This window comes from Myxocyprinus asiaticus, chromosome 17 (assembly GCF_019703515.2).
Source record: "Myxocyprinus asiaticus isolate MX2 ecotype Aquarium Trade chromosome 17, UBuf_Myxa_2, whole genome shotgun sequence".
In the NCBI taxonomy this organism is placed as follows: domain Eukaryota; kingdom Metazoa; phylum Chordata; class Actinopteri; order Cypriniformes; family Catostomidae; genus Myxocyprinus; species Myxocyprinus asiaticus.
The window spans coordinates 26,853,868-27,142,225 of record NC_059360.1 but is presented as its reverse complement, the minus strand read 5'-3'; the positions used below and the strand labels follow the sequence as shown (position 1 = coordinate 27,142,225).

Below are 288,358 nucleotides of genomic sequence, written 5' to 3'. Positions count from 1 at the left end.
TGAAACCCTAAACCATCATGTTAATTTGATTGGCTGGTAAAACTTGGCGCTCCACCCTATGCATGTGTCATCGCGGGCATAAAAGCAGCAGCCCAGTGCCACACCATCAGAATTTTCCACTTTTAAGGTTGTGTAGACATCTCTCATCTCTCGTGCTCTGAACCCTAAACCAATGCTTTGCTGTTCTAATTCGCATCTGTTCAGAGTTAAACACCTTCTTCACCCGGTGTGCCCCAGCAAAGAAAAGCATATCCTTAAAACACTTCCGTGTTATAGTATTGTTTGCATTGTGTAAAGTTGTGTGTTTTCTTTCAGAGAAAGAAACTGAGAGAGCTTTTTGCTTAGTGACGTCTTTTTAAAGACAGCGCTTTTGCACATATTTCCACAAGCAAACTTTTTTTTTCAGTCTGTTGGTCACAAGCGCTGTTCTCTTACAGTGCTCGTTGAGACTGATTGCCTTCACTCTTTTAACACAACAAGGTCAATGAAAATAGCTGGCTTCCAACTATTGATAAAGTTGTTTTTCATTTAAAAGAATAACCAACTAAATATCTAATCATTTAAAGACCCTATGAAATCGCTTGATGAGCCCAGGATTTTGCAGTCTGATCCAGCGTAACAGGGTGATGTTCGTCTGCTGACGCGACGGCCACACACGAGTCCCTGCATCTTTTTACCAGCTGCATGCATGTGTGGTGCGGTCTTCCAGGGGTCTCAGGCTGGGAATTGAGCATAGTCAGTAATGGCTACATGCTTCAGTCTGTAAGGCAGCTGATGAGACCTCTCCAATGTTGACTCAGCCCGCAGGTCCCTCATAATTTTTGCCAGCATGGTCACCTTCATCTCCTATTGATGTGTCACTATTTAGCCATACTAGCTACTGAAGGAGAGCCGAGTTTTATCTGAAAGGTGTGACACTCGCAAAGATGGCTAGACCCAAAGTTGTCACAACAGATGACAACTTGGGGAGCCCAGTTCAATGGACGTCTGGTGTTTCGCACCTTGAAAGGTACACAAACTGACTGGCACATAAATTGGTGCAGATATAAATCAACAAGGAGAAGTACAGTTATGCCCAATGCTGGACCTGGAGAGCCGAAAATCTCCTCTGGAGGTAGACATGCCTACTATCGACAGGGTTGGGGAGTAACGGAATACATGTAATGGGATATTTAAAATACAAAATATAAGTAAATGTATTCCACTACAGTTACAATTTAAATAATTGGTAATTAGAATACAGTTACATTCAAAAAGTATTTTGAGTACTGAAGAGATTACTTTTAATTTTTTGTCATTTGTTTAATTTTGTAGCGAATTTATATCAAATAACTAATTTAGATCTTTGCACGCATTCTCCACCATTATTTGTAGCAAATTTGTATGTATATATGTACACGGGATGGGTTAAAGTGCCCATGCACCTCCACCATTATATGTAGGGAAACAGTATGTGTGAGCTAGGAATTAATTTAAACTGTTCTTATTCTACAAATTTATAATGGAATTAGTCGCATTCGACAACCATTATAAATTAGATAAATGACACATAACTAGATTATTTGTCTGAATAAAATTATCCACCATTAAAATTGTAATACAACATCTTGTTGTATCCGCTCACAATTTCTACTGTAAGGAATTAGCTTTAATAAAGGAATTATGGTTCATTTACTTATTGGAGTAATATTATTCTCATGGCTTACTGAAAATGATATTACACATATTTAGGTACAGCTTTGAAGCAAAATTTTTTAAAAACAGGGATGAGATTATTTATCAAAATATACTACAGTCAAATTATCTTTAAATACAGACAAACTGTATTGCTATTCTAAACATAAAACTAATCTAACACATACAACATGAAACAGGTTGGTGAGTAGTGACAAAATGTGAAATAAATGATCAATACATATAGTCTGTTGACAATGCCTTAAGAACCATCTATCCTTCGAGTCTACATCGATTTGCAATCGGATTACCCAAAGTATTTAACTAATACACCAGCACTTTGAGCAAAAGTCTGGAGATGTACTTGCGTGTCCTTGCATTTCCTTGTGTTGCTTGGTTCTTTGGCGTTTGAAGAAAGTTCGTTTCGTCGATGTCTTGGACTCTTGTTATGATCGCTGATAGTTTGTTGTCTGGATGAAGCGAGGCCTTCTGCAAGGAGGACTCGCGACTCCCTTTGGGTGTCTGAACCGTAGAGCAGAGAGTGAGAGGCTTCCTCATGACTCCCGGTCCCGAGTTTTCCTGAACTCTACATGGCACGGAGGATCTGGAGCTGAAGAGCTGCAGTGAAAAGCAAGAGACGAGTAGAGAAGAAACAGCGAAGAAGTAAGAGAGTGTGTTCTTCCTGTTTAGGAACTTTTGAACTGAAATTGGCCACACCCCAAAGGCATCCCGAGCCAATCAGAAGTGGCTTTTCAGAGTCACATGGTCGACTGGTCTGTCCTCTTCACAGTTGATTTACGATCCTTTGTATGGTAGATTCCCGCTCAAAATAGTGAATGTTTAATCATGAACTTTTATATCTTGAAAACGTTGCAAGAGACATGACATTCGTTGTCATCAACATTCTCTATGTAAACAAACAAGCATTTGCATACTAACTGTGACATACTTTCATGGGTATTACACATGTAAGTAACAAAACATGAAAATCCCTGATTACCAATCATACTGGTTAATTCATTGGTTTTACAACATGGATAAAACATTACACGTTATGAGAAACCTGATTGTCAGGGTATATTATCAGGCTAGTTATCATTCTTAGTAGAATGAGATGAATAATACAAGATTAACGATTATACTTATTGATTTGTTAGTTAGAAGTGATTACAAATCACTACACATATTTTAAAAGGTACATCAGGCTATAATCATTAATTTGTCAGTTATGAAAGTAATCACAGGTCAAAGTAATTTTCAGAATTATCTAGCAAGGCTAGGTATGGTGTACATTGTAGGTTTAAATGCATTCTGTACATTTAAGAGGGTTAACTCAGTGTAGGTACAACGTTCATGGATTCCTTCACGAGTCTCCGTTTCCTGATATGGCCGCGGATTTATGCATTTAAGGTCTCAAGGTCTTACTTGGCCATTTGGTCTTACAGAGGGTTTAAATTTGTGGAACAAAGAAGGGTTGTCCATATGGGTTAGCTCTGTCATTACAAACCCTAGTTTGAGATTAAGCAGGAATGGTGGAGACGGTCTCTTTAAGAAATTTAGGTGCCATGGATTCGTTTTTATGACTCTCTAATGGCTTGGTGGAGGGATCTTTCTGATCTGTGGAATGTGGTTTTGTGTTCATTTGATGGCTTCATTCATGGATAATCCTACAATTTAATATTTAGTCCTTTCAGATGGAAAACATTTATACATATAAATGATGCAATCCAAAGTGCATTTGAACAGTGATTAAACACTTTCTTATGATGTGTTACATTCATATGAGCAGACAGAGAAGAAAGTTTTAAATAAATTTGGAGCAGAAGAAATAGAAATAAGCCTTGTGTAAATTGTCAGCTGTACGCTAAGCTAAAATGCTATTTCTAGCCATTTTACTTGCACGTTACCAGGCACGATCATCATATTTTTTAATCAAGAAAATTCACATTGGATCATCATTTCTTTTTTTCTAGTAAGACCTTTGATATTAGGGCAAAAACTTATTCTTGATCATTTTTGTATTGTTTTCCTGTAAAAATATCTAAAAACCCTTAAAACAAGATCAGTTAAAGGGGGCCTGGGTAGCTCAGTGAGTACTCATGCTGACTACCACCCCTGGAGTTGCAAGTTCAAATCCAGGGTGTGCTGACTGACTCCAGCCAGGTCTCCTAAGTAAATAAATTAGCCCAGTTGCTAGGGAGGGTAAAGTCACATGGGGTAACCTCCTTGTGGTCGCAATGAGTGGTTCTCACTCTCAATGGGGCATGTGGTAAGTTGTGTGTGGATCGCAGAGATTAGCATGAGCCTGCACAATAATAATAACATTGTTATTAGGGCAAAAATCTTATTCTTGATCATAATTTTTGTATTGTTTTCCTGTAAAAATATATAAAAATCCTTAAAACAAGATCAATTTGAGAATGTATTTTTAACATGTGTATTTTATCTTACTGTACTGGCAGAGTTTTTATAGTCAAAACAAGTGAAAAAATCTACCAGTGGTGAAGAAGTAATCCAAAGTATTTAGAATACGTTACTGACCTTGAGTAATCTAACGGAATATGTTACAAATTACATTTTACAGCATGAATTCTGTAATCTGTAGTGGAATACATTTCAAAAGTAACCCTCCCAACCCTGACTATCGATACGTGCAATGCATGTCCCCCTGCCACCTGAACAGTGGAGCAGATTTACTCTCACATCAGTGTGCCAGCACAGGGGAATGGAAACTCCACCCTCAGTCAGTTCAGAGGATTGGGGGGTGTTTGGGGAAGCCAAGGTGGACCTGTTTGCCTCCCCGGAGACCACGCATTGTTGCCTCCGTTACTCCATGACAACAAGTTTCCCCTGTCCACATACTTCAAGTATTGGGCAAGTTACGGGAAGACAAGGAAACAATGATACTAGTGGCGCCGAAATGGCCTAACAGCCATTGGTTCCCGGAGGTAGAAGAGCAATTAAATGGAACATAATCCAATGATCACTGACCAGTTGGTTAATGTTGTTAAATAACCCTGGGTGTTAAATAACAAACTGTGTAAATTCTCAAACTGTGTAAATTTCCAAAAAGTTGGATGAGAGCATGCAAACAATATTTCACTACCCTGTTGGCTAGTGTCGTATGGTTTATTGTTCCTTCACTTTCCTTCATATTTTCAATAGGAAGGGGTGGTTATAGCAATGCCTTTTACTACCCTGTTGGCATTGCCCTACCAGTAGCATGGCCAATGTTGGTCCTAGCCTTTTGGGGGCCCTAAGCAAAAATTTGTGTGGGGGCTCCCATCAGGATGTTCGTAACACTGCTTATAATGTCTTTAACAGTGTGGGGGGCCCCTGGTGGATCAGAGGCCCTAAGCAACTTGCTTAGTTTCTCTATAGGGAGGACCTTCACTAAGCATGGCATTATGGTATATGGCTCCCACAGCTTCAGCTATTGATGCAGAATCTCGATCCCTCCTTTCAGGAAACCAAGGTAACATCAGTAACCGAGATGTTTCATTGTATAAAAATATACCTAAAATGTCAGTGAATGGTGACTGCACTCCTTTTGTGTTCCACAGAAGAAAGAAAGTCATTTGGGTTTGAAACAAAATGAGGGTGAGTAAATAATGACAAAATTTTCATTTTTGGATGAACTATCCCTTAAGTAAATAGAGACTAGCCTGTAGGTTGATTCCCAACAAATGTGTAAACAATGTGGCTCTGTAGCGTTATCAAAACATTGCTTTGTTCATATGAGCATCCTAACCAGCCTGATAAGCAACACTGGCTCAATCAATGGCATGAGGTTGGGGGAAGTGTTATCTGTTTATCTGACCAATGGAAAATGGAGGGAGTGTTTGACAAATCTGGTTGAAAACAAAGTTTTGCAATTCTGAATGGTGCCATTAAATTAAAAACTTCACCTTGAACTGTCTAGGAGTCTAACCTTTTGGAATTGTCATTAATTTTCACATTAAATACTGAATATCTGCTGTTGTTTCTTCACATCTCGTTCAAAATCCAGCTGCCACATTTGAAGTGGCAGTTTCTATCAGGCACACACGCGCACTCCTTTCTGTCATTTTTGATTCCCTCTAAACCTCAGCCTTGTCCAACGGTGTATGTGCAAGATACGAAAAAATGACTAATGATTCTTACACCGGCTGTTGTCTGCTGGATGCTGCAGGAGTTATTGGTGCATGAGGCGGTGAGGTGAGGCAGAGAAAGGCTCTATCCTTGAGGATGCATGTTCTCTGACATTGGCAGCTTCTTGCTGTTGGCGCAGCTTTAGGGCACTTTTATGTTTGCCATAAAATATGACTTTGTCAGAGCCCCATTTGTTTTGCAGTCGTTTTCCCCCGTGAGGGAGTTGAGGCTAAACTACTGTGATATAGTGACTCCTGCACCCCCAGATCTCTGCTTTATGGGGCCATTAAGAAATTCCAACCCACCACAATTTCTTAAAGTGCTCGATAACTTAGCATGCTGACTGTGTCACTCCAGTAAAATTTAAGCTTTTAAAATTTTGGGGGAAGACATTTTGCCAATACATAATGAAAATAAAGGCCAGCTTGCAGGTACACCCTCTCCCACAGAGAATAAGAGATAGGCATGTGGTGGCACTTGTCACCTGACAATAATGTGGTTTTCATACTCAAACTGTCTTTTTTGAGGAGACAGCTAGTTGCGAGCAATGCATTTACAGCCCTGCTTACATTGCATGCTCACTCACATCCGTATCTTAAAAGCACCTCACCTCTTCTGTCCCACAACGTTCCCCTGCCCCTCATGGTGAACGTGTGTGTGTGTGTGTGTGTGTGTGTGTGTGTGTGTTGTGTGTGTGTGTGTGTGTGTGTGTGTGTGTGTGTGTGTGTGTGTTTGTGCAGCTGGTGATGCCGTCATGCTTCATTGTCGCTAGTCATTTTATTTCCTGAACAAGTGCGGGCCCTAGCACAGGTTGCGTTCTTACTCATGCCAATCGCACCACAGTTGGCATTGCAACAGAACATAGACCACCTCCTGCAGTTAGTCTCTGGTTCTGTACCACCGCTCCCTTCCTGGCCTTAAAAACAGCTTTCATATTACCAATTTATCATTTGAACCATACTCTGATTCAGTCTAAGCTACAGCAGTGAAAGGCCCCTAAATGAAAAGGCATAGATAATTGATTTAGATGGTTGGCTGCATCCCATAACTCTAGTTATTTGTTATTTTATTTCCATTTTCTTTTCTAAAACAGATGGATGGGAAAACAAAATAGGCAAAACAAACAAAATGATCCCAAATATCAGAGCAATTTTTAATATTACAACACTGAATAAATAAATTCATGCTTAAAGGGATTCATCCTTAAAGGGATAGTTCACCCAGCAAAAAATTCTGTCATCATCTACACATCCTCATGTTGTTCCAAATCAATATGACTTTTTTCTTCTGTGGAACACAAAAGAAGATGTTAGGCAGATTGCCAACCTCAGTTACCACTCATTATATTTTGTATAGAAAAAAATTAATGCAATTGAAGTCAGTGGTGACTGATGTCTCCTTTTTTGTTTCACGGAAGAAAGAAAGTCATGTGTCTTTGGAACAAGTGTGAGCAAATTTCACTTTCTGGTGAACCACTGTATTCCTTTAACACTGCCCTAAGCCATTCCAGGTTGAATAATGGACGTGATTCAATCTGACAGTGACATCACAAAGAACAAAGATTAGTCTTACTAACATGATTGCATTGTTTTTCAAGAAGCACAGAGTCACTGATTTTGGTCAATGAAATCATTCATTTGATTGGTTTGGAGTTGTTTATAGCAGTTGTTTTACAGTGGAGGGTTTTCTGGGTTTTGCAGGGACCGTAGCATGTTCTGAGAGGATGATTTGGCACCTCAGAGCAGCTTCTTTGTTCTACTGGATTTGTGTGGCAACACCAGCAATAGCAATCACTGGAAGGAAAAAAAATGCTCCCAACCCACTGGCAGCCGCCCAGTCTAGGAAGGTATTGTCTTCCGTAATTGTTCCGGAAAAAGAGAGAGCCAAAACAATGAAGCTAACAAGCTGTCTGTGGAATCCTTAATTTAAGAACCGAGTGATATAAACAGATTTCAATTTTGGCTCTATCCCTCCCTTTCTCCCTCCTCCATATTCCCTCTCTCTCATTCTTGGTTTTCCTTGCTCTCTCTCTGCTGCACTATAATGTATGCTGAGAGAAGGTCATGGTGTTGTGATTCGAGTATGAGATGGGTGCAGTGGGAAACTCACTCTCACACACACACACACAGAGTCACATAACGTCAAGCTAATACAATGGCCAGCATCCCAGCGATGACAACACAAAATCAGCCAGTAACTTTATTATATGAAACGGCTGTGTTATTTTACAATTCCCAGGGAACATTTACCATTATATCTGATACCTTATTAGTCTACCCACCTATTCTATTATGTATTCTAACAACCACAGTAACACTCATCACATCACTACAGCTTCAATTAACCAGATTTGTTTTCATTAAATACATGATTTATAGGTGAGACAGGGGCTAGTTCTCTGTAACTACAGTGTAAGGTTAGGAGACAAAAGTCCAGTTACACAAATGTTTATTCTCCCTAGCAGTAGTTTTGTATGCTTGTGTCAAAGGCCTATAGTTCAAAACTGTCTAGCTGACCCAAAAATAAAAATTCTCTTATCATTTTCTCAGCCTCATGCCATCCCAGATGTGTATGACTGTCTTTCATCAACAGGACACAAATAAGGATTTTTGAACATAAAATGCAATTGAATGGGTGCCACATTTTTGAAGCTCCAAAAAGCACATAAATCCATCATAAAAGTAATCCATACGACTCCAGTGGATTTATAAATGTCTTCTGAAGCGAAACACTAGGTGTGTGTAAGGAATAGATCAATATTTTAAACTTTTAAAAAAGTCACGCATCCTCTCCCGTGACACAAGTGTGTGCGAGAACTGCCATGTGAAATACAAAAAATATGGAAGTGCAGTGTTGTTTATAACAGAGGAGCATAGATATTCATACATACATGCCTCATTCGGCTGGTTTGGATACGTCAACTGCAGCACCTCCTTGGATTGGTCAACAAGGAGAGCTGTTTGAATCAGTCTGAATGCAAGTGAATGGAGGCGATGCCTCAGACCGAGCTCCTTGCTCAGACCACTGAATAAACTGCTTTTGTGTGAAAACTGTACCATGGTCCATAGGAACAGCTGCTAATAAGGGATCTACAAATGAATATCTATGCAGAGGAGGCTTTCGTGCCAACATCATGCGAGAGGCATTTTGAATTCCACCCTCATCAATGAGCATGCTGGACGTGAACATTTATAGTAAAAAAAGTTTTGAATATTGATCTATTTCTTACATCTAGCATTTTGCTTCAGAAGACATACATAAATCCACTGGAGTCCTGTGGTTTACTTTTATGATGGCTATATGTGCTCTTTGGAGCTTCAAAAATTTGGAACCCATTAACTTGTCATACACATCTGGGATGGCATGTGGGTGAGTAAATGATGAGAGAATTTATATTTTTTGGGTGAACTATTTCTTTAAATTAGAATATGTTTTGGGAATTCTATGTTCCAAACTAAAATTCCAATGTCATTGTATTTTTCTATAGTAATTACAATAAAATCACACTGGCTTACATTCAAGCAAGTGTAAACTATATAATGAAGTTATATTTTAGCCAAAAAGTTAGACAATGGTATTTTTCATAAATGCCAGGTTGAGGAAAGTTTTTATATTTTTATTGGGGCAAACTGTTACATATTTTGTTGTCACAAGTGTTTTATATGCAATTATATACAATTTATTAATTCCAGTTTCTGTTAGCTTAAACAATGGTGTGATATTTTTGTACAGCAACATTTACATTTTTCATGTTTCATGAATTATTAGTTTTTATTATTATTATTATATTAATTATATAACATATATATATATATATATATATATATATATATATATATATATATATATATATATATATATATATATATATTGCTGTTTAAATGTAGTTGAAAAGCCTATAATAGGCTGTTTAATGGCAGGCTCCAAAGTGACAACTTACCCCATATTCTGTTCAAAAAACTAGTGAGCTGTCTACTGCCTACATAGGCAGCTGCCTTCTATAGCTGCATCTTAGCTGAAATGGAGCCTCATAAGAAACCATTTTGGAATGCTCTACAAAGGCAGCATCTCTGCGCGTCTTTTAATGGGGTCATAACAAAGTTTTTTTTAAATAATTGTATTATCTTCCCTGAGGTCCACTTATAATGTTAGTGAAGTTTTGTTTCACCAAAACAGTCAATTTAGTAATATATATTAATTTTCCACCCTGTCTCTGGCCCTCTGTCTGAAACACTTGGTTTTGGCTTCAGCATCTCCTTTAAACTTCAATGTTAATGCCCACTGTTATGATTGGCTAACATCATGCAGCCCCTCAAATACAGCCATATTTTAAACTCAATCAGAAGGGAATAAACAAGCTCCTCAACATTATAGAACTACATTTTAGGGTTTACACTTAACGTACACCACACAACACATTGCATCCGAATATATTAAACTTTTCAGTCAAGCACAGGAGCACCTTAAACTATCAAAGTGTCATGACATTTGAAATATTCATGAATAAAACTGTTTATTCACAGTTTTGCGGTCAGGTCCATAACAGTTCCTTTGCAAAGCTTGAATCATGTTGTGACTGGTTGACAAGCAATCCATGCTGATATGAGCCAAAATCACATGCAATCAATGCTTAAACATTCTAAATTCACAAATGTAATACAATCCATGGTGATGTTGGGTATTTCAACCGGCTTCAACAGACCAAAGCAGAGACACTGGTCTTCAAACCTGTGACAACTCACATCTTCCATGTTTGTTTACACACAAAACTGCATGTGTTTCTCCCAGTCAGTGACAGCAGCAGAATGAGATGCGTTTTTAAAAGTAACGTTTGTACTGCTTTTAAAACGCAGCGCACGTCCCTGGAAACACATAAAATGAACAAAGATGTCCCTCTAGCACATGTTTACAAAATACTAACAATTAAAATTAGCACAGATGCAAAAACGGTACAGGATGACTTCAAAACAGCAAGACAACGCAACTGAATGAAACAAAATCGGGGTCTCCTTTTTAGAGTTATAACTTCACACTCCACAGCATAACATAACATAACACTTTTAAAAGTGTGAGATACATTACAACGGTCAAAGCAGTTTGTCTAGTGCATGTTTATGTAGAAAAATGTAAATCCAGATAGGCTCATGAAGATGTCCTGTGTAAGTCCACATTGGTATAGATACATCTCCAATGACAGGCCCATCTTTCTCCTTGATCTTCACCTGTCTGACTGAGCATCAGTGGGTGCAGTGATGAGAAATAGGCATTATGGTCTTGCTGAAGCAGCAGTCATATACAGATGTATGTAGTCCTTGTGACGTCACAAGTTCCACAAATTCCAAACAAGCTGTTCATTTATATCGATACTTGAATGGCACTAAATGTATATTTACAATCAAAATTTATCTTGCTTTGACCACCATGTTAGATTTATTTTTCTACAGAGCTCATCACAGTGCATACCCGGGGAAGAATACATACAATGCTATCTTAGAATTTGGCCAATACGAGATATCTTAAAAGGCAGCATAATTAAGGTACCTAACTTTTAGAGCAGTCCTTGCATCGGGAGCGTGCCTTTGATGCCTTACAATGCTCAATAGGTTTTGGAACAGAACCATACTGTAGTGTGACAACATGCCCGCTATTGGGGCTAACGTGTGGTCAATGAACTCTATCTTTCTTCCAGGGCAACAACAGTTGAAATGTTCAATAACTTTATCGTAGCGAAGACATTAAGATATGTGCAGATACTGACTTTCATAAATAAATCTGTCCTGAAAAATATTCACTGGAGTAAAAAGTGTGAGAAATTGCCCCAGTCTTCCCATAAAAATTCTGATTTTATTAATAGATTACATCATCAGCATTAGGTATGTACAGTAAGCATGTCTTCAGTTCAAAAACAACAAACCCCATTTCTAGCCAAAGTCCAGACCTGCAATGTCCTGCAACCTTAATATACTGTAGCCTCTAAATAGACATGTAAACACTGACCATAAGGAGCCATGTTACATCACTGTTCTGTGTGCTGTAGGTCATTTCACATTTCCACAGTATCATCTCTTCCTGGCTGAGTCCAGCTGGAATACACAAATGATTACAGCAGAGAACTGTAAGGTTTGCAGATGGATCAGAAATGAATATGTATCTCTACATTTGCACACACATTTTAAATCTCCCATTAGAGAAAGTGTGTGAGAGCACGCATAAATAAGCTCTGTTGGCCTTTTAAGTAGATAGAAATATGAACAATCAATCAGACCAAAACTAATAGGAGTGAGGATTATATAAGGATGTGACTCTTTGTTTAACCTCTAACCTGTGAGATAATTTTGCCATTCAGGGTTCACACTCGATGGTTCAAAGGTTGTGACCTTTCCCAGATTATCCAAAGACATTGATAATTATGTCAAAGGTCACTTAGTCACAAGGGTACTGTGCTGTGGAGTATTTTGTGAAAGATTTGGGGTAAAAGTAAAATCACCATCAGACAAAAGTCTGGCTCTGCAAGACCAGAGCAACCTGAACTAGCCTAAAAATGTATTCTGTTCTCAACTGGTTTTTCATAAGGTGTCATTACTTTTATGCAAATCTACCTCTAGCACACTGACTGTAGAGACATGGACAACCTGGTGTTAAAATACGACGTGAGATTAATCCTCTTAATGAGATTAATTCTCTGTAATTCTATTGTTTACAACTCACAGGGGTTCAAGCCAATTGGCTCTGAGTTACCAGCCCCGATTCCAAAACATTATTCTTCAAGCGCATCTGTTGTTTAGAGACAATGTGTTCAGTTGTTATGTTTAAAGGATGAACTTCAGGAAGCAATAGTTAAAACAGATGTATACAGATGCTGTTGTGTGCTTCTGCGAAAACACATGCTGAACTTCTATCCATGTTGCAAAAAAAAAAAAATGTTTGGCTACATCTGAATTAGTCAGAGGCCTCAGATGGCACGCCTACAGTCCATGCTCTACCGTAGTCATAGGTCTGGCTAACGTGAGACTACATTTGAATAGCCGTCATTGGAGAATGATGCATTTTGTTCTCATAATGGTGTATTTGACACCTTGTGATAGATGTGTTTGCTGTTGTATAACGTATGAAAGTTAATGAATTTTGTTTTTTAACTTTTCCATTTCCAGCGGTAAAGATTCTTTAATCTGTTAAGTCTCCCACGACTGACCAAAACTGTCATGAATGAAACAGATGGGAAAGCTGTTCTTTTACCCATGCCATGCCATCATTTATTTAAAAAAAAAAGAAGAATGTTTTTCATTTATTTGCTACTATTGTTTTCCTGTTACAATCAGTCATTTACTGGAAGGACTTTCACGTAATGACCACATAAACACATAATAGGACAGTGTGTGTAAAGGCTGTCGAAACAAGCAGGTCTTAATTAATAAATGTATCCATCACACTTTCTACAGGCTGAAACTATTCACTTACTCAAGAGGCCACACACACACACACAACCCTGAGCCCTTGCATGTAATTAGCTATCCTTCTTTTCCTAATTACTGCCATTCATTCCTTATCAATATAAGAGTCACTGGTAAGCAACTACTTACAACACATACACTCACTCTGAGTTACACTCACAGAGTGCAGGTGCAGGAGAGATACAAATTAACACACTGTTTCAGCTCATCAAAGCCCAAATCTGACAGCAAATTAAGTTATTTTAACATGCCAGAAGTAAGGAGAATCTCATGCTTATTATGATTCATTTAAATATATCTACTCTCCTGTCTTTATTATTTTGATTAGAGAACATCTAGAAAATTATTTGCTTTAATGTGTGCATTCTAATTAGGTCATCTGTAGTTATATCCATTAAAATAATTCACATCGCATCATATGTCTCTATAATAATTTATTAGTGAATGCCAATTCAAGATTTAAAAGGATAGTTCACACAAAAATTAAAATGTTGTTCCAACATGACCTCATGTTAGACTCGTAATAATTTGTAAAAAATGAACCAGGTAGAAAAATCATAAGAAATCCCACAAGTTGGCTTGTACATAAAAATACAACTTTTATACCCATATAGAATAATCAACCAACCAACGAACACAATTTCCAATCAATAAATTCCAAAAAACTCTAACCCTTACCCAAACCCCAACCCTAAACTTAACCAGGATTTTAATTATCAATCTGTCAAGAAGAAGCCATGCCATTTCTGTGTTTTTCCATACACATACAGTAAATTAAGTGAATAGCAACTGGGGCTGTCATGCTCCAAAAAAGGAACCATAAAGGTAATCCATATTTTTCGTGCACTATATTCCAAGTCCTCTGATGCCATACAAAAACTTTCGAATCTAGTTTATTAAAATATGCTGCGCCATGCTTAAACTGCCCCAGTCATTGGAGAAGAAATTGTGCTCAAACTTCATTTGTTCTCGTGTGTATGGCCAACGCAATAAATTTAAATGTGGGAGATTTTAAAGCTATCATATGGCTTTAAACAGAGGATTTAAAATGTAGCGGATGGCATGCATGATACATGATACTCAACAGTCCCAGTTGTCATTCACTTGAAAAATAATACCAAAATAGCGTTTGTGTTTAACGTTTGTGGCGAGTATCCCATGCGCATATCAGCGTCGCCCTGGAATTGGAGCGTATCTTCCAATCATCCCTGGAATGCGGGCACTGATCAGCCCCAACTGCGAACAATCAGCTGGAGAGGATTTAAAAGCCAGCAGAAGAGGAAGACAGTGAGCCATGACTCCAGAGAATGCCACTAACCCTCTTCTCTAGCTCGTTAAATCCCAGGGTCCAGCAACGAGTGAAGGCTGATCAGAGCACAGAATTCGGGAAAGCTGCACTGCACACAGGATTTACGAGCACAGACACCGTGGCATGCCCACCTCGCCCCTGCACCAAAGACCACGCACTATTAAGTCGCATCACCTCACTATTGTTTGCTGTGTCAATAAAACACCCCTTGTGGGACATTGCACTAGAGAATTGTATGTGCCTCATTCATCCTGCCACACCTTGTGTGACAACATGTCCACATGCATGGACGTTGTATTTTGGCTTCACTACAGTATACGCAATGCATCATTTAATTTCATTTTAACCGACTGATCTCAGTTCTGGAGACTCTGTGCTGTCAGTAAAGGGTTAAACTTCTGACTTCCAAGTCATGTGACCCAACAACATGGCACCGATCACAGCGGAGTTTGTGTTCGGTTGAACGGCAACAAAATTACATCTGGTAAGAAACCTAATTACGTTTTTACATTGAAACCTGTTTTAGTCAAAAGATTAAAGTCTCTAGTTTCATCCGAGATTTTTTTATTTTTTATTTGAGCGATTTGTTGCGAAACGGCACGCTGTTAAACACAATGATCAAGTATGTGGACTGTATGCTTCATTTCATGTAAACTATATATCCTACATTCACTGTGCTTTATCACATTGAGAATCAATGGATGCATCCAGCTTTCAGAGGCTGTATACGGAGTAAGGATGAAAATAAAGTGCATTTCGAACTGTTCTGAAACCAGTGCAGACAGAGAGCACACTGGAGGTTAAGTCATTCATTAAATAGGGAGCAAGGGAGCTTCCTATAGCTCTCTATGCAGCATTCATTAAGTGCATTCAATCCAAGTTTCCTATTTAAAGTTCAGTTTCAGGCTGCAGATGATTTTTGAACTAATCAACATGTTTGGCAGACATGGAACAATGGTAATCAGTACATAGATTCAGAATTTATAATGTATGATTTTATTTTAACATGGTTGGCAGTGATTGGATGATGCTGGCCAATACTTTGAATCAGAATATTTATGCTCATTTTTGATGTAATGTCTGTAACGTCTTTTATTATTATTTTGCTTGTTTATTAGGTGCTACTAGTTATAAATCTAAAAGGGAAATGGAAAATGCACACAGCAGTCACGTTCAGGGCTCTTGAGGTTCATGGAAGAAAGAAAAACATACAGGTTTGGAACAACAAATTGGTTCCATTTCCTACAGTTTATTAACTGCTCTGTCATTCGAATTGAATAAATAAATATGGAATGATTAATCAAATTATTTCACTGATAGTCTTTAATGAAAGCTACCCAATATTCTATGCCTGTATTGTATTGATTTGAAAGTCTAATTGTTGATTGATGTCTTAATGGGAATAAAATATGTATACATTTTCTCTTACGATTTTGCCATCTGATTAACCCCAGTAACCATTCACATTCATTGTCTGGAATATATATATATATATATATATATATATATATATATATATATATATATATATATATAATGACCGTGAATGGTGACTGAGGCTAACATTCTGCTACATGATGCTGAGTGAAAGAGGACATAACTTTTATTTTGGGTGAACGATCCCTTTAAGTTAAATCTTTGCCTGTATTCCATCACTTTATTTTTGTCTTGATCATTTTATTTACAATTGTCATTACACTTTCTCTCACTCATAATTTGTTCTCTGTTTATGCATTTTTCTAGATTTGTTACTTTTCTCTTCTCCACTTCAAGCCAAGAAATTCCCTTGTCTCCCATAGCAACGAGCTAATGAGGGCCTGCCATGGCTGCGGTATCACCACCCACTGCCTGTCACTACTATCGCCATGGCGATCGCTTGCCCCATCCTCCACAGCCACCAATCAGAGGGAGTGTAGCCATGATCGATTGGGCCGTGCCTCAGGCTGACGTTTCCCACTGCTCTCCGAGACAAATGACAGGGACAGACAGCGCAGTCCAATAAAACAACAACACTTTTAGTGGTCAATCTAGAATATCTGTGTCACAAGATTTATGTGAGGTAAGATTAGTTCAATCAAGATAAAGTGGATTATTTGTCATTGTAAGCTCCAACCAGCCATGTGTTAAGTCAATTGCTGGAACGATTCATGTATTTTCACCTTTTATTTAGGTCAATGTTTTCTCTCATTTTTAAAATCTAATTCTACAGCATGTTTGGCTGTAATTGATATATTACACAGCAGCTGGCCCTGTATCACACTCTTGTTTTGACTATTGTGATTAAACACTCCTTGTTTTTGTGAACTTGGTCGCTGTGAGGTGCATACATGAAGCTTGAACTCGATTACACACACACTGGACTCATTATGGCTGGGCCACATACTCTCATGTGTGACATGTCAGCCTGAATGAAGCTCTGAGGTAATAGTTTGAGTGATCTTTCTCAAATGTTAGTGCATACCGCATTATAGTGGCCCCAAAAAGTATTTGGATGATTAAAATGTTTAAATGTCATCGCATTTGTAGCAAAATATCAAACCAAGGGGCATTAGAATGACAGAACAAGCACACTTTTCAAGCTATGGTGTGTTAAGTTTTAAATTATAGATTATACAATTCTTAATTATACAAAATTAAGACAAAAACTTTTTGGAAACTTTCAGGTTAATGTTAGGGGAACATGACCATACTAAGAGGAATAGTTCACCGAAAAATGAAAATTATGTCATAATGTACTCACCCTAATGTCGCTCCAAACCCATATGACTTTTTTCTGTGGAACACAAAATGAGAAATTTCTTTACTACAAAAAATCACGTTCTTACTATTTTTGTCTTGCGGTAAAAACATCCTAACATCCTTAAAATAAGAAAAAAATACTTGAGAAGCAGAATGACACAAAATATAAACTCTCATTTCCAGAGAAATTTGACAAAATTTTGTGAGGTTTATGTTAAAACAAAGAATTATTTTATACACACACACACACACACACACACACACACACACACACACACACAGAGAGAGAGTATATATATGTATATATAGTATATATGATTTTATATTATATAGTATATATAAAATTTGTAAACGTTATGCTTACACACACACACACACAGTATATATATATATATATATATATATATATATTAAAGATAATTTTGTAAAAATCCAAAATAACTTTACAGATCTTTATTGTAAAGGGTTTAAACAATGTTTTCCATGCTTGTTCAATGAACCATAACAATTAATGAACATGCACCTGTGGAACAGTCGTTAAGACACTACCAGCTTACAGACGGTAGGCAATTAAGATCACAGTTATAAAAACTTAGGATATTAAAGAGACCTTTCTACTGACTCTGAAAAACACCAAAAGAAAGATGCCCAGGGTCCCTGCTCATCTGCGTGAACGTGCCTTAGGCATGCTGCATGGAGGCATGAGGACTGCAGATGTGGCCAGGGCAATAAATTGCAATGTCCATACTGTGAGACGCCTAAGACAGTGCCACAGGGAGACAGGAAGGACAGTTGATTGTCCTCGCAGTGGCAGACCACGTGTAGCAACACCTGCACAGGATCGGTACATCCGAATATCACACCTGCGGGACAGGTACAGGATGGCAACAGCAACTGCCTGAGTTACACCAGGAATGCACAATCCCTCCATCAGTGCCCAGACTGTCCACAATAGGCTGAAAGAGGCTTTACTGAGGGCTTGTGGGCCTGTTGTAAGGCAGGTCCTTACCAGACATCACCAGCAACATCGTCGACTATGGGCACAAACCCACCTTCGCTGGACCAGACAGGACTGACAAAATGTGGTCTTCACTGACGAGTCACGGTTTTGTCTCACCAGGGGCGATGGTCAGACTCACGTTTATCATCGACCCCCCTCTGCACTGGTGGACTGCAGAGAACTCCCGTCCAAAGCTCCCGTCCAAGGCCTGTAGGTTTACGTCATCCCTGACGGCCAAGGCCTACAGTGCCGCTGGACAAGCCGCCTCCACCCTGCACGCCATGACTCTCCTGCAAGTCCACCAAGCCAAGGGGCTAAAGGAACTGCACGAGGGTAGTTCCACCCCGGGGTTGATGCAGGAGCTGCGCTCGGCTACCGACCTCGCCCTCCGGGCGACGAAGGTCTCTCTGGCGGGCGATGTCCACCTTGGTGGTCCAGGAGCGCCACCTTTGGCTCAACCTTGTCAAGATGGGAGAGGCCAACAAGGCATGGTTCCTTGGCACCCCCATTTCCCAGGTTGGCCTGTTCGGCGACACTGTCGAGGACTTTGCCCAGCAGTTTTCGGCGGTGAAGCAGCAGACGGAAGCTATCCGGCACATCCTGCCCCGGGGCGGCTCAAGATCCCGCACCCAGTCTGCTCATCATCAAGGGTGTCCTCCTGAGGTGACTGCACCGGCTCTGCCACAGCCTGCCCCCGTGGCCCGGCCCTGGCATGGAGCCCACCACAGGAAGCAGACGCCACCCATCTCACGGCCGGCCGCCAAGAACCCAAGAAAGGCTTCGAAGCGCCCCTGAGACGGGCGACCCAGGGATAAGGAAACCTGCTGCTCTGGAGCTGGTAAGCAGACCACTCCATCCCCCGGTGGAGGGCCGGGAGGAGAATCTTTTTTTACCTTTTCATTTAATTTTTCTGCATGGGCTGAAATTCTTCTGACCAAGTGGCTGCGGTATCCAAGAGTTCAGCAAAAGAGTGGTTTCCATGTTCCCTGGGTCACATACCCAGTGCACACAGCCGTCATCACGATCACCGTCCACCATTCCATTTCGGCAGGTTTGGCGCTCCAGCGGCGGTCTCCCCTCCCCTGCGTGCCCAGCTGTGACACAAATCCACCCGTGATGTGACAGTCTCCATGGGTCATGAGGACAGGCCTCTTCCTCCCCCGACCCAGGCTGTTCCGAGGGTGGTCACAAGGAGCCAGGTAAGTGCTTCGATGTCCCTGAACTCAGCATGGCCAGAGGCACAACGTGGCACCTCAGGCTCCACCCCACTGCGAGGCCCCACCTGCCGGTATGTCTGACGAGATTGTCCCCTTGGTCCCCCTCGCCTGGAGCTTGGACGCATGGCTTGCGCTTTCCAACCCGTCGCGATGGCTGGTCCGGACCGTCCAACTCAGCTACATGATTCAGTTCACCAGGCGTCCACCCAGGTTCAGCGGCGTCCACTTCACCTCGGTGAAGGGTGAGAACGACGCTACCTTGTGCGCGGAAATTGCTACCCTCCTATGGAAGGATGCGATAGAGCCTGTCCCTCCGGCCGAGATGAAGACGGGGTTTTACAGCCCCTACTTCATTGTACCGAAGAAAGGTGGTGGGTTGTGGCCAATCTTGGACCGGCGAGTACTGAACTGGGCTTTTCACAGACTCCCGTTCAAGATGCTGATGCAAAAATGCATTCTAGCGAGCATCCGGTTCGCGGCGGTAGACCTGAAGGACGTGTACTTCCACGTCTCGATTCTACCTCGACACAGACCCTTCCTGCAGTGATAGACATGATCACTCAGGCTAGGGCCCCCTCTACGAGGTACCTGTATGCCTTGAAGTGGCATCTGTTTGCTAAGTGGTGTTCTTCCCGACGCGAAGACCCCCAGAGATGCGCAGTCGGTTTGGTGCTTTCCTTCCTGCAGGAGAGGTTGGAAGGGCGGCTGTCCCCCTCCACTGCTATAGCGGCACACCACGACTCAGTGGACAGTAAGTCCTTAGGGATGCACGACCTGATCATCATTTTCCTGAGAGGCGCCAGGAGGTTGAATCCCTTCAGACCGCGCCTCATTCCCTCATGGGACCTCTCTGTAGTTCTTCAGGGTCTACGGGGAGCCCCCTTTGAGCCCCTGCAGTCAGCTGAGCTTAAGGCACTCTCTTTAAAGGCTGCCCTCCTGACTGCACTCACTTCCATCAAAAGGGTAGGAGACCTGCAAGTGTTCTCTGCCATGAAACGTGCCTGGAGTTCAGTCCGGGCTACTCTCACATGATCCTGAGACCTCGACCGGGCTATGTGCCCATGGTTCTCACGACCCCTATTAGGGATCATGTGGTGAACCTGCAAGTGCTGCCCCAGGAGGAGGCAGACCTGGCCCTGATGTTGCTGTGTCCGGTGCGCACTTTACGCATCTATTTGGATCGCATGCAGAGATTTAGAGTCTCTGAGCAGCTCTTTGTCTGCTTTGGTGGACAGCGGAAAGGAAGCGCTGTCTCCAAGCAGAAGATCACCCACTAGGTCATTGATGCCATAGCAATGGCATATCACGCTCAGGACGTGCTGCCCCCAGCAGAGCTACGAGCCCATTCTACCAGGAGTGTGGTGGCCTCCTGGGCCTTGACCAGTGGCGCCTCTCTAACAGACATTTGCAGAGCAGCACTCTGGGCAACACCCAACACCTTTGCGAGGTTCTACAATCTCCGGGTGGAACCGGTTTCGTCCCGTGTAGTGGCAGACGCAAGCAGGTAAGTCCGGGATAGCTGGTCAGGTGTATCGCTTGTGCATAGCGCCTTTCACCTCTCCTGAGCTGAAGATGTGTGCTGTTGACTCCCAGTAGTGTTCACAAACTGTGTTCCCTGGATGACTTCCTCCGAGCCCTGTGGCAGACAAGTTTGCGGAGAAATTTGCTGCCGGCTCAGTACGTGCTAACTAAGCCCTGTACTGAGGTAGGTGCTCCGCATGTGTTGGTTCCCCATAGGTAACCCCATGTGACATATATCTTCCGCTAATTCATTTCCCTGTTGGTAAACTGCGTCTTCCTTGGGCAGAGGTCCCTCTGCCCCAGTCACCATGTTTGTAGAAACTCCTCCCCCGTAGGGTAGGACCTACCATGGGACTTCTCCACATGACATACTTCTGACAAAGCTCGGCAAGACCATGTGACGTATTTCCACTCAAAATACCTCCTTTTATACCCGTATGTTCGGGGGAGTGGTACGCAAATACCACTCGCCAATTTTCATTGGCCTTTTTTCAAAGACCAGAGGTATTTCGGGCTCCCGAGAGTGACCCCTAGTGTCACTACATCGACACAATGTCTCGTTCCCTCCATCAGGGAACAGAGGTTACGCAAGTATCCAGGACGTTGTTTAATCTTTATATGTTCATACAAATTTTACACATATTAAGTTTGCTAAAAATAAAAGCAGTTGAAAGTGAGAGGACATTTCTTTTTTTGCTGAGTTTATATACTGTGTGTGTGTGTGTGTGTGTGTGTGTGTGTGTGTGTGTGTGTGTGTGTGTGTGTAAGCATAACGTTTACAAATTTTTCAAAAATATCTTATGTCATTTTGCTTTTCAAATACATGTATTTTGTCTCAAGAATGTTAAGATGTTTTTTTTCTGTAGAGCAAGACAAAAATTCTCAGTAAGAAAAGGATTGTTTTGCACTTTTCACAGGGAAATGAAAGTGAATAGTGTTTAGTTTGGCTAGGAGACACAATGAGAACCATTGATGTTATTGACTATTGACCATATTTGATTTCAGCACTTTTTTAATGATTAGATTTGTTTTTATTTGAAAGTGAAAGAGGACAATATATGGCTACAGAAGACTTGGAATATAGTGCATGAGTTGTATCGTTCAATTTTACTGCAGTTTTATAACTTCAGAGCCACTGGCTCATAAAATGAAACACTTAGGAGCCAAATGGCTGTTTTTAGTTGTCAAATTTCAGAATTACTAAATTTAGATGGTTATTCAGAAAAAAGATGGAAAGCCAAAGAAAAGAAGCTGATTACCAAGTTAATCAGCCCATTAGTTTCTAAAATCAGTACATATAAAATGTGTTGAAAATTCTTCTTGGTCTTTCCATGGACTCCAAACTGAATGAAATCCCCTGATGCAGCTCATTGTGCAAATAAATAAATAAAAATAACCAGAAAAAAAAAAAATAGATTTGGTGTATAATGTGGAACTTTTAATTACGAGCAAGACTGAAATACACCGGGGACTCTTACTTTGACATGTCTGCGCTCCCTGCTGCTCTTCAAAACAGATAAGGGAAACAAAATATGCACTCTTACAATCATTTAAAATCTATTACAATATAAACACTACAAACTGAACATTTTCATCATATCGCAAAATGAGCAGTAATTCATCAACAGATCATAGGCGATAGCATGTCATAAATGCGGTATTGCGGTAATCTGCTATTGTTAAAGAGTTAGTTCACCCAAAAATGAAAATTATCTCATCATTTAATCGCCCTCATGCCATCCCAGATATGTATGACTTGTTTCTTCTTCTGCAGACAAAGATTTTTTGAAGAATATCACAGCTTTGTAGGTCCATACATTGAAAGGGAGTGATGACCAAAACTTTGAAGCTCCAAAAAGTACATAAAGGCACAATCAAATTAATTTATAAGACTCCAGTGGTTAAATCTATATCTTCTGAAGTGATACAGTGAAAAACAGATCATTATTTAAATCCTTTTTTTTTTTTTTTTTGCTGTAAATCTTCACTTTTACTTTCACTTTCATATTGTGGAAAAAATGTGAATGTGAAAATGATTTATAGTAAAAAAAAAAATTAAAAAAAAAAAAAAAAAAAAAAGGACTTAAATATTGATCTGTTTCGCACCCACACCTATCATATCGCTAAGTGTTCTGATTAATAACGCAACAGAAAAAACTATTAATCTACAATATGTGCCCACTTATAGCTTTATTTGAGTGTTTAAACATCTATACCACGACACCGGTCTAAAGATGTAATTTATTAACTCACAAGATGATATCTGACAAAATTGCACATGAGTTTTCCCGACTGTTGCCATAATATTGTTGCAATAAATTATTTTTAGTCACAGTCGCAATCTGGAGCCCTGTTGGAGGGATTCACTTAGAATTAATTGCACTTGCTGGTAGTGTCATTTATGTGCATATGCATTGTGAGCAAAAATGCTTGAGCTGTTTACTGAATCACCCCTGTGTCACTCTGTTACTAGGTATCAGTTTGTATTTTAGTGTGTCACAACACCTCATAACACAATCAAGCCAGCAGCATCTGAAAGATGGTTGGTGAATACATATATAATAAGATGTCTATGACTTTCTGCTGTGTTAATAACAGAAGCCATGCTCAAGACACTATGTATCACCCTGACTTATGTTTTCACAGATTGTAGCATTTGATATAGTTCTCTTATTATAACATTATCTGGTCAAGGCAAAATGCCATTATCATCCAAGGAAATCCATATTTTCCGCTTTTAAAAAGCCCTAACAGCCATTGATGTGCCACACTCTCTTCTGTTATTCATAATAGATGTATTTGCTGCGGTTGTGTATTTTTCTATGTCAATACATTACCACCGAAGAAGGTTTTCTGGTTCAGTTTATCTCGGTACGCCCTGATTCTCTGCCTCTCTTACAGTTTCTATTCAGTGCACTCTAATTATGTGTCCTATATACTGAGATTTATAGTATTTAACACTGGCACCATAACATACAGAGGTGAAGGGAAAATTGTAAGCTCTCCTTCTGTGGAGTTCTGTACTGTCAAAGTGCTTTTGTTCCATTGAAAAGAGGGTTTTTTGGTGGAATGTGCACATCTGTCAAAGAGCTGCTTTTGAGAATGATGGATTTTGACAGGAGAGGAACTCATGGGACATTCAGCATGAGAAGCTTGTTTCTCAGTGTGTAAGGGGTGCAGTGTGTTTTAGGCACTTTCTCTGTCTGTGTCTTTGTGTGTGTGTGGGCAGGTTTGGGTGGTTTACAAGGACATTTTTTTTAGGTTACAAACTGGTAATTACAAGGGTATTATGCTATAAATGTGGTTTATGAGGACATTTCTAGTGTCCCCATAATTTAAATCGCTTAAAAAAACATACTAAACAATGTTTTATTGAAAATGTAAAAATGCAGAAAGTTTTTTGTGAGGTTTTGGTTTAGGGGTAGGGTTAGGGTTAGGGGATAGAATCTATAGTTCGTACAGTATAAAAATCATTATGTCTATAGAGAGTCCTCATAATGATAGCTGTACCAACATGTGTGTTTGTGTGTTTCCATTCATGCCAGTTTAATATAGTAAGTCCCTTTTAAAGCAAGTAAGTCCACTTGGTGTCCATCTTGGCAATACCTCCAATATTTTCAGTCTAGGTAATAGGTACCTGCACAGTTTTTGTTTTACATTTTCTGTGCTAATTTTGAGGGAACTTAAATGAATTTAAACATGGTAAAATGTGTTAAATGGAGGTGAGAGAGTAGCACATTCTTATTGAGAGCTGAAGCATTATCAAATTAGCCAAAATATTTACTATAAAGCAGAGAATGGGGCAAACTGTCGCACATTATATTCCAGTGAATATTTATCAGAGTAGGTTTATTTTTGAAAGTCAATGTCTGCAAAGCCACATTAAAGTCTTGGCTGCAAAACAAAAGCTGTTGAATATCTTTTACCATTATAGCCCAGAAAAAAAGATACAGTTCACTGGACACACATTGATCTTTTGTGAGAATGTCGTCACACAATATGGGGTAAGTTGTCACACTAAATGAGTTAAGTTGTCCCGCTGGAAACTGCCTTTAAACCATTGGCGTAGGTTTAATGTGAACATTGGGATGACAAACAAATTATTTAAAGAAATCTATGCTTCTCTTTAAACCCACGCCTGCATTAAACAGCCTATTATAGACTTTTTGGCAAAATTAAAAAAGTAATGTGGCACAAAATAACTCAAATAAAATGGAAGGGTAACATACAAAGAATCAAAACACTGATAAATTGTATGAATTTATGACACAAAATGTGACAACATCCCCTAACCTGAATTTCATGGAAAAATACTTTCATTATACAGTTGACTCTTGCCCGATTGTATGCCAAAGTGGTTTGATTACAGTATGTTCGGTTGTTCACCCAAGAGCTATAAGAAAAATATTATGACAGTAAAAATTTACTTTGGAAGGGACAATTAAAAGAAAAAATTTTTGGACCCACTTTATATTAGGTGTCTTTAACTACTGTGTACTTAAGCATTAATGTAATGTACTCATTATGTACAAATGTGTTGTTGCATTGTACTTACATTTAAAGTACTTGCATTTAATTACATTGATAGTTACACTGTTAACCTTACCCCCTAAACCTAGCCCTACCCCAGTCCTTACCTTCAACCTTAACCCTAACCCTAATCTAAACTCTAACCCTACCCGTACCTCAAACTCAGTAGCAGCAAATGTGCATCTTGTGAGAATTTTGCAGAACATGTAGTTACACAATAAGTACATTGTATTGTATGTATTTTAATGTTAGTAAATAGTAGTTAAAGACACATAATATAAAGTGTGAACTAGGTGTTCAAAACCAAAATACAAAAACAAAAACATAGAAAACACATTTGTGCAATCCGCATAGTTCTGCAGGCACATATTCTGTGTGGGCCTGGTTATCGGCATGCGATTACAGGTCTTTTTAACTTTAACAGGGAAAACTGTTGGCTAAGTTTACATTTCAATAAAATAGTTCAAATCAGCAATATAATTTGATAAAAAATAGTATCATAATTTTGGCTTCTTTAGTTGAAATCTGACTCAAAAACTGTATATTTCACGCTGGTCCAGTTAATGCGCTAGCATGGTAAGGCAGAGGCAGGGCCTTTACCTATAAGGTGAAATGAAAGGAGACAAAGATCACATACATTTATATCCATTTAGCTGACTTAGCACAGTGATGCTTAATATTACTTTTACTGTAAAGATTAAATTCGTATAATAACTAAGAAATGCACTGGTGGGAAGAAAAAGGAGCAAAGACAATAGACTGTCAGTCAAACATGGATATATGCCCTCTCTTCTCTCTTTGTATCTCTTATGCTCTCACTTTCTTTTGTCGACAGGTGGTAGCACCTAAGACCTTTGAAATCTGCCACTCGACACAAAGTCATCCATCACCAAGACAACAGCGCCTGTCATTACCTGGGAAGCGAGGGACTGCTAGGGCAGATGGGAAGAGAGGCAACTCAACTGGCCTTCCAGCATCAGGTGGTGTGGGAATGAGAGCGCGCGAGAGAGAGACTGAAAGGTACAGTCTTGGCTCCGAGAAGTTTAAAAAAGGGAAAAATAACTTTCTTTTTGACATACAGACAGTTATGACAGCTCTGACTCTCTTTGCACATGGCCTCTTGCCCACAGGGTGGATGTCCAAAATAAGGTTCAGAGTCAAACATACTGCCTGTAAACCCTGCTGAAAAGACCAGCTTTGAAAAATTTGAGTGATATTTAAAATTAAAAAACATCATTATTTTATTTATTTATTTATTTTTATTTTAAGCTTTTCCTAATTGTCTTTCAAAAACTGTACTACTGAAGTGTAGTTTTTCAGTTTGCCTCTTCTGACTTTTATGTTTCATTTCATGTTTACACACAACAAAGTGCTAATTAGCAAACAACAATCACATCAGTCCTGTTGTCACCAGCTTAAATGGCACTAGATTATGAGGGATCAACAAACAACAGCTCTGTTATTATGATATTTTTTATAGATAAAACAATTATTCCATGCTCCCAAAATCTACTCTAAATGTCACTTTTAACAGTGCTATCCCCAGGGAGTGCTTCCTGAGTATTATGGGTGAATTCCTAGTAAGGCCTACTGTAATGGCACTTTTCCACTGCACATTACGGTTCGATTCGACTCGACTCTGCTCGCTTTACTTTTCTTAGCTTGCTTTTCCACTGCAGTTTAGTGCCGTCTCAATGTGGGTGGGATTATAGGCTGATCGTCATAGTTGCGCCACCTCTACTGCCGTGAAATCATCTTAAATGCGACACAAACATTACTGACCATAAACAATAACACGACCGCTAGCTGATAGCTACTAGCTCATTGTGCTGCATAAAGCAGTTGTTGCATGGTGATTTTACACAAGTGTAACAGTTAAATTAGCCTGGTTGTTTTAGAAGCAAGCTTTCCAGTAGCTGGACAACTAAATAAAGTGAAGCTTTCAAGCAGAATATAGAGTTAACGTAACAAAACATACCATCCTCCATCGTAGACTCCAACAACGCTGAGTCCAGGGCACTCTCCCTCCCATTGCTCGCCGGTCTATTGCCATAGGTAGCGTCCATTTGGTCGAACCACTTCCACTTTCTTCTGTTTGAACCACTCCGGCTGTTGTGGTCCTTGATGGTTCTGTAGTCACGTTTAAGTTTTTTTTTTTACTTTTCCCAACACTGTTGGTAGGTCCGGTGGTAGCCGTGTGCGGCCAACAGCTGGGACACTTCCTGAAAGACTCGTTTCGTGTCGTTTCGTTCATCGTTAACGAGAGGAACGTCTGCACCTCGTTTATTGACCGCGGCGTGGTTTTGCACACAGCCATTTCTTTTTACAATTCGAAAGTCACGTGAACTTCAGTGAAATGATATTGCTGTTGCTAACTTTAAAACTAGCGGGTTGATGTCCCGTGTCACAAATCCAGAGACGCTGGTAGTGACGATTCTCTCTGACAAATCAGTGATCTGCAGGGTTTTGATGTCACATTTAGTATCAACTCGGCTCGCTTGGAACCTCGACCAAGGTGGTACTAAAAAAAGTATCAGGTACCAGGTACTATCCACAGTGGAAAACCCCCAAAAAGCAAGCAGAGTCGAGTCGAGTCGAGTTTGATTTTGCTGTACCGTGCAGTGGAAAAGCCCCTTAAGTCTCTGTCCTTCCAAATCCTGCAGTGAGCAAACCAAAGGCAGCAGTGGCAAAGAAAAACTCCCTAAGATGTTTAGTAGATGAGGAGGAAACCTTGGGAGGAACCATGCCTTGGACTGGCACATATATTTAAACAAAATTATAAAAGCAAACATACTGTACTGTATGTACATACATGCACAAATGTTGCTTTGAATAAATATATATGAATAGATATAGTATTAATGAAAATATTCACTAATCCATGCACTATGCAAAAGCAGCATAGCAGAAAATCTCAAGCTGCAAAAGAAAAGTAAAAATAAATATTCCTTTGCTCACCAACCAAAAAAATACAAATTCAAGACAACTCAAGCGTAAAAGCTACAATCTGACCAGCCAGCAACACACAATGGAGACTAGGTGAAAGGAAATAAGGATGTGGCTTAATTAGGGTAATTTAGGTGAGTGTATAGAGACAATGTGTGTTGTTTGCTCTCTGGATGGCCTCTTTTGATCGAACAGAAGCTATTGACGCAGAAAGGGACAGAGCAACACTTGATTTAGGCCCCCTTTGAAGAAGAGATGGAGAGAGAGAGAGAGAGAGAGAGAGAGAGAGAGAGAGAGCAAAAACAGGCTGGAACAGTTTATTCTCATTCAGCAAAAACATGCATACTAGGAAAATGAAGAGCAACATTCTCTCATTTGCTCAAACTTTCTTCTCTGATTGTCAATTCTGAGTAATGCTCAGAGACACTGAGAGGAAACAGACATTATGCACTGATGCAGCAGTGAAGTGTGCCAGAAACCAATGAGGGAACCCTATTAAGATTTAATACCCAATTTAACTGTGACACTTTGAGCAGAAATGTCTGTGTGTGATCATTGAAGAACACAGTAGTATTATGGAAACACCCAGTCCTCAAATTGATTTCAGTCTGGGGGGGTTTATTGAGGGTTTTTTGTAGTGCCCGACCGATATATCAGTCGGCTGATATTATATTAGCCTTTCACCGATATATCGGTATCGGCATATATTTTATCGATATGCGCCGATATGAAAACCTTTTTCAGAAAATATAATGCAGAAAACAATGCTTTAGAATTGGTGTCATTACGTAGTTTGTCCAGCAGAGTGTGCGCCGACTCCATTGTTTACAGAGTTGACTCTGAGCTGATGGTAGCTCTGCAGACAGGGCGGAGTTGAGCTGTGTGTCGGTAAGTTGCTAACTAGTTTGTTAAATACATACTGGAAAGTTAATAAACAATGACCCCATCATTTTCCCTTTTCAATATTACTAATATAATGTTAACCCTGTCCCTGACAACCATGTCACTCATGTCTGTTTGCTGTTAGCCAGCTATAGTTTCTCATTGCAGTCAGTAATGTAGCAGATTGAAAGGTAAACATCAAAGCATCTTTTTGCAGCTCATCAGACAATGGTGCGGTAGTGGGTTGTGTCCGCTGAGTGTTGATTTCATGCTACGCTGTTACGTAGTTGGCGAGACACAATGCTGGAAAGTAAAATAAACAACGTCCGTCTTTTACTCTCCGTGACAACGAGCTTATAGCTAACTAGCTAATCACATAGCTACATTCATTGTTGTCAGCTGAGTGGAAGCTAATGTGTAAACAGGTATTCATCAAACTGTTTTGTTCAGGATTCACAGTTTGGTACCCCCTTCAACCGAACAATTCCAGTCATTGCATTTACAAAATGTAATATTTAAAAGTCTGGTTTTCCACCGTTGAAAGTTTCCCCTGAACTTGTATAGCAGAATACAATGTAACAACGCTGCCGCTGTTTATCTTGACTTGGCAGTATTAATATAGTCAGCATTTGACTGATACTAAACAGTAATTCTAATGTTTATTTAGCTATTTATTTTATTTTTAATTACTCTTTATTTTAATGGTCAGCATTTGACTGATACTAAACAGTACTGATGTTTATTTAGCTATTTATTTTATTTTAATTTATTCTTTATTTTAATGCTCAGCAATTGACTGATACTAAACAGTACTGATGTTTATTTAGTTATTTATTTTATTTTTATTTATTTATTTTAATGGTCAGCCATTGACTTATACTAAACATACAGTACTGATGTTTATTTAGCTATTTATTGTATTTTTATTTACTCTTTATTTTAATGCTCACCATTTGACTGATACTAAACAGTACTGATGTTTATTTAGCTATTTATTTTATTTTAATTTATTCTTTATTTTAATGCTCAGCAATTGACTGATACTAAACAGTACTGATGTTTATTTAGCTATTTATTTTATTTTTATTTATTTATTTTAATGGTCAGCAATTGACTTATACTAAACATACAGTACTGATGTTTATTTAGCTATTTATTGTATTTTTATTTATTTATTTTAATGGTCAGCCATTGACTGATACTAAACATACAGTACTGATGTTTATTTAGCTATTTATTGTATTTTTATTTACTCTTTATTTTAATGCTCAGCATTTGACTGATACTAAACAGTACTGATGTTTATTTAGCTATTTATTTTATTTTAATTTATTCTTTATTTTAATGCTCAGCAATTGACTGATACTAAACAGTACTGATGTTTATTTAGCTATTTATTTTATTTTTATTTATTTATTTTAATGGTCAGCAATTGACTTATACTAAACATACAGTACTGATGTTTATTTAGCTATTTATTGTATTTTTATTTATTCTTTATTTTAATGGTCAGCCATTGACTGATACTAAACATACAGTACTGATGTTTATTAAGCTATTTATTGTATTTTTATTTATTCTTTATTTTCTCAGTGTCCATTTCTAGAATTTGTTGACAATGTATAATAATAATGTCAAATATTCTTTGATAAAAATATTTGTTTAAGAAAGCAGCCTTCTGAGTACCTTTGCATAGTCATATCAGTGCAAAATCTATGAAAAATCCACATAGAAAAGGTCTGTTTTCATTCAAGCTCAAAAATTAACTATATCGGCCACCATATCTGTAATCTGTGAATTTTCCCTCTCTAAAATCTGTATCGGTCTCAAAAATCCCATATCGGTCGGGCTCTAGTTTTTTGCAGAAAAGTGCAGATTGATCTTACTGTGAATTTGGCAAAAGCTTTTCAGCGAAAACTGGTCTGTGCTTACTACATTTTTAAGCACTGCCCCCAGTGACCAAAGCAGGAAGTGTTGTTGACTGTATGGGCACGTGTGAGCTAAATTTTCTGGGTGAAATGTCCACAGAGGTAAGCCAAAAGCGAGTAATAAAATGAGAAAGCCCCTCAAATAACAATAATTCAATATTTAATGATTAAATTATTATACATATATATTTTTAAATAATTTATATATTATAAAAAATTATAATACAGATAATTAAAATGCATTGCATTATTTTGGCACACAAGTAAAGCATTAAAAAAAGACAATCCAAGTGGCTTTACAATGCAATATATTGTTTATTTCCATATTACTGACCATAAGCCTATCATTGGCTTACAGTTCACAGCAATCCATTCTGCAATTGAATTTGTCAGTCAGTTCTAGATTTATTATAAGGGCTTTTCTAAGGATGCATCAGTGTACACAGATGGATGCTTTAGGAGCGTCTTGGTTTCCTTGCGTCATAAACATGCAGTTTTAGGTCACTGTGTCTAGTTAAACAAAGTTTGAAATGTAGAAAAACATGTCTTAAGGTCCTGCTTTCAGTCTGCTCTCTGTAAGTGTGGTTTGTTCTCTGTAAAGCTGCACGTTGCCTGTAACAGGTGGTACTCCAAGCTTGAATTGCTCAGAGGGAAGGACTATTCCTTATTACGGTCCATGGACATGATTAATTGGGTTAATTTTTTAACATGTTATTTTTAATATAATTAATCGCATTGAATTAACGTGTCAACAGGAATGTACACTCACTGAACACTTCATTAGGAACACGTGTTCACCTACTTGTTTGTGAGATTATCTAATCAGTCAATAGTGTTGCAGCAGTGCAATGCAAAAAATCATGCAGTACAGGTCAAAAGCTTCAAGTTAATGTTCACATCAACCATCAGAATGGGAAAAAAATGTGATCTCAGTGATATCAACCGTGGCATGATTGTTGGTGCCAGACGGGCTGGTTTGAGTATTTCTGTAACTGCTGATCTCCAGGGATTTTCACGCACAACAGTCTCTAGAGTTTACTCAGAATGGTGTAAAAAAAAATCATACAACATCTAGTGAGCGGCAGTTCTGTGGATGGAAACACCTTGTTAATAAGAGAGGTCAATGGAGAATTGCCAGGCTGATTTGTGCTGACAGAAAGGGTACGGTAACTTAGATAACCACTCTGTACAATTGTATTGAGCAGAACAGCATCTCAGAATGCACAAGTCAAACCTCGAGGCAGATGGGCGACAACAGCAGAAGACCACGTCGGGCACATTATTAGGACCATAGTGTTCCTAATAAAGTGCTCAGTGAGTGTATATTTTATTCACCATATGCCCTAACCCAAACCCCAACCCTAAACCTAACCATCAGTGGAGTAAAAATTCCTGTTTCCCGTCTGTCACTCACTCAACGTTGTGTCGATGTAGTGACACTAGGGGTTCGATCTTGAGAGCCCCAATCACCTTTGCTTAAAATAGAAAAGCCAATGAAAATTGGCGAGTGGAATTTGCATGCCACTCTCTGCCCCAGACATATGGGTATAAAAGGAGATGGCATGCATCACTCATTCAGATTTTTTCTTCAAAGCCGAATGCTTGTGTGTTCGTCCTCTCAACTCTTGCTAAGCTGCTGGATTTTTTACGCCGCAGGGTCACTGACCCAGGGCTGATGCAGGAACTGCACACTGTGACTGACCTCGCCTTATGTGCGATGAAGTTCAAGGCGCGTGCCCTGGGCTGGACAATGTCCACTCTTGTGGTCCAAGAGCGGCACCTGTGGCTCAACCTTGTGGAGATGCGTGATGCAGAGAAAGTCCGCTTTCTTGATGCAGCCATCTCTCAAGGGGGGCTTTTTGGCGACACCGTCAAGGATTTTGCCCATCAGTTCTCGACGGTGAAGAAGCAGACCGAGGTGATTAAACACATCCTGCCGCGGCGCGACCCGACCGCCTTCAGGCCACCGCGGTCCCGCACCCCGTCTGCTTCTCAATTCCCCTGCGGTGTCTATCCCTGTCTCCTTGCCTCTTTGCCAAGGTTGCAAAGGCTGCTCTGGCTCCACTGAGGGAGAAGGGAATACGCATTCTCAATTATCTCGACGACTGGCTAATCCTGCGCACAGAGACCTCCCCTGTGCAGAGCATCTCTTTTCTCAGTATGGAGTTGGACTCGGTCACTCTCAGGGCACGTCTTACGACCGAACGTGCTCAGTCAGTGCTGACCTGCCTGAAGACCTTGTGCCTTGTGCACCAGTGAAACAATTTCAGAGGCTCCTGGGGCATATGGCATCCTCGGCAGCGGTTCTCCCCTTCGGATTGATGCATATCAGACCACTTCATTACTGGCTACAGACTAGAGTCCCGAGGTGGGCATGGCGCTACGGCAATCGCCGTGTGACCATCATGCCACAGTGCCATCAGACTTTCAGCCCTTGGTCGGACTTTGCGTTTCTACAGGCAGGTGTTCCCCTAGAGCAGGTCTCAAGGCACATCGTGGTCACGACGGATGCCTCAATCCTAGCAGGTCTTCCGCCAGTGGTGGCAGACACGATCACTCAGGCCAGGACCCCCTCTACGAGGCGGCTGTATGCCTTGAAGTGGCGTCTTTTCGCTAACTGGTGTTCTTCCCGTGAAGAAGACCCACAGAGATGTGCCGTCAGGTCTGTGCTGTCTTTCCTTCAGGAAGGGCTGGAGAGACGGCTGTCTCCCTTTATCCTGAAAGTGTACGTGGCTGCCATAGCAGCTCACCACGATACACTGGACGGGAGACCCTCACAACAGCGCCACCTGATCAACAGGTTCCTCAAAGGTGCAAGGAGGTTGAATCCTCCTAGACCGCACCTGATCCTCTCTTGGGATCTCTCTGTGGTCCTACCTGCCCTACAGAGAGCCCCCTTTGAGCCCCTGGAGCAGGCCGAGCTCAGCACTCTGTCCCTGAAGACGGCCCTCCTGGTGTCGCTCACTTCCTTCAAGAGGGTGGGGGACCTGCAGGCACTCTCTGTTACCAGCGAATGCCTGGAGTTTGGGCCGGCACACTCTCACGTGATCTTGAGACCCTGGCCCGGTTACGTGCCCAAGGTTCCCACCACTCCTTACTTCTTTGGGACCAGGTGGTGAACCTGCAAGCGCTCCCTTCAGAGGAGGAAGACCCGGCCTTGTCGTTGCTGTGTCCAGTTCACGCCCTGCGCATCTACCTGGACCACACACAGAGCTTTAGACGCTTGGAGCAGCTCTTTGTCTGTTTTGGAGGACAGCAGAAGGTGAAAGCGACTCTCTATCGGCTCCTCAGCATAAATCTGAATGAGTGTTGCACGCCATCTCCTTTTATACCCATATGTCCGGGGCGGAGAGTGGCATGTAAATTCCACTCACCAATTTTCATTGGCCTTTTATATTTTAAGCAAAGGTGATTGGGGCTCTCAAGATCGAACCCCTAGTGTCACTGCATCAACACAACGTCTCATTCCCTCCATCAGGGAACAGAGGTTACATCAGTAACCAAGACGGTTTCCACACAAACCATTACCTGTGTTTCTCAAGTTGCCCGCTTAATTTGTTTTTAACTTGAGAAGTTGAGGTTATGGCAAAAATGGCAACATCCACTTATCAAAGTAGCAAAATTTTTGAAAATTCATTCATTATGTACACTTAATTGTGATATTATGATAAAAGAAAATATGATTTCCATCTTTAAAAATTGTGAGTTTGATATTTATCATATATAGAAAGTATATTAAATATATGATTGTGGAATTCACTAAGAAGGAAATGGCACCCAATAAAAATGCTGGTTAATTGCACATACTGTCTGTGTTGTTTTATTGCCTGATTCACTAAAGGAATTATGCAGTTTCCTGATTCACTAAAGAAATTTTGCAATTTAATTGCTGAAGAACGCAATTTGCACACATTATTCCGATCTTGGTGGTCGATTATGAGCGCTATATAGTGGAGGATGCTGCACATCACCATTATCTGACACACTTTGCCGGGACTGTACAATCACTCCATCAATGTGATCCAGACAACTGAATCACCACTTTAACATACTGAAAGTGCACTTGACTACAACGCACATCTGGATATTTGCCAGGTTATAATGGTCTCCTCCATCATTTGATTGTTATATGGTGAATTAATGCTGATAGGATCGATAGAAAATGTACACAAACATTGCTTTCAAATAAAATTCATTTTACCACCTACTTTCATCTGCCGGTATTAGCACATTGTAAATGGCACCGGGCAATATTTGTGAATGAAAGACAATCTGTAATAAGCCTAATTTACAAAAAGTTGTGTTTACATGGAATGACAATGATTTAACGTAAATGCTCAAGACACAGCACAATTTCAGTGCTGATTGCACTTGCTTAAACTAGATTACAAGTGGTTAGTGAATAAGACACAGGTTTTTGCACTGAAATACCAAATGCAAAAGTGACCCAACTGTTTAGTGGATTTGCTCCAATATGTTCTGCATAAAAGGAATGACTTTATGTAATATCTGTGACATGACAATTTAACAAAATGTATCACAAACTTAAATTTTATGAGATAAATATTAGCATAAAGAGAGGCTCATTAATCTGATTCTGAATTTGAACAAAATATCACATGAGAAAGAGTGCTGTTGTACTGATTATCAGCACTGCAACACCACGAGTGGAAATCTGTTCATTTGACTTGTTCTGCTACAGGATAAAAAGCTGGTATTAACAGTACTTTGATGGCAAGATCTCTGATGCCACAGTGTTTAATTCAACTGGTTTATCACTCAATATGTGAAACAGTAATGTAGCAAATGATATGGCCATAATTTTGCTAAAGTGTCATATTTTATTTATTAGTTTAATAAAAGCATAACAAATTTGTTTTCTTTCCCTTCTGGGATGGATTCAGTTACCACCTCACTAGCAGTCAGCTATTTTGACATCCTTAATTCTGTCTTTTCTTGTCTTGTTTTCTTGTTCTTCTCTTTGTCTGTAAAAGAGAATGCCATAAAGAGAATTAATCTGCAATATGTCTATCTCATAAAAGTGTCCTGCAGCATGCTTGGCCAACAGCTGCAACTATTTTGATAGACTGAGTAAATTCTGAATTAAAGGCTTTGTGGAATCAATGTAAGACAGACAACATCACAGGGGTAATAGAAAAGCATTGTTTTTGTTTCAAGGTTAATATCATGCATAATTAAAATTCAAATTATCTGGCTGGAGGGTTAATCTGAGCTATCTCATGAATATCAAACCATACAGACAGCAGACAGTGTTTATGCAGTTATTCTCCAAGATGGAACAGTGGCCACGGTAGGTTTGATCTCCGTTAAACGGCAAGGTGTTTTTAGCCTATCTATAGCTCTGAAAGGACAGGTATGAAAATAAGTGTAGGTCTAAAAGTGGAGAGAGAGAGGTGGAATGTGTTATGTTGTGTGTTACATCATATTGTAATTATTAGTGACTATAGTGAGATGACCTTTTCGTTTAGTCTTTTAAGTTTTACGAACTAATCAAGTACGTGAGGACCTAAACTCTGCTGGTTTTCATTATGTCTGCTTTTTTGGTTAGCTGTTTCGCTGCCTTTGTCTCAGCCAAGTGTATGTGTTTGTGTCCTGCAAGACTACCAACCACTCCTACTACAAGTTGCACATACTGCCAATCATGCCCACTACCACCGCAAAGAACGACTAAAAGAAAGTACGGCCTCTACCTAATGCACACTTAGAATGACCATACCAAATGTTGTGAATAAAATCCAACAATTTGTAATATTTTGATGCCGTAACTCTTCCTATTTCCTCCGTTTTTACCTCTTTTGTCCTTTTTCTTGGAGTTAAGACATTTTAATTATGAAACTCTTCAGTACATTTACAGTTTTGTTAGAATGTATAAATGAAGCCTGTTAAACAACAATTATTTAAAATTGTACAAATCCTGAATTTCTTCTTCAGCTAAGGATTTGGGGGTTTAGGTTTAAGGTGAGGGTTGGGTGCAGTACCTCCAAATATAATTTAATAAGCTACTATTTATTGTGTGATTCACTCATAGGTGTCATTTTCATACTTGCTGAGATCTGATGACAATACATTTCTGTCATAAAAACATATCTCATTAATCTTAAAAGAAGACACTTTCAAGGGGTCATGAAGTGCTATTTTTTTTTATTTTTTTTTTTTATATAATTTTATTAATCTTAATACATTTAATAATCTTCTCTGAGGTCCACTGATAATGTTCTAAAAACAAATGTGCACCACGTCCTAATTTAGTAATTGTAACAGTATGTGGACGGGCAAGGAGGAGGCGGGAACCGGCTGAACAGTCAACACGCCCTTCTCCTCGTCACACTCCTCCCCTGCCCGATTCAGGATGGGGTGCCACCGGTCTGACTAACTCCCCCCATCTCTGGAGGGGAGACGCTGCCCTTCTGGCCATTCTGTCAGCCGGTGGTCCACCCCGCCTCCTGTAAACCTGGGGGAGAGATGAGGGGAGGCGTGGGGAGAGGGAAAGGGCGAGCGGAGACAAACAGAGAGAGAGAGGAGAGAGAAGAACTTGCTTGCCGGCTCCCGTACACGCTGTCGCAGTAACAAGGAATCCGCAACAGTGCATTCCTCCTCCCTCCAGGGTTTCGGCACCACTGCAACAGTATAAGGATGGGCAAGGAGGAGGTGGGAACCGGCTGAACAGTCAACATAAAGGTTTAATGATATAAATGAACTTAAAACAACATAAACATAAACAAACAGACACAACGCGGCTGCGTGCATCTCTCTCTCTCGAACTGGCGTCTCCGGCTGCCCCTTATCTCGCTCTCCCGCTGATCAGTTGATTCAGCGCCGGCCGTGCTCCATTACAGCCTGGCCACGCCTTCCTCCTCGTCACAGTGATATTTGATCATTTTCCACCTGTTTTTGACCCTCTGTCTGAAATGCTCGGTTTTGGCCTAACAACTTCAATGTAAATGCCCTCTGTTATGATTGGCTAATATCATGCAGCCCCTCAAATTCAGCAAATTCAATCGGAAGAGAATGAACAAGCCCCTCAACATTATAAAACAAAACTGCAGGGTTTACACATAACGCACATCCAACACATTGCATCCGAATATATTAAACTGTGCATCTCCAGCACAGCTGTTAACCTTATTGTTCTTTTCCACCTTATTGTTCTGTCTTGCCCTGGAACCATTAGCAGCCACGATAAGAAAGGAGGATGATTTTCCAGGGGTGGTGGCAGAAGGTGTGGCACAAAAGCTTTTGTTTTATGCAGATGATATTTTATTATTTGACTCCAACCGTACTAGATCTATGCCTTGCCTCCACAGAATTATTAATTCCTTTTCTACGTTTTCAGGATACAGAGTGAATTGGTCTAAATCCGAAGCTTTGTCTCTGACAGCGTACTGCCCAATAACAGCTTTTCAGCCAGGTGCCTTCAGTGGCCCAAACAGGGCATTAAGAATTTGGGTATTTTATTCCCAGCAAATTTGTGTGATTTAGTTAAGAGTTAATTTTGACCCTTTAATAAAAAGGTTTTCGAGTGATGTGAGCAGGTGGGCTTCATTACATTTATCTATGACTGGTAAGGTTAATGTTATTAAAATGAATTGTATTCCAAAATTCAACTACCCACTACAATTTCTCCCTATAGATGTCCCCCTTATTTCAAGCAATTTGATGGCATAGCAAAGTCTTTCATTTAGAATGGTAAACATCCCAGATTACACTTCAATAAGTTACATAGGCTGATTGACACAGGTGGGTTATCCCTAGCCAAGGTTTTGTTTTATTATTATGCATTCGGTCTCAGACATTTGGCTTATTGGTCGCTTCCACCTGAGAGAGCCCCTCCCTGGTTTTTGTATTGAACAGGAAGTTCTTGCCCCTATTTCGCCATTGCAAAGCTTTTCTATCAAACTAACCAGAGAAGTTAAGTTGCACCCCGTTATCTCACATTTGCACGTGATATGGACAAAAGAGTGTTTAATTCAGACATTTATTTAAATGTTGCTTCGAGCATATGGCTGAACCCCAAATTATGTATTAATAAGTCCCCTTTCTGCTAGACAGAGTGGATTGTGCAGGAGGTTAATATGCTCGGTGACCTATATGAGAGTGGAATATTGAGATCCTTTGAAAATATGGTTCAACATTTTGGGATTCCCAGGTCTCAATTCTTCAGCAACTTACAGCTGTGTCATCTGCTTTGTACTATTTTTGGAAGTAGTATACAACCCTCCACCCCCCCAGAGCGGCAGATACTCTGGGAGTGGTGATTACTGCTTTTGGAAAAGGTCATGAGGCATTAGTTTATTAATCCCTGCTAATTCAGAGTCTGGGGGACAGAGCTTCAACTTCTCTCAAGAGATTATGAGAGAAAGATTTAAACTTAGTATTGGAGGAGGGAGTGTGGGCTAGGATTCTAAAAAAATGTCAAGTCTACATCTAGAGAGTAGATTGTATAGGCTTGGTCTTAAAGGCACACCCACCTGCTGGCAATACCAATCAGAAGATGGCGACACAACCCATGTTTTTTGGTGGTGTGTTAAGATCCAAGAATTTTGGTTGAGGGTTCAGAGTTTTATGTGTGACGTATTGGGCGCTCAAATTTCATTTTGCCCCAGACTCTGTATTTTAGATGACGGGGCGGTCATTAATATAGGGGATAAATGCATAAAAGACTGGGTCCTAGCCAGTGTTATGATCGGCAGACAGGTCATTCTTAGGGGATGGAAGTCAGCTGGAGCATCCTCATTTCAAGAGTGGTGCACAGAGATGGGCAGGGTAGCGGCATTTGAGGAGCTGTCATATAGAAGGCTAGGCAACTTAGATTCATTTAATAAAAAATGGGGCTGCTATTTGGCCTTTTTGGAGGACTCTTGGGGAGGGGCAGTGGAGAGAGAAGTGCAATTTTAAATGTGTGTGATTAGTATTTTTTTATATTGTGGCAGCGGGGGGCGTGGTCAAGCGTTTGTCCGGAGAGAGAGAAAGCAGTAAGGGTACATACACCTGAGCCAGAAAACCACGCCAGCGACAAGACGGGGAGAGAGAGTCTAGAGTCGCTACCTGGGTGCTTGATATTGTGAAGCTGAGAAGCTGTAAAGCTGATGTGTTAATGTGAAGCTGAAAGCAGATATTTTGTTGAGAGCTGAAGACACTTATATTAAAGGTTGACTCACGTAGACTCTGAACCGGCTCCCGTGTCCTTCCTGCTTGAACCTCTTTACATACATATATATGTAGCTATCGCCCAGTGAACAACCCTCCATTGGAGATCTGCTGTGCATTTCTCAATTGGAGGCTTATACAGGGACCTCCAACATTTCTTGGGGGAAAGGTCTGGCCCAAACACATTCAGCCATTTTGATTCCTTGATTCATTTTGATATGAAATGTCATATATAATGCTTTCTTTGAGGCTTCCTCAAAATCTTTTAATTCTGCAGTTCTGAAGTTAAGAATTGAATCCTTTTCTGGTTGCTCCTTTATGGCTGCAAAAACCTGCAACTTTGGAAATTCAGGATTGATTCCTTCCGATCGAGGTAGTTCAGTGACCTCCAAAACTTGTCTAAAATCATAAGGTACAGCCAAGTAGATATCTTCAATTACTTTCTTCGTAAACCTAATAGATTTAATTCCTGTCAAGAGATTCATCTCTTCAGGACTCTTCCAATTTTTACCATCTCTTAATTCTATTATTTTAGTGCAGCCAGCTTTCGCCATTAGTGTCCTTAAACTTTTGAGGTTTAACATCAGAAAATTACTAAAAAGTGGTTCAAGTCTTATCCAGTCTCCTGGATTTGCAATGACTCTCTTCATTTTGAAAGCAAAAGTCCATGCTTTAAAACTGACAGATAAAAGAAAGACATGCCACTCAAATCCAGTTAAGTCAGTCTGAGTCTAAAAACAACTGCATATCATATTTAAAAATGTCAAATTTCACAACAAAGCACAGGCTATATCAATCCAATTGGGTCCTTTTGTGTATAACATTCTTTGTGCTGCCTGGAGTATGAAAGTCTTTATTTGGCTTTGAATATCCATTAGTCCTTGGCCACCTTCATGAACTGGCTGAGAAATTACAACTGCCTTCAGCCAGTGGTATCCAGACCAAAAAAAATCTATCAGTTTCCTTTGTATCTCACGAGCAATAGCATCTGGCGGATTTAGCACAGTTATTTTATGCCATAGTGTGGAAGCAACAAGATTGTTTGCCACCAAAACCCTCCCCCGTACAACAGTTGTGGTAGCACCCAGTTCCATCTAGACAACTTAGCACACACTTTCTCCACCATGCCTTCCCAATTCTTTGCTTGATACCCATTTGTTACTTAATAATCTCCAAGAACTTTAAGGCCTTCTTTACCCCATTCCACTCCACCTGGAATTACAGGTGGGCTCTTTTCTTGCCAGTTCCCTATTATAAAACCTTTGTTTTTCCAAGTTCACTTTTACCAATGAGGCTCGCTCATAGATTTTTAAACTTTCTCTTAATGCTACTACATTTTCACTGCTGATAAAACAAGTAGCCTAATGTCATCAACATAAGCAGATACATTAATTAATTTACTTTCAATTCCTTTGACTAGGAAACCTTTAAGTTTTTTCCTCAGTTGACAAAGCAAAGGTTCAATTGCTAGTGAATAAAGTTGTCCTAATATAGGACATCCTTATCTGATGCCTCTACACATTAAAACTAGCTGACTAAGCCCACCCTCCACTTTTAACATGGCAGATGCCTCAGAATATAAAAGTTTTATCCATGACACAAAATACTTACCAATACCAAAAGCTTTGAGAGTACTAAACAAACAGAAATGATCAACACTGTCAAAAGCCTTTTCTTGATCAATTGAAAAAATACCTAAATCCTGATTAACTATATTTGCTAGAACAATTACATCTCTCAAAAGAAAAAGATTACCCATTATAGTTCTATTAGGTACACAGTAGGTTTGGCTGTTATGGTCTAATTTTCAAAGTATTTCTATAACCTATTTGAAAGACACTTTGCAAGAATTTTGTAGTCTATACACAATAAAGCAACTGGTCTCCAATTTTTTAAGAGCCCAAGATCGCCTTTCTTGGGTAGTAAAGATAACACAGCTCTTTTGCAACATGTGGGTAGTGTTTTCCTTTTGAAAGAGGTATTAAAAACTTCTAACATGTCGGTCTTCAATAAGTGCCAAAAATATTTATAAAATTCGGAAGAAGTCCATCAATACCAGGAGCACATCCAACTGCTTTTGACAATTCTTGTATTTGAATTTCAGACTCTAATTCCATTTGTTGTTTATTGCTTAAAGTAGGGAAGTCCATAAGCAAATTATTAAGGCTTGTAGCATCACACTTTTTAGCTCCAAACAGATCATTATAAAAGTCCATTGCACCGCATCTCTTTTGAGTCAGATGTCAAAGTTCCATTAGAGCATTTTAGATCTGTTTTTTCTTTATTACTTTTCTTTCACAATAAAAAAGGAGGAGCTAGGAGCATCCATGTCTCACAGGGAAGAGAAACGAGCTATGATTAGAGCTAATTTTGCATGCTCATGCAGGAGAGAAGCCAAAGTCTTTCTTTTTTCTCCAACTTTCCCACTTCTGCTAAATTGTTGTTAATTACTTTCATTTCAATCCGATAAATGTTTCTCTCTAGTTCTTTGATAGTCTTTTTGAACAAACCTTTACTTTGAACTGTGTAATTTTGACAAAAAATAAAATAAAATCTTATTTGTGCTATTTACTTCATAACACATCAAAATGATCACAGAACAATTTATCATGCAATTATTTAGCATTGAAATGCCAGCACACATTTTGGTGTGGGGATTTTTTCACATTTATTTCAAACACACACAAGTGATGGTCAGAAATACTATTTGGAGATATAAGGATTTCAAAACTCTATTTCCCATGTTCTTACAGATATAAAACCTATCCAGCCTAGCTGTACTGCCTTACTGTTGGATGCTGTTCTCTCCATACATCAGTTAAATCAAAATCTCTGATTATATTCCTCAATGCATTAACTGAAGGAGGGCAGGGTTCCTCACCATTTCTATCCAGGGTAAAGACTATAGTACAATTCAAGTCTCAGCCTAGTATTAAAAATGCATTTTTATCTATTTGTTTTAAACAATCATAATTTTTTTTTTTTTTATTCTGTCTACTCCATTATTTGGAGCATAGACATTGACAAAAACAAAAGATAAACCCATTAAGTCAATTTCAACAGCTAGGATTTGCCCCTTTTCTATTTCACAAGAAATTAATGTCATACTGACATTTTTTGAAAACAGAATTGCAACACCCCCACTCACATTTGTCCCATGACTAAAAAATATGTTTCCCTCCCACCACATCTTCCAGTCTGCTTGATTTGTCATGTTACTATGTGTTTCCTGTAAAAAGGTAATATTGATATTCTTAGTTTGAACATACTCAGATAAAACTGCCCTTTTATTCCTATCCCTACCTCCATTAACGTTTAAAGTTCCTAAAAATAGGCTGTCCATGAAAAGGATAAGAGTGAAGAACAGGAATTAAAAAAAGACCGTTCAAGATGAGGTATAGAAAACACCCTTTGTGACATTAACATAGTTTAGTTAGTCATTTGGTTAATCTTGTTCCTTTCAGTAACGTTGTTAAAAAAAAATTCAGTCTAAACCTTTTTCTTCTGCTGAGCTCATCAAAGCTTACCGATTTCTGTATCTTTACTGAGATCAAAAAAAATTTGACATCAGGAAAAACTCCTTCACTTCTACTGTTCTCCGAAAGTCTCATCCAGAAAATCTAATTTCTTTTACAGGTACAACTGTTCATCTTCGCATTGAGAGGGGATATCTGATATCTGATTCAGATAAATTGTCATCTTGACCTGCCTCATCCTCAATTTCATCACTTGTTCTTGCCATCACCATCTGTTGCTGGGTTTCCATCCAAAATGTTTCACTTTTTTAAGCGCATTTCTAAAAATTTGACTTAAGAAAATACTAATTGTTGTGTTTTTCCATCCACTACGTAACACACTTTATCATGAGGGAGCCGCCTCGTCATGATGGAGCAGCTGAATGACCTCTCCCTGTTTTGAGGACAGTTTTATTTGCAAGATTGGAGCAAGTATCTCATTTTATTAAATGTATCCACGAGACACCGCAGAATAAGTATAATATCTGATATAATGTGGGCTGAAATACTGTAGCTGCGATGCCCACACACCACCAGTCTCCACATACCTGGGAGTGCCCACTCTCTAAACTGTTCTGGCGGATTGTGAGGACACACTTTATCGACCAACTGTGGGTTAAACACTTCTTTGAACTATGTTCAAAGAATTGTGTGCCAAGGTCAGACCTTTTGGTGGGCTGGTCACATCAAGCTATCGCTCACTCATAACACATGCACGAATGGTCAAAACATGTAATCGTTTTGCGAATAAACCGTTTCCATCACCTTAATGCACATTTTAACTAATGTGAAACTCTAGAAAATCCACCTCCTCCTAGTGCATTCAATTTTAAACTAATTTAGAAAATATATTCACATAAGTTGAAGTCAGAAGTGTACATACACTTAAACTAAACTTAAAACTAATTTTGTAACCACTCCACATATTTCATATTAGTTTTGGCAAGTCGTTTAGGACATGTACTTTGTGCATGACACAAGTAATATTTCCAACAATTGTTCACAGACAGATTGTTTCCCTTTTTTTTCCGATTAACACTTTTTATTGATTCCAACAAATGAAACAGAAAAGCAAAACATATACAACAGCAATCAAAATTATTAACCCCCCTGACCAGCAATTCATTCTGGTGATGTGAATTAAAACACATCAACTAAAACCTCAGTAAACAGTCAAAGTAATTTTAATACACATTTGAGTGATTTTGAGAACAAAGAGTTCAGTTTACCCAAATTTTAAAATAAAAAATAACTAATTCTCTCCACAAATGTCATGTAAAAAATATTCAACCCCCAAAGTCAATCATTTGTGGAGCATTCTTTATCTTTAATAACAGCAAATAAATGTTTCAGGTAAGTGTTCTCAGGCTTCAGACACCTCTCTATTAAAATTTTTACACATTTCTCATGAGCAAAAGCTTCCAGCTCATTGACATTCTTTGGTTTCTGTGCTGCCACTGCTTCCTTGAAATCCCAACAAAGGTTTGCAATGGGATTTTAATGATGGACTGAAAGGGCCATTTAAGGACATTCCACAACCTATCCCTGAACCAGATTTTGGACAACTTGGATGTATCCTTGGTGTTATTGTCTTACTGGAAAGTCCACCGAGCTTCAGTTTACACACTGAAGGCATCACATTTTTCATGCCAAAATGGCCTGATACCTGAAAGAATCCATGGTGTCAGTCACATAGGCAGGATAGCCGTTTCCTGCAGCCGCAAAACACCCCATAACAGGACTGACCCACCTCCATGCTTGACTGTGGGGATGGTGTCGTTCTTGTCATCACCTTGTCATCTTACTCCAGACGTACTGCTGACCCATGGATCTAAAACTCATTTTCAGTTTAGTGTCATATGTCTATAAAACCTTCTCCAAAAATAGTACAGAGCAGGTGGCGCTGTTGTAAATACCTAAAGAACTGAGACCTGGGAATCCCAAAATACTGAACCATATTTTCAAAGGATCTTAACACCACTCTCATATAGCTCACCGAGCATATTAATCTCCCTCACAATCCACTCTGTCCAGCAAAAAGAAACTTATTAATACATAATTTTGGGTTCAGCCATATGCTTGAAGCAACATTTAAATAAATGTCTGAATTAAACATTCTGGACACTTTTGTCCATACCTCATGCAAATGCGACATAACGGGGTGTAACTTAACTTCTCCGGTTAGTTTGATAGAAAGGCTTTGCAATGGTGAAATAGGGGCAAGAACTTCCTGTTCAATATAAAACCAGGGAGGGGCTCTCTCAGGTGGAAGCGACCAATGAGCCAAATGTCTGAGACCGAATGCATAATAATAAAACAAAATCTTGGGTAGGCCTAGCCCACCTTTGTCAGTCAGCCTATGTAACTTACTGAAGTGTTATCTGGGACGTTTACCATTCCAAATGAAGGACTTCACTATGCTATCAAATGAGATAAGAGAGGGGGACATCTATAGGGAGAGATTGTAGCAGGTAGTTGAATTTTGGAATACAATTCATTTTAATAACATTAACCTTCCTAGTCATAGATAAATGTAATGAAGCTCACCTGCCCACATCGATCGAAAACATTTTATTAAAGGGTCAAAATTAACTCTAACTAAATCACACAAATTTGCTGGGAATTATATACCCAAATATTTAATGCCCTGTTTGGGCCACTGGAAGGCACCTGGCTGAAAAGTTGTTACTGGGCAGTACACTGTCAGAGCCAAAGTTTCGGATTTAGACCAATTCACTCTGTATCCTGAGAACTTAGAAAAATAATTAATAATTCTGTGGAGGCTAGGCATATATCTAGTAGGGTCGAAGACAAATAATAAAATATCATCTGCGTAAAGCAAAAGCTTATGCGCCACACCTCCCGCCACCACCCCTGGAAAATCATCCTCCTTTCTTATCGCAGTTGCTAATGGTTCCAGGGCAAGACAGAACAATAAGCGGGAAAGAGGGCAACCTTGCCGGGTGCCCCTATCCAGAGTAAAATAATCTGAAATTAATACATTCGTTTGAACCGCCGCTACCGGGTGTCTATAAAGTAACTTAATCCACCCAATAAAAGTATTCCCGAACCCATACGTTTCCAAAACCTTAAAAAGATAATCCCGTTCTACCATATCAAATGCATTTTCGGCATCAAGCAAGATGGCAGTGACCGGAGTCTGATCGTTCGCCACTGCCCACATGACATTAATGAAATGACTAATGTTATCAGAAGAGTTATGGCCCCGAATAAACACCACCTGATCTATATGTATAAGAGATGTCATAACTTTACTTAATCGGTAAAGTTCAGCGGCAAAGCTGTCTGGCCCCGGAGACTTGCCTGTAGGCAAGGCCTTAATTACCTTGCCAATCTCCTAAAAGTTTATCTCAGAATCAAGATTTTTTTTTTTTGCTCATTGACATTCTTTAGTTTCTGTGCTGCCACTGCTTCCTTGAAATCCCAACAAAGGTTTGCAATGGGATTTTAATGATGGACTGAAAGGGCCTTTTAAGGACATTCCACGACCTATCCCTGAACCAGATTTTGGACAACTTGAATGTATCCTTGGTGTTATTGTCTTAATGGAAAGTCCACCGAGCTTCAATTTACACACTGAAGGCATCACATTTTTCATGCCAAAATGGCCTGATACCTGAAAGAATCCATGGTGTCAGTCACATAGGCAGGATAGCCGTTTCCTGCAGCCGCAAAACACCCCATAACAGGACTGACCCACCTCCATGCTTTACTGTGAGGATGGTGTCGTTCTTGTCATCACCTTGTCATCTTACTCCAGACATACCGTATATGTATAAGAGATGTCATAACTTTACTTAATCGGTTAGCCAGAATTTTTGACAATATTTTAACGTCTAGCTGGATCAGGGAAATTGGATGGTAACTCTTACACTCGCTTAGATCTTTGTCCTTTTTAAGAATTAGACTGATCCGGGATTGTGTCATGGTTGGCGGAAGCTTTCCATTCATTAATGATTCCGTATAAACTTCTAGCAAAAGTGTAGCCAGTTCTGTAGCATAAGATCTAAAAAATTCAGCGGCAAAGCTGTCTGGCCCCGGAGCCTTGCCTGTAGGCAAGGCCTTAATTACCTCGCCAATCTCCTCCAAGTTTATCTCAGAATCAAGATTATTTTATTTTGCTCAGTCAACAGTTTAGGAAGTTCTAATGGTTCCACAAAGTTTTTGATATCCTCTTCAATAGACAAAGATGTGGAACTATAAAGATTAAGATAGAATTCTTTAAAAGCATTATTAATATCAGTGGCCGAGGTAAATATTTCACCACCAGCAGATTTCACTGATGGAGTGGTAGAAAAAGACTCTCTCAGTTTTATATACCTAGCCAGATGTTTCCCTGCCTTATCCCCTGACTCAAAGTATGACTGTCTTGCCCTGAATAGCCAAAACTCCACCTTCTGTGACAAAATAGTATTATATCTGTATTTTAATCAGGTCAATTAACCAAGGCCATTAGACGACATTCTGTGTTTCTGCTCTGCCTTGGCACTTTTAATATTCCCTTCCAATTCCACAAGTTCTTGTGCTTTGGAGTTTTGGTGAATGCAGCATACTGTATAATCTGGCCCCTAAGAACTGCCTTAAGTGCCTCCCAAGCCATGCCCACAGAAGATACTGAGGACCAGTTGGTCTCCATATAGACACTGATTTCAGCCTTTAAAATTTGTTGGAATTTAGGATTTTGCAAAAGGGATACATTAAAGCGGCAACTATATGATTTCTTTTTCTCCATATGTGGCAACACCTCTAAACACACCAGGGCATGATCTGAAACTAAAATGTTTCCAATTGAGCAATCAACAACAGATGAAATGAGGGACTTGAGGGATATATATATATATATATATATATAAATCTATTCTAGAGTAAATCTTATGGACTGATGAAAAAAATTTATAGTCCCTCCCAGATGGGTTCAAAAGTCTCCAAATATCTGTAAGACCAAGATTTTTACACATCCTGTGAAGCGTCAATGTTGCTCTAGGGGGCTTGCACACTTTTGCTTCACTATGATCAAGGACTGAGTCCATCAAAAGATTAAAGTCTCCTCCCAATATTATATCATGAGGGGTGCCAGCGGTTTGCAACATCCCTTCAAGATCTATAAAAAGCCCTGATCATCAACGTTAGGTGCATAAATATTAGCCAAAATAAGACTTTGTCCCTGAATTTCAGCTAAAACAATAATGACTCTTCTTAATTTATCTTTACTCTGTTTGAGACATTTGAATTGTAGATGTTTACTTATCAATGTAATGACTCCCCTGCTCTTACTCGAGCCAGCACTATAAAAAAATTAACATTTGACATTTTGACATATAAGAAAAATTAGATTGTGTGTCAAAAACAAGATTATAAAGACCACATTCTAACATTAGTGCAAAAATCAAAACCCGAACATCCCCCAGAACCAAACAAACAGAAAAAAGAAAATTGTGCACATTAACCCCGCACACAACAGCGCAAACGTAAACAGTCCATGCACACCTACGAGAACCCCCGTGACAACTTTGCCATTAGATTGCTCAAGTCCAGTGTTTCTATACAAATTTTATGAGACAGAATTACACAGCAAAAGATAATCTATAAAACAAACTCCAGCCAATAGGCAGAATAAGCACAAAGAGCATGTAGATTCATCCATAAAACTGTCCTGAAGGTGTGACACTCTATAAAATAAACTCCAGCAAAAAGAGCACGCAGAATCTTCAACAGTCAACCAAATGTTCAGTGAGCTGGTCCACTCGGCTGCAACGTGAGTACAACAAGATGACTTACTCCACTGACTTTGCAAAAAATACTCCACAAAACAAACTCCAGCCAACAGGAGGGATAAGCACAAAGAGCGTGTAGATTCATCCATAAAACTGTCCTGAAGGTGTGTTACTCTACAAAATAAACTCCAGCCGCTAGGCAGAACCAGAACAAATAGAACACGCAGACTCCTCAAATAGTCAAACAAATGTTCAGTGAGCCGGTCCACTCGGCTGCAACATGAGTGCAAACACATGACTTAATCCCTCCAATGTCTTTGCAAGAAATACTCCACAAAACAAACCCAAGCCAACAGGAGGAATAAGCACAAAGAGCATGTAGATTCATCCACAAAACTGTCCCGAAGGTGTGCCACTCTACAAAATAAACTCCAGCTGCTAGGTGGAACCAGCACAAAAAAAGCGTGCAGAATCCTTAAACAGTCAAGTGAATGTTCAGTGAGCCGGTCCACTCGGCTGCAGCATGAGTACAACATGATGACTTACTCACTCCATTGACTTTATGAAGGACATCACTGTGGGCATGTGAATGTTTTACGGCCATCCTTGGCATCTGTTCTCAATTTGGCCAGGAATATCAGTGCAAAAGCGAACTTCCATTGATGTAAAAGTTTCTTGCATTCCTTGAATCAATCATGTTTCTCTCTTGTCGAATTCAGAAAGTCTGGGAACAAGAAAATGCTGAGGTTCTTCCAAGAAAGCCTTCCTTTACTCCTCGCCTCATGTAACACAAGATCTTCATTGGATGATCTCAGAAATTTAGCCAGAATTGATCGGGCCTATCTCCCTCCGTGGATCGCTGAGCAGGATCCCTGTGAGCTTGCTCGATTTCCATCTTATGGCCTGCTATGTCGATCAGATTCGGAAAGAGCCCATCCAGGAATTTCACCATATCCTGTCCCTCAGCTCCCTCAGGGATTCCAATGATACGGACGTTATTCCGCCAGCTACAGTTCTCCATGTCCTCCAACTTCTCCAAGACATGCTCCAAATCCACTTTGGTCGCTAGCGGATTAGCAGATGTAAGGCTGGCACCAGAATGTCTACAACCAAAAGGCGCCATTTCCGGTAAAAGTCAAAGAACTCTGCGAGAATCAATGTCATAGAACTCTCTCACAAAAGCTGAAATCTACACCTGAATATCACCACAGTGTGATAAATTGCAAATCACCTTGCTGCCCCCCCTTCTCTCTCCCCCTTCTCCCCTTCATCATCTCTGGACCAACACAAAAGACACAAGATTTATATGTAAAAATATAACAAATACCATGAAAACAAAGAATGCAACTGTATGTGTTTGATATCATTTAAGAGGTCTCTGTGCATCTGGTATAGTGGTCTCTTTCCCATGTTGATAAAACTAATGGTAACAAAGTTATAAGGTCTTTGCCAAATACTGCATAACTCTGGAGGTGTCTCCCCCTCCTTGACCTACAATTGAAATGATCTCCTGTATGTTAACAAGGTTAAACCCCAGGAAGTCAAGAACCCATTCACCCCCAAATCCTCATTGTTCAAAGGATAATACCATTTGGTACACAATGTTTATTCTGTCTAGATATTTAAAGAAAGTTGGCATGAAGCTCTGGGAATCTGTATGCAGATCTCCCATGCTGTACCGCTGCATGTAGTTTTGTCAGGTATGTTTCTTTGACTTTGTCTTATATTTTTAGTAATGCTTGCTTATTCTGATCATGTGAAATTGGCTTTGATTTGAATTTCTGCAACAATGTTTTATATCCTACCTGACAAATAAATTGTTATTATTTGATTTATTCTGAATTCCTCTGAAATCATTACTGGAGCTTTAATATAGGAGGAAGCCATTTGAAGACCCTCAGTTTGAATTTAAACCACTCAGGACAACCAGGTAGGACAACCACCTAGGACAGCCGGGTAGGATTTGAATTTCAATAGACCAGGGTAGACCATACTGGAGCTTTAATATAGGAGAAACCACTCAGGACAACCGGGTAGGAGAAAGCCATTTAAAGAATCTGTCACTGCTCACCGCCCGTCTTAGCAAATTGTATGTACGTGACTAAGCGGCAATATCGTCTGGTTATGAGACAAGCCAAACCAGACGATATTAGTTAACCTTACAACCGCTGACTAAGAACGGAACTGGCTATCCATTTTCGGGAGGTTTACGTAATTTAATAATGGCCGGCGTAAGTCTCCAAAGATCGAAAGGACAATGAATAGAAGGGGATTTAGAGTAATCAATAACCTAAAAATGTTAAATTAAAAGAATGATCAGAAATTAATTAGAGCTTAAATATAAATTAGAGGTCAATTTAAAATTGGAGTCAGATTAATATAAAATTGGAGTCAGATAAAATGAATAACGGAATTAAATGTGTGAATTAACAATAATTGATTTACTTAAGCGCTCAGAAAAGACAGAACAACGCAGAGACCTTCAAGGGCAATTTATTGAAGTTCCACTCCGGAATGGACAGAAAATTATCCAGATTCCCTTTTTTACACAGATAATTCCCTCTCCGATGACTCCAGGTAATCGATCTGTTTCTCGACATCCCCCACTCTTGTAACCACATCAGTGAACTTCGCCTCAATGGCAGTGATCGATCGACATATTACAGCAAGATCCTCTAAGTCAGCAACGAACTTCATCAGCATTGCCAACATGTTCAGCATCTCTCGCCGCATTTCCTGCACTTCCCCGACTAAGTCGACTCCCAGGCTTGCAGCCTGCTTGGGGGCATCAGCTTGAGCATGTAAGTGAATTTTAATGTCTCCAGAGCCAATTGAATTCTTTGACATATTGTCCTCCTAGAACAGTGCAGTGTTGTAGTATTCGAGATCGGTCTTGGTCTCAAGACCACTTTTTGAAGGTCTCTTCTCGGTCTCGGAATCGACCACATTTTTACTCGGCCTTGTCTCAGTCTCAGACAAAGAGGACTCGGGATTTTATTTCAAGACCGGTCAAGACCACATCTGCGGGGATATCACTAAATTGCCTGTGCATTGTCTGATTTATTTGTTAACATCATTACTGCGATTGGATGTAAAACTTCCTGCTTGAAATGCAAGCTTCTAATTTCTAATTTGACATTTTTGTTACTGTTAACAGCTGTCACTCCTCCCCGCCCCCCTTCACACACTCCAAGAAAGTGAATGTGGGAGACAAGAGAAAAAACTGTGGCTGTCTGAGAGATGTCAGCCAAATCTTTTGTTATACAATTTGGCTACCTAAACCAGTGTTTCCCAACCACTGTGCCCACTAGTGTGCCGTGAAAGATTGTCAAGTGTGCCATGGAAAATTATCAAATTCCTCTAAATAAAGAAATACATTTTTTTCTGGTATTTTAGTGAAGGCATAGAGATGGTAGAAGAGTTTTAAAGTTGCCAATTCAGTATATTTTCCATTACAAAGTATTTTATACAACCAGTTTAAATATTTTGTCTATCATAACATTATTGTTCTAACAAACTCTAGTCCGCTGTCAAACTCAACTCCTCACATGCCCACAAAATGATGCTTCATCATCACACTTGTAGTAAAAACATTCAGTCAGTGAACCGAATGAATGAATAGAATACAACAGGTGTATTGTTTTACTCAAAGACTAAAAGCTGTTTATTTGTGCAAAGGATAGAGTTACAGATGTTATGAACAGATGTGGCTTACTTGTCGTGTTTCTCTCATGAAACATAAAAAGGATATGAGAAACTGTTACATACGATTACTAAAAGCAAATCCTCCTGTTTTAAACAAGTCCAAAAACGTCTTGGTTACTGATGTAACCTCTGTTCCCTGATGGAGGGAACGAGATGTTGTGTCAATGTAGTGACACTACGGGTTCGATCTTGAGAGCCCCAATCACCTTTGCTTAAAATAGAAAAGGCCAATGAAAATTGGCAAGTGGAATTTGCATGCCACTCTCCGCCCCGGACATATGGATATAAAAGGAGTCGTGGTGCATCACTCATTCAGATTTATGCTGAGGAGCCGATAGAGAGTCCCGGCCATGTCAGCGGCCGGTTTAGCGCTGCGGCAGGAGGGACACAACGTCTCGTTCCCTCCATCAGGTAACAGAGGTTACATCAGTAACCAAGACGTTCCCTGTCTGTCACTCACTCAATGTTGTGTCGATGTAGTGACACTAGGGGTTCCTATAGGAAATGCCACAGGCGCTGAACCGTGTCACGAGGTATGGAAGAGTGGATATGGGCAAGCTGCTGCGTGCCTCACAGTGAGCGCCCAACCATGTCGTGACCTTCCAGCGAGTTAGGTAAGGCATCTCCCTGGTCCCTTTAAGGGGGGTGGAGGCACTTACCCAAGGAGGCTACAGGCGGTGTCTTAACTGATTGCTGTTAAGCAATGTCCCGCCGAGCACTTTTCAAGAATAGCGCTGGGAAGTGCTCTTCCCTCTCCAGGAAGGAGAGCACTATAGAGACCACATCCTGCCGAAAGGAGTTAGCATGTGGAGAATACCTCACATGGACTTACCAATGGGGAAGTTCACATATGGAATGATACCACAGGGGGACCCTATCTATAGAGAGGGTACGCAGCACAGTGGCTGAGGGGAACACAGGGTTCACCTAAGGGGAACCGAACAGTGGAAACTCATCATACAGGATTACAAAGGGGGAGTACCACGAGTACTGGGCCTGGTGGCGTCACTCCTCCGCCAAGTTCATCACCTGAACAGTGCTAAAGAATTAAAGAGGCATCCGGAGTTTGCCGGAACGGGGAACTGTTGTGGACAAAAAGTGCACATTATCACCTTTGAAAAAGGGGAAAGGCGCAGTGCAAGTGGTACACCCAACCGGCGCTCGATCTACCTGCTGTTACGGCGTAACACCCGGGTCGAAACCGGGTCTATGCGTAGGTTAAAAAACCTCGCAAAGGTATTGGGTGTAGCCCAACCCGCAGCTCTGCATATGTCTGCAAGAGAGGCCCCCCTTGCCAGTGCCCAAGTGGACACAACACAGTTGTTGGCACGGCAAGTCCTGAGACTGGTATGCAAGGAAAATGGCATCCACAATCCAATGGGCTAATCTCTGCTTGGAGACAGCTTTCCCCTTCTGCTGTCCTACAAAACAGACAAAGAGCTGCTCCGAGCATCTAATGCTCTGCATGCAGTCCAGATAGATGCACAGAGCACAAACTGGACACAGCAACAACAAGACTGGGTCTTCCTCCTCTGAAGGGAGTGCTTGCAGGTTCACCACCAGGTCCCGAAAAGGAGTGGTGGGAACTTTGGGCATGTAACCGGGCCGGGGTCTCAAGATCACGTGAAAGTGTGCGGCCCGAACTCCAGGCATTCGCTGGTAACAGAGCGCGCCTGCAGATCCCCCACCCTCTTGATGGAAGTGAGCGCCACCAGGAGGGCCGGAGGGCCGTTTACCACCAGAAAGGTAAGCTATCTAACATTAGCAATCTGCCTCTTGCTGCATTCCATTCAACTCAGAAAGTTATTATATTGTTTAAGACAGAGAAAAGTGAAGACTTATGTATTTAATAATTGATTGATATATTCTGTATTTAATGATGGTTTCTAGGGGAAGAGTCATCCAGAAAACCTGATGCGATGCTTGCACAAAATTTGTATTGTTTTAGATGGATGGTAAAACTTGGAAAAGGAGTGTTGAATAAAGATGTTATGTTGATTTCAGCTCCATAGTGTTTGTTTGTATTTGTTTGCTCATAGAAAACAAAGGAAAATTCACACACATAAAATTCACCTCTGCAATACCTTTTGATTATTTTATCAAGACATTTCTCAAGGTACACTGACACACACACACACAGACACACACACACACACACATACATATATATATATATATATATATATATATATATATATATATATATATATGAGAATAAAAGAGGTGAATGTAGAGGAATCTTCATTAGTTTTCTGTGGATGTTTTTATGGGAATATAGATCTTTCAGATCAATTTGTCAGGAGTGCCTATGTGTCAGTGGCAGATTTAGGCATGGGCGACATGGGCAGGGGGCGGCACCACCCCCCGGTCAACAACTTGGCCTCCCCATTCAACAACTCATTTCTCATTTACAATCACCACCACCTCCCCCCAGTCAACAATTTTGTGGGCGTGTCGAAGCAGGTTTCACCCAGGGCGCCATACAAGCTATAACCGCTACTGCTATGGGTTGCTTGTTCCACATTTTATCGTATGTGTGTGTGATTGTAGGACTCGCACTGGTCTGGTCTTGGTCTTGACTCGGTCTCTCTCTGCCTTAGTCTTGGTCTCAACTTGGTCTCATCTCCTCAAAGTCTTGGTCTTGTCTCGGTCTCAATACACTCTGGTCTTGGTCTTGACTTGGTCTCAGTTTAGGTGGTCTTGAATATAAAACTGACAGAGCGTATCGAATCTCACCGTTTATGTTGGTTTATGTAATGACAACGTGTCTGTCATTAAAAGTATTAAAACTAGCAAAGTGCTCAGATCTCACCGTTCACAGGTCCAATCCTCTCATGGTGTCACGTGACTCCCAATTGTTTTACTTTTAATTGACTATATCATAATTCCAGTGTGTCAAAAGTTTACATACACTAAGTTAACTGTGCCTTTAAGCAGCTTGGAAAATTCCAAAAAATTATGTCAAGCCTAATTTAGCTTCTGATAGGCTAATTGGAGTCAATTGGAGATGTGCCTGTGGATGTATTTTAAGGCCTACCTCAAACTCAGTTCCTCTTTGCTTGACATCAAGGGAAAATCAAAAGAAATCAGCCAAGACCTCAGAAAAAATGTGGACCTCCACAAGTCTAGTTAATCCTTGGGAGCAATTTCCAAACACCTGAAGGTACCACGTTCACCTGTACAAACAATAGTACAGAAGTATAAACACCATGGGACCACGCAGCCATCATACCGCTCAGGAAGGAGATGCATTCTGTCTCCTAGAGATGAACGTAGTTTTGTGCGAAAAGTGCAAATCAATCCCAGAACAACAGCAAAGGACCTTGTGAAGATGCTGGAGGAAACAGGTAGACAAGTATCTATATCCACATTAAAACAAGTCCTATATTGACATAACCTGGAAGGCTGCTCAGAAAGGAAGAAGCCACTGCTCCAAAATGTCCACTGGTCTGATGAAACAAATATTTTACTGTTTGGCCATAATGACCATCGTTATGTTTGAAGGAAAAAGGGTGAGGGTTGCATGCCAAAAACACCATCCCAAGCGTGAAGCATGGGGGTGGTAGTATCATGTTCTGGGGGTGCTTTGCTGCAGGAGGTACTGGTGCACTTCACAAAATAGATGGCATCATGAAGTTGGAAAACTATGTAGATATATCGAAGCAACATCTCAAGATTATCAGCCAGGAAGTTAATGCTCGTTCACAAATGGGTCTTCCAAATGGACAATGACCCCAAGCGTACCTCCAAAGTTGTGGCAAAATGGCTTAAGGACAACAAAATCAAGGTATTGGAGTGGCCTTCACAAAGCCCTGACCTCAATCCGATAGAAAATTTGTGGACAGAACTGAAAAAGCGTGTGCGAGTAAGGAGGCCTACAAACCTGACACAGTTACACCAGTTCTGTCTGGAGGAATGGGCCAAAATTCCAGCAACTTATTGTGAGAAGCTTGTGGAAGGCTACCCAAGACGTTTGACCCAAGTTAAACAATTTAAAGGCAATGCTACCAAATACTAAGAAAGTGTATGTAAACTTCTGACCCACTGGGAATGTGATGAAAGAAATAAAAGCTGAAATAAATAATTCTCTCTACTATTATTCTGACATTTCACATTCTTAAAATAAGGTAGTGATCCTAACTGACCTAAGACAGGGAATGTTTCTACAATTAAATGTTAGGAATTGAGAAAAACTGAGTTTAAATGTATTTGGCTAAGGTGTATGTAAACTTCTGACTTCAACTGTATCAAGCATTTCCATTCAGGATTTCTTATGCACAATTTCAAAATGCACATATAAATAGCTGAATGGAAACCCAGCTTGTGAGAGGGAAATCTGATCTACATTCTCTGTACAGTCACTGACAGTTTCCATTTCACAAGCAGTTTCAGAGGTCTCAATACACTCAACACACACCTCCTCTACTTCACTACTTCTATTCAACACAACTCCACTTGTTGAAGGCCCACTGTTTTGCACACTGTCAACACACACCTCCTGTAATTCACTACTTCTATTCACCACTACTTCACTACTGCTATTCACCACAACTCCACTTGTTGAAGGCCCACTGTTTTGCACACTGTCAACACGCACCTCCTGTAATTCACTACTTCTAATCACCACTACTTAACTACTGCTATTCACCACAACTCCACTTGTTGAAGGCCCACTGTTTTGCACACTGTCGACACACACCTCCTCTTCTTCACTACTTCTATTCCCCACTACTTCACTACTACTTTTCACCACAACTCCACTTGTTGAAGGCCCACTGTTTTGCATACTGTCAACACACACCTCCTCTACTACACTACTATTCACCACTGCTTCACTACTGCTACTCACCACAACTCCACTTGTTGAAGGCCCACTGTTCTGCACACTGTCACCACTTTCAATTTCATTTTCACTCACACTTAACTGAGATTTCCTTGTTTCTATCCTTTCACTATCTGTGTTATCTCCCTTTACTGCCAAAATAGTTTCAGCTCCAGATATTTGTTTACTTTAATTTCACTCCGTGTTTTGAGTTTTTATGCCCAATATCTCCACACTCAAAACATTTCACATGTCTGCCTGTATTCATGTAAATTATGTAGGAGTTTCCTTCATGCTGAACTCGAAAAGAGATATCTAGAGACTGCGCATCTAAAAAACACAAACACTTGTCATCTAAAAGACAGGACATGCGTTAAAGCCTAATTTTTGCACCCTAAGGGTATAATTCTTATTGCGCTGGCAAGTTTTCCGAACCTCAAAAGTTCACGTTCAATATCACCATTTGGTATAAATGCCGGAACATTTGAAATTGTAACTCTCGATGAGAGTGAAACAAGTGGTGAAATAACACAAAAAACGCCACTTACCAACACGCCTCTTTCAACCAGCCAACCAACAAAACACTTCTCCTTCATAAATATCATGACAGCCTTGTTCATCCGTGAGGCTAAGACGATATTATTAAATCCAATCTGTTAACCGATATGATGAGCACTTCCTTTACAGAGGAACTGGCATCAGTCACAAACCTGACTCCACGGTGGACAGAAAGAGAGGTGTCACACCCGCTTGGAAAAGTGTCCCTCTCTGAACTCCGCCAAGAGGTCGAAACAATAAATGGCAAACAAAAAACTTTGAAATATGTAAAAAATGAGAAAGACAAAAACTACACAAAAATAACTTCAAAATCTTAAAAAAAAGAAGAAAAAAAAGAAAAGAAAAACAGGGAAAACACATTTGCTCCTCTCACCTGTGAAACACTCACACACCTCAAATTCCCAACACGCAAAGCAAGAGAGAGAGAGAGAGAGAGAGAGAGAGAGCAGTGTATTTAGGATAGAGAGTGCCAGTGAAGTGGCAGAGTGAATCTGTAATTAAGTGAGCAGTTTCTTCAGCAGGGATAATGCTAATTCCTCTCTCACCATTTGCTGCTGATTAGTCATCTAAAGCAGCTTGTGAAAAGAGTGAGTGGTAAAAATCTCTTTGCATATTTGTGTATATCTACTTTATATTGAAAGTGTGGGAGGAAATGGATGTATATGTGCAAAGATATGTGCACATGTTCTTGTGACTTCTAAAGTTCAGCTTTAACATATACCTAGAAAACACTGCAGACAAAGTTTTTCTAAAATGTTTAGCAAAGGAGAGAGCGAACGGGGAAAGCAAGAAAGAAATATCTAAAGTTCCCTATCTGTCACTCACTCGAGGTTGTGTCGATGTAGTGACACTAGGGGTCACTCTTGGGAGCCCGAGACACCTCTGGTCTTTGATAAAAGGCCAATGAAAATTGGCGAGTGGTATTTGCATGCCACTCCCCCGGACATACAGGTATAAAAGGAGCTGGTATGCAACCACTCATTCAGATTTTCTTTTCAGAGCTGAACGGTCATGCTCACTGAGCTGAATACTACTGTTCATTCACCTCTGCTGGATCTGACGGCGCATTTCAGCGGCTTCTCCCCCTCCTGCACTGGTGCACTGCGGAGAATACCCCTGGGCACTTCGGCAGAAATAAAAGAGTATATTTCTCTGAAAGAGTATATTTCTCTAAAAGAGCGGCACACACGGAACGTCTTTTTATAGATGCTTTTCCCGATTGTGTGTCATTCCTGGTTGCGCTCATTATCTCTCGCCTTCTGACAGTCACGATCACTGTCTTTCGTGTCTGGGCACTGCTCACACAGTGAGAATATATCCATGGCAACGTTGCGGTCGCTGCTCGCCTTCGTAAGAAAGCGAGCCACCCCAGAGGCTCCCGCCTCGGTCCTTTTACCCACAGGTATGAGGCCAGCGCGGCTAGCACTGGGGGGCGATTTGGGGACCCCAATGGGACCGCCTCTGCCGGGTATCCCCCCGCAGACCTCCCATTCCCAGGCCTGTAGGTTTACGTCGTCTCTGACGGCCAAGGCCTACGGTGCCGCTGGACAAGACTCCTCCGCCCTGCACACCATGGCTCTCCTGCAAGTCCGCTAAGGCGCTAAAGGAACTGCACGAGGGTAGTTCCGCCCCGGGATTGATGCAGGAACTACGCTCGGCGACCGACCTCGCTCTCCGAGCGACGGAGGTCATGGCGCGGTCTCTCGGGTGGACGATAGCCACACTAGTGGTCCAGGAGCACCATCTTTGGCTCAACCTGGTCGAGATGGGTGAGGCCGACAAGACATGATTCCTTGCTATTTGGCCTATTCGGCGACACCATCGAGGACTTTGCCCAGCAGTTCTCGATGGTAGAGCAGTAGATGGATGCTAGCCGGCATATCCTGCCCCGGCACATCTCAAGATCCCGCACCCCGTCTACTCATCGCCAAGGGCATCCCCCTGCGGTGACTGCACCGGCTCCGCCGCAGCACACCCCTTCGGCCCGGCCCCGGCGTGGAGCCCACCGCAGGAAGCAGACGCCACCCTTCTCGCGGCCGCCCAGAACCCGTGAAAGGCTTCAAAGCACCCTTGAGACGGGCGACCCAGGGACAATGAAACCCGCTGCTCTGGAGCTGGTAAGCAGATCTCCATCTTTTTGTTACCTTTTGCATTTAATTGTGCTGCATGCCCAAGTGGCTGCAGTACTCATAAGCTCAGCAAGAGTGGTTTCCTTGTTCCCTGGGTCACGTATCCGGTGTGCACGGCCGTCATCACGACCACTGTCCACCACTCTATTTGGCAGGTTTGGCGCCCAGTGGTGGTCTCCCGCCCCTGAGCGCCCAGCTGTGGCACAAATCTGCCACCGATGTGACAGACTCCACAGGTCACGAGGACAGGCCTCTTCCTCCCCCGTCCCAGGCTGTTCCGGGGGTGGTCACAAGGAGCCAGGTAAGTGCTTCGATGTCCTTAGACTCAGCACGGCCACGGCGTGGTGTGGCACCTCGAGCTCTGCCCCGCCGCGAGGCCCCACCTCCCGGTACATCCGATGACGTTGTCCCTTTGGTCCCCCTTGCGCAGAACTTGGACACATGGCTTGCGCTTTCCAATCCGTCACGAGGGCTGGTCCGGACTGTCCGACTCGGCTGCGCGATTCACTTCGCCGGGCGTCCACCCAGGTTCAGCGGTGTCCACTTCACCTTGGTGAAAGACGAAAATGCTGCTACTTTGCGCGGAGATCACTATCCTCCTACAGAAGGGCGCGATAGAACCTGTCCCTCCAGCCGAGATGAAGAAGGGGTTTTTCAGCCCCTACTTCATCGTACTGGAAAAAGGCGGTGGGTTGAGGCCAATCTTGGACCTGTGAGTTCTGAACTAGGCTTTACTCAGACTCCCGTTCAAGATGCTGCCGCAAAAAAGCAAGATTGGTTCGCGGCAGTAGACCTGAAGGATGCGTACTTCCACGTCTCGATCCTTCCTCGACACAGACCCTTCCTGCGGTTTGCGTCCGAAAGTCAGGCGTATCAGTACAAAGTCCTCCCTTTCGGCCTGTTCCTGTCTCCTCGCGTCTTTACGAAGGTCGCAAAGGCTGCCCTTGCCCCGTTAAGGGAGGTGGGCATTCGTGTTCTCAACTATCTCGATGACTGGCTAATCCTAGCTCATTCTCGAAACATGTTATGCGCACACAGGGACCCGGTACTCTCACACCCCAGCCGACTAAGGCTTCGGGTCAACTAGGAAAAGAACAAGCTCCTCCCAGTTCAGAGCATCTCTTTTCTCGGTTTGGAGTTGGACTCAGTGTCCTTGACGGCGCGCCTTACAAACGAGCATGCCCAGTCAGTGCTGGCCTGTTTGAAGGTGTTCAAACAGAAAACAGCGGTTCCACTGAAATTTTTCAGAGGCTCCTGGGGCATATGGCATCCTCGGCAGTGGCCACCCCGCTCGGGTTGATGCATATGAGGCTGCTTCAGCACTGGCTCCAGACTTGAGTCCCGAGATGGGCATGGCGCCACGGGACACATCGCATGGTCATCACACCGGTCTGTCACCATCTTTTCAGCCCTGGGACCGACCTCTCGTTTCTACGGGCAGGTGTTCCTCTAGAACTGGTCCCCAGGCACGTTGTGGTCACGACAGACACCTCCAAAATGGGCTGAGGTGCTGTTTGCAATGGGCACGCAGCCGCCGGCCTCTGGACGGGTCCGCGACTGCATTGGCACATCAACTGCCTCGAGTTGTTGGCAATTCTGCTCGACCGGCGGAGGTTTCGGCCATTGATCCAGGGCAAGCACGTGTTAGTTCAGACAGACAACACGACAATGGTAGCTTATGTCAACTGCCAAGGTGGTTTGCGCTCTCGTTGTATGTAACAACTCGCCCGCCGTCTCCTCCTCTGGAGTCAGCAGCACTACAAGTAGCTGCAAGCCACTCACATCCCGGGCAACCTCAACACTACAGCGGACGTGCTGTCACGACAGGTTACCCTCAGGGGAGAGTGGAGACTCCAGCTGATTTGGAGTCGATTCGACAGGCACAGGTGCACCTGTTCGCCTTCCAAGAATCCTCCCCACTGCCCGCTCTGGTACGCCCTGACAAAGGCCCCCCTCGGCATAGACGTGCTGGCACACAGCTGGCTCCCTGGCACGTGCAAATATGCGTTTCCCGCAGTAATCCTGCTTGCACAGACCCTGTGCAAGGTCAGGGAGGACGAGGAGCAGGTCGTCCTGGTAGCACCCTATTGGCCCACCCAGAAGTGGTGCTCGGACCTCACGCTCCTCACGACAGCTGCCCCCTGGCGAATTCCCCTGAGGAAGGACCTTCTTTCTCAGGGACGGGGCACCATCTGGCACCCGCGCCCAGACCTCTGGAATCTCTATGTCTGACCCCTGGACGGGACGCGGAAGACCTAAGCGGTCTACCATCTGCGGTGGTAAACACAATCACTCAGGCTAGGGCCCCCTCTACGAGGCGCCTGTATGCCTTTAAGTGCCGTCTATTCGCTAAGTGGTGTTCTTCCCGTCGGGAAGACCCCCAGAGATCCGCAGTCAGATCAGTGCTTTCCTTCCTGCAGGAGAGGTTGGAAGGGAGGCTGTCCCCTTCCACCTTGAAGGTGTACATTGCCGCCATAGCAGCACACCACGACGCAGTCGACGGTAAGTCCCTAGGGAAGCATGACCTGATCATCAGGATCCTAAGAGGCGCCAGGAGGCTGAATCCCTCCAGACCACACCTCGTTCCCTCATCAGACCTCTGTAGTTCTTCAGGGTCTACAGAGAGCTCCCTTTGAGCCTTTGCAGTCAGCCGAGCTTAAGGCACTCTCCTTGAAGACTGCCCTCCTGACTGCACTCACTTTCATCAAGAGGGTAGGTGACCTGCAAGCATTCTCTGTCAGCGAAACATGCCTGGAGTTCGGTCCAGGTTACTCTCAAATGATCCTGAGACCCTGACCGGGCTATGTGCCCAAGGTTCCCACCACCCCTTTAGGGACCAGGTGGTGAACCTGCAAGCACTGCCCCAGGAGGAGGCAGACCCAGCCCTGTCGTTGCTGTGTCCGGTGCGCGCTTTACGCATCTATTTGGATCGCACGCAGAGCTTTAGAATCTCTGAGCAGCTCTTTGTCTGCTTTGGTGCACAGCGGACAGGAAGCGCTGTCTCCAAGCAGAGGATCGCCCACTGGCTCACTGATGCCATAACTATGGCATATGTTGCCTAGGACATGCCACCACCGTTAGGGCTACCAGCCCATTCTACCAGGGGTGTAGCGGCTCCCTGGGCCCTGGCCAGGGGTGCCTCTCTAACAGACATTTGCAGAGCAGCAGGCTGGGCAACACCCAACACCTTTGCAAGGTTCTACAACCTCCGGGTGGAACCAGTTTTGTCCCAGGTAGTGGCACGCAACACAAGCAGATAAGCCCGGGATAGCCGGCCGGGTGTATCGCTTGCACATAGCGCCTTCCACCTCCTTTTGAGCTGAAGACGTGCGCTGTTAATTCCCAGTAGTGTTCACAAAGGTTGTTCCCTGGTTGACTTCCTCCGAGCCCTGTGGCAGTCGAGTTTTCGGAGAGACTCGCTGCCGGCCCAGTACACGCGCTAACTAAGAGCCCGGTTCTGGGGTAGGTGCTCCGCATGTGGCGGTTCCCTGTAAGGCTAACCCCATGCGATCTATATCTTCCGCTAGTTCGTTTCCCTACTGGCAAACTGCGTCTTCCTTGGGCAGAGCCCCTCAGTCTCCATGTTGTAGTAACTCCTCCCCCATTGGGTAGGATCTACCTTGAAGGCTCTCCACATGGTTGGAAAGACCATGTGATGTATTCTTCCACTTAAATATCCCCCCCTCTCTTGGGGCGAGGTGTGGTCTCCGCGGTGTCCTCCCCTTGGGAGGGACACCCCCCGACTAGACCTGGCGGCCCAGTCGGATAATCCCCCTTCTTTTTTAGGGAGTGGAAAAAGAGAAGGGGAAAGAGGCCATGACTGGGTTAAGCCTGTCTCTATCTCTGGGTAGTCGACTTGTCCCCAAAAAGGTGTATCGCTTGCACATTGCACCATTAAGTCCAAGTAGTGTTCACAAACTTTGTTCCCTGGTTGACTTCCTCCGAGCCCTGTGGCAGTCGAGTTTTCGGAGAGACTTGCTGCTGGCCCAGTACACGTGCTAAGAGCCCTGTTCTGGGGTAGGTTCTCTGTATGTGGAGGTTCCCTGTAAGGCTAACCCCATGCGATTATATATCTTCCACTAGTTCGTTTCCCTGCTGGCAAACTGCGTCTTCCTTGGGCAGAGCCCCTCTGCCCCAGTCTCCATGTTTGTAGTTACTCCTCCCCCATTGGGCAGGATCTACCTTGAAGGCTCTCCACATGGTTGGAAAGACCGTGTGACATATTCTTCCACTTAAATATCCCCTCCTCTTTGGGCGAGGTGTGGTCTCCGCGGTGTCTTCCCCTTGGGAGGGACACCCCCCGACTAGACCTGGCGGCCCAGTCGGATAATCCCCCTTCTTTTTTAGGGAGTGGAAAAAAAGAAGGGAAAAGAGGCCACGACTGGGTTAAGCCTGTCTCTATCTTTGGGTAGTCGACTTGTCCCCAAAAAGCGCCGTTCGGCCGTAACTATGTTGGGGGAGGTTACGTGTCGACCTGGTGTGCTGGCTATGAGGCACACAGCAGTCTGCCCACCACACACCGCCAGTTCACGTAACACAGTTCAGCCAGTTGTGGCGTTTCGTATAGGGACCCCTAGTGTCACTACATCGACACAACGTCGAGTGGGTGACAGATAGGGAACATCATGGTTACTGGTGTAACCTCCGTTCCCTGATGGAGGGAACGAGACGTTGTGTCCCTCCTGCCACAACGCTGAACTACCCGCTGAAATGGCCGGACCTTATATCGGCTCCTCAGCCTAAAACCTGAATGAGTGGTTGCATACCAGCTCCTTTTATACCCGTATGTCCGGGGGAGTGGCATGTAAATACCACTCGCCAATTTTCATTGGCCTTTTATCAAAGACCAGAGGTGTCTCAGGTTCCCAAGAGTGACCCTTAGTGTCACTACATCGACACAATGTCTCATTCCCTCCACCAGGGAACGGAGATTACACTAGTAACCATGACGTTTCCTGAAACACCTGAATTTAACTAGAATTCAGGATATGGCTGATTGGCATAGGTCCATGCTGGTAAATGCCGTAACTACAACATTTCTACTCCATTTCACGTGTTAAAGGAATAATTCACCCAAAAATGATCACTCACATCATTTACTCACCCTCATCCCATTCCCAACCTGTATGGCTTTCTTTCATCTGCTGAGCACAAAGAAAGATATTTTAAAGAATGTATGAGGTGTTTTTTTTTTCTCCATACAATGCAAGTCAATGGGGATTAAGACTTTCAAGCTCCAAGAAATACATAAAGGTAGCATAAAAGTAATCCACACAATTCGAGTGGTATATTTCATGTCTTCTAAAGTGATATAATAGCTTTGGGTGGGAAACAGAACATTTGAATAAATTATGAGAGAATTATAATTTTTGGGTGAACGATTCATTTAATATAATCCTTGAGTGAGATGATCGTAAACTGATTTGGCTTGATGTCTCTGATGAAGGACTTGAGCACAAGACTCTTCACAAGAAGAAAATTCTACCCGTGACTACTTAATTATTGAATATATTATAGAAAAAGAATAGAAATAAAATGTGGCGTTGGGATAGTTGAAGGATCCGCTGTTTATATATTGTGGTTGACAGGATTAGATGAACGTGTTCCTCGCAAACATTCATTTAGAACTCCATTTAATAAAGTTGAACTATGTAACATACTGTGTTATGAGGTAGTGCTGTAATCATTTGGCTTCACTTGATACGGCTGAGAGACATCACATTTCTAGGAATAATGCTTTCTACACACTGTTGTCATATCCAAGTTACCCACAGGTAGATTTAGGCTAGTTTGACATTAATTTTTGCATTAAGAACACATTTTAACCTAGGATTGAACTAAATATTTTTAGTAGTCCCAGATATAAATCTATAGTCACATATTCTCTCAATGGCTTTGATTTTCAAGATGACAATGTTAACATGATATACTATTACTGTCAGCCTGATCTCATGAAAATTACTTGACTGCTGCAACTTTTTAAAAAAAAATAATACTACATGGTTCCTTAAGTGTATTGCGGCAGTTCCGAGGTGAAATGTCCACTGTGTGGCGCTAAAAGCAAGTTTAAAGTTCTCCCAAACAGATGAGCCCTGAGTTCCAAATGGGATAAATCTGCATCTGATTTTGGCCACCATGTTGAAGGGTCATTCTAAACTGAAGGGCCCATAAATAACTGCTTCGAAGGGCCCTTCGAAACAGGCGTTTCCATAGGGTTCAACAGATGGACACTTCAATGCCAAGCGGTCAGGAACCAGAGCATACGTCACAAATATGGAGGTTTGGTAAGTGTAATTTAGTGTAAATTAAACCAGCTGCAACTGAAATCTATTTCTATAAACAAAAACATGTCACATCCCTTCATCTTCATAATCTATAAAAGCTTTGAATTATTATAATGAATTTTTAAAAATGATTTTAAAGCCCTGGCTTTTGTTTGAAACTGGTTAATGTTTGTGTTATTTTAATGTGAATTCACTGTATCTGTATCCATTATTCTAAAGGAGTTTAAATAAAATAATAAAATAAAGTGGCATTTTCTTTATTTAATAAATGCACTGTACATTTGTTTATTGGTTTCTTTTTTATTAAAATAAATAAAACACATTTTTAAACATGAAGCTTAAATTTTTCATAAAGTCTGAAATTTATTTTCAGTGTCTATTCTGAAAGCAGTTAGTGATGCAAAATCATGTGTAAATATTTCTGATTAGGTGCAAGCGAAGTTCATTAGCGTCAGCCTTTGTGCAAGGCAGCAGCTCCTTTGGCTTGGATAGATGATGTTAAAGTGCGTTCTGAGTTACTGATTTTTCTGAACCCTACACCCTTCAACCCTCCGAAGCTCTCACTCTGGAGGGTAAACCCTCTGATGGGATAAGGGCATAGAGATGAGCCCTTCAGAATGGAACGCACCCGAGGTTTTAAAGATTTAAGCTTTACTGAATTTTAAATAATCTAAACGTACTTCCCCTCCCTAAACCTTATACCTAAACCTAACCAACTTAGTCATAAAAAGCCAATGTGACATGAAAATGCAATTGCTGAAGCAACCACGTAATTTTACGGGGCTTCTATGACACTTTCAACTCACGTGTCGACTTGCGTGCTCTTTAGGACTTGTTCTCCATGCATCGCAAGTGAAACAGTTGAGCTACTGCACAATTTGATCATGATTTAACAAGCTTGTAAATGTAGCTGGTCATGTAATGAAAAAGTTAAAATGTATCACCTTACTAGTAATAGTATTATAAAAGTGCTATGGTTGCCTTCATGTACAATCGGAATTATCGTAAATATGAGTTTACCACTCTGAAGCTGCACATGAACGACCACTCAAGTCGTAATTACGACTGGTAAACTCTGAGATAATTTTCATACCTGAGTTTCCGAGATGGGAGGATTCGTAAACTTTCAACATGGTGGAGGAGACTATGATTTCTGTTGTGAATGACAGGTTTTATAATTTTTTCTGAATACAGATAATTGTTAGCGCTTGCCTTATCGGTCATATTCATTTTTGCAACCATTTGATTCATGTTGTACATGTTTACATTGTGAAAATAGCTTGTATTTTACCAAAATTACATTATTGTTAGCAAGCTAGCTGAGTAATATGTGTTATGGTGTCAAAATAAAAGTTCCTTAAGAAATATTTATGAATAAACCTGGCATCTTCCATGTTTCCTGTTCTTTCTGACAATAAAGCACTTGAACTCAACGTACCCATAAATACCACTTTAGAAGTGGGAAGTAGTATAATTCTGATAGCACATGAAGGCAGCATAAGATGTCATAAGATAGCATTATGTGAGGAACTGGGCATAACATTTGTGTTTATGAACGGATAATCTGCCTCTTTACCAGAGATTTGTTTGAAAGAGAATAAAAGTAATTGTTGTTGTCACGCCACTAGTGTTCTGCCGCTATATGTACAACAAAAAATTATTTTTCAGAACTGTATGTATAGTAACGTGATTCTATAAGAACAAGTTGTCTTTGATAGATTTCTCTGTTGGCCTGGCTACCTATTTACATGGTGGTAGAGGTCTACCATCTGGCCCAGTATGGAGACAGAGCTGGGCGTAACCCCGTAGACCCATGTATAAACACTCATGGAAACTGAGAGGTTTACACCCACACCCACCTGCAGTTTAGGAACAGTGCTAGACCATCTGCTAACCTATCTAACAAATCTACAAAGATCTGGCTCTCTCCATTTTATTTATATTTCATACTAGTTAAATCAATATATCCAAAATGCTGCAGATTTAACACGTAAATAAGAAGTATATTTGGGTAGTTGACATGAAATACACGTGGGAAGTTAACAAGTCCTGTGCTGTGATATGTTAAACTCTTTCTAAAACCATTTACAGCATCTTTCTAATTCTTTTCTAATTATGATGCATGCAGTTTTATGACCTCATTAATTGAGAGAATACATGAAATATTTGTACTTTTAAAAATTCATTTGTCACACCGCAGGACCTTTTAAAATTAACTAGTGAAGACAAAAAGTGATTAAAATGGTGAAAAAGCTCACGGGTATGTTATGCATCATAGATAGTATAGAAATGCACAATGAAGGTTTCCATCAGGATCACGTATGTTGTCATACAGCTGAGCATTTGATTTTTTTGTTCCCAAAAACATCTGTCCCAACCTCCAACAAGCAGTGTGCTTCCACTCTGTACTTACATCAGCTCTCAATCCATTCAGCTCCACTGTCTATGGTTTAAGTCCCGCAGCTCAGGCCTGCACTTCAGTGGATTCTTATAATTGAGTTTTTAAGTAATTATAGAGGGGCTAATGCATCTTAAATGGCCTCTAAATTAAGAATAACAATTATTCACGCTTACTTTACACAGGCTAGCAGTAAGAAAAATTCCAAAGAATACGCGTAAGGGTTCTATCTGTTGAAAGCCAGCCTTTGTGTTTGTGTGTTGCCATCTATTCTGATTTAGCATATTTCTTATTGATTAGGTTAGATATAGTGTACGGTTTCCCTATCAGCAAAGAAAACAGCAGATGTGAGGAAAATATGGTATATGAGGAAGAGCAGCCTTTCCTTATTTCCTTTTCTTTCTTTTTTTTTTTGTTCTTTTTCTTTTCTTTATAAATGATAGGAACATTACTTAATCTAACGAATTAATCTAAATTAATCTCTCTATATAATTTTACAAACAATGGCTTCAGAAATGCATCTTATAATTCTCTTATAAGGAGCCCATGAAATTGCTTGACAGGTGACATTTTCTTTCCTGCGTTGACATACATTAGGAACACCTGTACCCCTACATATTCATGCGATTATCTGATCAGCCAATCGTGTGGCAGCAGTGCAATGCATAAAAACATTCAAATACGGGTCAGGATCTTCAGATAATGTTCACATCAACCATCACAATGGGGAAAAAATGTCAGTGATTTTGACCGTGACATGATTGTTGGTGCCAGACAGGCTGATTTGAATATTTCTGTAACTGCTGATCTCCTGGGATTTTCACAAACAACATTCTAGTTTACTCAGAATGGTGCCCAAAACAAAAAACATCCAGTGAGTGGCAGTTCTGCGGATGGAAACACTTTGTTGATAAGAGGTGTCAACAGAGAATGGCCACACTGCTTCGAGCTGACAGAAAGGTTACGGTAACTCAGTTAACTACTCTGTACAATTGTAGTGAGCAGAATAGCATCTCAGAATGCACAACACATCGAACATTAAGGCAGATGGGCTACAACAGCAGAAGACCATGCTGCTCACTTTATTAGGACCATAGTTTTCCTACTTACGTGCTAAGTGAGTGTATTTAACATTGAAACAGGAAGTTTGGATATAATTTGCTACTTGTTAGTCGGTTTCAGGGGGTATTAGGTGAAGGCATATTCTTATTTTAGAGAGCATTTGATTGGACAAAAATCTGTAGTGCAAGAAGAGAAAGACTGTTAATTTAAATGTGTGTATCTACTGAAGTTTAATTTTATCATCTTTTAAAAGGACACTAAGATATTCAAAACTCCTCAAATCATTAACAAAACCTGTTTTTAATTTGTTTGCAAATACTTCCTTTACAAAGAATCTGTCTCTTTTTAAAAAACTTTTGCTCCAAAGGAACTGCTCCCTCAGAAGTCTGATGTCCTGTGGTGCGCTGCACTCAGCTGAATGTAGTTCTAAAAGCGTTAAGCTTTTATAATGTGAGAGATAGAAACTGGATCAGACAGAATATATTTTCCATTAGAAGGATAGAATCAGAATGCAGAATCAGATATTGACAACCTCTACATGTTTACTGTCTTATTCAAGATGTCAGCCAACATCATCAATACATACTTGTTCTGTGCTTTGGTTTTTCTGATTTTCTTCTTTTTGTGGCTGCAGCTGATTTTTTTTTTTTTTTTTTTTTTTTTTTAATCTTCAAGATTGCCTTTTCTTTGTTTTCCTAAACAATGCACATGTCAAAATGTGTGTGTTCATTTGTTTCCTTGTTAAGGTGATTCTGTGTGTCGCTATGGGATCTCTGAGCCCTCAGCTCTCTACAAAGCTTTTCAATTAGCCTTTAATTGCCTAATTACCTCTGGGCATCAATGAGCAATAGAGAGAAGAAAAAAAAAGGAAAAGAGGAAAGATGAGTGATGTAATATAAAATTATAATGGTGTCCTCCCTTGGAAATTCTCAGTGTGTAAGTTCTTATGGAGGTTAAGGCAGAATAAGCTACCTAGAGTATTGCATCATCTCTTTTCTTCTTTGTTACCCCTTTCTTTGTATCTCTCTCCACCTTCTGATATCCCCATCTCTCCAGCTATGCAACTCTTTTTTTCCCCCACTTTTCTGCTCCATGTCTCTCCTGATCTCTCTCTCTCTCTCTCTCTCTCTCTCTCTCTCTCTCTCTCTCTCTCTCTCTCTGGAGGTCTCTGAGAGAGGCAGTGAAGCGCTGCAAACTCCTGTCTGTCACAATCACACATGTTTCCCATTAATGTGACAAACACTGTTGACATCCAATTTCCCCCATGTGCGCCAGCTTCCCACAAAATGGATGATGAGACTGCAAAACCTCGTTCATGATAAACAAGCAGCGTTCCTCTGCCTCAGGGGAAACATTCACACAACCAGCGCCATCAAACACATGAATGGCATCTCATCTCATACTAAGTGAATGACCAGTGCAGGTGGAAGGGGGAAATTAACGAAGACATGCATTGGCCAGTTTTATTTGCGGGGAGCAAGTGTTAGGCACGGCTAAAATAAACAGTGCACAAGTGAGGTTCTGACAGGGCAAATGACTGCGCCATCATGACCTCTTTTTATCGCTGTGAAAAACAATAGTCTTCTGACTCTCTGAATAAATCTCACCTGTGTCAGAAGAATTGGCAGTGAAACTCTTGTGGCATTCCAGATACCACTCTCAATCTGTGCAGTAAACACAGCCTCTCTTGTCTGTGTCATTATGACGTCATGACACGCACAGCCTCGCTTTGAGGCACAGTGATACAATGTGGCCCGACAGCCAGGCGTGTCTTATTTGCTGCCAACTGCTGCTATCTAGTGTTGGATAATCTTGCAGCAGCTTTAAATTCAGGATGGTTTCGATTATCAGTGACAGAAAGCAGCTACTCAGCAGCACAGTGGCCATGATTATTCATTAGACTGCCAGCTACTAAAAGACAAATATAGGCCTTATGAGCTAACTGCTGAGTTGTGCAGAAAGTGTATGCTTAGAACAGGATTAGTTTGTTATCTCTCCCTGTGGAAAATCAAACACTTACTTTAAACAACAAAACTTAGCCTTTTCATTATGCTCTTTCTCTCTGTCTTTCTCTTCCACACCCCAGTCTTGCAGATTTCCCCATTAGTAACAGATCAATAGTTTTCTTCTGTTTACTCTAATATACTACATCCCAATCTAAGTGAAACCCTAGTAAATCTGAGTGAAATTACATTTAATAATTGGTTTCCGAGGGACAGAAGAAACAAAACTAAATTGATTTCTGTAATAAGTCTTTTGGTTAAATTGTTCGGAGGGATTTTACAAAGCAAATTCATTTGTCTTGCTTGCTTTCTGTATTTTTCATTTTCTTGCTTTTCTCTTTCATATTCTCATTAATCCACAATTCTCACCAGGAGAAAAATACAAAGGGCTGCATTTCTTTAAAACGTATTTTTGGTTTTAGGCTATACTCAGTTTTGTCTGGTTTGACCTTACATCGATGAGCACTAGGACCTGGAGGTACCAGTTGAGTGTATAATTTAGTGGCATAAAACCATAATACTCTTACTATTTATATTTACAGTACCAATTAATTAGTAATAGTAATATGTATAATCCCATTATACTAGTTACTTGCCTGCTATATTTAGATGTCTTAAATGGCTGATTTACATTTTAAAAAATGCAGCACATTTAAATTAGTTTTCAATTTTGAAATGAATGATCAATTAGACATGATGATCTGATGGTCAAGAAATAATGTAGTTAAAGGGATTGAAATTGTATTTTGAAAGATTGATTGCACACTGTGAATATTCACTCTAATTTAGTAATGGGTTTTGTTGAAGTTCATTCACGGTTACCAACAAAAAAATTTAAAATTCTTATTAGGAAATGATTTGGCTGGTGGAATGTTGCTTATCCTGCCAATGCAATAGATGTAGTGTCTGAATTTCCCTGTTGTTTCCTGCTTGATTACATGAGCTCTATCACAAAAGTTTGGTAGCATGGAGGATAACCTGTATATTTTAATGCTTTGATTAACAGTACTCTTTCTCATGTGAGAGCTTGATGTGTCTGTACCAGTGAGTTGCTGTCCAGTACTGATTGTGAAATGTGTGTATCTGATTTACCACTGTACATTGGCAAAGTGCTGATTGCTAACGAAACAAGATTTCTTCTTTGCCTGTAGATCTTCTGCTGTAACCAGTGAATCAGTTTTTATTCTCACTGAGAGAGAGAGAAAACGGAAGACTGCATAACTGGACACTCACAATGTCAGATGATTGGCGATGCAATGGGAGTTTACAACTTAACGTTTCGCTGAGCCTCCTAGGACTTGGATGGGGGCGCCCTCTAGTGAGGGGAACAGGGATTTTAAGGGACAGATGTTAGATTATTTTTGTTTCAGTATCGAGTTTGAAATGGAAGTTACCAAGTTTAGCTGCTCTAAAAAGTTTGCATTTTTGCTTCGTAGCTACCACAATTCATGAGCTACCAAAAAAAAAAAAAAAATGATTGTTGTGCTGATGAGGATTTTGGAGTTAACTCAATGCAATATAACACATAATGTTACTTTGACTTACAACTGCTAGTTCAGCAGTTTACACATCTGTTTAGAATAACAAACATTACAATGTCTTGAAAACCAGCCTTTGTAAGTTGAGATTTGTTGGGAGCATTTGACTACCATGCGTATGCACAGTGATGTTGAAACCAATGCAGAGATTTTTATTTTTTGAGTAACAGTTACTAGGAAATTTGAAATACTTAGAATCTACACACAAATACATGTTAGACCAGTAATACATGTTAGACTCATTTATATTCAGGTTATATTCTGAAATAATCTTTTATGTAATGATGTGTTTGTTTAATATGACCATTATTGAGGTTAATGTGTTAAGGGTCTATGTCTTGAGAAATGACATGTATGTGTTATATGTATTATCTTCTTTTGAGTCAACACTCCTTTAAAACTGTGCATGATAAAAAAAAAAAAAAAAAAAAAAACAGATGAAAGTTTCTTGAGTTGCTAACAAGAGTTTGCTGAACAAGTTATCTGTGCACTGTAAAAAATGATTTAGCCTTATTGTTATCTTAACTTACAGTAATATGTGTAGTGTTAGAATAACTGTACTTGATGATCTTGTTGAGATAACTCAATTATTTAAGTTTTTGGCTGAACTTGTTAAAAGTTATCAAACTTAGAAAAACTATTCATCTGAACTCAAAAATATAAGTCAAGAGATCTATGCACCTCATGCTCATGTATTTGAATTCTCAGCATGCACTGTAGCATGAATATATTATGCAGACTGCAGTGTTACTGTCTTATTTTTTCATTTTAGTGTGTGCTGCTTTTATTTATGCTATTGGTTGTTGTGTTTGTTGTCACTTTGAGTTATTAGTCATATAGTAATAATTCAGAGCTCATCTTTTTACTTGATTATGTGCTTGTTGAGTGTCACCATCATTGTGATTTGTGTGAAAAGTGTTGAGATCCATGTGTGCTCAAATAGCAGTTTAAGGCACCTCAGATAATGAGATAGATATTAAATTAATTGAGTTAATAATACTATAAAAGTATTCAATTTGATTTAACTTAGGTTAATGTTGATTTAAATAAGAAAGTCAAGTTTATTTAATAAGACACTATGTTCATTTAACAAGTTATATTAATTTAAACCAGCACAACCACTTTTTTCTTTTTTACAGTGTAATTGTTGTGACAAGAATTTATTGGCTGGAGACATTTAGTGTTTAATGAAACAAAACAAAGCCAAGTTGGCTAAAGTACTATGGATAATTAAATTTGTTGAGAGAACTAAAAAAATCGCAAAACATCATGTTGCCTTAAATATTTAACTTTTCTCCTTTTTTGCACTGTAATGCTAAACATTTTTGTTGTGTGTGTTACTTCCTTGAGAAATTGAGAAAATTCAAAAATCTCTTGAAGCCTTTTTTTCATGGCGTTCTATTATTGTAGGCTAGCAACTATTTCAGATAAGCTTACCCCACCCCCCAAACAGAATGTAAAAACAAAATTAGGCTGCCACTATACTTATTAGACAGACCCTTTGTCTCTAAGTAGATAGTTCTTAGCCAGAATAAGCTGAAAAATGACCAGATGCCGATACTATAGTCAAAAGTCTCTGAATGCAAAACTAACCATTTAAAGTGGGATCATTATTTAAATCATGTTTTTAAAGTTACCACTTGCGGGCGCTGATCTGATGTTGACGTGAACGACAAATTACACAGACCTGAATCCAGCACCCATGACTAATGAAATCTAAGCTGAAGAACACATACTAATCTACATTATAGCACACATTTCTTCTGATCTTTTGCGAATAAACAGAAAAAGCTAAACATGATTACCTACAGCTGAATAAATATTTTATTATTATTATTATAATTATTATTATTATTATGACTTATCAGTACTGATATAGCCTTACATGACATAAAAAGAATTGTTAGATGTACAAAGTTCAATGATTTCCCTTCTTTTTAATAATAAATAGAAAAACAGTGGCTGAACTGCAATAGTATCTGCAGTTCTCTAAAATGTGAAACAAAGAATCTTTCATCAGATCTGTGTTTCACACACTCTGTTCTTCTTTTTTTTAAATCAAACACTCAAAAAAAGTACAGTACACAGCACATTCTAGACAAACTTCATGTTTGATAGAGAACTTAAAAAAAAAAAAAAAAGAAAGTAAAATGTGAACACTGAGCATTGATTAAATGTCTCCAATGCCACCAAATGCCACCCAAAAACATATGGCTCATATAAACACATTAAAGAACACCAAGATATCACTGGAAATAAGTAACATTTTTAAAACATTATTAAATTTGACATATTTACATGAAAGTGTTAAATACATTCAAAATACAAACATCAGCTTAAAAGAGTATATTTCATTCTGTTCAATAAATAACATCAGAACACAATAAAAAGGCAACAGAAAATGACATCAACAATTTTAAGACGTAGAATTTGTATAAGTTAATTAAGAATAAAGAGTATATTTCATTCTGTTCAATAAATATAATCAGAACACAATAAAAAGGCAACAGAAAAAATGACAACAACAATTTTTAGATGTAGAATTTGTACAAGTTAACAAATTAATATTTACTCAACTTCTATTGAGAACCAATATTGAGTCACACAATCATTTCATTGTATAATAAATTTAATTTACTGTAATAATTGCATTTAATTATTGTATTAAATTTGTTGTCCAAAATCTCCCCGGGTCTGCATGCGCAGTTCCAGGCAATGGGTGCATTTCAAGTTCCCCTTTTATGACAAATTATTGCAGAAGAAAATGAAGACTTCCAGTGTGACAAAAAAAGTTTTAAAAAAAACCTTCAAAAGGAAATTCAAAAGAACACTCCTTACAGAGCTACTCTGCAAGTAAGGCAGCTCCCTTTTCACTTGTTTATCTTCCTCATTCTAAACCAATGTATCTCAAGGCATGATCCCATGTTTTCATTCTTCTTGAAACAGTCTCATCACCAAGAATAGTTTAGTAGATTTGTTTGACCCATTTAGATACTGGGGTCAATTCCACCTCTATTCAGTGCAAGTGTAGGTATTTAAGAGATCCATGCTGTTATCAGTAACTCCGATTATTGTCTTTTGACTATATCACTTAGCATATACAAAATTGTATATATATGTGTGAAATAGTCTGTTGGTTGGTTGTTGCCCTGCCTCTGCCTGCTAGAGGCAGCAATTGCAAGATAGATCATTTCAGCAGACAATTTTTTTATTAAGAATCCGAACAGAATCTACTGAGAAAATTTTGTGAAATCAAACCTGCTAAAATCCTAAATAAGATTATAATTGATTAAATATTCAGACACCAAGGGAGCGGATTTCAAATATTCCTGACCTATTTTTTCTGCTCTTTGGCACCATTCATAATTCGCTCTAATGTCTGCTCTTCAGAGACATAGCCGTGCTTACTATATTGCATGAGCAGCTTTTGTTATTCTTGACATTTTTAAAGTGACCCTGGATGTATTTGTGGAAATTTGTTGTGGCGAAGCAATACACCAGTGGGTCCAGGATGCAGTTGAAGCCCATAAACATCAGGGTGATCTGGTGAGCATCATTTAGGAGTTGGTGAGTCTCCTTGCTCCAGGATTTCTTCAGGCCTAGCACCGAAAGTACCCAGGGACCCTGCAACACATGGTGGGGCAGGAAACAGATCACAAATACACCTACAATGGCACACAGCATCCTCAAGGCTCTGCGCTTGGTACCGCTAGGCCGCTTACCCGTGCTGACTTGAGGCTGACTGATTGGTTGGGCCATAAGAGCTTGCGCAATCAAGATATTGCAGATAATGACCATTAAGAAAACAACAAAAAACAGGACAATAATAATGAAGTGGGTTGTGGCCACTGAATATTTAGTAGCATAACTCTTTACGTGATAACCCTCGAAACAGCGTACAATTCCCTTCTCTGTGTCCTCCTGGACTCCAGGTTCAGTGAGGTATTTAATTGCTGCTGCAAGAGTGACAACCCAGACAACTGCCGAGATGATTGCTCCACGTTTCCAGCAGTCAGAGGAAGCGGCCACCAGTGGTCTAGTAACAGCCCAATAACGGTTAACACTGATGACAGTGAGGAAGAGGATAGAGCAGTATGTGTTGATGAAGAAAAATGAGCCTGTGATACGGCAGACAGCATCTGAATACATCCAGTTACCTTTATGCACGTAGTAGCCGATCCAGAATGGCAGAGCAGACACAAAGAGCAGGTCTGCAACCGTCAGGTTGGTCATGTAGATACAGATCTCATTCATGGCTTTGGTATCACGCATATGGTGCAGTACATAAAGAGCATAGCAGTTGGCTGCCAACCCAAAGACAAAGACCAGACCATAGAAAACAGGGAAGAGAGTGTAACGAAACTCAGAGTCAGTGAATGTTGAAGATTCGTTGAATTTCGTTGTTTGATTCTCAAGGCTGAAGCCTCCAGTGTTCCACAATCCTGCAGGATTCTCCATCTTGTGCATCTGAAAATGAGACAGACTCTTATAGACATCATATGCATCACATACGAAACTGGGATTAAGTCATTAACTGGCTCAAATTAAAATTTATGGAGTTTAATAAAAAGCTGTACTGAAAATCTCTGTCTGATGCAAGGTCGTAACCACATATACCGGATGGGGAGAAAGCCATTTTAGTTGACCCTGTCTATTGTATTTATGGCCTTAGTTCAATAGATGAAGTTACTCTTTACAAACAAACGCAAGGTAGTGGCACTTCCGGGTTCTTTTGGCATTGCAGAAAAGAACTGCTGTCTATGAGCGCTTCCCTCAAATTGAGCTTAAACTGGGTGTTAACACCCCGTTTCCAAAAGATTATTGGAGACTTGGGCTTCTTTAAATTTCTGTCAGGACTGGTGGATCAGGACAATCTCAGGATTTGACATAATCTATGATATTTCATGGATCACAATCATTATCGCATCTGCTCTATAAAGACCCATTCATCCCACAGCTGCTGTTGAGAGATATGAACTTTTCACGAAGGAATCACACAAACTCCAATCACAAACAGCTGTTTGTACTTTCTAAAGTGCAACAGCTGTTACAGATATGAGGCCAAATATGATCTAGCGATGATCTTATATGAACAAGACAGCCATGTATGATCTAACGGTAAGTAGTGTTGTCAAAAGTACCGGTACTTCGGTACCAAGTCGATACTAAAATAAAAAAGATGTAACAATACCAGTGTTTCTGCAGTACTGGTAGTACCGAGCACCAACTCAATCCGGTACCACCGTGCAGTATGACTGACACACAACTGCTTTAAAATGCTCATTTTGAGCATGTCCTCTGTTACTCCTTACACTGAAATGGCCAATTAATCAAATTAAATGTCCTAGTGTGATTTATTAAACCGCTAAAGGCTGCAATCTTAGTGTGGAAGACATGCGTACTTTGAATGAAAGTATAAGTCCGACCGCTCAAACATTGGAAACTCCACAGACATTGAGAATCATTCACGTTGTATCAGATGACAGAGCAGAGCACTAAACTACTGTGAACCATGCAGCACATGTAAACTATATATTTATATAATTAAATCACAGCATTTGCGCTGCAATCTCAACTTTATTTATATTGCATTTAAAACAACAAAAGTGAAAAAAAAAATGACCAAAGTGCTTCACAGTAATACAATTTAAAACATAACATTTCAAAATTACCACATACATAAACACCAGTAATCTAAAATACAAACACTTCAAAACTATGTCCTACATTTAATTTGTCAGACTCAAATGCCAGTGTAAAGAGATGAGATTTCAGACATGGTCCCTGTGTCGCAAACTGTCTATCCGGAAAGTAAAGATTCAGGCAAAAAATACATGTCATAATAAAAGCACATTTCAAAATATAAGCTAGGGCCCAGAAATTCAAGAAATTGTGACAGAAATATATTTCAACTGTATAGTAAAATTTTATATTCAACTGTAATGATTAGTGCCCGACTGATTTATTGGTCAAAATTAGCCTTTCACAGATATATCATTATTGGCATATATGTTTTTCGATATGCGCAGATATGAAAACTTTTTTTTCAGAACATATAATGCACAAAACAATGCTTGGGGTGCGCTACGACTCCATTGTTTACAGAGCTGAGCTGATGGTGGTTCTAAAGACAGTGCGGAGTTAAGTGGTGTCTTCACAGTAAGTTGCTAACTAGTTTGTGAAATACATACTGGAAAATTAATTAACAATGTCCCCATCATTTTCCCTTTTCAATATAACTAATATAACGTTAACCCTGTTCCTGACAACCATGTCACTCATGTTTATCACAACAGTGCGGTGGTGCATTGTGTCTGTTGAGTTTTGATTTCACGCTACATTGTTACTTAGTTGGTGAGATGCAATGCTGGAAAGTAAATAAACAATGTCCATCTTTTACTCTCCATGACAACGAGCTTATAGCTAACTAGCAAACCACATAGCTACTTTCATACCTTGTCAGCTGAGTGGAAGCTAATGTGTAAACATGTTTTCACAAAACTGTTTTATTCAGGATTCGCAGTTTGGTACCCCCTTTAACCGAACAGATCCAGTCATTATATTTATAAAATGTAATATTTAAAAGTCTGGATTTCCACCGTTGAAAGTTTCCCCTGAACTTGTATAGTAGAATACGGTGTAACACTGCTGCCGCTGATCTCTTGACTCGGCAGCAGCGAACCATGAGTTATTGTTTGTGACTGTTTTCTTAGCAGCGAAATATTGCTGATGATGTTTTGATAAGCAAGAAAACTGTACTTTAGTACAATTTAGAGGTACTTGTACTTTACTTGAGTATTACCATAGCATTTTCTATTACTTTATACTTCCACTCCACTACATTTTAGAGGGAAATATTGTACTTTTTCCAATGTTGACAATGTATAATAATAATAATGTCAAATGTTCTTTGATAAAAATATTTGATTAAGAAAGCAGCCATCTGAGTACCAATCAGTGCACAATCCACATAAAAAAGGTCTGTTTTCACTCCAGCTCAAAAATTTACTATATTGGCCACCATATTGTTAATCTGTGAATTGTTCCCCTCTAAAATCGGTATCAGTCTCAAAAATCCCATATCGGTTGGGCTCTATGCGATACCGATCAGTAGCTGATTGATCAAAGCATCCCTACTGCCATTATGTCCATTTGGAGCTTCAAAATTCTGGTCACCATTTACTTGCATTGTATGGACCTACAGAGCTGATATATTCTTCTTTCTGTGTTCAGCAGAAAAAACGTCATGGTTACTTGTGTAACCTCCATTCCCTGATGGAGGGAACGAGACGTTGTGTCGATGTAGTGACACTAGGGGTCACTCTTGGGAGCCCGAGACACCTCTGGTCTTTGATAAAAGGCCAATGAAAATTGGCGAGTGGTATTTGCATGCCACTCCCCCAGACATACGGGTACAAAAGGAGCTGGTATGCAACCACTCATTCAGGTTTTATGCTGAGGAGCCGATATAAGGTCCGGCCATTTCAGCGGGTAGTTCAGCGTTGTGGCAGGAGGGACACAACGTCTTGTTCCCTCCATCAGGGAACGGAGGTTACACAAGTAACCATGATGTTCCCTATCTGTCACTCACTCAACGTTGTGTCGATGTAGTGACACTAGGGGTCCCTATACGAAACGCCACTGTGGCAGCGGGGGCGTGGTCAAGCATCTCTCCGGAGAGAGAGAAAGCGGTAAGGGCGCTTACACCTGAGCTAAATTATGTCTAACACCTGTCTCTAATTTCAGTGAGCACGGGAGAGCGGCTTAAAAGAGCCACATCGCCAGCAGTCAGGGGACAGACTGGCGCAAGAAAGGCCACGACGCTGCATTCTATTTGTACTATTAGTGTATTGAACTTGAAGTGTTTGAGTAAATGTTTGCCTGTGAAACTGATGAGTGTGGAACTGTAACCGTCAGGGTGCATGATTAAAACTCCTACCTGAACCAGGAAATCTTGCTTCTCGCCTCCTCCTTTCCACTAAGAAGTGTTACAGCCACAATTGGCTGAACTGTGTTACGTGAACTGGCAGTGTGTGGTGGGCAGACTACTGTGTGCCTCATAGCCAGCACACCAGGTCGACACGTAACCTCCCCCAACATAGTTATGAGTGTCGAACGGCCCTTTGGGGACAAGTCGACTACCCAAAAGACAGAGACAGGCTTAACCCAGTCGTGGCCTCTTTTCCCCTTCTCTTTTTATATTCCCTAAAAAAGAAGGGGGATTATCCGACTGGGCCGCCAAGTCTAGTCGGAGGGTGTCCCTCCCAAGGGGAAGACACTGCAGAGACCACACCTCGCCCAAAGAGAGGGGGGGATATTTAAGTGGCAAAATACGTCACATGGTCTTTCCGACCATGTGGAGAGTCTTCAAGGTAGATCCTACCCAACAGGGGAGGAGTTACTTCAAACAAGGAGACTGGGGCAGAAAGGCTCTGCCCCAGGAAGATGCAGTTTGCCAACAGGGAAACGAACTAGCGGGAGATATATATTGCATGGGGTTAGCCTTACAGGAAACCACCACATGCAGAGCACCTACCCCAGAACAGGACTCTTAGTTAGCATGTGTACTGGGCCGGCAGCGAGTCTCTTCGAAAACTCCAATGCCACAGGGCTCGGAGGAAGTCAACCAGGGAACAAAGTTTGTGAAAACTACTGGAAATTAATGGCGCACATCTTCAGCTCAAAAGGAGGTGGAAGGCGCTATGTGCAAGCGATACACCCGGCCAGCTATCCCGGGCTTATCCGCTTGTGTTGCATGCCACTACCTGGGACGAAACCGGTTCCACCCGGAGGTTGTAGAACCTTGCAAAGGTGTTGGGTGTTGCCCAGCCTGCTGCTCTGCAAATGTCTGTTAGAGAGGCACCTCTGGCCAGGGCCCAGGAACCCGCTACACCCCAGGTAGAATGGGCTCATAGCCCTACCAGGGGTGGCATGTCCTGGGCGAGATATGCCATAGTTATGTCATCAATGAGCCAGTGCTTGGAGACAGCGCTTCCTTTCCGCTGTGCACCAAAGCAGACAAAGAGCTGCTCAGAGATTCTAAAGCTCTGCATGCGATCCAAATAGATGTGTAAAGCGCGCACCGGACACAGCAACGACAGGGCTGGGTCTGCCTCTTCCTGGGGCAGTGCTTGCAGGTTCACCACCTGGTCCCTAAAAGGGGTGGTGGGAACCTTGGTCACGTAGCCCGGTCGGGGTCAAAGGATCACGTGAGGGTAACCCGGACCGAACTCCAGGCACGCTGTTTCGCTGCAGGTCACCTACCCTCTTGATGGAAGTGAGCACAGTCAGGAGGGCTGAAAGGCTCAAAGGGGGCTCTCTGTAGACCCTGAAGAACTACAGAGAGGTCCCATGAGGGAACGAGGCGTGGTCTGGAGGGATTCAGCCTCCTGGCGCCTCTTAGGAACCTGATGATCAGGTCGTGCTTCCCTAAGAACTTACCGTCGACTGCGTCATGGTGTGCTGCTATGGCAGCAATGTACACCTTCAAGGTGGAAGGGGACAGCCTCCCTTCCAACCTCTCCTGCAGGAAGGAAAGCACTGATCCGACTGCGCATCTCTGGGGGTCTTCGCATCAGGAAAAGACGCTGAAAAGATGGTGACAGACCGGCGTGATGGCCACGCGATGTGTCCCGTGGCGCCATGCCCATCTCGGGACTCGAGTCTGGAGCCAGTGCTGAAGCGGCCTCATATGCATCAACCCGAGCGGGGTGGCCACCACCGAGGACGCCATATGCCCCAGGAGCCTCGGAAAAAGTTTCAGTGGAACCGCTGTTTTCTGTTTGAACGCCTTCAAACAGGCCAGCACCGACTGGGCACGCTCGTTCGTAAGGCGCGCTGTCAAGGAGACTGTGTCCAACTCCAAACCGAGAAAAGAGATGCTCTGAACCGGAAGGAGCTTGCTCTTTTCCCAGTTGACCCAAAGCCCTAGTCGGCTGAGGTGTGAGAGCACCAGGTCCCTGTGTGCACACAACATGTCTCGAGAGTGAGCTAGGATTAGCCAGTCGTCGAGATAGTTGAGAATGTGAATGCCCACCTCCCTTAACGGGGCAAGGGCAGCCTCTGCGATCTTCGTAAAGACTTGAGGGGACAGGCCGAAAGGGAGGACTTTGTACTGATACGCATGACACTCAAATGCAAACCGCAGGAAGGGTCTGTGTCGAGGAAAGATCGAGACGTGGAAGTACGCATCCTTCAGGTCTACCGCCGCGAACCAATCTTGATGCCGGACACTCGCCAGAATGCGTTTTTGCGTCAGCATCTTGAACGGGAGTCTGTGTAAAGCCCGGTTCAGTACTCGCAAGTCCAAAATTGGCCGCAACCCACCGCCTTTTTTCGGTACGATGAAGTAGGGGCTGTGAAACCCTTTCTTCATCTCAGCTGGAGGGACAGGTTCTATCACGCCCTTCCGTAGGAGGGTAGCGATCTCCACGCGCAAGGTGGCAGCGTTTTCGCTCGACCAAGATGAAGTGAACCTGGGCGGAACCTGGGTGGGCGCCTGGCGAACTGAATCACATAGCCGAATCACATAGGATGTGCCGGATTGCCTCCATCTGCTGCTTCACCGCCGAGAACTGCTGGGCTAAGTCCTCGCCTGGGAAATGGGGGCAGCAAGGAACCGTGTCTTGTCGGCCTTGCCCATCTCGACCAGACTGAGCCAAAGGTGGCGCTCCTGGACCACTAGTGTGGCCATCGTCCGCCCGAGAGACCACACCGTGACCTACGTCGCCCGGAGAGCGAGGTCGGTCGCCGAGTGCAGTTCCTGCATCAAATCTGGGGAGGAACTACCCTCGTGCAGTTCTTTCAATGCCTTGGCTTGGTGGACCTGCAGGAGAGCCATGGCGTGCAGGGCAGAGGCGGCTTGTCCTGCAACGCTGTAGGCTTTAGCCGTCAGGGATGACGTGAGCCTACAGGGCTTGGACGGGAGCTTAGGGCAGGCATAGGTGCACTGCGAGCGCCTTATCCACCGGGGGAATCGCCGTATAGCCCCTGGCCGCCCCGCCATCGAGGGTAGTGAGAGCGGGGGAACTGCGGAATCGGAGCTGGACAGTAAAAGGTGCCTCCCACGACTTCGTCAGCTCCTCATGCACTTCCGGGAAGAATGGCACTGGAGCGGGGCGTGGCTGCTTTGAGCGGCGCTACGAGCCCAGGAACCAATCATCAAGCCGCGAGGGTTCAGGGGAGAGTGGAGGGTTCCACTCTAACCCGACGCTCGCGGCCGCCCGGGAAAGCATGTCCATCATTTCGGCATCAGCCTGTGACTGGGCAATCGTCCCCGAAGGGGGAAGCCCAGCTGAGGCTTCTGCGTCAGACTGGACAAGCCCGCTCTCTGATGCCGCACTCGAGAGCTCATCATCTTCGCGGGCTCCGAACAAGAAGCCAGACTCGCCGTGAGACGAGCCGGCAAACTCATCCGGAAGCCCGAATGGGGCAGACGAGCGTGCTGGGGAATGGGAGGTCCGCGGGGGGATACCCGGCGGAGACGTTCCCATTGGGGTCCCCAAATCGCCCCCAGAGCTAGCTGCGCTGGCCTCATACCCGTAGGTAGAAGGACCGAGGCGGGGAGCCTCTTATGAAAGCAAGCCGCGACCGCAACATTGCCATGGTCATGTTCTCGCAGTGAGAACATGAACCATCCACAAACGCTGCCTCCGTGTGGGTCGTGCCCAGACATGAAAGACAGCGATCATGACCATCCGAAATTGAGAGATAATGACCGCAACCAGGAATAAAACACAAACGGAAAGGCATCTTTAAAAAGACGCGTCTTTAAAAAGACATTCCGTGTGTGCCGCTCTTTTAGAGAAATATATACACTTTTAGAGGAGGAAAAGCTCTTTCAGAAAATATACTCTTGTTTTTCTGCCAAAGCGCCCAGGGGCATTCTCTGCAGTGCACCAGTGCAGAGGAGGGAGAAGCCGCTGAAATGCGCCGTCAGATCCAGCAGAGGTGAATGAACAGTAGTATTCAGCTCAATGAGCATGACCGTTCGGCTCCGAAGAGAAAATCTGAACGAGTGGTTGCATACCAGCTCCTTATATACCCGTATGTCCGGGGGAGTGGCATGCAAATACCACTCGCCAATTTTCATTGGCCTTTTATCATAGACCAGAGGTGTCTCGGGCTCTCAAGAGTGACCCCTAGTGTCACTACATCGACACAACGTCGAGTGAGTGACAGATAGAGAAAGTCTTACACATCTGGGATAGCATTAGGTAAATTATTTAATTTTTGGGTGAACTATCCCTTTAAGTATGTCAGGAAAATAGATAAGAATTACTGTAGTGGTGAAGATAAGCAGTAACATACTGTCTATCAAAAGTGGGATAAGTGAATTGCTAACAAACAATCGCTCTGTACTGTTGTGTGTCATGCAGTTATTTTTTTCATAGTCCAGTGATCCTAAAAATATAAAGACATCAGCATGACGAATAATGGTCAGTTTGACACTAATTTATTGATATTGTCTGTTCTGTTGAAACTGTTATTCATAAATGATGAGAGCAGCAGTGCCTGTTTTACTGAACAGCACACCCATTGTGAAATAAGAAATGTGCCTTTTGTCAAGAGTAGTCTTTGATTCTCATAACATATGTAATACGGAACCCCTTAGAGGACAGGGTGGGAATTTGCTTTCTGAAATAGTTTTACGTGACCTCGAAATAAGTTTTGCATTCCATCAAAGTACGTTTTGAGTGCTCTCGCAATAATCTGCGTTCCCTCGCCATAAATTTACAATAGTTTTACTACAGTAACCATATTTTAACCATGATATTCGTAGTGAAACTATAGTGATAATACAGGAAAACCAAAACTATAGTAATATAAAAATAATAATTTTGTGGTTATTATGGTTTTACTATACAAATAACATAGTTTAACTATGGTTCTAATATAGTAATATTGTAGACTGTAGCAGAGCCATTGAAAAAGAGAGTTGCGACACTCTTTGATCTCGCCGACATGCGTTCACGTGCTTCATGTAGCTCTCAATAGTTCCAAACAAATCCGCGCTGTCAACCAGTTTGAATGGTTTTCGGCGGGACAGATAGCAGCACCAACTAGATTTACAGCAATTTTCGGTATATTAACACATAATGTTCATTGGTTACTGGTGTGTTGTATCATTTATATGTCTGCTACTTTATTATTATTATTTACATTTATTTATATTACTGTATAACACTAGGCAGCAGTATTGTGAAGCAGAGCTAGAAATGGCTATGCTAGCTACCGTACTGTAGCCTACTGAGGACTATTGTTTTACTTTACATTTAACGTTAGACTGTTTAAGTAAATGGGACTTGTTAAACACGTTCTTTTATTAATTAGCCCACATTACAATTTATTATGTTGATGATACTTATATTTATCGTACTTGATGCAATGACAAAGTTAAATCTAATCTAAATATCAATCACACCAGCAACTGCTCAATTTAAGCCAAGAAAGGAGTTTGGTCAATAGTACAGAATATACAAGGCAACCAATTGCATTCAATAAAACATTTTATTATACAATATGTCTAGTGAGAGGGTAAAGGTTGTTCCCCCACCCATGGTCTTCCACTCCTGTTATTTGTAGTGCTAGATCCAGTGATCTAGATCAGTGGTCTTCAACCCTGCTCCTCGAGTCCCCCTTGCCCAGCATGTTTTATATGTTTCCCTCTTCCAACACACCTGATTCAAATGAATGGGTCGTTATCAGGCTTCTGCAGAGCTTGATGACAACCAAGTTACGATCTGTTATCTTACAATATACTTTAAAGCTGGCTACATAAAATACCACTATTGCCTAAATTGATAAAAGGTCCACTAATGCTTGGAATATGAAAACAATTCAGTCATTTCTTCAACTTGCCAGCAAGCGTGCTTCGGAAACACTGAAAATGAATGCAGTTGCACACTGGAACTATACAATGTTTGGAACTATTGGTCAGCCCATGACACGCGCTACTTCCGCATTCTTCGATTACAATGGAAGTTTATGGGAGTGTCGCAACTCTCTTTTTCTATGGCTCTGGACTGTAGTAACCATAGTTTTTGGCAGAAATAATTTTTCTATAGTAATATTGTAGTAGCATGATTGTTGTAGGCTTACCATGTTTTGTTTTGTTTTGTTTTTTGGTGGAAACCATGGTTTTACTATAGTAATACTGTAGTAACTATGAAAAGTAAGTTAAGTAACCATGGTTTTTTTTTTTTTTTTTGGTGGAAACCAGGGTTTTAATACAGTATACTGTATCTATATAGTAACCATGGTTAAATTATGATTTTTATTAGCATAGTTTTCATTTTCTTGCATTATTACTATGGTTTTACTATGAGTACCAAAGTTAAAATATGGTTACTATTAGGAATGCACCGATATATCGGCCGCAATTCTGTTTAAAGCATGAAAATGCTGATATGAAAAACCGATGGTTCATTCTTAATTAATTATCAACACACTTTGTAAAACTCTGTGAATTCAAATGCACAATCCAGAAATAATAATAGCCACAGATTGTAGAAGGGTTGGCACTCCTTAGAACATGTAATATTTAATTTATAATCATTCTTGTTCTAATGAGGAAAAACCATCATTACGTGACAGTTGTGAAAGCGGCACATATATGATGAGGTGAAATTATCCAAAAAGCTTTCAAACCAGCAAACTTTGACTTCTGAGGCATTGGTATGGTATCCATTAAGGCTGGATGATTAATTGAGTGTGCAATTACTACAGCTTGAAGGGCGGCATTTAAAAATAGACTGCTATCAGAGCTTCAGTCAGCATTGTGTAAGCAGGCGGCACCCTCTAGCGGTTTGGACTGTAATATTCATTATCCATTATCTATTATACTACAATAAAACTTAAAAGGCCGTTTTTCTTCTTTGGTTTAAACGTTTTATTTTTCCATGATGTGCTTGACATTTTCGTGGAATTGCCCAACATATGCATGGTATGAATTTGTTATGTTCTATTATATACAGTACAGACAGAACATGTAAAATGTGTAAAGTTCTATTGTTTTGAACTGCAAAAACAGAAATGCAAAAATGTTTTAGAAATACAAAATAACTTTTTTCACATCAATCATCATGCTAAGATATTTAGTTATTTTTTAAATATGTTTATCTTTTATCTTTCATTGTGGCTCTCTTTAAAGTTTTGGCCTGTCACATGTTCAACAGATCCAATCCATGTTCAGTGGAAATCATTTATTGTTAGAACATTTAAAAGGTTTTGTACTTCTTTGTACATTTTTAAAACATCATTCCTGAGCAAAACTGTGATCTGATGACAAAATATGGTAAGTGCCATAATATCGGTATCAGTATCGGCCAATAGTTTTATGTTAAAATCGGTATTGGCCAAAAATGCTCATATCGTTGTATCCGTAATTACTATAGTAAAACCATGGTAAATTTATTGCAAGGGAACGCAAAACTATTGCGAGGGCACACAAAACTTTTTGCGAGGAAATGCAAACTATTGCGAGGGCATACAAAAATTATTGCAAGGGAACACAAAATATCACGAGGGCATACAAAATGTATTGCGAGGGAACGCAAACTATTGCTAGGGCACACAAAACTTATTGCAAGGGCACGCAAAACTATTTCCGGAAACAAAAATTCCACCCTGTCCTCTACTAAGGGGCTCTATAGTTCTACAAGTTCCAGATGCATTATTGTATTATTTTTTTCTCATCATTGCATATTTATCTGCAATCTTTTTCTTGCTGCTGAATCAAGAAAATTAATGGATGAAGCTTAATTTTCTGAAAAACACAAAGTCCACACAGGGCCGTAGAAGGGTTTGAAAATGAGTGAGGTCCAGGGTGGGGTGCCAGGAATTGTACCAAAATTACAATTATTTTTATACGCAATGACGTTATGAAACATTAGCTACTAAAATGAATAAAATAGCATATCCTTCATCATGGCCAGTGTTTGCATATTTGACAAATTTCATAATGTATTCTAGATGGTGTAGGCCTACTAATGTAGTGTGCCACTGTTTTTAAACATTTCAGATAATGTCATGATGATCATCAGGGACAGAATTTTCTTTTAGAAGATATATGTTTTATTTTCTTCTTCAGCAACTCGTGCTATTTTCCATGTTTTCTAAAATCATACAATAGCTGTGTTTGAAGAACGAACTGAAAATGCAAACCAGTTTCCTTTGTGACACAACTTTCTTCCTCCAGGGGGAAGAAAACTGAATCCTCCACTGATCTGCACTTAAATCTCAGGAAATTTTATATCTAATTGGAGAAATTTTTAAACTGGATATAGTAGTTTTTAATAAAAACTGATAATTGCAATGATTCGTACCTTGGATGGAAACCCTCCGCAGCAGTATCTATACAATCAGGGATGTTGACCCCCCCAAGTACAATATATGATATTGTAACATATTCAGATATGAACTGACCTAAGGCAATACAAAAACTGCATTCGGGTGTTGTTCGGTTCTATACAGCTTTAAATTTAATCTTTGAATATGAAAATTTACTGATCTCATAGCTGGTTACGGCCATCATCACTGTATCAAAATGTATTTTTCGTTGCAGTAGTTTAAGGGATAGTTCACACAAAATTGAAAATTCTCAAAACGAAAAGTCATCCACACCACATACAATAGGCAATAAGAAAAACAACGTGTAATTGTAAGAAGTGCACAAAAATAGTACAATACTACACTATAATACTATTATATTGTTTATTTGTTATTTGTACTCAGTTGTCACTGTAATTAACACCTCGGAGTCATTACTATGGCATATGAAATATACAGCGGGCTTTTCCAGCATTGCATGTATCCATAATCAATATGCCTCGTGATAACGTAGGGAATTTTTGTCAAGTTTCGCAAGCCTCAAACCCCAAAAAGACACAACCAGTAGCCAAATAATAACTAAAGCATCATGCGCATTTAATCGCAAGTCGAATTTTAAAAACTTCATGCTCTTGAGTTTTGTATAAGTGCATATACTTTTGGTTCTTTCTTAAATGATCATAAAATTGAGCAGATTAAACTAATTTTAGCGGGAAATAGGCTACACATCAAGTACACCCCGTCTACACTGTGACAAAACTAGAACGCTCCACTCTCTACAGTACACTGACAGTTTCATGGAATGGGAGTGTTTTAGCTTTGTCGCGTCTTTCTTGCAGCCTGGAAAAGATGTGGATATGTTCTTAAAACAACACTAAATTTGTTTCTTAACTCACCTCGTAATTTCAATTCAATGTGATTCTTCCAGATCGTGTTCCGCTCTCTCTGCACTCTCTCGCTTTAAGGAGCTACTCTGAATATTTCACTCGCAGACAGTCACGCCCCTCTTTATCCATAACCGCTCCCTATCAAGATATCTGGCGCACTCTTTTCCCGAGAAGAGTTTGTGCATTCAAAAAGTGAAATTGTATCCCATATCTGCCGTCTCTTTATGAGATAGGATACAAAGGTTTACACAGGTGTAAGAAAAGACACCAATAGTGTGTCAGTGCAACCGCAGCAATAAAAACTATTACTAAAGCTAATTAACAACTCGTTTTTGGGCGTTATTCACTTGTCTGGAGAATTAGACAGAGCCTACTGTAGGTGAAGAAAAAAAAAACAGCTTAAACCAGTTTACGGTGGTTTGCTGGTCTATGCTTGTTTAGCTGGTCTTTAGCCTATAAGTCTGGCCAAGTTGTTGTTTAGCTGATTAATGGTCAGCTGACTGGTTACCCAGACAGACCAGCTGACAAGTGCCCAACATCACTGTAAAACTATCTTGACCAGACTGGGAGACCTAATATCCCCCAACTTCTTAAACTGTTCTTATACTATATGTTATACTGTAGCATAGACTATATAGCATTTACTAGTATGGACAATTTAAGGGAAAATTCAAAGGAAAATGTATTATTTCTATATCCCAGAACATAAAAAGACTGAGCATTATTTTAAAAAGAGACTGATTGAAAATGAAAACAGGAAGCAGAGAGAGGGTGACTCATTTTTTTTTTTTTTTTTTTCATCATAAGGAAACACCTTATGATGGTGACAGGAAATTTGTTGTTAGATGGTGCAATGATAGCTAAAAAAAAATATGGGTAACACTTTACAAGGTTCCATTTGTTAACTAGTTAACAACATTAGTTAACATGAACTAACAATGAACAGAACTTTTACAGCATTTAAGATTGGTTAATGTTCATTTCAGCGTGTAGTAATACATTTTTTAAATCAAAAGTTGCATTAGTTAATGCACTATGAACTAATAACAATGAACAATTGTATTTTTATTAACTAGCATTAACAAAGATTAATAAATGCTGTAAAAATATATATTGTTCATTGTTTGTCCATGATACCTAATGAATTAACTAATGTTAACAAATGGAACCTTATTGTAAAGTGTTACCAAAATATGTTTAATACAAGGTGTATCCACTCAAAGCAAGGTGATGAATTTATATACAAACTATAATTGGCTATTCAATTGATTTTTAGTGAAATTTAAACTATAAAACATCTAAGAGGCAAAACACACACACACACACGCACACACAAAACAACTCATGAAACAGCAAAAAATTAAAAAGTAACATACAAAAATAGCAAACCATTGTCTCTGAAAATAAATGATTAAATTAATTTAAGGCACATGTGAATACCTACCTCAACCTGACATTAATAAAAAATAACCTTGTCCTGGGGGGGACTGGAAAGAGAAATCGGCCCAGGAATATACATAGAAACTGGTCGCTGTCCTTTTCTGCATATCGCTGCCCCCTTTGGCATATCGCGGCGCCGTTTTGTGGCCCGTTCTGCATAAAGGTGGCCCATATCAGCTTATATATATATATTATTATTAATATTATTATTATTATTATTATTATTATTTAAAGGCGTATATAGGCAACTAACACATATTTACAAAAGTCAAGTTCATGACTAAAAGAAGCAATATAAAAAATTAATGTAATAACTTTACATATCTTTAAATATAGTGATATGTTCTTTTCTATTGAGCGGCACATGTCCCCCAGTCTAACCCTCAAAACTGCACTTAGAAATTAAACAACTAAATGTTTTTTTTTCATATTTTTTTAAAACACTTCACCCTAATGTACCTTGTCAAATCCTACCTAAATTTAGCTGACATGAGTTTTTCTGCCATTTCATTTTTTTTTTTAAGGAATTTATTTATACAGAAAAGATGTTGTCCCCTTTTTTTGTCACATAAGGCCTTCTTCCCTCCCTAGAGCACATGGTGAGTAAATGTTCTTTAACATTTTTAAATAAATTTGTTGTAAAGTCAGAAAACCTGGATGTGTTTTTAAAAAGTGTCATTACCGAACTTCTTGTTACACTTATAAAAAAAAAAAATGTAATGTTTGAAAAAATTATATGTGTTTTCGTGACTTTATTCTGTTCAAAGCACTGATGTCCAGCATTCTACTTTGCTCACATTTTAAGATAAAGGCAAGTTAATGTAGAATTGTCAAACCCGAAACAGTCAATACCGAAACACTTTTTGTCAGTACCGAACAAGCAATGCTGTTTTGGTATTGACATATTTGTTTTGGTAGTGATATTCAGTTGTTCATTTTATGTATAATAATTCATAACATTTTATATTTTTACATTTTTACTGATTGATACAGACAGAGAAACACAAGAGACATGCAAATTGTCACATATTCCCTTTTTTTGTGTTGACTTTTATGTTGAAATTCTTGTTTAGTTCCTGTTTCCTGTTAGTTTGTAGTCCTTTTGTAGTTTCATTTTATGATTGGTTTTCCCCTGATTGTTTTCCCCAGGTGTTCCTAGTTTCCTTGTTTGCCCATGTGTATTTAAGCCCTTGTTTCCCCTGGTTTCTTTGTCAGTTTTTACATGTGTTGTCATGTTCTGTGCCTGGTTTCCCGTGTTTTTGTTTCATTTTATTCTGAGTTACTTTGTTCATCTTTTGTTCTCATTAAAGCTGCATTTAGATCCTCATTCCTTGTCTGCCTCGTCACAGAAAGACTGACCAAAAAATGGATCTAGCGGCCGTCAGAATTCTGCTCCTTCAGCAAGGGGACTGTCCAGTTGAGGATCACGTCTGTGAGTTTTTAGAGCTGGCAAATGTAGTGCACTATCCAGACCGCTCTCTGGTGGTTTTCTTCTGGGCCGGTCTGAATAGTGCACTGAGGGAACTGATGCCTCCGGCTGATCCTCACTGGACACTCGGCAAATATGTGGAGAAGGCTCTGGAACTTTGCGGTTCCCTTTATACAGTGGATTATGGCAGGAACCCTGGGCCAAAACCTGCGTTTTCAGATCCCTGTCTCGATGCCTTCCATGGCCCCTGTCTCGAAGCCTTCCACGGCCCCTGTCTCCAAGTTATATGATCTGCCACTGATGTCGGTGCATAGGTCCATGAAGACCCTACCTCAAAAATTGTCAGCGCCCACGCCTGCCATGGCCAATGATTTGCCAGCCTCGGCCGTCCCAGAGCCAGCGTTGCCAGCCTCGGCCGTCCCAGAGCCAGCGTTGCCAGCCTTGGCCGTCCCAGAGCCAGCGTTGCCAGCCTCGGCCATCCAGAGGAGGAGGAAGAGAAGAAAAGTTTCTGTTCCCAAGTCTCTTCCTGTGTACACGACCATAGAGGTCATTCTCGAGTCTCTGCCCATGCCCACGACCACGGAGGTCGTTTCCGAGTCTCCGCCCATGCCCACGACCACGGAGGTCGTTTCCGAGTCTCCGCCCATGCCCACGACCACGGAGGTCGTTTCCGAGTCTCCGCCCATGCCCACGACCACGGAGGTCGTTTCCGAGTCTCCGCCCATACCCACGACCACGGAGGTCGTTCCCGAGTCTCTTCCCATGTTCGCGACCACAGAGGTAATTTCCCATTCATCCAGGACTCTTTGTCTCGAGCCTCCCACGGCTCTGCCTTCCATGGCTTCGCCCCTCGAGCCTCCCACGGCTCCGCCTTCCAGCGGTTCCATCCCCAGAGACTCCTCCTACAGCAGCTCCGCCTCCTGACCCTGTCTCGGCCCTGCAGCCGCCTCCCAGGACTCCTGACCAGGGATGGATTACCGACCAGGCCAATGGGGCCAGTGCCCAGGGGCCCTCGACTACCAGGGGCCATTGACTGCCCTGGGCTTTAAGGTTGCGCAATCCAGTTTGGTGATTACCCCCCCGCTCAAAAACCCATCATCAAACACCCCAACCCCCCCCGCCCCACTCCCGCTCAATAAGTTTTGTTGAAATTCTTGTTTAGTTCCTGTTAGTTTGTAGTCCTTTTGTAGTTTCATTTTATGATTGGTTTTTCCCTGATTGTTTTCCCCAGGTGTTCCTCGTTTCCTTGTTTGCCCATGTGTATTTAAGCCCTTGTTTCCCCTGGTTTCTTTGTCAGTCTTTTCATGTGTTGTCATGTTCTGTGCCTGGTTTCCCGTGTTTTTGTTTCATTTTATTCTGAGTTACTTTTTTCATCTTTTGTTCTCATTAAAGCTGCATTTAGATCCTCATTCCTCATCACACAAATATGCCCAAAAGTACAGCTAAGCGCCTGCAGGAATATAGGCAGAGGATCAGGGATGACCCCATAAGATAACAGCAATACCTACAAAAAGAAAGAGAAATTTAAGGCGCAAGAAAGAGGGGAAATTTAAATAAAGATACACTTGTGCGAAATGGAGAGCAAGTCAAAAACAGCATAGGTCACCAGAGACCTTCTGTAGGGAAACAACTCCACCTGGTACATCAAGTGAGGGTGAACATACACCAGACCACAAAATACCAGAACAGAGAAGGGCCAGAAGGAGTCAGAATGCAAGGAAAATTAAACTGTTAGAGAGGGAGTTACAGTCCATGAAAAGAAGAGTTTTCAGATACAAGAAGAGATTACAAAGAATGAAGCCAGAGCAGTCAGTTAGTGAATCCCCAAAAACCAAAACCCGAAGACAACTGAAAAATATAATTTCAGAAAGTCTATCCTGTTGCACAATACACTCACTGACCATTTGAAACACAAGTATAGCTCTAAAAGCTTTAAAATCAAACATGTGTATGGTAGACTCTTCTTAAATAAGATGCTGAGGAAGTACAGGCTCATATCTGCAGTCAGAGAACAAGTAGGCATTTCACATCACCACTATAAGAAAAACTCAAAAAACACAAACCTTACATTCGTATCAAGGAGAGGGTTGATTCTCAGTACAAAAGAAATGATGAGCACAGTGAGGATCTTTCTGAGTCGAGATGACAATAGCTGGCTGTCTTCAGGGAAAAAATCACGTGTTTCAGGAAAAAAAAAAGCAGAAAAGTTATCTCTCGGATACTATGCAAAATCTCCACCAAACGTTGATTTTGGAGATGCCCCAATTTAAGATTTCATACTCCTATTTCTGTAGATTGAGACAATTCTGGATTGTGTGTCCAAACATCAACAACAGGGACACCTGCTTATGCAAAGTGCATGAAAATGCTCAACTTAAGGCAGACAGACTAAAGCAGCTTGGCATCATCAGCACTAATATCTTGTTGAATGTGGCAGAGAGCTTGTGTTGTGATAAAAGCAGAAAAACCTGCATGTACCAAGAGTGTGTGTCATGTAAAAACTGGCCCCTCCCTTTCATGTCAAGCACATTGGGAGAAGCTACCTGGTGGAATGAATGGGTCACAAAACGAGAAGACTATAAAAAGGAGAAGGATGGACAGAAAGAAAAGATCACAGTGTCAAAAACAGTCAAGCAAAGAATTGAGGGCACAGCTGAAGAGCTTTTGAAAATATTTGAAAAAGACATGAAATCAAAAGTTTGCAAACATCTCTTTAATATTCAGTATCAGTATACGAACCTGCAAGCACTGAAACATTCCCTGAGAGATGATGAAGCCATTCTGCACATTGACTATGCTGAAAACTGGCAATGTAAGTATGCTTCAGAGGTGCATCAAATACACTTTGGAGCATCCCACAGACAGCCAACACTGCACAATTGTGTTGTATACACTACAAAGGGTACAGAATCATTCTGTTCCACCTCTCCCTCAATGAAGCATGACCCCTCCGCTATTTGGGCAGAGCTAAAACCTGTTCTCCATTACCTTAAAGAGCAGCATTCAAGTGTGCAAAAGCTGTTCTTCATTAGTGATGGTCCAACAATGCAGAAAAACTTTTACCTTTTGTCAACATTTCCATTTCAGATGAGTTTCACTGTAGTTAACTGGAGTTTTCTGGAGGCAGGGCATGGCAAGTGTCCTGCTGATGGGGTCGGAACAACTATCAAGAGATCAGCTGATTCTTTGGTGGCTAAGGGCATTGACCTCCCCAATGCTAAAATCCTCTTTGAAACACTTCTGTCCCTGACAAAAAATAAATCTGTTCTATGTAGAGGAGAAGGAGATTCAGGAAGTATCTCCTCTAATTCCTAATGATCTTCCATCAGTGAAAGGCACTCTGGGCATTCATCAGGTTATCAGAATTACCCATGGCACAATTAAACACTGTGAGCTTAGTTGTTTCTGCCAAAAGGAGAACTCCTGTCCTTGCCTTCCGTCAGTAACCGTGAGAAATGAAATGATCAAATTCTCATGAGAAGCAAATCAGAACATCACCAAAAAATGCCCTAGAGAGTATTGACACAAGCAACAAAACTGAAGAGTCATTGTCACCACTTGAAGATGTCACCAACAACCTGGTGGGAAAGTGGTGCCTTGTGCAATATGACAATGACTTTCACCCAGGAACAATTGAAGATGTGGAGGAAGGAGCTTTAGAGGTTAAAACCATGCACAAAGTTGGCAAAAACTGATACTATGGTACACAGTAGACAAAGTCCTGACCTTAATCCCTACACCTCATAATGTGACAAAAAGGCATGTACAAATCAACCCAAAACTGTTTGATGTTGTCTGCAAGATGTTGAATATAGAATTGAGTGAAGAAATGGTCACAAATGGTAATAAAAATGTTTTCATTTCCAGTTTTAATGTTGAAATGCATTGATAAACATTATTATTAATCTTATCGTAAGTTTTGTTGTTCTTTCTGATCATTCTAATATTGTTTGATGTTGTTCCAATGAGCACTACAAGACCGAAGACTAGATTGGTTCCACAGTATTGTTGACAGTTCTGAATATCAGTATCAAACAGACCTATTGTGTGTCAGCACAAGACTGTTCAATATAGCCTGTTAAAAGAAAGCTCTGTTATTGTTCAATGAAGAAACCGATGTTGTAGTTTTCATGTCTTGTCCATTGTGTAACAATTTCTAAATGTTTTGAATATCAGCAGAGGCCTGCTAAATATGTTTAATGATTGAGTAACAGAGTATGTCTCTGTGGCAGCGGGGGCGTGGTCAAGCATCTCTCCGGAGAGAGAAAGCGGTAAGGGCGCTTACACCTGAGCTAAATTATGTCTAACACCTGTCTCTAATTTCAATTGTGTTAGTGTTTAGTGAGTGCATAAAGGTAAACTGTAGAGTGGTGTCGAGGAAGAGGGGAAATAAAGCCTCACCTGAAGAAGGAAAACTACTTCCCGCGTCATCTTTTACACTGGTGCCGGAACCCGGAATTGAAGTTTGGGTCGAAGATGGATGGAGGTCGTCCCGTAGAGTCCTCCCAGTTGGCGGAGATCCTCGAAGCCCTAGCCAGCCTACATCAGAACCACCAACAAACGCTGCTTGAGCTCCGACAAGATCAAGACCGCCGGTTTGTCGAGCTCATGCATGGTCAAGCCGAGGACCGGTAGGCGATCCGGAGCCTCCTCAGTCAGGGGGCATCCTCAGCCGCGACCCCGGACACACCCACGCCGTTACCCCCACCAGCATTACAGAAAATGGGGTCGGCGGACGACCCCGAGGCCTTCCTGGATTTGTTTGAGCGGACCGCCGAGATCTGGGGCTGGCCGCTCGGCCAATGGGCAGCCCGATTGATCCCACTATTGTCCGGGGAAGCCCAGCTCGCAGCTCAACAACTGCCAGCGTCGAGCCTCCTGGCTTACGGAGATCTAAAAAAAGCCATCTTGCAACGGGTTGGTCGCACTCCGGAGGAAAATCGTCAACTCTTCCGGAGCTTGAAGTTGGAAAGCTCCGACCGCCCGTTTGCCTTTGCCCAGCGGCTCCGTGACGCCTGCCGAAGATGGCTGCTAGCGGGGGATCGCGACGTCCAGGGAATTATCGACCAGGTGGTACTGGAACAGTTCACAGTTTGACTGCCAAAAGGGACGGTGGAGTGGGTCCAGTGCCACCGCCCGGCATCATTGGAGGAAGCTATCTGACTTGCGGAGGACCACATGGCGGCGATCCCGAGGGCGGAAGATCCCTCCTACGTTTTCTCTCCTCCCTCTGTTTCTTCCCCCTCCCCTCTCTCTCTCTCGTCTGCTCTCTCTCCAGGTCCCATTCCTGCCCCACGCAGACGAGGAGGAGCTCAGCCCCTGAGACCAGTTCCCCGGGTGTGGGAGGTGACACCTTCCCCTACTCCAATGCCCCTCCGCTCTCCCCCTCAGGGGGGGGGGGCGCCCGCCGACGCATGTGCAGGCGTAGCGCCTGGGCCGGCCTGCTGGAGGTGCGGAGACCCGAGCCACTTCCGAGATCAGTGCCCTCTGATGGAGCTGGGGACGGTGGTGCGGGTCTCTGACCTCCCACAGGCTGCCCCCGACCGGGCCAGAGCGTACCGGATACCGGTAAGTGTCAAGGGGGGTACTCACCAAGCGTTGGTGGATACCGGGTGTAATCAAACCACTATCCACCAATGCCTGGTTCAACCCGAGGCACTGGTCACATCCAAAACGGTGAAGGTGAAGTGTGTACACGGGGATATTCACAAGTATCCGGTGGTGACCCTGACAATTAAATTTTGGGGGAAAAAGCATAGAGTGGAGGCTGCGGTTAGTTCCCACCTCACCCATCCGCTGATTTTGGGGACTGATTGGCCTGATTTTAGAGTTTTATTAAAGGGAATTTGCGCGGATGGGTCCTGTGTGAAAATAGGGAGATGTGTGATGTGCGATGCTCTGGCAGGGGAGGCGGAGCCGGGGCCGTCCTCGACAGCTCCACGTCATGATGACGAGAGAGGGGGAGAGGCTGCAGTCCCTCCCCTTCTCAGGGAATTCCCTGACGGGGATTTCCCTTTGGAGCAGTCACGAGATGAAACCCTCAAACACGCCTTTGACCAAGTGAGAGTCATCGATGGTCAACGACTCCAGCCTGACATCGCACTTTCATACCCCTATTTTGCAATTATAAATGAGCGGTTGTATCGAGTGACACAGGACACTCGGACCAAAGAGGATACAACCCAACTTTTGATTCCAAGGAGCCGTCGAGAAATGGTATTCCAGGCGGCTCATTATAATCCCATGGCAGGTCATCTAGGAGAAAGGAAAACACTGAACCGTCTAATAGCCCGTTTCTATTGGCCAGGCATTGGCGGCGATGTCCGCAGGTGGTGTGCGGCATGCCGTGAATGCCAGCTGGTTAACCCACCGGCCACCCCAAAAGCGCCATTGCGCCCTCTCCCTCTGATCGAGGTCCCCTTTGAGAGAATTGGAATGGACCTCGTCGGGCCATTAGAATGGTCAGCACGCGGACATCGCTTTGTATTGGTCCTAGTGGACTATGCAACGCGATATCCGGAAGCAGTGCCTCTTCGCAACATCTCAGAACGCAGTGTTGCGGAGGCACTCTTCAAAATAATCTCCCGGGTGGGGATTCCGAAAGAAATCCTCACCGATCAAGGCACAACATTTATGTCACGAACACTACGCGAACTGTACGAGTTATTAAATATTAAATCGATTCGCACCAGTGTATACCATCCTCAAATGGATGGCCTGGTGGAACGATTTAATAAAACCCTTAAAAACATGATTCGTAAGTTCGTGCACGATGATTCTAGAAATTGGGATAAATGGCTCGACCCCCTGTTATTTGCAGTACGAGAGGTCCCGCAAGCCTCCACTGGCTTCTCCCCATTCGAGCTGCTGTATGGGCGACGCCCACGCGGCGTGCTTGATGTAATGCGAGAGGCCTGGGAGGAAGGACCTTCAAACAGTAAAAATGAAATTCAGTACGTTCTTGATCTTAGAGCAAAACTCCACACCTTGGGGCAACTAACACAGGAGAATTTGCTCCAAGCTCAAGAATGACAGCGCCGACTGTATGACAGGGGAACTCAGCTAAGGGAATTTGCACCGGGAGATAAAGTGCTTGTATTGCTTCCCACATCGAGCTCTAAATTACTCGCCAAGTGGCAAGGACCCTTTGAGGTCACACGACGAGTGGGAGATCTCGATTATGAGGTTAAACGAACCGATAGAGGGGACGCACGTCAAATATACCACCTCAATCTCCTAAAATTGTGGAGGGAGGCGGTCCCCGTGACGTTGGCTACGGTGGTTCCCGAGAAGGCGGAGCTCGGACCGGAGGTGAGTTCAAAACATAAACAGTTCACCCCGGTCACTTGCGGAGACCACCTCTCACCGAGCCAACTCACGGAGGTTGCTAAATTGCAACAGGAGTTTGCAGATGTGTTCTCCCCTCTACCGGGACGTACAAACCTCATCCATCACCACATCGAGACCAAGCCGGGGGTGGTGGTACGTAGCCGCCCCTACCGACTACCCGAACACAAAAAGAAAATTTTTCGGGAAGAATTGGATGCGATGCTTGATATGGGGGTAATAGAAGAATCCCACAGCGATTGGTCCAGCCCAGTTGTTCTAGTGCCTAAGAGTGACGGGTTGGTACGATTCTGTGTGGATTACAGGAAAGTCAACGCGGTGTCTAAATTTGATGCATATCCAATGCCTCGCGTTGATGAGTTGCTCGATCGGTTGGGCACTGCTCGTTTTTATTCGACATTGGATTTGATGAAGGGTTATTGTCAGATCCCCTTGACACCAATTTCCCGTGAGAAAACCGCCTTCTCCACACCGTTTGGATTACACCAATTTGTGACACTTCCGTTTGGTTTGTTTGGAGCCCCGGCTACGTTTCAACGTCTCATGGACCGAATCCTCAGGCCGCATTCAGCTTACGCCGCTGCCTATTTAGATGACATCATCATTTATAGCAATGATTGGCAGCGGCATATGCAACATCTGAGGGCAGTTCTGAGATCGCTGCGCCGAGCGGGACTCACAGCAAACCCGAAGAAGTGCGCGATTGGACGGGTGGAGGTACGGTATCTGGGGTTCCACTTGGGCTACGGGCAGGTGCGTCCCCAAATTGACAAGACAATGGCGATTGCGACCTGCCCGAGACCCAAGACCAAAAAGGGGGTGAGACAGTTCCTGGGGCTGGCTGGCTATTATAGAAGGTTCGTGCCTAATTATTCGGACGTCACCAGCCCGCTGACTGATCTCACTAAAAAGGGAGCTCCAGATCCGGTCCAGTGGACGGAGTAGTGTCAACGGGCGTTCACGCAAGTTAAAGCCGCACTTTGCGGGGGGCCGCTGTTACATTCACCTGACTTCTCTCTCCCTTTTGTTTTACAGACAGATGCTTCAGACAGGGGGCTGGGGGCCGTACTCTCGCAGGTGGTGGAGGGGGAGGAGCGCCCGGTGCTGTACATTAGCCGTAAGCTCTCGTTAAGGGAAACTAAGTACAGCACCGTGGAAAAGGAGTGTCTCGCCATCAAGTGGGTGGTCCTCACTCTCCGATACTACCTGCTGGGGCGGGCCTTCACCCTCTGCTCGGATCACGCCCCACTCCAGTGGCTCCACCGCATGAAAGATACTAACGCCCGGATCACCCGTTGGTATCTGGCTCTTCAGCCGTTTAAGTTCAAGGTGGGGAAGTATCTTGAGTCGGGCGGTGGGGATATGTGGCAGCGGGGGCGTGGTCAAGCATCTCTCCGGAGAGAGAAAGCAGTAAGTGCGCTTACACCTGAGCTAAATTATGTCTAACACCTGTCTCTAATTTCAGTGAGCACGGGGAGAGCGGCATAAATAGAGCGACACAACACTCAGTCGAGAGAGAGACTGGATACGACAGAGCCGAGCAAGGATTTTCTAATAGTGAGAGTTTATTTTTGGAAGCAGTGTGTGTTAGTGTTTAGTGAGTGCATAAAGGTAAACTGTAAAGTGGTGTCGAGGAAGAGGGGAAATAAAGCCTCACCTGAAGAAGGAAAACTGCTTCTTGCGTCATCTTTTACAGTCTCCATTATCCATCCAAGTTTTTGGTTCTTTCACAATATTTGTGAATCAAATAAATGGATGACTTAAGTATAAAAAACTGCTGTTTCTCCTTGTTTTTTTGTGAAAACTAGTTATAGTTGCTAACATTTTCATTAAGTGACTTTGTATGAGGCAAATTAATAAAAGATGTGCCATAAAAATTAAGGTCACTACCAAAACATTAAGGTCACAACTGAAACACAATTCTTTTTTTTTTTTTTTCTTTTTTTTTTAATGAAAATAATACCATGATTATTATTATTATTATTATTATTATTTTTAAATGGTGACCAGGATGGGGCACATTATCATTGTATACATTTGAAATTGATATCTTCAAAATCTAACATTTATCAAAAAAAGAAAAGATTGATTTTCACGCTAGCTGTATAAACTTAAGTATAATAGGGAAAGAAAACAGTTCTGAAATAGCTTAACAGCTAATACAGGTCCAAAAAAGTACAATAAAAGAAATTATTTTATGCTAAATCAACATAAATGAAAAATACTTATTTGTTTCCTATTTATTGTAAATTTTCAGTTGTATTTCAGTATTGACCAATTGTGTGGTGTTGTCTAAAATTTGCTAAAATTCTTAAAATTCATTAAAAAATGTCAGTCTACCCATAGTAAATTTATACATTTCAGATACAATGCAATACAAATATAGAATAAATCTGGAAAGACAAGAGTTAAAAAAAAATTCAAACTCATCCAACTCTGAATTGCACCATTTCTGTAGAATGACCCATATAACCCTTGTGTGAAAATCATCCCCAGTACTTAGAAACCATTAAGTGATTAGAGGCTCTTTGAAACCATCTCTCTTGTTCAGTGGTTTCTTAATGGAAGATTCATGTGATATTAGCCAAAGAGAATCCAGACATATGACGTGTTTTGCAGTTACAGTAAAATATTATTTTTCTTGTAAAAACTGAATTATTGTTTACAGGGGCGGACTGGGACTAAAAAGTGTCCCTGGACTTTCTGGCCCAGAGCAGCCCACCAAACCCGGCCTGCAACACACCATTTGATTTAATTTTCCAACTCAATTTAAAATTTTTGTGTTGGAAAAAAAAAAGAAATTTCTATTGACTGCTAGTGATGACAACGGGCTCCACAGTGCAAAAATTGTCATAACTTAAAAAAATATAAATCCACAGTAAATGTGATGAGTGGATTTTTTAGAGAAAGCTTTAAATAAGCACTTTATAGCTCAGACAAATAGGATGTCTGAAAACTTTTTCCCAACATATGGTGTTTCCTTAACAAAGTTTGTGAGAAGCAAGTTCATTTAATCCGACCTATCACAATGCTAGAGTAAGCATATATAAACAGCTGCTTACCTCCATGTCATGACGATGCTTCCTGCATACCGCCCCATCCAAACTCAAAGATGTCTTTGGAACTCAATTCCAAACTCAACTCATCTCAACCTTTTCCTAGCATGAGGTTGCCTCCGCAAGAGATTGCATCTCAGATTTATTTTCCCCTTAACCCCATTTCAGTTCGACCTCCCACCTTCACTCTACAAACAGCCAAACATTTCACCATGCCTTTAAATGCACCAGCTACAGAGCCTCCATAAGTCTCCAACACCCTCCGCACTTAAATCTTAGCAGGTGCAGATATAGATCTTTCATCTATCCTTTCTGCGGCTCCTCTCAACAACACAGTCCAATCTATAGACTGTGGCGAATTCTCCATTAATCTAAAAAATTCCTCATCCAATCCTTCCCGCACGTTTACACTTGCCAAATTCTGCATTGCATTTGGATGCTACACCGATGTCATCTGCTCAATATTTCCCCACAGACATCGTGAGCTGAACGACTATCAATCTATATTTTAGCTCTTGCTTTCAATTGGTGGCAGTCATTTTTGCACCTACCACAGGCTCTTTTCAGCAAAATGTGCTGCAAATGTAGCCCAGTGGAACCAGTGTCAGTATTGAGGAGCTCTAGATTTAGAATTATACAACAGGGTGCAGGAGTATTTCATACACGGTCTGCAGGTCCATCGAACACAAAACGGAGTCATGTCCTTCAATCACTCCCTCCCATTCCGATGAACAGGTTTCCAGTAACCCCACTAACTATGTTCCCCAGCCCAGAAACACCCCTTCTGCCTCCTTTTTCAAAGATCTCAAAGGCAGAACCATCAGCTACTCAAACGGAAGACAAATTTGCAACAACTTCAATCACTTTGGCTGTACCAGGGATCAGTGTCGTTTTCAGCACATTTGCAATTACTGCGGAAGGGCTCATGCTCGCTCCATATGCCCTGTTCAAAAATCTTCAAAGAATAAAAAATGTAATAGGTATATCAGCACTCCTTTCATTATTCCCACTCTAGCTAAAGAATTAACGAACTACCCTGAAACATCTTTTTCAAAATGTTTATTATCCGGGCTCATACATGGTTTCAACCCCAGGTTAGAAAGTCTCCCTACCTCAAACCTAATTTTCCACAATTTACAGTCCACGCTCACTGAACACAAAGTAGTCGATGATCTGTTAAGCAAGGAAGTCAAATCTGGCTTCATGATAGGCCCCTTAAAAAAAATACTTTGAGAAATTTTGCATTAGCCCCATAGGAATACCCACTAGGAAATTCTCAGCGAAGAAATGCCTAATCATAGACCATTCTGCTCACCATAACAGCCCATACCCAAGCATCAGCAGTCTTATGTTAATCGACGAATACTCTCTCTGTTACATTACACCGACCAAGCAATCCAAGTGATCAAAAAAGTAGGCAGAAAAGCTTGGCTCGCAAAAGTCGATATCACCTCAGCTTTCAAAATCATTCCTATCCAACTCCTACCCCAGTTCCTCCCTATTCAGAACTGAGGTTCCTCTAAATCACCCACTCAAACCCCTCCATCAGACATCTCTAGACTTCATTCTCCAAGCCATTTCTCTGCAGACCCTCCAAACCTACTGGACAGCCTGGAAATTTTTCCAAAAATATCTAGAAACCTACAAACTTCCCTGCACAGATTTTTCTCTTCTTTCCATTTCATCCTTCGTCTCCTATCTCAACCAAACCAAAGGCTTTTACGGCAGGTCATTCAAAGGGTATTTGAGTGGCATACAATTTTTTCATAAATTAATCTTTGGAAAAAACTCACCTTCTATAAACCACCCCCAAATATCACTCCAAGTCAAAGGTATCCAAAAAGCTCAACCTACCAAGATCAATGGCAGACTGCCTCTAACTATTGTCTTCTTAGACAGATGTCTTACATAATTATGAAGGGGTTATATATCAGAAAACACCACTAAAACCATCAATGCCATGTTCATTCTTGCTTTCTTCGGACTCCTCTGCAGCACCGAATTTACAGTTTCAGCAAAATTCAACCCAAAAAATTCACCCTATCATCTCCGACTTACATATCCTCGACAACATCACCATCAGATACTACATCAAAAAGAGCAAAACAGACCAATCCAGAAAAGGACATTCAATCTTCATCTTCAACCTGCCAACTCCCATCCAACACTTTCAATTACTCATCCAATATCTGCATTACAGAGGTTCCCAAACTAGATCCCCTCTTGACCCACTCTTCACGGATGACAGCAACCATGCAGCATCTCGGTACTGGTTCCAAAAACATCTAAAATCAGTCCTCCTCAAAACTTGCATTCCAGCAAACTCTTCCTGCACCCATTCATTCTGCATCGGCGCCACAACCACAGCAGCACAAAAGGTCTACCTGATCAGCAAATCCACACACTAGGCCAGTGGTCATCCTATCCGTATTGCTGCGAAGGCCCTCCCACTTCCAAGGGCTGTCCCTTTCAAACCACAGGAGGGTCCTCCCGTTCGGATGCTGCGAGGGTCCACCCCAGCAAGCCCGGAAGCCCTCCTGTCCATACCACTGTGAAGGCCCTCCCACACACATACATCAAGGGCTCTCCCATTCGAATTGCAGTGGGGGTCCTCCCGTGCGAATGCTGTGTGAGCTTACTCACGTTTATTTCTATCGTGGGCTCTCCCTTTCGTACTGCTGTGAGGTCCTTCCCAGGTTCGATTGCAGGATGGGCTCACCGGCTTGAGCGGAAGCTGAGCCCCACACACGTGGGGTTAGCCGTTCGCTGCACGGGCACCTCCCGTCAAACTAATTGCATCTGGAGGGATGTTTAAGGTCTGGTCCGGGCAGTTTGGGTTCTCCCACGCCTGGGACAGACCTGCCCCCTTGCTCGGGTGTGGCGAAGCCCTCCAGTTGCAATTACATCAATCATTTTTATGCAGCCGCAACTGCCACTGTCTTTCAGTGTTTCAGCCTAATTTCACTATCTAATTTCTCCCTATCCTACACCTATTGGTTTCCTATCCCCCCCAAGCGGACTCTAGCGTGAGTCTGCCTCAGCTAGCGGCTCCATTTGTTCTATCTTCTTTGGCACTTCTGCCCACCTCTGCCCCCCCTTCCAGTACATTGTTTGAAGTTCCATTCTTTGGGGGGGGGGGGGGGGGGAGATATTGTCCTCTTATTCCTTCCAACACATCACTTCAGCATCTCACAAGACTACAGCGCCAATGACTTGCTGTTCCGTTTCTTGGCTTCTTTTGGGGGCTTCAAGCTCAGGTGAAGTCTCGAGCCTCGAGCCCTCAGCCAGGGACAGCAAGCCACATATGTTTACGCTCTCCTTACTGCAGGATTACATTAACTTGCGAACTACTGAAATGGTGTTTCCTTAACAAAGTTCGTGAGGAGCAAGTTAATTTAATCTGACCTATCACAATGCCAGAGTAAGCATATATAAACAGCTGCTTACCTCCATGCCATGATGATGCTTCCTGCATCCTTCCACCTCCCCAACTCCACCTATCCATCCATCTGTAAGGGGCCACCCACTAGCCCAAGGACGGTATCCAATGGCATGGCTGAAGGTCTCCTGCACGTTCTGTCTTATCGTGCGCATTCAGTTTAAGTTATTTTGTTCCAATTAAATAACTATATTATTCGTTTTATGATCCCCGTTTATTTTATCTGACTCCAATTATAAAAGTTCCAGGGATATATAAATGTTATAATCTTAGTTATTATTATTAAATTTGGTTTAACATCTGATCATCGTATTTAACTCTATTTTATATTGTACTCGTTCATTGGGATTCCTGTTGCTTAGAGAGTGTCACGCCAGCCGTGTACGTGGATCTCAAAGTCACAAATACACCAGTATTGGTCATTAAAACAGTAATCGACTAAATACTAATTAGATGGCTGCTCATGCTTGCCCTTTTATCTAAAAGTATTTTGTTTAGTCCCCTTAGATAGTAAACACTTAATTAGAGTAACATTATTTCTACTCAGAGGTCATGACCACTAAGTTTACAAAGATAGACCAACAATACCTAAGTTAAAATAACTTTATAAAATCATGCCATAGTTTCCTATGTACACTTAGCTAGAAAATATTACAATATCCAGAGGTTTAGACTTCACCCTATTTAGGCTTAGTCAATAACTTCATGTTGTCCTAAACGGAAATTCCATTTCGAGCCTGTACACTCTAAGTACACTAGAAATAATGCCAATTTGTTAGTCGGAGCTCTAAAGTCTCAGTTGGTGTGCCCCATGCTCCACTCAGAACTGAGCTTTAGTCCGCTACTAACCTGGTCGTAGATTTGCGGAAACATGGACTTAACATAATCTACTAAAGACAATAGTTTCAGAGTAAATCAGAATAAACCCAAATGTAAAAATTTATTTACCAGGTAAAATAATACATTCATCAATTCCAATTAGACAATAATAGGTCAAATGTAGACATTTTACCAGTGAACCAAGCATAATAATATAATTAAAGTTGCATTCCATTCAAACATTTACCAAACATAAGAAATTCAAATTGCAATTACCTGGTAGAGAAAAACTACTCAGAAACTACTGTTTTCTGTGTTGGTCATCTGGCTACAGAGACCCTGATTCCTTTGTCATCGCTCCTTAAATACCAAACGATTCTATTGTTATTTCAGATGTGTGTGTTTGATGTTATTCAGGATTTGGTTTACAATTTAGGGGTTTGAAGGTAGACCTTTGAAACTTGTGATCGAATAGGTTGTTTTAATGTTTACAAAGAATGCACCTAATCTGCATACAGCATCTGGTCCCTGTGAGAGACTTGGGAGGGGCATGACCCAGATAGAATACAGTATTTTACTAAGTTCTTAAATCTTACTTGTGATTTGACTTCGCTGAAAAGGAATGAAACCATTTTACCAGTTGTACTGAGACCTCTTGAATGATGCTAAACATGTATGATCAGAAAACCTTTTACATTACAGAACAGGATAAGTCATAACTTAGTTTTTGGTGACTCTAAAATGACCCGAGGTAAGATATGTAAGAGAGGGGGGCAGATGTGAGTGAGATTTGAATTTTATGGTCTTTAATCAGTAGAGTGTGTTGTCTCAGGTGGAGATGCTCTTCTGTGTGAGAGTTTTATGATGTTAGTTCTCGCAGAGTTCTTTGACTTTTACCGGAAATAGTGCCTTTTGGGCATAGACATTCTGGTGCCAGCCTTACACATCAATATCTAAACTAGTCCAGGAGGGCATCAAGTGCAGGTCAAGTCTCGAGCCTCGAGCCCTCCACCAGCGACAGCAAGACACATATGTTTACGCTATCCTCACTGCAGGATTACATTAACTTGCGAACTACAGAAACAGATGTTAGATTAAAATGTACATGAAAGTACAAGGAAAAATGTGTATTTTATATGCTGTGACAAGTCAGCATTTCTTCAAAGTTTTTAAAGATCTTATTCACTTGGAGGTCACGTGACGCCATGTGAGGTTCGGACGTGTGAACGGCGAGCTCTGCACACTTTGCTAGTTTTGATACTTTTAATGATATAAACCGGTGAGATTTAATACATCCTGATCCATAACTGTTCTAGGAAGACAACATGTCAAAGAATTCAAAATCCTCGGGCTTTGGAGACATTAAAAGATACTTACGTGCTCAAGCTGATGCCCCCCCCCCCCCAATTTGTCAATTTGGCTGGAGAGGTAAAAGAAATTTGGCGTGAATTGCTCAATGTGTCGGCAATGCTGACGAAGGTTGTTGCTGACATGGAGGATCTTGCTGCATTACGTCGATCGATCACTGCCAAGAAGATGAAATTCCCTGAGATGGTTACAAGAGAGCTGGATGTCGAGAAACGGATTGATTATCTGGAGTCATCAGAGAGGGAATTAACTGCTAATCCGCTAGTGACCAAAGCAGACTTGGAACATGTCTGGGAAAAGTTGGAGGATATGGAAAATCGTAGTTGGCGGAACAACGTCAGAATTGTTGGAATTCCTGAGCAAGAAGAGGGTCAGAATATGGTGGAATTTCTGGACGAGCTCTTTCTGAGTCTGCTCAACATAACAAGCCATAACCTGGGAATCGAGCGAGCTCACAGAGTTCTGGCTCTGCGATCCACTGAGGGCAACAGGCCCGATCAATTCTGGCCAAATTTCTGAAATCATCCGATAAAGATCTTGTGTTATGCGAGGTGAGGAATAAGGGAAGGCTTTCTTGGAAGAACAACAACATTTTCTTGTTCCCAGACTTTGCAAATTTGACAAGAGAGAAACGTGATCGATTCAAGGAATGCAAGAAACTCTTACATCATTGGAAGGTCACTTTTGCACTGATGTTCCCAGCTAAATTGAGAATAGATGCTAAGGATGGCTGCAAAGTATTTACATGTCTCCAATAAGCCTTGTCCTTTATAAAGTCAATGGAGTAAGTCATTGTGTGATACTCATGTTGCAGCCAAGTTGGCCTGACTCACTGAACATTCATCTTTTTTGTTTCTTTTTGTGCTGGTTCCGCCTTGGATTGTGAGGGGGGTTAATACACTCGGTGACCTATATGAGAGTGGAGTATTGAGACCTTTTGAAAATTTGGTTGAAAATTTTGGAATTCCCAGATCTCAATTTTATAAGTATTTACAGCTGCGCCACCTACTCTGCACTGTTTTTGGGAGTGGCACACATCCCCTAGTGTGGAAGATACTCTGGGAGTGGTGATTACTGCTTTTGGAAAAGGTCATGAGGCATCAGTGTATTACTCCCTGCTAGTTCAGAGTCTGGGGGACGGAGCTTTAACCTCTATCAAGAGATTATGGGAGAACAATTTTAATTTGGTATTGGAGGATGGAGTGTGGGCTGGGATTTTAAAAAACGTCAAGACTGCATCTAGAGATGCAATGGTGCAACTTATACAATTCAAGATTCTACATAGATTCTATTGGACCCCCTCTTGTCTGTATAAGCTTGGTCTTAAAGACACACCCACCTGCTGACGTTGCCAATCGGAGGATGGAGACATGGCCCATGTTTTTTGGTGGTATGCTGAGATTCAGGAATTTTGGTTGAAGGTACAGAGTTTTGTATGTGACGTGTTGGGCATTCAGATTTCATTTTGCCCCAGACTCTGTGTCTTGGGTGATGGGGTGGTCATCAACGTAAGCAATAAATACATAAAAGATTGGGTTCTCACCAGTGTGATGATAGGCAGGCAGATTTTTTTAAGGGGTTGGAAGTCGGTGGGAGCACCCTCAATTCGGGAGTGGTGCGAGGAGATGGGAAGGGTGGCAGCCTTCAAGGAGGTAATATGTAGAAGACTGGGGATATGGGATAATTTTAATGGGAAATGGGGTAAATATTTGATGTTTTTGGGCGGCTCTCGGAGTAGGTCTCTGGAGAGAGGAATATAGTTTAGAGTTATATATATATATATATATATATATATATATATTTGTTTTTTTTTGTTTTTTTTTTTGTTTTTTTTTATTCATTATTGTTATTATTATTTTATTCTCTGTATAAGTGTGTACTTAGGTAAGACCACTGGGATGTTTGTTAGGGGTCGGGTGGGGTTCTTGAGTGGGGAGGGGTAGTAGTGGGATTTAATGTTGATTTATTGTATATATGATTTGTTTGTTTTATTTGCTTTGAAAAAAATCAATAAAAATGTTAATCACAAAAAAAAAAAAAAAAAAAAAAGAAAGAAAAGCTAAATCAATATTCAGTGTGACCACCTTTGCCTTTAAAACAGCACCAATTCTCCTAGGTACACCTGGACACAATTTTTCTTGGTTGTTAGGCAGATAGGATGTTCCAAACTTCTTGGAGAATTCGCCACAGTTCTTATATCTATTTAGGCTGTCTCAATTGCTTCTGTCTCTTTATGTAATCTCAGACAGACACAATGTTTAGCAGGGGGATTTGTGGGGGCCATGATATCTGTTGCAGAGCTCCCTGTTCTACTGTTCTAATCTTTTCTACTTGCAAAAGTAATGTTTGGGAGTCTAATATTTATATTTCCTATTGACACTAAAGCTGAAGATATAAATAACCATCTTAAGACAAAAGCTTTTGTGAAACATCTTATGTGCCTAAGACTTTTGCAGAGTACTGTATAAATATAAACAAATATAAATATCAAATCAAATCAAATCACATTTATTGTCACACAGCCATATACACAAGTGCAATGGTGTGTGAAATTCTTGGGTCCAGTTCCGATCAACATAGCAGTCGTGACAGTGATGAGACATATATCAATTTACAATAATATCAAATTAACACAACACAATTTAAAGTCTAATATACACATAATTACACACAACACAATATACAAATAATAACATACACTGTACAGTATACAATACGCACAATATAGATACACATTATTCAATAAAAATAAAAAAGTATATATAGTAGTATATATAGAATGTACAGTATTGTACTGTATTGACATTCAGGCTGTCGGTTGATAGTAAGTTGTTAAGAGAGAATCTAATATAATAATAATATAATTTATGACAGTCCGGTGTGAGATATAAGAGTAAGGGTAATAAAGTGCAGTGCTGATGTATTTTGATCATGGGAGATCAAGAGTTCAAAAGTCTGATTGCTTGGGGGAAGAAGCTATCATGGAGTCGGCTGGTGCGGGTCCTGATGCTGCGATACCACCTGCCTGATGGTAGCAGTGAGAACAGACCATGGCTCGGGTGTCTGGAGTCTCTGATGATCCTCCGAGCTTTTTTCACACACCGCCTTGTATATATGTCCTGGAGGGAGGGAAGCTCACCTCCGATGATGTGGCTGGCAGTTCGCACCACCTTTTGCAGTGCTTTGCGGTTGTGGGCTGTGCTATTGCCGTACCAGGCGGAGATGCAGCCAGTAAGGATGCTGTCTGCTGTCTTTTGTTTGAAATATATGTCAAACAAAATAAACATACCTCTTAAAGTGTAGAACTTTGCAGATATTTTGCAGATTAATTGCTCATATTTTCACTTTATATGAGTTTGTTGTATCTGCAGTGTTTTAATTCCTTCATTAGATTATTCTTGAGTAAAAGTGAAAAGCCCCAATGCATTGACAAGCACTGTTTCTGCTATCCTTTAAACAAAGTAAGATTCAAAGACTCAAATAGCCACAAAGTAATATTTTTCATGACTTATTTTCAACATTTGTATCAGGTGTGAGCATTATTCAGCAAGCGGCACTTCAGCTCCCTGCGGTATGAATAAATTATGCAAATGACTATGTACTGGTCATAGCTTTAATGTTTGCAGATTTTATATATGCTGCTGTTATTGTATTTGTTCCAACTTGCAGTTGTTTGTCATTTTGTGATTATTCAGAGCTCATCTTATACTTAATGTTGTCTTTGATTGTCACCATTATTGTGATTTGAATGTCAAATAATCAGGTTCACGCGAGCTAATGAGATGCAGAATATGAGCGGTAATGCGTAAGAACTTTCAACAATTAGATCATTATATCGGCTATATCATACGGAGTATTATGAATGTTCACCTTGTAATGGGAGTTGTATGGGCATGTTGGAGACCAGGGTGGCCATCATGTAGAATGGACCGGTACTTGCGTAGCAACAGACTATTCCAAATTACCAAGCGGACCAACGGGAAAATACACGGTTTTCTAATTTTTTTTGTTGTTGCTCTTTTAAATCCCACAATGAGTTTGTATCCTCTATTATTCTAGTGAGATAAATGCAACATGTTTTGTGTAATTTATATTTGAGTGTCATTCTCAATAACTTGAAGTAGATATCGCTATACGTCAAAGATAACAGCAGAATATATGAATGCTGCGCAAGCTTGCCGTTTATTATCCTCGCTTAAACGGATATGGACAATCTGCATGTTATGATTTTTCTTCACATTTGTTCGTGCTCAGTGGTCCGTGTTTTTATGGAATGTCCAATATGCCACAGGCAAGTCTTCACAAACAGATTTAATTTCCTGGTGTCACGTTGAAACATGCAGCATTGCCTCCAGCATATACAATTGCTTTGTCAGGGCAGGCCTAGAGAATGTTTTCTGCCAAAGTTTATTATTTTAAATTATGTCTAAAAATCTCCAGAATTACTATTCTGAAACAGCTATGAAAGGCAAAAATTCAAATGAAAAGCCTACACAGAAAGAGAAAGGATGTTGTTTGATATTAAGACCACTAATGAGTCTTTAATGACTGGTACAAAGGCCATGTAATGGCCATCACAATGTAATGCAACATTAGTGGTTTAATCACTTATGACTATCTTTGCCTATATAGGTTATAAACAATGCTTGAAATAGAAAGTGCTAATCTGCAGAATGAAATGAACTGTTTACTTCAAAAAAAAGTAGCATGCAATCATGTTCGTCACTCACCAATCAATAAAGAAGCTCACTGTTTCTCTCTCTCTCTCTCTTTCTCTCTTTCTCTCTCTCTCTCTCTCTCTCGCTATTCAACCTGCAGATTCTATAGTGGCCACATGGTGGCACCAAGGCATCAAACAATATAGTCTAATCTAGTCATTGATTAGCCTGCAAATGTTGCAGTAAGTGTGTCCCGTTTCGCAAATTTGTAAACCACGTGCTCATTTGCTCAGATCTCCTGTGGAGAGCTTTTTGCTCCAATAATTCTCATAAGTCGGCACTCTGGTTTTATTTGATTTGGTTTCATTACCATAGCCCATTAGATGGTGTGTTGGAGTGAAATTTCAAATTAGAAGTGGTCAGACAAATGGGGTGCAGAGTACAGAGTTTGCACTTTGCAGGTGTTTACTAGTTTCTCATGTAATCAAGTCTTCTTGCCTTGTGACCTAGTCCTCCATCTCATTTTAAAGTGATAGTTCACCCAAAAATGAAATTCTCTCATCACTTACTCACCCTCATGCCATGATGTGTATGACTTTCTTCTGCTGAACACAAATGAAGATTTTTAGAAGAATATCTCAACTCTGTAGGTCCATACAATACAAGTGAATGGTGGCCAGAACTTTAAAGGTCCAAAAACCATTAAAAAGCCGGAATAAAAGTAATCCATATGACTCCAGTGGTTAAATTAGTATCTCCAGAAACGGTATGATAGGTGTGGGTAAGAAACAGAACAATATTTAAATATGTTTTGCTAAGAATCTCCACTTTCATATTCTTCTTTTGTTTTTGGCTATTTGCATTCTTCATGCATATTGCCATCTACTGGGTAGGGAGGAAAATTTACAATAAAAAAGGACTTAAATATTGATGTTTCTCACCCACACTTATCATATCGCCTCTGAAGATATACATTTAAAAACTGAATCCAGTATGCTGAAACATGTTTCATTAAAATGTTTTCGTACTGCAGCTTATTTTATGGTTGTTTGACATTTGATTATAGTTGTTTATAGAATGATCGCTGACCATGTTCACATTCAAATCAAGTTCAAGTTTGTTTATTATCATCTGTGCAGGGTAACTAGTTACTGTCACGGCTCCGGTGAGTTTGTCGGTTTGCTCTGTGTGTTTTGTTATTTTCTCTCCCTCATGTCTCGCAGGCGCTGACAGCAAGCATGATCAGTGTTTCCATGGGAACATTGATTGTTCCCAGGGGAACACTGATCATGCCACTAATTAGCATGCTAGCAGTACTTGGTTCTCCACTGATTCACTCCCTACTTAAGCCCTTCGTGTTCTCAGTATATTTGTTAGATTGTTGTTTGATGCGAAGTACTTGCCTCACTCTCTCTGCCTAGTTGGTCCTGGCTCATGTATCTGTTTGGTTGCCCATCTCTGCCCATGTGCCAGGAGTGTGGTTGCCTTCCATTTTGCTGTATGCTGGTTCTCTGCACCTCACTATGCTTCAACGGAGGACTCTTACGAATCTGCTCTTCACTTCCACAACGCACACACTCTCTTACGAACACACTATTCACGGACTTGCTCATTGAGCAGCCATGGTGCACACGCATCCACAAACTTCTCCCCACTACTGCAGCTGGGATTTTCAGTCTTTGCCAACACAGTTGAAGTGGATATTTATTGTGAATAAATCCTTTAAACTGTTCCTCTGCTCTTGGGTCTCTTTGTCTTGCTCTCTGAAAGTTACACTGTGCAAATAAATTCTTACAGTGTGGCCACCCAATGTTTGGTAGTAGTATATAATAGAAATTATCAAAGCAAATATATAAAACTACTTACTGTTTATATACTGTGTGTGTGTGTGTGTGTGTATATATATATATATATATATATATATATATACTGGCAGCCTAAGGTTTGGAATAATGTACAAGTTTTGCTGTTTCGAAAGGAAATTGGTACTTTAATTCACCAAAGTGGCATTCAACTGATCACAAAATATAGTCAGGGCATTACTGATGTAAAAAAACCACCATCACTATTTGAAAAATTAATTTTTGATCAAGTCTAGACAGGCCCCATTTCCAGCAGCCATCACTCCAACACCTTATCCTTGAGTAATCATACTAATTTGGTACTAGAAAATCACTTGCCATTATATCAAACACAGTTGATAGCTATTTGGTTCATTAAATGAAGCTTAACATTGTCTTTGTGTTTGTTTTTGAGTTGCCACAGTATGCAATAGACTGGCATGTCTTAAGGTAAATATTAGGTCAAAAATGGCAACAATTGTTTTAAGGAATGAAGGCTATACAGTGCTTGAAACTGACAAAAAACTGAACATTTCATACAAAGGTGTACACTACAGTCTTCAAAGACAAAGGACAACTGGCTCTAACAAGGTCAGAAAGAGATGTGGAAGGCCCAGATGTACAACTTAACAAGAGGATAAGTACATCAGAGTCTCTAGTTTGAGAAATAGATGCCTCAAATGTCCTCAGCTGACAGCTTCTTTCTACCCACTCAACACCAGTTTCATGTACAGCAGTAAAGAGAAGACTCAGGGGTGCAGGCCTTATGGGAAGAATTGCAAAGAAAAAGCCACTTTTGAAACAGAAAAACAAAAAGAAAAGGTTAGAGTGGGCAAAGAAACAACAGATAACTGGAAAAGAGTGTTATAGATCTTAACCCCATTGAGCTTTTGTGGGATCAGCTAGACTGTAAGGTGTGTGAGAAGTGCCCGACAACACAGCCACATCTATGGCAAGTGCTACAGGAAGCGTGGGGTGAAATGTCACCTGAGTATCTGGACAAACTGACAGCTAGAATGCCAAGGATCTGCAAAGCTGTCATTGCTGCACATGGAGGATTTTTTGATGAGAAGTTCTGAAATTTTTTTTCAAATGGTAATAGTAATTTTTCACATTATTAATGTCCTGACTATACATTGTGATCTGTTGAATGCCACTTTGGTGAATAAAAGTACCAATTTCTTTTCATAAGAGCAAAATCTGTACATTATTCCAAACTTTTGGCCACCAGTGTAAATATATATATATATATTAACTCAGCAAAAAAAGAAACGTCCCTTTCTCAGGACACTGTATTTTAAAGATCATTTTGTAAAAATCCAAATAACTTTACAGATCTTTATTGTAAATGGTTTAAACAATGTTTTCCATGCTTGTTCAATGAACCATAAACAATTAATGAACATGCACCTGTGGAACAGTCGTTAAGACACTAACAGCTTACAGACGGTAGGCAATTAAGGTCACAGTTATAAAAACTTAGGACACTAAGTAGACCTTTCTACTGACACTGAAAAACACCAAAAGAAAGATGACCAGGGTTCTTGCTCATCTGCATGAACATGCCTTAAGCATGCTGCATGTAGGTATGAGGACTGCAGACGTGGCCAGGGCAATAAATTGCAATGTCTGTACTGTGAGATGCCTAAGACAGCGCTACAGGGAGACAGGAAGAACAGCTGATCGTCCTCGCAGTGGCAGACCATGTGTAACAACACCGGCACAGGATCGGTACATCTAAATATCACACCTGCGGGACAGGTACAGGATGGCAACAACAACTGCCTGAGTTACATCAGGAATGCACAATCCCTCCATCAGTGCTCAGACTGTCTGCAATAGGCTGAGAGAGGCTGGACTGAGGGCTTGTAGGCCTGTTGTAAGGCAGGTCCTTACCAGGCATCATCGGCAACAACGTCGCCTATGGGCACAAACTCGCCTTCGCTGGATCAGACAGGACTGGCAAAAAGTGCTCTTCACTGAAGAGTCGCGGTTTTGTCTCACCAGGGGTGATGGTCGGACTCCCGTTTATTGTCGAAGGAATGAGTGTTACACCGAGGCCTGTACTCTGGAGCGGGATCGATTTGGAAGTGGAGGGTCAGTCATGGTCTGGGGTAGTGTGTCACCGCATCATCGGACTGAGCTTGTTGTCATTGCAGGTAATCGCAACACTGTGCGTTACAGGAAAGACGTCTACCTCCATGTGGTACCCTTCCTGCAGGCTCATCCTGACATGACCCTCCAGCATGACAATGCCACCAGCCATAGTGCTCATTCTGTGTGTGATCTCCTGCAAGACAGGAATGTCAGTGTTCTGCCGTGGCCAGCGAACAGCCCGGATCTCAATCCCATTGAGCGCATCTGGGAACTGTTGGATCGGAGGGTGAGGGCTAGGGCTTTTTTTTTTTTTTTTTTTTCAGAAATGTCCGGGAACTTGCAGGTGCCTTGGTGGAAGAGTGGGGTAACATCTCGCAGCAAGTTCTGGCAAATCTGGTGCAGTCCATGAGGAGGAGATGCACTGCAGTACTTAATACAGCTGGTGGCCACACCAGATACTGACTGTTACTTTTGTTTTAATTTTGACCCCCTCTTTGTTCAGGGACACATTCCATTTTTGTTAGTCACATGTCTGTGAAACTTGTACAGTTTATGTCTTAGTTGTTGAATCTTTGTTCATACAAATATTTGCACATGTTAAGTTTGCTGAAAATAAAAGCAGTTGAAAGTGAGAGGACGTTTCTTTTTTTTTTGTTGTGTGTTAGTACTGTGCAAAAGTTTTAGGTACTTGTGAAAAATGTTGCATAGTGAGGAAATATAATGCCATAAATGGTTTATCAATTAATGTCATGCAAAGTCCAGTAAACATAAAGGCTAAATCTATATTTGATGTGACCACCTTTGCCTTCAAAACAGCACCACTTTTCTTAGGTACTCGACACAGTTTTTCTTGGTTGTTGGCAGATAGGATGTTTCAAGCTTCTTCTGTTTAGGCTGTCTCAATTGCTTTATCTCCATTTAATCCCAGACTGACTCTGTTCGGGGGGGGGGAGGTCTGTGCTGGCCATGCTATCTGTTGTAGGGCTCCCTGTTCTTCTATTCTATTTACAAAAGTAATGTTTGGGAGTCTAAAATGTGTGTATCTATCCTATTGAGACACTAAAGCTGAAGATATACATAACTATCTTAAATGTTTTTGTGAAACATCTTATGTGCCAATACTTTTGCACAGTACTGTGTGTGTATGCACGCATACAATATACAAGTTGCAAATTATGCACTGAGTCATTAAACAATATTTATGTGCAAATATGGCAAAGTGCAATATACTGTATGCTCATTTTGTAGTTTAGTTTTTAACTCCTAGTTGTAGTTTTGTAGTATGACTGTTCAAGTATGTAATGTACAATGTGCAGAGTCCCAGTGTTGTGCAAAGTATGCTGAATTTGTGTAGTCTAAATATCCATGTATGTGATGTGCCAAAGTCCAATGTTGGATGAAATCCAATCTCACAGCATGAAGTGGGTTGAGGGGATTTATGGTGGGAGAGGTTATTGGTGGGAATTATTTACAAGTCTGATGGCTTGTGTATAGAAAATTTACTTTAGTCTGGTGGTCCTGGATCGCAGACTATAGTATCATCTGTTTGATGGCATTATCTATATCATACCATTTGTCAAGTTTGTTCATCTTCAGCAGTGAGTGTCTATAATACAAAATGTATTGCTTTATGACAAACACTGCCATGTCTGATTAGATGTTTCTTCACAAGGACAAATTTGCCATAGTTGTGTCCAGATTATGTCACTGGGTATAAAAGTTCAGCTAAGAGTGTGATTTTATTGGTTTAAAGCTCGTAAATTGGACAAACAGAGGAAAGGTTCTAAAAATGTACTTTGTACTTTGGAGGTCTAAATAAAATTGTATGAGTAAAATATATTAATTTTGCTTTGGAAATGTTATTGAGCAAGAGTAAATATTAAGTTTAAATAGATTTCGAGACAAGCATCAATTCCCAAAAATACTACACAAGTTATGAAGTACAATTACTCGTTCATTTCACCCCTGAATGAAGGTTTGAATCAGTCCTGCACCAAGTCCTGATCCCATTCCCCATCTCTTCCCCTTTCCTGTTTCTCACTAAATTTTTAAAAAAAGGTTTGGAAAAACACTTGAGTTTGTGGTTAGAGTGAGCTGCTTCATGCAGTGCTGTTTTTGTTTTACTATATTAAGTTTAACAACATGCCAACAGCATACACACATACAGTCACACACACAAATATACAGCTCGAGCCCTGATGGAGCCACATACTAAATCCTGGATTAAGGTTAACGATAGTCTCTAACCAGTGGTGTAGTAGTGTGTGAACAAGTGGGCATACTGTGAATTTATGAAGAATCTGAGAAAATGACTGGGGCAAATTCACCCAGGTGCTCTTCGGGGAATGTTGGCCTGCAGCCCAAATGCTTCATGCGATATTGTAAAGATAGATGAAGCCACATTCCAGAAGAAGCTGAAACACATCCTGGTGAACCTTTTACTGCACAAATACTCTCCTATGAAAGAGATGACACAAGAACTCAAGGTTTGCTTACATCTCTGTGCTGTGCTGTAAACAATAGTGAGGGAGAGATGAAGGTGAAGTGAGCGATATTGTAGTTTTGAAGGTGAGGCATCTTATGTCTGTTCTGACTGTAGATTCTGTTTGGCTGAGAGTTTTAGAATGACTAGAGGCTATCAAGAGTGTCCAGGTACAAGTTCTCATGGATGACTCTCAGCTCTACAAGGAAGATGGATAAAACAGCTGAGGGGTGAACCCTCAGAGACCCAAACATTGATAATGATTAGGGTTAGTAATTATATTTTTACCACTTAAACATGTTTTTAGGAAGCTGCTATTTATTTAAAAAAAAATTATATTTCATTTTGGGATGAATTTTGGAAAAGAACTGCCATTGTGAATTTTTTTCAATTGCAAAATTTACTCACTGTTATAATGCAAGTGTACAAGTAGCTTTTGACTTTCAGCCAGTTAAAATTTGGATATGTTTATCTCAGAGCAGTCTTCTGACACAGTCTGAAGTTTCATGATCCTGGAATATTTCTACACCTCACTGAACCCCCTGTAAAGTACCTGAAAGTGCATATTTATAGAAGACTACGGTGCAGTTGTTTTGATCTTTTAAAAGGCCTTCTCGGTAAGCTACTGTAGAAAGTTAATCTCAGAGCAGCCATATGTACAGTATTCTGGGGGTGCTACTTTTAAATGTAGCACTGGCTTTAAACAAGTGTTGCAATTTTGCGACAGTGGGTCTTTGAGGGTTACAGGGATAGTTCACCCAAAAATGCTCTGATAATTTACTCACACTTATGCCATCCCAGGTGTGTATGACTTTTTTCTTCTGCAGAATACAAACGAAGATTTTTCAAAGAATATCTCAGCTCTGTAGATCCATACAATGCAAGTAAATTGTGACCAAAACTTTGAAGCTCCAAAAAGCACATAAACGCAGCATAAAATTAATCCATATGAATCGAGTGTTTTAATCCATGTCTTCTGAAGCAATTCAATCGATTTTGGGTGAGAACAGACCAAAATATACACCTTTTTTATTATAAATCTTGACATCAGCAGTCTCCTTGGTGATCATGATTCAAGCTCAATTACACTTCCTAGTGCCATCTAGTCATGATCCTGCCTAGAGACTGCATTGGCAAGATTTTGGTCTGTCCTCACCCAAAACCAGCTGAATCTCTTCAGAAGAAATGGATTAAACCACTGGAGTCTTATGGATTAATTTTATGCAGCCTTTATGTACTTTGGTCACCATTCACTTGCATGGTATGGACCTACAGAGCTGAGATATTCTTCTAAAAATCTTAATTTTTTGTTCTGTCAGAAAGAAAATCATGATGATAGAATTTTCATTTTTGGGTGAACTATTCCTTTAAAAAAAGTTTTCATGGGACAAAACAAGATTAAATTCTACTCAATATAAATCTATTCTCCTGACATCTATAAGCCCACACTTGAAGAAGCGAATGAAAGGTGTAAAGAGAAATCTAAATGTGGTAGTAAGTGAAAAATATACCAGCATAAGAAAGAGAACAGCAGAGCATTCAGAGCCTCTTTCTGTGTTGTGACACACAGATACCTGGGCATGTCCCAGCACAGTTTTGCTTGTGAAGCATGCATTTCATATGGCTGAGGCTATTTTTTCAATAATTTAACACCAGAGCCTCTGAACACCCAATCAGATTATTTGGAACAGAAATTAATTCATCATTGAAAATAACATGTCTAAACATGTACATTTATATTAAAAACTGAATGAGAGAAGGTCTATCCTTTCCTGTTTAAAGTGTTTCCAGGAAAAAAAACATGCATGCAAGGTATGTAATGTACTAATCATGGAGACCTGTGCAAGGCATTAACTGCAATATCAAGGTTATACTGCAATATTTTGAGTATGTTATGTAAGAGTGTATTTTCCCACATGTTTAGCTCACTCTTCTCCAATCAGTGTGAGTTTGTGATGTTCTTCCCACAGACTGCTACTCCTCCTGTGACATGCAGTGGCCTTATACAAAAATAAAGACTGAAGGACTCTGTTTTGTTTTAACAAATGACAGTTTGTGTAGGAGTGAGAGAGATGTGAAGAGCCACTTGTGTGCTTTGTTTATACCTTGACATTCAAAATCATAGTCAAGCTACAGGTGTTATAATTTAATCAAAAGGCAAAGAGGCAATAAGAGCAACTGTTTTCAAATGAACAAGAAAAAACGTATGTATTTCAAGTTCATAAACACTGTAATATTGCAAATAAGGCAATAATCTAACACAATACAGTGCAGCTATCCTACAATAGTCAAGTGAAAGATATTATACTTGAATATGGCAGGTGTAACTACTGGTTGGTTATATATCAGCTACTCTAAAGCCAGCTGGTATTTTATAGCTTTTACGCTAAATACTACTTTACCAATCATCCTGACTGGATTGTTTATACATCTTACATATTACAGCCCACATCATGTTGAAAGAAACCTTTTCATTATTTTAGTTTCAGATATATATGGACCTCTACATACCAGCCATGACAGCTCTGAAGAATAGAGAGTTTCTAGATTTTTTCTCTTAGACTGCTGGCCACATGTAGAGGGTGTTTGTCTTACCATGGTGGATGTAATAAACATGTACATGTAGATAGAAATAAATCTATCTATCTGTCTATCTATCTATCTGCCTGTCTGTCTGTCTGTCTGTATATATATATATATATATATATATATATATATATATATATATATATATATACACACAGTTGAAGTCAGAAGTTTACATACACTTTAGCCAAATACATTTAAACTCAGTTTTTCACAATTCCTGACATTAAGCATAGAAAACATTACCTGTCTTTGGTCAGTTAGGATCAATACTTTATTTTAAGAATGTGAAATGTCAGAATAATAGTAGAGAGAATTATTTATTTCAGCTTTTATTTCTTTCATCACATTCCCAATGGGTCAGATGTTTACATACACTTTGTTAGTATTTGCTATCATTGCCTTTATATTGTTTAACTTGGGTCAAACATTTTAGGTAGCCTTCCACAAGCTTCTCACAATAAGTTGCTGGAATTTTGGCCCATTCCTCCAGACAGAACTGGTGTAACTGAGTCAGGTCTGTAGGCCTCCTTGCTCACACACGCTTTTTAAGATCTGCCCACAAATTTTCTATCAGATTGGGATCAGTGCTTTGTGATGACCACTGCAATACCTTGACTTTGTTGTCCTTAAGCCATTTTGCCAAAACTTTGTAGGTATGCTTGGGGTCATTGTCCATCTGGAAGACCCATTTGTGACCGAGCTTTGACTTAATGACTGATGTCTTTAGATGTTGCTTCAGTGTGTCCACATAATTTTCCTTCCTCATGATGCCATCTATTTTGTGAAGTGCACCAGTTCCTCCTGCAGCAAAGCACCCCACAACATGATGCTGCCACCCCCATGCTTCACGGTTGGGATGGTGTTCTTCGGCTTGCAAACCTCACCCTTTTCCTCCAAACATATTATTTGGTCATTATGGCCAAAAAGTAAAATTTTTGTTTCATCAGACCAGAGGACATTTCTCCAAAAAGTACGATCTTTGTCCCCATGTGCACTTGCAAACTGTAGACTGGCTTTTTATGGCGGTTTTGGAGCAGTGGCTTCTTCCTTGCTGAGCAGCATTTCAGGTTATGTTGATATAGGAATTGTTTTATTGTGGATATAGATCCTTGTCTACCTGTTTCCTTCAGCATCTTCACAAGATCCTTTGCTGTTGTTCTGGGATTGATTTGCACTTTTCGCACCAAACTATGTTCATCGCTTGGAGACAGAATACATCTCCTTCCTGAGTGGTATGATGGCTGTGTGGTCCCATGGTGTTTATTCTTGCATACTATTGTTTGATCTTGTTTTAAGGATTTTTTGATACTTTACAGGAAAACAATACAAAAATTATTATCAAGAATACGATTTTTGCCCTAACATCAAAGGTCTTACTAGAAAAAAATAAATTATGATCCAATGTGAATTTTCTTGATAAAAAAAATATGATTGTGCCTGGTAACACATGCATGTAAAATGGCTAGAATTAACATTTTATCTTGGCATAAAGCTGACAATTTACACAAGGTTTATTTCTATTTCTTCTGCTCCAAACTTACTTCAAACTTACTTCTCTGTCTGCTCGTATGAATGTAACACATCATAAGAAAGTGTTTCACTGCTGTTCAAATGCACTTTGGATTGCATCATTTATATGTATAAATGTCTTCCATCTGAAAGGACTAAATATTATATATATATATATATATATATATATATATATATATATATATATATATATATATATATATATATATATATTACATATAAAATATATACTATAGATAGCCTATTCCAAACAAACTATATGATACTGGTTTAGGCTACTACTGAGCCTGTCTATATATTGAGAGAGATATATTTTTAATTAAGTTTATATATAAATAAGTCAGTTTAACATATGTATTAATGTGAATGCTAATATTAATTAACAAATTGTGCCTAAAAACATTAAAAACACCAGCTCTGCTTGCAAAATGGATTTCCGTTATTCCCCAAACTTCCTCTAGAGGTAAACGCTGGTCGTCGTCGTCCCCCCCCCCCCTTCGAGGAAGGCGGGACCGTATTAGCCGGGGAAGGGCGTTCTTTCTGCGGTCAGAGACGGCGTAGTCTTACTAGGGGTGGTTCTTTCTTGGCAAAGGAAAACCCACCTTTTTCATTGTTTGGATCTCGAAGGAATGTGTTGGTTTGATCTTGCGGCACAAAGGAGGGACTGAGAGAAGGAACTAGCGAGGACCCTGCTGAGAACTGTTCTATTCATCCCTCAAAAAGTCAAACGCGACTGAGTAGTTTGTCCTTCCAGAGAGCTACCTCTCGGACGCTGATTTGAGCTGAGCTCTTGAGAAATTTGTTGGGAACTCTCATCGTTCTAGCGAGTGCACAAGGTAAGAGAAAACTGAACCGAGGCTACTGAACTATGTTTGTGGAGGGGGGAGCTGAATGGTGGAATCCTGCCCCGTAGACAGAACTCCAAACTGCGGCAACTTTGCCACCCTCCTCCCCCTCCTGTTCGCCGCAGCGGAGGAGAGCAGGCTCCTAGAGAAGCCGGACTGCGGTGATCTCAATCGGGGTATTTATTCTGGGTAAAAACGAATGATAATGTAGCGAGGCTTGATAGTAACTTAACAGGGATGGAGGTTCAGTATCTTAACCAGTATGTGAAACATAGTATGTTTATTTGGGGGGCAGAACCAGATTTCTTCTCGCTTCACACTGTTCAGATTTTGACGTCAGCAGCATCGCGCAATTTAGCGAACTCAAGTTTACATTGTAACATTGCAAACATTCTGTGCGGTTTGAAAGTCTTAGTTTGCTTCGTGCGAACATCGAAATGTCAAACTGATTCATATTCCTCGCCACGTACACTCAGTCGCACGCGGTTTTGTTCGGCAAATATTTTGAGTTCGCAAACAGGAAAAGTCGCTTTCTCTGAGAACAATACCTCAGACTTTGAGAAAATGTGGGTCTCTTACAGGTCAGAGAAAATAAAAAAACATGTTTTCTTTCTCAGAGAAAGTAGTTTTCCCAAATTATACGGCGTTTAACCTTGAAAGCGTTTTCTCTTGTACATTTCTGCCGAATAAGCAATGTAAGACAGGCGGACATAGGACTTTTATCGTCTTCAGTCATGAAGCTCCTGTTCGTCTGACAAATGCCCCATTTGGGTTTCTAGATTGTAACGTGTCTCTTTTTTTGACGCAGTGTGTGTCCAGACCTGCGCTGCTACTGGCTGGCCGTGGACACGAATAGAAAATGTATTTCAAGACGCGGCTATTAATGTTGACAGCCGTTATTAGAGATGTGAGGTGCGTTCATGGATAATGACAGGCACGATTAAACCGCCTTTGATGTCTTTAAACAGAAGTTTAACCTCTGCCTTGCATGGCTCAAGTATATGCCTATTCTTGTAGAGAAAACTGCTGTTTTTGCCCTTGCAACAAAAACAGGGTGCATTTGACGCTTGACTTAAGCGCTGTAAGGGAATGGTGAAACGATGGGATGTCATATTCTAGTGCTACCTGTGTCGAGGTCATCGGATTGAGGGCCTGAAGCTTTGCGCACGTCTTGGGCTATTAAAGACTGTACGTTTTGAAAAGGGTATAGCTGCACGCATTGCTCCAAAAAGGGGCGTGAACTCCAAATCTCCATTGAAGATATAGGGAGCCCAATACCTATCCCTTTCCCTAACCTTAACCTTGTGAGTGGAAGTGACTTCCCCTTTTTGAGTAACCCCGCCCTCTTTTGGAGATTCCGCCCCCATTTGGAGGTCTCCGGCCTGCAGCTATACCTACTTGTACATTTTGGTCTATGTGAATGTCCAACCAAGGACACACACACATACGTGAGATTTCATTTGTCAGGTTAGCTGTAGTGGTGATGTTGGGGGGTTGGGGAGCAGACAGAAAAAAAAATGAAACATAAGCAAGGGGAGAACATCAGTCCAATTAGAAGCTCTATTACACTAGGCAGGTGGGGCCCATAAAGAGAGAGCGGGAACAAGAGTAAAGAGAGGACCTGCCATGACCTGTCCCAGACTTGAAGGTTTGCATTTACAGATTTGCAGTAAGCCTGTGAGGCAGCGGCTGTCTTAGTGCCTGCAGAACATTTGTGTGTGTTTTAGTATAATCAGCAAAAGTTACCTATGTGCAATTGCTGGTACATTTACCTGAGATATAACTAACCCTCATCCCTGATGGTTCCTTAAAGGAATAGGCTATTTCAACCAAAAATGATAATTTTCTCATCATTAACTCAGCCTTATGCCGTCTCAAACTCACATTACTTTCTTTCTTCTGCTGAACACAAAGATATTTTGATGGATGTATGATGTGTATATATCAATTCAATGCAGGTCAATGGAGTTCAAACTTTCAAGCTCCAAAAAAGGCAGCATAAAGGTAATCCACAAGACTCGAGTGCTTTGATCGATGTTTTCTGAAACGTGTACAGCGCTCTGCTGTAGGAAGTGTAATTGAGCTTCAGATCATGGTCACACCAAGGAGACACATTGAAAAAAGGAGTGTCATTTTGATCTGTTTCTCATCCAAAGTGGATCCTATCGCTTCAGAAGACTAAACCACTGCCTTTATGTCCTTTTTGGAGCTTGGAAGTGTTGGTCCATAACTTTGACTGGCATTGTATGGACATATTCACATCATATCGCTATCAAAATACCTTTTGTGTTCAGCAGAAAAAATAAAGTAATGCGAGGTTGAGATGGCATTAGGTTGAGTAAATGATGACAGAAGTATCATACTTAGAACACAAACTAGCACTTCTCAAACTCTACCAAATACTATTACAGTTACAGTACAGGCACTTAATGGTTTAATGATAATTCTGGCCTGGACTTTTAGCTTTATTCTTGGTCTACAGTTGTTGCTTTTTAGTGATATGGAAATTGCAGTCACAAAGCAAAATTAAATTGATGCACTTTCTTGTGAGTCACTTTGTAAGACAGCTCTGCTGACAGTGTCCATGTATCAGTTTTAGATGACAGTGACAAAATTGGTGTGGTTTCAAGTAGAGACTTTGTCATAGTTACATTTATGGGCATTAATTCTAACTGAGTGTAAATTAACACTGTTTGATTTTGAAATCACTCTGGAAGAAATCAATTACATGATTACACTTGAACACTTTGAAAGTTTCATTTCAGTTGGACCAAAGCAATAGTTTGTCTTTTTAAAATGTCAGGTAAATGGTTTAGTCCAACTGAAATCGTACCAGTCCATTTTTTGCTAAATCAAGCTAACTGATTTGGATAATGTGATTATAGCTCGGCTTTGTCCAGCATGTGTCCAGCATGTTAATCGGACCACAGTTAGCCTCTGCGTTAAAAAACTTTAACCTGGAAACACAAAGCAGAGAAGAGGAGCAACAACAACACAAATGTCCCTGTGTTCCAAACGGTATAAATCAGCCTTCAGAAGGGCACTTCGAAGGGAGAACAATCACAATAGCCATGCTGTGAGATCGCTTCAAACAGAATTTCCAGTACAAATAATTTAAAAGGTGTTAATATAAATATTAAATAACATTAAATAAATGTTATTTTTGAGCCCCACACCATTCAGCCCTCAAAGCTCTCATAGCAGATTGTAAATCAGAATCAGAATCAGCTTTATTGCCAAGTATGCTTACGCATACAAGGAATTTGTCTTGGTGACAGGAGCTTCCAGTGTACAACAATACAAAAACAATACAAAAACAGCAGCAAGACATAGATAATAATAAAAAATAAAAAATAGTTATACACATACGTACATAACACACACACAGACACACACATACATACACATACATAGTGCAATCTAATACAAATCTGTTAACTGTTATGTACAGTGCAAATGTTTTATTTTTATTTTTTTTGTTTGTTTTTTTGTTTGTTTTTTCCCAGAGGAATGAAATGGCAGAAGAGGTTGGATGTGTTGGATAAATATAAAAAGACTAAGCTGTGTATTGCACATAGTTATTGCTCAATGGGTCAATTTAACTGTTCATGAGATGAGATGGATAGCCTGAGGGAAACTGTTCCTGTGCCTGACAGTTCTGGTGCTCAGAACTCTGAACAGCTCAAAAAGGTAATGGGCAGGGTGAGTAGGGTCCAGAGTGATTTTTCCAGCCTTTTTCCTCACTCTGGAAGTGTATAGTTCTTGAAGGGGGGGGGGCAGGGGGCAACCAATAATCCTCTCAGCAGTCCGAACTGTCCTTTGTACTCTTCTGATGTCTGATTTCGTAGCTGAATCAAATCAGACAGTTATTGAAGATCAGAGGACAGACTCAATGACTGCTGAGTAGAACTGTATCAGCAGCACCTGTGGCAGGTGCGGCTGGCCTTTTTCACATTGGAGTCAATGTGTGTCTCTCACTTCAGGTCCTGTGAGATGGTAGTGCCCAGGAACCTGAATGACTCCACTGCTGCCACAGTGCTGTTTAGAATGGTGAGGGGGGTCAGTGTTGGGGTGTTCCTAAAGTCCACTATCATCTCCACCGTTTTGAGAGTGTTCAGCTCAAGGTTGTTTTGACTGCACCAGACAGCCAGCTGTTCAACCTCCCTTCTGTATGCAGACTCATCGTCATCTCGGATGAGGCCGATGACAGTGGTGTTGTCTGCAAACTTCAGGAGCTTGACAGAGGGGTCCTTGGCGTTGCAGTCATTGGTGTAGAGGGAGAAGAGTAGTGGAGAGAGCACACATCCCTGGGGGGCACCAGTGCTGATTGTACAGGTGCTGGAAGTGAGTTTCCCCTCTCTCACAAGCTGCTGCCTGTATGTCAGAAAGCTGGTAATCCACTGACAGATAGACATGGGAACAGAGAGTTGGTGTAATTTATTCTGGAGTATAGCCGGGATGATGGTGTTGAAAGCCGAACTGAAGTCCACAAAAAGGATCCTTGCATATGTCCCTGGTCTGTCCAGATGTTGCAAGATATGATGCAATCTCGTGTTGACTGCATCATCCACAGACCTGTTTGCTCGATAAGCAAATTGAAGGCGATCTAGAAAGTGTCCAGTGATGTTCTTCAGGTGGGCCAACACCAGTCTCTCAAATGATTTCATGACCACAGACGTCAGGGCGACAGGTCTGTAGTCATTAAGTCCTGTGATTTTTGGTTTCTTTGGGACAGGAATAATGATTGAGCGTTTGAAGCAGCATGGGACTTCACACTGCTCCAGTGATCTATTGAAGATCTGTGTGAAGATGGGGGCCAGCTGGTTAGCACAGGATCGAAGACACACTGGTGAGACGCCATCTGGCCTGAAGCTTTCCTCGTCTTTTGTTTCCGAAAGATGCGGCTCACATCATCTTCACAGATCTTAAGTGCAAGTTTTCACAAATTCCATCATACAGTGCAATAAAAGAGGGTAACAGTTGCATACAGTGGCCAAGGTTAGCATGCTAGCATTAACATTAGCGCCATGAATGTAAAGTGTAAACATTACACGTTATCTACTGCATATATATTTTAATTATTATCGAGTGGTTATAACAACTTCTTTTATTTACCTAATGTGGATTCCATTCATAGAATGAGGCAGAAAGCATGATATATTGAATATGCAGCCTGAAGCAAGTGACAAGTTCAGTGAAAGATGCAGAACAGTTCAAGTATACATACAACAAACTTCCAGTGATTGCTAGGAAAATATATAAAAAAAAAACATATTTTCTTAATCGTCTATTTATTTATGACATCTCTCCTCAGTCTAAACGTTATTATTACGCTTTGCACAGAGTTTATAAGGATAATGTCCTTATAAATTGAAGGTGTTAAGTGAAGGAAAGCAGAGCTTGTATAGTTAGAACAATCCAGGAGCAAACTGCGTCATCTTCTGCCTTCGGATATCACCATAAACGCAGCAAATAAATTGCATCTGATCTGCACCAAAGTCAGTGCGTAATGTATGCTAGATATGCACGTGGCTGTAAAGTTTTCCAAGTTCTTGTAACTGTTGTGTGCGTCTCGCTGTCGAGAAGCTAGTTAGCTAACTTGTTCGACTGGAAACTGTCTACATCACTTCCTCGGCTGATGTCCTGCCTTCAGCTGTTCGATTACACATGGTGTCATGCAGGGATGTGCCGTCCATTTAAGCAAGGTAAGCAGTGCTTACCTAACAGAAGGGTGAAAAGAAAAATGAAATATTTAAATATAATTGTTAATATAAACTACTGTTTTCGTTCAAATTCGTCATATTTCCATATTCACTTGAGCAGCACAGACAGTTATTCATTTATTTGCTTTGGCGCCACCCTTAGGTATAAGCTCTTCATGTTACGCTTTCTCTGATTCCATTGTTTACTGCCCTTTCCTTCAACACTGTATGTTCATTGAAACTGAATCATGCCCACTACTACAAATGACTATGGTAAGCATGCTTACCAAAATGAGTAAGCCAATCAGAAGCTAGATTTGAGTTTTGTGTCAACACGTTCAAGTTCATTAACTAATGTGTTAATAAGCACTTAAATGGATATCTGCAGTGAAAGCATCAATGACATGTGGATTTGGCAAAGTTAATTTCAATAAAAAATCGAGAAAGAGAGGCTATCGATACTTCAACAAGTGACGGAGATGTTCATTCGCGTGGAGAGACGCATGGATTTTGTGTTCAAGTAAAGGTAAGGTAATGTATTTATTAAAAATCTGTATTATTGATATTAGGTCATAGATACTAGGTCATTGCTTCTGGTTAGTCTGAGGCTATGAAGTGGTGATCTGGCAATAATGTCCTCCTTGTGTTATGTCTGTCTTATAGTTCTAACGTTAGGGCGCAGTGTCGATTTAAAAAAAAAAGCCTTGTGCATTCAGGTTAAGATTGTTGTCTTTTGTGTTCAGATTAGTTAAAAGCCGCTGTCCATACCACTGTGGGAAGAGTGACGTGTGAGGCCTATGATGTTGAAACTACTGTATTAACTGGAAAACCTTTTTGTTGTATGTCAAATCAAGCTCTTCTGGCACTGTGGTTCATTGTATGATTTAATGGACATAAACATGCTCGGCTCAATATATGACAATCTTTCTTTTGTGTGATATGAACAATATTACTGTCCTGAATTTAAAACAATGTGGCCATGTATTTAGCCACTGTGACATTGTTTCCATTGACTGGTGGGTTCTAAGGCAACAGTTTATGTAAGTAACATTTCCGCGACATTACACTCACCCGTATAGCGCGTTCTGGGCGCAGCGTTTAATAATGTGTATTAAAAATCTTTTATGCTTGCCCAGTCTCAAAGCCCACGGCACATGCCTGGTGTCATGTATACTTGGAGAGACAGGGTAGCTCGATTATAACTGCCTATATAAAATGCATTCTAGAGTCTGATGTATGTGTTTTCAGCCAACGACTCTCTGACAGTCTCCTTTTTTGCCTCAACTGTTCTCTGTTTTTGTCTTGGACTTTTGTTGCTGCTTATTTCTTTCTCGTGAGTTTCATTACTTGCAATGCATTTTTCTTCCACTCTCACCTTAGAAGGGCAAAGGTTGCATTTTGATGAGCTGTTATTGTTAGTTATACAACAGTGCATGTGAACTTTGTAAGCTTAAACAGGACGGGTGTGTGCTTGTGAGTGAGAAGGCAGGGGCACTTCTCACTCAAGTGAAAGTTTGAAGATGACAGGTTGCACAATGATCAAGCAATGAATACACATGCGGTGTAATTCCTGCCCTCCCTCTCCACTTTCCTTCATGAGCAGGACCTGCTTCTGGTTTTGCCAGTCTGCTGATGGTTTTTCCACTCTGAACAAGTATGCAGTGAAATGCTGGTAAACTGTAGGCTAATGGTTATCGGTGTCCAATAAGAGTAATTACCAGACTTAGCACCAGACCTGGGGATTATGGAGTGGCTTAATGACTAGTCTGGGGTTTAAATTGAATATTGTGGTTTCACTGCTCTCTCCTGGTGTTCCTTCTTACTCCTGTCTCCTTCACTCTCATGAGCTGACAGATTCCGGTGCTGCTCTGTCAGTCTCTTCTTTGAACAATCTAAGTTCCCAATACAGAGTTTACTGATCTCATGGGGTAGATTGTATGTTTACATGACACCATGGTTCTCCTTTCTTAGTAAGAATGAGTCTGTGAGCCAACTGTTAAGTGGTTGTTTTCTCCTCAAATGCAAAAGGAAGTAAAACTGGCTATTTTTTACCAGACAGATGTAGCTACCTCTTGCATGATAAACAGTAAATTCATTGTAAACATCAGTGGCGGATTAGCTTCTGACTGCATGTTAACTCGCAGCACTTCCACTGACGTGGACAATCAGTTGTTTGTCTTGAAAATTCCCAATAATATACAGTAAGAAGAAATTTTTGTGAATGTGTGATAGTGACACATAGTGAGATGTTTATGGAGAAAGATGATCAGATCTAGTGCACAGCTGAGTGTCTCTTCGGTTTCTGCTGTCAGGGATAGGGAGAGCTTGCTGACAGACATTTTGCTTGTTGAGGAAGAGCTGTTTATGTGTGAACACAAGATTACAGCAGACACACACAACACACACTGAACCAGTACAGCTGTCCCAGTTAGACTTGAGGATTGATATCCACACAATACATATGATTCAGAGCAGGGGTGCTTTCTTTATGAGGAATTTCCATGAAAAACACAGATTACCTTTTCATTTGATTTGTTGTTACGGTTGGACTCACTGGATTTTTACATGAACAAATCTACTTGTAGTAGCCTAGACTCAATTCTCACTAACAAATTTAGCATGAAAAATCAAATTTATTGTTTGAAAAAGCTAATTTTAAAGGAGAAATATTTTCTTAAAGCTGAAGTGTGCAATTTTATTTTACATTTTAAAATACTTTCTCCTACCCCAGCTTAACATGGAGAGTCACTTTAAGGACACCATTTGTAGGTTCATTTTGAGTATCCCAACCAGCCTTACATCAGCATTAGCTCAACGAATGGAGTGTGCTTGGGTTGGGATAATCTGTTGGCTGACCAATGGCAGATAGTGGGTAGTGTTTAGGAACGATTTGAAATTGATCATTATTCTTTTCAATTATTTTTGTTGACGCTAGTGGCACAGACATTATACAATTCGGATTTAAGAAAGTTTTCTAATTTAAACTAGGGCTGCCCCCGACCAAAGATTTTCCTAGTCGACTAGTAGGAGTTAATTTAAGCCATTAATCGACTAATTGCACGTTTATGATATTAATTTAATTACTTAAATATATATATTTTGGGGAGCATCAGAAAGTGGTTTGAGTTCCAGGGCTGAGAAAGACTGTTATAAGTAACATTGCCAACACCGTTCTACATTAGAGAAATACTAAACTGTAATATTGAGCCTTTAAAATATAAATTTTTACATGCGCACACACGAAGCGAGCTGCAGCGACACCGGCAAAAGCGGTAATGATTCTGAATGTGTCGGAAAAACCAGCAAGGAGACCATCTGAACATTTTGTTAATTTATAGAGAGAAATGCACATTAGGGTTGTGCTGACAGACAATAATCTCAGGGATCGACGATGGTCACCAATAACTGATGCCTTTGATGTCAAGACGATATTTGGCTCGTTTTCCCATGTATTAAATAATAATTATTTGGCTATTATTATTATCAAATTAATATTACAAATAATTTGCCCATAGACACAGAGATACGTGCTTGAAGAAACACACTTTATTATATTATTAAGGACAGATGACAAAAAGCCGTCTATGCGCATGTATGTTTGTTCGGAGGTGTGCAGTCTCGTGGAACGCACGCATGTAAACGGTTCTCACTCTTTCTTTGTTTCTGTCTTCAGAATTGTTTTTTTTTTTATTTTTATTTTTTATTTTTTTTAGAAATGTATTTGATTTAAGTTTTTTTTTTTTTAAATAAATTTAATTTTCAATGCAAAATCACTAAAGCAAGAATATTCACTGATCCCTCAGCCCAGGGGTTGCCGATGTAATTGGATATTGCGATTATATATATATCGTGAAGGATGGAACAAAACAAATTTATTCACACGCATGATGTATTTTCCTGGACAACGAAATACCCGACCGGTAGAGAATGCACAGATGAAGTAGATTCTTTGCCAGAGAGATGTTGACAGCTGTTGTAAAACCATCTTTCAAAAAGTTGAACACCACACATTTTAATTGCACTTATTTATTTTCCAGTTTCATTTGAATTTTTAGTTAAAATAAGTAAAAAATAAAATGCAGAGTTTGAAATCAAGGTGTCTTGGTTTATTGTGTAGGCTTAACCCTAACCCTGCTTAAAGAAAATTACCCCATAGTACCACCTAGCGTCCAACCAGCGGCAATACCAGTGTTCGTCGGTTTCCTGTGGAGTTTTTTCTGCGAACAACCGACCAATCAAAACTTGGTTGACCAACATTTTTCTCATTGACTAACGTTTGGTCGACTATCAGGGGGCAGCCCTAGTTTAAACAGTCTGTTTGATCTGTAATCCATGTTACTAGTTTGTTGCATTACATGTTCTTCTGTTTTCTAGTTGCAAAAAAGCAGGGCTGTTATTTGTGTGACTTCAGTCACACATTTTGCCGATACTCAACCTCAACCAGTTACTCATCACAGACAAGACTGATCCATGAATGGCACCCCTTTCAGTTCAGTTTTAGTTATTCAACTTTAGAACAGCTTATTGCAGGTGGGAATCAGAGTGACATGGAGGCACACAGCCAGTGCTGATATCCTGAACACTGCACTGCGTCTGGAATTGCTGATGTACTTGGATATGCTCAGACAAGTTCCTCTTGAGAGGTTATACATCACAGAAAATAATTGTGCGAAGAGCTCAGAGTCTACAAGCTAAAAGCACTTAAGGTCATCTGGAAAGGATGTCGTTTGTCTTTTCTCCTCAAAGCACTGTCTGATATCTCACCTTCAGAGAAATGTCCCACCCTCTTGCTCACACCTGTGCACAAACATTTTTGTATGTGTGTACGGAATACAGAAGATTTAGTGTGCTTTAAAGAGCTGCTGTTTATTTTAGAATGCCGGAACTGAAAAGTCCTATAGTCTATTCCATACCCAGTATGCTGTCTACGTAGACAGCATAGATGCGCTCCCGATGCGAAGGCTGTTCCAAAGGGTATGCAACTTTATTTTAAAAAGGTAGGCCTTCTAAGATACCTTGTTGCAGCCAAATTCTAAGGCAGCATTGCATGTATCCTTTGCTGAGAAGGCAATCCTCTAATGCATTGCAACAATCTCGGTGAAAAAATAAATCCAGGATGGCTGAGGAAGTGGGAGAAATGTTGATTATAAATAAATGTGTATTACATTCAACCATGAGTGTGTTCACATGCAGCAACGATTATGCTTGATTAGCCGTCAACGTGGAATGTCATGCAAATACCTTAAATTGATTTCCTTTATTGGGGTATTGTCATAAATGTTTTAAGCATAAACTGTTTGGCACACATAGAGTTTTGCACATTACCCCGATTTCAATCTGCATGTGAACCTTAATCAGCATTCTTATCTGCTTATCCAGTTTGCGCAAGTGTTGCGCACACGCCTGTTTAAATTTTTATGCAAAATACTTTTTTTTTTTTCCTAAGAATGAAAGCATGAAAATGTGCAAGCGACTGACAAAATTACCTAAAAGCTCAGTCCAAGCAATCATTGATAGGTTTATGTACCAATTTATGTTAGCACAATCAAATTACAACAGTTGTTCTACTAAGATAACAACCAAAAACAGTGTTGGCAGGCTGTTGCTCCCCAATACTTGTATTAGTTTGCATACGAGATTTGGTGGTGATAAAATAATGTTAGATAAACAGCGAAAATAGTCCAGAGTAACACATGGTTTGGATGTGAAGGGTTAATTAATCTGTATCCAGTTGTAGAGAGAGTTATAAGGGATGGTCTGCTCTCGGGTTTCCCGGTCTCATCTCACTGCGTCAATGCACATCCCATGTTGGGAAATACAGGAATGTTAACCGGGTGGGGTGCATTCCCCCTCGATCGGTTTGCCCCCTTGATATTATAGTTATCAGCATAATATTGTGGATGTAAACTGGCTCACTGAAAAGTATCAATAAAAATTGTTCAGTGTAAATTAAATTGATTAATTTACCCAATATTTGTGTGCTAATTAGAGAGACGTTAGAATGCTTCATCTCTATCGAAATCAGTTGAGAGTTGAGTCTCCCGTGCCGAGCGCTGTGTGGTGTGTGGGGTTGGTGCCTATGTAGAGTGTTCCAAATTATTCATTAGGGTTGCATGACAGTTAGGATGCAGCCTTAGGGGGCAGCTGCCTATGTAGCCTGTAAGCGGCGAGGCAGCTCACTTGGTTTTGTAACAGAGCTAGAGTGAGAAGTATTTCTACGGAAGTACAGAGGGAATCTGCAAATGATTCGCTGTTGACCTCTGACATGATTTTTCTTACACCCCCGTCCTCTGCGCCCGCCCTCTCTGATGGTGTGTGCTGCTTGGAGGAATGTGGGTGTGAGAGTAGGAGTGGGTTCGAAATATCTCTAAGGTCTCCTGAAATAGCTCAGCTGAACCAGAGTGATGCATAGCAGATGCGCAGCAGCCCACATGCTCTTTGATGGAGTAATATTCCCTTTGTATCCGGGACGGAGTGCTGGACGCAGCTGCAGCGCTCCGCCACTGCACAGAATGAAATGATTACATTTAAGTTCATTAGCTTCTGTGTGTGTGTTTATGTGCATGTTTGTATTGGGTGGAGATGGGGAATTCCGTCAGGGATCTGGCTAATGGCTGTCAACCACTGTCCTGATTTTCTCTCCAGAGGAATAAAGTCCAGACTGAGAAAGTCTAATGTGCCATGGAGATGTAATAGTCTTCTTACAGAGGTTTTTCCCAGCTTTAGTCTGCATCTAGAAATTAAGAGTGAGCTAGTGTGTCTCACAAGCAATGCGCTGCAAAAAAAAAAAACTTTTCTCATTGACTTGTTTTTGCTCAGTATAAACATTTAAACATCCTTAAGACAAGACAAATTTACTTGTAAAGCAACAATTGCATAGGATACTGTTTTAAGACCCGTTATCAGAGAATATATCTTAATTTTTATTTTTTTTTTGAGCATAAACATCACTGAAATTTGTTTCTATTTATACTTAAAACAAGACAAATCTATTTGATAATGGGGTAAGAGAAATATACTTCTAAAATCTTTGAAAACAAGTCTTAATATCGTACACAATTTTGCTTCTCAAGTAATTGTATCTTGTTTTAAGGATGTTTAGATTAGTGGTCGACCAATATATCGATATAGGCCGATATAATTTTCCCCTTTGGCCAATTTGTTTCTTGAAGGTGCTGAGAATTGGCTGCTTGCATGTGAAGTAGGGCTGCAAATAACGATTATTTTGATAATCGATTAATCTAACGATGCAACAATTAATCATAAGCTCTTAACCGATTGTAACAAAACTTAACACAGGGAGGGAAGGAGGACACAGTGAACCGGGTTTCTTCAGTCTCAGGTAAGGCTTTTTAATTGTCAAATCTTCTGAGCTAAAAGCTTCAGAATAACTCAATAGCTTCACATTAACACATCAACTACTCAGCGGGACTCTAGATCTCTGGCTCTCTCTCCCCTTCTTGTCGGTGGCGTGGTACTTTTATACCGCTCTCCCCAAGCTCACTGCAACTAGAAACAGGTGTTAATTATATCTGGCTCAGGTGTATCCACCCGTACCGCTTTCTCTCTCTCCGGGCGGACGCTCGACCACGCCCCCGCTGCTACACCGATTATTCAGCTTGTGCCCTGACTTAAAAGGTTGTATTAAACGTGCTTACTAACAATAAAGAGGACAAAATCATCTTTTAAAAATACCTCTAAATGACATTCACTGATTTAAAGGGAAAAACATACTTTTTATTAAGTTTAATTCAGTAAAGAAATTCACTGCAAAAAAATCCTACTCTTATCAAGTGTTTTTGTCTTGTTTTCCATTTAAAATAGTAAAAAAATCTTTAAAACAAGATACATTTACTTGAGAAGCAACATATAAGATATTTAGACTTGCTTTAAGAGAATGTATCTTAAATATAAGTGTATTTTTTCACTTGGTTATACCTGCAAGTGCAGTAAAGACAAAATATATTCAAGATCTGTTCTCTAAAAGCAAGTCTAAATATATTATATGCTGCTCCTCAGGTAAATGCATCTTTTCTTAAAGGATTTTTAGATATTTTAAAATATTTGTGTTTTTTATATTATATTCTACATTTTCAGATAACAATTTTTTCTTCTGCAGTATAGCTGATAAAGAAAATATACATGGTTTTAAAGGAGTATATGTATATATGTCCCATTTTTAAAGAAAATATTTCTTTTATTTCTTATGGGATTCATATTCAACTGTAGGTTATAACAGAATGGCACAATCATAAAACAAAACATGGCAACAAAGAAAAAAATGAAATGACCCCTGTTCAAAAGTCTGCATACCCTTAGTTCTTAATACTGTGTATTGCCCCCTTTAGCAACAATGACAGCGTGCAGTCTTTTGTAATAGTTGTCTATGAGGCCCCAAATTCTTGCAGGTGGTATAGCTGCCCATTTGTCTTGGCAAAATGCCTCCAGGTCATGCAAAGTCTTTGGTCGTCTTGCATGAACCGCACATTTGAGATCTCCCCAGAGTGGCTCGATGATATTAAGGTCAGGAGACTGTGATGGCCACTCCAGAACCTTCACCTTTTTCTGCTGTAACCACTGGAGGGTCAACTTGGCCTTGTGCTTAGGGTCATTGTCGTACTGGAAAGTCCAAGAGCGTCCCATGCGCAGCTTTCGTGCAGAAGAATGCAAATTGTCTGCCAGAATTTTCTGATAACATGCGGCATTCATCTTGCCATCAATTTTCACAAGATTCCCCGTGCCTTTAGAGCTCACACCCCCCCAAAACATCAGTGAGCTGCCAACATGCTTCACAGTGGGGATGGTATTCTTTTCACTATAGGACTTGTTGACCGCTCTCCAAACATAGCACTTATTGTTGTGACCATAAAGCTCTATTTTTGTCTCGTCACTCCAAATTACAGTGTGCCAGAAGCTGTGAGGCATGTCAAGGTGTTTTTTGTGGCATTGGCGCAGTAAAGGCTTCTTTCTGGCAACTCGACCATGCAGCTAATTTTTGTTCAAGTATCGTCGTATTGTGCTCCTTGAAACAACCACACTGTCTTTTTCCAGAGCAGCCTGTATTTCTCCTGAGGTTACCTGTGTGTTTTACTTTGTATCCTGAACAATTCTTCTGGCAGTTGTGGCTGAAATCTTTCTTGGTCTACCTGACCTTGACTTGGTATCAAGAGATTCCCAAATTTTCCACTTCTTAATAAGTGATTGAACAGTACTGACTGGTATTTTCAAGGCTTTGGATATCTTTTTATATCCTTTTACATCTTTATATAGCTCCATTACCTTGTTACGCAGGTCTTTTGACAGTTCTTTTCTGCTCCCCATGGCTCAGTATCTAGCCTGCTCAGTGCATCCACGTGAGAGCTAACAAACTCATTGACTATTTATACACAGACACTAATTGCAATTTTAAAAGACACAGGTGTGGGAAATTAACCTTTAATTGCCATTTAAACCTGTGTGTGTCACCTTGTGTGTCTGTAACAAGGCCAAACATTCAAGGGTATGTAAACTTTTGATCAGGGCCATTTGGGTGATTTCTGTTATTATTATGATTTAAAAAGGAGCCAAACAACTATGTGATAATAAATGGCTTCATATGATCACTACCCTTAAATATATTTTTTTTTTTGCATGATCAGTCATATTTTCAAAATCAATGGCAAAATTTCACAATTTCTGCCAGGGTATGCAAACTTTTGAGCACAACTGTATATATTATGATTCATGAGTCATCACGTTATAATCTTTTATCTTACTCTAAAGCACATATTTTAACAGTCTCTCCTCAACAGTTCCCTGTCACTTTTCTAATGATAAAAGGCAAATATAAATAAAACTTCTATGATATACGTCTGCAAATATGCAGATATCTAATTTAAACAGATGTAATTCAGGAACCTCACGAAAATCCAGTGTTTTCTTCCTGTCGAACGCTTAATATCTTCCTCTGAAGCACGTATTCTATCAGCCAGAATTAAAACATCAGGATCGGGATCAAAAGGTCTTCTGATTCACAAATCATGATGACAATCCAAGCAAGTGATCCAGGCTGTTTAAACTGTCAGGAGATTGAGGCTCATGCTGGATATGCATGAGCGCGTGAGTGCGACCACAGTCTTTCTAGCAAGTCAGTCCACTGTCGGCCATGTCTGGAACGCTCTTGGGAGACAATTTTCAGTCATGAAAGTGCAGCTCCTATCTACTTGAATGGAGAAAGACCAAAATATCCAAAACGGTTGGTCAAGATCAAAGAACATATTTCAAATCAGCAGTAAAATCTGACAACACAGGTATCATAAATGGTGCTTCTTTACCTCAGATTTTGCTAAAAAAAAAAAAAGCTGTTTTCCCAGCTTTTATAGATAATGCGCATGCATGTTCTCGAGTTGATTGACAGGCGATGTCTGTATCTAAAAGGTGATTGGCTCTTTACCTGTAAAGCGGGACTTCCTGTCTACATCCGTTGACTGTTGGCTGCAGGTGGGCATTCTAATTTTTCCCATTCTTTTTAATAGAAGTTGCCTGTCTCTGCTAAATAGTCGCTGGTGCAACTTCAAGGTAAAAGCGCTTCACGTGTGCTATAAGTAAATGTCTTATTCACTATGCACTGTATGTACAATTGGTTTGATTTGTATTTTTTGAGAAAATGCGATTGCTAACATGGACATGCCATCTATGGTTGCTGGACTACGGTGTGTACTGTTATGTCCTTCTTCCTAATATATTAATAATTTCTTCATGTGCAAATAAATTACTAAAATTTGATGACTAAACAGAAATCAGAAGAAACTGCTATCTACCATTTTAAAATACTATATATATTTTTTTTTTACAAAGTTACATTTTTGTGTGAAATTTAGTAAATATAGTGCTAAATAAGAGTTTTTATTATTTTCTTTAGCAATTTTATGTTTATTTACTATATTAAATTGTGTTATATATTGGCATTGTATCGGCCTATTGGCCACCCTGCTCTTTGGATATCGGCATCGGCCATTAAAAACCCCATGTCGGGCAACCACTTAGATACTTATACTGAACAACAAGACAAACAATTTGATTTTATGATTTTTTTTTTCAGTCTCATGTTCATGTCTACCCAAAAGTCACACTTTAGTGACACGGGATTTTCTCTTCACTTGCCATGAGACTGCTAGTTTTTTAGTTCTGCACTTCACAACCTATTTATACCCTCCTCATGAAAACACAAGCAGGGACTCTCAGGCCCAGCACTGACCTGATTTCCAGCCTAGCAGAGCGCTTCAGTCATGGGCAGGGAAAAAGGCTGTGCCTCCCTCCCTTCCTTCCACCGCAGTTTCTCACTGATGCATGAATTCTGGTTTTAACAGGCAGGGTTTGGAGAGTTACTTTTAAAATGTAATCCATTTCAAATACTGATTACTTGGTAAAGATTGTAATCAATAACCTAATCCAATCATCACAATAATAAACTAATGTAATCAGGTTACTTTTAATTACTTTTGGAATACCTCAAGGTTACATATGTGAATAAAGTCAAGAATAAATCAATATGATCTCGAAGACTTTTAATTATGCCTTCTGGATGCAAACAAAACATGTTTGAATAATGTGATGAGTATTCTAGTTATTATATATAAGAAAAAAAATTAAAACAGGGATACTGCCTCTTTTAATAGGTAAACAGAATATGTAGTACAGCTCTGTATTTGTAAAGAAATCAGGTGACTCTTCGATCTGCTACAGAAAATACAGAAAATGAAAATGGCTTATTTTCTCACCAAGCAAATACAATTAGAACAGATGCACTAAATTATTTACAGTACCTCAGATTCAAGTTTAATTCTGCCATATATTGCGGTTAGCGTGTAGAATAATTGGCACCATTCATTAACTTCCGACTGTATTCAATAGGTAGTTGACAGGCTATCTTCATCATCATCATTATTATTAATGCAATGCTTCCAGTGTTTTCCCTCTGCTTGCACATGATCCACAGTCCAACATCACCAGCTAACGTTTATGGGTGATTCTATGTTTATAAGAGGTGTGAATCTTCATACGGTAACAATTTGATTACAAGAGATCGCAAGCCACATCACTTGGCCATATGCTGACTGGGAGTTGGTCTATTATATATTATTTTTATTTTTAATAACATTTGAATGATTTAGTAGTACTTGTGTATTCGTGTCCCATTAATAAATGTAATTAAAAAAGAGATCTGTTGCTTTGGATAAAAGCGAATGCTAAATTAATGTTTAGGCATCATGAACATGGATTGGAGTGGACATAAAATTCTAATAGCTAAGATTCGGACACAAAGTGTCCCGACTGGTCCGAATCATTTTAACTCGTGGGGCTTTTATACAAAGTGATGCAACTTCTTTTTTTTAATTACATTTTATCAATGGGACGCGGCACTAAAGTCACTACAAAATCATACAAGGTTATTAAAAATAAAAATAATATAGACCAACTCTCAGTCAGCATATGGCCAAGTGATGTGGCTTGCGATATCTCACGCATCGTCCATTAAAAGGCAACAACACCATGATGTGCCAAGCAGCAAGATTCTAATACATATGGCATGCATAGTTTGCAGGTAGTGGTGGTTCGGGACAATATTTATTGAAAATTGAGACAAATTTGCAGAGCAATCCCAACTCTAATTCTAGCTGAAGGCAGTGGGATACAGAAGACGGGGCAAGTTGACCAATCAGATGAAAGGGTCGGTTCAGTGCCGCTCACATGTGCGTATCAAATATTCAAGGTGTAAATAAATTTTTTTAAATGCGAAGGAAAACAAAAATTTAGCCTTTCCCCCAATCTCGTTTATTCCTTTTTAAATAGAAAATGAAATGATCAACAGGAAATGAGTTTGTATCTGCTTATTTTATTTATCAGTGTTAAAACCAATAAAGAAAAAAAAAACAACACATTTTTAGTTTTTCATTTTTGGGTTAAAAAAGAAAAAGGAATGGATGCAAAAGTACACGGACCTGTGTATCATTCGTTCATTTCATATTCAATTAGGAATTCAAAATCGAAGAAACAAAAAACGACTTGCTATTTCATTATTCATTTACAAAACCAATATTAAAAAACAAATAATGACTTGTTTTTTGTAATTTCGATTAAAAATAGGAAACTGAAAAAATAGCCACGGGATTTTAATTATTTGATTTCACTAATATATGGCTTGAATATTTGATTCATACATATGGGTGGACCTGAAACGCCCCTTTCTTCTGATTGGTCAACCTGCACCGTCATCTTCCTCAATGCTGTGAGACAGAATAAAAGTTCCCTGCTGTTTAATTTTTCAAATAAATTTGTCTTGGTTAATATTAAATTCTTTACCATTTATTCTCCAAAACTCGCCACGTGTATTGCAGCTGAACTATCTCTCTCATCAAGTAGCCAGATTTATCAGACAGCCATATACATAAACCTGCTGTCTTGGCTTTGAATGAGATGACGAAAATAACCATACATTCATAAGGCTATTGAATCATATGCCTACATTATAAAGACATAGGCTTACGTTTAACTGCAGGGTAAAGTTAGTTTTAGGTTCGATATTCCTTAGCATATCGGGGGACCATCTGAAAACTCCACCCACAACTAAAACGTCACTGGCATTAGAGCAGTCATTTATTTGACTATTGACTTGCATGTTCTATCATTAAAAAAAACAAAAAAAAAAATTTCACAGGTTGTAGTAGATCGCCAGCGTGATGGCTGTGCATATGAATGTACAGTATTCACTTATATTATGAAAAAAAAAAAAAATCACTAAAATTAACAAAAACATTATTTTCGCATTCCAAAGGTTGTAGTAACTTCCCAGTGGGCAGACTGGCTTACTACAGGTGAGACTTCTTTTTTACAGTACATTCAATAATATGAGTAGTATTAGATTATTTTAAAAATGAATTAACTAACATTCACCAAAATGTTTTCACATTCCAAAGGTTGTAGTAAGTTCCCAGTAGATAGACTGACTTACTACAGGTGAAATCTTTACAGTTAGTCTGTCTATCCACTGGGAAGTTACTGTAACATTTGGAATGTGAAAATAACATTTTCAGGAATTATGATGTTTGTCCTAAAATAACCTAATACTGTACTCATATTATTGGATTTACATTAATAATCTCACCTGTCGTAAATCAGTCTATCTACTGGGAACTTACTACAACCTTTGGAATGTGAAAATAACTTTTTTTTGTTTATTTATTTATTTTAAATAATCTAATACTGTATTCATATATTGGACTTAATGTAAAAATCTCACTTGTAGTAGCTCAGTCAATTAACTGGCAACCTACTACAACATTTAGCATGTAAAAGTGTACTTTTAATGTTTTATGTTTTACTTGCACGTCACTGAGTGATTGGACACCGCCTGTGTTTAATAGTTAGTGGAATTTTCAGACGATCCCTTAAGTAAGCTATGCAATGAAAGCGCATCAGAGCATTTTCAGTCAAAATACTGCAACCACACCAACGGAAAGTTCTGAGTGCAGTTTTACATGTCTGTATATTATAGTTATTTACCATTTATATACCATAACATCAAGACAAATGTGCGAAATCTTTGCAAACTTGCTGCCGACAGAGAGCACGGATACGATATCCAAAAAATATCAAACCTAAAACTTAACTTTACCCCGCTCTGGGAGTTTAGGTGTGAGGGACTTGCTCATCATGGAAATTATGCTAAAGGAAGTTCATGAATGCTCGTCTCTCAAAAGCTCGACCAGTGAATTTAAAATCAGCATTTACACACAGCCTTCACATTTGTCTGATAATAAAAGGCACACAAAACTGCCGCATATATGACCCAGTAGTTAAAGGCCACCCATATTCCCATTCAAAAACATGGATGTTGGAATGATCTGAGCTTGAAATTAGTACTCTTCGCTACCATGCAATTACTTATTGTCTTATATTAAATAATAATATCTTCCAATTTATTTGTTATTAATATTATTATTAATATTATTATTTATAATTTATTTACTGTTGTAGCTGTTATAATTCACTGGCATGAATGCTCCTCTGTCTTGGATGCACCCTATGTTAAGTCTGTATATTCCCTGAACCACATCTTGCATTGTTCATTGCACTGCAATATGTAAAAATGAAAATAAACCGATTCTTTCAATACTCTTTGATTTCTCATTTCAAAAACGCACAAAAAACTGATGTCAATTTAAAACGCTTATTTAAAGCAATCAAACTATAGCTGCCTTAGACTTATTATTAGGACAAAATGTGTCTTGACTGTAAGTCCACTGTGACGTGGTACATGACTTGTAAAATCGGGGCTGTCCCCGGTTTTAAAGTGACAACTGGTCATCCTAACTGCGAATGCCAGCCGATTGTCCAGTGCAGTGTGGACCACCATTGCCCAACTGAACAGCTGCACTACATGGTGCCACTTATAAATTAATAAAACAAGTTGTGTGGCACGAAGAAGGATAACTGTAAGAAGGCATTTTGCATACAGCTGAACATCTTAATGTGTGTGTGTGTGTGTGTGTGTGTGTGTGTGTGTGTGTGTGTGTGCGTGCGCTCTTACTAATTGCTTCAAGTGACAGTGATTGTCCTAATGCAGAATTGCATGAAGATGAAACCCTATCTGCATTAAGTGAACATTTTTCGGTTGTGTATAGGCACTGTGTATGACTACTTGATGAGAGAGATAGTTCAGCTGCAATACACGTGGCGGGTTTTGGAGAATAAATGGTAAAGAATTTAATATAAGTTGAGACGAATTAATCTGAACAATTAAACAGCAGAGAACTTTTATTCTGTCTCACAGCATTTAGGAAGACAACGGTACAGGTTGACCAGTCAGAAGAAAGGGGCGTTTCCGGTCAACCCATATGTGCGAATCAGATATTCAAGTCATGTATTAGTGAAATCAAATAATCAAAACGCACAGTGTCACTTGGCTGTTTTTCCAATTTCTTATTTTTAACTTGAGAATGAAATCGAAATTATGAAAAACAAGTCATTATTTGTTTTTTAATATTGATTTTGTAAACGATTAATGAAATAAAAAGTAGTTTTTGTTTTTCCGATTTTGAATTCCTATTTGAATACGAAATGATCGAATGATGCACGGATTCAGGAGCCCTACTTTCATGTTGATTGTTGATGTATAATGAATAAACTCTCCCGTTGTTACGTGCTTGAGTTTGTGAATAAATTTCAGAATTATTGTTTCAGTCGGGGACGATGGTATTGTGGTTAATACATTCAGTCTGTGATCAGTTCTGTAGTGTGTGCTTGGCTTTTGTATATGCGGCTCTGACCATTTGTTTATAGCATATCACTCTGTCTCTGGTGCGCACATAAGCGCCACTGCGCTGCTGCAGTTTAAATTGAACTCCGAATCGATTCCAAATCGTTGGAGGAAAAATCACGATGCATCGGAGAATCTGTTTTTTTCTCATGTATTTATGTTTGAGGATTTAAATGAAGGGAAGAAAAAATAAATAAACCTAGTTTTAAGAGTTGATCGAAATAGATTTAAACCTTTTTAATTTATCATATTCTTTTTATGAGTTTTAAAGTTTAATAAATATCAAAATCAGATGAATTCTCCATTGCACTTTTTTTTTTCCCTAAGAACTTACTTTAAAAAAACAAAAAAACAGTTTGTGTGCAATTTTTTTTTTTTTTTTTTTTTTTTTTTATAAAGATAATTAAATGCTGTCCCTATTGCTGTTGTCATTACATCATGAAAGCATTTCAGAGAACAACTTTTGAGTTTCAACTGAAGTTATGATGGAATTGAGAAGTGAAGTGACTGAAGTTTTGATAGTAGGCGTCCTGTGTATGGGAATACGGGCTGTTCACCAGGGGGAGTGGTCTGTTCTCTGCTTTAATAAGGAACATGTTCCTTTCTGCCGTACTGTAAATGATGCGCAATTCGTGTCACATGAGCTAGCATGGACTTTGGAAGTTTTTGCAAAACCTTCCATGTTATCCCAGCATGATTTGAAATGTTCCAAAAAGCATCTGCAATAGAAACACCAAAACATGACCTTGTTCAGTGGAGTTAACATGGTCAATGATGTCACACATTTTCATATTTGATTACTGACCTAGAAATAATGCAATATCTTAATGTCTTAAGTTCACTTCACAATGTTTCTTTGTTTTATTTTTTCAAAATTAGATTTTCAATCCCAGATTTTCAATGTGGACACCTGAACCCCACTGTGTTTGCTGTAATTTGAGGGTGATTCTGAAAGCAGAGGAGACATCACATTTTCCTTAAACCTGAACATCTGCCATCACTATTATTATGATGTTATGCTCTGTAGAGGAAAGCAACGTTCAAATGTGTAAGTGTGATTGTTTGAACGTATGATTAGAAATGTGCTTCGGGGGATTGATTGTATGTGTGTAAGTGGTATAAATAACCACCTATGGCATTGGTGGGTCATTTATGGAATTCCATTCCATTGGTGGTGCATACAGTATTGAACCGAAGACAGTCTCGCATCAAAGCCTTTTGTGGGTGGTTTGGACTGGGAGCATGGCTGGGGGTTAAGTGTGTGGTTTGGTGTGTGTAATTGTGCAGTGCATCAGTTGTCTTTGGCAGATCATTCACCCATCTCTTTTAAAGCACCTGAGGGCCAGCAAGGCAGCAGGTAATGTATAAAACAAAGAAAGGCCATTGACTACTGCAGCATGGAGGACTTTATATGGTGGCAAATCATAACAGCATTAGGATGAGGATAAAATTGTGGCTCTGTTATGTCTGATGAAACACAAGGGTTTTCGGAATAAGTTAGCCCACAAGTCATTAGGGCTGGGTATCGCTTAGCACCTCACGATACGATACGTAATGCAGTGCACGTCACAATTCTATATATTGCGATACATCACGAAATCAAATTCGATTACGAATCAATTCCAATTGATTTGGGTATATTTCAGTTATATACTGATGTCTGATGGAGAGCATGTAGCTCAAAACAACATTTTTGTCTCTTGGTGAGCTCATTAAATTTACTTGGAACTAACCGTTTGCTAACTTTGTAGTGTGTTTACATGATATGAATACACAAATAGTTTATTATAAATATCGATGCATGGCTCTCTAGTATCGATTTAATATCATGAGGAAAAAGTATTGTGATATATCAATATTTGATTGTATCGACACAATCCAACAAGTCATATGGACCAATGTTTTGATGGCTTTGCATCCTTTTTGATCTTCAAAGCTCCAGTTCCTATTTATTGTAATCAGCTACATGCAAACTCTTAGTCTTTGTAAAAATGAAGGGGCCTAATACGTTGCCCTGAGGGATGCCACACATCAAGCTTTGGTAACACATTAACATTTGATTGGCAGTTTGAATTACTGCCAGCTCTTAGCTTGACAGGGATGAACGATAAGGAATTGTTAAAATGTATCAGCAGCATCCCCTTCTTATGTTTGACTGACTGGTATTCATGTACAGTAGGGGTATAACAGTTCGAATTTCTCATGGTTAGGTTTATATCATGGTTTTAGGGTCATGGTTTTGATACTGATCAGTATTTGCTTTGTTCAGAGAAAAAAAAATATTACTGCCAAATCCAAAGAATACTCTATTTGGTAAAAGCTTTGCCCTTAAACAACAATCATGGGTTTACAGCAGTAACCATAGTTTAACCATGTTATTTGTAGTAAAATCATAGTAACCACAAAATCAACATGGTTACTGTCATGGTTACAATATATAGTAAAATCATGGTTACTATATGGAAACTAAAGTATTACTGTTATAAAACCATGCTTAAAGGTGCAGTATGTAATAATTTTCATGTAATATTCTCCTTTTTTTTTTTTTTTGGCAATGTGTGAACAGCTTGTAACGCAACTTAAAAAATGAGCCCTTCCTTGACTTCCTAGGTTGCCTATTAAAGCCTATAGACTGATTTTCATGCGAAGGGAGCAGGTCGGTTTTGCCGAGGATGTGACGTTTATGCGTGCTTCCGAGAGCCTTGCCGCTGTAATAGCTTCTCTTCCGCTGTTCAACAGCGACAACAGACAGTCTGCAACACTAGGTAATGTTATCTTAGAGATGGAATTCAGCAAACATCCGGCTCCCAGCACAACACTGACTCCTACACAAACTCCGAGAAAGCCAAAAAAAACCAAAAAGTTTATCTACTGAATCCAATCTGGCTAAGCGGGAACGTGATCGTGGTCGAGCGAAAACTAGAGTGAACATCGGCAGGGCATTTGATTCCTGGAGGGCCCTTCGTTCGGTTTTGGGGATCAAAACCGACCCTGAATTGGCGTCGTTCTTATTGGACAGGTAAGCTTACATAACAGCAAAGCATGTGAAATATAGTGCCATATGGATTGATCTGTGTAATGTTAGCTTACTTGATCTTGCCTGCTAATGCTGACAAATTGCAAGCTACCTTGCTTCGTAACTTTCAAATAATTTCAACGATCTTCTCTTTATACTAAAAGTTAGGTATACAGGATAAATGTAAACAAATTCACAGGTTTCTTTATCGTAGTACAACATATGACATACAAAACATACAATAGTGCAACATAACAGTGCAGTGCAATGGTATGTAGCTGTATGTGTGTATCAGTATGCTATTTTAGCTGATAAGTAGTTTTTGTTTAGTCTCAAAGTTTGTAGTAAAACAATCATAACTGTGTAATTTTAATTATGCTACCTCATGATGCCGGTGGATCACGTTCAGTCTCTTTGTACATTACGTCATTGGTTTGGCCGATGCTCGCTTGCGTCCCTATGGAGTGTGTGCACGAGCAAGAGCACGAACAACAGATAGCTGGCTGCAGTTCACTTAACGGCCACAGGTGTCATTAATAACAAGGGTTTCTGATTCTTACATACTACACCTTTATTTGTATCAAATTTTGCTCAGAAAACCATGGTGACAGCAGTCATGGTTACTACAATATTACTATAGTAAAACCATGGTTAATTTTTGTCAGGGTCCTTAACTTAAAAAAAAAAAAAACCTTTTCTCATTCTTTAAATCAACATTTTAATTTAATACCTGCACTATTACGCTACATGTATCAACATAAAGTGTGCTTCAAACTCATCTCAACATATATTCAATATTCAGAAGATGGAAATCACTGTAGAAGGAATAATCTTGCGATTAAAATGGATACGAGAAGGGATGTTGTGATAATGCTTCTTGAGGATTTTAATCATATGTGGAAATTCCACATATGGCAATGAACACCCCAAACACTTTAGTTATTGTTTCATGTCTGTCCGAATTAGCACGGAGTGCCTGCTTAAAAATGGAAGGGTGTGTGCAGTTTTGGCTCACCTGCAGCCCTTTCCCTGGGTGATGTTGGCGTAAAAATGATTAATTATGTATCAATGCATTATAGGGCTGAAATGATTAGCCGAAGTAATCGACAACATCGACAATAACATTTTTTGTTGTCGAATAGTCGTTTGATCTCATTTAACGTAATATGAGATCACATTCAACTCTAATGATGACGTGGGAGAGCAGCACTGCAGTTTGCGCCTGATTGAGGAGAGGAAGAATTACACAGCTCACAGTCCAGATGCACTCCAAACCTTCCAAACAGCTTCAGGTGATGTAGATCACAAAGTATGAATTATAATGCAAAAATACAAAATAAGTAAATACAGAAGCACTTTCGTTGTGGAATATGTAGAGCTGGAGCTGCCGCTCCACTGAAGCAAAACTTGCGTGTCGAGCGTCTTTAAAGGAAACACCCCGGCCTTACCTCTTAAATGCAGTTATATTTAATGCGTTATAGCTCTTAATAAAATTCAAATAATACGGAAGCAGGTCATGTAAATATCTACAAACTCCGAAACTGGCATTTCTCTATGCAGTCAGCGCCTATTCTATGAGTTGCGTGAATCTAAGAGGGAGAGATTGAAACTACCTGGCTGATACACACTGTCTTGGGGACGCTCATCCCCCTCACGCGCACTTGCCGCAGCAAGATTATAACATGATGGCTCGCGACTTACTGAATCATAATATATGTAGGGATGCACCGATCCGATACCTGGATCAGTATCGGCTCCAATAATGAAGCTTTTAGACGGATCGGTTATCGGTCCGACGAGCCCGATACAAATCCGATACTGTGTGTTAGTCATGTTCGTTACTGTCAAGCTCCAAAAATGAAATAAAAGACCAATAAAGTAGTGCATATGACTCGTGCATTTAATTCAAAGCCACTTGAAGATGTGCGATAACTCTGTGAATTACAAAAGGCTGTTTAATAAGTAAATATACAGTATGCGCAGTGCCAGCGTGTTAGTGAATGGTGCTGCTCTGTTGACACAAACTCACGCACAGGCTGGTGATGTACTCGCGGCTATTTTTAGCCTTCACAGCGGTGCGCAATATTTGAACGCTACTCAAGAACAGCATCTCAGATGTTGATGCTCAATAGTTCGGTTCACTTATTATATGCATTTAGAACGGCACCGGAGGTGCATTTTACCAGAATTTGAATAAGAAGCTAATTAAACTACTGTGAACTTGCCTACAAACAGTCACATACAGGACTTCCTGGAGAGTTTAGAATGTCAAAATAAAAGCGTGAGTGTTTAAAAAGTGCACGATTTAAATATATTACTGTTGTATTTTAAATTAAAAGTCAGTGATAATATTAATAACAATTTATTATTATTATTTATTATTATTGTCATCATTAGTATTTGTTTACAATTTATAACAATATTTAAGTTGAATGGGTTTCAAAAAATAACTGTGAATGAAAAGTGGACTGATGTCTTACAACCAAATTGAACAAAAAAGAGATCTGAATCCTTAAGTCCAGATGCAAGTTGAAACATTTTTTGAAAAAAGAAAAAAAGAAAAAAACAATAGGCAAAAAGAAAACACTGGTTTCTTATACTGAAGACTTGAAGACTGAAATTACTGTTAATTTTGCTGCTTCATTATCCAGTATACTAGTTAATAATAAAGTGTTTCTTAATAAGCTATACATTTATATTGAAATAATGTGTAGTTAGAGGTTTGTGTTTCTTTACATATTAAAGAGTACTCCCAGTTAGTTCCACACAATAATGTAAAGATATTCTAAACCGATTATGCAAAAAAACAACACTGGTATCGGCTTGGGATCGTATCGACAGATACTGAGATTTCCGATATCGGAATCGGATCGGAAGAGAAAAAGTGATATCGGTGCATCCCTAAATATATGTCACTGTGCATTTCTTATCGTGAAGAAAATTGGCAATACGCAGCTTTATTAATAAAAGAGATTTTGTTTTTTTGTGAGTTAAAGATGGATTGAAGTGAACAGAAAGGTGAGAGAGGTAGTCTTTGCCCCATTATACACAGCAACAAATCAAAAACATATTTTGTTTGTGTTTTGGCTTATTTTCCAATATAAATATCTAAAACTCCTTTAACACAGTGTACATTTTCTTTAGCAGATATACTGCAGAAGAAAAAATTGTTATTCGAGAATGTTGAATATAATATTAATAATACAAATATTTTAAAATATCTAAAAATCCTTTAAAAAAAGATGTATTCACATGAGAAGCAGCATATATTTTGACTTGCTTTTAGAGAATAGATCTTGAACATAAGTATATTTTGTCTATACTGCACTCGCAGAAGTATAACCAAGTGAAAAAAATACACATATACATAATACACTTATTTAAGATACATTCCCTTAAAGCAAGTCTAAATATCTTATATGTTGCTTCTAAAGTAAATGTATCTTGTTTTAAGAATTTTTAGACAATTTTAAATGGAAAACAAGACAAACACTTGAAACAATTTCTTTACTGAATTAAACTTAATAAAAATTATTTTTTTCCCTTTAATTCAGTGAATGTCATTTAGAGGTATTTTTAAAAGATGATTTTGTCCTCTTTATTGTTATTAAGCACATTTAATACAACCTTTTAAGTTGGGCACAAGATGAATAATCGGTTAATAGCTAATGACTGACCATTGCAATAATCGCCGAATAGTCGAATAATCGTTCTAATAATCGTTAGATTAATTGATTATCAAAATAATCATTAGTTGCAGCTCGCGATAGATTACAGCTGCACGAGGAAACAGGAAGAACTCGTATGCACGTTTTAAACACTTTCGTGTATTATTGACATATATTGCCAGAATATGGCTCGCAGGCTGAGTGATGTCGCAAACAGTGCCTGTTTTGTAAATGTTTTTTGACCATCGCTGTGTAGAACTATGATGTCATCAAGCTGACCCACGTGAAACACAGGCAGAGTGTCCATCTACAGAGCCATATGGGTGCAATAGTGGAGGTTGTAACTGTGCCTGTCTGTTTGACGCTTTTTCTTCACCAAACCTTGTGATCCAGATGCGTCATTAAGCTTGAGATGAACCGTGGTGCCAATGGTTACCGAACCGTGAGTGGTGAACTGTATGGTTCATTTTTTTTTTTTTTTACAGAGAACCGTTACACCCCTAATGTAAGTTTAAACAAACGATGATTGTGCAATGCACACGTTCATTATATGAAGAACAATCCCCTTTGAAGCACAACATAACACAACCTTTGTCTTTGCACCAGTGCTAAAGGCTAGACATCTCTTGAGTGGTTTATGTGGGGACAGCGACCTTTGCTATCTTTTATTAGAGGCAGGAAAGCTGTGACCTGTGAACTGTGCAAACACATTGAGAAAGTTAAGTGAAGGTAGACAAGTTTTCGTCTGCTCTGGTTCTCAGCCTCTTCTCCCTTATCTCTGATGGAAAACATGTTTCTGCTTTGACACTTGATTGTAAACATTTTTCTATAATGGGTTACATATGGTTGGGGACTTTTGCTGTTTGAAGGGGCAGTTAAAGCCTGACAACTCTGCCCTGCGTGCCCCTTCCAGTCCAGACTTCACGGCTGGTGAAACCTGCTCTGCTTTTACTTTTACACTTGTAAGGCAATGTAAAAAAAGATTTGAGTTATTTTGAGGAAGACATCCAGCTTTGAGAGTTATGTAGAGCTCTTTTTATCAAGAGAAAACTATGAATGAAGATAAAACATAAAAAAAAAAGAAAATCTGTTAAGTGAGTGAAGAACCAATGGGTTTTTGTTGTCATTTTTTTGTGTGTAAACAAAGCCAAACTTATTCAGAACACATTACAAGAATGTTCATATAAGGCATGAGAATAGAAATGACCTCGAATGGCACACATTGTGCGCAGATGTTCAGACTGTTGTTTCCATTTCCAGAAAAACATTTATTTAAAAAATGAACAAAAAACATTAGAAATAACATCTTAGTGGATGGGGGGAAAATGTCCTCCTTTCACAGTCAAAACAGCTTATTTTGGATTGGTTTATTTATGATTGATTGAATACTAAAGGCCACTTAAAATACTTTCTCATTTATCAGTTTTAAAATGCAGAAGACAACTAAGTAACATTTCTGTGTTTCTGTCAGAACATTGCTCTCTTTGTTTCATCCAATTAAGTGGTTTGGGAGCGGGGCTGTCTGTTTGCTGACCAATGGCAGGCAAGAAACCTGTTTGGTGACTCTAGTGGTGAACAAAGTGCGCACTTTAGCTTCAAAGAAGATTGTCAGGTCTAAAGTGGACAAGTTTCTCCCAAAACATTAGAATTTAAAATATTTTAAAAGGATTAAGAGTGTTGCTCCAGGACAGAGATGTTGGAGAGTAGTCACTGGAGAAGTTAGAGAGATTAAAAAAATCTTTCTTTGAAAATTCCTGTGTCACATTACTTTTGTGTTCTGAATCCTCTGGACAGGCCCATATATTTCTGGCTGTGGTCTCAGTGGATCTTTATCAGGTCTGTAAGGGCTGTTCTCTTTTTTTTTTTTTTTTTTTTTTTAGTCATCAAAGCCATGATATGTCAGCTTAAACCAGGCAGTGAAATGATTTCTCTTCTTTCTCTCACTCTGTTCCTGAGGTATTTTTGGAACTTAATGAAAAGAGAAATCTGAACTGCTTGCCCTTAAAAGGGATGTCTGGGTCAGCTGAGTGGAAAGTTGTGTTATTAATGTGTTTGACATCTCTTTCAAACTGTGTGTGCACTGAATGTTTTGTTAAAGGGGCTAAAGAACACAGGAATGCTCAGGGTTGGATGGTTGAGTTGGGCTGGACTCGATCTTTGAGGAGGGAGAGGGGATAAGGGGCATAGTTAGCATTTTTTAGAAGGGTCAGTCCATCTTAAGTGGTCCAATACAGGTTGTTTGACCATTTTTAGTTTTCCAATTTTCCAATTTTTTGTTTTGTTATTACCTCTATATATTGGTATTGCAAAACCACCAGTTTTTAATTTTTTTTATTTTACTTGGTTTAACTTTCGACGACCATATTTGTGTCATGGCACACGACAAATTTTGGTTATACAGTGGTTTACGGAAACCTCTATATATCGGCTCAGGATGATCCAATATAAAATCATGCAGATATGGGTCAGGAGCTTCAGTTAATGTTCGCATCAACCATCAGAATGGGAAAAAAGGTGACCAGTCTGGCCATTCTAGTCTGACCTCTGTCAATAAAAAGCCGTTTTCGCGCACAGGACTGCCACTCACTGGATGTTTTTAGTTTTTCGCCCGATTCTCTTTACAAACTAGAGAGACTGTTGTGCGTGAAAATCTCAGGAGATCAGCAGTTACAGAAATACTCAAACCAGCCCGTCTGGCACCTACACTCATGCCACGGTCAAAATCACTGAGATCACTTTTGTTTCCCATTCTGATGGTTGACGTGAACATTAACTGAAGCTCCTGACCCATATTTGCATGATTTTATACATTACACTGCTGCCACACGATTGGCTGATTATCTAATTGCATGAATATGTAGATGTACAGGTGTACCTAATAAAGTGGCCGGTGAGTGTATATACTGTATATAAAAAGTTATCACTAAAAAAAATGTATTTTTCTCACACACAGACAAACACACACACACTTTAGATTTTCCAAAATCAAATAATTGATCCAATGATCAAATAATTTAATGAAATAGAATTGTATGAGTAAATAATGATGGAAGGCTTAAAGGTGACATCATTTGACTGGCTTGTGATAACGTGGGACACTGGGAGTGTGTTTGAGTAACGCAAGGTCTCTCAGCAGATATTATCACTAAAGTCACAAACAGAGGGAAATAATTTAACAGAGACAAGAGAAAGAGAAATAGACAGAGAGAGACATACCTTAACCCCCTTAAATACAAATATGGGCCGAAAAAGACCCAGGTGAAATCTAGATGCTTGTTTTTATAAAAAAATACTTATTTAAGGACAGTTCACTGTAATTATATTATTTATAATTTACATTTTTAAATGGTTGATATACATTTGATTCAATTCTTAATATTTTCAATCACATCGAAAACGAAGTCTTTTGTGTGACAGTGTAAAAAGGCTGCATAACTAGCCACAGAACCATAATATGGGCAACTTCCATGTTTGTTGGTAAAATATGAAATGTCTCAACTCTACCCACAAAGACACATACATATAAGCACAATGCACTCAAATGTTTTATTTACTAGAAATGTATTTATTAATTTGAAAAAAGAAAACCATATGTACTCCTATATTGCTTTATTACCCTATATTGCTATAGTACTCTATGTAGCTATAATTGTTTGTAGTGGTGAGGTGTACTGAATAAAGAAAAGATGCAAGTTTAAACACATTAATAAGTGGTCCAGGAGTTATTAACATTGTGCCCTTTCTGTAAACTAGGCATCTAATCTCGGGTTGCTCCATGGGGACTGTCCCTGTAATGAGTATAATGGCATGCACTTTGGATAAAAGCATCAGCTGAATGACAATTTACTATACTTGCATCTGATACAAATATGAACGTGAATTTTGTATTTAATAAATTTAATTACATAACAAATGAAAACGAACAACAATCAATGTATTACAAGATTAATGCTAGTTTGAAATGCATTGAGGGACCCATATAGGAGTTAACTACATTTGTTAACATGAGTAATAATGAACAATACTTTTACAGCATTTGTTAATCTTGGTAAATGTTAATGTTAACATGTACTACTAAATTTTGTTTAATTATATATATGTTCAGTGTTCACATTAGTTAATGCACTTTGAACAAACATGATTTAACAATGAAAAATTGTGCTTTAAGCAATTGACATTAACCAACATTAATAAATGCTGTTTAAAAATATTGTTCATTTTTACTAATGCATTATCGTTAACAAATGGAACCTTATTGTAAAGTGTTAAAGGCATAATTACTGTCTTAATATATTTATATAAACTTGAATACCACCTAATAAAATGCAAAACCAAACCAATAACCTGAATAAGTACAATTATCACTTTAGAACAGGGGGTCAAGTTATCTTTATTGAAAGATTTCTTTAATTTATTAGCAACAGCTTTGTAAAGCCAATACTAATTAGCTTTCATTGCTGGCATAATATTGTTTAGTAAATTTCATTTATGATAGATCTCTGGTATTGAGCATTAATTACATTTTACACACACACACACACACACACACACACACACACACATACATTTAATAAGTTATAAATTATGGCTAAGATAGCCTTACCCTACATTTGGTTTATTATTAACAATTGTATTCATGCTTAACTATTATTGTGGACCCTTAAAATAAAGTGTTACTGTTTTCATACTCGAATGTGGTGTTTTCATATTTCTTGGTGAAAGGAGTACATTGAATGAATTTGCTTAATTAAATAACATTATTTTATTATTAAATATAGCAAATATTTATTTTGGTATTTTTACTTTTGCATGTTGTAGTTCTTAGTCACATCAAATGTTTTTATGGGTCACCAAAGAACAGTTTGAAAGCCACTGTATTAGAGCAATACTGCTCTAAATATAACTAGAACTATTAGCTTAAAAAAAACTATCTACATCTCAGAAAATAACATCACTAAAAAAGCTCAGCTGAGCTTTAGTCCAGGAGTTCCATTAACATTACAACACCTATAGAGTCTAAATAATCCTGACAATTAGATGAAACAACACTGCCACTTGAATGAATCACGATTAGTCCACACTGATTGACATAAAAACAATGAGAACCACCTGGACAAAGTACACACTCAAAGAACGCAACCTAGCAACAGAGGTGCCACAAAACATGACAACAGTATTGTGCCATGCCCCAAAACACATGGCAGACGAGATTATGAACAAGGTACAAGAACATGCTATGCCAACACTGCAAACAACACAAGAATACTGAGGCTGTTCAGCATTCCTGAGTAAAGGCACCAAAGGTCAATAAAAATCCATTAGCAAGGACTTAAATTACACACTGTGTCCGAATATCCATACTTCCAGTATACCAAAAACAGTTTGCCAATGGAGTAGTATGTCCGAATCCTCAGTATTCATAAAACCGTAAGTGAAAAAATACCCAGATGACCTACTATTTCCGGTGAGATTCTGAAGTGCACTGGACACTTTACAATCCAATAATCCCTCAGGAGCTGAGAACATTTCACGTTCAAAAAGCTGGATTAAAAGATCAGCGGTAAATAGCGGCTCTTTTCAACTGTTAGTGATGTATGTACAAAGAAAGTTGTTCCTTGTGCTTAAATGGTGCTTGTTTAACAAAACCAGAGTATATTGTTTTTTGTGGTTTTTATTATTACATCATATATTCCGGTCACGGGTCAAAAAACTTGTACCCGGATAAAGTATGTCCGGAATCATTTATACTACTCGAATGCATACCTAAAGAACATACTACCAGCCAAAAAGTGCATCCTTCATCAAATACTCTGACAGCACGAGAATTATGAAGCCACTGAGTTTTTGTAAAACATTTTAGTTGCTACCACATTGCTAAAAATAGACAACAGCTACCACAAGGACATGAGTTTATGTGCTTGAAGAATCTGACAACCGCTTTAGACCATTTGAAGCAACTTTTTAGAAACGTATTCACTTTTCAGGTATGACTGTATAATTTATGTTGTAGAATAAAACGAAATTACATTTGAAAAACCACAATTGTAAACATACACTGGAAATTCCTAAGGGAACCAATGGCGAATCAACATTCCAGGTTAGCATACACATTTATTGAACAGCTCTATAACATGGCTCTCTGGAATATTTTATTCTGATTGGTCAATGGTGCCATTCTGTTGTCAACTTTGTTGTATAAGACTGCTAAACTGTATAACTGACAGTTGTCTCAAGCAACCGATTTCCAACACAGCTGTGGTAGTTTCATGTCTCTTGTATCACTCTGTATCATTAACATTTATTTATATTTTTACTTTCATTTTCACTCTTATTTGATATTATTTTTAATTATGTTACCTTCTTAAATCATGTTGCACTGTTCTTCACTGCCCACAGAGGGACACAGACAAAAAACAAAAAGGTGAAAGAGAGACAGTTGATGATGGTGGTTATAGGACTTTTTATTATCTTATTTGTAAGGTATGTGTTTACAGTTCTAGAGTGTCAATAACTGACTCATCTTTAGTGACACATTTTGATAGCATGGATTCCAGGAAAGTGTGTGTGGGGGTGGGGGGGGGGGGCAGGTTTGGGTGGTTTACCAGGACATTTTTTTTAGGTTACAAACTGGTAATTACAAGGATATTAATCTAAAATTTGGTTTAGGACATTTCTAGTGTTCCCATAATTCAAATCGCTTAAGAAAACATACTAAACAATGTTTTTTTTTATTTTTTATTTTTTTATGTAAAAATGCAGAACGTTTTTTGTGAGGGTTAGGTTTAGGGGTAGGGTTAGGGGATAGAATCTATAGTTCGTAGAGTATTAAAATCATTATGTCTATGGAGAGTCCTCAAGGATAGCTGCACCAACGTGTGTGAGTGTGTGTGTGTGTGTGTGTGTGTGTGTATGTTTTATTCTCTCTTTCCTAATTTGATAGATAAAACAAAGGTTCATTGCTAGTGTAAAATCAGTTGTCCAATATGTGTGTACATGCATATTGTGTAAGTGTTTGTGAGAAGGAAATGGTTTGTTAGTGTGTTATTATATTGTCCCAATGTCCATCTGAACCCTTTTTGAGTGACTTCCTTTAAACCCGGCACCACTGTTCCCTTGACAAGCACACACAAACAGTGAAGCTGTAAGTATTGATTTCAGGTTTTTGTGTCTTACTCACCTCAGTGTGATGCTGCTGTAAACAGACACAAAATACTCTCCCTTTCTCTCCCTCTCTCATTATTAGGACACACTCCAGTTTACCTCTTCTCTCTCATTTTCTTTCAGACTGATTTACTAATATCAGTGTATCACTTACAATCATCATTCATCACATCCTGTTGTGGGACAAATATTTCACATTGACTGAGTGTCAAAGACTAATCAATATCGAGCCAATTAAAACCTTGAAAATATTAATACTGTCAGTATGAAAAACAACAAGAAGTGTGTGTGTGGAGGGGGTGTTTGGTAGTTTTGATGTTCATATTTACATGAGTAAACATGAGTTTATAAGATGCTGGCCAAGGTAAACAGAGGTCTGTCAATGGGACACACACACATACACACCATTTGTGCTGCTCTGTTGTAGGTCTTTCTCCTTGCTATCATGTTTTCATCTTTTTCTATATCTGTTGTTGGTGCTCTCATACACATAATTTGCTGGAATACACACTCATTATTAATGCTGTAATTCCAGGCACACGTGCAGACACACAGCCTCTGCGGAACTTGATGATGACAAAATTTATACGGCCCGGCCATGCCCTCCTCCTCATCACACATGTGCACTGAGCGTGACACATGGCGGTAAACAGAAAACCGAAGCATTCCCTTAGCTTAAGTATGTACACACAAATACATACTAAGGCCCAGTTTACGCCTGGTATTAAGATGGATTCTGAGTGATCTGTTTGAAACACACTGATGCTAAAAACAGTTGTAAACGGGCTCAAAAACATTTCAAGATTTGTCCACTTCAAACACATTTGGAAGTGGTCGAATGTGATCAGAAACACATGACCACACTGAGCTCGTAGCGTAAACACTCATCCATTCGAATATGTTCAAACACTAGCGAAGCACCGCCTACTTACCTGCCACAAGGGTTTTAAACTTTACTGGTTATCTACAGCTTTAAAAAGTAAATAACCATCCGAACAGAAAATTTGAACTTAACAAGATGTACAAGAACTTCACAGAACTTCTTCAGTTTGCCTGAAATCAACATGCAGTAATGAAGATGAGAAGCACACACATCTGAAGCTCAGTTAATACAAGTATTCCACTAAAATAGTGAATGACCGATATATTTTTTTTTTAATGGTCGATGCCGATATCTAGAGAGCAGGATGGCCAATAGGCTGATGTAATGCTGATATATACATTACACATAGTAAATGAAATGTACATAAAGTTAATTTAATTGATCAACTTTTATTTAGCATAATATTTACTCAATTTTACACTTCAATTTTACTTCTGTAAAAGCAGTAAAAAAAAAAAAAAAAAAAAAAGCTTCTTTCTGTGTAGTATTCCCAGTATTCGGTATGTGTGTATTAGTAATCACATTTTCTCACAAAAAGACCTGATACGATAATAATAATAGCTAATAATAATATTTTCAACATTTAAATTTCAATATCAGTTTTCAAAACAATAACTTGCATGGGGCTAAAAACCCCCAAGTCTTTTTCTGAAAATTGAAGGAAGTATTTTTGAGTTTCTGTTTGAGTTCTCTGGTCTCATGTCTGAGTTGACAATGGTCTTTAAATGCAGTGACATGCTCTCATTCATTCTTCTATCCACAAAAACCCAGTATTATGGGGTCATTTAAGATTTAGACAGTAACTTTTAGCAGCCAAGCATATTTGGAATTACGCAAATGTGCAATTATTGAATCTAGAGCAAACTGAACTCAAGCACGTCTGTTAACTGAACTCAAGCACGTGTGTTAACTCTGAGCGTGTCACTTTTAAAACAATCTTTTAAAGATACAAAAAGATACATTCAATTTGTAGACAGTATCTGATATACATTTTGGTACTATTTGCCTTAAGTTATAGGAAACTGTTGAGGAGACAGAGGGAGAATGAAAGCGCGAGCACTTAACATCACAAACTTGTGCACATCTCCTGAGCTGGCGGTACTGTTTAAATGAAACTGTTGCACGCTGGTCTATTATTGTTGCAACAGGATGGCATGTAGCAACAAACCGACTGTTTGGTTGTTTACATGCCTCCGACGGATCCTTTACATTCCAAACGAGTGACTCTCTGCGCCGTCACATCTTGCTAAACTAATCGGCGAAATGGAAAAATGTATCGGCTAATTACGATATTTTAAAAATATCAAATATCGTCCGATTCATTGGCCGCGGCACTATACCGGTCAACCACTATGGTAAAAAAACACAGAATTCTACTCTAAACGTCATGTTTGTGCTTAGATTAAATACAAGTATAACAGGGTGAAATGATGCACTGGTTTTTAACACATTCTTTTTCTCCTTTTACTGTTTTTGAGTTTTTTCATGCATGCAGAAATACGTTGACGGAGACCTCCCCTCAAAGACCATACATAAGTGGTCAAGAGACATATATTATGAGCAGGTGTAAATGGTGATGTGTCTTGCCTGTCCTCTTGTGAAGTGATTGCCCAAAATGCATTTTTGTAAAAGGTGTAGATAAAACAAATTATCCAGAAGTGTTCCAACCAAGCAGCAAAATGCTTCCTCCAGTAATATTGTGCCATGTGTCAGTGGTAACACGTTTACTATTCAGCTTTAGATAGACCGCTAAACCATACTTTCACTATCTGGAAGCTGCAGTAAATAGATCTAGAGGTAGATAGACTGTCAAAGTGGAGTCAGGGAGTATGAAGAAATTAAATTTAAGCTAAAACCTGTCAGACCATAAACAATCATCAACTCTGAGAACTCCATTTCAGACACTCACAATATACTCAGAGCTTGTTTTGCCCTCTTTCTCTCATTCTGTACGGGAGCCCATTTCCTGTGAGTGATTAGAAGGGGAGAGATCATGGTCCAGAGAATTTTCTCTCTTTGTTGTTGTTGTTTTGTCTGCGAGTGAAGGAATGCATGAATTAAACACGCGGAATGCGGGACGCCCAAAGAGGTATGAGGTTAAAAAGATGGCACAAACCAAAGAGTGCGTGCGTGAGAGAGTAAGTGAAGGAGAGAAAGATTTTGGGGGCAAGGAAGAGTTAGTGGATGGGTGAAAGGAGATTAAAGAGAAGAAAAAAACTTTACAACGTCTTTGGAATCCATTTTTTATTGTCTACTGGCACATTAGGTTGGCAGCTGAATGCTTTGTTTTCATGTTCAAATTTTCTGACAGGCAGGAATGTTGAATAAAACGCCTGCGTCCTTCTGTGAGTCCAACCTGAAGAACGTGTTCTTGGATGTGTTATTACACATCCTGCATGCAAAAAACACACACCTACCAAGGAATTAACCTGAGTGTGATTTCAAATGACAGGGCGCCTTCACAACTGGATGAGCAATAATGAAAACTGATGAAAGTGAATGAAAACAAAAAAGTCTGAACTCTTTGAAAAGGTTTAACCGTGACTTAATTGTGATGTGTTAGGATGTTTAACTAGTCGCCCACCAACTAATAAGTTGATTAGTGGGGTCGAATAGCTTTTCAAATTCTTGTTTTAGCTTTAAATCTTTGCACACTGGTGCTTTAAAAGGAGTTAAATTCAGAAAGACTCCTAAGAGAGGGATTTAACGTGGCGGCAATTTCAAAACACTTTCAATTTTAATCACGTTTCTGAATATATCCTCTTTAAAGCAATTGCTTTTGCGTCACAATTTAAATTACATTTTTAAATTCATCCTCTTTAAGGGACTTCTTGCCAAAATTTCACAATACTTTCTGCTACATTTTTACAGTCTTTTACCGTTAAAATTACGGATATTTTTTTACAGTGTGCCATATGTAAACGCCCCTTTAAGAAACATGTCTGATTGGAGAGCAGGGGATATGATGCTAAATGATCATAATTACAAAGGTCTCCCACAAGACCAACTAGTCGTTCAGACAACCCATCGACAAGTTGATTATGAAAATACGCAGATTTCATTCCAGAAATAAAAAATAACAATTCAGGAGTAGTCTTTACACAACAGTCAGCTTTATATAATCCATGTGAAGTGCCTAGCTCTGGCGGGGGAGTGGATATAATGAGAAAAATAGAGAGAAATGCCAAGCGTAAATGGGAAATGTGAGATCTGCCTGCATCACGTCCTTATATGGCCAGAATAAATCCATCTGGTTGGCATGACTTAACAGAATACAATCAGCCCAAACAGATAAAACTACATAATTTGCACAGCATTTTCCAGAGAGAGAGAGAGAGGGACAAATGGGTGGGTGTTTAATATACTTGACATTTGGCACCATTTGCGGTCTTGACTTTGGGGTAGAAAATAGACGAAAATAAAAAAGAATGGAAAAAGAATTGCTTGTATGTGTGGTATGTTTGTGCAGAACTGCCTTTAGTAATTGGGTGGACACACACATACACAAAGAGAGACTTCAATCTATTCAGGGATAGAAACTTTGAATTCAGTTAAAAAAAAAAAAAAAACATGAGAGAATGGGGAGGGGTGTTAGTTTATGTTGCATAAGAGCTGAATAGTTATTATTCATATTATTTAATTACATTTACTGCTGCATTCTGTATTGTGCATTTGGTAAATAAACTTTGAGTTGAGGTGTTTCAGAAACCACAAGCACACACAGACACACAAAGGGACCCAAATATGTTGACACAGAAAAACTTCCCACACACATCAGTTTGCAAAAGAAGGGAATTCCTGGGAAGTTAAAATTTTTTATTATCCATCAGGAATTGGGCCCTTTCTTTCAGCCCACTTTAGACAATAATTTCTAAAGAATTCTACAGCAAAGCTTTTCCTCATTCTGTTTGTAAACCTGTGTGTGTGTTTTTTAGGACCATTAATTCTGCAAAAGGCACCAGTCCCGCAGCAGGAGGTTGACATAGTTTCAGGCAGTACGGCTGACAGAATGACAGCTCTGGGGCCGCGGGGTAGAAACTGAAATAATTGTTAACGACTGATTGCAGCATTTATGGGTGACTGATTACTTTTTGTATACTCATTTGTCATATGATCAGAGTTTGAGATGATGACACATGAGTTAGTCTGCCTCTATAGAAAATAAGTCCTTGGATTTTAAGAACTGACATTAATAAGTAATAGGAAATTGATCAAATTCCATTCCAATATTATTAGTGCCATATTTCCTTTTTTGAATAAGACATACAGTTGAAGTCAGAAGTTTACATACACCTTAGCCAAATACATTAAATCTCAGTTTTTCACAATTCCTGACATTTAGGGTGTGTTCACACTTGGCAGGTTTGGTTCGATTAAAACGAACTCTGGTGCGATTGCTCTGTTAGTGTGGTTAATTTGAACAAGTGTGACCGCTGCCACCCGAACCTTGGTGCGCACCGAACAAGCTGTCCGAGACCGCCTGAATAGTGGGTCTCAGTCCGCTTCCAAACGAACTCTGGTGCGGTTCTATTGATATATGGATGAATGCAGCATGGACCAAAGACGTCTAAAGGGACCAATAACTAAGGATGCACCGATACCACTTTTTCTCTTACGATATCGGCAGATCCCGATCCGATACCAGTGTTGTTTTTTTGCATAATCAGTTTAGAATATCTTTACATTATTGTGTGGAACTAATTGGGTGTGCTCTTTAATATGTAAAGAAACACAAACCTCTAACTACACATTATTTCAATATAAATGTATAACTTATTAAGAAACACTTAATTATTAACTAGTATACTGGATAATGTAGCAGCAAAATTAACAGTAATTCCAGTATAAGTCATCAGTAGAAAAGAAGCTGTTTTTCAGCTTGTATCAGGATTTTAAAGGATTCAGATCTCTTTTGTTCAATTTAGTTGTAAGATATCAGCTCACTTTTCATTCACACAGTTATTTTTTGGAACCCATTCAACTTAAAGATTATTATAATTTGTAAACAAATAATAATAATAATAATAATAATAATATATTATAATAGTAATATATAGTAATATATCTCAATTGTGCACCTTTTGTCACGGATCCACCAGTCTCTCTCTCTCTCTCTCTGTCTTTCTTCCTCACTGCCATCACAGTGCTTACTCTCCCCTGATTTCTGATTACACGCACCTGCATATCATTAGTAGCTAATCAAGGACTGCATATATACCCTGCTTTCACACACACTCTTTGCCTGTTCTCATCGATAGTATCTCTGAAACTCCACACCTTTCTACTATGTCAAACATACCTGTGTCTTCATTATTGCCTGCAAGTATCATAAGACTGTTGTGAGTTATCTGTTCATCGTGTCTATACCCTGTCTGGATATTACTCACCTGCTGTTTGCCACTCTGCTGAACTGGATTTACTCACAATGTTTACATCACTGTTTCAGTCATCTGTTCAATAAACCCTGCTACTGAGTTCATATCTCTGCCACCGTGACACCTTTAACTTTTAAAACCTCATGCTTTTATTTTGACATTCTAAACTCTCCAGGAAGTCCTGTATGTGTCTCTCTGTAGGCAAGTTCACAATAGTTTAATTAGCTTCTTACTCAAATTCTGGTAAAAATGCATCTCCGGTGCCATTCTAAATGCATATTATAAGTGAACCAAACTATTGAGCATCTACATCTGATATGTTGTTCGTGAGTAGCGCTCAAATATTGCGCATCGTTGTGAAGGCTAAAAATAGCCACGCGTGTGTCAACAGAGCAGCGGCATTCAATAACACGCTGGAGCTGTGTGTGCATTTTATATATTTACTTATTAAACACAGCCTTTTGTGATTCACAGAGCTACCGCACGTCTTCAAGTGGCTTTGAATAAAATGCATGAGTCATATGAACTACTTTAATTGTGTTTTAATGGTTCTTTTATGTCATTTTTTGAGCTTGACAGTAATGAACATGACTAACACGCAGTATCGGATTTGGATCGGGCTCGTCGGACCGATACCCGATCCGTTTAAAAACGTCAGTATCAGAGCCGATACTGATCCAAGTATCGGATTGGTGCATCCCTACCAATAACAGGAAGTAATTTGCCTAATACTGACCTCAAGCATACCTGGTTCTTCTCATCATAGGAGTGTGTGTGCAAAGGAGGAATTCCTGGCGCTGTTTTGACTCCTTTACACATTTTATTAGCTCTTCGTTTGTTCTCAGCTGGTAAAAATACCACCATGTATACATATATAAATCCAACGAGCGCATTTAGCCCAGCAGCCAGCATTGTTTTGGATGTTCGGCAAGTTCCGTAAAATATTATAATAAATGAGTGTTCGCAAAATATACGTCATAAAAGCTGTCCAATCAGGTTGTGACCTTATCCTGATGCCTTTTGTTTCGTATCTTTAGGTCCGGTGTTAAAAATGCCAGTGTGAACGTTAAGTGAACCAGGACTAAATGTATCATTTTCTTTTTTGGTCCTGACCAAGAGAATTAAGAGAACCGAAATACAAGTGTGAACACACCCTTAATTGTGGAAACAATTCCCTGTCTTAGGTCAGTTAGGATCACTATTTTGAGAATGTGAAATGTCAGAATAATAGTAGAGAGATTGATTTATTTCAGCTTTTATTTCTTTCATCACATTCCCAGTGGGTCAGAAGTTTACACACTTTGTTAGTATTTGGTAGCATTGCCTTTAAATTGTTTAAATTGGGTCATACATTTTGGGTAGCCTTCCACAAGCTTCTCACAATAAGTTGTTGGAATTTTGGCCCATTCCTCCAGACAGAACTGGTGTAACTGAGTCAGGTTTGTAGTCCTCCTTGCTCACACACGCTTTTTCAGTTCTGCCCACAAATTTTCTATCGGATTGAGGTCAGGGCTTTGTCATGGCCACTCTAATACCTTGACTTTGTTGTCCTTAAGCCATTTTGCCACAACTTTGGAGGTGTGCCTGGGGTCATTGTCCATTTGGAAGACCCATTTGCGACCAAGCTTTAACTTACTGGTTAATGTCTTGAGATGTTGCTTTAATATATACACATAATTTTCCTTCCTCATGCCATCTATTTTTGTGAAGTGCATCAGTCCTTCCTGCAGCAAAGAACCCTACAATATGATCCCGACAGCCCCATGCTTCACGCTTGGGATGGTGTTCTTCGGCATGCAAGCCTCACCCTTTTTTCTCCAAACATAACGATGGTCATAATGGCCAAACAGTTAAATTTTTGTTTCATCAGACCAGAGGACATTTCTCCAAAAAGTAAGATCTTTGTCCCCATGTGCACTTGCAAACTGTAGTCTTGCTTTTTTATGGCGGTTTTGGAGCAGTGGCTTCTTCCTTGCTGAGCAGCCTATCAGGTTATGTCGATTTAAGACTAATTTTACTGTGGATATAGATACTTGTCTACCTGGTTCCTCCAGCATCTTCACAAGGTGCTTTGCTGTTGTTCGGGGATTGATTTGCACTTTTCGCACCAAACTACGTTCATTTCTAGGAGACAGAATGCATCTCCTTCCTGAGCGGTATGATGGCTACATGGTCCCATGGGGTTTATACTTGCGTACTATTGTTTGTACAGATGAACGTGGTACCTTCAAGTGTTTGTAAATTGCTCCCAAAGATGAACCAGACTCTGATTTCTTTTGATTTTCCCATCATGTCAAGCAAAGAGGCACTGAGTTTGAAGGTAGGCCTTAAAATACATCCACAAGTACACCTCCAACTGACTCCAATTAGCCTATCAGAAGCTAGTTGGCTAATTGCCTAAAGGCTTGACATAAAAGCTGCTTAAAGGCACAGTTAACTTAGTGTATGTAAACTTCTGACCCACTGGAATTGTGATATAGTCAATTAAAAGTGAAACAATCTGTCTGTAAACAATTGTTGGAAAAATTACTCATGTCATGCACAAAGTAGGTGTCCTAAATGACTTGCCAAAACTATAGTTTGCTAACATGAAATCTGTGGAGTGGTTAAAAAAATGGCTATGTTTTAATGACTTAGACACTAAGTGTATGTAAACTTCTGACTTCAACTGTACTTTCAGTCTACAGTTTGCTGGTCTAGCTGATCTCCCAAGCCTGGCTAAGCTGGTCTTCAGCTGGTCTAGCTAAGCTGGTCTTCAGCTAGTCTAGCAGGTCTCCCAAGCCTGGCCAAGTAGGTCTTCAGCTGGTCTTGCTGGTCTCCCAATCCTGGCCAAGCTGGTCTTTATCCAGTCTAGCAGGTCTCCCAAGCCGGTCTTCAGCTGGACTAGCTGGTCTCTCAGTCTGGCTAAGCTGGTCTTCAGCTAGTTTAGCAGGTCTTCCAAGCCTGGCCAAGTTGGTCTTCAGCTGGTCTTGCTGGTCTCCCAATCCTGGCCAAGCTGGTCTTTATCCAGTCTAGCAGGTCACCCCCTAGCCAAGCTTTTCTTCAGCTAGTCTAGCAGGTCTCCCAAGACTCGCCAAGTGTGTCTTCAGCTGGACTAGCTGGTCTCTCAGTCTGGCTAAGCTGGTCTTCAGCTAGTTTAGCAGGTCTTCCAAGCCTGGCCAAGTTGGTCTTGCTGGTCTCCCAGTCATGGCCAAGCTAGTCTTTATCCAGTCTAGCAGGTCTCCCAAGCCTGAAAGGGAAGACGATGAAGAACATATTTATTTGGCTGAACAGGAGAGACATTGATTTGGCCACAGTGACATCAGGTATAAAGGAACTGTTGCTGTTCTGAGCTGGTTTAAGCTAGTCTAGCTGTTCTACAAGCCTGGCCAAGCCATTCTTCAGCTAGTCTCTCAGCCTGGCCAAGCTGGTCGGTCAGCTAGCCTCTCCATATGAACAGCTGACAAGTGCCCAAAACCTCTTTAAAACCAGTAATCAGAACAGCTTGACCAGACTGGGAGACCAGCTAACACCAGCAACCCAGCTTAGATTAGTTTACACAGTTTTTTTCTTTAGCGGGGGGTAGCAAAGTAATCATGAAAAAGGATGAGGAAATGATGAGTGTATGTGTGGGAGAGATAGAGTGATAAAGAATGAGTCCCTAACACAGGAACGCGGAGCTGTTTTGAAGAATATGAAGATTCACATGTGTTTATAAGTGTATATACACAGTCACAGCAAACCTCACTTGACACACCAAGCCAAAATCAACAACATCCCACTTTTAGGAGAATCAGTCGTGGTTCCAAAGGCCCATCAAACTATTCACAATCCAAACCCCTCGTCACAGGGGCCTTAACCATGACATCTATCAGACTGAAAAGAAAATCTTAGAAGTGGAAAGAATGGAAGGTCTGGTAAGTCCATGCTGCTTTGTACTTGTAAAATTGATAGAAAACCAGAGAAAGAGAGGAAGAGAAGAGACAGAGAGCCTACAGCACGTTAGCCTGTACATTTATTTTCACTGATCACAGAGAAAAATAATCCTGCACAGAAGGGCCATGAGATTGCATGCTTTAAAAGAGAGAGAGAGAGGAGGAGGGAGAAGGAAAATTAAGGCTCAAACAAGTGTCAGCCAACTCCAAGAACCTCACAGTGTACCAAACCAGAGCTTTTTTTACTGTATCGGAGATATGTTAGTGAGATACCAATATCTGGTTTTTGGACTTCAGAAATGTATATCTGCAAAGCTCTGGAATGCATCATTAGGGGTCCAAGCACCAAAGCTGCTGAAACTCTACTGTATTTCTGCAGAAGTTAAATAAAATCATTTTAATTCAGACGGACAGGAAAAAGAAAGTAGCTCGAGTAAATTTGCAGTGTGGAAATAGTAAAAATAATGTGTCTGACAACTGAATGAGTGTTGCATCGGGCTTGTCCAGCATTGTTGATTGTATTTAGAGCAATCAAGTGTTCATTTAATGAGTTATGAAAACATTATGAGGTGAGGACATTATCCCACCCCCGGCAACTCACATGGTGTTTAGGGTTCCTGGTTTGAGACCAGCAGGTTTTAGGGGCACTGCAGACTAGGGCTGGGCGATATGGCCAAAAACATTATCACAATATTCTTTTTTATATTGTTCGATATCAGTATTTGTCACGATATACATTCACGTTTGCACTTTTTTTTATTTCCAAGTTGGCAGAAAAAAGAAGAGGAAAAAAAATCCTAAACAGTCAGAATAGTATAAACAAAACTGCATTGGGGGCCAAGAGACAGCCAAAGCAGTGGTGTCTGAGGGATCTTCTACCAAAATATTAAAATATTTTATAGTTTATCATTCGAGTGCAGTTGGATATGAATGTTAAAAGATTATCTGTTCGTTTTGAAGCATAATGACAGCATATTATTTTGACATTCAAATTATGATACATTCAGATAAGTATGGGGGCATAGAAGCCCTTGTGACTGAGGAATGATACTGTATGGGGGTTCAGTGGTATCCCCTGAGTTAAAATTTAGAATGGACCATTGAATGGACCATTTTTATATTTTCATTAAAAAGAGAAAGACTAGGCTACAAACTAGTAATTTTATTGTCTTTCCTTGTCATCCATGCCAGAGATGATGACAAAAGTTAGAACAAAAATCTATTTGTTTACTATTAAAGGCTCGTAACATGCTGATTAATAAAGCTACATTTATAAGGAAAAACCGTTCTGCGCTCTGGAACCATGTTAACTTATGCAGTGCCTCATGTCTACTCGCATGCGGGGAGAAGAGGCACCATGTGCAGAGTGGGACGAAGCATAAATGAAATAAGTTTGGTGCTAGAGAAAAATATTCAAGAATAAAGCGCAGAAAGATCAGATCTGGTGTACACAGCACTGTTGTTCTGTCGCGCTGCTCACTAGAGACGATGAGAGGGTGCAATTGTCGTCATGATGTCTTGCTGTCCGGATAGAATCAATCCGGTGTCCGGACCCGGGCCGCGGTGACTGGCGTAGCCTAATCGTTAGTAAGGCAGCTAATGTTAGCAACTTCATACAGTCTGAGAAAGCCAAACTGCTTGCGTTTTTAGCAACAAGCACCTGATCGTCTAGATGTAGAACACAGGTTAAATATAGAAAATTACTCAAAAGCTTATCAATATCATGGATTTTTTTATCACTATAAAGAGATCATTTTATCGCCCAGGCTTACTGCAGACCTAATTTTTTCAGTCCTAAACTACCTTTTCTTTGGTAAAAATGCACGGAGAGGGCCAGGTTGGGCACAAGTTTCAGCACCAGCATTTGTGTCTGTGTTAATGGAGTATGAGAGTTACAGTAAGCACTTATTTTAGTGGAGAACACAAGGACACATGCCTCCAGCTGTCATACTTATGATTAATCAAGAAGTTAATAAGCTCTTAAATTTATTGAGAACAGGTAAACTAATACAAGCTAACAATCGCTGATATACTTCTCACAAAAAACCTGGAGACGTTCAATCAGGCAAATAAAAAGAAATCAGTTCAGCATTGTATCTAATGAGGTTTTTAATCAAAGAGCCACCGTTGACAGGCAGAAAGGTGGACGTGTAAAACAGACGTATATTTATTGTCCTGTTCTTGGACTGAGGCTTGATGACGGATGATGATATAAGGCCTGACAGCAGTACTGGAATCCAACCACTGAGTAAAACGCCAGCCAACTTTCGGCTCAGATCACTCTTTTCATTCCATCCTGCTTTCCCTTTCCTCTTTTCACACTTGAATGCTCTTTCATCTCAGTAACTCTGTGTTTCAGTCTCATTCTCAGAAATGAGGCAAGCAGTGCAAGTTTCTTGTCAGGGATTGAATTTCCTATGTGTTCTGCTTACATTCTGCTTTCTGTTTCAATGTGCCTGCCAAGAACTACATCCAATTACCTTGTCACCAAACCACAGCAGGTAGGATGGTCAAAACGAATGGTCGACCGATGGGTTTTTTTAATGGCCGATATCCAGGTAGCAGGGTGGCTGATAGGCCGATACAATGCCAATATATCACACAATTTAATATAATAAATAACAAACATAAAAGTGCTAAAACAAAAACAAAACAAAAAAACTCTTATTTAGCACTATATTTACTAAATTTCACACAAAAATACTAAATAATATTGTATTTTAAATGGTAGATAGCAGTTTCTTCAGATTTCTGTTTAGTCATCAAATTTTAGTTATTTATTTGCACATGAAGAAATTGTTAATATATTAGGGAGGAGGAAATAACGGTACACACTGTAGTCCAGAAACCATGGATGGCATGTCCACGTTAGCAATCACATTTACTCAACATATCGAATCAAACCAATTGTACATACAGTGCATAGTGAATAAGACATTTACTTATAGCGCACGTTGATCGTTTTTACATTGGACTGCATCTGTAAACATAGGCAGCTGACTTGCTACCTTGCTGCCTAATCAGTTAATGGCTTAACTGACAAATGTTTTGAATGAATGGAACTCTTAAGGAAACTGGTCTCCAAACAGTTTGAAAAGCACCTTATTTTCACCATACCTCCATATACAGCCTCCTGAGGCAGCATTTTCCTGGTTTCGGACGCAGCCTTGAAGTTGCACTCATGCAGATTACATTACACAGCTGCCACATGATTGGCTGATTAGATAATCACATGAATAAGTAGATGTACAGGTGTAACTAATAAAGTGGCTGGTGAGTGTATGTATGTATATGTGTGTGTGTGTGTGTGTGTGTGTGTGTGTGTGTGTGATATATATATATATATATATATATACACACACACACACACACATACTGGCAACAAAAAGTTTGAAATAATGTACAGATTTTGCTCTTATGGAAAGAAATTGTTACTTTTATTCACCAAAGTGGCATTGAACTGGCATTTAGTGGTTCAAATCACTGAAATCACATTTTTTTTCCCCATTCTGAAGGTTGATGTGAACATTAACTGAAGCTCATGACCCGTGTCTGCATGATTTTATGCACTGCACTGCTGCCACACACGATAAGCTGATTAGATAATCGCATGGATGATTGTTGGTGCCAGATGGGCTGGTTTGAGTATTTCTTTAACTACCTTTAATCTCCTGGGATTTTCACAAACAAAGTCTCTAGAATTTATTCAGAATGGTGCCAAAAACAAAAAACATCCAGTGAGCGGCAGTTCTGCAGATGGAAAAGACTTGTTGATGAGAGAGGTCAACAGAGAATGGTCAGACTGGTTCGAACTGACAAAATTTACGGTAACTCAGATAACCGCTCTGTACATTTGTGGTGAGAAGAATACACAATATTAGGCAGGTGTTTTGTTGTTTACTGTATACACTCACTGAGTACTTTATTAGGAAAACCTGTGCACCTACTTATTCATGCGATGTATCTAATCATCCAATTGTGTGGCAGCAGTGCAGTGCATAATATCATACAGATTCAAGTTAGGAGCTTCATTTAATGTTCACATCAACCATCAGAATGGGGAAAAAATTTGATCTCAGTGATTTCAACCATGACATGATTGTTGGTGCCAGACGGGGGCTGGTTTGAGTATTTCTGTTACTCCTAATCTCCTGAGATTTTCATGCACAACAGTCTCAAGAGTTTACTCAGAATGGTGCCAAAAACAAAAAAAAAAACATCCAGTGAGCGGCAGTTGGGCAAATAGAAATGTCTTGTTGATGAGAGAGGTCAATGGATAATGGCCAGACTGGTTCATACTGACAGAAAGCCTACGGTAACTCAGATGACCACTCTGTACAATTGTAGTGAGCAGAATAGCATCTCAGAAGGCACAACACGTCAAACCTTGAGGCGGATGGGTTACAACAGCAGAAGACCACATCTGGAAATTTCTTACGACCATAGCGTTCCTAATAAAGTGTTAAATGTGTGTAATCTAATATATTTATATGGCATATAATATATTTGAAGCCTACATTGTAAAGACATTATAAATTCATTATAATGCATTTATAATGTCTCCTAATACACATTCTAATATGTTACAACTTCTCTTAAAAGCTAAAAACTATGTAAAGCTATAAGATTAAAACATATCAGTAGCTCTCAGTCAAGAAAACAAAATGCATGTCGATCAGCGATTAATCAAAATAAAATCTGAATCGTTATATGACTCGGTGCGATTATCAAACCGTGAGGGCTGCACTTTAATTTAATAAATAAATAGTCTGGATGTGCTTCCTGCTGTGCTTCGCTTTGCTTTATGTGCGCAGCTCTTTTGTCTGTAGTGATGTGCTTCTTAAATGCAGGTAAACGGGATCAGTGTATTAGACATGTGCTTTCAGTTGTTTCAGAGTGGTTCTGTGCTTGACACACACAAATTATCTCAATCTGTTGCCCTGAGTGACAGATGTGCTGGTTTGGTGTGCTAACGTGCACTGAGCGCATTATATTTAAAGCGCTCCAGATTTACTTTAATTGCACATTTGTGTAATTTCACGTATGTTTGGCTGCTACAATTTATGTATAATGAATATACTGTAGCCTACACAATTTTATGGAAAGTGATTAAAAAATGTCTGAATTAATAATGGCAGTTGCTTTTTGATTGAAAACTATGTCCAAAGTAGCCTTCTGGTTGACCTGTCATGTTTATTGCAATGAAACAACTTCATCAATAAATAACAAATTATAAAAAATAATATTTGATCTGTTTTATACATTTTGCTTTGTTTTTCAATCCAAGCTAAAAAATTTGGTTTCTCTCTTTTTAATTGAACATAAGTATTTGCTTTGATTGCGTGATGCAAACCCCTCCATCACACATTTGTTTAGGATTTAGCCTTCCACCAGATGCTGAAAACTTTTTTTGGGACTATATATTTGACATATTCTGTGCACGATTGGAATTGCCATTTCGCCCAGCACTATGCCCAAAGCCTTATGACTGCTGACACTATGACTGCACTTATACGATTAATAATCTAAATTGTGTATATACATTATATTTACTGTATATATTACATTACAACTTCTGCAGATAAAAACTAATTGTCTGGAGCAGTGCATGCTTATTCATTACACGCAACGGATTTCCCGGGCATAATAAACATGGATTTAATAAAATAGATTTAATGTACAGAGAATGGAGGCTTCACCTGCAAGTGGTGAGCCAGGTGTGGGAGAGATACAAGCAAGCTGCCGTATCTTTTCGCATTGCACGAAAACGCTCTCTTACTGTTACCTGAACCTGTGTAAAAAGCGAAACCGCACGAGAGAGACCAGAGAAATAATACTTTTGAGATTTAAAACTTCAGCAAATTAAACTTCAATTTGGTTTATATCTGTAATATTAAATCTATTTTATATAATAATGCATTGGAAATGTACACTTAAGTTTATTTTGCCAATAAAACTTCATGTGAATATAATCTGCCCATTTGATTCTTATTATTAAAAAAAAGCCCACTGGAAAACACCACAAAATTTGGCAAACTGTTAATTACATAAATCCACTGATTTTATTGCATGTATACATGTACCAAAGATTTATACCTGTAAACATTAACTATCCGCAAAAAAATAAAAATAAATTACATGTACATATTTGGGTAATTAGAATAAATGATGACTAACCAATTTCTTGCAAGTTCTTTGAGTCAACGTATAAAGTAAATATATTTATTATTATATTTTAAAGTTTGTTTTAATGTGCAATGTACCATGATTAATCACGATTATTCACAGAAAACTGCGCTATTAATTAGATAAAACTTTTTATTCGATTCACAGGCCTAATTATAACTGTAGTTACAATTATTTATGAGAAGTTAGAACATATAAGGAGAACATATTATAAGGTGTATTATGATACATTATGAATGCATTAATATACAGTTGAAGACAGAAGTTTGCAAACACCTTAGCCATATACATTTAAACTCAGTTTTTCACAAGTCCTGACATTTATTCGTAGAAAACATTGCCTGTCTTAGGTCAGTTAGGGTCACTACTTTATTTTAAGAATGTGAAATGTCAGGATAATAGTAGAGAGAATTAGTTATTTCAGCTTTTATTTCATTCATCACATTCCCAGTGGGTCAGAAGTTTACATACACTTTGTTAGTATTTTGTAGCATTGCCTTTAAATTGCTTAACTTGGGTCAAACCTTTTGGGTAGCCTTCAACAAGCTTTTCACGATGAGTTGCTGGAATTTTGACCAATTCCTCCATACAGAACTGGTGTAATTGAGTCAGGTTTGTAGGCCTCCTTGCTCGCACACGCTTTTTCAGTTCTGCCCTTATATTTTCTGTCAGATTGAGGTCAGGGCTTTGTGATGGCCACACCAATACCTTGACTTTGTTGTCCTTAGGCAATTTTGCCACAACTTTGGAGGTATGCCTGGGGTCATTGTCCATTTGGAAGACCCATTTGTGACCAAGCTTTAACTTCATGGCTGATGTCTTGAGATGTTGCTTCAATATGTCCACTTAATTTTCCTTCCTCATGATGCCATCTATTTTGTGAAGTGCACCAGTCCCTCCTGCAGTAAAGCAAGCTGCTTAAAGAAGCTAATTGGCTAATTGTCTTAAGACTTGACATAATTTTCTGGCATTTTCCAAGCTGCTTAAAGGCACAGTTAACTTATATTACATACATTTTACATATCACAATGATTGTAAACTTCTGACCCACTGGAATTGTGATATAGTCAATTAAAAGTGAAACAATCTGTCTGTAAACAATTTTTGGAAAAATTACTCATGTCATGCACAAAGATGATGTCTTAATGACTTGCCAAAACTATAGTTTGCTAATATGAAATCTGTGGAGTGGTTAAAAAATGAGTTTTAATGACTTCAACCTAAGTGTATGTAAATTTCTGACTTCAACTGTACATTTATAATGCCTTTACAATGCAGAAAAGAAAGAGAAAGAGTTGCCATATTTTTTTTCTCTCTCTCTGTACCAGCTAAAAGGAATGTATTAGCTGCTTCTCAAATAAATCACTAACTTGGAATTTGGTTTGCATCAGCAGAATTAATGAGAAATTATTTCATCTTGTTTTGAACTACAGTATTTTTGTATGCAATAAAGTTTGGTCTTTCAATGAGTTTTGTAATACATTTTGGTATTTGCTTAGCATTATTAAGTTGTTGTTCATAACAACATTCTCTATAAGTTTGTTTATTGTGGGAACGTTTGCTTGTGCTAATCGTCTTGTGTAGTGAAACTGTGTTTATCTTAGTCAGATGGTGCTTAAAGGAGGTTATTTTTGTTTAGGTCTGAAGCGATTAGTCGACATTATCGACAATGTCAACAATAAAAATTTTTTAAAAAAGTGATATTTTAGTTGTCGAATAGTCGTTTGATCTCATTAAACAACATGAGATCATTTGAAACGCTAATGATGATGCAGAAGAGAAGCACTTCAGCTCGCACTTGATTGTGGAGGAAGAAAGAACAGCTCACAGTCCAGATGCACTCCAAACTTTAGGTTATGTAGATCAAAGTATGAGGGAATTATAATACAAAAATGCAAAATAAGTAAATACAGAAGCAGTGCCATTGTGACGTGAAATAAAGCAGAGACTAACCTGGCGTTCTGCTTGAGAAAAACTTGCCTGTCAAAGCGTCTACTATATTTAATGCATCCATTATTAAAGTTCAAATAATAAGGAAGCGGGTTGTATAAATAAGCACAAACTCCAAAACTGGCTGTGACAGGTTCATGACTCATATTATGAAAGAGGAAGCGCGATCCGGGCAAACAATCCAACGTAAATTTATTTGACACACAAATATATGCTTTTCAGCAAGATGAAAAGGCGCACACGATTCCTGCTGCGTGCGTCTCCTGGTCAGATCAGTCAGCGGGCTGGTGATGGATGAATAATTAGGCACAAACCTACGATAATAGCCAGCCAGCCCCAGGAACTGTCTCACCTCCTTTTTGGTCTTAGGTCTCGGGCAGGCTGCAATCGCTGCACTCTTATCAATTTGGGGCCGTACCTGTCCATGACCCAAGTGGAAGCCCAGATACCGTACTTCCACCCATCCAATTGTATACTACTTAGGATTGCTGCGAGTCCCGCCCATCTCAATGACTTCAGGATAGCCCTCAGATGCTGCAGGTGCCGCTGCAATCATTACTGTACAGTTGCAATCAAAATTATTCAACCCCCCTGACCAGCAATACATTCTGGTGATGTGAATTAAAACACATCAACTAAAACCTCAGTAAACAAAGTAAGTTTTTAATACACATTTGAGTGATTTTGAGAAGAAAGAGTTCAGTTTACCCAAATTTTAAAATAAAAAATAACTAATTCTCTCCACAAATGCCATGTCAAAAATATTCAACCCCCAAAGTAAATCATTTGTGGAGCATCCTTTATCCTTAATAACTATAGCAAATAAATGTTTCAGGTAAGTGTTCTCAGGCTTCGGACACCTCTCTATTTTTACACATTTCTCATGAGCAAAAGCTTCCAGCTCATTGACATTCTTTGGTTTTTGTGCTGCCACTGCTTCCTTGAAATCCCAACAAAGGTTTGCAATGGGATTTTAATGATGGACTGAAAGGGCCTTTTAAGGACATTCCACGACCTATCCCTGAATCAGATTTTGGACAACTTGGATGTATCCATGGTGTTATCTTGCTGGAAAGTCCAGTGATCACCGAGCTTCAATTTACACACTGAAGGCATCACATTTTTCATGCCAAAATGGCCTGATACCTGAAAGAATCCATGGTGTCAGTCACATAGTCAGGATAGCCATTTCCTGCAGCCGCAAAACACCCCCATAACAGGACTGACCCACCTCCATGCTTGACTGTGGGGATGGTGTCGTTCTTGTCATCACCTTGTCATCTTACTCCAGATGTACTGCTGACCCATGGGTCTAAAACTCATTTTCAGTTTAGTGTCATACATCTATAAAACCTTCTTCCTGGACTCCACAGGTCGTTCCTAATTACTTCTTGAATATTCAGTCAACTGGAGTCAACATTTCCGTTGGTGAAGTTTTGCTTTCTTCCACACCCCAAGAAGGTTGCTGTTGTACCATATTTAAAAAATGTATGAATGGTGCTGCCAACTTTGTCTATTGGAAATTGAAGTACCTTGGAAATGTACTTTTAGCCATGACCTTTCTTGTGTAATGAAATAATCTCCTCTTAGCTTTTGAGACAGCATATTTTTAATTGCATTTTTTTGCATAGAAATAAATTTTTGCTAACAATGCTAAACTTAAATTTTAAACTTAAATAAGTGCCATTGCAGATTGATGACTTAATTTTAAAACAATTACATGTGTAGCCTTACATATTTAAGAAACAGCTACATGCAATAGGGCTTGAATAATTATGACATGGCTGTATTTTTTAAAAATCCTGCTATTTACAAATATTAGGTTATATATTCATACTATGACTTTGTATGTGTCACTCAACTGATATAGATGTTTAAAGTTTAATATAGATTTTTAAAGTTTAAAAATTCTGGGTCATCAGAAAAGCTTACCTTTGTAAATCCTTACTGTCTTGGGGGGGTTGAATAATTTATATTGCAACTGTATATAATGATGTCATCCAGGTAGGCAGTGTCATGCGGTCTGAGGTTTCTGTCCATGAGCTGCTGAAACGTAGGCAGGGCCCCGAACAAACCGAAAGGATAACAAATTGGTGTAAGCCAAACGGTGTGAAAAATGCAGTTTTTCTTTCACGGGACATGGGAGTTAAGGGGATCTGCCAATATCCCTTTGTCAAATTCAGTGTCAAATAAAAGCAAGCCGCACCTAACCAATTGAGCAGTTCATCAATCCGAGGCATCAGGTACGCATCAAATTTAGACACTGCATTGTCTTTTCTATAATCCACACAGAACCAGACCGAGCCGCCACGGTTCGTGACCAGCACCACTGGGCTGGCTCAGTCACTGTGGGATTCTTCTATTACTCCCATGTCTAGTGTGACCTTTAATTCTTCCTGAACCGCTTTTTTTATGTTCATGTAATCGGTAGGGATGACTGTGTACCACTAACCCTGGGGTTGTTTCGATATGGTGATCTATGAAATTCGTATGACAGGGAAGAGGTGAGAACATGTTGGAGAATTCTCCTTGCAACCTGGCAACCTCCGTGACTTGTGAAGGTGGTCTCTACAAGTGACCAGGGTGACTTGATCGGTGGCTTGTAAGTTCACCTCCGGTTCGAGCTCCTCCCTCTCCAGAACCACTGTCACGGGGACTGCCTCTCTCCATGGTTTTAGGAGATTGAGGTGGTACATCTGACGTGCTCCACCTCTATCCATTCGTTTAACCTTGTAATTGATTTCCCCTAATCGCTGCTTGACCTCAAATGGTCCTTGCCACTTGGCGAGTAATTTAGAGCTCGATGTGGGGAGTAATACAGGAACTTTATCTCCCGGTGCAAATTCCCGTAGCCGAGCACCCGTTATACAGCTGGCTTTGATGTTGCGTGTTAATTGCCCTAGTGTGTGGAGTTTTGCTCTCAGGTCAAGAACGTCTTTAATTTAGTTTTTGCTGTGTGAAGGTCCCTCCTCCCAGTTCTCCTGTAGGATGTCGAGCACACCGCTCAGACGATGCCCGTGCAATAATTAAAATGGGGAGGACCCCGTGGAGGCTTGCGGAACCTCTCGAACTGCAAATAATAGAGGCTTGAGCCACTTGTCCCAATTTTGAGCATCTTTATGCACAAACTTACAAATCATATTTTTTAGTGTCTGATTAAATTGTTCGACCAAGCCGTCCATTAGGGGGTGATAAATGTTGGTCCGAATCGATTTAATCCCCAATAATTCGTACAGTTCGCGTAGTGTGCAAGACATAAACGTTGTGCCTTGATCAGTTAGGATTTCTTTCGGAATCCCCACTCGGGAGATTATTCTGAAGAGTGCCTCCGCAACACTACGTGCTGAGATGTTGCACAGAGGCACTGCTTCTGGATATTGCGTTGCCCACGTGCTGTCCGCTCTAATGGCCCAACGAGTTCTATACCAATTCGTTCAAAGGGGACCTTGATCAATGGAAGTGGGCGCAATGGCACTCTTGGGGTGGCCGGTGGGTTCACCAGCTGACATTCACGGCATGACGCACACCATCTGTGTACATCCCTGTGAATGCCCAGCCAGTTGAAACGGGCCATTAGACGGTTGTGTTTTTTCCTGCCCTAAGTGTCCCGCCATTGGATTATAATGAGCCATCTGGAATAACATTTCCTGATGGCTCTTCGGAACTAACAATTGTGTTGTATATTCATTTGTCTGAGCATCCTGTATGACTCGATACAACCGATCCTTGATAATTGGAAAATATGGATATGCGAGTGCAATGTCTGGCCGGAGGCATTGACCATCAATCATTTTCACTTGATCTAAGGCGTGCTTAAGGGTCTTGTCTCGTGTCTGCTCCAGAGGGAAATCCTCTGCAGGGAGTCCCCTAAGGGCTGGGGAAGATGAGACTTCCCCCTCCCTTACATCATCCTGATGCGGAGCTGACGTAGACAGCCCCTGCTTCGCCTCCCCAGCCAACGAATCGCAAATCACACACCGAGACACTTTTGGCACTTTTCTGCTGCACGTTACGGTTCTACTCGACTCTGCTCGCTTTACTTTTCTGAGCTTGCTTTTCCACTGCAGTTTAGTGCCGCCTCAACGTGGGAAGGATTATAGGCTGATCGTCATAGTTGTGCCGCCTCTATTGCCGTGACATCATCTTAAACGTGACACGAACACATCTGAAACTGAAACAGAAAGTTTGTACAATTTGCTTGTATTGCACGAATTACTGCGACACAAAACAAACTAGCAACAACAACATGAACATTACTGACCATAAACAACTAGCACGACCGCTAGCTGTTAGCTACTAGCTCATTAAGCTGCACAAAGCAGTTGTTGCATGGTGATTTTACACAAGTGTAAGAGTTAAATTGGCCTGGTTGTTTTAGAAGCAAGCTTTCCAGTAGCTGGTCAACTAAATAAAGTGAAGCTTTCAAGCAGAATATAGAGTTAACGTAACAAAACATATAGTCCTCTATCGTGGACTCCAGCAACGCCGTGGCCGAGTCCAGGGCACTCTCCTTCCCATTGCTCGCCGGTCTATTGCCATAGATAGCGTCCATTTGGTCGAACCACTTCCACTTTCTTCTGTTTGAACCACTCCGGCTGTTGTGGTCCTTGATGGTTCTGTAGTCACTTAAGTTTTTTTAATTTTTCCCTACACTGTTGGTAGGTCCGGTGGTAGCCGTGTGCGGCCAACAGCTGCTGAGACACTTCCTGAAAGACTTTTTCGTTTCACATCGCCCCATCCAGCTCTCGTTGGATCCTTTCCTCGGCTACTAACAAGAGGAACGTCTGCACCTCATTTATTGACCACGGTGTGGTTTTGCACACAGCCATTTCTTTTTACAATTCGAAAGTCGCGTGAACAAATGATACTGCTATCACTGTTGCTAACTTTAAAACTAGCAGGATAATGTCCCGTGTCAAAAATCCAGTGATGCTGGTAGTGACGATTCTCTCTAACCAATCAGTGATCTGCATGGTTTTGACATCACATTTAGTATCGGCTTGGCTCACTTGGAACCTTGACCGAGGTGGTACTAAAAAAAGTACCGGGTACTATCCACTGTGGGAAAACCCCCAAAAAGCAAGCAGAGTTGAGTCGAGCCGTATCGTGCAGTGGAAAAGCCCCATTTGTTACAGGACCATCCACACAAATTTCCCTCAATAAAGTTGTGAATGCCAGCCAATTTGTACCCAAGATTAGTAGATTGGTGAGGTGGGGACTAACCACAGCCTCGACACTAAGCTTTTGTCCCCGAAATTGAATGATGACTGTCACTTATGGGTAATCGTGAATATCCCTGTGCACACACCTTACCTTCACCCACTGAATTGTATCCAGAGCCTCAGATTGAATCAAGCTTTGGTGAATGAAGGTTTGGTTACAGCCTGAATCCACCAAGGCTTCATATGTACCCCCCTTTATAATCACAGGTATCTGGTACACTCCTGCTTAATCAGGGGCGGCCTGTAGTGCGAGGGGGACCCAAACCAATGTCTCCACCTCCTTCGTGGGTCATCGGTCCTGGAAATGCCCAGATTCCCCGCAGCTCCAACAGACCGGGCCAGACTTCACGCCCACACCCGTGGCAGCGGTTTCACCAGTCTGTGGGGGAGAATGGAGAGGGATGAATGGTCCACGGGACCAGGGAATGGGTTTTGGTAAAGTAATTCCCCATTTCTGGGAATGGGATGAGGGGGAGGGAAGAGAGAGAAAGAGAGAAGAGCCCCGGATACACCGTCATATGGTCCTCAGCTAACTGGACAGCCTCGTCCAGCAACGCCATTTGGTGGCACTGGACCCACTCCGCTGTCCCTTCAGGTAGACAGGCATTGAACTGCTCCAGTAACACAAGATTGAGCAGCTCATCAGTGTCACAATCATCAGCCAGCATCCACCCTCGGCAGGCATCATAGAGCTGTTGGGAGAAGGCAAACGGACGGCCGTGCTCCCCCAACATCAGTGACTGGAAGCACTGGTGATGCTGCTCCTGGTGAAAGAAGATGATTCTTTTCAGATCCTCGTACACCAGGAGATTGTTGGCCGGCAGTTGATAGGCCGTGAGTTGGGCTTTCCCGGACAACAGCGGCAGTAGGCGAACCGTCCACTGGGTGCTCGGCCACTTGAGCACGATGAAAGCCTCCAGGTCGTCCTGAGGTCCCATCTTGGACAACGTGATGTGCCGCACGGCCATGAGTGGTCACGGGTCACGGCTGAAGACCCCTCTTGGTGTACAAAGCTCCATAGCACCTGAATTATCGGAGAATGCTGAATATAATATTTTATATTTAAATATTTTAAAATATCTAAAAAATCATTAAAACAAGATACATTTACATGAGAAGCAACATAAGGTATTTAGACTTGTTTTCAGAGAATGTGTCTTGAATATAAGTATATTTTGTCTTTACTGTACTGGCAGAAGTATGAACAAGTGAAAAAATACACATATTCAAGATACATATTCAAGTCTAAATACAGTTGCGCTCAAAAGTTTGCATACCCTGGCAGAAATTGTGAAATTTTGGCATTGATTTTGAAAATATGACTAATCATGCAAAAAAAAAAAACAACTGACTTTTATTTAAGGATAGTGATCATATGAAGCCATTTATTATCATATAGTTGTTTGGGTCCTTTTTAAATCATAATGATAACAGAAATCACCCAAATGGCCCTGATCAAAAGTTTACATACCCTTGAATGTTTGGCTTTGTTACAGACACACAAGGTGACACACACAGGTTTAAATGGCAATTAAAGGTTAATTTTCCACACCTGTGGCTTTTTAAATTGCAATTAGTGTCTGTGTATAAATAGTCAATGAGTTTGTTAGCTCTCACGTGGATGCACTGAGCAGGCTAGATACTGAGCCATGGGGAGCAGAAAAGAACTGTTAAAAGACCTGCGTAACAAGGTAATGGAGCTATATAAAGATGGAAAAGGATATAAAAAGATATCCAAAGCCTTGAAAATGCCAGTCAGTACTGTTCAATCACTTATTAAGAAGTGGAAAATTCGGGGATTTCTTGATACCAGGCTAAGGTCAGGTAGACCAAGAAAGATTTCAGCCACAACTGCCAGAAGAATTGTTCGGGATACAAAGAAAAACCCACAGGTAACCTCAGGAGAAATACAGGCTGCTCTGGAAAAAGACGGTGTGGTTGTTTCAAGGAGCACAATACGACGATACTTGAACAAAAATGAGTTGCCAGAAAGAAGCCTTTATTGTGCCAATGCCACAAATGACAACACCTTGACACGCCTCACAGCTTCTGGCACACTGTAATTTGGAGTGACGAGACCAAAATAGAGCTTTTGGTCACAACTATAAGCGCTATGTTTGGAGAGGGGTCAACAAGGCCTATAGTGAAAAGAATACCATCCCCACTGTGAAGCATGGTGGTGGCTCACTGATGTTTTGGGGGTGTGCGAGCTCTAAAGGCATGGGGAATCTTGTGAAAATTGATGGCAAAATGAATGCAGCATGTTATCAGAAAATACTGGCAGACATTTTGCATTCTTCTGCACGAAAGCTGTGCATGGGATGCTCTTGGACTTTCCAGCATGACAATGACCCTAAGCACAAGGCCAAGTTGACCCTCCAGTGGTTACAGCAGAAAAGGTGAAGGTTCTGGAGTGGCCATCACAGTCTCCTGACCTTAATATCATCGAGCCACTCTGGGGAGATCTCAAATGTGCGGTTCATGCAAGACGACCAAAGACTTTGCATGACCTGGAGGCATTTTGCCAAGACGAATGGGCAGCTATACCACCTGCAAGAATTTGGGGCCTCATAGACAACTATTACAAAAGACTGCATGATGTCATTGATGCTAAAGGGGGCAATACACAGAATTAAGAACTAAGGGTATGCAGAATTTTGAACAGGGGTCATTTCATTTTTTTTCTTTGTTGCCATATTTTGTTTTATGATTGTGCCATTCTGTTATAACCTACAGTTGAATATGAATCCCATAAGAAATAAAATAAATGTGTTTTGCCTGCTCACTCATGTTTTCTTTAAAAATGGGACATATATTACCAATTCTCCAAGGGTATGCAAACTTTTGAGCACAACTGTATCTCCTATGTTGCTTCTGAATTAAAAGTTTCTTGTTTTATGGATTTTTAGATCATTTTAAATGGAAAACAAGACAAAAACACTTGATAACAATAGGATTTTTGCAGTGATTTCTTTTAATGAATTAAACAATAATCCAAGTATTTTGTCCTCTTTATTGCTAGTAAGCACGTTTAACACAACCTTTTAAGTTGAGGCACAAGCTGAATAGTCAGTTAAGGGCTAATGATTAATCATTGCAATAATCGCCTGAATAGTCGAACAATAGTACTAACAATTGTTAGATTAGTCGATTATCAAAATAATAATTAGTTGCAGCCCTGTTTTTGTTTTGTTATTTTTACTGTTGACTTTTCTGAAAGTCCTAACAAATCTGAATTCAATTTGTGTTTATTTTAAACACTAAGATGTTTTCTCTCACCAGAGTCTTTTTGTAGCCCTGCTGTCTGCCGGCCCATTTAGGCATACAGCCCCACTAAAACATCAGACTTCCTGTCCTTACGTTTCCATTTTGTCAAAACGTGGTAAAGAGAGGGAGAAAATGACATGACTGCACAGGAAACAACAAACTGAACATTATAGGCTGGTTTTTGCTTTCATGGAAAAATGTAAGAAATTGCTGCTGCTAGCTTCAGGTCGCCACTATTTGTGGCTTGTCAGTTTTTGCCAGAACTGCACGAGTTCAGAGGAGGCCAAACCTCTCTCTCCCTCTCTGTCTCTCTCTCTCTCTTTTCAGTTCAGTGTTCTTTCTTGGCATGACTGTTATTTGTACAATATTTACAAAGCATTCAATAAATACTGGAAACATATTGGTAGGAATGCTAAAAATTAAAACAAGCATTTCTGAATATTATAATGGACAAAAGAACAAGTTACTAGAGTTTATTTGTATTAATAAATCACAAATAACTACACAAACTAACAAATGTAATTATCTGAGAGGATCTATTTGTGTGATGGGCGTACATCAGTAGGGTGTAAGGTGTATTGTTTTATTCACTGAGGGTGTGACTAAAGTATTTTTCTCTCATATCTTAGAAGTTGTTATAATGACAGAAGCATGGCTCAACCTCACCTTGCATTGATCACAAATAGTTTTTCCTTTAGAAGCCATGCTTTTAAGAAATGTGCTCTCTCTCTTTCTCTCTCTCTCTCTCTCTCTCTCTCTCTCTCTCTCTCTCTCTCTCTCTCTCTCTCTCTCTCATTGGTTGTGATTGGCCCGATTTCTGGGGTTGAGGGTTTGTTAAGGGATGTTTATAAAGAATAAAGAGCTTCAGGCTGTCCAGCCAAACTGATGTCAAGTGCAGGGGAAAGTCTTTTTTTCTCCTTTCCTCCTGGGGAACAAAATGTTCAGGAGGCCGAAGGATCGCTTAGTGTGGCTTGGACTAATGATATGGTGCATGATTGCATGCATGCTGCTCTAGAGGAAGAAAGTGAGCTTGGATAAAAGAGACTAAATTTGAAAAGCAAGAGAGACATATTTCCTATTCTTTTAGGTACATATCCTTGCCACCCATATCTGTGATCTTTTTCCTTTTTCTTCAGTATAGTCCCCTCGAGAAGATTGTGCACTTTATTGTCCATTATACAAATGAAATGGAACTTGTCATGTAAAGTCTTCTCATGTATTCTTGTCTGAGCTCTGAAGACATAACAAGAGGAGGAGCGAGATACAACGAGAATAAGTGCTTTGCTTACAGGTAGCTAGACATGGATTTTGTTTCTCAAATCTTCCATCTTAATAATTACTGGTGTGAATTACCACCTGCTTCCAATGTATTACTCTAAAGCAGGAGTCTTCAACCTTTTTCCAAGCCAAAGACTCCTCGGTGGGCAGAGAGACATAGCAGGGACTTCTTGATACTTATACACAATGTAGTACATTTTTAGCATGGCCTATAAAAGCATGCGTATAGTACATTAATGTAACACCTTATGATTCCTACATTGCAGAGCCTTTAAAATAATCATTATTGATGTACAGAATCATAAACTTTTAATTTACTTAATACACTTTAATGTAGGTGGGGCATTATGTATATTATTACAGAGTTCCACATTTGTGTATGTATCGATCCCCACACTGAGCTGTTTCACTGACACATCAAAACAGAAGTGTGTCAAGCAAGTTTGTGTTCCATTTTATACATTGATTAAATTATAAATTAAAGCCCCAATGCAGACTGATACTTAACAAGTTTGTTTGCACATATGGTTATTAGAGCCCAACTGATATGGGATTTTTTAGACCGATACCGATTTTAGAGAGGGAAAATTCACCGATTACCGATATGGTGGCTGATATATTTAATTTTTGAGCTGGAATGAAAACAGACCTTTTCTATGTGGATTTTCTATGCAAAGGTACTCAGAAGGCTTATTTTTTATCAAAGAATATTTGACATTATTATTATACATTGTCAACAAATTCTAGAAATGAACACTGAGAAAATAAAGAATAAATAAAAATAAAATAAATAGCTAAATAAACATCAGTATTACTGTTTAGTATCAGTCAAATGCTGACTATATTAATCAAGATAAACAGATAAGCAGCAGTGTTACACCATATTCTGCTATACAATTTCAGGGGAAACTTTCAACGGTGGAAAACTGTTACATTTTGTAAATTCAGTGACTGGAATTGTTTGGTTGAAGGGGGTACCAAACTGTGAATCCTGAACAAAACAGTTTGGTGAATACATGTTTACTCATTAGCTTCCACTCAGCTGACAACAATAGCCTAGTTTCTATCCACTTAGCTATTTTGTTATTGACAAAGTGAAAATGCGTAAAAAAAGTTTTTGCGAAATTTGCTGTCTTCTGCCACATAACAAAAAACACTTTGTCGCATAAGTTTTGGTTTATCGCAAAAGAAATCTGCCCTTAAGCCGTTTCCATTCAGAAATGTGTGTTTATCGCTAATTCGCCTCCCAGATGTCCCTAATTTTTTTCCTCTGAAGTTTTGGTAAAATGAGGAGAGTATTGAGACAATTCATTGAAATTAATCAGCTAACTGTCATTTTAATTTCACAAATAAAAGCAATCAGAAGAGGAGGACTTGCAATCAAAAGGGAGCAGCTGCCCTTCTGATAGGACTGTAATATTGGTCCTGATGTTGTGCCTATTGCACCAAGTAGTGCGGGATCTTTCGGTCTTAGTATAAGGACCATCTATCGATGTGTATATGCTGTATGCACAGCTATTAAAGAAACATTGATGCAGTGTAATATCAGGGTTTACATATGATACATTCCTGATATTCAATAGGCTATTTTGAACAGTCATCTAATCTAAAGCATCGCCATCTCAACTGCATTATGTCCCGTATATTTGTCCCACAACTTTTAACGACAACTTGATTTATCATCTAAAATTAATTTAATTGACATTTTCTGAAGAAGCTCAGCAAATGCGATCCGAGGTAAAGAGGATTAGATTTAAAATATTTAAAAGTTTTAAAAGGTTCAAAAGCTCATTTTCTGAAAGTTAACTCAGCATTGGACAAATAGTTCTGACAGTTTATAGTCTTGAAGTGTAGAAAATGTCATTCAGACGACTTTATTCGTCTACAGGCTAATTTAAGTTTGTGTAAAGAAAAGGCATATATAGGTCTAAAAATATAATTTGGTAATTTATTTTTTTAATTCAATGCATTTTTTTTTGGTAATTTATTTAATTTAATACAGGGATTTTTGACAGCATTTTTTCCAAAAGTAAGCTAAACAATAATTTAATATAATTGGGCTATGTTAGTGTTCCAAAAAAGCACACTGAAGCTTTACTTCTAGTATTGTGTATTTATTTTTAATTTAAAACCTCTTTGTGCACAGAAATATGTTTTTTTGTATTGTGGGCTAATCGTGACTGCCATCTATTATTTTGAATGGTGTGTAAAAGCAACTTTAATAAATAAACGGATGTCTACCATGATTAAATTAATCACAAACAGTGGCCATTCGTTTGTTCTCCATGCACTTGTCAATGTGCATGTCTTGATACGAGATATTTGTGTTGGCACTCCTGGAAGTGTCATATTTGCAGCATCAGATTTGTGCTATACCGTTAAGATCAATCCATAATCACGTACAATAAATTGGCTTTCAAGGATCCTATACCTTGTCGTCATGATTAACACAGGCTAACGATTGGGGTAAATTCTGTCATGTGACACTACATTTTTGCGTTAATGCCAATTTTCTAGACAAAGTGTTTCCAAACCAGTTTTTCACGACATTTGATGTATCGACATTGTTTATGTGCTAGAGTTAAAAGGAAAAATATTATGTCGACACTTGTGAAATTTTAGAAATAATTTGCATTTCCATCAGCTTTATTTTGATGCGTTAAAAATTTTTTCACAAAAAATCCTTGGATGGAAACGTAGTTACTGAATGTAGCTACATGATTAGCTAGTAAGCTATAAGCTCATTGTCACAGAGAGTAAAAGACGGACATTGTTTATTTTACTTTCCAGCATTGTGTCTCACCAACTACGTAACAACATAGCATGAAATCAACACTCATCAGACACAATCCACCACCGCACCATTGTCTGCTGAGCTGCAAAAAGATGCTCTGACCTTTCAATCTGCTACAATACTGACTGCACTGACAAACTAAAGCTGGCTAACAGCAAACAGACATGAGTGACATGGTTGTCAGGGACAAGGTTAATGTTATATTAGTTATATTGAAAAGGGAAAATGATGGGGTCATTGTTTATTAAGTTTCCAGTATGCATTTCACAAACTTGTTAACTTACCTAGACACCGCTGAACTCCGCACTGCTTAACTCCGCACCGCTGAACTCCGCCCTGTCTGCAGAGCCACTGTCAGCTCAGGGTCAGCTCTGTAAACAATGGAGTCGGAGTGCACTCTGCTGGACAAACTACGCTATGACACCAATTCTAAAGCATTGTTTTCTGCATTATATGTTCTGAAAAAAAGTTTTCATATCGGTAAAATATACGCCGATACCGATATATCGGTGAAAGGTTAATATCGGCCGATATATTGTTCAGGCACTAATGGTTATAGTATAGAGTATGTGTTTGGCAATGCTCTCTCTCTGAATCTTTGTCCTTGGTAGATGGACATAGACATGTATTTGTATGTTTGTTTGCTCTTGTGTGCATGTGAATCGTTTGTATGCATAGTCCTGACATCTCTGTGGGATATTAACAGAGTGATTATGAATGTCATGTGTCTTGGAAATCTGCCTTAGATGTGATGGAACTCCTTCCTGCTTGGCTGGTACATTTACTGGATGACTCGTTTCCTTTCTAATCCCAGAAATACTGCTGCCTGAGCCTCACACACCATAAAATTATGGGATTATGAAAGTATTTTGACAGAATTCCTGCAATCCACATAAAGCAACTAATTAATTTGTGCATGTTTCCATGTTGGTGGGCCTGCCAATCCAACAGTCCTATTGAAATTCACTCTAAATTGAGTTGTGTAAAATGCTCTTTTACAACTTGACCTGCTGCTACTGTGACTGCTTTCATTGTATGCAGTAATATATTTAATGAGGCTTTGGGTTTTTACCAAAAAAGGGTAGAAAAATACTAGGGGTTATGTGTTCCTTGAACAAACGCTATTAATATAGTTTGCATTAGACTTTATAGGAGTCATTTGTAATGTGAATACGATTTTGATAATTAGCGAGAGACTGTCATCATTGCATCAAATTTGTCATAAAAAATGGCTACACTAGTTTTTTTATTTTTTTATTTGAGCTGTCTTGTAGGCTGCTTATAGTGTGCATTGCTGTGGCTGGAACTGTTCTTGGCCTGTAAAGCGGTCTAAATTTTGTTCAACATCCTGAGGGTGCGATTTGGGATGGCTGTCACTCCATGTTGCCATGGAGACATGGACAGAGGCCAGGGTCAGTGAGTTGTACTGCTGTCAGCAAAAATCCTGGAAAGAAATTGCTGCATTATCTTAGGCTGTGATGAGGGCAAATAGGCAAAACTCATAATCTGGTAAATGCTGTAATGCTGGTAAATCCCTGATTTTTTTCACAGTAAAACCATGTTAGCATGTATAGTGTTTATGTCTTGTGTCTATACTTTTGAAACGGTGTGCATTGTTATGTTTATGGACTGGCCCCATTCACATCCATTGTAAGTGCCTTACTGTAACCACAAATTATGCTTTTTAAATAAATGAGGGACGAGTTTAAATGATTATCACAACAAATTATCATTATGCCACAAACACAAATGGTGTTAATTGAGCTACTGTAACTTGTATTGAACCTGAAATATTCCTTTCATTATATTGTTCATATGTTTTTTTTTAGTGGTAAGCACATCTTTTTTTTTTTTTTCCTAGTTCAATGCTAGTTGAATGGATCCTTTAACAGCATATAGGCAATTACTGACATTCACATTTTCTTATAATTTTCCCCCACAAATATATTTTTATTCAACTGCAAAAGCCTAAGCTTAATTTTTCTTTCTTTCTGTCTTACAGGTAACCAAACCTCACATGGATCAACAGTGACCGTAAAGACGAAACGGAAAAAACCCTTCTTCCTGAAGGTAGGACTGGAAACATATAGACCTTCAACCACCATACAAAATCACCATACAAATGTGTACCCCTCCATCAAATAATCATAGAGACCTCACAGTAGATTAGTATCAGATATAAAAATGACGGACACAACAAATCGCCATCTGAGACACAAGTTGCAGAGCTTAGGACGACGTTTGGATGAGCTTGAAGAGGCAAAGAGCAAACTGCAGAAAGCTGAGGATGAACTTCTTGACCTTCAGGACAAAATTATTCAGGCTGAGGGGAGCAATTCCGCACTCCTCGCCGATGTGGAAGCTATGCGGAAGAGATTGCTCAGAATTGAAGGCAAAGACGAGGAGGTAAGAAAAGCAGAGGATCTTTGTCGGGAGGTTAGGGAGAAACTAGATCAGGAGGAGAAACTTACAAAGGAGCTTAAAGTGGAGATAGAGCGTCTTCAGCACAGAATGACGGATCTTGAGAAGCTCGAAGAGACTTTTGGTAAAAGCAAGTCAGACTGTACCCAATTGTGCCTTAGTCTTAATGAGGAGAAAAACTTGACCAAAAAGCTCTCCTCAGAGCTTGAAGCCTTGAAGGCTCATATAAAGGAGGTGGATTACTCTGAAGCTCGACTGGACAGAGCAGAAAAATCTCTTGCTGCGGATATGGAGAAACTAAAGGGTCTCACTCAGACATTTGTGAATGAACGCAAAAGGCTTCTGGAAAGGCAGAGAGAGGATGAGAAAGTCATACTCAAACTGACCGAGAAACTTGATCGTCAGAAAAACAAACTAGGTACAACAGACCACAGCCAATTTGATTCTAGAGACATTCGAATTGAGGATGAGTTTTCAGCAGGCCTTACCTGCAAACTGGCCAGGAAGAAGAGTTTTGACTACTTCAAGCATTCACATGACTTGGATTTGAGAAATGAGTCAGAGAATGAAAAAAATAGCTTAGAGGGGCAGGAAGATAATAAGGTTAAGGACCTCAGTCAAGAAGTGGAAAGACTGAAGAATCGTTTGAAGCAGATGGAGTTAGTGGAAGAGGACTTGAAGAACATGGAATCCAAGAATGCTGACCTGATAGACAAGTACCAGCAAGAGAGGAGCCGTAGTCAAGCTCTCCATGATCAAGTTGAACAGATGAAAATGCAGCTAAATGGTTGCAGTGATACTTATGGAAACTCTGCAATTACCAGTGGCACAAAGGTCCTGGAGAATGGTAAGGCAGAAAATGAGGAGATCAATGTACGAGGAGGCTTCAGACAGGAAAAACCTAAATTGCTAAATAGGAGTCCTGCTGCTGCTGAATCAACCTCTAAATACAAAAGCAGAGATGTGTCTCCTCAGCAGAGGCGAGAAAACAAGCTGAGGAACAAAGAGCTCTGTCATTCCACAGAGAGTTCCCCAAAGACTGTAAGAAGAGCTCTTAGTCCAGCACATAGTGTTAAGAAAGGTTTGAAGTCTGCTGCTTCCAGTTCTGACAATGGGACAAAAGATGGAAAGAAAGATGAAAAACATGGAAGTGCTGCACAGTCCTCATCAAGCACATTCAGTGAGAGCAAAAAAGCTTCAGTCCTTAGTCGCTATCCTCCGGCTGCTAATGACCAAAAGTCTTGGAAGACTTCAGTCAAGCAGAATGACAGTGAAAGCAAGACAAGTCGAACGGAGAAGTTGTTCAGGTACCCTGGAAGCGAAAGTGAATCAAACAGCTCTGATGGGGTACCCTTACTTTCAGCCAGGGCTGCTAGCACTGTTTCGCCTGTGCAAGGATTAGCTGAACCCGAGAGTTTAGATAATTCGCAGAATGCTTCTACATTGCTGAGTCTGTCAAAGGCAAATGGATCATTTACTGCCTATAGGTCCAATGTATCTCCATCTATTGATCATGGTTCTGATGGTCACTCCTCAGCCTCAGAAACAGAATCTACTGGCTCTAGGCGATCAACAGGTGAACAAAGTGACCCTGCTTCTTTAATGTCAAATACAAGTGCAAGATCATCATTAAAGTACCCTAGATACACACTCCTGCAAGATTCTCACTCTGATAGCTCCTCAAAGGGCTCGTTCAGTGAAGAGCAACACAGACCTCTTATGGCAGAAGGGGATACCCAGGAGACTACACATAACACCTCAGGTATTGAGGTCCGGAGGGTATGCAGCCCTCGTGAAGCCCTCCAGTCAAAAGCTGTCATCAAGCAAGCCATTGTTGAGATTGACAGGAAAGAAATTATGTCAGGGGGAATTACAGAACCTTTGGCCACCAGTGGAAAGCCTAAGATCTCCACTAAGCCAATGGTGACCAGCAAGATGACCAGCAGTATCACTTTCTATCCCAATGACCCCAGCTCATCTCGAACAAGCAGTCGGAGCAGCAGTCTATCAAGTGAGCCCCCTTCCAAGGAAAGGCACACTTCCACCAGTAATATTGTTATTGGCCCAAGCAGTGAGCAAAGGGGCAGCATCTCTATACCATATGAAATATCCATCCCTAAGAGTGAGATCACTCTGCATCAAAGTGAGAATGATTCTGACTTCTCTGAAGCTCACAGTTTCCTCGAAGCTGCTCCTGTGGAGGCAACCCTCCTGACTCAAAGCAGCTTCAGCCTCCAGTCTTCAGAAACTTCAGACTTCAACAATGACATTGAGTCTGGGTTTGAGAGCAGCACTAGCAGCACCACTGTGACTAGCTGGAGAGGCCAAAGTCACAACCACAACTTATATGATGACAGTTTGTCGGAAATGAGAAATGTCACTGTCAGAAGCACTTGGAGGAGCCGTGGGGCAACTTCTGTGGATGAATGTGGTCGACCACTAAGGCAAGATGGCTCAGAGGATGAGGGCGAGTCTGCCACAACCTGGAGAGCATATAGGGCAACTACAGTGTTGGACACTCCATCAAACTCAAGCACTGCTAATTGTAGAAGTAAACCAAGCCCAGCTGAGGTGTACATGCGTAGGATCAACAATGCAGCGGCATCTGTCCCTGAGCCAGGACGAAAGAACAAAAAGGCTCCTTCACCAGAAATGGTTGTTTCGCACGAGCCTGTCAGTGCCCAGGAACTTCAACCAAGAGGCCGTAAACAACCTATGGTGAGTACTTTTTTTTTTTCATTTTTTTTTTTTACTTTTGAACATAATGACTTAAAATATGTAGATTCCTTTCACAGACAGAGTTTGTTTACCCTTTTTAAGCTACATTAGTTCAGCATATAAATTGTTTTAAACTACTTTTCATTCTCTGATATATGTTAGTTGGTTAGTACTGTTGCATTACATTTCATACAAATTGTAACCTTTGTACTGTAATAGATTTGCTCAGTCCACCAATTGTTGTTTTGCACTGTGGTCATCTGTGAAATCAAATGATAAACGAGCATAAAATATCCTACTAAAACAAACTGAGTTTAACAGTATGCATCTCAAATCATCTGATCATTTGGATCCATTTTTGTGCCAAGTCTGTATGTTTGTCCTATTTGCATCGTGTTTTCTCTTATTTTCTCTATACTTATTATTTTACCACTTGTTAATAATCCCCACAGAACCTTTAAGTCTGGCAAAGTCATGCACACATATTTGGTGCCACCGTCTTAATATTTTTTAGCCATGGTATTAAAAAAATTCTGAAAGGTTTTGTTTGATTTGGAAGTCCTGTGCTTTGTTTTTAACTACTGCATCTGAAAGAAGGTGAAGGGGACATATTTTATAAGCATGAAGTATTTTTAGATCCTTTTTCAGCTGCTGAAAGAGGAAAAAAAATAGCTCCTTGAGGGATCTCTCTTTCTCTTCTGTTTTTCTTGTAATGGAATCCTAGCTGGAAACACTGCTTTCCAGTTATTGTGGCCTGTACATCCTTTATATGTCCTGAATCAATTTAATACATTAAGTACATAAAAACCAAAGCTAAAGTGTGAAGAAATAAACTACGCTTAGAAGACGAGCAGAATAAAGAAAGTGTGATGTATTTGCAATAGACATACTCTCCACATAGATATGATCTCCAAAACTAAAACCATTTGCCACACATTACTTAATGATTAATGATACATTAGAGTAAATATTACAGTAAATATTTTACCCACTGCATTCTTTAGTGTTTTTATTTTATTTATTATTTTATGCTTTTTGTAAGCATTAAACTGGCACTATTTTCTATTCACACTAAAAGAGCTGCATTGACTACCAGGTCACATACTTGAATTTTACAGTCTTTATTTTCAAAGCACATTTAGAGTAATTTAACTGAATACTGTTAACTGTATACTTAATAATGGAAAGTGTATATTTTATCTGCTAATTTCGTAGAATTCGGTAAATATGTGCCAAAGTGAGACTGTATTGCATGGGATATCAGATCTTACATTTTCTTTGATAGTGCAACTAACAAAGACAAAACAGTAACTATTCCTGCTATTATTAAAATAAACCTGCTTTCTGTTCTTTTTTTCTTGAGTTCAGTATTTTCTAGAATATGGAGCTTGTAAGACCTGGTTGAAGTCTTGAAGTTGACTTTTTATTTTTAAGTGGTACAGTACTCCACATAAAGTACTAATCCATTAAAGTTTCAGTTGTCATGTTTTCTACTAATAGTGTAAGATACTGATACATGTGAGAAGGGTGTTGAAAGTTAATGACTTGCTGGTCAGAGGTCATGGCTTTGTTTTTAGCAAAGCTGTTAGTCAGATCAATGGGCAGTGTTTTTCTTAGCAGCAAACCGATTTGAGTCTGCTGTCACCCCACCAGTCAAAACAAAACAACGGGAGTGAGCCATTTTCACCAACTTCAACACTCGTTTTGCTTGCAGAAGAAAACAAGTGAATAAGGGAATAGAACTGCATCCAATCAGTTAAGCAATTAACATGACCCTCTCATTAAACATCTCAAACAGCCCCACCCCCAAATTAACCCACAAAGACCTAATTAATTGAGTGAGATGTCCTTCAATCACAGGCCCTTTTCTGGCACACGGCTTCAAAAACTCTCCTTCCTTCCATCTCTCTCTCTCTCTACTTTCTCACATTCTATTTCATGCCATGTTGTTGTTGTTGTTTTGTCCACTGCCCTGATGGATAGCAAATGCCTGTTCATTTATCTGAGAGAGTTGTTAGATTTATGAACAAGTAAATTCTAGCACTTGCACATACAGAGGTCAGATAATTTGTCTTACTCCTTCTTTCTGTCACTCAATGAACTCCGGTGTTCTTTGAACTGCAGATGGTTATTCATTCTGTCATTGCAGTTGTAAGTTAATATACTGATATTGTTCTCACAATCTTTCATTCTCTCTTATTTCTCTCTGTCTGGGATTCTCCATCATTAATATTTTTATCTCATTTTACCCACAATCTTTGAAATTGAAAATAGGGATAACAGGTTTGTTTCAGGGAGTAAAGACACTCATTCTAACCGGCTTCAGCAGCTGATTGAAAATAAACTCCATCCATTCCCACTCAATCTGGAGTCCATTAGGAAGGATTTATCTAATCAGGCATGGTCAGGCATGCATTCAACTTTATCTCCAACTCATGTGATTTCTTTTTTCCCCTGAATTTATAGTAATCTTCTCAATAAATACCTCACTCAAGGTTATTACTATGACACTCATACACGCACATGCATTTATTTAGCTATCTAAATAAGGACACAATAGATACCATAGATAGACTTCTGTTTTTTATATAAAGCGAATTATTATCACTATAGACTAACCCTAAAAGTAATGACTTGAGTTTATCCATTGGGAATTGATGAGATTGAAGTGGCCGTTCCATCCTAGAATGCAGTCAGAACTGAAGACATGTTTGCTAAAACAATGCCTAAATAGTTATTTTGCTATCATTTAGCAGTTTCCAATAGCCGGTGTGGCCTAAGTAATATCATTGATAAAGGAAAGTAATTTCAGAGCAAGAGCAAGTTATTTCCATTATAGACTTCAAAGACAAAAAAACATTAAAAAAAATGGAATAACGTGCACCAGTCAGTATGTTTACGCACTTTTACAGTTTGATTTCAGACTAAAACAACAATTTGTCATTTTAAAATGTCTTGTAAATGGTTTAGTCCGACTGAAATCGAACCAGTCCACTTTTTGAGAAGTCAGACTAACAGACCTAGATAATGCGATTATAGCTCGGCTTCATCCAGCATGTATACGCGTTAATCGGACCACAATTAGCTTCGGCATTGCTCCACGTTTCGAAGCAAGCGTTGCTAGCATGCTTCAAAATACAAAGGTGATGCACATTATGTGAGAGAATTTTTTATTTAACACTTCTTCAGCTGAGGTCTTCTTTCCAATATTCGATTAGGCATTATGTCTGGTATACTTGGACAGACAGATGAAGACTGTAGCTTGACTATGCAAAAACATGCTGTAGCTCGATTATAACTGCTCATGTAAACATACTGAATTCATGGTTTACAATTAGACCAGGAACGTAATTTAGGGTAAATTTTGATTTCACGTTGACTTGAAATGAAGAACCCCAAAAAAAAATGTTTTCCACTCGTATTTCTGCCATTACATATTCATTTGCAATACTCATCAGTCATAAGCTAAGTAACACCAGTCTTCTAAGTAAAAGTCACAGATGTGGTTGCAGTATTGAATTGTTGATTCCTTTTATTTCTGTTTATTTCTCTGGGCCTGTATTGTATTACATTTAATCCTTTCTAATCGCATTGCGTGGAATAGCTTGACCGTGGAAGTCTTTATTTAAACGTTCAGGTGGATTTCCAGACTGTGTTTTGTATAAGATCAATAGCACAGTGATTTAAGGGAGATTTGAGCCATCCATCAGTGATGCTGCATCGTTGTGCTGACAGGTGCAGAGGTTTTATCTCACTCATTATTAACGAAGGCACGTGTGCAGCGCTGTCCGCTGCAGATCAATGTCATCTCTTTAGTGTCTCTGACACAAAGCCTATGTTAGTCAAATATATGTGGTAAAGTCATTAAAACTCCTACGGCGTGGAGAGTAGAACAAAGTCAAATAATCCTGAGCTGGAATGGCATTTCATCTTTGTGTATAAAAATACACAAATTTGGGTTGGTTTATGATGGAATTTTGATCACAGGTTCATTCTATATTTTGTTTAACAGCCGAAGTTATTTAACCTGTTGTCTGTGTTTTTATCACATGGTTAGGTTTGGTTATTTTTTGAGGATTTGCTGGAGGTTAATATGGAAAAATGTATCATAACTGCTTCATTTAGCTTGTGCAGGACTGTGGGGTATTTGCTAGTTGCTAATGCAGAATACTGACGGTATTGCGTCTGCCATTGAGATACAGTGGTACTTTGCTTAATGTGTGTATGATAAAAATATTTTTACTTGTCTGGACAAGTCATCTCATGAATTTAAGGGGTAAATTTAAATTAGGGTTCCATGTTTGTTCTTTTACTTTGGATTTGAGGCTATCCGTTTGGACTGGTACAATGTTTCTTAATGAGGAGATACATTTCCAGCTAAATGAAAAAGGGTCTGTTAGAACTAATAAGAATAGGATTGTTCCTAATAATTTATAACCCTTAAAAAAATAATGTGGCGGTACCGCACAGTTATGATATCAGATGCTAATACTGTTGTAATTTGATAAAGCATGGTATTGAATGATTACCATATTTATGTTACCATTGTATTTACATGGCACTCCAAGGTACTTCAAATAATTTGTTGCCATGGTGTTCTCTGGTATTTTTTGTTATTATATCATCTATTATTATGTCCTGTTAATGGTCTAAAAAGTAAGTCATTCATATCATGTATTTTAGGTGCATACTTATCTCACATAATCACATACTTGCATATACTGAACACACTTGATTCACATAATCATACTGGAAAAAGCCAAATGAATTCAGTGTATTAGCTTTTATTAAAGCCTTTTCATAATGTTTTGTCAAGTTTAATCCAGGCCTCTTGTTCTACACTTGGTATTGAACACACAAATGTTTGACCTATGTTACCTATTTAAAAAAAAAAAAAAAAAAAAAGGCCATTTCTGCACAATCACTACTTATAATCACATTATGTGGTTTCAACTTCCTGAACAATGAACATGGAACCCATTTCGTCGTGACATCTTTCTTCAAGATTGTGCTTGGGTCGTTTCCACCCGTTGCCCCTTCCTGAGTGACACAGGAAGTTGCAAGGTTGCGCCTGCCCATTTGGCAGCCAAGGCATCGTAACTGGTTTCCTGTACACCCACCTCTCATATCCCAGCAGGTCTCAATCCCTATTATGGACAATTAGCATCTGTCTGCTGTGTACGAAATTCCACTGCAATGTGTGGCATATCCTGCTGCCTTTTTTGGGAACTTTTTATAACTGATGTCATAAACCATTTGGTTGGCTGTGTTAAATCTCCACATTCATGGTAAAGAAAAGAGACAATAGTGGTTCTATATTAGGATTTGCTCTGTGGTCTGACCATTTTCTCTATACAAAAATATGTCTATTCACATTGAGTAATACTTTATAATATGGTTTGATTCTTTAACATTAGTGAATGCATTAGGTATCATGAACGAACAATTAACAATATATTTTTTACATCATTTATTAATCTTTGTTAATGTTAGTTAACAAAAACTTCATGTTAGTTCAGAGTGAATTAACTAATGTTAACAAATGCAACTTTTGATTTTAAAGTGTATTTATTACCATATGTTGAAATAATTATGATTAAATGTTTAATAAGTATTGTTCATTGTTAGTTCATGTTAACTAATGTTGTTAACTAGTGTTAACAAATAGTACCTTTATTGTAAATTGTTACCAAAAATTCTTATACTTGTGCATATATTAAATGGAAAATAACACAATGACAAAAAGAGAGTCTACAGGATAAAACATCTCTATATACTGTACATTGGCAAGAAAAATTATGTGAACATTTTGGAATTACCTGCATTTGTGTATAAATTTCATCTTACAATCTCGTTTGATCTTCATCTAAGTTACAATAATGAACAAACACAATCTATTTGAACTAATAACACACAAGTTATTGTAATGTTCTTGTACATATTGAATACATCATTCATATATTCACAGTGTAGTTTGGAAAAAGTATGTGAACCCCTAGGCTAATGATGTCAACAAAAGCTAATTATCATCAGGAGTTGGCAAACCTGGCATCCAGTTAATGACACTAGATTGGAGGTGTGGGTTAGAGCTACTTTGACTTATAAAAAGCACTCAAACATTTTGAGTTTGCTAATCACAAGTAGCATCTTTTGACGTGGACCATGCCTCGCAATAAAACAGAAGAAGACCTACAATCAAGAATTGTTGCTTTCCATAAAGCTGGAATGGGTTACAAAGTTATCTCGAAGAGCTTAAATATTCATCTGTCAACAGTTAGACAAATTTTTCTATAAATGGAGATGATTTAATACTGTGGCTACTCTCCCTAGAAGTGGCCATCCAGCCAAGATGACTCAAAGGGCACATCAGAGAATGCTCAATGATGTAAAAAAAGAATCCTAGAGTCACAGCTAAAGACTTGAAGGAATCATTGGAATTAGTTAACGTCTCTGTTCATAAGTCTACTATACGGAAAACATTAAACAGGCATGCTTTCCAATAGGGATGGGCGATTAATCAAATTGTATTTTCAATTACAATTTTGGCTTCCAATGATATGAAAACAAGATAATCGTGATAAAACGATTATTGTGCCGCGTTCCGTTTCGCAATGAAACACCCCGGCGTTATATCTTTAAAGCATCCTTTATTAAAGTTCAAATAATAAGGAAGCAGTTCATTTTCATTCCTTTGTGGTTCAGCACCGCATCTATGAGTTGCGTGAAGTGACCAGGGAAGAGATTGAATCTTCTCCCGGCTGATGCACACTCTGGTGCGGGGATGCTCGTCACTCATGCGCGTTTGCTGCAGCTAGATTATAACGTGATAGCTCACGACATAGTGAATCATAATATATGTGCCACATTCACTGTGTGTATCTTATCATGAAGAAAATCGGCGATACGCAGCTCTATTGAGAAGAGAAAGTTTGTTTTTTGTGAGTTAAAGATGGATAGAAGTGAACATAAAGGTGAGAGAGTGTAGTCTTAGCCCATTATACACTGCAACAAAATATGTTTTAGATTAGCCTATTTTGGATTGTTTTCCAAAATAATATCTAAAACATTTACTTTAGGAGCTATACTGCAGAAGAAGAAAATGTTATCTGAGAATGTTGAATACAGTATTTAATCAAGGCTCGACATTAACGCTTGTCTGGGACAAGTGGATTTTTGAAGGGACAAGTGGATTTTTGAAGGGGCAAGTGAATTTTACTTGCCCGACCGGACAAGCAGACTGATTAAAATGTCAATAACGAAAACATAACCAGCTATATTTGTGATAGCCTAGGCCTGTGTTATTTATTAGAAAGTTCCTATTCTTATTCTGCTGTTGAAAGTAAGAGCACATCATTTTATAATTCGCTAGCGATCTAGTAACAGCTGCGCTCTGTTTGATTGACAGGCGGCGTGTGTGTGCTGAACATGTGCGTTCCAAAAATGCTTGTGCTAATGCACGCCTTAACGATAAAATACATTTCAAAATTTTGCCAAAATGCCCATCTTGGTGAGGTATTCATGTAAACACAGAGAGTGATATCTAAAGTGAACGTAAACAGCGGAGGAAAAAGCAGCTTTTTGTTAAAATGTCGGACTTGTAAGTGTAAATGTAAGCTAATAGACCTGCTGCTGTCTACTGTGTAATTATAATAATCAAACAAGCATAACAAGAAAACAGTCACTGACCAGTAGTAGTTTTATGTTGCATTTCATTCTGAATGTTTGCTTGAATACTTGATACTGCTGTTAAAAACTTTAAAAGCTGTTAAAAAAGCACTGAATTTTCATAATTTGTTCCATTATTTTTAATCTATTTCTATTCATTGCTGTTTTTTATTGTTATTTTATTACTGGCTGTTTACTAGTCTTGAATAATTAAGAACTTGAAACAAATCTTCCATAATTAACATATTAGTTAGTGTTATTATTTGTTGTGATTATTCCATAGCTCTATTAGCATCCCTGCTGTTAATGATGGCAATGGAAGCTATACGTAACATAAAATAATTATCATATGACAATAGCCTCCTCCCCTACCCAGTGAAGTTTACATTTCAAGTTCAAGGAAATCCACTGTTAAAAACTTTTTTAAAAGTTCAATAAATGCATGATGTTTCCAAAGTCAATGAGTAATCTTGTTAAATAATTGTAATCTCAATATTGACCAAAATAATCGTGATTATGATTTTCGAGCAGCCCTACATTCCAACAAAACATTGCTGTGCACCTGAAGTTTGCCAAAGACTACCTTGACACTCCACAGCGCTACTGGGAAAATGTTTTGCGGACTGATGAAACTAAGGTTGAATTGCTTGGGAAGAACACGCAGCACTACATCATGGCTGACTAGAAATAGTGTATTTCTATAATGGCAATGGCTTGGATGATGCTGCATCCACACCTATATGTGTTAGTATAAAGTCCAGGACCGCTGTCAAATCAGCTAGCGAAACATAAACAAAATGCATTAAGTTTTGAGTCTGTAGAAATCAGTATACTGTAATCAAATTTTTTTGTTTTTTGGGGGGTTGGGGGGGTGGTTTCCCCTTTTTCACCCAATTTGGAATTCCCAATGCACTTTTAAGTCCTTGTGGTTGTGTAGTGATTCACCTCAATCCGGGTGGCAGAGGACGAGTCCCAGCTGCCTCCGCGTCTGAGACCGTCAACCCGCGCATCTTTTCACGTGACTTGTTGAGCGTGTTGCCACTGAGACGTAGCGCATGGCCAGGCCCCCTGTAATCACATTTGTTGTATTTTTACTCAGTCTGCAGAAGGTAGAGAGCCTGCTCCGTCTTCCTGGAGGAGACAGCCAACATGTGACGTGGACCCGTACGAAAGGTCTGGGGGTCGAGGAGCGTGGTCCAGCAGGAGTCGCACAGCTGATGGAAGCCGACCGTGGTCCAGCCGCCATTTTGACAACTGACACAATACCAACTACAGAGGTATGTGGTGGTGGTTTTTTTTTTTTTTTTTTGAAATCTTCACTTCAGTGGATCTGTCTTTTAGCCTATATATTATTCATTTAAACTTTTCTAATGCTAGACATCTTAGAGGATTCATTGTTCTACTTAATTTAAGCAAAATGAGAGAAAACAAATTACTCACACATTGAGTCTTGACCAAAAGTGTCTGTATGTTTTTATTCCCTCAGTTCTTCCATCTCAAAACTGCCCCTGTGCTCAAGGAACAAAGCTCATCTCATCTTTTCCATCAGTTACACCATGCCTTAAAAAGATTTATCAGCATGAACGATTTCCAGGTTAACCTAAGTGACCCCTGGGAACCTCAAGCTTACCCTCTTACACCAGCCATACCTGTATGACTTTACTGTCTTCCTGCTGTCACATGCTCCTACGGCAATGAATCCTCTTCTGCTTCTCGTAGTGTATAAAAGTCGTCAGACATGACAAGGGAGAGGCACTTGTGATATGTGATTGTCTTGGTGTTGGTTTGTCTACAGAAGGATGTTGATGGGGGCTTTGGTTTACTGTTGGTATTTATCATCATATTGAGAATCCCACAAAGACCTCTCTGGGGCCACATGTCTTGGTAGATGTCCAAACTAGAGTTTCTGTGTTTTCACAAGGAGCAAATGACAGCTTATGTTTTTTTCATTTAGTTCGGCAATCTCACATGTTTGGTTTCATTTTTTTTGCAGCTTGGTGTTTATTAATTAATTCAGGAATTCATTGGGATAAGTCCACAAAATGTCTTGATTATCAAGTCAATCACCTTGTGATCATTCATACACATAGATGTACATATAATAAGAGCCAGTAGTGTTAATTTCATATTTAAACCACATTCAAGGAGTACATGCTAGGACTAGAAGTCTTTATACATAAATACCAAATCTTTTCATCCTTTTTGTTTAATTAATTGTCTTATTTGTAATTTGCTCCTTGCATCTGATCAAGTAAATTCTGATCTTCTCTCATTTCATCTGTTGTTACTTTCTTTTTCGTACTGTTTCATTTTCTCTTTAACTGGATTTGAATGTCCCTAACACCAACATCTAGATGGATGCCATGTGACTAAAGTTTCTTCTCAATATCTGGGAAACGCATCTTCATGCATTCCCTTTCCTGTATCAGTAGCTCCGAAGGGATGCTGGCTTTGGATTATAAACTACTTGAGAAGAATCAAATCATGTAGAACTCATTGTATAGGTCCATGGTGACCTTGTGCAGAACATCTGGGTAGCTAAAGGTATTAACCCAAATGCTGGACATTTTTGGAGGATTTTCAGAGTGGACTCCTCACAGCCACTTTGTGACTCTATTCGCAAACTTTGCACAGAAAGACATTGATCTGAACTCTTAATGTGTGCTGAGCAGTCAGTCACAGGAAACCAGTGTTTGGGATTTTGCAGGTCCATGTCATTCAATGGAGTAATGCGTAATGCGAAACAACCCCTAGATGGGTTGCATTTTCATGCTATTTCAGCCATAGAGCTTGTTTAGCCTTGAGGGTGAGCAGCATGACACCACAAAGGATCCAGAATGCTGCACTTAGGAATGCCTCTGCCTGGAGAAATAGCCTGACCATCAGAAATGAAAAGCCTCGGAATGCCCATCACTTTGTCATCATGCCGTTAGAATTTGCTGAAATATTCTTAATTAAACTGCTGCAGTTCAGATGTCTTGTACTGTTTTCAATAGGTAAAAGGTTTTAAACTTCAGGTCTTGTTCATGGTATTTGTGAGGCTGTTGAAAGTCAGCCAATGATTTATTTTCTTATTCAGGCTAAGATTCCTTTTGACCTCTAACAGTCAATATCTCAGCTTCTCTATTGAGTTTGGATGTATTGATATCTCTCTTATCCGATGCTGTGTCATGATTGAATCTGCTCATTTTGATGTTGACTACAATCATCAGTTATCTCAATCTCCAATTTCACTGAAATTTGGGATATTTTATTGTTTGTTTTAATCTGATGCTGTATGTGTTATGTTGTTTTGGAGGGTTTTGATTTACAGGTAACGTTTTTACAGCGTCTAACCCAGTCACAGCTTTAAAAAGATCCACACCTCACCATCACGGTCACTTCTGCTCAGTACTGGTTCCTATGCTCCTGTATGTCCTGTATAGTCATGCATCCCTCTGGGTTGGGCTGGATGGATTATTTTAAACAAAAATGGAAATTTATTTTGCTTAATATCCTTTTTAAGTCATTCTAATGGATTTGTAATTGCACTTAAATCATTAAAACACACTTATAAGAAAAATGAAAAAGACTAGATCATTCTAAAAATGGGTCATATCTGGTCATCACAACCTTGAATTTCTTAAAAGGTTCTCTCAGTTTTGCTCTGGATGATGCCTTGGAGACAGAGATGTTTGATGTGGCCTAACAGCAATAAATCTAAAACTTTAAAGAGATAGTTTACTCACAAATGAAATGACATTCTAAACCCATATGACTTAGTGTCTTCTGTGTTAAATACAAAAGGAGATGTTAGGAAGACTGTTAGCCTCAGTCACCATTCACATTCTTTTCTTACGTTTTTTTATTTCCCATACAATGAGAGTGAATGGTGACTGAGGCTGTCTAACATCTCCCATTGTGTTCTACGGAAGAAAGTAAGACATAAACGTAAACGATGACAGAATTTTCAGTTTTGGTTGTACTAACCTTGTAAACCATGTCACAATAGAATTTTCCACCCAACTTAAAACAGACTTCATTTTCAATCTGGCCCATACAGCATTAGTTATATTTTTTATTCATTTTTCAGAGTTCAATAACTCATTTGACTTAAGGCAGAAATTTGGCTTTGTACTTGACAAATTTGGCCTCTGCTTTGTTCTCATCATCATGCTCTCCAAATGCATATCCCAGACTTCACCTCTAACTTCCTGTTCAGGGGACCTTGGGTTGAAGTGAACATGCTGGCTCCTGTTTCGATGCCCTTACTTTCCAATAATACCACAGTGCTCAGGACTGCTGTAATCCAAGCCGCTGGTCCTTAAAGCCATTTTATTGGCTGCTAAAGCAGTGGCAGCAGGCCTGATATATGGCCCTTAGGTAGGCTGCAGGTCAGAGGTCAACACTGCAGTTGTTGCTGTCTTGTCCCCCATTGGTCTTGGGGCTTATAACTTCTGAGGAAGGAAGTGGGAACAGTTGGCAGCGAAAATGTAGGGCTTTTCAGAGTCAAATGGATGGTGTCCATGTGTGGTACAAAGAAGAGCCAGGAGGGTCAGCATGGATTCTGTAAAGAGGGAAGGTTTTAGGTATTTCCCAACTTGCGGAAATAGTTTAAGGTATCCCATGATAAAATTGGTGCTCATTTCAGAGCTGGTCCTAATTGCACAGCTTGATCAATTTGACGATGCATATTAAGTTAATACTGTTTCTGAAAATTCCAGCAGACGATATACCACCTCCCAGCCCTCCCTCAGCCAGGTCTCTGAGCTGTCTGTGGCTTCAACACCAGACCGCAGCTGTCGGAAACTGTAGATTTTATGTGCTTACAAGACAGCTCCAGAGACAGGTTTCTGAAAAAGGTCTTTTAAAAGGAGAGCACTGAAGCCACAATTCTCAAGGAATTCTTCCACCTTTCTTAACCCCATTTACAAATGTGTGTCAATATGCTGTGCGTCCTCAGAAGTCATCCATAACTGCTTGATCCATCTCGTTTACCAGCAGGTTTCACATATTGTTCAGTGAAGGGATTGTTCACCCAAAAATGAAAATTCTGTCATCATTTACCCACCCTTATGTTGTTCCAAACACATCTGACCCTGTTTCTGCCATGGAACACAAAAGGAGATTTTAGGCAGAATGACAGCCTGTCACCATTCATTTTCATTGCATCTTTTTTTTTTTTTTTTTTTTTTTAAATACAATGAATGTGAATGGTGACTGAGGCTGTCATTCTGCCTAACATCTCCCATTGTGTTCCACAGAAGAGACTCATATGGGTTTGGAACAACATGAGGGTGAGTAAATGACAGAATTAACTTTTTTAGGGGTGAACTATCCCTTTAAGATGATAAGTCATTAAATGCGTGCGAGTGCCCTAAAGTCCCCATCACCTGTCTAGTTCACTTCTGTGTACATTTTATGTAGCTTAACGTAGCTATGACACTAGTCTGTAAACATTACCACTGACTTGTGTGTGAAATCTGGAGTTGACTCTGAATGGTTTTTATCATAGCCTTATTGAAGAAACTAGTTGTAATCATTTTATAAATGTCATTTCTAAGCAATAAAGTAATTTTGAATGTACAGAAGAGAAAATCTGAAGGTTTTGCTGTATAATGCCTGCAGTTTGAGCCCTCAAAGGCCTGTGGTGCAAAAAAAAAGGAAAAAAAAAAGAAAAAAGGGCCATGGTGTCATGACATTTCACACTCCAGAATCTGCACTTAACCAGCACTTAAATTTTACCCCCCTTTGTTTGCCCCTTACCTTGACCTCTGTGGATTTTGTCATCTTAGATTTGTGAAATATGCCTTTAAGTTTTTTCTCTCTATAGCTTCCCCCCTTATTAAGTGAATGTACAGCCATCAAAAAATGTTTATATATATATATATATATATATATATATACACACACACACACACATTGTTTTTTGTTCTTTTGTTTTTTTTGCACAGGCCAAAATGTTATTACGCAGTAAGTAAAATTGCAGCAATTGTGAGGTAACGCCTCCATTTTCTGGGTGGGGAGGTTTACTGTCCCGATTATTTGTATAGACTGAAAAGTGTTTTATTGGAATTGTAATCATTATTCTTTATTTTGAGGCCAGGTGCTCTGTATTGTTTTCTTTTTCTGTCGACACATAATGTGCCAAAAATCATTCCAAGGTATTTTCATAAAAGCATGAATAAAATTAAAAGGGTTAATAGTTGTCTTTTTACTTTTTCTGCCTATATATATATACATATATTCTTTTTTCTTTTCTTTTACATGGGATAGATTATTTCAAAAACTACAACCGAATATGTTTTATTTAAAAAATATCTTGTAATTTTGTAAAGTGGGCCTTGTTTTGTTAAAATTTATTTTCCCTTCAATTTTTTACTTTGTTGCTTGCTTATTTTGTAGATGTGTAGCTTATTGTGCTCCTGGAGAGTAATTTTGGAATATTTCCTTTTTTTTTTTTTTTTTGTATAAACTAAAAACTAGTCAGCAGACTCTAAGTGTTAATGCACCAGCTTTTCTTTTTGGTTTGGACTTTGGGTGATTTTTTTTTTTTTTTAAACATGCATAGATGGTTGTTGAGCCAGGAGCACTGTAAAGTTCAGTACTATATACATCTGGGATAGTTGCTCCTTGACAGCACTTCATCTATTATTATCTGCTCAGACTGTGGCTTTCTGTTGTCCCTCTTATTCGTTCAAGGTTCATTCATCTCCTGTGCTGTATTAAAAGCGCTGCCAAAGACAGATTTTAGGCCTTAAATGCACACATATACAAACACTTAAACACATTATGTTGTAGCACATTCAACAAACTTAAAGTACACAAAAATGTGCTTACACCTTCAAACACACTGCCCATTTAAAATACGGGTGTGTATCGTTAAAGGTAGACAGAAGTGAGAGTATTTTGTTTTTCTTTGATAAAGTTTGTAACTGGCCAAGCAGATGCTGGTAGAGTGAGTCTGGTGAACATGTATTCAACCTCTCTGTCAGCAACAATACACCTCGTTTCAGTCTTATGCCTTTGTAGTGTAATATTAGTGCATGTTTCAGTTTAACATGTTTCAGCATTTTGCATGGAGCTAGAAATCTCTTAAGGCTGAACTGCAGGCTGTGTATTCCAGATAACATAATAAAAAGCAACCTGTTTGTAACAGTTTTTGTGTGTTTTTACATATTAAAGTTGATTTGAATATAAAATATGTTGATCAATTGACAGATGGCAAAAAAAAAGGGAATGATTAATTAGTGCAATGATGGTTTTAATAGCTCAGCTTGTATAAAAATACAGCATTGTAACCAGTTGTGCTTCATCATAGTATGGATTGTTTCTATAGTGATAGAAGATCCTAGAGTATTAATCCTGTTCTGAGACTGACAATTATCTCAGCCTAATAGGACAGTTCTTTGAAAGAAATTCACATTTTATGGCAGACTGAGAAAAGTCTAGGCACTGAAGTCACTATCTTGTTCCCACCTATTTGTAAAGCATTTATCAGCATAAATGAAGAGACTTCTGAGCATTTTAAAAGCGTGTAAAATATCACAATGTCCCAGGCACTCAGCAAAAGTTTTAAAAGATCACTGGGCAATTTAAAAAAAACAAAGTAAACTTTTATGATTACTTGTGTGTGTGGGTGTTGTATGATAATGTATATATGTGGGCAGGGGCATAGATTGGGTTTACCCCTCCCCAATGTTCAAGCCAAATCTACACCCTTGTATGTGGATACTTAAATTCATGTGAAGTGTGTTTATTTCCATTCTGGTCTGCATGGTCCATCTCTTTGTGGGTTTCTGTGTGCAATTCATATTCTGAAATTGCTCTAGAGTGTGTGGGTGATAACGTATAACATCTGCCATCAGGGTGAGTCAGGTTTGAGTTCCAACTTGCTTATATGTGCTAAAATCAGAGAGATTACAGCAATGCTTGTACATCAGAATGGAAGCCCTGACCTGAAGTTTTTTTTTTTTAATGTTTTTGTGCCTAATATATATGTATGTATTTTATATATTTTTTTTCATCTGAATTTTTTCTTAAAAGGCAACACATGAGAAAAAGGTTAATTGCAAGCTAAAAATTAGCATGCGTTACCAACTGCTACCACCAAGTGCTACTATCAGAGAGCATGAAATCTTATGCTTAAAAGGTGCAATGTTTTTGTAAAGTTTACACATTTTATGGCGAATAGAAAAAAAGATGCAGTTCAGGGCTTCCGTACATCAGAAATCATGCAAGATCCCTAAGGGCATCCAGGTGTGTTTGTAGATTTTATGGAATGTCCCAGTTGTAACTGTCAAGGCATTAAAATCAATTTTGATTTCAGATTTCACACAATCAGATTCTGGAGTCTGTACTGAGGTTGTGTAGCTGACACATTTCCTGCTCTGGCAGCTAATGCTGTGCCTTTACGAAAGTCACTAAGTCTTGAGGAACTCTGGGGGGACTGAAGGGTCCTGCATTTTGGGTGCAGTTAACAGCTTAAGATAAAAGCATCCACTAAATACCCTAACATGAAATACATGTGATTGGAGGGAGAATCAGCTCAGTGGTAAACTAACAATATTCTCCCATTATCAAAACCATACTGGAAAACTGCAGAATTATGAACTAGAATATGGTTATGGTATTGTGGTGTAGGCTGCAAAAGGCTCTAATCACAAACCAAGCTGCTGGGCTAATATCAGCTCTGGTACCTCGGACTCCCACAATGTAGCACAGCTGCCAGGACCCACACCACAAAAACTGGGGCCAAGGCCAGAGGCCTGGAGGGGTTATAGTAACAACAGAGAGCAGAAGAGAGGCCAGCGTGATGCGAAGAGACTAAAGAAAGTAAGGATCAAATTGGAGAGTAGACATAGAGAGGGCCATGTTCACAAAACCAAAGGAAAAGCTTAAAAATGGGAAAAGACAAGTGGTTAAAAGAAGAAGGTTAGTCAAAATACAGAGCATCTGACCAAAATATCAACAGTAGGATCAGGTTGGACGAGAGAAGAACCACATGAGAAGGCAAACTTACTGAAGCAAAGAGGATGAAAAAAAATACAGAAAGACAGAAACAACCACATGAGAGAGTAAATGAGTGCCAAGGTGCAAGTAACGGAGTTCATATTCATTTTAATACAAAAACAAAAAAAACATTCTAAATCACAAAATATAAATGGATGGAAATGATCATAATTAAACAAATAAAACTTAAGAATGCTTAAATTATACAAATCTGTTCTAACATTTTAACCAAAACCTATTAGCAATATTAATGTGCAGTCCAGCTAATACAATCCCTCCCCCCAAAGCTATGATACCTACTCTGATGTGAGAGACAAAGATTAATATTATTGACAATGTCTTCTTTTTTTCGTCTTTTGTTTTATTCTGAAAAAATAAAAGAAAATGGACAGAGCACGTAGCAAAATGACTGGATTTCTGATGCATTCTTTTCCATCTGGCCATTTGAGTCCTTCACTAAAGAGTCTCTTCAAGCTGTTATTACAATTTTAATTCTCTGACTTGAAACACAAGATACATCGTGGCTGATGACTGTCAAGAGTGCTGATTAGTTGGGTATAAATATTATTCTCTGTCCTTTTGTGTGCCTTACTGGGGATCAAACCAGGTGAACATTCCATGCAAATTCCAACATTCTTGGGAATTCTTCTGGGACCATCCACCTGTCCTTTTACACTATAGATGACCTAGACTTTAGCCAGTGAAGCTACACAAAACAAGAGGGAACTGCATGAAAGGTTCCTTTAAATCCCTCCTCCAGCTTTCAGATTAGTGAATTATTTTCCCAAAGGCATGTCCTCATACGCAGACAAACTCCCATAAACACACATTTGCGCACACATTCCCAATCTAAGGAGTCACCCGGTGTCCTCACTTGACCCTCCCCTTCTTTATCTACCAAGACATTCTTTCACTGACTATCCCCAAGTCTCTCTCTCTTCCTGCAACATGAGTTGGGTTTAGAGATGTATTAGATGCTGGGGGAGGGCTGTGGGTTTGGGTTGGCAGTGGCTTGACGTGGCATAGTGTACATGGCCCCCAGGAACTGATCAGCAATCCTCCCTGCCTCCCTCAGCCCACTCAGTAGAGCACCATGCACTGTAGCAGGGTAGTTCCTGATTGTGTGTTCACCCGCGAAGAACAGACGTGGAACAGGCTGCAAATCATAAACAATTAGTATGCAAACCTTAATTTCAAACATAACATTAATCAACATATATAATGAGTCTATTTTGAGACTGCCAACAGAGGCAGCATTTTTAAGCATTATAGGCTCACTACCAAAGACTGTTTGAAAAGGTAGGCAATTATGTTGCCTCCTAAAGGCTGATTTATACTTACTTGGCGAATTGGCTTCTTTTAGTTTGCCTAAAATTATGATGAATTGCACAGTGTTTTTGTTCTGCTAAGGTGTTAGTTTGGTAGTATTTGTCCTGTTCGCACACATCCGTGAAATTCTTGACCTAGGAGAACTCCACCAGTCAAAGAGTGTTGATGACTGGTTAAAACTAATCATGGGTGTGATTTGGATGTGACATTTACAATGGTGCGTGCCAGCTGACGAGACTGTAGCTAACTACGTTACTATCATAACATTCAAAATTTATAACTTTAAAGCCAACTCTCTGAAACTGTTCAGAAGTACACTTTTTATGATGCTCAACACACTTCACACTATTACTTCCGAGACGTCAACCTCAACTTACTAATTTTAAAATGATGCCACACGTTGTAACAATTCAGGCTTTGTTTGCCTAAGGTGTTATAGATTGTTCAGGAGAAAATGCTTGGTTTATAAAACCTAGTTTAGATCAAATTCTAAGGGAGCATCGCATGAATCCTTTGTGGACAACATGGTGGACAAGGCGAGAGAAATGTTGATAAACTTATATTTCGTTCACTACTGAAAAGTATTGAAACATTGGATTTTTTTTTATTTACAGTACAGTGTCATGCTAACAAGAAACATGCTAACTTTAAACAATACTGAAATCAATTGCGAGTCTAGTCTACCATACAGAGTGCCAAATAGTTTGCTTATGAGGTTCCATGAGTTATGAAGCTGCCTTAGAAGCTTATCTAGTCACTGACCACGTTTACCTGCACTTAAGAAAATTGTTTGTTCCAGGGTTTTTGCAGAAAGTAGCATTCTGAAATGTCATGTAAACGAGAACGGCGATTTCCTTACGCCATAAGGGATGAAGAGAAAGCAGTTTAACACACCTGGGATTTTCCCAGAGAATGCAGCTTATGTGGTCATTTAAACGCAAAAGCGCCATTCTTACAGGTTTTTGAGGAGTGCGCATGTGCGTCAACAGGCCAGATAACAAAACGTCATAGGATGGAGGCCATCAACAACACAGCAGAAAGAATTAAACAGTTTTGGGAGTACAGTGGGAAAAGCAAATACACTATAAACTATACCCATTTATACACACCAATGTAAAATATCAATGGTCCCTCACGTTTGCGTATATGCGATTGTACATTGGGCGAATCCCCGTGTTTTATGTAAGAGGAAATCCCGCTACAGGTCGTGATAGAAAGTTCAGGAAACAAACACAGCAACAACTCTAGAACATCTGGAAATAATCGAAGGAATGGAGAGTAAAATAGCAGTGTCTTCCTCGGATCCCTTGTTTGTTATTTACATAAGAGTGGCGGGAAAATGACGTTGTTGTGAAGAAAGCTACTTACTGATCCAGCACATATATGGGAGTAAAGAGTACACCACTTATACATTGTATGAAAATGGGAAAGCCACTTTCTAGCAATAAGCTGCTTTCTGGTGTCCATGTAAACGTGTCAGTGAGGCAGCTCGCTAGGTTTTGGAACAGAGCTACTCAAAGAGCATCTGTTTCCGTTTATGTAACAAGAATCTTAGAGGAAAGTGTTAATGAGCAATTACAATGATACTTTGTCTCACCTGTGAAGCTCCAGGTATCGCAGGACCAGGTGTTATGGGTTGGGCCATGAGATCATAGTCATTGCCAGACGAGCCGGCTGCTACGTACGAGTAAGACCCACGAGCCCAGGGGTCAGCACGCCAGCGAGTCACCACCGTCTCCTTCGGCTGCCATGACGACAGACACAGAACACACACTCAGTTTGTTGTCATTGGAGCAGAGCCAGACTTCATGTCCTTGGAATGAGCCACAATGTCTCAGTGTGTGAGAGTTTGAGTGTGTACTGAGGTATGGGAGGACTGAACTCTTTACATTATATTTAGGCTGACATTTCCACTCATAACTGTTGTTCCAAAAGATATTCGATGTATTGAATTGAACTATGTGAAAAAGAATCCAGCAAGCTACTGTATTTCTAGCTTACCTGAGGTACTGCACTGCTTCCAAAGATTCCCTTGAGAATAGCCAGACAACGGCCAACAATAACGTCATCACTAATATTCTCCATAATACCAGCAGCCTCTCCCGCCATCAAAGCCAATAATATGGGAGCTGAGAGTGCACAAATTCAGATTCTCAATTTCACTTTAAATGACATGTTATCTTACAATTAATTAAATTAAAGAGAATCTTAGTTATAGAATTGCAGTGCTCTTACATACAGAAGTTACAATACTTTAATCCAAGAATATTGTGCTGAGAACAGACAGCAATTCAGTTATAATGCATCATTCAAAATAAATTATTTTGATTACAGTTTAATTTTAAATCACCTTTGTAGAGGTTCCAGAAGAGAAACAGTTCCCCTCGACTGGCTGTGGTACTTCCTACATGTCCAAATAGGTTAACACTGGGATCCCAGAACACTCTATCAAAACACAGCACCACCTAGAGACATGGAGGACACAGATTTGTACTGCAGAATTGGCCTCTCTGTGAAAGAGCTTTATAGTAGTCTGACCTCATGATCAATGGAGAACAGCAAATACATCCTATTAAAACACTAGCAGTCTAATGCTCTGCACCAATGGGCAAATATAATTGAAGTATTTAATTCCACTTAGTTTAATCCCATTAAACTGCAATACCGCAATAATGAAAATTCTCAGTTACATGTATGCTTTTATCAGATGCTTACTAATGCAAAGTGACTTAAAATACAGTGCACAAATCATGTTCAATGGCAATTATCAAAACAGGTAGCTAGGAAGACAATGCTCAGGGCTCAAAAACCAAGGAAAAGTCAAAAGAACTTAGAGAAATACAATGATAACCTGATCTTGTTGCTACTAATCTAATACACAGACATGTTGGGTCTCCATATACAAATCAAAGAAAAAGGCAATGTGTGCAGGGTGTTTTGTGGAGCAAGGTAAATAATTTTTTCTCTATAATGATCAAAAAATTATTTTAAAAGGACAAAACATATAATGCGGAGTCAATGAGAAAGCATTTCAGTTAACATTCAGACATCCTGCAGTGTTTACAGACAGCTGTTTCTGATATAGCAGTATTTTGAATAAAACCAGTACCCCACTGTGCCCTCTTGTGACAGAAATTGGGAAGTGGAGTGGGACAATTGCATAATACTGCAGTATTTTTTTGCTGCAGCTGAACTAAGAGAGGGAGTAAGGGGAGAAAGAGTGCAGGAAAAAGAGGACATTCAGTGTGTGTGTGGGAGGAAGTTGGTAAAAATTTAACCCTTTTAACAACACTCTCAGCTACAAAATCAGATTTGACCTTTAGGCCTTTTTTGAGTTTGAGGCAGAAGATCGAGACATAAAGATAACTCAAAAATTTGCTCACTCCATTTGTATTTAGTCAAATGCAGTTTGCATTTTGTTTCTTGTTGCTTGGCATCCTACAAGGCAAACTGAATTGAGAATCTTCTATCACATGTTTTGAGCAATCACTAATGCTGATTCTCTGGGCTAGCACAGGCTAGATTTATCATCATTACATCAACAGCCTCCAGTCTGAGTCCACAAAAGGAATAAATAGGAATTATTCACACCTTGTTGAGGTTCCCAAAGCCCATTCTCTGGATGGCAGCAGTTTTCCATTCAGGCAGGGGGGGCACAAACTGTACGGCTGGTGGCTGCTGCTTCATCACTCCCAAAGGAAGAGTGCACAACACGGCATCACACTTATAAATGAATGTCTGAGTGGTAGAGCGAGTATTCACCGCTATCACCTCACAACCTGAGACGGAGAGGAATTATGGTCATAAATTTGGATAAACAAACATAAACAAACACACACACAGGATGTGTTGGAGTGACTCACCAGATGACGTGTAACGGACCTGTCGAACTGCAGTATTGAGCTTAATGTCCAAACCCTCGGCCAGTGCCACGGGAACACACGAGTATCCATTTCGCACAGTCAGGTGACTGCCCGTGAACTCAAAATCATCGTCCTGCACAAAACACAGACAGAAAAAAAGCCTGTTAAGTTGTCTGCATACTTGTAGGTATCCACAGTTTAATTGTAAACCATCAACATTTTTTATTTTGACTTTATATGCTCTAAATGTGATCCTATAAATTCTTAGGAACAAGGCAGATGTGAAGTAGCCTACCTGATCCCAGTGTTTGAGCGAGAGAGTGGAGAGAGGTGTGGCATTAGCAAACTCAAGGTTAGCAAAGTGCCAATCAAGAATCTGTCTGTCTCTCGAAGACAGATACACATCACTAAGAAAGAGAGAGAGAGAACAAGGATGTTGTTATATGTCATTTGGGAGGCTAAACAGGTAAAGTACATACCATAAACATGTTATTACACTTATCACTCTGTTTGATTACCTGGGTGGGTTGGCCTCCAGCTCTTGCAGTCTTTCCTCTAATTTAACCTGCATCTCTACCAGCTCGTCATACTCCTGCACAGGAAGACACCTCAGAAATCAGAACACTTGCATGCATGTTTTAACGAGAATATCAGGGTCTTGATCAGAAGAGATGTAGTCCAAAGTCTTAACTCAAAGCCTTAATATGTCTAGTATGCAAGTGTTAATACATGGCCAATGCATTGCAAGCATGCTTTTGAAAATACTTCATGTGCACTCTTGCGTTACCTCAGTACCTCAAATGGGGCGATAGAGTTACCTTCAAATGTCTGTACCGTTAAAACTGATGTGTTATTATTCAGATATCTAGCTTTAAAAACATATCAATTTCAGGGGGGCCTGGGTAGCTCAGCGAGCAAAGACGCTGACTACCACACCTGGAGTTGCGAGTTCAAATCCAAGGCATGCTGAGTGACTCCAGCCAGGTCTCCTAAGCAACCAAATTGGCCTGGTTGCTAGGGATGGTAGTCACATGGGGTAATGTGGTTCTCGCTCTCGGTGGGGCGCGTGGTGTGTTGTGCGTGGATGCCGCGGAGAATAGCGTGAAGCCTCCACACACAAAAAGCCACGTGATAAGACGCGCGGATTGACGGTCTCAGATGCGGAGGCAACTGAGATTCATCCTCCACCACCCGGATTGAGGCGAGTCACTACGCCACCACGAGGATGTAGAGCGCATTGGAAATTGAGCATTCCAAATTGGAGAGAAAAAAAAAAAAAAAAAAAAACACAACATAACAACAACAACTAACTTGCCAAACAAGATTCTCTTCAAACTGTTACTCGGCTATGACAGTATATGACCTGAAAGAGAAAACTGGCCATAGAAAACTATAATGCTCCTTGCAGTGGCAACACAGAAACTGTAACGTACTTGCGCTGTGTTATCAATTGCAGCTAAGATTGCAATTTTTAAGAAAGTTTCTGAATCAACAATCGTTAACATTAATAAATGAAAATTTATTAATTATTAATAATAAACTAATTGGTGAACAGCTTGAAACTCCAAAAATACAAGACGCATATTTTGCTTCAATAAAAGCATTATTTACACAAAGTTTGATTTTAGACAGACCAACTGTTCTAATGCAAACTTGAAAAAAATCAGAGAAAAATTCCTTACTGTAGAAGGAAACATGAAAACATGAAGCTACCGAAGTATGTGCATGTTGCCTAAAGTTTAAATATTTAAACAAACACTTAAAGGAATGTTACGGGTTCAATACAAGTTAAGCTCAATCGACAGCATTTATTGCATAATACTGATCACCACAAAAATTTATTTCGACTCGTCCCTCCTTTCCTTTAAAAAAAATATTATAATAATCGAGGTTACAGTGAGGCACTTACAATTGAAATGAATGGGAATTTTTTTTTTACATTACAATACTCACTTTTTAAAAATGATTGCCACAAGACAAACAATATGCCTGTAAACATGATTTTAGTGTGATAAAATCACATACTAACCTTTTCTGAGTAAAGTTATAGCCAATCTTACAACTTCGTTACCATGACGATGTAATGTCAACAAACCCTAAAACCCTAATGCGACTGTAAAAATGACAATTTAAACAACTTTACAGCTCAAATAATACACAAGTTTTAAGAGAAGAATTAATGAAAGTGCTTTTATAAAATTCTAGGCTTCACATTTCTGTGTTTAAACCCTCCAAATATTAATTTTGTGAACATCAACATTATGTCACAACTGCTGTCGATTGAGATTAACTTGTATTGAACCAGAGACTATTTAGCAGAGATGGGCCACTTCTATTTAAATGAATGGGAGAAATTGGAATGCCCAACCAAAAAGCTTTAAAGCCCAACGGATGTAGAAAGGAAGCCCCACCTTACAGGTAAAAGAGCCAATCACCTTTTAGATACAGACACCACCTGTCAATCAACTCGAGAATGCGCATGCGCATTAGCTATACAAGCTGGGAAAATTGCGTTTTATAGCGTAATCTAAGGTAAAGAAGCACAATTTATGATTCTACTATAAAATTTTATTTCTGATTTAAAATACGTTTTTGATCATAATCTTGACCAACCAATTTTTGAGATTTTGGTCTTTCCCCATTCAAGTAGATAGGAGCTGCACTGGCATGACTGGAAACAGCCTCCCGAGAGCGTTCCAAAGATGGCCGACAGTGGACTGACTTGCTAGAAAAACTTTGATTGAACCCAGAACATTCCTTTAAGAAATGCGAGTATTTGTATTTTCATCTAAATATATTTTATGTTCAGTGTATTTTTAATACATTCAGGCAGTGTTTAGAATGAATTTGAGAGATGTTTAATTTACTGTTAACGCATTACTGTTAATAATAACAACTTTTATAGAAGATTCAGATTTGAGTTTAGTAAAAATTCATGTTGTAGATTGTGGGGTATTTTAGACCTTTATTTTTTTTTTATTTTGAAATCAAGTAAAATAATAACACTCTGTGTGAATACAGTAAATAACCTACCTCTACACTGGTGACTAAGTTTTCAGGTGAATGTACCTGCATGCTCTCCCAGCGAGAACTGATGTGACTGCCAATGTGGATGATAAAGGGAGATGAGTGGATCAATAATTCTTGTTGTTGTCATGTTGTACTTCAACACACTATCACGGTTTATGCAGAAAACGTAATGTTCATCTAAAGAGAAATGCTCAAACACTGACTGTTTCATCTTTACAAGCAGGGAAGTGAAAAATGCACGTCTGTGTTTTTTATGCTGTGTTGCTGACAGGACGTGACATCTAGGCTGGGCAATATGACAAACAAAAAACAAAAATTGTGATTTTTTTTCCAAACTTAAGGACGATTTTAAGGTAGGTTTTCCACTTTTATGTGTACTCAACTAAAAAGTAACTTCAACATGATTCAAATAACATGTTCTTTATTAGAATGCAAGGCAACCTGATTAAAGAAATCAAAGTTCTATTCACGATAAAAACATCGGTGTGCAAGATAAATGCAAAAAAAGTAAAAAAAAAAAAAGATTATCATTCCAATTCAATTTGCAAGGTTTGTCAAAATTATCAGTTCCCAAATGTTGGCTATAGATGCAGTGCTCTTGAAACACTTCAAAGTCAATAATTAGCAATCTATCTGAATCATGGTAAAAGGAGTGGTTGATGTCTGATTCTCCTATTTATCCATATGATTTGATATGAAGTGCCCGAAACTGTCACATAACTAATGGTTTTTTTTATGGGTATTTAAAGAAAAGAAGACAATTGAAAACGTATATAACTATAGAGTTGGTTAATATTTTTATTCTAAACCAATCCTCAGAGTTGGGGAACATTGTCAGAACAGAAGGAAGCAAGTTTTCTTCCAGGATAACCTTGGACGTGGCTTGATTCATGCGTCCTTCACAAATACGAATCTGCCCGATTCCAGCCTTGCTGAAGCACCCCCAGATCATCACGATCCTCCACCTGGTCGTCTAATTGTTAGATGGAGACCTGGAGAGGCCTTCAAGCCACAGTTTCTCGCACCCACTGTGAAATTTGGTGGAGGATCGGATCTTTTGCGCCAGGAGTGGCATAAAGTCACCCAACAGCCATGTGAAAGACTGGTAGAGAGCATGCCAGGATGCATGAAAGCTGTGATTGAAAATCAGGGTTATTCCAACAAATATTGATTTCTGAACTCCTCCTAAGTTAAAGCATTAGTATTGTGTTGTTTAAAAATGAATATGAATTTGTTTTCTTTGCATTATTTGAGGTCTGAAAATACTGAATTATTATTTTTATTTTTTTTTATTTTGACCAGTTGTCATTTTCTGCAAATAAGTGCTCTAAATGACAATATTTTTATTTGGAATTTGGGAGAATTGTCAATAGTTTACAGAATAAAACAAACTTTTTTAAATTTACTCAAACACATACCTATAAATAGTAAATCCAGAGAATCTGATAATTTTGCAGTGGTCTCAATTTTTTCCTTAGCTGTATATATATTATCAAAACATAAATTTGAATTAATTGGGGGAAAAAAAATCTGTACAGCCCTACGCAACATGCAGCACGCAAACGGCTGTGTGCCTACTAGTGGAGGATGTATGTACAGACAATCTTTTCTTTATCTGCTGACATGATTACTGAAACACATTTTGGCTTAAAATAAGTAATCGACGATCGATAAGTTTAATAAGCAATCATCGCTTATTCATTAACATCCCTTATTGCAGCCTAACATTTTGGAACACAATAAATCCCATAAGTAGCTTGAAGTATTTACATAAGGATGCAAATCTATGAAATGACTTGCAAATAAACTATCATCAGGCAAAAGTACAAAACTTTCAATTCAGTAAAACTATGCAAGGCAGACGGTCCAGACTTGACTCTTGCCACCACATGAGTGTGAGGTTTTCAGATGTGTACACTCTCCCTGAACGGCTAAGCACAGCAATAGTAATTTCAACCCAGAAGGCAGACTCATCCCTCTGAGCGGGTCAGCCTTTCACTCAGCTAACCAGTCCAGGACTATTTAAAGCAAAATCCTCCCCTTCAGCCACATCACACAGCTCTAAAATATCCTGCCATGATTTCTCTGTGTGTCAATTAACATGTAGTCTGCAGGAACCAGTTTATAAATCACATGCAAGTCCACAGCACATTTACATACTATAGCTGATATTATTCACCCACACAAAGCTCCTGAATGCACTTTTCACCAGGGTGAAAGGAGGTGCCTTTTTTTTTTTTTATATAAACAGGTTGATGTACTCCGTAGACATACTTTAATGTTCAGAATGCAAATATTCCTTCCATTGATAGTCTTCTCAGACCATGCATGAAAACTAAGATTTACTACTTTTATTATGTTTAAAATGGGGTTTTTATTAGGTTATGATGTTTGTGATTTTTATTGTGAGGTTTTATATTTATTGCACTTATTTCTATGATTTGTAGGAGAGTGATCATGTTGTGTTTGTGTTCACCATCCTCCTTCGAGTCCAAGAGATATTTCCAATAGTACAATTCTTATTTCAACTAAGGGTGCTTTCACACTGGAAGTTTAGTTCGAAATAGAGCACGGTTCGCATGAAAAATTGGTAATGTGAAAGCTGTCATGCGGACCGGGTGTGCACCGTGGTATAGAACCCGAGACTACCCGAAGGAGGTGGTCTGAGTTCGGTTGCAATGGAACTGTAGCGCGATTTGCGTGAATGTGAAAGCAACTCGGACTCGGGTGCGCATTCGTTCAGGAAGTAAAGTAACCTGCGCATGCATTTTGGCCGATGACGACATCATTAGTTTCGACAACACACGAGGATTCACACATTCCTGAAAGTTCCAAAAAAGTAATGACACCACAATGACATACAAGTACAATCAACACTATAAATACTGTCTGTCTGTCTATCTATCTATCTATACACACACCTTATAAATACTATATATAAATACTATTTTAAGTTATAAATATAGGGTATAATAGGAGATGACAGTGGCAATAACTTCACCTTGGACACGAGTGCGAGTAAGCGTGCAGTGTAAACAAAGATGCAAATGAATTCCTAGCAATCAGCTCTCTCCTCAAAAAATGCCGTTTGCGAGCAGCAGCAAGCCGCCTTTCCCTGGACATCTGATGAGTTACGCCATGAAGCGCACATATACGCAATTGACGTTCACTCTGCTGTGCATAATGGCACCAAAATAACAAAAAGTATGGTAAGTTGCGTTGTGTTCTCCATGCGTGTTTGTGATGACGTAAGATGAACGCAAATGGACCGGGGCTCGATAGAATCAAGTGAGTGTGAAACCAGACCAACACTGTGGGTGGCACCGGGAACAATCGCACTCGAAATCGGACTGCAGCAAACGTGCCCAGTGTGAAAGCCCCATTAGTGGGGGTGTCATTACTCATTTCACATGTAAAGAGGTTAGCCAATCATACTAGAGGTCATTCATATATCAAAGTCTTAAAAGGTACAAAAACAGTCAAATAAAGGTTATGTACTGTCACTAAATAACGACCATTTTAGTGCAAGAAACCTTGATTAACATGTCGATTTCAGAAGAAAAAAATGCTACAAAAAAGCAGATGAAAATGCTTAAAGCTTTAATCAGACAAGAGTCATGGACTAAAAATAAGCATCTAAATGAAATGTCAAACCCTGGAAGGGGTGAGCGGGCATTGAAATTCATGTTTCAACCATAAATGGTTAGAGGGCCTCTACAATTGGAGCTAGAAAATTGAGAGTGATTATGTGAATTAACATGCTAAAATTCACCAGTAAAGACCATTTAAGTAAGGAATTTAACTTTCTGCTCTGTGGGTGCTAAAGAGAGTCCAACAGTGTTAGACTGCGGTTTGGAAAATGTACTAAAACAAAAAAACTAGAACAGCTGAAATGGCATTATGCTCCATTACTAAGCGCAGAGGTGTTTGGAGTGGTTGGAAAGCACTGCTGTGCTGTAAAAAGATATTTAAAGCTGGCAGATCCTAAAGTGTCTACAGCCACTACTAGAGATGCCCTCATTAGGAGATGTTGAAAAAGATGCTTGCCTGTTAAATGTGTAATGTTTAAAATTAGTAAGTTAGTTTCTGCTCATAGGTAAAGTTTAAGAGTTTGTGCAGAATATACCTTTGTCAGAGTACACGCCACATTTAATTAGATGTGAACAAAATAATGTCAATGTTTAGCATGTTCACTTTAGTGTGGATCCACCCCCATAAGGCGACAAGCTCCATGTCCAATAAAACAGCTTTTACTAGGCTACTGATATGACTGGAGTCTTAATTTCAGGCGAGTTTACATGATTTAAATATTTAATTTTATTTATGTGCTATTAAATTCTTTGTGTAAAACTTTTTTTGATGAGGAAAACATACTGAGTGCACCTTTAAAATGTATTTTGTAAACAATTTCTATAGCTATCTACAGTATATAATATACATATATACACAGTATATGGCCAAAAGTTTGTGGACACCCCCTTCTAATTAACAAATTTGGTTACTCCATTAAATCCAGTAAAGAAAAATCTTAATGTTTCTTTATGTACTGGCTTGGGCTTTGTGTGCTTCCAAATTTGTGGCAACTGTTTGGAGATAGCCCTTCCAGCATGACAATGCCCCTGTGAACAAATTAAGGTCCATAAAGATATGGTTTATGGTATCTGGCGTGGAAGAAATTGACCGGCCTGCACAAAGCCCAGACCTGAACCCCACTGATCACTTTTGGGGTGAACTGGAACAGCAACTGTAAGTCAGGCCCCATCGACCAACATCAGTTCCTGACCTCACTGATAACCTTGTGTCTGAATGAGAGCAAATCCCTGCAGCCATGTTACTACATACAGTATAGTGGAAAGCCTTCCCAAAAGAGTGGAAGCTGTTATTACTGCAAAGGGGGAAATTAATGCCTAAGGTTTTGAAATCAAATGTTCATCAAGCACATATGGTGTCCACAAACTTATATATATATATATATACACATACACACACACACACACACACACACACACACACACACACACATTCACTGAGCACTATTAGAAACACCTGTACACATACTTATTCTTGCGTTTATCTAATCAACCAATCAAGTGGCAGCAGTGCAATGCATAAAATCAGATAGGGGTCAGGAGCTTCAGTTAATGTTCACATTAACCATCAGAATGGGGAAAACATTTTACTTCTGTAACTGCTGATCTCCTGGGACTTTCACGCACAACAGTCTCTAGAGTTTACTCAGAATGGTGCCAAAAACAAAAAAACATCCAGTGAGCGGCAGTTGGAAATGCCTTGATGAGAGAGGCCAACGGAGAATGGCCAGACTGGTCGAGCTGACAAAAAGGCCACGGTAACTCAGATAACCACTCTGTACAATGTATTGAGCAGAATAGCATCTCAGAATGCACAACATGTCGAAAATTGAGGCATGATGGGCTACAACAGCAGAAGACCACATCGGGCACTTTATTAAGACCATAATGTTCCTAATAAAGTGCTCAGTGAGTGTATATATATCCTCTGACTATCAGTTGGTGGTTTTATATGAGTTTCAATATGTAGGCATTCAGTATGCTTGTTTGGTCAGTGTGGGGTAAAAGTGTGGGTTTGGTCAATGTGTGGAGTTTGGTTTATTACCTTGCAGAGTGCTTGCAGGTCTCTGTGTTTACTCTTCACCAGGAACTCAGCTGTGATGTCTCTAGGTGGCTTCACCTCACTGGCCTCTTTATACTGCTGATGCAGCTCCTTCACTTTCTCCTTTGTAGCTACCATCTGACGAGAGCAGGAACAGCCGTACAGAAAATAGAATTAATCTCTAAACAGAGTTCCCACACTTTTTGACCAAAGAATTTCCATGACTTTTCCCTGACCTTTCAATTTATTCATGATTACTGGATAAGAGCTATTTAAGAAATCATTTTACAGAGATTGCTGGGCAGATATATCATGTACCAATTGTTTGAATTAACAGATTTACATTTTTATACTTATTAGTGTACATATGTCTCCAATAAAAGACTGATGTTATACTAGCTTGCTTGTTAGTTCTTAGTTCTTCTCTACACAATTACTCAAAAAGACCAATCTCTTGTATGATCAATATGAATTTTCCATGAAATTAGCTATATTTTACTAATTTCTATGACTTTTCCATGACTGGAAATAGAAAATTCCATGACTTTGGGGCCCTATTTATATATGTGTGATGAGAAAAATGCAACTGAGGGAAGTGTACTCTTTCTGATTACCTTGTTGAGAAGATCTCTGAGCTCCTCTTGAGTCTTCACAATCTTCTTCCAGTGTTCAATTTGTTCATCTTTGACATGTTTCTCCTGTAGCCTAAACAAAGCATATGAGCAGTATAACACACCATTCTACTACACGCACAACAATCAACTAATATTCTTTTGTTTTAAATTGGTAGTATTGCAAATAGTCTGAGACTCAGTTCTCCAATACTCTGATAGGTCTTTCAAACACGGACAAAGCAAAGAAGCCCACAGTCAACTCACTGAATGACAACTTCCAGGGCTTGTCCCAGAGACACAGGTTTGTTGTTGAGAAAGTTGAAGTCAAGCTGATGGCTGAGGTATGACGTGGCCTCTAACAGACGATTAAACTCCTGCTCTACCATCTCATCCTTCTCTTTAGGGACCTTCAGAAGAGTTACAACAATTCAGTGATCAGTGATCGGAGTTTATTCATAAAGACTGTGTGGACGATAACATACCACATACCTACACTCACTGTGCTTTAAAAATCATTATTTATTAGATATTTATCCATTTATCCAAAAATATATTAATCCATATTTATTAGAGCTGGCTATTGATATAGATTTCCAGATTTGAATCGGATTCACAATATCAATTCATATGGATAAATTTGTTACAATTTCCATTTTGCTTGCATTTAAAAGTTGCTATATATATATTTTGTCTACATGCATAATTTTTTTATTTGATATGTAGAACCCATTCTTAATCGGCATTGTCTGACGTGAAGACATGCGTGGTTTCTTTAGCGCATCCATGAGTGATTAGAATGAAATATTTCTTTTTTTTGTTGTTTTTAATCAACAACTGACTGTTAAAAACAGAAAGAGTACTAAAAGAGACAATGACATATGGATCCGCGGATGTCGTCTTTGGACACAGAACGGGTTAAGCCAAACTTTTATTCTCAACACGCAGTGAAAGGGAACTCTGTGCTAGTAATTTCTTCTCCACTATTCTACTGAAATCTAAACATTTACTAGCCAGTGGCTAATCAAAGACATTTTCAGTCACATAGCATGAAATTTGGTTGCACATGTGAGTGATTTACTTGCATTTTTGAGGGTTGCCACATAGAGTGAAAGATCGATCTTGGAAACAAAGAATCGATATCAAGATCGTTCAAACAAAGATCCCGATGCATCGGAAAATCAATATTTTTACCCAGTCCTAATATTTATTTTGAGTTTAATATTTCTTGGTGTTCATCATAGTTCATCAATATTTTCATTAAAAAAATAAAAAACAAAATTATATATATATATATATATATATATATATATATATATATATATATATATATATATATATATACACACACACACACATATATACACACACACACGCCACTTTATTAGGTACTGCACACCTGTACATCTACATATCCATGCAATTATCTAATCAGCCAATCATGTGGCAGCAGTGTGATGTATAAAATGAAGCAGATATGGGTCAGGAGCTTCAGTTAATTTTCACATCAACTACTAGAATGGAGGGAAAAATGTGATCTCAGTGATTTAGACCGTGGCATGATTGTTGGTGCCAGACGTGCTAATTCGAATATTTCTGTACAATGGTCTCTAGAGTGTAAAGAGAATGGGGCAAAAAACATCCAGTGAGTGGCAGTTCTGTGGGCGAAAAAGGCTTGTTAATGACAGAGGTCAGAGGAGAATGGCCAGACTGGTTCGAGCTGACAGAAAGGCTACGGTAACTCAGATAACCACTCTGTACAATTGTAGTAAGCAGAACAGCATCTCAGAATGCCCAACATGTCGAACCTCGAGGCGGATGGGCCACAAAATAATAAGTTTAATTTATATAGCACCTTTCCAGAGCTCAAGGACACTTTACAATAGTAACACAATAATGCAAAAACAAAGAACAGTCACAAAAACACAGTTCAGATAGCACAGTCACTGAGAGTGAATACATAACACATTAAGATAAGTAACACTGAGAAAACAAAAAAGTTTTAAGTTGAGATTTAAACTCAGAGATAGAAGAGATGCTGCACAGAGTCAGGGGGAGTGAATTCCATATATTGGGTGCTACTACGCTGAATGACCTGCCACCCATAGTAGAGAGGCGAGATCTAGGGACAGAAAGGAGTCCGGACCCAGAAGACCTAAGCGAGCAGATCGGGTTGTAGGGGAGAAGCAGTTCACTAAGATAGTGAGGTGCCAGACCATGAATTTATTTCAATGCAAGCAGGGTTAGTTTATATTTGATGCGAAACAAAACTGGTACCACTGGTACTGGAATGGAGTAATATGAGCTGAGCGCTTGGTACATGTAAGAATTCTAGCAGCAGAATTTTGAATATATTGCAACCTAGCAATAGAGTTAGCAGGTAAACCAATGAAGAGGGCATTGCAATAGTCAAGACGTGAGGATATAAATGAATGAACCAGTGTTTCGGCATCTTTGAGACTGATAAAGGGACGAATGCGAGCAATGCGGCGAAGGTGGAAGAAGGCAATTTTAGAAACAGATTTAATATGAGCTTCAAAAGTGAGGGAGGGATCAAAGATGATACCTACATTTTTTACAGTATTGGACGGTTTGATGAAAGTGCCATCAATATCACAACCAAAGTCATAAGGAATTTTTTTCATAAGTGTTAGTGTTCCAATAATAATGATCTCAGTTTTATCCATGTTCAATTTTAGGAAGTTGGAGTTAAGCCATTTTTTTTTTCCATTTACACATGTTGATAGTGGACCGGTCTGGAGAGTGGGGGCATATCTACAAGCTGTACATATTTGAATGTCGTCAGCGTAACAGTGGTAACCGAAATCGTGGCGGCGATTGAGTTGACCCAAAGGCAGTATATATATAATGAATAGCAGAGGTCCAAGAACCGATCACTAAGGGACACCTAATTCCAGGGAAACAGTAGGTGACAAAAGCAGAAGACCACGTTGGTTTCCCCTTCTGTCAGCCAAGAACAGAAAACTGAGGCTGCAGTGGGCCTACCATTTGTGTACCTTAGCAGAAATCCAGATTTGTCAGACCAGACGATGTTTTTCCAATCATCTACTGTCCAATTTTAGTGAGCCTGTTCCCACTGCAGCCTAAGTTTCCTGTTCTAAGATGACAGTAGTGGTACCCGGAGGGGTCTTCTGCTGCTATAGCCCATACGCCTTAATGTTCGACGTGTTGTCTGTTCTGAAATGCTTTTATGCATAGAACTGCTGTAACGTGTGGTTATTTGGGTTACTGTCACCTTTCTGTCAGCTTGGACCAGTCTGGCCATTCTCCTCAGACCTCATTAACAAGCCGTTTTCGCCCACAGATCTGCGTTTTTTTTTAATTATTTTTATTTTTTTATTCTCTTCACACTCTAGAGACTGTTGTGCATGAAAATCCCAGGAGATCAGCAGTTACAGAAATACTCAAACAAGTCCGTCTGGCGCCAATAATCAAGCCACGTTCTAAATCCTTGATATCAAATTGTTTCCCCCCATTCTGATGGTTGATGTGAACATTAACTGAAGCTCCTGCCAATTTATGTGCATGATTTTATACTGGTGCAACACGATTGGCTAATTAGACAATTGCTTGAATAAGAAGATGTACAGGTGTACCTTACAAAGTGGCCGGTGAGTGTATGAGTATGTATATATATATATATATTAAGGGTGTAACGGTAAACAGAAGTCACGGTTCGGTACGTACCTCAGTTTTGGGGTCACGGTTCGATACGAGTTCGGTACAACAGGAAAAAGCAACAAATCCCAAATGTTAGATTTCTTTTCATTTATTTTGAACAGACAGTAGTGCAAATTACAGTTTGTTCCACCTGGTGGCATTTAGTCCCCCCTGAGGTAGTTGGTAAAATACAGCCTCCTTTAGTTTTTAGTTTTATTTAGTTCAATTACAGACAAGTACAATGCAAAAAGTACAAGGCAAATATAAGACATTGTGGTACAGTTCAGAGTATGTGAAACAGAGAATAACAACAACTAAAACATAAAATGAACATATGTACAAAATAAAATAATAATACAAAATAAAAAAATTACTTGGATAAAAAAGTGCTATATAATATTAGGGCAGTTACATGAATTTGAAAAGCTTTAACATTTTTATTGTTTTTATAAGCTTTTTGTTTTGTGATCTCATGTTTGAAAGGGTTTCAAAGTATATTGTGAGATCAGTATTGCAAAAGGTAATATATGAGGGTTTCTTTTGAGCTATATGTGTTACAAAAAGTACATTTATCACAAACAGTATCTACTAATGGCTGCATTTACAGGATAACATCTATGAATAATTTTGTACATTATTTATAACATAAATGGTAATGTCCAAATGCGGTGCCAAAATATACAATGATAGCCTCCTTTAGTGTATTAAGCACTAAGCAATAAACAGAATGCACTCTTGCATAGGCCATAGTTTTTTGTAGGGTTCATAAAAAACAAAAGGTTTTTGGTCACAATCAGCTACAAAACTGAAAAAGCATCTCGTGCGTTATAAAAGTACAAAATAAATAGAATAATGAAAAATAAAACTTGTGAATTAGGAGAAGCCATTCTTGTTTTGGGTTGGTGCATAGATGATCTCTTCTTCTGCTCTTTTTCCCGTTGTGGTGGTTAGCAAACAGCGTTGCATTACCGCACGCCCCATTCTGGATTGGAGTGTGGATCGCCAGTGACTGACTCAGATGTACTTATCATCTGACTGCATGAACCAAACCGTGACGGTTCGGGACGAATACATGTACCATTACACCCCTAATATATATATATATATATATATATATATATTTTATTAGTGCCTGACCGATATTATCGGACGATATTAGGCTTTCACAGATATATCGGTATCGGCGTATGTTTACCGACGTGCAGATATTAAAACTTTTTTCAGAACATATAATGCAGAAAACAATGCTTTACAATTGGTGTCATAACGTAGTTAGTCCAGCAGAACGCGCTCCTACTCCACTGTTTACAGAACTGAGCTGCCGGTGGTTCTGCAGACAGTGCAGTGTTAAGCGGTGTCTTCAAGGTAAGTTGTTAACTAGTTTGTGAAATACATACTGGAAAGTTATGTATTATAAAAATAAATGATGGGGTCAAATAAAAATGACCCCATCATTTTCCCTTTTCAATATAACTAATATAACTTTAACCCTGTCCCTGACAACCATGTCACTCATGTTTATCACATCTGTTTGCTATGTTAGCCAGCTATAGTTTGTCAGAGAATCTTTTTGCAGCTCAGCAGACAACGGTGCAGTGGTGGATTGTGTCTGTTGAGTGTTGATTTCACGCTACGTTGTTATGTAGTTGGTGAGATGCAATGCTGGAAAGTAAATAAACAACGTCCATCTTTTACTCTGTGACAACGAGCTTATAGCTAACTACGTAGCTACTTTCATTTCTTGTCAGCTGAGTGGAAGCTATCTGGTAAACATTCACCACATTGTTTTGTTCAGGACTCGCAGTTTGGTACCCCCTTCAACCGAACAATTCCAGTCATTGCATTTACAAAATGTCATATCTAAAAGTCTGGTTTTCCACAGCTGAAAGTTTCCCCTGAACTTGTATAGCAGAATATGGTGTAACGCCGCTGTTTATCTCTTGACTCGACAGGTGTAAATGCTTCTTGTTTTACAACCTGCCCCTAATTGACTGGCAGTACTAAAATAGTCAGCATCAGACTGACAAAACAGTACTACTGATGTTTATTTAGCCATTTATTGTATTTTTATTTATTCTTTATTTAAATGGTCAGCAACTGACTGATACTGAACATACAGCACAAATTTTTATTTAGCTATTTATTGTATTTGTATTTATTCTTTATTTTCTCAGTGTTCATTTCTAGAATTTGTTGACAACGTATAACAATAAATGTCAAATATTCTTTGATAAAAATATTTAAGAAATCAGCCTTCCGAGTACCTTTGCATAGTCATATCGGTGCAAAATCCACATAGAAAAGATCAGTTTTCATTCCGGCTCAAAAATTTACTATATCGGCCACCATATCGGTAATCTGCTAATTTTCCCCTTCTAAAATCGGTATCGGTCTCAAAAATCCCATATCGGTCGGGCTCTAATTTTTGATAACTTTGCAAATTTATTAAAAAGAAAAAACTGAAATATCACAATGACTTCAGTATTCAGACCCTTAACTCAGTACTTCGTTGAAGCATCTTTGGCAGTGATTACAGCCTCAAGTCTTTTTGGGTATGATGCTTTGCACACCTGGATTTGGGGATTTTCTGCCATTCTTCTCTGCAGATCCTCTCAAGCTCTGTCAGGTTGGATGGGGACCACCGGTGGACAGCCATTTTCGGGTCTCTCCAGAGATGATCGATTGGGTTCAAGTCCAGGCTCTGGCTGGGCCACTCAAGGACATTCACAGAGTTGTCCCTAAGCCACTCTTGTGTTGTCTTGGCTGTGCGCTTAGGGCCACTGTCCTGTGAACCTTCGGCCCAATCTGAGATCCTGAGCACTCTGGACCAGGTTGTCATTAAGGATATCTCCGTATTTTGCTGCATTCAGCCTTCCTTCAACCCTGACCAGTCCCTGCTGCTGGAAAACACCCACACAGCATGATGCAACCACCACCATGCTTCACCATTGGGATGGTATTGCGCAGGTGATGAGCAGTGCCTGGTTTCTAAAAGACATGATGCTTGGAATTGAGGCCAAACAGTTCAATCTTTGTTTTATCAGACCAGAGAATCTGTTTCTTACAATCTGAGAGTCCTTTAGGTGTTTTTTTATGTGTAGGAGAGGCTTCCGTCTGGCCACTCTGCCATAAAGCCGAGATCAAAGGAGTATTGCAGTGATGGTTGTCCTTCTGCAAGCTTCTCCCATCTCCACACAAGATCTCTGGAGCTCAACGAGAGTGACCATCGGGTTCTTGGTCACCTCTCTTACCAAGGCCCTTCTCCCCCGACTGCTCAGTTTGGCTGGGCGGCCAGCTCTAGGAAGAGTCCTGGTTGTTCCAAACTTCTTCCACTTAAGAATTATGGATGCCACTGTCAAAAAATGTTTGTAGCCTTCCCCAGATCTAATATCGACATAAGTCTCAGAGCTCTCCAGGAGGTTCCTTTGACCTCATGGCTTGTTTTTTGCTCTGATATGCATTTTCTGCTGTGAAACCTTATATAGACAGGTGTGTGCCTTTCCAAATCACGTCCAGTCAATTGAATTTACCACAGGTGGACTCCAATCAAAGTGTAGAAACATCTCAAAGATGATCAAGAGAAGTGGGATAAACCTGAGCAAAATTTCAAGTATCATAGCAAAGGGTCTGAATACTTATGTCAATGTGATATTTCAATTTTTTCTTTTTAATATATTTGTAAAGTTATCAAAAATCTGGTTTCTGCTTTGTCATTATGGGGTATGGAAAGGGGTTAAACAGGACCGTTACGGTCCAGAACAGCATTCTGGCACCTTGTCAATCCATCCCATTTATTGTATTCTCCGATGCATTTTTTGTTTGATCCCTTGAGACATTCCATTCTCTATTTAGCAAGTGTACTTGTTCAAAAATATTTCAAGTTCATTATGCTTCTGTACCACGCCATGGTTCGATCTCTCATTCATAGAAATCGCGTAATATGGAATCAGCTGCTCACCCGTTTCTTAGATCCACTGATATGCAGTAGCGATTTACATAGTTTTGTTAAAAAGCTGTATACACGAAGGGGTTTTGAATCAGGAATCAATCACATCCAAAGTGACATTAGATCAAAATATCATAGACCTAAAACTTGAGAACAAAAGACCACTCGACTAACACACTGTAAAAGGTTTTACTATTATTTGAATATTGATGTGTACTTCATTTTTGTTGATTCGGCATTTATTTTATTTTGTGTTTTTATTTTCTTTTGGAATTTTCTTTTTTTCTAGCAAATATACAGTGCAGAATGTGTTTGTTTCCCCCGTTAAGAACAATGTGCATTTACTTTTAAATTGTAACTATCTACCAATATATCTACCAATCAGCCACAACATTAAAACCACCTGCCTAATATTGTGTAGGCCCCCTCGTGCTGCTGATTTTGCCTGTTCGAACCTGTCTGGCCATTCTCTGTTGACCTCTCTCATCAAAAAGGCATTTCCATCCACAGACCTGCCACTCGCTGGATGTTTTTTTTGTTTTTGGCACCATTCTGAGTAAATTCTAGAGACTGTTGTGTGTGAAAATCCCAGGAGATCAGTAGTTCCAGAAATACTAAAACCAGCCCGTCTGGCACCAACAATCATCCATGCGATTATCTAATCAGCCAATCATGTGCCAGCAGTGCAGTGCACAAAATCATGCAGATATGGTTCAGGAGCTTCAGTTAATGTTCACATCAACCATCAGAATGGGGAAAAAATTTGATCTCAGTGATTCGGACTGTGGCATGATTGTTGGTGCCAGATGGTTTGTGTATTTCTGTAAGAATTTAGAATTTACTCAGAATGGTGCCAAAAACATCCAGTGAGCTGCAGTTCTGTGGATGGAAATGCCTTGTTAATGAGAGAGGTCAACAGAGAATGGCCAGACTGGTTAGAACTGACAAAGTCTCTGGTAACTCAGATAACCGCTCTGTACAATTGTGGTGAGAAGACTAGCATCTCAGAATGTTAACATCACCCGACTTTAGGGCTCCCCCACCTCCGAAATCCCAATTTAACTCCCTGGGTATGGAGTGTAGATTGATGTGAACAAATAAATTAAAGCATTTTAGCATAAGGCTGCAACGTAAAATGAGAAACAAAATGAAGGGGTCTGAGTAATTTCTGAATGCACTGTATATAAAGGAGTGGTTCCTCACACAATGCTATTGCATGTCTTTAGAAAACCTGAAATATAGTGCACAAGACCTATGGATTACTTTTATAGCATAATGTTTTGAAGCATCCTCTTTCATTGCAAAGAAAAAAATTAGGGTGGGTAGATTTTTCAATTTTGGGTAAGCTAAACTTTTAAGTTCAAAAGTCAACGCACATGCCAGCAAAACATTAATTATATCATACTAAAACAGAAAACAATTAAGTATGTCATAAATGGAGACTTATTTTCCCTGAGGGACAAAATTGCCACCAACTGACATTCATAAATTCAGCTGTATCTCCAAACAATGCAGTAAACTGACATCACGCATTTAGAGGAATCACACATATTACAAAAGCAGGACGTCTGCCATTTAACATGTTTACGTCCAGCATGAGTTGGTTTTCCAACTTGAAAGTGCCCTGTCTTATGAAAATATATGCAGCCATGAACTTCTATTAAATACATTAATTATAATTGGGTGCTGTCTCCAAGTCTGTACTTAAAAAAAACAACAACAATTAATCTATTTACACATGTTGTATAATAATAGAAACAGGTACTTACACTTGTGCAGCGCTCTCCCTGTATAACCAGGGCAATCCATCAGTTTAAGAAATGAAAATTGAGGGAAATTGAGTGAAAAAGAGAGAGAGGAATGTAGCAAAGACAAAATGATCGGGTTAAAGGGGGGTAAGAGAGTGAGAGAAATAAAAGAGCATTAGATTTTTTTCTTTCTGTTTATGCCTATAAATAGTGTGTGAAATCTTGACATTAAACACTGTTGCGAGGCCAATTAGAAAAGGGAGGATTTTAAAATATATATATTTACAAATGAGATTTAGAAATAATATTTTATTAAGAGATTGTCTTATGTTGTCTGAAAATCACCTGCACTAATACATCATGTGAACACACTAAAGTCTTCCACATCTACACATATGAAGATCAAATTATAACACTTATTATAGTTGACTATAAACCTGTATTTATAGGATCAAAATGTTTGAGTATAGGTAACAGTTCTGTGTATGATCCCAGAGAGATGTGTCTCTTTTTGTGTGTTTTCTATGCATTTCAGGTGTACTCACAGCCTGTCCATTGGCCTCATAGAGTGGACACTTTTGTTTGATCTTGGCCAGCTCCATGTTGACCTGTTTGCTGATTACTGCCATAGGGTTCCCACCTGAGAGACACATACACACAAAGGAGAGTTTCATAATGCTGCAGACACATACCTGGCTCAACAAATTACTCTTTAACATGGTAAACAGTGCCACCTCCTGGGGAGAATAGTATATGATATTTCTTACCCAGTCCAGTCACCACCATAGCACCCAGGTCAGCTACATAGTTCCCTTTTCGGAAAGTGGCCACTCGTCCTCCAACACGATCCTACAAAGATCAAGGTTTGTAAAATACATTAAAACTTCTGTCTCAGCTGTGTTGAATGCTTCAGTATATATATCTTTGCAGTTTGTACTCACTCTCGACTCCAGAACGGTCACATCCATACCAAAACTCTGCAGTTGCCGTGCGGCTGCCAACCCTGACACCCCGCCTCCAATTATTATCACCTTTCCAGTCTTCTTAGCTACAAGACCATAAAAGTGTATATTCAGAATTTGAGAGAAAATATAGTATAGTACATTAAAAGCTTGTCTTGTTCTGAGCAGCTTCCCTGTCTGTCTTTGCATGAGCCTTATGCTTGTTCAAAATGTTGTAAACAGGCTGTAATTCTCCTGTATGCCAGGTAAATGAAACATGGTTGAAAGAACTTGTACTGCTGCCATCCTGTTATCTGCATTGGCTATGAGCCAATAGTTTGAATATTAAAATCTCAAGAGCTCCTCTGTAATAATAGCTCATTGCAATTACTTGGCAGAGGCTTTACTCTTTTGTAGATGCCAAAGTTGATAAACCCATGTCTCTCCAGGTAACTGTGTATCCGGTGCACCAGGACAGCATCGCCTGTGGGGAAAAATACATGACCCCACCAAGTTAAAACATTCATATACAGTATGCAGTTATTTTAACACTAATACTTCTGTAAATACATATGGTCTGTAAATATAATAACATTTTCTTAAAAAAAAAAAAAAAAATAAAAATAATAATAATAATAATAAAAACCAGTACTCAAACAATTGAAGTGTAATAAACTTACTGTTGTATGGTGCTTCTAGCTGTTGCACACTGGCCTCAAAGGTCAGCTGGACTTTGGGGTTATCCAACCAGAGCTGAAGCTGTATAAGAGATTAAAGACACTTTTTTTTTTAGGCTGGTACATCTAATGCATTCTAGAGTCTCCACCAAAAAAGTGAAAAAGGGACTTCCATTCCTACAACCCACAGTTTTTAACGTTACAATGTCTCTGCCACTATGGATTAAATTTCTTTGCCATAATAATGATGTTTCGACTTGTCTACTTTGCTCCTGCTAATTCAATCGGCTTCATAAAATTTAATTTAAATGCTGCTGAGAAGTAGAACAAATTACTGCTGCGAACTCACCGTGCGATTCCGGATGTAAAGGAATACTTTCTGCGTATGCTGTGGTCCGCTGATGATGTCAGGGAAGCATGCAGCTTCCTGTGATGTCATACGGTCATGTGGGAGACGGCTCTGGAAGGCGGCCCCCTCCACACCTGAGAACACATCGAGACGTCATACTCGCAGGTACAAGTTAGGGCTGGGCGAATTGTAAAAAATATTTTATCAATAATCACCTTAAAAAATATTGTGATATCCGATTATATCGTAAGCCCCCCTGCCGAGGCTTGTTGAATATTTTTGCTTTATTGACTTTGCTTTGACATTTTAATACATTTTTTGAAACATGAGAAACTTAAGATATTTCTAAATTCTAACTGCACTTTAAACGAAACAAAAAAAGCAATTAAAATAACTAAGTGATCAGGGTCCGAAATTAACACCTTTGGCCAAGCGCCAAATGCAGGTACATTTTTAATTTGGCTAGTGAATTTCGCAGCGTCATTCGCCACTTTGGTGGGCAATTTTTTCTTTCTATATCGGTTTGTTTCAGGTTGTAAAAAAATTTAACATGTTCCAGTTTTGTCATCAAGGGGGCTCTGTATGCCTGCAGTCAGTAAAGTTGCAGGTGTTTACATAGAACGGCTCTCATTAGCTAGTCCCGCTGCTCACCCAAAGTCTCAGTTAGCAGTAGCGATACAGCGCTCGTGACATTACTCGTGATCGCAAAAATGCTCCATACATAATGTCATTCTGGAAACATTCAGCGCACAAATTAAAATCAAGTTATCTTTATTGTGATTATTAAACCACAAAGACTGAGATATATATATATATATATATATATATACACATACAGGTGCATCTCAATAAATTAGAATGTCGTGGAAAAGTTCATTTATTTCAGTAATTCAACTCAAATTGTGAAACTCGTGTATTAAATAAATTCAATGCACACAGACTGAAGTAGTTTAAGTCTTTGGTTCTTTTAATTGTGATGATTTTGGCTCACATTTAACAAAAACCCGCCAATTCACTATCTCAAAAAATTTGAATATTTTGACATGCCAATCAGCTAATCAACTCAAAACACCTGCAAAGGTTTCCTGAGCCTTCAAAATGGTCTCTCAGTTTGGTTCACTAGGCTACACAATCATGGGGAAGACTGCTGATCTGACAGTTGTCCAGAAGACAATCAGTGACACCCTTCACAAGGAGGGTAAGCCACAAACATTCATTGCCAAAGAAGCTGGCTGTTCACAGAGTGCTGTATCCAAGCACGTTAACAGAAAGTTGAGTGGAAGGAAAAAGTGTGGAAGAAAAAGATGCACAACCAACCGAGAGAACCGCAGCCTTATGAGGATTGTCAAGCAAAATTCAAGAATTTGGGTGAACTTCACAAGGAATGGACTGAGGCTGGGGTCAAGGCATCAAGAGCCACCACACACAGACATGTCAAGGAATTTGGCTACAGTTGTTGTATTCCTCTTGTTAAGCCACTCCTGAACCACAGACAATGTCAGAGGTGTCTTACCTGGGCTAAGGAGAAGAAGAACTGGACTGTTGCCCAGTGTTCCAAAGTCCTCTTTTCGGATGAGAGCAAGTTTTGTATTTCATTTGGAAACCAAGGTCCTAGAGTCTGGAGGAAGGGTGGAGAAGCTCATAGCCCAAGTTGCTTGAAGTCCAGTGTTAAGTTTCCACAGTCTGTGATGATTTGGGGTGCGATGTCATCTGCTGGTGTTGGTCCATTGTGTTTTTTGAAAACCAAAGTCACTGCACCCGTTTACCAAGAAATTTTGGAGCACTTCATGCTTCCTTCTGCTGACCAGCTTTTTAAAGATGCTGATTTCATTTTCCAGCAGGATTTGGCACCTGCCCACACTGCCAAAAGCACCAAAAGTTAGTTAAAGGACCATGGTGTTGGTGTGCTTGACTGGCCAGCAAACTCACCAGACCTGAACCCCATAGAGAATCTATGGGGTATTGTCAAGAGGAAAATGAGAAACAAGAGATCAAAAAATGCAGATGAGCTGAAGGCCACTGTCAAAGAAACCTGGACTTCCATACCACCTCAGCAGTGCCACAAACTGATCACCTCCATGCCACGCCGAATTGAGGCAGTAATTAAAGCAAAAGGAGCCCCTACCAAGTATTGAGTACATATACAGTAAATGAACATACTTTCCAGAAGGCCAACAATTCACTAAAAATGTTTTTTTTATTGGTCTTATGATGTATTCTAATTTTTTGAGATAGTGAATTGGTGGGTTTTTGTTAAATGTGAGCCAAAATCATCACAATTAAAAGAACCAAAGACTTAAACTACTTCAGTCTGTGTGCACTGAATTTATTTAATACACGAGTTTCACAATTTGAGTTGAATTACTGAAATAAATGAACTTTTCCACGACATTCTAATTTATTGAGATGTACCTGTATATATATATATATATATCTCAGTCTTTGTGGTTTAATATTTTTTTATTATATATATATATATATATATATATATATATATATATATATATACACACACACACACACACACACATACATACACATACATACACACACACACACTTTGCATTTGCTGTGTGTTCTTCAAATGTGAGCACTCACGAATTTGTGGAGCCGGTTGTTGTGCTGTTGTGGCTGCTCTTACGAGCTCCTTGGCTCACACTCACATGCTCTGTTTGTAGCAGATTACCGCAAGCAGAACACCAATTCACTTCATCCAGACTACATATTTATTTCATTAAATAGCAGCCGTTTGCAGTTTATTAATCACTTTGAGTCACGTAACGACCAGCTTTTCCGGAGGTGAAAACTTCTGTTAAAACACAGAAACTGAAAGGGCTTTCACTGTAATACTAATACTAATTATAATAATAAATCAATATTAATTGTATATTTAAACATTATCTAACATCTGTGATGCTCTGTTATGCAGCACTTTATTTGAGAAAAATAATACAATATTACACTGCCTGGCCAAAAGAAAAGTCACCGTTTGGATTTAAATAAGCAGATACTTAAGAGCCTATGATTGGATCATTATTGCAGTGATTAATATGTTTCAGCTAGCAACAATTATTTTAACCCTAACTGATGCAGTGTGTAGCTTCTCATTTCTTAAACAACCATGTGGAAAGACGTATCCTGTGGTCGTGAAAAAGATGTTACTGTGTTTCAGAAGGGGCAAATTATTGGCCTGCATCAAGCAAAGAAAACAACTAAGGAGATTGCTGAAATCACTGGAACTGGGTTAAGAACTCTCCAATGGATTATTAAAACCTGGAAGGATAGTGGTGAACCATCAGCTTCGCAGAAGAAATGTGGTCGTAAAAAAATCTTGAATGATCGTGATCGGAGATCACTAAAACATTTGGTGAAGCCACATCATAAAAAAAAAAAATCGACTATGTTTAATAGTGAAAGTAAGAGCATTTCCACATGCACAATGTGACAAGAACTTACATGACTGGGACTAAACAGCTGTGTGACCACAAGAAAGCCACTTGTTATGGAGGCTAATCCGAAAAAATGACTTCAATTTGTTAAGGAGCATAAAGATTGGACTGTGGAGCAATGGAAAAAGGTTATGTGGTCTGATGGGCACGTCAGGGTAAGAAGGGAAGCACATGAAACTATGCACTCGTCATGCATAGTGCCCACTGTACAAGCTTCTGGAAGAAGTGTTATGATCTGGGGTTGATTCAATTGGTCAGGTCTAGGCTCAGCAACTTTATGCGGCAATAAAATGTCAGCTGACTACCTGAATGTACTGAATGACCAGGTTATCCCATCAATGGATTTTTTCTTCCCTGACGGTATGGGCATATTCCAGGATGACAATGCCAAGATTCACCAGGCTCAAATTGTGAAACAGTGATTCAGGGAGCATGAGGAATAATTTTCACACATGAATTGGCCACCACAGAGTCCTGACCTTAACCCTATTGAAAGTCTTTTGAATGTGCTGGAGAAGACTTTACGGAGTGGTTAAGACTCTCCTGTCATCAATACAAGATCTCGACCAAAAATTAATTAACTCTGGAAGGAAATTAATGTTGAGACGTTGCATAAGGTTGTTCAAACAATGGCATAACGAATGCACGCCATAATCAAAGCTGAAGGCAGTCTAAAGAAATATTAGAGTGTGCAACTTATTTTTGGCCAGGCAGCATATGTTGAGAATTAATTGTACTATTTTCATTTTATTAAAGTTTTAATTAATTCATTTATGTAGACATAATTTTGATATTTGATGATAATATTGAAATAAACTGGTGATATGGATTTCAGAAAAAAAATAAAACAAATAAACAGGCATCAGTTTCGGCGAGTACTGAAAAGAAAGTATCGGTACTCGTTCTCCAAAAAATGGTATCGGGTCATCCCTAGTTAGCAGTAAATCTATGAGACGGCTCTCTTCAGAGAATTAACAAGACTTATGAATCAGTTGGAGCTGACTGAATTAATTGACTCACTCCAAATAAACCAAGAACTGTTACTGTGTTGTGTACTTATGAGACTCATGAGAATTACTTACTGTTCGTTCATATGACAACATGTAGTTTAAAATACAAATTTAGATTTGTTGTAATAAGTGAATAATCTGAAAAATAATTCTACATTGACTTATCTGGCAAATAAATATTTCATTAATAATAAACCACTACAATTCAGTTAACAGTTAACTTTTAAACATAATAACCATACTGTTTATTTATCTCTCGTGTCTGTAAAAAGTGTAATTAAACAATATAAATAAATAAAATATATTGGCCAGTAAGAAATCTGACTGGCTGGTAATTTTGAATCATCTAACAACCACCTTGGCTGGTGGGCTAAAAAGTTAATTTCAGACCCTGGAAGTGATTGAAGAATCTTATATAACCACCTTCCCAAGTCCATAAGTTTACCGTCTCCAATGGCCCTATTTGCCATCACGCAAGTATTCGTATACGACAACAGTTGAGAAATTACTAACAGCCTAAAAATTAAGAACTAAAGTCAACATGTAAATGTAAAGATAATAATAATTATAATATAAAAATCGTTACCTCTAGAAAGTTCAAAATATTACAGTTTCATATTAGAAGCCTAATAAATTCCCTTATGTTCCCAAAATAATGCTGCCAAATGTGTGTTCCTATTGAATTTGTGCTTGTATTACGTTTCGTTAATACAGTTAATGCTGCCTAAAGAAAAGAAAATAGAACTAAATTTTAGGTTCAAGGTGAACGTGGTCTTGTGTTATTTTATTATTTAATCACTTTCGTCTTTGTTTCTTTAATACAAAGATATATTTGAACTAACCTGCACAGTTGCATTCACAATGCATGTTAAGCGCGCACTAAAATAAAGCTAACTAAACTTCGAGCACCTCCTGAAATGGTCTTAGGTATTTTGCAGCATTCTTATACACAACACTATTCTTGCAAACAGTTTTCTGATGATTGAAACAGAAGAGTGATAACTCTTTACATGCACGTGTTCCACGAGACACGCTCCCGCTGCACGCCCCTGAACAACCAAACACATCAGAGACGAGCACTGACAGCTTTTCTTTTGTCTGTTCTTAAAAAAATATAATAAAGTGTGTTTCAAGCACGTTTCTGTGTGTTTAACAGCATTTCTTGTCATGTGTTACTCTTACAGGTCACCTACCACTGTTACGGGTAGACGAGCAAACTTAACCACTCATGAAATACTTGCATTTGGACGAGGAGTTTACGAATAAGGAGCTGGATTCAGCCTCATGGTGGATGCAAATTTCACACCCTGGGCTACTGTTTAATATATCTGGCGACGCGTGCTGAGTGACTCCAGTCAGGCTTCCTAAGCAACCAATTGGCCCGGTTGCTAGGGTGGGTAGAGTCACGTTGGGTTAACCTCCTCGTGGTCGCTATAATGTGGTTCTCGTTCTCGGTGGGGCACGTGGCGAGTTGTGCGTGGATGCCACGTGAAGCCTCCACACGTGCTAGGTCTCCGCGGTAACGCGCTCAACAAGCCACGTGATAAGATGCACAGATTGACTGTCTCAGACGCGGAGGCAACTGAGATTCGTCCTCCGCCACCCGGATTGAGGCACTACGCCACCACGAGGACCTAGAGCGCATTGGGAATTGGGCATGCCAAATTGGGTAGAAAAGGGGAGAAAATCCCCCACCCCCATTTTTTTAATAACAATTATATATATCACCCAGCCCTAGTACAAGTATACCTTGAGTTACAGAATATTTTTAGAACTCTTTAGATTTTCTCTACATTCTGTAACATTTTACATCACATTCAAACCAGCTTGTGTTCACTCTGTACCTGATGGTTCCTCAGGCTCGCTGTCGACCTCCTCCTCAACCGGTGGGGCAGGTGGAGGAATCACCTGCTTTCGCTCTTTCTCGGCTTTAGCGTTCCTCTCCTCCTCCGAGTAATACTCATCCTCCGACAGATTTGCAAGACTCTCGTCCATCTCCCTGTACTCCACCTGCAGCAGGAGGCACAATAAAAGCTCCATTAAAACCAAGTTCTACTTCAGCTGTGGTGAAATACAGTTGAAGTCAGAAGTTTACATACACCTTAGCCAATTACATTTAAACTCAGTTTTTCACAATTCCTGATATTTAATCATAGAAAATATTCCCTGACTTAGGTCAGTTAGGATCATTATTTTTTTTAGAATGTGAAATGTCTAGTTGCCGCTTTCATGTATCCCTTTTGCAAATTCCTGATTTCCAACAAATGTTAAAAGGCTGAAATCAATGTTTATATGGAGACCAACTGGTCCTCTGTATCCTCTATGGGCGTGGCTTGGGAGGCACTTAAAGCAGTTCTTAGGGGTTGGATCATACAGTATGCCTCATTCATCAAAAAATCTAAAGCACGGGAACTCGGAGTTGGAAGAGAATATTAAAAGTACCGAGAAAGAACTGAAGCGCCGAATGTTGTCTGATGGCCTCAGAGAATTGACCCGATTGAAATACAGATATAATACTATTTTGTTGCGTAAGGTGGAGTTTTGGTTATTTAGGGCAAGACAGTCATATTTTAAGTCGGGGGCAAAGCAGGGAAGCTTTTGGCTAGATATATAAAGCAGAGAGAGTCTTTTTCTACCATTCCCTCAGTTTAATCTGCTTGTGGTAAAATTTTTACCCCGGCCATTGATATTAATAATGCTTTTAAAGAATTCCATCTTGATCTTTACAGATCCACGTCTTCGTCTACTGATGACGATATTAGAAAGTTTGTGGAATCATTAGATCTCCCTAAACTGATGACTGAGCAAAACAATTCTCTTGATTCTGAGATAAACTTGGAGGAGCTTGACGAGGTAATTAAGGCCCTGGCTACAGGCAAGGCTCCGGGGCCAGATGGCTTTGCCGTTGAATTTTTTTTAGATCTTATGCTACAGAACTGGCTCCACTTTTGTTAGAAGTTTACACAGAATCATTAAAGAATGGGAGGCTTCCGCGAACCATGACACAAGCTCGGATCAGTCTGATTCTTAAAAAAGACAAAGATCCAAGCGAGTGTAAGAGTTACCGTCCAATTTCCCTGATCCAGCTAGACGTTAAAATTATGTCAAACATTTTGGCTAACCAATTAAGTTATGACACCTCTTATTCATACAGATCAGGTGGGGTTCATTCGGGTCCGCAGCTATTCTGATAACATTAGGCGTTTCATCAATATCATGTGGTCAGTGGCGAATGATCAGACTCTGGTCGCTGCCATCTCACTTGATGCTGAAAAGGCATTTGATATGGTAGAATGGGGATATCTTTTTAAGATTTTGGAAATGTACATGTTCGGGGATACTTTTATTGAATGGATTAAGTTACTTTATAAACACCCGGTAGCGGCAGTACAAACAAATGGATTGATTTCAGATTATTTTACTCTGGATAGGGGCACCCGGCAGGGTTGACCTCTTTCCCCATTATTGTTCTTTCTTGACCTGGAAACATTAACAGCAGCGATAAGAAAGGAGGATGATTTTCCAGGGGTGATGGCGGGAGGTGTGGCGCATAAGCTTCTGCTTTACGCAGATGATATTTTATTATTCGTCTCTGACCCTACTAGATCTATGCCTTGCCTCCACAGAATTATTAATTTATTTTAAAAATTCTCGGGATACAGAGTTAATTGGTCTAAATCCGAAGCTTTGGCTCTGACAGCGTACTGCCCGATAACAGCTTTTCAGCCGGGCGCCTTCCAGTGGCCCAAACAGGGCATTAAGTACTTGGGTATTTTATTTCCAGCAAATTTGTGTGATTTAGTTAAGAGTTAATTTTGACCCTTTAATAAAAAGGTTTTCGAGCAATGTGGGCAGGTGGGCTTCATTACATTTATCTATGATTGGGAAGGTTAATGTTATTAAAATGAATTGTATTCCAAAATTCATCTACCTTCTACAATTACTGCCTATAGATGTCCCCCTCTCTTATTTCAAGCAATTTGATAACATAGCGAAGTCCTTCACTTGGAATGGGAAATGTCCCAGACTACATTTCAATAAGTTACATAGGCTGATTGACAAAGGTGGGCTAGGCCTACCCAAGATTTTGTTTTATTATTATGTGTTCAGTCTGACATCTGGCTCATCGGTCGCTTCCACCTGAGAGAGCCCCTCCCTGGTTTTGCATTGAACAGGAAGTTCTTGCCCCTATTTCGCCATTGCAAAGCCTTTCTATCAAACAAATCAGAGAAGTTACACCGTTATCTCGCATTTACCCTCGGTATGGACAAAAGTGTCCAGTGCGTTTAATTCAGACATTTATTTAAATGTTGCCTCGAGCTTATGGCTTAACCCCAAATTATGTATTAATAAGTCACCTTTCTGCTGGTCAGAGTGGATTGTGAGGGGGGTTACTACACTCGGTGACCTATATGAGAGTGGAGGGTTGAGATCCTTTGAAAATATGGTTCAACATTTTAGGATCCCCAAATCTCAGTTTCATAGGTGTTTACAGCTGTGACACTTGCGCTGTACTATTTTTGGGAGTAGCATACACCCCCCTAAAGTGGCAGATACTCTGGGAGTGGTGATTACTGCTTTTGGAAAAGGTCATGAAGCATCTGTGTATTACTCCCTGCTAATTCAGAGTCTGGGGGACGGAGCTTCAACTTCCCTCAAGAGATTATGGGAGAAAGATTTAAACTTGGTATTGGAGGAGGGAGAGTGGGCTAGGATTCTAAAAAATGTAAAGTCTGCATCTAGAGATGCAAGGGTGCCTTATGCAATTCAAGATTTTACATCAATTTTATTTGACCCCCTCTAGACTGTATAGGCTTGGTCTTAAAGACACACCCACTTGCTGGCGATGCCAATCAGAGGATGGAGACATAACCCATGTCTTTTGGGGGAGTGTTAAGATCCAGGAGTTCTGGTTAAAAGTTCAGAGTCTTGTATGTGAAGTATTGGGCACTTGGCTTTCATTTTGCCCCAGACTCTGTATTTTGGGCAATGGGGCGGACATCGACATTGAGAATAGGCACATAAAGAGTTGGGTCCTTACTAGCATCATGATCGCCAGACAGGTTATTTTAAGGGGTTGGAGGTCAGCTGGAGCGCCCTCATTTCATGAGTGGTGCTCAGAAATGGGGAGGGTGGCGGCTTTGAAGAAGGGTTATATAGAAGGCTGGATGTTTGGGGGGGAAGGGTTTAATTGCATATAATTTGATTCCGCATTTTCTGTTATGTTTATTTAATTTGTTGAATGGAATCAATAAAAATTAATAATAAAAAGAATGTGAAATGTCAGAATAATAGTAGAGAGATTATTTCATCACATTCCCAGTGGGTCCAAGTTTACATACAATTTGTTAGTATTTAGTAGCATTGCCTTTAAATTGTTTAACTTGGTTCAAACATTTTGGGTCGCCTTCCACAAGCTTCTCACAATTAGTTGCTGGAATTTTGGCCCATTCCTCCAGACAGAACTGATGTAAGCTTTTTCAGTTCTGCCCACAAATTTTCAGAAAATCGGATTGAGGTCAGGGCTTTGTGATGGTCACTCTAATACCTTGAATTTGTTGTCCTTATGCCATTTTGCCACAACTTGAGGTATGCTTGGGGTCATTGTCCATTTGGAAGACCCATTTGCGACTGAGCTTTAACTTCCTGGCTGATGTCTTCAGATGTTGCTTTAATATATCCACAATTTTCCTTCCTCATGACTCCATCTATTTTGTGAAGTGCACCAGTCCCTCCTGCAGCAAAGCACCCCCACAACATGATGCTGCCATCCCCATGCTTCACGGTTGGGATGGTGTTCTTCGGCTTGCAAGGCTCACCTTTTTTCCTCCAAACATAACAATGGTCATCGTTCCAAATGGTCAAAGATCTCTGTCCCCATGTGCACTTACAAAAGGTAGTCTGGCTTTTTTTATGGCGGTTTTGGGACATTGGCTTCTTCGTTGCTGAGAAGCCTTTCAGGTTATGTCGATATAGGACTTGTTTTCTATGAATATAGATACTTGTCTACCTGTTTCCTCCTGCATCTTCACAAGGTCCTTTGCTGTTGTTCTGGGATTGATTTGCACTTTTCGCACCAAACTACATTCATCTCTAGGAGACAGAATGCATCTCCTTCCTGAGTGGTATGATGGCTGCGTGGTCCTTGCGTACTATTGTTTGTACAGATGAATGTGGTAACTTCAGGCATTTGGAAACTGCCCCAATGATGGAACCAGACTTGTGGAGGTCCACAATTTTTTTTCTGAGGTCTTAGCTGATTTCTTTTGATTTTCCAATGATGTCAAGCAAAGAGGAACTGGGTTTGAATGTAGGCCTTAAAATACATCCACAGGTACACCTCCAATTGACTCCAATTAGTCTATCAGAAGCTAATCGGCTAATTGCCTAAAGGCTTGACATCATTTTTGGGAATTTTCCAAGCTGCTTATCTTAGTGAATGTAAACTTCTGACCCACTGGAATTGTGATAGTCAATTAAAAGTGAAACAATCTGTCTGTAAACAATTGTTGGAAAAATTACTCATGTCTTGCACAAAGTAGATGTCCTAAACGACTTGCCAAAACTATAGTTTGCTAATATGAAATCTGTGGAGTGGTTAAAAAATGAGTTTTAATGACTTCAACCTAAGTGTATGTAAACTTCTGACTTCAACTGTAGGAGCCATTATTCACTACATGGGCAGAATCTCACATCTAATTTTGGACCAAAATGATCTCAGAACAGTTCTCTTAAGTGATTGAGGTTCATGCTAAGGAGTGGCATAATTCTTGTTGACTTTCTTAAAGTAGGTAGACTGGAGGCAACTGTAACACACAAAATTTGATCAATCAACTAAGAGTGATGCCACTCCCTCAGTATATTCTTGCTCTGCCTGATAAAAAGGTGTCTCCCCAACAGGTCAAGCTAATAGAGATGTTTACCTTTGCCCGCTTGCGACGACTGGTCCTACGTCCCTCTGCAGAATCCTGATCAACCCCTCCTGGTCCAGGAGGATGCATGAGAGGAGGTCCGCCTGGTTCTCCGCTCGGGGAGGCTCTCTCTTTCTTTTTCACTTCTACAGAACCTGGACCAGAGGTACCGGCTGCACCAGCCTGGGGGGCAGAGAGGGTTTCGGGGGCACAATCGCCACCGTTACCCCCTGAGGAGGAGGAAGAGCCTGGGTCTGACTTCTTAATGGACAGCATCACAGATGACAGGAGCTTCTCCTGAAATGAGGAAGGGAGAGGAGAGCATATTTAAAACAGATGCCAGAGACACAGACTGAGAGAAAATTATGTTGATCATGTCAAATTAAATGCTGTCCTAGTGTGATCACAGAACAGAGAAAACTAGCCAGTATGAGTCCTCCTGAACCATCATCAGTCTTAACCACATGACAAAAAGATAACCAGCACATATGAAATTGTAATCTGACCAGTGACCACATGTGGCAACATGCTCTCTAACCAAACATATGTGAGCCTTCTGTAAACATTTCCAAGCTTTATAATTATTATAAGCATGTTTTACTTCATTAAATATACATATTCCTTAATTGGCACTCTTTCCACACATGGAATTTGCAGTTTGTTTTTTACTAGAGCTGTCAGAATTAACGCATTTACACATGCGATTAATTTAAAAAGCTTAACACGTTTATTTTTCTTAATCGCGATTAACGCATTTACCGTTAATACAACATAAACACATGTTGGGCAGGGCGGAACCTTTGTCATTTGTCCGCCCAGAGTCATTGCACTGACACACACACCACAAACACACACACACACACACACACACACACACACACCAGAGCCCTTATACGAAGGTGAGCCTACAAGCTTAGCATAAAATAGCATAACGTGGCCGTTATGATCTCTCTCCTTTCCTTTGATAGAGCCGCGGACGTCATTATCTCAATAAATAATTAATCTCTGCACATATACACACAACAGCGCTTATGTGATAAAAAGATGGAGAAAGGATCTCTTAATGCCATTTTAGCATTAAGCTTGTCGAGTCTTAACTATCACGAAAACGCAGAGACACGTTTTGTCTGCAGGTGCTCAAAGCGTTCAAAGCGCCGCTGATCCGATGCAAATCATGAACACAGCTTCATGATTGCAGTGTCAAATTTCAGCATTTTCAAAATCTGCAATTAATCACGATTAACTACAAAAAATTATGTGATTAATCGCGATTAAAAATTTAATCGACTGACAGCACTAGTTTTTACCAAAGTCATAAATGGCCTGTTTTCTATCACAGGGCATCAAAAGAGGTTTATTCTCACTCTTGTGCAATTGCTCCCAACAACAGGGATGGATGAAGGCCAGATTTTCGGCTATGAGCTGAGAGATGTGTGCAAATTATGTATATTTACGCTGATTGTACACCAGCGCTACTCAACATGCGGCCCTCGAGCAACCTTTTGTGGCCCACATTGTGATATAATCATCAGAATTATATTTATCAGCAGCCTAAGAAATCTGTATAAATTGTGAGGTGTGCATTTTCATGAGGATTTACACTAGTTCTCTACATTGCTGAATTGCATTAGAGAGGGATTTCAACTGCAAGAGGATGTTACAAATAAAAAAAATTAAATCAACAAATAATACCTGAGCATGGCTGATGTTATGAGAGTGGCGGTTGGTCTGCGTGCGCATTCATACGCCGTACATGTACGCTCACGCACGGTCTGTCAATAAAACATGCTCGCTCACAATCTCACTTGAGAGTTAGCTATTCAACACGCTGCGAATCTGTCCAGTTTCTTGAATAGCTCAGACATTTGTACTCATCTTGACAACAGTATTTATAGGAAAAAACTGTTTATCCTGCAGTGACGGCATTGAAATGCCTTCACGCAAATGCTTTTTAGTGATCTACTTCAGCGCAAAATGCTAAAGGGGGTGAACAAATATTTATGACTTATTACTGGAGGACTTTTGGTGCTAATTTTGGATATCTCTCTCGTTTTTGAACACATCTCTGGAATATGTGATGTTGAACACTCATGGTGTTTGTTAGCTGACAATCAGTGACAACAGAACTGATCTATATTAGAAACCCCTTATGTTTAAAATAATTACTAAGAGGGATAGTTGACCCAAAAATTAAAATTTTCATCATTTCCTCACCCTCATGCCATCCCAGATGTGTATGACTTTCCTACTTCTGCAGAACACAAATTAAGATTTTTAGAAGAATATCTCAGCTCTGTATGTCCATACAATGCAAGTGAATGGTGGCCAGAACTTTGACGCTCCAAAAAAGCACATAAGGGCAGCATAAAATAAATCCATAAGACTCCAGTGGTTTAATCCATGTCTTCAAAAGTAATATGATAGGTGTGGGTGAGAAACAGATCAATATTTAAGCCCTTTTTTTATTATAAATCTCCACTTTCACATTCACATCTGTAAATCACATGTGGCACGTTTAGTTTCACTTTCACATCTGAAAGTGAACGTGGAGATTTGTAGTAAAAAAGCCAAGGACATAAATATTGATCTGTCTCTCATCCACAGTGCTGAGATACTTTTTCTAAATAATCATCATTTGTCTTCAGCAGAAGAAAGAGTTATACACATCTGGGATGGCATGAGCATGAGAAAATGATGAGAGAATTTTCATTATTAGGTGAACTATCCCATTAACTAACATTCTTACTATAAAAATGTTTCCTTTTAAATTTTATATATATATATATATATATATATATATATATATATATATATATATACACAGGTGCATCTCAATAAATTAGAATGTCGTGGAAAAGTTCATTTATTTCAGTAATTCAGCTCAAATTGTGAAACTCGTGTATTAAATAAATTCAGTGCACACAGACTGAAGTAGTTTAAGTCTTTGGTTCTTTTAATTGTGATGATTTTGGCTCACATTTAACAAAAACCCGCCAATTCACTATCTCAAAAAATTAGAATACATCATAAGACCAATAAAAAAAACATTTTTAGTGAATTGTTGGACTTCTGGAAAGTATGTTCATTTACTGTATATGTACTCAATACTTGGTAGGGGCTGCTTTTGCTTTAATTACTGCCTCAATTTGGCGTGGCATGGAGGTGATCAGTTTGTGGCACTGCCGAGGTGGTATGGAAGCCCAGGTTTCTTTGACAGTGGCCTTCAGCTCATCTGCATTTTTTGGTCTCTTGTTTCTCATTTTCCTCTTGACAATACCCCATAGATTCTCTATGGGGTTCAGGTCTGGTGAGTTTGCTGGCCAGTTAAGCACACCAACACCATGGTCATTTAACCAACTTTTGGTGCTTTTGGCAGTGTGGGCAGGTGCCAAATCCTGCTGGAAAATGAAATCAGCATCTTTAAAAAGCTGGTCAGCAGAAGGAAGCATGAAGTGCTCCAAAATTTCTTGGTAAACGGGTGCAGTGACTTTGGTTTTCAAAAAACACAATGGACCAACACCAGCAGATGACATCGCACCCCAAATCATCACTGACTGTGGAAACTTAACACTGGACTTCAAGCAACTTGGGCTATGAGCTTCTCCACCCTTCCTCCAGACTCTAGGACCTTGGTTTCCAAATGAAATACAAAACTTGCTCTCATCTGAAAAGAGGACTTTGGACCACTGGGCAACAGTCCAGTTCTTCTTCTCCTTAGTCCAGGTAAGACGCCTCTGACGTTGTCTGTGGTTCAGGAGTGGCTTAACAAGAGGAATACGACAACTGTAGCCAAATTCCTTGACACGTCTGTGTGTGGTGGCTCTTGATGCCTTGACCCCAGCCTCTGTCCATTCCTTGTGAAGTTCACCCAAATTCTTGAATCGATTTTGCTTGACAATCCTCATAAGGCTGCGGTTCTCTTGGTTGGTTGTGCATCTTTTTCTTCCACACGTTTTCCTTCCACTCAACTTTCTGTTAACATGCTTGGATACAGCACTCTGTGAACAGCCAGCTTCTTTGGCAATGAATGTTTGTGGCTTACCCTCCTTGTGAAGGGTGTCAATGATTGTCTTCTGGACAACTGTCAGATCAGCAGTCTTCCCCATGATTGTGTAGCCTAGTGAACCAAACTGAGAGACCATTTTGAAGGCTCAGGAAACCTTTGCAGGTGTTTTGAGTTGATTAGCTGATTGGCATCTCACCATATTCTAATTTTTTGAGATAGTGAATTGGTGGGTTTTTGTTAAATGTGAGCCAAAATCATCACAATTAAAAGAACCAAAGACTTAAACTACTTCAGTCTGTGTGCACTGAATTTATTTAATACACGAGTTTCACAATTTGAGTTGAATTACTGAAATAAATGAACTTTTCCATGACATTAATTTATTGAGATGCACCTGTATATATATATATATATATATATATATATATATATATATATATATATATATATATATATATATATATATATATATATACACACTGCTACAGTGTACGGTATTACCCAGTTTTACCGGGTAAAATGGGGAAACATTATGAATGGAACTTCCAATATCAATACAATAGCCTAACAAATAATTTGTGACCCATGATAAATTAACCTAAATAACGCACTGAAAGCCAGATGTTCATTACAAACGTATCAAATTGACAGAAGACGTTTAATTGCAGGTAGCGAATATAATGTGCATGGTGGGTAACTGTAAGACATCTTGGATTCGGAATGACAAAAGAAATGCTGTTAGACAGACAGACACATGCTTGAAGAAACACACTTTATTATATTTTTAAGAACAGATGACAGAAAAGCAGTCTATGCGCATGTCTGACATGCTGTTTGCTCGGAGGCATGCAGTCTCATGGAACACATGCATGTAAAAGATTCTCACTCTTTCTTTGTTTCAGTCTTCTGATTTTTTTTGTTGCAAGAATAGTATCGTCTTTGAGAATCTGCAAATGACCTCAGACCATCTCACCTCAGGAGGTGCTTTGAGTTCCGTTCGATTTATTTTCACACTGCAGTTTGTTGTGAGCGCAACTCTGCAGGGTCACTTTATATATATTGCCTATACATCTGTGATTAAATCATAAAATAATCCAAAAACACATTCATCTCGAACCATGATTTATATTTCAGTGTTTATTATCATTATAATTATTATGTTTACATTTATAATTGTTTTTAGATCTTAATTTGTATTAGTAATTTTCCGCCTGTTGTCATAGACGGATACTTGCATGAAGGCAAATGCAATATTTATGGTTATATGATTTTTTTTTAATTATTATTATTTGACCACTTTATTTTAACTGCGTTTTCATTTAGTTTGAATGCAATTTGAATTTAGAAATGTCTTTGGTTTAAGTTTTTCATTTTTTAAATAAATGAATTTAACTTTCAATGCAAAATCACTAAAGCAAGAATATTCACTGATCCCTCAGCCGGGGAGTTGATAATGGAATTAAATATCGTAAAACAAATTTTTTTTTAATACAAATATCATGAACATATTTCTTGCATATCACCCAGGCCTAGGAGGGAACAAAACAAATTAATTTACACACATTCAAAGTCTTTACCCTTCTGAAGCAGCTAAACTGGGTCCTGGGATGAAAGGTAATAAAACACCAACATTGAACCCGCAACAACCCACAATAAAGTGATGCATTTGCCCGGACAACGAAATACTCAACCGGTAGCCCATGATGGAGATAATGCACAGATGAAATTGGTTTGTTGCCAGAGAGATGTTGCCCTTCACAACTGTTGTAAAGCCATCTTTCAAAAAGTTGAACATCACACATTTTAATTGCACTTAATTTTTTTCAGTTTCATTTGAATTTTGTGTTCAAATAAATAAAGTTCAAGTTTGAAATCAATAATGAAATCGAATACGTCGCTTACTGTGGGTTGTTGCAGATTTAATGTTGGTGTTTTATTACCCTTTATCCCAAAACCCAATTTAGCTGCTTCAGAAGGGTAATGACTATGAATGTGTGTACATAATTTTGTTCCCTCCTAGGACTGAGCGATATGCAAGAATTATGTTCACGGCATTTTTATTAAATATATATATATATATATATATTACAATATCCAATTACATCGTCAACTCCCTGGCTGAGGGATCAGTGAATATTCTTGCTTTAGTGATTTTACATTGAAAATTGCATTAATTTATTTAAAAAATGAAAAACTTAAACCAAAGACATTTCTAAATTCAAATTGCACTTCAAACGAAATGAAAAGGCAATTAAAATTATGAAGTGGTCAAAAAAATAAAAACATATAGAACCACCTTTCCATTTACCGTCATGCAAGTATCCGTCTATGACAATAGGTGGAAAATTACTAATACAAATAAAGATCTAAAAACAATTATAAATGTAAACATAATTATAATGATGATAATAAAAACTTAAATATAAATCATGGTTCGACGTGAATGTGTTTTTGTATATGTAACAGGTAAAAGATGGGCAAGGAGGCGGGAACCAGCAGAACAGTCAACATAACTTTAATTACATAAGTGAACTTAAAGAGCCCATATTATGTTAATTTACAGGTTCATAATTTTATTTTGGGGTCTACTAGAATAGGTCTACAGGCTTTAACGTTCAAAAAACAAATTTTTCTCATACTGTACATTTCTTTTCCCCTTTCTTCTTCCTCTGGCTCAAATGCTCTGATTTACCACCTGTCTCTTTAAAGCCCTCCTTTCCGAAAAGCCATGTCGGCTCTGATTGGTCAGCTTGCCTAGTCTGTTGTGATTGGTCAACCGTGTAGAGCGTGTCGGAAATGCAACGGCCCTTACCATAACTGAGTTTCAGGGGCTTCCTGAGCAGCTGTAAACACTACTGTAACTATAGTAACAGTGGCGTCAGTTTTTGCCGTACCAGCTCTAGCCCGAGTCTGATAATGAATGAAATAATGAAAGTTTGGAAGAACAAACTGATCGACCCGAACCACCTTCGCAAGCACGACTTGAGCAGGACGTTTCACAGTTAAGTTTTAATTTTGTAGCTTTCTTACAAGTACACTGTTGATTATTGTGAACCTAACAAAGCTTCAAGTAAAAGACATGTAGTGCATCTAAGTTAGTCATCTTTTGCTGGAATGGGTGTAGCCTAACTTTTTTCAGCAGAGATATGAACGGAAAACAGAGGCTGACTCCCAGTAGGACATTACCGGGTGTATTAGAGAGTTATTGAGCAAGTTAGCCGTGTACTACTGTGGACTGCACACATAAAACCCATCTCACACTTGATCACTATTCATGATGGTAAGAACGACAAACAATCTGCATAATTATACACAATTGTAAGTAAAAGTGGGGTTACTACTTTTGCAATATCAAGAGTAACAATTTAGACCTCAATGACAAGCATAAGCTATTGTATGTCAGTCATAAACATAATTACTGTAAAATACTGTTCATTTTTGTTATTTGTTATGCTTATATTACATCTGTTCATTTCTCAAAATGCATGAATAAAGTAGGCTTTTCACCAGATTTCTACTAGCCCCAGCTCTGTAACTTGTGGAATCTCAAACTCAAAATTGCTACTATAGAGGACTTATTTCTGTGAAAATGTCAGGTTCCTATCTGGTCCCCCACCAGAGATATTCAACCCGAAAGTGAGGGGAATTAAAAAAAAAAAAATTGTTTTTTAAAAATGGCACTTTCTGGCCCTGTAAGTCTCAAACTTAAAATGTTCTGCATGCACATTATACTTACCTAGGTACCCCCTAAAAAAATTAAGACTTCCCTTCCCATTATAAACTGACCCTAAAAGTGGAACTTTGAGCAATCTTGAGCATTACATTAGGACTTAAGTCTAAGTAACAAGAATGTGCAAAATGTTTATACATGTACATGTACCTTGTAATGTACTCTAGAGGTCAGTTTTTGTTCCAAAGAGCTCAGACTATACTGAGCCGAGATATTGAGGTTTCTGTAAACCTCTGTATAACCAAAATTTGTTGTGTGCCATGACGCAAAGATGGCCGTCGTGGTTAAACCAAGTAATATAAAAAACTGGTGGTTTTGCAATACCAATACTTAGAGGTAATCACTCAAAAAAATGTGGGGGAAAATAAAAAAATGGAAGCAAACAACTTTACAATTATTGGACCACTTGAGATGGACTGACGCTTCTTCAAGCGCGTGTCTGTGTGTCTAACAGCATTTCTTGTGTCATTCCGAATCCGAGACGTCTTACAGTTACCCACCATGCACATTATATTTGCTACCTGCAAATTAACGTCTTCTGTCAATTTGATCCGTTTGTAACGAACATCTGGCTTTCAATGCATTATTTAGGATCATTTATCAGGGGTCGCAAACTCTTCATTAGGCAACTATTCTTTATTTAAGGCTATTATATTAGTTAGGCTATTGTATTGATATTGGAAGCTCCATTCATAATGTTTCCCCATTTTCTCTGTTAATAAATTTCACACCGGTGTTGTCTTTTGTACCGAGTAAAACTGGTAACACCGTACACTGTGGCAACCCTAATTCTCACAAATTAATTAGCTTTTAAACTTACGATCGGGCTCCTTTAATCAGTTAGGAATACAATAAAGCAGTATTCTGGATGTAATTAACAAGTTTACCGTGTTATTGGCGTTAGCAGCTAACCACTATAACGCTGCACTAATTTATGAAAGACAATAATAATAAAAAGAACTAACATTTTATCAAGTATAGAGAATATAAAGAATAAATTATTTCGAAGCTGTAAAGAGATATGAGCTGATAAGCTTATGCGCTCGTTAGCTAATATGCTATTGCTAGCGGCACGACCTCTTTTCCTTTATTAGCAAACTGCAGCTCACTCTAAGCAGCTACTGTTTATATATTAGAAATATCGAATATAAAACGTTAAACACGTATAGTGTGATGCACGTTCGTATTAAGCTATCATAATGTGCACTGGTTATCAAAATAATATGTATATTTACCTCCTCGCAGCTGTGGGGAGTAAAGCACAAAGAAACACAACGCCTGTCCCTGCCTGAGCAGTGCAGCCAATCAGAGTCAGCGACAAGCGTATAGAAGGCGAATCTAAATTGTCAAGTACTATGATTGGGTGAAAATCTCATCAATCAAATGTTTTTGTCAAACAGGTTCAATTTATGCACATTTTCGATATCCAATCAATGTTCACCTGCATGCAAAATTAAAGAAAATTTGTACATGATAATAATAATAATAATGAAGACCCAAATCTAAATTTACTTAACTTGGCTGAATTAATTTGACTTAATGAATTCATTTAAATATATTTGAATTCTCAGTTGATTATGGATTGAATACAATTTAATCACTGTGGTCACTGTACAGCAATGTGTATCTATAGCATATTGAATTTGAAATAATAGCATATTTAAAATAATCTGTGAGCTTTGGTTAACAATGATAAAACTGCTGATAACAATTAATAAGAGACACTTTATTCGATTTTTTTCTCTCGCATCTGCAGTTTTGAGTAACCATGTTGAGTAACAATAGACGAAGATGTTTAATTTTTTGGCATCAGACCTTTGACGTATGAATGTTGGGAGGGGCATGTGCAAATCGTAAAAGTGCGTGCAAAACAGGTAAAGCAGTAGGGACTGTGTTTAGGTGTGGCTCTGTTCGTCGATATAAATTCGCTTGCGATTTTCTACAGCAAGCTACTGGAATAGGCCAAACCGATTGTGGATACTCTGTTCCGAAAGGTGAGTTCTGTTCCGTTTTGAATTTTTAAAGTTTCCACTGTCTAGAGTCTCAGAATGAGTGATCAGTAATCAAATCATGAAACACGGTTCTGTTTTCCTGCGACGTCAGTAAGTGTCGTTCTTAGATGATTCAGACAAACTCATTATGGGGTGCCGTTTGTAAAATAAAATATGCCACAGCAACAAATCAACAAAAACTGCCCCATTTTTTAGCTGTACATAAACGAGCATTTTATTAAATTTGTCTCCCAATTTTTATGGAAAAATCTCAATCTTGCATATACATCTAAAAGTTAAATCTGTATGTAAATGTAAAAATGTTACAATTAAATGTTAAATTCCTAAAAGTTAGGAATGTAGGTGTTAAATATAATGTTATATTAATCCTATCTTTTTAAAGTCAAATATATTAAGTTAAAACTTAAGTTGAACTGTGACTTACATTTAATCAACCAACAATTGCTTGTTTATATGCTGCAATGTACAGTGCTGTAAAAAGTATTTGCCCCTTCCTGATTTAATCTGTGTATTTTTCATACCAAATGGTTTCAGATCTTTAAATGAGATAACATTAAAGGCAACCAGAGTAAACACAAAATACAGTTTTCAAATATATATTGTTTTATTGAAGCAAAAAGTTTTCCAACACCTATATCACCCATGTGAAAAGCTAACTGCCCCCTTAATTAATAGCTGGCAGTACCACCTTTAGCAGCATCAACTGCAACCAAATGCTTCTGATAACTGGAGATCAGTCTTTAACAACTCTGTGGTGGAATTTTGGCCCACTATTCAAATCAAATCAAATCACTTTTATTGTCACACAACCATATACGCAAGTGCAATAGTGTGTGAAATTCTTGGGTGCAGTTCCGAGCAACATAGCAGTCGTGAAAGTGATGAGACGTATACCAATTTATAATAAACATCAGATTAACACAACACAATTAAAGTCTAATATACACATAATTGCAACACAATATACAAATAATAACATACACTGTACAGTATACAATACACAAATACAATAAAGTATATTTAGAATGTACAGTAGGTTGTATTGTACTGTATTGACATTCAGGCTGTCGGTTGATAGTAAGTTGTTAAGAGAGAATCTAATATAATAATAATATAATTTATGACAGTCCGGTGTGAGGTATAAGAGTAAGGGTAATAAAGTGCAGTGCTGATGTATTTTGATCGTGGGAGATCAAGAGTTCAAAAGTCTGATTGCTTGGGGGAAGAAGCTATCATGAAGTCAGCTGGTGCGGGTCCTGATGCTGCGATACCGCCTGCCTGTTGGTAGCAGTGAGAACAGACCATGGCTCGGGTGGCTGGAGTCTCTGATCCTCCGAGCTTTTTTCACACACCGCCTGGTATATATGTCCTGGAGGGAGGGAAGCTCGCCTCCGATGATGTGTCTGGTAGTTTGCACCACCCTTTGTAGTGCTTTGCGGTTGTGGGCTTTGCTATTGCCGTACCAGGCGGAGATGCAGCCAGTCAGGATGCTCTCTACAGTGCTGGTGTAGAACCATGTGAGGATGTGGTGGTTCATTCCAAACTTCCTCAGCAGTCTCAGGAAGAAGAGGCGCTGATGAGCCTTCTTCACAATGGCTTCAGTGTGGATGGACCATGTGAGTTCCTCAGTGATGTGGACACCCAGGAACTTGAAGCTGCTGACTCTCTCCACTGGTGCTCCATTGATGGTGATGGGACTGTGTTCTCTGTCTTTTCTTCTGAAGTCCACCACAAGCCCCTTTGTCTTACTGACGTTGAGGGAGAGGTTGTGCTCCTGACACCAGTGTGTCAGAGTGTGCACCTCCTCTCTGTTGGCTGTTTCATCATTGTCAGTGATCAGACCTACCACCATCATGTCATCAGCAAACTTAATGATGGGATTGGAGCTATGTGTTGCCACACAGTCATGTGTGTACAGAGAATACAAGAGTGGGCTGAGTGTTGAGGGTCAGTGATGAGATGTTGCTGCCTATTCTAACCACCTGGCGTCTGCTTGACAGGAAGTCCAGTATCCAGCTGCACAGCGAGCTATTTAAGCCCAGAGCTTCTCATCAAGCTTGGAGGGCACTATGGTGTTGAATGCTGAGCTGTAGTCTACAAACAGCATTCTCACATAAGTGTTCTTTTTTTTCCAGGTGGGAGAGAGCAGTGTGTATTGTAGATGCAATGGCATCATCAGTGGAGTGGTTGTTGCGGTAAGCAAACTGCAATGGGTCAAGTGAGAGAGGCAGCACAGAGCAGATGTAATCTCTGATTAGTCTCTCAAAGCATTTGCTGATGATGGGGGTCAGAGCAACAGGACGCCAGTCATTTAAGCAAGTGATTTTGGATTGCTTTGGAACAGGCACAATGGTGGATGTTTTGATCCACCATTGTGTTCAAAACATCCTTCTTTGCAGAACTGCTTTAGTTCAGCCACACTGGGGGGTTTGAGCTTGAACTGCCCATTTAAAGTCCTGCCATAGCATCTCAATAGGGTTCAAGTCAAGACTTTGTCTAGGCCACTCCAAAACTTTAATTTATCTTCTTTTGAGCTATTCAGAGGTAGACTTACTCCTATGCTTTGGATCATTGTCTTGCTGCATAATCCAGTTGCGCTTTAGCTTCAACTCATGGACTGATGACCGGATGTTCTCCTTTAGGATTTTCTGGTAGAAAGCAGAATTCATGTTTCCCCTCAGTTACTGCAAGTCACCCTGGCACTGGAGCAGCAAAGCATCCCCACACCAGAACTTTACCACCACCATTCTTGACCGTAGGTATAATGTACTTTTTGTGGAATTCTGCGTTTGATTTACGCCAGATGTAACGGGACCCCTTTCTTCCAAACTTTTCCACTTTCGACTCAGTCCACATAACATTCTCCCAAAAGGTCTGAGGATCATCAAGGTGTGTTTTGGCAAAATTCAGACGAGCCTTAAATGTTAGCAGTGGTTTTCACCTTGCCACTCTTTCATGGATGCCATTTTTGGCCAGTGTCTTTCTGATAGTGGAGTCATGAACACTGACCTTTATTGATGCAAGAGAGGCCTGCAGTTCCTCGGATGTTGTCCTTGGATTTTTTGTGACTTCCTGGATGAGTCGTTACTGTGCACCTGGAGGAAATTTGGAAGGCCGGCCACTTCTGGGAAGGTTCACTACTGTGCCAATTTTTCTCCATTTGGAGATAATGGCTCTCACTGTGGTTCTTTGGAGTCCCAGAGCCTTTGAAATATCTTTATAACCCTTCCCAGACTGATGTTTTTCAATCACCCTTTTCCTCCTCCTCCTCATCATCATCATCATCATCATCATCATCCATTTCGTTTGACCTTGGCATAGTGTGCTACTGGGTGAGACCTTTTTAGCTGACTTCATGCTGCTGAAAAAGTTCTATTTATGTGTTGATTTGATTGAACAGGGCTGGCAGTAATCAGGCCTGGGTGTGTCTAGTCCAGCTGAACCCCATCATAAATGCAGTGTCATAGATTTGTGGATTTAGTTTAGATTATTGCTTCAATAAATAACATTATCATTTGAAAACTGTATTTTGTGTTTACTCAGATTGCCTTTCTTTTATGTTAGATTTTGCTGTAATTTTTGAAACAATTTAGTATAAGATATACACAAAAACAGAAGAAAACAGGATGGGGAAATACTTTTTCACTGCACTGTAGACTGATCTCTTTTTCATTATGCCCTTAGAGGAGTGTTATTTATTAAATCTATAATTAAAGTGTATACAGTAAACCTGTATTTCCTATAAGGATGAAGAAAGAGGAAGAAACATCAGAACGGCCTGACAACACGGCATTCACACAGCAACGGCTTCCAGCATGGCAGCCCATACTCTCTGCTGGTATAGTCATTCCTGGCTTTCTTCTCATTGGTTTGGCCTTTATAGGCATTGGAATTGCCCTCTTTCTGACTACACAGACCATCCAAGTGCTGGAGGTGAGAGTTGACTGGATGATGGCATAGCATTTTACACTGTTTTTCACTTTTTTGTGTTCAGTACGTTTTTTCCAACGTACTGAACACTAGATTCTACATTACACCATCTTGTGGTAGTTAACTTGGGTTGTGGCTGTCATACTGGGGTATTCTGAGCAAGGTAAGAAATATTAATTAAAGATTAATAGTCCCTTTTCTTCCCATATCACAGGCAGATTACACTGGCGTTGAGAAGGACTCACCCTGTTACAGCTGTACGAATATGGTACAAAACTGCACCTGTGAAATCACGTTCTCCCTCAGCACACTGTTTACGGTACAGTCTTTGGATTATTGTTGAGTCTGATTCTCTCTCTCCTTGTTAAAAAGTGGTTGATAATGTCTCTGGTTCTTACAGGGCCCTGTCTTCTTCTACTATGGCTTGTCTAATTTCTACCAAAACTTCAGAAAATACGGTGTGTCAAAAGACTACTATCAGCTCACTGGTGATACAACATACTTCAAGGTTTGCATTTGGCAAGAGTGATCTTTTTAATGTTCTTGTAGTGTTTTAGGACTTTCTTTTAAAGTAATGGATCCCTCTTTCCTTGTTATGTTTTGTATCTTCCTCCCACAAGAGTCCACAAGAGACCTGTGCTCCGTATGCCTACGATGGCAACAACAAGCCCATCGTTCCATGTGGAGCTATAGCAAATAGCATGTTCAATGGTATCATTTCACTTTTGTAAATGGTCAGCTTTGACCGTTTACACCTGGTGTTAACATCTCAGGTGACCGGATCAGTTTTCAGCGCTAAATACATTTGTAAACTTGTTCCAAACCATTTTGTGAGACTATCACACAAACCATATTCAGAGGTAGTCAGAAACACATGCACCACATAGTGTTTGTAGTGTGACAACAATGAAGGACCTTCTACCACTTGTCAATCAGACACTGTGCTACAACAAGGGTTACATACGGCTTTTAAAGAAAAGCATCTTGGTTAAAGGAACTGCCTGATTTGACACATTTAGAAAAGCACATTTACTGTACATGCACAAGACTTCACAGAACTTCTTTAGTTTGCTTGACTTGCATCCATGTGCAATGGCACAGATCAAAATTATACCAATTAACCTCTTATTTGCAGTGAGATTAAAATTGTAAGTAGTCACAGATTCAGAGATGCTTCCCTCAAAAACCAATCACAAGTGGTCACAGGAGATGCATTTGAGACGCATGTAAATAAACCAGGTATAAATTACGATCCGTCTCACCCAATGACTTGTGATCAGATCACCCGAGATGTTAAAACCAGGTGTAAACAGAGCCTTTATACATCTATTTATTGCACATTCATGGTCTTATGTAAAATGTACCCAGGAATTATTAATATTGTATTTTTTGTGCAAAGATACGTTTGAGCTCTACCAAATAATCAATGGTACAAAGAAGGTGGTGCCTCTTGATGGTAAAGGAATCTCTTGGTGGACAGATTACAACATAAAGTACAGGAACCCTTTGCCTGTAAACAACTCTTTTGCGAGTGCTTTTGATGGTAACTAGTCTTCATTTTGTCAATAAGGCAAAATTAATTTAGCCCTTTTTGGACTTGGGGTGGAACTTGGATTCTTTGTCTTTATTAATGCTGATTTACAGGTACAGTAAAGCCCATTAACTGGCCCAAGGCAGCATATGAGCTGGACCTTGTGGATCTGAACAACAATGGCTTCCTGAACCAGGACTTTCTTGTGTGGATGAGGAGAGCAGCGCTTCCTCAGTTCAGGAAGCTGTACCGAAGAATCACAGATGGTGACTATGCTGCGGGCCTCCCAGCAGGGAACTACTCTCTGACAGTCCATTATAGTATCCTTCATCTGAAAAGCAAAACTCATTTAATACTTGGCTATTAAAAATCTGATTATTGACTTTAAAGGAATAGTTCACCCAAAAATTCTGTCATTAAATCAGCCACATTTACTCACTCCAAACCACAAAAGGTGAATTTTTAAACAATATCCTGAGTGAATTAAGATGGGGGCTGTCAAGCTCCAGTACAAAAAAACCCAAACCTTCAGTTTGTTCCTCACAATCGCTATCGTATGACTTCAGAAGGCTTGGAATATAGCAGAATACGGAATCGTATGGACCTCTTTTATGGTGCTTTGCAGGCCCAGTCTTGATTCACTTTTATTATATAAAAAAGAATGGCGACGATATTCTTTAAAAATGTAACTTTTGTGTTCCATGGAAGAAAGAAAGTTACACTGGTTTGGAACGATATGATGGTGAGTAAATACTATTTCTTTAATAAAAATGATTCCTTTTAATTGTTTTTTTTCATGACTTCAATTTCAAGACTGCCTTTTTTTAATGTACTTTTTGTTCTTAAAAAAAAAATCATCAGTCAAAGGAAACATGCTGTAACAGCAGTACCATAAGCTGAAGCACTGACTTGAGTCCTGTTTTACAGGATTATGAATTCACTGCCTGTGTTTGTTTGTAATCCAGGCAAACAGGTTTTACTGGTTGGGTGTGGTTTAGCCTCTCCAGAGCTAAATGTAGAACCAACAAAGAGAGGGTTTTGAATATGCATCATGCTCTCATGTAAATTGGTGAAAAGGCATGACAGTCAAAGGAGATGTTGAGATCTGTCTTAAGGTAAAGCTTTGTTTCAGAAGGAGATGCTATGCAAACATTAAAGAAACCTCAGTGTCTCCTTTCATGCTGTGATAGAAGTGGTTGTCTTAGCTGTGTTTAACACTTTAATGTGTAGCATGAATGAGTATTACATGGTTTGTTCCTTAACCAAGTCATTTTCAGACTTCCCTGTAGTGAGCTTTGATGGACGAAAGAAGGTGGTCTTCAGCAACGTGTCCTGGATGGGAGGGAAGAACGAGTTCTTGGGCATCGCTTATTTAGTGGTTGGCTCCTTGTGTGTGGTCATGTCTGTGGTTATGCTCATTGTTTACGCTAAATTCAAATTCTCAGATGATGACGTGTAATGATGCAAGGCTTCATACATTAATAAAAAAAAAAAAAAAAAGAAAGAAAATTTAAACCGAACCTCATTAAGGAGTAAACAGATATTGTTTTCTAACAACAACATGAAAAATTTAGTCATTTATTGGTAATGAGTAAGATCTTTTAGAAAAAGGTTGCGCATGAGTTTTTAACTTCGGGTTATATGTTGTTTTTAAATTCAGGAGTTTATTAAAAGTAATTTTTGTGTAATAACACGTTTTGTGCTTTAGATTTCAGGAAACCCTGTTATGCCAATGTTTAAAGAGCAAAATGCTTAAATGTAAAATCTTTGAGTGAACTCATATGTCTTAGAACCAATTTAAACTCTAGATTCTATCATTATTCAGGGACTGTTACAGTTTTTTTTTACATGCTGCTTTAACTGTCTCAGGTTGTGTAAAATATGAACTAGAATTTAAATAGTTTAGTTTAATTCTTCTGATAAATATGAAGTTAGGTATGCGCTTGTCATCTGTGCACTTTGTAAAGCTGATTTACCATAGTTTATGTGGCCAATACTCTAAATGGATAAAGAAGCTCATAATGGTTTTGAAACTTGTTTAAGGAATTCATGACTGCTCAAGAAATGTCTAACAGATATACAGTATAGACATAGACAATTTGGGATCTCAGGTGCCGTGTCTACTTGTAAAATGCATAGCTTTGTTAAAGCTTTATTTTTAGGGTAATATTTTGAGTTACAATTGTTTGTGACTTGTATATTTTCTGTAATAAATGTTATGCTGTTTTATAATATAAAAGCTTACATGAGCATTGTATTGCTGTCTCTTAGTGTTGCTATAACAGCAAAAGCTGTTAATTGCAACCAGCATGAAAAGTTTTGTTTCCAATTGAGGGATAAATGCGTGCACCTAGAGTGCCATTAGTAATGGACAACTTAAAGCGAAGCGATGCATATTTATTGGCTTGCTGAGACTTTATTAGCACACATTTGTGGTTTGTTAGTGGGCACTTTCCAGGAACAGGATGCACTTTGGTGTCCCATTTATTAATACAATTTATTATTTTTTATTTTTTTTATTTTTTTTTTGCATTAGAGGCACAAATCCCATGTGAACAATCCAGTTACAGCATGAGTTTCCCCAACTACTACTACTAAAAAAAAAAAAACATTCCTTGAAATTGTGACACCCACAGAAAAACTCTTTCCTCTGAATGCAGTGAAGTAAATAATCTTATTTTCTCAGTTTTCATACAAATGATAAAACTACAGATTTCCAAAATAAAAAGAACTTTGTAATGCACTCAAAACAAAAAAAAACCTATAAGACTGGACAGTGGTTCCACGTGTTTAAAATACATTTTCTTAACTTAAAATTACGATGTAATCTTAACACAAACACTTTGTGTAGAAAGAAACTAGTTGAATTGGGCAAACCCAACAAAATTAGATGTGTCAATGTAACTCATATCTTTTATTTCCTGATGTATTAACTAGTGAAAGTAAATGTTAACCTGCTAAATTCATCCTGGTTGGAAGCATTACAGAGTGTAGTTTAGTAACTATGCTATGGTTAGCACAGCATCTGCTCAACCAAGCGAGCAATCAATTTCATGTGTGTTTTCTACCTGTCCTCATCGTTATCTCAAGCACCACTATTCAAAATAATGGTAACCCCCAAAACTCCAACATTACAGAAACTCTTCTAAAACTCACATAAAACATTAAACACAAACAAGTATATCCCTTTATGTTCATCTTGTCCAAAAACACATAAAATAAAACTGAATTTTAACAATTACTCGCCCAGTTTCATTAATGCTACATTAACACCACAAAAAGTATTGATGTTGTCCCAACTCAAATGGATTAGGTAAACTTCCATTTTACAAATTTCAATGGATTGAACACAATGAAATCGAGTTGTGACTTTAGTTAATTTAAGCTGAATTAAATTAAGTAAATTAACAAGCACTAAAATCCTTTTTTGGTTGTGCTCAACCATTCAACCCAGTAACTAAATGTACATTAAGAAAAATGAAAACATAAACATAATTAAAACAATTATTTTTCAGTGGTCCTAAACTAGCTAACCTGCACTGAGTGAAAAATTTATTTTGGATAAATTTGTAAGTTTATTAATTGCAACCCCGTTTTAATTTAACACATTTTATTAAATTTTTTATGTTAAATCAAATTTTGGATTTTGGATTTTCTATACTTTCACAATTTGCTGGTCTTTTTTTTTTTTTTGTATCCAATTCATACAAAGTTCCACTGAAGAACATCTGATTTGACTGGATTGTTCTGTGCTGAGTTTAGCCCCATTTTCTCACAGTGGTTTAGTCCTCAGTGTCTGCAGATTGTGGATAAAATATTATTAAAATGTAATCTGCTAAAATTGAATCATATTTACGTTTTGATTTGGTTTTCTGTATACATTTCTAGTTATTTCAGTGCATGGATTGAATATTTAATGTTCAGTAGAATGTTTAGAAATAGTTATACTTACATCACATGGGTTTGACTTTTTTAAAGTTGCCAAATATAACCAGTCCTGCTTGACCCACTCCAAGCGGGATTTGAACCAGGATCTCCGGCATGGGAGGTGTGTGCACTAACAAGGCTACAATGACTTCAACCCCTAGTGTCAGTCATTAGTGCGCCTCTTGAGGCCAGAGGAGTGAGGTTTACACACTGCAGAGCTACCTACCAGCTGGCTACTGATACACTTACAAATGATACGTTGGTGGCCAAGTGGTGGTCATGTTGGTGAAAGATCTGGGTTGGTAACCCAAAGTTGCAATCCAGAAACTAGTGAGTTACACATGTCCAACCACCTTTGTGCCTTTGGGAGAAGCATCAGAATGCTACAGGAGAACGTGTAGTAAAAGAATTATAAATTGATTTTGAGTGAGAAAAAAATCTGCTAAATGATAAATAACCAAGTGAGGTGAGATGCATCAACAATGACTTACAGCAATGTTACAAATTTTGTGCTGTAATGTGCACTAGATGGCATGGTTGGGTCAGGGTTAACCATATGTTCATATGTTAGCTAGCCTGCTGCATAGGTCTGAAATAATCAATTAACCTTTAATATCTTCAGTCACCCACTTTCTCTCTCCCTCCTTTTCTCTATCTTCATAAACTTGCAGCTGTTGTCTGAATATATAATTTGTGTAATTAACTCAGCAAATGTATAATTTTATTTTTCTAGAATAATGGTTCTAAACTTGTGGGTCATGACACAGAAATGGGTCTCTATTGATAGGGTCACAACAGCAAGGAAAAAACAATGGAAAATGCAAATAAGTAAATACAACCAAGCATATAATTGTGTATCAGTAGCAGAATAAATAGGCTTATCAGTCTTTAAAAGCGAGGAGCTTCTCAAATCTTTTGTTGTTCATATGAAAGCGCGTCCTATCAAAATCTACAGTATTTTGGCATAAATTAATTCAGCCAGGGTAGGGGGAAGCTCTGCTCAAATCCCTGTATTTCAGTTTTAAATCTCTTCAAAAGGAAGAGAGCTCATCTAGCTGAGTTGTTTAATTTGAAGGTGTGAGGTGGGTCAGGATGTGGATATTCTGAGTGTGAGAGTGGCTTGACTACACCGTCTGTTTTGGCCAGGCTGTTATCACTGTTTGTGTATTATTAGCCTGTGATATGGGTGTATTCATTTCCTGTTCATTCAGATGGGTGAAACAGGCGTGATATTGGACAGGCAAAGAGGAGGGAGAGAAAAAACAAGGCTAGAGGTACATGTCTTTCTCTTTCATTTTTTCTCTTTCCATTTATTTTTATCTCTTCCTAATATAGGCATGGCGCTATAAGTTCTAATGGTTGTGTGGGTGATTTTTTTTTTTTCTTCTTCTTTTATTGTACTCTGGAGATAGAGGCAGAGACTTTATGAATATAATAGATATTTATTTGACATTATCCTGTTGATTTTGCCCTTGTGGAAAGCTGCACATATTGCACATAATCATTACATTTGTTGGACCCCCACCAATAATGGAGAGCACTGTGTCATAATTGAAGTGATAAATGTTGCCATAACAACAGGTCCTCTACGTAGTGACCAGTTTCATGACCATAACAAGCTTGAAAGATTTTATTTTAAAGTGTGGGAGAGCAACATGCTGCGAGAGTGCCATTAGTACTAGACAACTTAAATAAAAGTGAAGGGTTGAATCTTTAGTGACTCACCAAGACTTCATTAGTACACATGGGTGGGATTGATGCCTGTTAGTGAGTAAAGAAAATCTGAGTGCAATGGAGTATTCTGTACAGTGCTTAGCCCTACATTCTGGCAGTAGTTTAGTCCTGCAGTGTTTTCGAAGTGTGGATAAACAAACGTTCATTCAAATTAATTCAACCATTCGAAAAGCTCTTTCACATCCTACTGAGAAAACAACCTTATTTAAAGGAGTGCACACCCAACTTCACTCATGCTCTAATAGCTTGATGCCACATTATTAAGCAATTATCAACCTGCATTAAAAGGATATTTCTCCTAAAATTAGAACTCTGTCACTCTACCTCATATTGTTCCAAAGGAGATGTTAGACAGAATGACAGCCTCAGTCACCATTCACTTTCATTGCATCTTTTTTTTTTTTTTTTACCATTCGGTAAAAGTGAATAGTTAATAAGGTTACTGAAGGTGAGTAAATGATGACAGAATTGTTTTTTTGAGTGAACTATCCCTTCAAGCTTTCTGGTGTGCTGGGAAGCATTCACAATGCCTTTAACTTTTTATGGGGGTTTTCAGTGTGGGCGTTTTATTCCTTTGAATGTTGAACAATTAGTCTGTAGGTATTTATGTAAAAATGACAAACACATCTGAGCAGATAAATTCAGTGATGATCTGGGTCTCGGAACACACCCAGCAGTTTCACAGCAATAACAGCTTGCTCTTTTTGCTCCATACTCGCTTTTAACTACATTACAATTGTCAGAGAGAGAAGATGGTGAGGTGTTCATTAAAGGGCAGATCTTCACTTACAATGCAGAGCCCAACAGAACCGAACTCCAAACTCAATTCTTTGGAGAAAACCAAACACAGCACACCACCCAGAACATACCATACCTACTGTGAAGCATGGTGGTGGCAACATTATTTTGTGGGGGTGTTTCTCTTCAGTGGGGACTGGGCAATTGGTCAAGATTGAAGGGAAAGTGGATGCTGCCATGTACACCCAAATTCCTGAGTGAAATCTGTGGCCCTCTCCTCGACTACTGAAAATGGGCAGGTGGTTAATTTTTCAGTACGACAATGACCCTAAACACACCACCAAAAAAAACAATGCAGTGGCTTCAGGATGAGAAGGTCAAAGTCTTTGAGTGGCCAAGTCAGAGCCCTGACCTCAATCCAGTAGAAAACCTATGTATGGACTTGAAAAGAACAGTCCATCGCCACTCATCCAGCGATTTGAATTAACAATTCTGCAAGGAAGAATGGACAATTATTCCTCAATCTATGTGCATGAAGCTAGAAGAGACATATCCAAACAGACTGATGATATTAAATCCAAGGGTATGATCACTTTTCAAACCCTGTTATTCTAGTTTTTCATCTTTTATACATTTCTGGAACTGTTGCCTTATTTTATTCCTTGAATATTGTAGGCACAATTTGTAAATAAAGCTGGAAAAAAAATATTATTTTAATGGGTTTTGATTTCAGGCTGTAAGACAAAAAATTACTAATTCAAAGGGATCATCTAGAAAATATGATTTCTAAATGCACTTTAAGAAAATCTATAAAATCTACAAAATAGAATACAGAATGACTAAACTGGTGTATATTGTAGTATAAAGCATATACAGGTGCATCTCAATAAATTAGAATGTCGTGGAAAAGTTAATTTATTTCAGTAATTCAACTCAAATTGTGAAACTTGTGTATTAAATAAATTCAATGCACACAGACTGAAGTAGTTTAAGTCTTTGGTTCTTTTAATTGTGATGATTTTGGCTCACATTTAACAAAAACCCACCAATTCACTATCTCAAAAAATTAGAATATGGTGACATGCCAATCAGCTAATCAACTCAAAACACCTGCAAAGGTTTCCTGAGCCTTCAAAATGGTCTCTCAGTTTGGTTCACTAGGCTACACAATCATGGGGAAGACTGCTGATCTGACAGTTGTCCAGAAGACAATCAGTGACACCCTTCACAAGGAGGGTAAGCCACAAACATTCATTGCCAAAGAAGCTGGCTGTTCACAGAGTGCTGTATCCAAGCACGTTAACAGAAAGTTGAGTGGAAGGAAAAAGTGTGGAAGAAAAAGATGCACAACCAACCGAGAGAACCGCAGCCTTATGAGGATTGTCAAGCAAAATTCAAGAATTTGGGTGAACTTCACAAGGAATGGACTGAGGCTGGGGTCAAGGCATCAAGAGCCACCACACACAGACGTGTCAAGGAATTTGGCTACAGTTGTCGTATTCCTCTTGTTAAGCCACTCCTGAACCACAGACAACGTCAGAGGCGTCTTACCTGGGCTAAGGAGAAGAAGAACTGGACTGTTGCCCAGTGGTCCAAAGTCCTCTTTTCAGATGAGAGCAAGTTTTGTATTTCATTTGGAAACCAAGGTCCTAGAGTCTGGAGGAAGGGTGAAGAAGCTCATAGCCCAAGTTGCTTGAAGTCCAGTGTTAAGTTTCCACAGTCTGTGATGATTTGGGGTGCAATGTCATCTGCCGGTGTTGGTCCATTGTGTTTTTTGAAAACCAAAGTCACTGCACGCCTTTTACCAAGAAATTTTGGAGCACTTCATGCTTCCTTCTGCTGACCAGCTTTTTAAAGATGCTGATTTCATTTTCCAGCAGGATTTGGCACCTGCCCACACTGCCAAAAGCACCAAAAGTTGGTTAAATGACCATGGTGTTGGTGTGCTTGACTGGCCAGCAAACTCACCAGACCTGAACCCCATAGAGAATCTATGGGGTATTGTCAAGAGGAAAATGAGAAACGAGACCAAAAAATGCAGATGAGCTGAAGGCCACTGTCAAAGAAACCTGGGCTTCCATACCACCTCGGCAGTGCCACAAACTGATCACCTCCATGCCACGCCAAATTGAGGCAGTAATTAAAGCAAAAGGAGCCCCTACCAAGTATTGAGTACATGTACAGTAAATGAACATACTTTCCAGAAGGCCAACAATTCACTAAAAATGTTTTTTTTATTGGTCTTATGATGTATTCTAATTTTTTGAGATAGTGAATTGGTGGGGTTTTGTTAAATGTGAGCCAAAATCATCACAATTAAAAGAACCAAAGACTTAAACTACTTCAGTCTGTGTGCATTGAATTTATTTAATACACGAGTTTCACAATTTGAGTTGAATTACTCAAATAAATGAACTTTTCCACGACATTCTAATTTATTGAGATGCACCTGTATGTAGGACAAACAAAAGACATTGCATGAATTTACTGTGTGAGATGTACATACAATGCAATGCAATACACAAAACAATACAATGTACAATATACAATACTATGTGCAACAAAACTGAGATATAGGTTATGTTCAGTATGGTCAGGGTTGGGGAGTAACGGAATACATGTAACAGGATTACGTATGTAAAATATAAGAAACTGTATTCCACTACAGTTACAATTTAAATCATTGATAATTAGAATACAGTTACATTCAAAAAGTATTTTGATTACTGAAGAGATTACTTTGCATTTTATTGTCATTTGTTTCATTTAATATTTAGTCCTTTCAGATGGAAAACATTTATCCATATAAATGATGCGATCCAAAGTGCATCTGAACAGCGGTGAAACACTTTTTATGATGTGTTACATTCATACGAGCAGACAGAAAAGTAAGTTTGTAGTAAGTTTGGAGCAGAAGAAATAGAAATAAACCTTGTGTAAATTGTCAGCTTTACGCTAAGCAAAAATGCTATTTCTAGCCATTTTACATGCACATGTTACCAGGCAAGATAATAGTAAAAAATATTTTTTTATCAAGAAAATTCACATTGGATCATAATTTCTTTTTTTCTAGTAAGACCTTTGATATTAGGGCAAAAAAGGTTACTTTGATTATTACTGTTTTCCTGTAAAAATATCTAAAAATCCTTAAAACAAGATCAATTAGATTAATCTTGTTTTAGAAGCAACACTGCATAAGATACTGTATTTAGGTTTTTCAAAGAATGTATTTTTAACATGTGTATTTTGTCTTACAGTACTGGCAGAATTTTTATAGTCAAAACAAGTGAAAAAATCCACCAGTGCAGTAATCCAAAGTATTTAGAATACGTTACTGACCTTAAGTAATCTATCAGAATACATTACAAATTTCATTTTAAACATGTATTCTGTAATCTGTAGTGGAATACATTTAAAAAATAACCCTCCCAACCCTGTGTATGGTGTACCTGTAAACTACAATTTGAGATAAATACATTGATTCAGTACTTAATCAATATTTTATAGTGTGGCATTTTAGATTGCAATTGATTTGTGTGTTGGATGTTGATTTATGTTGGGCCTCATGTATTCAGATAGAAGACAAAGGCAGGCCTAACACAGTCGTAAAACCTAACTCAGGCCCCCACATAAGTCATAAATTATACTGATAAAAATCGTGCCAAAATCAAACAAAGGGAGTCCAAAACAGACTACAAATCCCATGAAGCCTTGCTCACTAAAGGATCGAACTCTCAACTCCTATTGGATGAGGCACACAACAGAACGCACCTCAACCATGACATCATCAGGAGTAGAAATACCTCTGAAATGCTTCCGGGATTTGCTTCCAGCAACTTTGCTCACCGTGTATAGATGCAGCTCATCGCTGCTCTCAGGTGCAGTCTCGTGGCACAAGGAAGTAACGTCCGACCTGAAACTGTGGTCATACAATCTCCATCTCGCTGGACGAGTTGAGATTACTCTGTGTTCAACCGAACACTCTAACGGATCCGAAGGAGACCGCCGAGCAATCCGCATCTTCATCCGTTTGCCTGCCGAAGTGAAGATTAAAGATTTCTCTTCCATCTTCAATCAAGTGGACGTTTCTGATTTCTCCACCAGCCTGCCGAGAATCAGCAGCCGGATATTCTTCGGATGTCGATTTTCCTAAGAAAACAATCTAATATTGAGACTGTTATACTATCTGGTTATTAGTCCCTGATTCCAGGGTGGTGCCCAGTCGATGTTAATCCTTATTAATATTCTATTGATTTTGATAATTGATCATTAGCTTTGATGATTGTTGTATTTGAATGATCAATAAGCTAGTGTTAATTTTAATTAATGTTTCATCGATGTTAATGATTAGTGATTATCTTTGATAATTGTTGATTTAAAAGATTAAAAAAGCTAACATTGATTCTCATCAATGTTCTATTGATTTTAATAATTAATAATTATCTTTGATAATTATTAATTATTGCTAATAACTGTGGGGCTTTACTGGTTGTTTAGATCAGTGTTACTATCAGAAATAATTAATAATTATTTCTTTAGTTATTAATTAATATTTAAATTAATTAATTGAATCTAACTCATTAAAACCTCATATGGGGCTCCAGTAAATGTAGTGTGCTACGTTTAGGAGCAAGTTTGGTTAATAACAATAATTAATAATTATCAAAGATAATTATTAATTATTAAAATCAACAGAACATTGATGAGAATCAACGTTAGCTTTTTTAATCCTTTAAATCAACAATTATCAAAGATAATCTTTAATTGTTAACATCGATGAAACATTAATTAAAATTAACACTAGCTTATTGATCATTCAAATTCAACAATCATCAAAGATAATTATCAATTATCAAAAATCAATAGAATATTAATAAGGATTAACACTGATGGGGCACCACCCTGGAATCAGGGACTAATAACCAGATAGTAAAACAGTCTCAATATTAGATTTTTTTTTTAGGAAAATCGAAATCCGAAGAATATCGATTTTCGGGGAAAAGAACAATGAATGAAGTCTTGAATCCGAGCACTGACATCCCGTCAGCAAGACACAGGCGTATGCAAAACAAACCAAAACACTTCTCTTTGTAATATAAACAAAGTTTATTTATGCAGTAATATCAATTAATAATTAATACAATGCAGTCAATAAACTTCCGACTTACAACTACAAACTAAATAGTGATATGATTAGATATGGAAATAAAAATAATCCTATAACACATAAGGTGTGTGTGTGTGTGTGTGTGTGTGTGTGTGGTTAGTTCAAGAGAGAGAGAGAGAGAATTAAGTGACGGCCCTAAAGCCGATTTCGCGATCGTGGGAGAGAAAGCAGCTGTTAGTTTATTGCTCAGAGATGCGGTGGACGGCTCGTAAAAGTCCTGCGTTATTTGACTCTTTAATGGATAACTCAGTTTGCCGGTTTCACCCGCGATGGCGAAAATGCACAACAGTCCAATTTGGTTGGACCACAATACTGCAAAACAAATTTGTGATAATTAATACCCTGAGTATTAATAATGAACGGACATGGCGGTCCGTAAACTGTACAAGCAAAAACCTTGAAACACAAGAATAACACACTATAATATTCGATCTCTGCCCAGATGTAAACATCTTACTTGAATCGCATGAAGACAGAATGTGTGTTCATCCGTCCTTTAATTCCGACCCGGTTCCTTGAGGCTCGGGTGATGACGGGAGGCCGTTTCCTCGCTCTGTCGGCAGGCTGTTGATTCTCGGCGGGCTGGCGGAGAACTTAGAAATGTCAACTTGATTAAAGATGGAAGAGAAATCTTTAATCTCTTCACTTCTGCAGGCAAACGGAAAGCTGCGGATTGCTCGGCGGTCTCCTTCGGATCCGTTAGAGTGTTCGGTTGAGCACAGAGTAATCTCAACTCATCCAGCGAGATGGAGATAGTATGGCCACAGTTTCAAGTCGGACGTTACTTCCTTGTGCCACGAGGTTGCACCTGAGAGCAGCAATGAGCTGCGTCTACACACTGCAAACAAAGTTGCTGGAAGCAAATCCCGGAAGCATTTCAGAGGTATTTCAACTCCTGATGATGTCATGTTTGAGGGACGTTCTGTTGTGTGCCTCATCCAATAGGAGTTGAGAGTTTGATCCTTTAGTGAGCAAGGCTTCATGGGATTTGTAGTCTGTTTTGGACTCCCTTTGTTTGATTTTGGCGCGATTTTTATCAGTATAATGTACGACTTGGAATGTGGGGGCTTGAGTTAGGTTTTTACGACTGTGTTAGGCCTGCCTTTGTCTTCTATCTGAATACATGAGGCCCAACATAACCAAACCCGCTCCTAAACGTAGCACACTACATTTACTGGAGACCCATATGAGGTTTTAATGAGTTAGATTCAATTAATTAAAATATTAATTAATAACTAAAGAAATAATTACCAATTATTTCTGATAGTAACACTGATCTAAACAACCAGTAAAGCCCTACATTTATAACTTTAAAAGGACAATCAGTGTGTAAGTGAAGTTACACAAATGATAGTGTTTATTACCCTGAAGTATTTAAAGACTCCTTAAATTGTTTTTCATTAATTTTAAATGAAGCGTTTTAAGAACTGCACCCTGCAACAGAGTTTTGTAAGTGATCATCAATCTTGACATTAATTAGAAGAAGATTCCCCCACAGGTGGATGACTGTCCTAAATTCCTCTAGCTACCTTCACATGGGAGAGAACTTGGTGTCAGGGCACATAATCCTCTCTTTGGGAGAGACATTATCACCAAACCATAAAACTTAAAAATTATTATCTGCTGTAAACAGCAGATTCTTAATTTGAAAACGTCACCTCTATGAGAGAGCAACATGACAAAGTGCCAAAATGTATGTTCTTGAGCTGTGTGAGATGTGACAGATGGCATGGGAGAGTCTTGACCCCACACCCCAGGCGAGGCTTTTAGCAGATCTATTTACAGTCTCAAATTTGCATTAATATTCACAATTTGTATCATTTTTCTACATTGTCTCTCTCATTAAGCACAATTTTCCACTAATTGGAAGTAAATGACTGGCAGTTTATTGCTAATTACTGTAATTGCGGCCTCATTTAGTGCTCTTGATAGCTGGCCTGCTCTGACTTTATCAGCCACCCAAATGCAGAGTGTAGAGGTTATGTTCAGCCACTTATGCTTTTTTTTTAAATTTATTTATTTTTTATTATTAACATTGATATAAAGTAAATTACATATCATGAAGTTCAAAACCTGTATGACTTACTTTCTTATGCATCATATTCTGAGTCTTCTGAAGACATACAATGGGTTTTTGTGACAAACCACCTTTAATTTAGTAATATTTTAGTTATGCCCAATGCACATTCAAGGGTGAGAGAAGATTGTTCACAGTGGCATGCATTCATCTCCTTTTTGTGCTCCTCATAAGAAAGAAAATAAGTGTTTGGACGACATGAGTAAATTGTAAAATAATTGTCACTTTTGGGTGAACTATTCCTTTAACTGATATATTGAGATTATATGGAATTTCTTGTGAAATTTAAGTGGAGTTTATTGGATTTAAACCTGTTTTGCTCAGAGTTCACTGATAAGAGGTTCTGGGTGCCAACACAATGTTGTGTTGATTATAAAACAAGGAAAGAAAATCCCCTTTGGCTTTCTATTTATTTATTAAGTGAACATCAATCTTTCCTGCCTGAATACCTGTCATAGCTATGGGTAATGAGTTGCTTATAACCTGAATCCAGCAGATCTGGCCCAATCACAAATTAAGTTAAATTAAAAATAAAATAGGGATAGAATAAAACAGGCAATAAAATAAACATTAAACCAACAATAACAATAATAATAATTAATGATAATAAAATAAATAAATAAAAAACAAACAAACAAACAAAAAAGCACTCATTAATTAACAAGTCAAAAAGAAAGTCCAGAAAGCCCGGTGCAGATTTTCTAAAGTAAATAAACCTACACAACAGATTTCGAGGAAGTGTCTTGTTGTGTGGCTTGGTGTGACAGTAATCAGAACTGTCATTTTTATTTTGGATCCCGCGGGAACCCAAAGGTTACCCCTTATTGCATAGCACAAAAGGGACACAAAAGTTTGTTCTAAAATAAGCCTGTGAAAAAGGAAATGATTGTTGTGTTTGACTGTTTTCCTTTCTCTTTCGTGTCACGTGGAGCCACACAGAGCTGAATGTTACTGCTGTGTGCTGAGCGTAGAGGCTCTGAGACGGACTCTATGCAAAACAGGGTGTTAGTTGCGAGTCTGCATGGATAAATTTAGCTCCTTCGTGTCACCTCATTGTCTCCGATATAGACGTAAACTCACTGGCTGAGTTTAGGATTCAGGCCATTGTGGTTTCTAGGATGCCTCCTGGCGTTGTCTGTTTCTGTGTGGCAGAACTAAAATAAAGCAAGAAAGTCTTCCAGAATGTTACATAAGCGCTGTTTTTTTATTTTTATTCATTGATGAAATTTGTATGTAATTTACTATTTGAATATGTATTTGGTGTTTGCCTGTCATATCGAGGAGCCCATTTTCTTTCTTTTGGATTCTCTTGATGATGTGCACAAAATATCATAGAATGTTGCATTAGAGTTTGAATCAGAGCACAGTATTCCAAGAGCCATAAATGAGCTTAAAGGAATATTCCGGGTTCAATACAAGTTAAGCTCAATCGACAGCATTTGCGGCATAATACTGATTACCACAAAAATGTATTTTGACTTGCCCCTTCTTTAAAAAAAAAAAAAAAAAAAAAAAATAAATAAATAAATAAATAAATAAAAATCTGGGTTACATTGAGGGATTTACAATGGAAATGAATGGAGCCAATTCTTAAACGTTAAAATACACTGTTTCAAAAGTAGTCACAAGACATAAATGATATGTGTGTTAACATGATTTTAATGTGTTAAAATCACTTACTAACCTTTTCTGTGTAAAGTTATAGCCACAACTTACAACTTGTTCCCATGACAATGTAATGTCAACAAACCCTAAAACCCTAAACAACTGTAAAAGTTACGATTTAACAACTTTACAGCTCATATAACACATGAGTTTTAAGAGAATAATTAATGTAAGTGCTTTTATGAAATTATAAGCTTCACATTTCTGCCTTTAAACCCTCCAAAAATTGGCCCTATTCACTTACAATGTAAGTGCCTCACTGTAACCTTGATTTTTGCTTTTTTGAAAGAAAAGGATGGATGAGTCTAAATTATATTTGTGGTAATCATCATTATGCCACAAATGCTGTTGATTGAGCTTAACTTGTATTGAATCTGGTAAATTCCTTTAAGCAGGCACTTCCCTCTGACCCTACTGGACATCCTGTGGCCATATGTTCACACATTTTAATTAGGTGATATGAACCTTGAAAATAAGCAATGAATTCTGAATTTAATACAGACATGATTTTCATTAGTATAGGCACTCGAAGCAAATGAAGCAATTTTGATTTATAAATGCAACATTGAAAACATGATTTTGTTATTTTAACACACACAATGGTCCATTTTATGCAATGATGCAATGCTCTGTCGTTTGTTTGGTTGGTTGTTTTATTTTATTTTTTTGGTGGGGGGTTGGGAGATTACTGCAGTTTGGAACACTAATCATTCTGGGCAGGCAGCTTTGTTTCGGGGCTGAACATTTTTTTCAGATTTGTCTACTTTGGCTGTTACTCTCAGTGTTTCTTTCTGGCACTTTTTCTTGTTGCTGTGGCCCTGCGATTGGTCACCTGAGGTCTTAGGGTTTTTGGCATACTAAGCTGCTTTGTGAAAATCTTGTGCTTTCAGCAATAATTTACAACTTACATACAGCTTTAATTAGGAATTGCATTTCTGTGCCAGCTCAGTATGTGTAGTTCCCTTTGTAAGAACTCGAGCTGCATAATTGCATTGGGGCAAGCCCTGAGTGTCACGTGGTCTGAGGCCCTTGTGCAATCATGGCAATTTATTGGCTGGTGGTGCTTAAGCGATGCCCCTAGGGAGCTACGTCACGGGCTTCATAAAAGCACTTGCTTTGGCGCCATCAAGTCAGATTTTCTGTTCTTCAGTGCATGATTTTGTCTAAGCCCGTGTTTGTTCCAATAACTCACATCGAAGCGAGGACTATTAATCCTCCCTTTTGAGTGGTGAACATGTAAGGACGTAATTTATACAGTGTAGATTTCAGAGCAATTTTAATGTGTTTTTCCCCCAAACATTACAAGGGTCCGACGGGGACAGCTGCGCTTTTCAAGGCTCACAATTTCTCACCACGAGGCGTTATCCCCACTTGTTCCAGTTCCACGGCCTCCAGATTTGGAGCTCCATTTGCGGGAGCCGTTTAGGATTTCGGCTTTGTGTCTGAGAAGTTTGGAGTGCGAATGGACATCGGGTTCTTTCTTGTGTTTGTCGCCCTCCCCCAGAGCAAAAGCGCAAGTCTTGTCAGACATGCTCTGAGGCCTAGCTCGGGGGCCATTTTCTGACAAACGAAACGTGCAAAAGAGTTATCATGCACGTCTTGAGCCGTCGCTATTAAAAAACGCTGTATGAGAGATTTCATAGTTGGAAGTAGCGTTTTGTGAGAACGCACATGAATAAGGCAATGGAGGAGCGGCCTCCGCCCGTAATGAGGAGGAGGGTGGGGCCGGGCCATGAGTGTGCACGGCCGGCCCCCAGTCAGGCTAATGCGGCAGTTCCTCCACGTCCAGTGGCAGCAGCTGAAGGGCATTTCGAACTGGGTACTTAGAATGATAAAGCATGGTTATGTAATTCATTACAGGTGGGCTCCACCAGTGTTCATTGGGGTTGTTCTGACAGACGTGTCTGTTTGGGAAGCCCCATTTTTGACTCGGGAAATTCAAAATGGCAATAAAGGAGATTCCCCTTTCTCAGAGAGAATGCGGCTTTTAAAGCAGTTATTTGATTTTGAAGCGTTTGAATTTCACTCTAATGAAATGTCAAGTGAAAGTGCAGCCGGGGGAAGGATGTTTATTTCCATATTCAGATTGCGCCGAAGCACAGATGCTTTCTCAGATTCACTTTCGGAGGCAAACATATCCATTTTGTGTCCTTCCGTTCAGACTTGCAATGGCACCACGCACTTACACAAAATGAATGGATGCAGCTTTGTCACCCTTGAGCCTTCAAGGCATCTGCATTTTGAATTATCTCAACCATTGGTTGATGTTTGCCCACTTTGAGACTTTGGATGCCCAACATCGAGATGTTATTCTCAGCCATTTGATCTAGGGCTGTGTTTAACCTAGGTAAGAGTGTACTGTTGCCAGGGCAAAAGACTCTGTTTCTAGGGGTGAAGCTGGATTGACAAGCAATGCAGGCATGATGTTCAGAGTGGGACACGTTCTCCCTACAAGAACATTTCATAGGCTTTTAGTGCTCATGATCGTGGCTTCCGCTGTCATTCCCCTAGGATGTTGCATGCAAGACCTTTTTCAGTGCTGAATGAACTGACGCATGCGTTCCATCTCTTCAAAGTGACGCGTGGGTGCTACTGAAATCTGTTAACATGGAAACGGACCCGCCTTTTGGTGTCAGGCATTCCGTTGGGACAGGTGTGTCACCACAAAGTTATAATGTCTGACGCCTCCTGCATGGGTTGGGGCACTGTATACGAGGGTCATCTAGCCTTCGGGGTTTGGACAAGCCAGCAGCAATATTGGCACATAAAGATTGCCGTTAAAGATTTTCCTCCCAGAGATTCAGGGCAGCCATGTCCTCATCTGGTCGGACAACAGGATGGTGGTGTCCTACGTGCCAGGGAGGAGAGACTGGCACGTAGCATACTTATGTGGGCATGGGACAATGTGCTCTCTCTACAAGCCATGCAAGTCCAGGGCCGGTTGAATTTTGGGGCGGATCTCCTGTTCAGACAGGGCTTGATGCCAGGGAGTGGACATTACATCCTCAGATTATGGAACAAATCTGGAGAAGGTTATGCAGAGCGGAAGTGGACCTGTTTGCTTAGAGCGAGACATCACACTGTCCCTTCTGGTTTTCCCTCTCGCCCCTGGCACCGCTGGGCATTCATGTGTTGTGCATCAGTGGCCGACAATGCGTCTTTACACGTTCCCACCGATCAGTCTGCTGCACACAGTTCTGCAGAGAGTTCGGGAGGATCGGGTTCGGCTTCTGTTAATGGCACCGTTTTGGCCATCTCAAGTATGGTTTTCGATTCTGGTCTCCCTCCTGGAGGAAATTCCTTGGGAGATTTTGGCACCCCTGGCCAGACTTGTGGAAGTTATGACTATGGCCCTTCAACGGGGTGCTCTTTTGAATGATGGGTTATCCCCGCTGTGGTTGATACCATTCTGAATGCTAGAGCTCAATCAACTAGGAAGCTTTATACGTTCAAGTGGCGTATTTTTGCTTCTTGGTGCACAGCGCGAGGTGAAGATCTAGTTCACTGCCCTGTCGTACAATGCTGGATTTTTCTGTAAGAGCCGCTATAGCAGCCGAGCATGCACTTATCAATGGAATATCTGTCGGTAGACATTCTCTTGTCTCTCGTTTTATGCACGGGGTATGCAGGCTTAGACCTTTTCGTCCCGTCCGCGTTCCCTTATGAGATTTATCTGTTGTTTTAGAGGCTCTCTCAGGTGCTCTGTTTGAGCCATTGGCAACAGTGGCTGATAAGTTTCTGACTCTTAAAATGGCCCTGCTTATAGCATTGGCATCATTTAAGAGGGTGGGTGATTTGCATGCCCTGTCAATCAATCCCTTATGTATGGATTTTGCACCAGGGTGTTTAAGACCTTGTTACATAATTTTGCTCGCAGACTATTAATGGCTAACTATCCTCCCCCATTTGAGTTGAAGGAGCATGAAACATTGCATATGCTTTGCCCAGTTCAGGCGCTGTGAGTTTATGTTGACCGTACTAGCCAGTGGCGTAAGTCAGAGCAGCTGTTTGTGTGCTTTGGTGGCCGCAACAGGGGTGTTTCAGTGTCCAAGCAAAGACTGTCTCACTGGCTTACTGATGCATTTTCAAGTGCTTACGAAACGCATGGTTTACTTTCACCTTCGGGTATTCGAGCCCATTCTACAAGGAGCATGGCATCCTCATGGGCTTTGGCTAGAGGTGCGTCCTTGGAGGACATTTGTATGGTGGCAGGGTGGTCCTCTTTACATACATTTGTTAGATTTTATAATCTGGATGAGGTTTTGACTCCTGCTTCCCAGGTTCTCTCTGTTGGAACAGAAGTAAACTCATAATTTTCTCTGTTTTATTCAGAAGCTTTAGCTCACTTTTGCACCAATATACACTTGCCACATGGGCGTAGACAGTTGGCAGCTACTGTTCACACGGCGTGAATGTATATTGTTCTCAATGCAATTACACAGCTCGAGTTCCTATGAAAGGGAATGTCTTGGAGACGTGAAACGTAACCCTGCCGCCAAAGCGAACGCTTTTATGGAGCCTGTGACATAGCTCCCTAGGGGCATCGCTTAAGCACCACCAGCCAATAAATTCACAGGATTGTGCAAGGGCTTCAGACCACGTGACCAAGTCCCAGTGCGATTACGTAGCGTCTCGTTCCCACTCATGTAACAGAGACTTTATCTCTCGTTCTCGTTGCATAAGCTGTTCTACTGAATAAAGTGCCTTAAATTATATATGTGACAGATATTTATCTCCTTTTCTGATGCTGCCTCCTCCCATTCGATAGTCTCTCTCTTAATAAGTGTGTATTGCTAACATTACTAATGACTTTGGGTCTACAAGTCTTTCTGAACACAAACTGGGAGAATGCAGTAAGGTTTCATTTTCTGAATCTTTATTTGTACAAAATGCACAAACTCAGCACATTTAAAATGAGTTTTCGATTGTTTCTCCTAAAATTCCTGAGAAGAAATACAAGTAGACACCAATTAGACAATTGTTGGCATACTGTATAGTAATATACTGTAGACAGGGTTGAGAGGGTTACTTTTGAAATGTATTCTAATACAGATTACATGCTATAAAATGTAATTTATAACGTATTCCATTAGATTACTCAAGGTCAGTAACGTATTCTAAATAATTTGGATTACTTCAGCAGTGGTAGATTTTTTCCACTTGTTTTGACTATAAAAACTCCACCACTACAGTGAGACAAAATACACATGTTAAAAATACATTCTCTGAAAAACCTAAATATCTTATGCAGTGTTGTTTCTAAAACAAGATCAAATTGATCATGTTTTAAGGATTTTTTTTAATATTTTTACAGGAAAACACCACAAATTATCAAGATTATGATTTTTGCCCTAATATCAAAGGTCTCATAGAAAAAATGAAATTATGATCCAACATGAATTTTCTTGATAAAATAAATAAAAATGATCGTGCCTGGTAACATGTGCATGTAAAATGGCTAGAAATAGCATTTTAGCTTAGCGTAAAGCTGACAATTAACACAAGGTTTATTTCTATTTCTTCTGCTCCAAACTTACTTCTATGTCTGCTTGTATGAATGTAACACTCCATAAGAAAGTGTTTCACTGCTGTTCAAATGGACTTTGGATTGCATCATTTATATGTATACATTTTTAAATCTGAAAGGACTAAATATTAAATGAAACAAATGACAATAAAATGCAAAGTAATCTCTTCAGTAATCAATATACTTTGAGTGTAACTGTAGTGGAATAGTTACTTATATTTTGTATTTT

General features: G+C 39.4%; 4 protein-coding genes across 5 annotated transcripts; 2 read left to right on the top strand and 2 right to left on the bottom strand.

The window, feature by feature from the left end:
* Window positions 1–76,034: 76,034 nt before the first annotated feature.
* LOC127455107 (platelet-activating factor receptor-like) lies at window positions 76,035–91,876 on the bottom strand. Its single transcript, XM_051722705.1, has 2 exons — window positions 91,471–91,876; window positions 76,035–78,712 (listed from the first exon to the last, which is right to left on the bottom strand). Exon 2 carries the CDS (start codon window positions 78,710–78,712, stop codon window positions 77,618–77,620), a length of 1,095 nt encoding a protein of 364 aa, XP_051578665.1. The 5' UTR covers window positions 91,471–91,876; the 3' UTR covers window positions 76,035–77,617.
* Window positions 91,877–126,116: 34,240 nt separating this feature from the next.
* Window positions 126,117–208,890, top strand: LOC127455095 (leucine zipper protein 1-like). The gene is made up of 4 exons (XM_051722677.1): window positions 126,117–126,392; window positions 195,117–198,253; window positions 207,018–207,195; window positions 207,405–208,890. Exons 2-3 carry the CDS (start codon window positions 195,299–195,301, stop codon window positions 207,174–207,176), a joined length of 3,114 nt encoding a protein of 1,037 aa, XP_051578637.1. The 5' UTR covers window positions 126,117–126,392; window positions 195,117–195,298; the 3' UTR covers window positions 207,177–207,195; window positions 207,405–208,890.
* A 6,107-nt stretch (window positions 208,891–214,997) lies between these two features.
* LOC127455097 (lysine-specific histone demethylase 1A-like) lies at window positions 214,998–261,126 on the bottom strand. 2 transcript variants are annotated; one of them, XM_051722682.1, is made up of 21 exons: window positions 261,057–261,126; window positions 252,098–252,382; window positions 247,019–247,184; window positions 240,716–240,849; window positions 240,370–240,448; window positions 240,081–240,173; window positions 239,690–239,796; window positions 239,516–239,597; window positions 239,294–239,388; window positions 238,770–238,787; window positions 229,641–229,783; window positions 229,377–229,467; window positions 228,766–228,900; window positions 220,620–220,693; window positions 220,397–220,508; window positions 220,102–220,234; window positions 219,830–220,017; window positions 218,589–218,703; window positions 218,240–218,367; window positions 217,836–217,982; window positions 214,998–216,065 (listed from the first exon to the last, which is right to left on the bottom strand). In XM_051722682.1, the coding sequence occupies exons 2-21, from the start codon at window positions 252,359–252,361 to the stop codon at window positions 215,880–215,882; spliced, it is 2,490 nt and encodes an 829-aa protein (XP_051578642.1). In that variant the 5' UTR covers window positions 252,362–252,382; window positions 261,057–261,126; the 3' UTR covers window positions 214,998–215,879. The 2 variants fall into 2 exon arrangements, with proteins under 2 accessions (XP_051578642.1, XP_051578641.1); XM_051722681.1 differs by having other exon boundaries at window positions 247,019–247,188; window positions 252,099–252,382.
* A 554-nt stretch (window positions 261,127–261,680) lies between these two features.
* On the top strand, window positions 261,681–269,575 carry LOC127455108 (cell cycle control protein 50B-like). The gene is made up of 8 exons (XM_051722706.1): window positions 261,681–261,815; window positions 265,580–265,766; window positions 265,978–266,082; window positions 266,164–266,271; window positions 266,384–266,474; window positions 267,163–267,306; window positions 267,408–267,614; window positions 268,572–269,575. Exons 2-8 carry the CDS (start codon window positions 265,581–265,583, stop codon window positions 268,751–268,753), a joined length of 1,023 nt encoding a protein of 340 aa, XP_051578666.1. The 5' UTR covers window positions 261,681–261,815; window position 265,580; the 3' UTR covers window positions 268,754–269,575.
* Window positions 269,576–288,358: the final 18,783 nt, after the last annotated feature.

What these genes read in the sequence shown, in the direction of transcription:
- LOC127455097 (XM_051722681.1), bottom strand. Translation starts at nt 252,361, where the DNA reads ATGCTGTCCATTAAGAAGTCAGACCCAGGCTCTTCCTCCTCCTCAGGG. An exon ending in AGTCGTCGCAAGCGGGCAAA is followed by an intron (nt 247,189 to 252,098) that starts GGTAAACATCTC and finishes GTGCCTCCTGCT; the next exon opens with GCAGGTGGAGTACAGGGAGA. An exon ending in CTTCTGGAACCTCTACAAAG is followed by an intron (nt 218,368 to 218,588) that starts GTGATTTAAAAT and finishes GTGCACTCTCAG; the next exon opens with CTCCCATATTATTGGCTTTG.
- LOC127455095 (XM_051722677.1), top strand. Translation starts at nt 195,299, where the DNA reads ATGACGGACACAACAAATCGCCATCTGAGACACAAGTTGCAGAGCTTA. An exon ending in GAGGCCGTAAACAACCTATG is followed by an intron (nt 198,254 to 207,017) that starts GTGAGTACTTTT and finishes ATTTTTACTCAG; the next exon opens with TCTGCAGAAGGTAGAGAGCC.
- LOC127455108 (XM_051722706.1), top strand. Translation starts at nt 265,581, where the DNA reads ATGAAGAAAGAGGAAGAAACATCAGAACGGCCTGACAACACGGCATTC. An exon ending in TTTTGCGAGTGCTTTTGATG is followed by an intron (nt 267,307 to 267,407) that starts GTAACTAGTCTT and finishes GCTGATTTACAG; the next exon opens with GTACAGTAAAGCCCATTAAC. An exon ending in CTCTCTGACAGTCCATTATA is followed by an intron (nt 267,615 to 268,571) that starts GTATCCTTCATC and finishes AGTCATTTTCAG; the next exon opens with ACTTCCCTGTAGTGAGCTTT.
- LOC127455107 (XM_051722705.1), bottom strand. Translation starts at nt 78,712, where the DNA reads ATGCACAAGATGGAGAATCCTGCAGGATTGTGGAACACTGGAGGCTTC.